A 271,547-nucleotide genomic window follows, 5' to 3' on the forward strand; every position below is an offset into this window, starting at 1 on the left:
ACCGATGAAAAGTAGAAGTGAAATCTGAATGGCAAATTCAGAACTAACATCTTAAAGTCATAAAGTACGATATACAAATTAATCCCTGGGATGAGTGATGCTTATGGAAAACACGTTAAGTATAAATTGATGCCGTATGGAAATTCTGCTGTATGTGTTTCAACCAAAAGTTTGTTCTGTAAGAGTGCACACAGGAACCATTACGATAAAAAGAAGTACAAACACCTGTAGACATTAGAATATGGAAAAATGAAGAAAAAGATACTTATTTCCTACCAGGTATCAAACTGGTATAGTTACACGAAGCAAAAAATATAGAGAGATTGGATCTAGTAGTAGCGAACGTTTAACAGTTTTGGTATCTCAAGGAAGGGAAAGAATTTATGTGCAGTCCTTTAGAGGCACCTGACTCTCATTGCACTGTCTATACAGTAACAGAGAAGCTGCATTAAACAACCCAGCTTTAATTGCTCTTTCTTATCCAGGAACCAAACAGATGTCCTAGAGTAGAGGTGATACTTCACTTCAGCTGGAACCTATTTAGGCCCACTCGACTCTAGAATAGAAGTATGTATCTTTTTCATTTGGGAGAAAACAGCTCAAATTCCCAGGCACATCTGCAGAACCAGAATTAATATTGTACTGGGATAATTACTTAGAGAAAATGGGAAACATGAAAAATATAAGAATAAGGTCAGAACTGGTTTTCCTTTATACTTCCCATTACAAAACCTCTAAAATATCCAGGTAAGACCATGGTACCAATTATGGTGATATGCCAAAACAAGATAGGTAGCAAGAGGCACAAATCTGAGATTAATAATTATATGTGTGTCTTTTAAATGTACATTTCTGTGTGTAAAAATACATGCGCAAGGCAGATAGAAGCCAGGGTCTTTTAAGTGATGCCCAGTGACAGGACCAGAGGCAACGGGCACAAAGTGAAACGGGGGAGGTTCCCTCTGAGTATCAGGAAACACTTTTTTTTCCTATGAGTGTGACTGAGCACTGGCACAGGTTGTCAGGGAGATTGTTGTTTCTCCATCCTTGTTGGAGATATTCAAATGCCATCTGAGCAACCGGTTCTAGGTGGCCCTACTTGATCAGGGGATTGGACCAGATGAACTCTGGAGGTCCCTTCCCACCTCAGCTGTTCTGTGATTCTGTGATAGCATCATTAAATCATATAAAAAAAATTAAAATCAAAATCTATGACTTAATGAAGTTCCCTGTTTAATTAAGAAATGCAACTTCTATAGTAATTTCATACGGTAAAATTATGACTCCTTTGCAGTTCAATAAGTTTATTCCAGAGATATTTTATAGGTGTTAATCTGTGTGGCTGAATGTAGACATTAAATATGTTGAGCGTCTTTGACTCACAACCCCCAAAGACATTGAGAAGCTAAAGTTACATGGACTGAAATTATGAAATTATGATTAAATTAAAATTAACTGACTTCTAAAACTCTCCAAGGTATTTGGTGTCTCTTCAACAGGAAAACATGTCAAATAGGAGACCTCCATCACTACATAGTTGCCTTGGTACAGCTCTTATTTCTTTAGCTGTATGACTGACTTTGTGTTCTGTAAAATTGCCAAAATTAAAACTGATTTTTAAATAGAATTTTCTCATCTTATAACCCCTTGAAAATGTGTACAAGTATTATTAAAATAATAACTCAAAATGAAAGTGTTACAGTTAATACAGTTTTACGTTCATATTTTCCTTCAAATATGGCAACTCTACCATAACTTTCTTAGACTCCTGTAAAGACTAAACCAGATCTGCCATACCAGAAAACAGATTAGAACAGAAAACAACAGAGACTAGTGAAAAGTGGGAGCTAAAAATGTAGAACAACAAACTCTTTCTTGAATTTTTTACTCTGTCTCCAAAAGGCCACAGGATTCTCAGACACTTTTTTTATCTTGTAAAGATTATATGGTATGGGCTATTGTACTACCATGATTAGATGAGCAAATCCATGCAGATTTTTATTTCTATTATTATACTGTATTATTATTACTATTCTCAACATTATTATATATTGAAAAATTTGTAAGAAATATTTAATCCATGCTTTTAAACTAATTTCCACTAATTTACAGTTGGTATTCATTCATCAGAAGCATTCCTTGAGTTTTTATTGTGAGTTAGCATACTACATCCTCTCAATTAGTCTGGGAAACCTGAATCTCTCTGACATAGTTAAAGGAATTTTATCACATCAAGGTTATTTGAGCTATGTATATCTATTACACGATTCAGCATTAATTTGCCACGTGAGGTAAGCAGGGAAACAGTGATAGGTAGACATGAAACCACTATGGTATTAATGCAACCATTTTTTATAGTAGACACTAACCTCTGATGTTAGCCCATTTCCTTCCTAGCTAGAACTATGGCAGACAACATCACATAGCACCAATTCTTTTTTTTTTTTTTTATAATCATTCAAACAAGTCTTCACTATTAGAAAAATCCATATTCTTTTTTGGGGATTTTTAAAGGGGTTTCTTGTAAAAAATCAACTGATTTTGCAGTGAGAAGGAAACATGGCGATGCAGAAAATTATGCCTCTGCAGTGAGTTCTGGTTAGTTTCAGCTCCAGAGGCAGCAGGATCTGGTATGCTGTGATCCCTGACAGAGTTTGTTTGCTTGTTGATCAACAGTATCATTTCAGAAGTATGTATGTGGGTAAATACAGTTAATTATTCTCTGAATATAATCAAGCTCTAGCTCAGTTAGACTCATCCTATTTTTCATGAGTTTTTGTATCCACTGGAAATCTGAGCTCTAACATCACAGGCATCTCCTACTGTTCAGCAAACAGATGTCACAGGTGTTTAAATAGGACAAAAGTATTGGAAACACTAGCAATATCCAAGCATTCTGTTTCAGCACACTCTCCCATCTGCAGTCTGCCATCCATTTCTAGGCTACCATTTCAGAGTCTGGTTTTTTAAATTCTTCTCATTTTACTCTGATTTTATATGCAAATTAGCACCTTGTGCATACACACATCCTAGTAGCTGTTGTGCACTCAATTGTTTAGTTTGAGCACTTCCAGTGACAAACCATGCCACTGAAAGATAACGCTCCATGCCTCCATTTACTTGAAATAAGGTTTCTTAATGTTCAGTAAATGTTAAATCCTCTTTTCTTGGTGCTTCCTCAATTTGTCATACAAGTACATTCTTCCCACTGAGATCAAACCTTCAATAAAATATGGATTCGGTGGGTAATGGCCTACCCTCAGACAACTGGAAAATTATTCTTCTCTGTCTGGCATCTTCTATCAGAAAATCCAGTTTCCCCCCATGTTAAATGTAGCACCAGTGCAATAATGACAGTCATCCCAGTGTAGTAGGCTGAGTGCATTCTACTGAAATAAGAAACAATTAGTAATTAAAGTCCTTATTCACAGAGATTCCATTCCACCCTCTCTTTCTGAGGAAACAGGAGTCAAACACAAGTCAAACACAATTATTTTTCTTCTTTTGGGATGAAACTATAGCTGGCATTTTAAACTCTTATGTTTCAGAAAGCATTTTTCTATCTTCCTTAGTAAGTACTCTTTCTTTATTCTCTCCTGGTTATAATTAAAACAATTCCTACTTTCCCTGTCCTTGTTTTCAGGTTTCTTTCATACTTTGGTATTAACTTGATTGATATCCCTTCACAGTATTAAAGTTTTATAAAGCAATAAAAATATCCCCTGGAATATATACCAGGTCTGCTTAGTATAACACAGCAATTCAAAGTCCCCAGTTCTTGGGGTGTGACTATAAGAAATAAGGTAATTTGGCTATCTTCTGTCAGCCTGTTCTTTGTGATGGGAAAACGCCAACCTCCAGTACTTTAAAACCCTGCCAGTGAGAAATATTTTGGTTTCTCTCCAGTCTGTAGGCGATACATAGCCAATGAAAGGTCTTTTGAAAAGTATTCCTCCTCCACTGAGGAGGTGGCAGACAGGCAGGGACATGGGAGAGGGTCAGAGTTATCAACTGATACCTTTTAGTTTGTAGGGCAAAGCAAAAAAAATCACATTACCTTCAAAGCTGCCGTCTCCTTCCCTTCCCTCCCTCCCATCCCTCTGCTCTGTCACGCGGAATCTCACTTGAAACACATAAGGGATGGGTGACACAGATAAAGCTGAAAGTTTGGGAAGAGGAATGGCCAAGAGATCCCTGGAGCTGCCTGCTTCAGTATAAAGGTGGCAGGGAAAGAGCAAAGCCCCCACACCCCACCCGAAAAAACAGCTCTGTTGAGGAACATGCTCAAAACTGGTCTACTCCTGGAGAATAAAAAAAAGAGGAGTAAGCACAGGGGTACTGAGTGATGGTTGGAAGGCCTAGAAATCTCAAGATTGACAACTGACTTTCAGGTTGAAAAAACAGCCTTGCCTCAAATTACTGATTACCAAAGAGACGGAGCAGGCAATTCCAGTTGTCCCAGGTAAAACAGGGCTGGCAGGTTTTTCTATTTAAAAACCAAATCAACCCAAACATACAACCAAACCAAAACCCCAACCCTAAACATACAACTTTATTTTGTTTATTTGTTTTGTTTAGGTTTTAGCAATGGGTTGAGAAATGATCTTTCCTTTTGGGGAAACCCTGGCACTGAGGTTGGCAGTTCCAGACTTCCTACTGCTGCATTTGTAAGAAGGGAATTCTGTGCATCATGTCTGACCTGATGGAAAAAAATAAGTGGCATGTCATGATGGCTTGATTGATGGCAAACAAGCAAACAAGCTTGTGAGGAGGCAGGAGAGCCAGAGCTCTTGCAACACAAGAAGATTAATGTTAAGTATATTAGTATTGATGTGGGCAGCAGATTACACATAATAAACTGTTTTCAACAGTATCAACAGCCAAAAAACTGTGGATGCAAGGAACTGACACAGACTGATAAACAGCGAAATTTCAGGTGTTCTTTACAAGATCACATGCATCATAGTAATGAAGAATAGTTGTAGTTTAATTAAGAAATTAATCTTAATTGTTTCAGTATTACTCAGTATTATTTCAGTATTACTATCTTGCTTTCCAAGACAGGGAAAAAAATACCAGAAACCCAAGAAAAAACTTCCATCTCAGTCCCTTCTTTCTCATCATTAGGAATCAGTACTATATCTGATGAACTTCTCCAGCATGAAGAATACAGTTGTTTGTTATCTTGTACCTTTCATGTGAGAGGCTTTTGCACGCCCTATAAATTCAAAGATACGAATGTGGTGAAAGTACTAGATATGATAGAGACTAATTTCTTAACCACATGGTTTTTCTCTGTTTCTGCAATCTTGTTCTAGAATCTGTGTTATCTAACATTGAGCTGAATGGGACCTATCTGTGCTCTGGCAGTAACAGAGCACCCTACTGAAACATTGACTGAAACAATAATGTGTCTTGAACACTGAAATAATGTATGCTCCAAAGCCTTTTAAAAAAGAGTAGACTTCACAGGGGCAGGGGGCAGGGAATATTCACAGAGCAGTAATAAATATAACAAAAAAGTCACCCTTTAGTTAAGAAAAAAATTTGTATTCCTTGAAGAAGAAAAATCTAAACTGGCTGAAAAATGCCTTTTTAAGCAACGTTGCACTACAGCAGAATGTTATATCTCATAGCAAAACATATGGCATCTAACTCTCAGAGTTAAGCCACAGATAGCTGGGACTACTTAGTATTTGAAAAATGATCTCCTTCTACTTATGAGTTGATAAATGGATTCATATCCTTGATTGTAGGCATCAGACATACATCCTTTCTTTTAACTTGCAATAATGCTTTCAGGGCATACACAAGAGCAGTGCCTCACAGAAAACAGGCAAATGGCAACACTGACTTACCAGCAAAACTGATATTTTATTTTCCACTAATAGAAAATAGTGGGGGTTCTGTCAAAATTTAAAGTTTTCATTAAAATATATTCATATTTTTCTAAAAAAAAATTAGAAATGAGAAAAGGTCCAAATTTTCATAATCATAAAAAAAAAATCTCAACAAAAAGATTAAGAATACAAAAGAAGAAAAAGAAAAAGGAATAGATCAAGAAAGAAAAAGAATTTTATCGAAATAGTTCAGATTTAAAATAAAATCCAATAAAATTTATTTAATCCTCTTTTCCTCTAATTACACAACCAAATGTTTCATAATAAAACCAAAATGCCCCCCTTCAGATGAATATTCTGCTTCATTACAGATAGTTCTTTGAAAATACTGTGATTGCAGGGAAATGTTTGCCACCATGACTACATATCTCACAGTTTGAATCTAAACCAGTGGGGTAAACATTTGAAAAATAATTTAAAATGTATCTTCTATAGCTAGCAATCATGACTTACAAGTGCCACATGGCATCGCAAAGCTTTCAATCACCTCCTGCAGTGACAACCTTTCATAGAAAAATGTATTTCTGCTACTCTTTTAATTACTATGTTTTTCTCTCAAGAAAAACTGCTTACATTAAGAATCTATTTATGTTCCTAGATTCCTAACACATAATGTAGTTATTTTATGCTGTATTTTGTTTATGATATTCCAAAGGGCACTTTACTTGACGTGACAACGGTATGCCCTTTACCATTCTTATACCTTACAGTAAGATAAATGCAATATTTTCTTACAAGATCATAATTATTGATGAAGGCTTATTAGAACAATTTTTACCCATTGATAACATGGGTAAAATGCAGAACCTATTGTCAATGTCACCTGTTCTGCCACTTTGCAGGAAGCAATTTAACAGCAACTGTGGAAAATGTGATCATAAAGGTTAACAGGGTGGAGATCATAACAACAATTTTAATGGAGTTTTAGAAATTCAAGTTGTATCCTTTTCTATTTTTTTTCCAAAGGATATTCTGAAGGTTTATAAAGGAAACTTAATGATGTGCATGCTTGTGCATGAAGAGAGTTTGTGCATCAGTATTCTAGAACTGAAAGCACAACCAAGGAGACCTCTTTGCAGTAGGTTAGTTGTTGGTGTGCCTTTAGGGTAAAATAGTTACATTATTTAATCTGGGAGCCATGGCAACATAGAGGCGCAAGATCAAGTACAGATTGAGTTCAAAGGATCAGGTTGTCAAGCAACATTTTAAATGAACTCAGGTCTGGCATGGATCTCCTGATATATCTATGCAAGTTAAATCAATGCTTTTTAACTGTCAGTGTTATTTAATATGGCTGATACAAGGACACGGAGAAAAAGTTGAGAACAGACAATGTAGTCAAATGGGCAGCAACACACAATGGCTTCAGTACCTACTTTCAAAGGCCTCCTAACAATAAATCCATCTAAATAAATTAAATAATTCTTATTGTATGGAAGGCTTTAGAGATTTTCCTCTAGTGTTTAGCAGCTATTATTGAATGCAGTCATCACGAGCCATTTATATGTTCATCATATACCCTTGAATGATAAGAAGCCCATGTAGCCAGGGAAACCATGTAGTCCCAGTCTATTTATAAAATATCACTGAACAAAATTTTCATTTTATTTTTTAGGGTTGAGATATTATTTTCTTCTCTACTTTGGTGAAAGGAGTATCTTTGTTGATACTATGGCTTTGTTTCTTGGCTGCATTTTCTGTTTTGTTCTGGTTGATCATACCTTCAAGTCTTTCTTTCCCTCACTATCAACACTTTACCTGAAAGGTCTCCTCACTCAGCTTGTGGGCTACCTCTGTAGCAATGGCTATACAACCCCCTCCTCTTCACATATGTCCTTCCTCACTTCCACCTTAGCTTTCTTACTTTCCCTCTAATAGCAGTGTAGTGAAAGACTTAAAATTAATCAAGAAAAAAGAAAAGAAAAGAAAAAAGAAAAGAAAAAAGAAAAGAAAAAAGAAAAGAAAAGAAAAAAGAAAAGAAAAGAAAAAAGAAAAGAAAAGAAAAAAGAAAAGAAAAGAAAAAAGAAAAGAAAAGAAAAGAAAAGAAAAGAAAAGAAAAGAAAAGAAAAGAAAAGAAAAGAAAAGAAAAGAAAAGAAAAGAAAAGAAAAGAAAGGAAAGGAAAGGAAAGAAAAGAAAAGAAAAGAAAAGAAAAGAAAAGAAAAGAAAAGAAAAGAAAAGAAAAGAAAAGAAAAGAAAAGAAAAGAAAAGAAAAGAAAAGAAAAGAAAAGAAAAGAAAAGAAAAGAAAAGAAAAGAAAAGAAAAGAAAAGACTGCGTGCTATAGGTCTGTGTCAGATATTTTGTTAATGTCAAATTACTTTAGTTTTAGATATGGGTGTACTTCAGATTCTTGTGCAGCTAATGTAGATAGAATGAGCCTTTTTTAATGAGCTTACACAGTTGCTGGTTTGCAGTTTAACCTTGTAAGCACAAAACTGAACAAGGATTAATTTAGGTTGCTAAGTGATGTCATTCACTATTGCTTGGGAAGCTACATTTTAAGAGGCTTTAGAGCTTTATTTAGTAGTAGTAGCAATTAGCAGTATTAGTATTTTATTTGGAATTATATTTGACATGTTATTTGACAGTACTTAGGATCATGATATTACATTGTAATGGAAATAGGTAAAGAGCAGAGTTACGGTGAAGGAGAGAAGTGAGAATGCAGAATTATTGTCTTAGTGATTCATACCAAAACAAACTCACATGTCCCTAAGCACAAATGTGGTTTAAACAGAAATAGAAACATGTATATATATTACATTTTCAGTCTGGGATCATAGCATTTATTGCAACAAATCCAAGTTGGTCCCTTTTAATGTCTTTCATTCCAAAAAATAGCAGCAAATAAAATTAAGATACTTGTCCAAACATAAAATATTTTGAACATAGGCGAAGTAAAGAATAATTTCTTCATCACTACAGTCAGTCATCATGTTTGCTAAATTAATGTGTCCTATCTTCCCCAACATTTACTTTGTCTGTCTAAGAATTTTGTGTGTTTTAACACTGACCAAAACAGTCTGGTGAAATCATACTTAAATATCTATTTCATTTTATTCAGGGAATAAGAATAGACTTACCATAAATGCTGTTGGCAATGCTGGAGGATATCCCTTGTCCCAGATCTCCAACAACCACTACTTCTGGATTGCTTCTTCCTCTAAAATTAGCATTGCAGATTTCTCTTTCAGCATGTCTGGAGAGGGAACCTATGTGTTTAATTTCATTTTTACAATTAACACAAATATGACCTGCCTCTGGAAACTTTCAAAGTCATCTACATTTTTACATAAAATTTATGTATGAAAAGTAGAGATTTAGAGGGACTTCCTCCACCATACACCCAATTATAAGGCTTCATTGGTGTCTAAATCAAACAGATCTTTTCACAGAATCACAGAATTATTTGAGTTGGAAGCCCATCTAGTTTCACTCCTCCTGCCATGGGCAGGGACACTTTCCACTAGACCAGGTTGCTCAAAGCCCCATCCAACCTGACCTTGGACACTTCCAGGGCTGGGGCACCACCAGCTTCTCTGGACAAGCTGTTCCAGTGTCTCACCATCCTCACAATAAAGAATTTTCATATCTAATCTAAACCTGCAGTCTTTCAATTAAAAACCATTACCCTTTGTCCTATCATGATATGCCCTGTTAAAAAGTCCCTCTTCAGTTCTCTTGTAGGCCCCTTTAGATACTGGAAGGCTGCTAAAAGGTCTGCATGGAGCCTTCTCCAGGCTTAACAGTCCCAAATCTCTCTGTCTTCATAGGAGAGGTGACCCTGCCCTGCGATCATCATTGTGGCCCTCCTCTGGACCTGCTCCAACAGTCTTTCTTATGCTTGGGGCCCCAGAGCTGGACTCAGGACTCCAGGTGGGGTCTCACTAGAGAAGCGTAGCGGGTGAGAATTCCTGCCTTGACCTACTAGCCATGCTGCTTTTGATACAGCCCAGGACACGGTTGCTTTCTGGGCTGCAAATGCACATTGATGTTGAGCTCCTTGTCAACCAACACTCCCAAGTCTCTCTCCTCAGGGATGCTTTCAATCCATTTTCCACCCAACCTGTATTTGTGCTTGGGATTGCCCCAGCCCATATGCAGACCCTTGCACTTGGCCTTGCTGAACTTCATAAGGTTTTTACCTCTCAATTCTGCCCAGGTCACCCTGGAAGGCATCCCTTCCCTCCAGTATGTTGACCCCACGAGTTAGCTTCTGTTATTGGCAAATTTGCTGAGGGTACACTTGATCCCACTGTCTGTGTCACTGACAAAGACGTCAAACAGCACTGGTCCCAACACCCACCCCGAGGAATGTCACTCATGACATTGAGCCATTGATCACAACCCTCTGAGTGCAACCATTCAACCAATTCCTCAACCGCTAAGTGATCCATCTATTAAATCCACATCTCTCCAGTTTGGAGACCAGGATGTTGTGTGGGACAGTGTCAAATGTTTTGCACAAGTCCAGGTAGATGACATCAGTCAGTACTCCCTCAACCACCAACGATGTAACCCCATTCTAGAAGGCCACCAAATTTGTCATACATGGTTTGCCCTAGTGAACACATGTCAGCTGTTGCTAATCACCTCCTTATTTTCCATATGCCTTAGCATAGTTTACAGCAGGATCTGCTCCATGATCTTGCCAGGCACAAAGGCAAGACTGACTGGCCTGTAGTACCCTGTGTTTTCCTTTCTACACTTTTTAGAAATGGGGGTCATGTTCCCCCGTTTCCAGTCACTGGAAACTTCGCCAGACTGCCACCACTTCTCAAATATATTTTCCCATCCAAGTAAAACTAGAGCTGGTGTACACTTTTTTAAATATCTTTCTGTGGTTACTTGACAAATTCATATACTTCTTGCTTGAATCCAGGTTTCCAAGATTTGTTTGCTGTCCTGTCAACAGCTTTTTATTTCTGTGGAGCCATAAGCAACGTGATGGTAGTTAATGCTGGGCTTAGTTCATTTCTAACTCCATGTGAAAAATACTTCTTTCATGTCTCATTTAAATATTTTCTTTTCCTCTCTTTTAACAGTGGAACCTAACAGATTCAGTGTTGCTTCTTGTGACATTTTACAGCTGGATAGTAGTTGACTGTCAATGCCTTTGGATTTATCCCCCCAGAAAGCTCTTAATTGTTCTGTTATTTTTTTATTATCTTTTTTAGCCACTACATTCTACATCATGATCTTTATGGTAAACAGTATCCTAGTAACAGAAGTAATTGGCTGTTGAGCTCAGAAAAAAATGTTAACTTGCACTGCATTTTCAACAAAAAGCAAGGTTGGAGACAAGCTTACAAATATCTGATGGATATAGCCTAAAATTAGGGAATGGGAAAGGTTGGAAACAACTGGTCTTTAAAATACGCAAAATATTTTTTGTTTAGAGTAAATTACACATATTGATAATAAGAGTAAAACATTATACATGACTTAATCTGTGTATCTTCTCTTGTGGAGGGTCTCATTCAGCAAAGTTCCTGAACACGGAGGAATGTTGAAGACAGCTAAATTGCAAGTCTGTGCTTAAATGCCCAGCTGAACTAGGATCTTTCTGCCTGTGTTTTTACTAGATATGTGCTTAGTTGTGTGATAATACAGTATATTAGGAAATGAAATCCATTAAGGTGCTGCAACTAGTTTTATACCTAATATAATGCAGCATAAGCATTTTTAACTTAAGAAACAAACTGAAAAGAAATGCTTAGCAGATGGAGCCCTAAAATATTTTTTCATGCATAATTCAGTGCAGTTTATATGTTTGTTCAGCTACAAAATATTTCTGAAGATACAAGAAGATGGGAAATGTATCATATGTACATAACAATGCAAATGTTTTAACACTTAAACATTCACTATAGTACAGATTGAGAGTTGTATATTAAATGTCATGACTTTTTTCCAGAAGTTCAGCAGTATTCTTTGAGTCAAGTCCTTTCAACACAATCATAATTAATGTTAAAAGAAAAATGTAAATTAAAAAGATTCTTATTTACTGTTGGCAAAACTCTATTCTAATTGAAATATCTCACCATAGTAAAATAATTAAAATGTTGGATAAAAATTTTTTTAATATGACCTTAAAAACAAATTGCTTGACCCCTCTAAAGATAACACTTTTAACTACTTCCAATAAGATGTTTCTTCGCTTTCTTGCAGAGCATGGGAGAGACAAAAAGAACTGAAGGTCAGTGCAAAAAAACCCCCAAAAAACCCAGGCAAACAAAGAAGTTTACTCTTAAAAAAAGTACTTTAAGTGAAAATTAGGCATTTAGTTGCAAAATTGATTATGAAAATCTGCATTTGGATACTGTTTAAAGTATTTAAATTTCATATATGCCTCACTATTTAAAAAAGCTTTAAATATTCCAGGAGAAAGAAGTAGTATTCCACTCCCTAAAAACAGATGTCTTGAGATTTTATGCTGTTTTAACTGTAACCCGTGCCTTTTTTTTTCTTTTATCTATGAAAAAGAAATAAAGAGAACATTATTAGGCACAACTAATATAATCTTCACACAGTCATACAAGTTAGGTTAGACCCATCTTGTTTTACTCTGCCCTAGGTGGAAATGGAGCCAAATTCAGCTCTAGATATCTTCCTCATTTAACTCAAATAAAATAAATCTCAGACCTAAAACTACATTTCTAGCTATAGTGTTATAAATTCTTCTGTACCCAGAGAATACATCCTCCCTATGACATCTGAGGACTTTGATCCTACTTTCAGAGCACTACTGGCAGCGCAACAATGAGGTTATTTCTGCACAAGTACAGTATTCTTTCGAATGCTGGGATCAAAGAAGATATTTCTTTAAAGCTTTCCCTCCTTGACATTTTTCTAGATGGGATATGCAGTTAAAACAAAGCATCCCTAAGCAGCTGGCTGTGTGTGAAAAGAGGGGGGGGCGTGGAGAAATGCACTGCACTTTCTGCCCATTCTGTACAAGCTCTCCCAGACTCACGGGGTCAGGTAGCAAGTAATGGCGACAGAAAGTGACTTCATAGCCATAAGGTATGTCCCTCTCTGCTCCAGAGGCAATCTGTTGCCTCATATGATTAAAAACACTTAATCAGTCTTGAAGTTTCATAGCAAAGCTGTCATCACAGCCCAGGTGAGTGTCCTTACCGCTAGGGAATATTATCCTCTTCTTAGTTCTCTGGATTTAAAATTGTTTGCTACTCACTGTCACAGTTTCAGTCTGAAGATGAAGAGTTATTTTTTTCATTCCCAGTCTGTATTCTTTCCTAGATCTTGATTTCTTCTCTCAACTTCTTGATAACATTCTTGACTCCTCTAAATTGACTTGTAGAGGTATGCTCTGATGAATTTTACAATTTTTTGTATTACAGTCTTTTATAAAAAACAATAAATTTTAAATTAGGCATCATGTGAGGTTGACAATGTCAATTTGATCCACTGACTCTGTACCTTCTTCCCCAGCAGAGCAAGGCCAGACAATATGGAATGAGATTTTGGCTGGGGCCCATAGCCAGTGTCAGAAGATGGCAAGCATGCTCAAAGCTCCAGTCTGTAAATATACCCTATGTCCCCTAAAAGGTTTCCTTATTCTGCCTCTTTCCTGATTATGTATTCCTTTGGCTTTGTCAGTGTAGTGGTTTGAACCTTGTTTTCCCCAGGGGCTAAGAGAAGTGGTAGACCCCAAGGGGTGGAAACCCCTGGAAGTTTTGAAGTTCTGCCCAATGGGCGCTCCTGCAGAAATGTAAACCTATCACAACCAGACCGGAAAAGAAGAGTTGTAGTTTGGTGGTAGGAGAGGTGGCCATGTTGTAGAGCCACGAGGAAGGGGCTCTGAGCCCCTTGGGGCCTCTGGCCCCCTCCCAGCCCCTGGCTGGGGGCTGCAGGGACCTGGAACAGCATAAAGCTGGGCTAGGTGCCTGTAGTATGCCGGGAGATGTTTTCTCCATGGGCACAGAGCAGCAGCCGACGCTGACCAGAGAAACAGTGGCAGAGAGCCAGAGATAAGACCTGAACTGAAGGAGCAGAGAAGCAACATGCAGCACCAGAGAAAAGACTCCTGGAAGGAGAGTCGAGGAAAGGAGAGCCAGCAGCTGAGAGCTACAGAGTTCTTGGGGGTAAGACTGATACCAGATCCCCAAAACTCCTTTGAGACCTCCTGGAAGGAGGAAGATGATGGACTCTTACTTGAAAGAGCCTTGAAGTGCGACATGCACTGTAGAAAGGAGCTAGAGAGCTCCGAGAGGAATGCAGGGGGAGTTGACCTTGGCTTTCCCCCCCCTTGCACTGCTGCCACGGTGGCAGCCTGAGAGACAGGGCACAGAGGCCCTGCAAGGAGGAGCTGAGTCTCCTGCAAGAGATACCAGACCGTCACGAAGACCCCCCTGTGTCTTCGTGATATGACGTGGTGAAACGACCTTGTCTGGGGTTACGAAGTCCACGGAAGACCCCTCGGTTGTGAGGCGATGGGGCCAAGAGAGAGGCTTGGATACCTCCCTTGTGGATGCTGGCAGAAATCCAGCTATCAGCTGCTGCATGCATGAGAAGAAGAAACCTGCTACCTCAGAAGATGCTGCTTAAGGACTGGAAGGGATCTGTCCTTCTTTCCCTCCTGGACTTTTATTTGGAGGGGAGAAGAGATCTGATCCATTGTAAATACTATATGTCATGGTAGAGATAGTTTGTGATCATGTGTATAATGTGATATGGTATTTATTTGTACAGTCATTGTAATATATTCCCTTTCCCCACTTTGAGTCTGGTGTGTGTTTTGTCTGGAAAAACCCATCTCACATTAGATTGAGATGTGGGAGGGGGAATGGAGCTAGGGAATTGGATGTTGGGGCTATCTCAAACCATGACAGTCAGTCTAGTGTAAATATGCATGATCACCTCAAGAAAAGGCTCAGTATCCTGAGAATCAATTAGTTTAAGCCATAGCTTCTCTTAGAGAGTTGATGGATTTCATGCAAAGAAAGGGTTTATACTTTCATAAAACAATCTTAGGTAAGCCTTGGCTTACGTCAAGCCACATTTTTAAAGTGAAACTACATTCCCCATAATAGGTCTGGAGAGCAAAGGGAAAAACACAGGAGATAGCTGAAAGCAAGCATAGGTTTCAAACGCAGCAAAGATGGCAACTCTCTACACTGGTACTGACTGCTTAGAAACAGGTGGACAAAACCAAGTGTCTGCAGCACTCTAGTATACATTAACGCAGCTGCTTGAGCTCTAGCAAAAGACTTTCCTCATTCTCATTAATCCAGAAAAGGCAGAATGCCTAGCTGCTAGTGTTGGCCTCTCGTGACTGAATTTTGTTGAAAGATAATCACAATGTTGTGATTTAGTAGCACAAATCTTAGAGAGGATTTCCCTTTATCTTTGGTAAGTATATAGGGGAGAAGGATGGTGTATGAAGCAGCTCTTTTTGCAGAAAAATATGCTTTTTAAAAGCTTAAAAGCTTAGTGAGTGATGACATGTCACTGGATGATTTTGTTTTTCATCTGTATCAGACAGGGAAGTGTTAGGATCTAAAATTCCTATTCTAATATACTCCCTGAAGTTTAAACAGTTATCAGGACAGTGGCATTAATCAGTTGCTTCCCAATGCATTACATAAGACAACGCAAGGTTGACAATTACAAACCAATCAGCATGTTTTTCTAAACCTGAATATTTTGTCTGCTTGGTAGGAGGAGTTATAGCATAAAAAATAACAGTAAGGAAAAAAATGAAAGAAATTCTCGTGCATGGTATAAACTTCTAGTATTCTTTTTATCACTAAAAGCACAGGCAAACTATTCTTAAAGTTGGAGTTTTTTCTTCATAATTTGTTTTTTTTTCATTTATGAGCAATGAAGACCAAATTAAACCAAAGTTATTCTCTTGCAGCCCAACATAAGGCTTCTGAGATGCTTTGTATCTAATCTTTTGTAATAAATATTGCTACCCAAAGCAACTTCATATCGATTTCTCTTAAAATAAGTGTAAAAATTAAGAGCTCTGCCTTATAATTTAAACTACTTCACAGCATTTTTCACATAAATCAGGCACAATATAATATTATCTGCATAAAAAGACTTTATTATTGGATAACTGTAGAATAAATAATGCTGAGCTAACCACACATGCTGAATCTGTTATCTTCATATATGGCTTTATTTTCCAAGGAAGTACCTGCAACACCATTCTTTTATAGATAAGACTAACATCAATCTCCACAGGGAACCTAGCATGATCTATTCTTTAATAGAAATGTTTTTTAGATATTCGGGAGATGCTGCATAAGCATTGCAAGGCCTAGAATCCACATCCCCCAAATTCTGCAATGTTTCATAACTTTGACAGTACAATTAGAGACGTGTGGATAATCAAGCCAGTCTTTATCTTACCAGTCAGAATAGCACAAGTTATAGTGGGAGTCTGGAATTCAGCATTTTTCCATATGCATAAGAAACCTTCAGTTCCTGCACCTTTTGTTGGCACAAACTCACTGTTCTCAGTATCAAACTTGCAGGTTAAAGCTATTGTTGGGGGTCTTAAGAAAAAATTTGCAATACCCTTTGTTTACTGTACAACAAAGGTGAAGTTTTAGACAGATTCTTACTGTTTTTGATGTAAATAAAAGGTACCAAGAACAGCAAAATGTTTTGGAAATGCCATATGATCTGCCAGGGTGTTTCCAGGACTCTCTGAATTATTTGCAGTTTTAGTGTCCTGCAAACTGGGAGTCCCTAGAGCCTGGTTCAGGTCTTCTGGTTTTCCAGGGAACAAAATGCGAGGCTGCTGCTCTCTTAGAGCCAGAGCGTCAGACTAAGATCTGTCATCTGTATGACTCAGGAGCAGCCTGCTTGGTGTATTTATTCAGAGGCAAGGAGTCCTGCATCCTGTGGGCTCCCAACTAATTTCCACATGACAGCCTGACACTGAAGGATACTGCTGCAGAACACACTGCAGTCCAGCTGCCCAGAGATGCCACCTCTTTCCTCCCGCAGTCACCTGCAGTCCCTGACAGACCCAGAGGAACCAGCCATTTGCAAGCCTCTGTCCTGAGGCTGGAGATAATCTCCAGACACCGTTTGCTTCCCGGTAGTTCCTAGTGCAGAGTTTTGCCTACTCTGTATTTCCTCCTGCCCATACTGCTTGTAGTGTACAAGGGCAGGTTGGATGCTTCTTGCTCCTCAGAGTGTCTTTCCAATGCTGCACAGGCAATGCCAGAGGAAAGGGAAATGACAGAGAAGATGAAAAGCACAGAACTATTATGTCCTAATGTAAGTCAAAAACATTATGCTAATTTAAGTCATAAACATATATTAAATAATTAAACATATATTAAAACATTGTTCCATCTATTGGAACATAGAATTTTTGTAGCTATGCTTACACTCGGTTTCTTTCTTTTTCCATTTGTTTCTATATCAGGTGATATCTTATGTGAAATTTTTACATTGTTCACATATCTGAACACCCAGATCTCACATTACTGCACTGTGAAAGAAACCATTGCTGGCAAGTGATGATTCTCACTGAGCTGTGAAGGATACAGACCATATTCACCTAGTTCTCTGCAAACTTTCAGTTGGATTTCAGTGAGCTGACACCTATCTCCAAAGGCTTCTACTTCCCTTTTTCTTCTTTTATTTTTTCTTTTTCTGACAGTAATTTGAGGCAAGTCAGGACATCTCTATTTTTAAGAGCCTAGAATCTGTGACTTCCAGTCCCTGAGGGGGAAACATTTTTTATTATTCCACATAGTCACCTGTGACTTCTAAAAAAGATAATAAATATAATTAGAAAAATGTGACATAACTTTCTCTGAATCTCCAGTGTGTATCTTTTTTAGCCATCTATTCTCTCTCCTCCAGATCCTGATCCTACATGTGCTAAACAGTACACACAGAACTCATCTGCAGTCCTCAAATTAAGGATATTGAATACCTCCTCCTAAAGGAGAATCTTCTACATCATAGTTTTCCAGCATTTAAATTGTACCTTCTGCAGACAAGATTAACTGGAAAGTGCACCTTCAACATCATTTGTTCTTTCAGTATTCCCAACAGTTAGAGAAATACTGTTATTCTTCTTTGGGCACAGTGGAGGAACTGAAAAACAAAGTTAAATGACTTGCTCTGTGCCATACAGGGACTCTGTGACAAACCAGGATGTGATACTGTAAAACAGTACTACAGAGGAATACACTTTTCTCTGAAGCTTAACTCTCAGTTTAAACTGACACATCCTACAAACAGGCACTATGGTACAATACTGATGTTCATTAAATGATAGACTGAAAGTCAGTCTCAAAGTACCAGAGCAGCACATTCTCCTTGAGCCTTCTTTGTTAATAAATTGTGAATCATGTATATTCCATAAAAAAAAAAAAAAAAAAAAAAAGAAAAAGCCTGGAGGGGAAGAGACTGGGAGGAGACCTCATCACAGTCTACAAATTCCTCATGAAGGGAAGAGGAGGAGCAGGCACTGATCTCTTCTCTGTGGTGACCAGTGACAGAACCCAAGGGAAGGCCTGAAGTTGTGTCAGGGGAGGTTTATGTTGGATATTAGAAAAAGATTCTTCATCCAGAGAGTCACTGAGCACTGGAACACGCTCCACAAGGAAGTGGTCACAGCATCAAGCCTGACAGAGTTCAAGAAGTGTTTGGATAATACTCTCAGGCACATGGTGTGACTCCTGGGGATAGTCCTGTGCAGGGCCAGGAGCTGAACTCAATGATCTTTATGGGTCCCTTCCAAATTGGTATATTCTCTGATCCTGTGATTCTGTAATAACCTGTTGCGGAAAACAAAACTTTTCCTTGTTAGCTCAGGCAGTGCCATTACACAAATGGTATACTGTCCTTCACATTTTATATTGCAAATAAACAAGACTACTTTAATTATCACAATCTGACATGCCATCGCTAGAACAGAAGGTACAGTACTGAAAGGTATAATATATTTGCAATACAGGGAAGGTTTATTTTAGGCATTAAACAAAATAGCATTAACATAGAGTATGAAAAATACTGCCCTATTCTTAATAGAATCTTTCCTGAAGGAACAATTTTAAAAATGGATTTCAGATTTTACCGCTTAAGTCTAAGTATTAAATGTTGGACTAAATTTTGTTTTGGAAAATATGAAGCTTTTGCAACAGAAAAAAAAAAAAAAAGCTTTTTCTATTTATGGTGCCTTGGCTGTGTTTTAATTTCTTATATTTCATAATATGAAGTTAATCCTTGCTAAACCTTAAATAAGCAGTAGGTTAGCAGAGTCAAGGAGCCCTAGAAGTTGAATCTTTTGACAAAGACCACTTTTCATTTTCTGCTTGTTTAGGGCAAAATAACCATCACAATCAATATGACAAGCAAACAGATGGACTGAGTGGCAAAGAAATAGATGGAAAATATTTGAGGGATGTGGATGTTTAAAGAAAGGAGATTACAAAGATGACACCAAAAGCCAAGGAGGGTATGAAAGAAAAGTCATATTCGAGCAAGAATAAACCATTTTTGGACTTCAGTCAGGCAGCACAGAACAACTGTTGTGCCAAACAGAACAAACAATTCTTGTACCTGCAGAAAGAAAAGAAATAACAGCAACACAGCACCATCTTGATGAAAAGAAGTAGATGTGGAGGTCCTTGACAGTATAAATTGAGATACTAGTTAAGGTCACAGCCCAGAAACTGTGGGAACAAAATAGATCCGATGACACCAAACACCTTGTCTGATTTAGCACTGTATACTAACACACTACATATTTTTTCCCACATGCTTCATCAGGAATACTTGCTTGAAAAATTTTTGTGTAAGCTGTGGCAGAGCTGCAGGAGTTGGAAAGAGCATCTCTCCATGCCATGGTGCTCTGGCACCTCAGCCGCAGCCTGGACTGCTCACCCACTGCGGGGTGGCACCAGCACCATGCCCCAAGGGGTTCTACGGTCACATGGTGAGGACCATAAATTTGGGATGTATGGATCCTGCCATGATGTCTAGAGGCAGCCACTATCACTGCAGAATAATACTTGTACTCAAACGGCAGGGATCTTTCTTCTTCCTAAGATTATGTAATACATTCAGTAATTAAATAAAGCACAGAGGGAATTATACCATATGAATGCCCATCTGACAGCTTTCCTGATGCAATGTAAATGGTCCTGAGTGGTTATCAGGGAAATATCTGAACAGACAAACTTTATCAGCACACATGGGACTTGGCCACCTACAAAGAGCTTGCAGAGGACATACCATCATAAACACAGGGTGGAACATCAAAAATAGGACTTCAAGGAAAAAGTACATTTCCCAGGACAGGCATCTGGATATTGTGGAGAATGAAATTTGAAATGAAACTGCGGCAGAAAAATCAAATAAAGCCTAGGTTTTACAGACAGAGAAATACGCCATATATCACAATATATTTTACAGGACAGGCTTCAATAGCTCACAAGAACCAGGTCACAACCTTAATGTTGGCTGACTGAAGCTATTGCATTACTATCAACACAGACCACTTTTGCACCAAACAGGTTTTAATACATTGTAATGTGGGAATTAACTGTTTCTTTCTGATAAGGAGCAAGTCACCTTCTATTATCAGGCATCAAATCATTTTAGTATTTTGCTGACATGTTCTCTTCATCTACAATCTTCCAAAGAAAATAGCTTGTCTGCCTGTGGAGTGGAAACAAAATGTGCCTGAATAAGATTCAGATAAAAATGGACACAGAAATTAGCCCTGGAGAACAGTAGGTTTCCCAAGGCCTTGCTAAGAACTCAGAGACTGTTATATTTGGCTTTAGTTACTGAAGCCCAAGTTTATTTTCAGAAAATCATAGATCCTATTCAGAAATCTTAAAAGATGGCAAAGATATTTAAAGGAAGACCAAATTTTATTTATTTGTGATTACATTCATCAATGGAAGAATAGGTATGGTAAATAGATAGTGAAAGATATATTTGTAGGATTGTGTATTTGGAACTCAAATATCAAGTATGGACCAAACCTTTTATTTTATCAATTGGGCTACGACCATAAAGGTGTGCCTGTACCAGAGATTGAAGGATTTGTGGGTTATTAATTTGGCTTGCACATATATATATATATATATGGTACACACTCAAGTGCACAACTGATAAACAAAGGTTGCTGACATGCAATAGGACAGTAGGGATACTGGGGAGCATCGTTTTAATGTGGACACAATGACTTCCACTACATAGCTCTGTACATTTTTATGGCACATACAAAGTTAGACTGTTGGCAGTCTGTTAATTTTTTCATATCCGTGATGCTTGTTGATAGAGATGATGTTGCAAGTCTGCTATTAACCTATCTATCAGTTACCAAACAACAGTCACAGGTGGACCTCTCCACTATTATCTCTCTCTTTTTAATTACTCAGTGCTATGTCCTACTAATGGTGGATAACACTTAGCAAAAAGGACAGGAAAGTGTGCATTTAGTAGTTGTGATTGACAGAAACCACAGCTAAATTCTTTGCTGTGTAAGTAAGAAGCTGAAGTTGAAGGTCTAGAAAATTATCTCACATAGAAAACGCCTACAGTCTACTCATTTGTAGATGAGGATGGCAACATGTTTTTCATGCTGTATGATAAAGGCAGAAAAGCAGTGTCTCATCCTCCCTTTCTTGGTACATTTTCTTGACTGAAATTTTCTTCTACTGCAATGTGTCTTTGAAGACAGGTCCTCATCTAATACAACAAAACCTCTGGAAGGCTAGTACCACGCTGGCTCAAGTCAGATACCCACATTCTTCTGTTCCAGTTTCTGACAGCGAATTGCAGCTTGTTTACCCTGAATGCACTTCCAGTGGACTCCCTCCTGAGTCATAGTCACAATAGCAAGACTGAAAGAGAGATGAGCAGCAGAGCTGGAGCCATGGCTTCCAGAGAAGGTTGTCCCATGACAGCTGGTTAGGAACAGCCTGCAAGGATCTGGTGTGATTGTCTACTGCTTGGTGAACAACCCTGAGGATTTCGTAGAAACGGCTCTCAGTTTCTGGAGTCAGCGGGACTTTCTCTTCAGGGTCTCTGGACAGATCAAAGAGCAGTGGGGGATCATGTTGTGTAATGAATCCTCCATGGCAAAAGCAAACATGAGAATCATAGCAACCATTGGAGTCCTCAGGACTGAAGTTTGGAGTGAAGAAGAAGACTTTCCAGACAGATTCACCTGCAATTTACAGACACAAAACAGCTGGTGATAAAATGACAAAATGAAAATCCCCTAGTCTTAGGAAACTCTAATTTACACAACAGAAAATCAGTCTTTTGGGATAAAGACAGTAAAGAAACTCTGTGCAGAAGCTGCAGTATACTGAAAGAGTAAAACCAAATCAAGCAAAAAAAAAAAAGCAAAACATGGCTATTTTCATACTACATATATTCCTGAAATAATTTTGATAATTTCATTCCTTTGGAAGAATTCTGATTAACTAAATCACAGAAAACTTAAAAAAACTGTTTGTTTTTACATAAACAGTGCTAAGAAGATTTGCATAAATATTTACTAAGTCTTCTTCAAGGCTTATTAAAGTGTATCTTTGTCCCTTGACCACACCTACCCACTGCTGGGCCATGTCTGCTTCTCATTCTGCTAATCAAGATAATTTCATTGTTACCTTTTTCTCTCTTCCTCTCTTTCTTGTATTAACACATTGCCCTCTGCCACATGCTTTCATTGCAAACACCTGGAGATAGAGTTTCTCATTTTATTAAATGAGATGACATGAAAAGGCATAATGGATGCCAAATTCCTCTCTTAGGCCTCTAGATGATTTTTTTCAAATATAAATAACTGTTACAGTAGTGCAATTCTTAGGTGACATTCTGTTTTGTAAAATGGGAACCAAAGTTCTTCATATATAGGTTGGTCATTCTTTCTCAGCTTAATTTTCTCTGTACAGAAACTGAATTGTCCACCCTAATGTAACTTCAGTCCATACTTACACTGTTAAAAAATCCTAGTTATTTCTTGGAATAAGAATATGCAAATATCAGTTGGTTAATTCAAGAAGTACTCTCAAACAGGATGTACACTGGAGAATCTGAACATACTTAACAAGCAAGCTGTAAGTAAAAAATGGCTACTCTTTTTCCTCACGTATTACAGAACAGATAGGGAAGGTAGGAACACACAGGCACTTCCATGGAATCACAACATCCCTCCTGCAGTCAAAGAAGTATATAGCTCTCCAAAAATGGATTAAAGAATAATTAATTAGAGTTAAAAAAATCTGTATTTTATTCTTAATAGAACTAGGATACTAAACAGATGAGGTCTATGATATCAGATTACCTCTCCACTTGAGACCACACAAACATTGGAGAAACATAGTCATCAGTAATTTCTCAGAACTTTAATACTGAGGTAAAATTCTCTCTTTGGTATTTTGTTGAACTTTGTTAAGATCACAGAAAGCTTGTTAATGTAGTAACATACTTTCATAGATTTATGTGCACTACAGTGGTCAATATTTATTAAGCAATTCATTAGTTCAACAGAATGGAAAGCACTAGAAAATGTGGGAAGAGCAGAGATAAACTGGTACATGCCATGCTGTAACTACATGACACTCAAATTTTAAAGAATAAAAACAGGTTTAAAGAAAGAAATGTTTCAGCAGACTAAAGAGTCACAGGCTGCAGTTCTATATTATAGCATGAATTTAAAGGACAGTGGGTGACCTTAAGATTCTTTACAGCTTCTTCTATCCCACAGCATTTTTCACATTATAAGAAATTTTACCTTTAGGAACCAATTCAATGACAGTCTGCAGACTTCCAGTTCACTTCGTCTGCACTTAAATCAGGGTCGGACAGGTGATGGCTATTATACACATTAGACTGGGAGAACCCCCTGAAAGCTTCTTGGAAGTCAGCAAAGGGGAAGGAGCTTTAAAGGCTGGGAGTGACTTGCTGGCACAGACAATAGGACATGGTAGGTTTTAAAAGGCTCTGGCTGTGACAGCTGCAATGGCACAGTCTTACTGGGGAAAAGGGAAGGGAAAGGTAAAGTAAGGCAAAGCAAGATAAGACATGGCAAGGCAAGACAGCATTCCTTCATCTACCTCCAGTAACATTTTGACAGCTTGGTCTGACACTTGAATCTTTTGTTGTTTTCTCAGAATTAAAATAAACAAATAAAATCTAACACTGCCGTTTAAATGTCTTTGAACTTATGCACAGAACATTTCCCAGAAATATGCCTCTCATTTACTCAGATTTAGAATTACATTCTGAGAAGGTATGTAATTTTATACTAAGCATTGCTTCAAGCTCCTTAGAAGTGTTTAATTGGCAAGATGGACAGTGAAAAACATAAAAAGCCAAAGGGCTTGATTAATCAGTGCACTGTGTGCCTTTGTAGACCATGCAACACTCGTTACACTTGAGAATTTTGATTCAGGGTACCATAACATCTAGATAGAAGAACAGCAGAAAAAATTTACATAGCTACTAAAATGCCAACTAAAAGAAATTCCAGTAAGTCCATGCACATGAGAACTTTGTGGTCAATTTGTCACTGCATTTGTGCTGAATGACATTGAAAAGAAAATTTTCAGCCACCTTTTCTTGTTGTTGGGCATTGTATCACCAGATCTGTTCAAGGGTTTACAGATAGCAATATAAAGTTGGGAATTCTGAATTAATGCAAGTTGGTACAAGAGACTGAATTATTGCAAGTTGGTACAAATTAAGAAACAGAGAAAAGAAAGAAATAAGGCAATTGTACTATGATTTTTTTTTACCCACAGAATAAAGAATCGTTCAGGTCTGGCTATATAGAGAGTACACGGCATGTTGTAAAATGAAGTGTGGGGTGGGGACAAGGGATGCATGACAACATATCATGTCTGAATGACATTGCTAGTGTTTTGGAGAGCTGATGCTAGTTTATCAGCTTGCAGCTATAGATGTCATGATTATACAGTACAAAACACTGAGCTCTGGGAGAGCACAGTCTGTTACTGAGCAGTGTTTATCTGCTGCACTGCAGCAGTGTTTCTGAGAGGATCTGGAACTTCGTGTGGTGCTGGAGAAACAGCAGTGCACACTTTAAACACTTATTTCCTAAGCATTATAAAAACTAAAGCATATCTGTCAGTGGCTGTGGCTGTGGAGCAGCCAGTGCAATATACTAGGAGACATTAAGAGCTGTCAGATTTCTAATCTGTAAAGCTGATGAACTGTATAAGGCACGATATTAAAAAGAGAGAGCTCTCTCCCAGTCTCTCTCAGCTGATATAAAATCTCATTTTGTCAGAGGGTTAAGTACAAGGATCAAATTAATCTCTCAGTAATTAACGGTACCTATGTTCTGCAAAGCATCTGGATAGTAAACCTGCTTTATATAAAAAGATAACTATATGTCTCTTCCACAGTGAAGTTAGTAGTAAAATTGTCAGGGCTCCGCCACAGCCAAGTGTATCAGGTCCCTTCTGAAACAGCAGGCAGGCTCTAAGCCTGCAGCACCTTCAAGGTCCTGTCCCAATGCTTCACTGATACCTTGAGTCCATTTTTCCTGCTATTGTCCAGTTCTCTGAATTGCACAATAAGTTGACTCTCAGAATACATCTTTTCTTTACATATTAAGAAAAACAAAAACTACAGAAGTTGTACTTCTAAGTAGTCTCAAATTAAAATAGGTTGCCATTAGTTCAAGCAAATCTATTAGGAAGATAATTGTTCAGTGTTCAATTTCCCTAACAGAGTCCCCTTCTGTTTTATTGTCCTTCACCCATCTAATTATCCTCTCAGACAGACAACAGGTAGCAGCCATGAGATTAAACAAAATTCCTTTTCCAATTATTTTCAAGATGAAGTGACAAACTGGATAGGGATATAATTTCTGTTGTAATAGCACTGCTCTTAATCACTGATGGCTAACTCATGTTTTCTGATAAGCAGCTCCTGAAGTGAATAGAAGCTATTGATGAATTATTGCCTGGACCTCATTTTTACTGAATTTAATCTATGGCAGTAGTTTTATAGGTTTGCTGCTACTGTTATCTTCTTTGTTCATATTATTTTGTTTCTTCTTTCTGTAGAAGAACAAGCTAAACAAATCTGTTCTTCACTGCATATTGGGGAGTTAGTCCCTCCTTGAATTCAGACACCTTTGAGGATAGCCATTTGTGTGTAGCACACCAACATAAATTGCCCACAGACTTTTACTGTGTCTTAAGCATCCTGCTTTGTAGCCATTGTCAGCTCCCACGCTCTAATTCACGTTTCTCAACATTTCTACACTGTAGCAGATAAAAGCTTCAATTCACTTGAAAATTACTTTCTTCAGATTACTCTTGCTATTAGATGGAGTCCTTTCTTCCTGCTTCCTTTACCTTTAAAATCATTTAGCATTGTTAGGTTCTCTGATAATCTTATATGTAGTATATATTGCATATATGTATATTGAAGACATATATATTGCATATGTCTTCAATACTTTAAAAATTTAGAAAAGAAAATGTGCATTTTTCAAACAGCTAATAAAAATATCCCATTTGAGTTTAAAAATTCGTAATTTTATTGTTCTTACACTGAAAATTTGTTTTTGTTTTTTGGGGTTTTTTTGATACTTGTTTTAAGTGTCTGGGCTCTTAAGATGTTACATTTTTAAAACAGTCAAAAGACATCACATTATGTCCCATCGTAGGTTGAGAATAACTGAGTGAGATTCAAAGACATAATGCTAGTTTATGAGAATCAGTTATTGCTAAAAGAGGCTTGCATAAAGAACTGTGCAGAATATACAGTATTTCAGGGAAAACCATGAAAAAAACAACAGTAGCAGTGATTTTAAAATCTTAAGGTTAAAACCAACAGTGTTAAGCATCCACTAAAATATAAAGGATTGTGCACTGGTGAATATCTAATAATCATACTGAACAACTGCTGAAGGAAAAATACAGTGAAACCATGCTCAGACTGCTGAAGACAGAAATCTCATGACTGAGCTCATTATCTAGAGTAAGTGCTATGAGAAAATTCCACTGAATTCTGTTCAAAAGTCAAGATTATCTGACGAATTGTAGCAGCTGACATTCCTGAATTCTTCATCATCATCTTCAAAAAGAATGATTGATCATTTATAATATTTTCTTGTAGAAGAAAGTCCCAAAAGGGAAGAATCTGTGGACACTTGCTAAAGATTTGTCTGAAGAACATTTACTTGCTGAGTGGTCCATGTAATTTTCAGTTCATTCAAGCAGCAGCTGATGGCATGCTGAAGACAGAGGATAATGTTGGCACAGTAAAAACCCAACAAACAAACAAACAAACAAACCTGGTCATTTTCAAATGATGGCAAAATCCAAAAATAAACCTATTCAGAATTGTGTTTTGTATTTTGTTGGTTTTTTTTTCTGTCCTTCAAAAATGCATTTTATTAATAGAAAATAAATTGAGGACAAACATTTCTCTCTCACATAAAGTGGATGCAATTATTCTGAGTGAAATGAACAGATCTGTAAGATTCAGAGAGCAATTTTCCTGATACTGAGCAAATGTATGGGACAAAGATGCAAATGAAGTCCTAAGCAACTTCTGCAAATATTTTTACACAGACAGGTTTTTGTCAACTAAAACCCCCAGGAATTTTTTCATAAATTATTTTCTTCACAAACCTTTCAAATTTTAGATGTCAAAAAAAACACCCTTGATGCATGAAATACTAATGAAGTACTCAAAATTATCAATCTGAAAATTATTAGCATGTCTAACCTTTCAGTTGCAAGAAGTACGTCTAAAAACAAAGACATAACTGTTCAAAGTTACTTTAAAAGTGAAAAATAGAAATGTTGCAAATGTAGTCGCCTGAAATTATGTGCATTGCTAAATAATACTGAATAATCATTTGCTTTACTTTAAACAGTTGAAGAAAAAGGTGAATTACTCTTCCTTACAGGTGTCTTAGCTAGTTGAAGTGTTTTTTCTTTACTTTTATAAAGCTACTAGAAATCTTTAGAAAAATATTTTTAAGACTGAATCAATTAAGCATAGACGACAAAATAACAAAGGAGTTGGTTTTGTCAGAGTGAAAAAAATTGGGTTGACGGAAGCAAACATATCCCAGTAATATGGTGTTCTCTTACAGATGATCAGCAGGGACTCTGGTACAAATAATACAAATTTATTACGAAGAAAATTTCTAGAAGTCTATTTTCTGTTTCACATGGTCTTGTTTAAGGTTATGATATTTCAGAGAAATCCATCAGTCTGCCAGTTTGGCCTTCTATGCAAAATCTGAACTTCATTTCACAGTTCTTGTCAGGAAGAATGCTTGAATTTGAAGAGTTTTAGGAAAGCAATGGGAATATTTTCTAGTTTTGGTGGGGTACAAAATGGATGCAGAAGTCTTCAGCTATTCTCCAGATGATAACAAGTGATGGGAAAAGGAAAGAACCTTGAGTCTGTCTCCTAATTTTCAGCTTAAAAATGCATATGTACAGTATAGTGAAAAACAGGCTTTACCCTTTAGAAGTGCTATAACTTGCTAGAATCTCCTTCCTATGATAAACAAGAACAGAGAAGGATCTCCTGGGGCTGTAGATGAGATGAATATGTTTTAACATTTCCTTATATAGGACTTGGAGATCAGCATCATTTTTACAAAAGGTTACTTCAGGCCTGTGATTTGATTAATAAAAAATAATTTTGGATTTTTTTGGTTTTGTTTGTTGGGGGGTTTTTAGGTTTTGTTGGTTTGGGGGGTTTTTGTTCTTTTTTTTTTTTTAAATAAAGAATGGTTCATTGGATTGATGTACAGGAGGTTTGGCTTGTACCTTCCATGCTGCAGCCATTCCTGCCTCTTAGTTTGCAGTCTAAACCAGGAGAAAGAGAAGGGCAAATAAGACAAAGGGTAGAAATTAGAAAGAAAGGCCCCATTTCAACTTAACCAACTGCAATAGTAAGTTGGTTTTATGTTCTCACTATGATTAGGAATAGGGCAAATATTTTTTTAAAGGATAGCATTTATTTTTTTTTCCTTCCCTTTATTTCTCTCTCTCTCACAGAATAGGTAGGGGAACACTGCAAATCCCAAGGTATAAATAGCTCTGCCTGAACCTAACAATAACTCTGCTGCCACTGACACAGAGCAGAGCAAAGGCAAGAAAATACTGTAACAGTATTTGTCATGCTTGTCAGGGGGAACACTTTCCTACCTAAAATATTGTTAGCAGAACTGTGTATCAGATGATTAGGTCAATTTTCTTGAGCTTTATATAAACCATTTCATGGTGTCTATTCATGCTAGAAATGCTCTTCTCTCCTTCATCAGTTACATTATTTCACACTTACCAAATAATATGTCCATTCTGTGTCACCCAAATTCAGCTGCAGCTGCTCTGATATGAGGATCAAGATAGCAAATTAAAATACTTAATGAGATAGTTTAGGTAAATGACATTTGATGCTTTTCTGCTTCCTCCAGCTGTTGCAGTTGAAATACTGAACACAAACAAGGGATTTGGGAGAGAATTTGAGGTTTTTGGAGGCTTTTCTTGATTGTGGTGTCTCCATGGAATAAACAAGTTAAGGTAGAGAGAGAGATAAAAAAACAAAGGGGGCAAACAAAGAGTGAAGATGATGCTCATAAAGCAAGTTAGGAAGCAGGGGAAACAAAATATCTTCAGTAATCTAGTAGATGAAAAGGCTGTAATGAACTTCAGCAAGAAACAGTAATAAGTGACTCAGATGTTTCAGGCAGTGCAAAAGGATATTTCTCCTTGATATTGTCAAAGAAGAAAACAAGGGGTAAAGAAAGAAACCATAAACATTTAAAAAAAAAAATCAACAACAGGAACAGGAAAAAAACCCAAACAACCAAAACCAAAAACAACTCCCCAAAAAAACCCAAAAACCAAAAACACTTCTAAAATGAGAGGCTTCTCTAGAGAGAACGGCGGAAGTGAAGGAACCTGTGAGACTGAAAAACAAAAGGCAAATGACCAGAAAACCCTCATGAGGGTCAGAGTTTATTACAGCTTCTGCAGTTGCAAAAGGAAAAGATTCATGCAAAGGTTCGATCAATTAAGAGGATCAAAAGGAGATTCACTATCAGTGAGACTAGAAGCTCAGAAATAAGGAAAGAAAGGGGAATTAAAAGATGGGAAAAGGATGAAAATATGGTAAAAGGACATAGTTCAGAGAGGAGAACGGGGCTGCTCTCTGTACAACAAAAATGTGTTCTAAGTAACCTAAAGACTCATGAGTTATTACTGAAGGAAAAGTGAATTTTCTTCTGTGACCTACCTATTGTGAATTAGATACCTGAAGCTCTCTTTCAGTAGGGAACTGACACAAATCCATATCAGGCCAACATTTCAGTGTTTTTCATGCATAGTAACCCTCAAATACAGAAAAGTGGAGTGCAACATTTGCCTTCTACTGTTGAGGAAATCTCAAGAATATCTCAAGAAAAAACTGCCGAAAACCTATAACATGCAAAAGTCTAAATATCAGTAAAAGGTATGTCTATGTATTTATGGGAACTTGTTACTTATTGCTACAAGTTTTTGTGCCATTTCTTTGGTAGGTTACTTTGTGAATGTGTGTTGCTATTAAGACAAAAGCCAATGACAAGGAATGAGGTTTAATGAGACTTAACGAAGTTAAGTGATTTTGTGGAGAGACATCTATGCCTCCACATTAAGAGCTGCCCTACCACAAACATCACCTGTAAGAAAGAATAAAAAGATTCTCAGGGAGCTGATGGCCAATAGACAAGGTAAATGACTCTTTTAGTCTTGTGTTAAAAGTAAAATTGAACAAGCAAAGGAAGTGGTACTTTCTTCATTAGATTTGAAAGATATTTATGACAATGCAACTCAAATCAGGACCTACATTTCAATATTTTTCTTTTCTGACCGTTCTTGTCAGTTCTTTCATGACACTGAGGCATGGATAAAATGCTGCTCTGTGCTACAAAACCAATTCACTCCTTGTATTTTATTACACATTGTAATGGCTATCTTATTTGTCTATATTTGTAGAGGTCCTTTTTTGAACCTCTCTTGATTTAAAAGAAGACACTAAATAAACTACATGAGCCTAAAATTCCCAGTCAACTTCAAAAGACTCCAATGGTGTCCTTCCTGACACCTAGCACAATAACACTATTTTTCAAACTTTGAAAAAGGTGGCAAGGCATCTCTAATTTTAAATGCATGGTACTAAGCAGGATTTATTGCTCGTCACTGTGCTGTTACTTAGTATGTAATCTGACAATCTGGTCACCTCACCTAATTTTGGATCACTGTACACACAGGTCTTTATGTAAGTTAGTTACCAGTCTATACTTATCTGTTTCTTAACTTTGTTAGAGGTGTTTAGGGTGAGTTCTGCTTATTTCTCTTTTGATGAGAGCGATTAGCTCAGGTTAGCTCAGCTGTAGGCGTATAACCTGTAGACGTGTAGGTGTTGCCATCACCATCCTCAGAGTTTTCTAAAAATCCACGGTGTCAAGAGTCTTGAGAGCACCAAAAAGCCTCACTGGCCCTGCCTAGCCCTTGGATGAACCTTCATCCATGAATCCTGCCCATAGACCAGGATTCCAATTTCAGCTCAGCCTGAAGCCATCAGACCCTGCCTGAGTGGTCAAGCAGAAGTGCCAGTTACCAGCCCTGTTCTGTGGATGGCCCTAGGCCCCCAGTCTTTCTTCCAGCTCCCTCTTTGCTCTCATCTCCTCCTGCTCCTGACTGTACTCCCTGGGTAGACCTTGAACCTGACTCACCACTTTGCCTACACTGCAACTATTGTGGACCCTGTTACCAGCACCCAGCTCTGCTCATTCTGCTCAGGTTCTTGAAGATGTTGCTCTGTCAATAAAAGCACTGGCAGTGCTGGGGTCACTTACAGTTCTCTTTGAGTCACCTTTACAAAGAAGCGTCACCCCAAGTTAGAAAGCTGAACTTCTTGTCTCTCCAGTATTCTCCAGTCTACCTCCAGTTTTGTTTTTTAAGGTCAAATATTTATCTGCAAGTTGCTGTTGAATATGAAAGATACCACAGTGTTCATATATAGGGTGTTAAAAATTTCCTCCTCTCAAGTACATGTAAACCCCACATATTTCACTGACAACCGCCAGAAAATAGTGAGGTTTGCCTTCCTTGTTCAGATATGTTACTTCTGCATACTTTTCCTAATGAGTCTTCTAATCCCTAATGATCATTCAACGACCTATGAAATACAGTCACTAGCTACAGTACATCTGCATCAACTCTGCTTACGTGATGCTGGTATCTTGCTCATATAAATGTACAGTTTGCTCTGTTCCAGTTGTAGCAAATAAGAACAAAATCTCATTTCAGGTATTTCAAGTGAATTTTCTTTTTGTCATCTAATTCATCCCCCTGCCACTGCACAATTGTTCCTTACAATGTATTTTTTAAAGACCTCTCTTGATGCATGGTGTCTTCTATTGTAACATTTTTGCCACTATCATTCATTTCCTTTGCAGAAGACAAAGACATTTTATTGGCACACTCCTTTCACTTAGTGTTTTATCTAGTAACTTTTTCAAATACAAATCCTTCACAAACTTTTTCTGGAGTTTAAATAAAGATTTTGGTGCAGATGATTGTCTCTGAGTTCATCTGGTTCGTCCCATCCCTCAATTACCTGTTGCATTGTTTGTTCAAAATTCCATTTCTACCCCTTTTGTAGAGCTGTGGTGTACTGAAGTGAATGTTAAAATCTCTGTGAATTTACTGATTATTTAATCTTGTTTGCCTTCAGTTCAACAAAGTATTTCTACCTTAGCTTAAGAATACAAATAATAACCTCATGCTTAAATTTAGCAATGTACAATCATTCTGTGACTGAAGCTGCTGTGTGCTCAACTAATTGTTTAAGTAAGGCTCTACACATGCTCCTCAACTTCCATTAAATCAAACTATTTGAGGAAAAAAATGAATAAACTATTTATTTGGCCATCTGTTCTATTGCTTAATAAAACAGTTAATAAAAACTGTTTATTTCTTTGCTACACTGATACTAATGGATATACCATTGATTTAATGTTGTCTGAAGGTCTATAGGAAGAAGAAACTTTAATCAAGTTTTACCAAGTCTAAGACAAGTGTCTTTTCACTGGACAACTCTACCTTGCAGAAAAATCAGTGTTCAGCATTCACTTAACACCCTGAAGCTTAAACTCACGTCTGTTTAGCAACATCCTCTACCTTCACACATAAATTTCTCAGCTACTCAGCATTTTATTGGTAAAATCTTGTTGCCTTTTCTTCTTCTGGAATATACATGGATATGTACAATGACATACTGCTTAGTATATCCAGGTAAGTCCAGGTGGTTTTGAGCTATGTGATGCATGGACCTGAGTGCAGGGTTTAAACAAAGCTCTTCCCAGCTCTTGGGCCTCCTGGAGGGATTCATAGGATAGTCCTACACAACGTCCAGAGTGCTCAGCTGTTATCTGCTATGGAGTGAGTTCATCTCAAACTAGAAGGAAGCAGCAATGGAGCCATTGTCCTTCATTGTCTGTGCTATATCACCTTACATTTTTGTGTAAAAAAAAAGACAAAATTGCTAGAACTTCAGGCAGTGTCTGATCTCTCCTAAAAATGACTTAAAACTTCTAGTCAATTATTTTCATGAGTCATGAAAGGTGGGGGGGGTTGAGGGTTTTTCCATGATACATGAGCGGCAAAAGGAATTCTAGTGGTTGTTATTTCCCTCCAGCCCCTGAAGCACACTTGAAGGAGGGTGTGGTCACACCCAGCACTGGTGTGAATGAGGTGGTTGAGACAATGTTTGTTCTCTTTGGCTTGATCTCCTATTTTTAACTAACTATATAATTCAATGTAATAATTCTAGCATGCCCCAAAGTATCTTTGAAGAGGGCACTTATCTCATAAACTTAATGCAATACTTACTATTAATTATTGTGGCACTATGAGGTCCAAGCTCTGTTAAGCAAGACAGTTACAAAGATGAGCTAAACAAAGAAAGCTTCATCCTTGAGCATGAAATCCTACATCTTTTTACTGGTCTAAGGGTATGCTGCCATACATTATGGTTTTCTTTAAGAGCTCTAACCCTGTGTTCTAGCAAGCAATATAAATAAATAGAATATAAACCAGCTTGCAGACTGAAGTAATTCAGTTACACATTGTACTTCCTCAGAACTACTGAAAGTGCTTTTGGCATTACATGACAGATATAAATTTTATATATGCCCTTCCTCCTCACTGCAGTTAAGAGTGATGACAGCACTCAAAGGATATTGTGAAATGCAAACATCTGCATACTGGTAGTTGTTTTTTGACTGTTGAAGCTTACGTTAAATTTTTAATTCACAGTTCTGCAAACTCAGTCTTCATCTCTCAATTTTAGCTAGTTTCTTCATCAAAGTGTGAAGGAACAAGATTCAGGATGGGAGAGGTTCCAGGCGTGGAGAAAAACATACAGCAATTGACAGGACTTTATGATACCGACTTTACAGTTCTTATGTGTTTATAAATATACACATTGTATGTTTTCCCAGGATTTGTATTTCCCAGGCATGCCCGCTTCCCTGCTTCCCTCTCTGATAGGCTGAAGAAGCTGCAGAGAGGAGACAGTTACCATTTGCCCTTTCCTTCCCCAGTACCTCCCACGTTCCTCCCCCTTTGCCTGTGTCCCTACCCCAATTTGTTCTCCCGTTTGTCCGTCTCATGCTCCACCCCATGTTCTAGCCCTTTCTCCACCTGAAACTCATAAAACCCCTACTCCCCTCAATAAAGCATTCCATTTGCACCTCTACCTTGTCTCTGGACCTGCCTGTGCTGTGTCACAGCCCCACCCCACCTCTTGGACCGTGGCATCAAAGTACTCTTTATAAGGTCCATGACAATAGTAATGGTAAGAGGAAAGACCAGGAAATGTTTTTTTATTGTATTCATGGCCCCTTCTTCTATGCATTTTTTATGTTATTCTTCACAAGGCAAATAACCATGCGCAAATTCCCCATCTATTGCAATGGAAAACAAAATGGGTTACATAAATGATTTTCACCTGTAAAACAGGTTTGGTTTAGCATTCAGCAGTGGTTTGCATTGATCCTTGCTTCATACTGTAGTGCACTGCACACTCACAGACATTTACCTCAATCTCATCTAGTCATTAGTTAAGACATACTTTCTCTTACACTTCCAAAGAAGCCTCTAACTAGCTGTCATTCACCCTGAACATGTCCAGGCTTAAACTCTGTCTCTTTACTGATACTGAGTCAGTATTCCTGAGGTCTTGGCACTTAGACTTTGTAGACATAAAAAGGTACCTGAAATTCAGTTAGGATTAGGGAAATTCAGTTAGGATTAGAGAAACCACATTCAAAAGGAAGTTGGGCCAGGCAGATGGACTTGCTAAACAATTTTTCTTTCATCCAGATCTTCACCTCCACTTCAAAAGGTTTTCCTGTCCTCCTGAATCTCATGTCTATCTAGCTTTAACTTCAGAACTTTTGATTACTACTTTCTTCTCACCAATCTAACATAAAAAGACCAAAAAGTTAAATGCAAAAAAGGTTATCTGCTTCCACAACCATGTCCCCAAGAACAGATCAAAATTTTTTGGAGGAGCAATAAGATGCCCCTATACAGACATATTACACAGCTGTACAGATCACTGCATAACCAAGAATGCAGACAGTCTAAGCCTTCCTAAAGGTCCTGATCTACCTGGCTGAGACACAATGTGTTCTCATACACCTTTTGCAAATATGTAGCAACTGAAATACAAAATCTAACAATGCAGAGTGGTAAGGATATATCTGAGGTCAATTTAGTCCACAAAGTGAACAAATTGCTTGAAATTGGTTAGGAAAGACCAAGTATAATTGTCATGGGAACTGTTCTTTTGTGTCCAGGCAGAGACTGCATTGACAGGCTCAGCCAGCCTCTGAGGTTCACATGTTAATGAGGTAGAAACCTTCTGCTGACTCTTCCATACCACAGCAATAACAGAGATTTATCAAGTTTGACACGTAGACATTTGCCAACATCTTAAGTTTGAAAAATATCCACTAATGGAATAATCCTTTGCAGCATTCAAATAATTTATACTTAATTTTCTTAATTAAAAGATAAAAATGTATACTTTTTTTCACATTTAAGCTGTGTTAAAGAGAGTAATATGTTAATTTTTTCATATTGTCTGTCTTTAAAATACAAACATTTCTCAAGGTTACTTACAATGGATTAAATGCTTTGAAAGATGTGTACTCAAAAATATTTTGTGAAATACAAGTGGTACATTCACTTTTCTTTAGTTCAACCTGCTAGTTGCTAAACATTCAAATATACTTCTCAGAACCTGGTTCAAGGTTGTTGTTTTGGTTTGGTGTGGGTTTTTTTCACACATCAGTATGTCATCACTATTTAAAAGCACTGGCAGATATTCAAACACTTCCTATCTGGAGACCTCAAATACTTTGGCACATAAAAGGGATAAGAAAAAGAGGCCTTTGATAATGATCAGGTCAGGAGCTACAGTCTTTGCATAATCTATTTACTATCAGGTTTCAAAATCCAGTTAAAGCATTTCTCAGCACCTTTTTCTTGATTATTATAGCCTCTCTGTGACTAGCAGCATGGTTTTCTAAGCCAGCTTTTTGCTGCCTGCTGTTTGGAGCTACTTGGCATTCTTGAGATCACCAGAATTTCTAAATGATCAAACCGCTTTACTAGAGCAGAGTTGAATGAACTGAAGCATATGAGCAAACAACATGTATTCTTGTACAATTTTTTTGCAACTCCCAGTTGCTTTTCCATCCACTGACTGATTATGTTTCCACTGACCGTGAAACTGAACCGAGGCATTAATCTCAGTACTTACTCTTGTGTTAAGATAAGCCTATTAATACACTTTGCAAGATTTTCAGGATAAACCTGAAAACTGTCAAAGTATGATATTCAATAGAATAATGTTAGTTGTAATAAAAACCTGTAAATGTTGCTAATTTTGATGAATTCAAATATCATAATCCAAATATTTCAAGTATCATAATCCATTTTTCATAATGGATTTAATTTCATTATAATCCCTATTTCAAGTCTCTTATTTTCTAAAGAATGCATCAGATCACTAACCTTCTTTTCCAGACTCAAAAGAAAAAAATAGAGAACGAAAATCAAAATAACGTATGAAGTCCCAAAGATTTCCTTCAAAGTTTAAAAGTGACCATTGCAAACAGGACTCCAAACAGAATTCTATATGCTTTCTGTATTTGTTTAAAAAAAAAAGGAAAAAAAGTCAGCTATTCAAACCCTCGGTTTCAGCACAACACAATAGTTACACTTTCTTGTCTCTGTCATTTGCTTGATTCTAGCTTTGTTGTTCTTATGCTGACCAGCTCTGTTAGGATAAATTCTTCCAAATGATATTTGGGGTTTTTTTTAGCAAATTCCAAGCTTTAGGGCAAAACTTCCCTCTCACAGCATAATTCAAACCATCTTCACTTCTGTGAAACGTATACTTGTCCTCATACTTGTGCATAAGCTCATGCCTTCACGGCATACTTACAAATAGTCCTCACTCATGAAACAGATTTCCTCTGGAAAACAAAAAATAAGTTTTGTTTATCCCAGACTTTCTTCTAAGTTGCTTTTTGAAAACTGACCTGAACACTCATGAGCTACAGTTGTTTCTGAATCATAAAGATGTATAGTCTTAGAGCCTCTGGCTACAGCTGAAAATTGGTTTTAGTAGCAATTGCACTGCCTTTCAGAGTCAAAACATCATTGTCAGCTATAAATACTACAAGCAATCCACCACTCAGTTGTATAGAACTAGCAATATCATCCTCTATAGGTGAAACTCATAACTTAAAGCTTCTATATAATACTTATGAATCAAAATTCAGTTTGAGGATCAGGTTTTGAGAAAGCAGACAATAAAATCGTGATATTGTATAGAGCACATGATGTGGATATATATATATATTAAAAAAGCATTTTTTTCGCTTCTAAGTTAGGTATGCTGCATAAAACAGAGAGGGAAATGCTACAGCAAACCCCATTTTCATATAAACAACTTAAAAACTACATACTGTAGGCAGGAATTGCATTTTCCTGTAATAAAATTTAACCATGTCTAGGACAAAAAAGTAACAGCTGATCAAAACCAAACAGCAATGTAGTTGCAACAAATCCCCATTTGCTAGGCTGAAGGTTGGGATAGTTTAAGAGAAGAAGTAGTGAAGTCAAGAAAGTGCATGGAAGTGCCTCCATGACCAGCTGTAGGAAAAAGTGGACCCTCCTCCTGGTGGGACTACAGGAATTGCAGTTCTAAGACACTGTGGACATAAGAGTCCTAATTTCAATGTTTCCCAGAGCGTTCTAGAACTGGAGAACAGTGCATTTAAAAGAAACTCCAGAGTGTGTTGATAAACCATTTTTAGAGAATAAGTAATTCTTTGCTTAGGTAGATTTATTTACTCACAACGTCTTGTTTAATATTTCTGCCTCATACTTTTGTTGTGCTAAAGTCAAAATCTTCATTATACTATTTATACTCTGCTGTTCCCTCTCTCTAACTTTGTGCATATGTATGAGGGTACTACTTTAGCAGCTCCACCAAACAACTTATTAGCAGTGCTGGCTATTGCAACATAAAAAAGTATTTGGAGCTTGGAATTGGGTAGGCATAGGAGGGGCACTTTGCCTGTTTAAAAAAAAAAATAAAGAAAGAAAAAGGTGTGAATCAATAAAAATCTTCAAAAATGACAATTCTATTAAAAAAAAAAAAAGAAGAGCTACAGTAGAGAATTTAAATGGGAGTCATCAACTGCACAGTAGGTTAAGACATTGTTGAGCCCAGACTAAAATGCTTTGCTGGCTAAGTAGTTTTGCTGTCAAGGATAAGAACTAATGCTTAGGTAACTATAATGAGATTCAGTCTCCCTTCACCACCGAACAGGACCATACAGATGGAAAAGAGCCACAGACTGAAAAGCTGCTTGTATGACATCCTGTGGCATTAAAGAGAGTCCAGATAATATAATTAAGTTAATGTTGAAGACTTTATGGAGTTTGAAGACTCTACTCTTTTCACGAAGCATGTGAGGTGATTGAGAATATTGCTTCTATGATATAATACCTTTTAAAAATTAATGTACAACAGACAGGTAACAGGTTATACATGAAAAATTAACACACATTTGGGAATGACAAAATTATCTTAAGGATGACTAATATTTCCTATTATTAAAAGGGTCACCCTTTCTTTATTGCACCAGTGCTAATTCTAAGTGCTAAATTATCATGATCTTTATTGGGGTTTTATGATCTTGTTGACTTTTAATGTTGTTACTGCACCATGATTTCTAACTTCCCCCTCTACTATGAATGGTAGAAACCTATTTTGCTTTAAAATGTCAGTCTTGAAGAGGAGTAAGTGAGTCTCAGAAATGTTTGCATTAGAGTACCACGTCTATGGGACCATAAAATATCTCCTTAATATCACAGAATCACAGAATATGCTAAGTTGAAAAGGACTCATAAGGATCATCAAGTCCAACTAGCCCTGCACAGGACCATCCCCAAGAGTCACACCATGTCCCTGAGAGTACCATCCAAACGCTTCTTGAACTCTGTCAGGCTTGGTGCTGTGACCACTTCCCTGGGGAGCCTGTTCCATTGCCCAATGGAACTGTGAACTGCATCTGAAAAATTATTTTCAATAAAATTGAGGGTAAAAATTTGAATAAATGTGAAAAATGTCACATCTGTAAGAACTTATTCTATACTACTTCACCGAATTTGCATTTCTACGAGGAAGTCATTGAAAGAACTATAATAACAAATTACTAGTGAAATGTAGTTGTTTTCAGTTTCAAAAATTGTTCATACAAATCCATCTACAAAATTTCCCTACTAAGAACAACAAAACAAGAAACAAATTATAGAAAGCTGTTTGGTTTTTTTGTTGTGGGGGTTTATCCCCCTACTTTCAGTTTTAGGAAACTATGGATGTCTTAACAAAAGATACTTGAACAATGCAATGCATTATGTGTCCTCTGATACTTTGAGACCACAAAAAAAGCTCTGAAAGCAACAGAAAGCTCACTGTTTGTACTGCAGTGTGAGCTTTTCTCAGGCTGAGAACAATTACACTGATAATTGAGTATTTCTGGTCGTGTTGTCTGTCTAAAGTACTGATAAGAACTTTCATTCAGAAGCAACTACACATCATCCACAGATCAACATATGGCCTCCAGCATAATATTGTCCAAGTGCACCTACCCTCAGACCATTCACTGTTTTCTTCTACAATTACTTCTGCCTTTCATGGCATGGTCTTTTATGGCACACCGAGAAGTCACCTTGCTCTTGACAGTCAAGTTTCCAGGGAATTTCTCAATAAACAAATACTTTGCTTTATTTTCTAGGAGTAATAATATGATGTTAGAAGCGGTGGCACACCGAATAGTCTATGTGGGTTGTGCATGTATTAACTACTTCCCTTGAAGAACATTGCCTAAGACACCATATGCCATTTGAATCTGATTTTAAAATAAGGATGAATCAGCGCTATGTTCTGAATGTAACATGCAAAATGCTGCAGGCTCAAATCCAGCACTGAACTAAAGATATTTTTGGAAGTGTAATGCTCCAGATACTGTTAAAGACCCACTTTTTATGTTACTTGGTAAGCTGAAATTAATTTTTGAAAGTTGCAGTGCATTTTTATCTATTCTTTCATGTAGTTGTTGTTATTTACATTTGTTTTGACTACTGCTAACTTTATAAATATATTTAAAAATATTAGACAGTTGTTCTAACTCAGATACCTTTTTCTATTTAAGTGTTAGCTCTTAAAATTTTTCTTTTGTACATGTCACAAGTGCATGACACAATATCAGACAGCAAGCCATTAAAACTGAAGTTTAAATAATACTGAATTATCTGCTTTAAATGCCTTTGCCTTTATATGATCACTGAAACCTGTCAACCTCTCCCTGTTCACTAAAAACATTACTAATTTAGCTCAGGAAATCTTGAATTCAAGACCAATATGTTAAGGTTGCTATTTTTATATGAAGAAAAAGCAGTATGATATGATCACTGAAAGTCTGTGTGTAAAATGTCAATGAATGTCATATGACATTCACCACGGTCTTTCACTGGGGGAATGGCTCTCTAAGACAAAAGTGTTCCTATATCAATTTTACTACAAAAAAGTTTATTATTTCTAGCTAGAAATCTAAAATTTTTGTGACAATAGCAAAATTTTACTGCTTCAAATATTTACCCGTTCTGTCTTATCCTTTCTCATTTGTTATTTTCTGAGAAAAGATATGAGATTGGTATGATAAGATCTGATAAAAAAGATATTCCTTTGTAAGAAAACAAAATGTTTCCTTGACAACAGTTACAGTCACATGGTAGTATCTGTTCCTTTGAAGATGTGCAAAAGAAGAAAGTTCTGGATCAAGCCTCTATTAAATTTACCTTCCTTTGTCCTGTTAAGCAATGAAAGGAACTATAACTGTTGGTATTCTCAGGGTCAATGTGAGTCTTTACTAATCTGTAACAACATAATCCAAGTCCTTTGTTCCCCAGAGAGAAGGCAAATAAACTGTAAATGGAAAAAGCTCCTCAGGGAAGCAAGCAAAAAGAATAGAAAAAAACTAGACAAGGGTTCTGCCAAAGGGTCTACTGTGTATGACAAGCACATCCCACAGTTTACATATGAAGATACCATAGCATTCATTCACCATCACACTGAAAAAATGCTCTCCTATTACTAAGGAAGTAATGAAAAAAAGGCTTATGAGGCTTTAAAGAATGTATGAATTGAAATTTCTTGTTTATATTAAGTAAAAGCAATATTAGGAGACATCTTTAAAATAACAAGTACTTAGAGATATTCCTAATACTTTCTACTTCAGGGAAAACAGAACTGTTAATTTATTTTGTGGATGTTTGGATGATTGTATTTCTTAGATGCACTAAGAGAACTGAACAACTGGCATTTTCAAAGAGAAGTGTATTGACACCACTTACACTCCAAAATCTCTATCATATACAAATTAATGCATTTCTGTTTGCTAGAGACAACCACTAGATTCACTTACTCTCACAATGAGAACTTGAATGTAGAAAAAACATTTCAACCTGGTTCTATGGAGCTTCATAGAGGTTTTCCAGCTTTTGCTACCTTTCTAAACTCCAACTCCGGCACTTTCCCTCTCAGTACAATATTTTCTCACAAGCCAGTGTTCTTTAAGCAAATGAATTCACTTTACAGTTTTAACTATTAACACTCAACGTGATATTACAAAAAAGATAAGCTTAGAATGGCATTGTAAATAATGCAAGCCTCCTAATTAATAAGGTAACCTTTATTTACCCTTAAGGCATGCATAACATAGTGCTTTTGAGAGGTAAGGAAAAGTGCAAGATAATCCTCCTATTTCATTTCTTCAGAAACAGGCCTTATTTTAACTCAATTTCACAAGAAAGGTTGTACCTGTCCAAACCAGCAGTTGCTATAAAATAGTCATTCTGAGCAGATTTTTCATGCTTTGTACTCTGTTTATTATCACTCCAATGCCTTTAGTCAAACTAAATCTGGAGGAACCTTTAAAAAAACCCAAAACGCTATTCTGTAAATTTATCCTACATATCCAGTGTGAAAACTACAAAACAAAATATTCCTCTCTCATTCTCTTTTTGTTTGTGTTTAACTTGTAACAGCTGAAAATGTAGAAAAGGCTAAATGGGAGACTGGGAAAAGCCTGTAACCTCTAGCCAAAGAACAAAATGTGTCTCATGAAATACTCATGATGCTGGAGAACATTGTGACAGCCAGGAATAGCATGGCTATGAATTCTGTGATAATACAGAAAGAATTTGATTGAACTATTTTCAATAAATGCAGCAGATCACAACGTACAAGAAACTCAGTATAAACACCAATTGAAATGTGTCCTGTTTGGTAAGTGAGGCAAAGCAGGAAATTTCTATATAATGTTTTTTAGTGAACTGCTACTGTCTTTAAAAGTCATTATATTTGCATGATAAGCTAGTTTGACTCTATGGTCTAGTGTGCTTCAATTTAACTTGCCACAGCACATCTCTTTTTCTTTTATTTACTGAATGACATTTTTCACTGAATAATGAAATATATTTTGAATTAGAAAAGGTGAAGTCCTGCTAGTAAAATCACTCTAGCATTTATCAAAAACATTAGTATATTTTTATTAGTAGTACCAAAATACTATGAAGATCATGATTTCTTTTTAATGCGGACTGTATTACATTATATTTCTGAGTTTATTACACAGTATTATAATATATTTCCTCCTTATCAAATCAAAATTTTGCACACAATCATAGCAGTCTGAAAGATGCAGTAGTTCCATTCAACTGTAGATTTGCTCTGTATCTGATTAATTCTCCACTTATAATTAAGTTGTCATAGCAATGCATTTTTATTAGCACTGATTCATATGCCAGTAATGTTCTGGAGACAGAGCTCTTGATAGTTTTTTAATATTCAGAAATGCTAAATTATAAAATTAGCAAATACACAAGAACTGGTCAACTTGCTTGAGCAGAAGAACATGTGATCTAACTTAAAACAGGCCAAAGCATAATCTGGCATACACCACAGAATGGTGGCTCAGCTCAAGAAAATAAAGGCATATCCTATATCTGTTTAGTTTTCATATTGAAAAGGCCTAATGATAAAAAAATTACTCAATTATTTAAAAAAGATTAGGTGATTACATCTTACTAGGCAGAAAGAAAATTTAGTGTTTTTTTCTAAAGTTGCTCCCTTCATATATTGGTACCTATATGATACACTAGGCAGCTGCAGAGAATAATTATTGTTAATGGGAAATGGCTGTACTTTGTTGATGCTGTTTTAGCACGTCTTTCTCTATATATTTTTAACAGATAACTTAAATCACACATATTTATAAGGTTTCAAAATAATAGGAAATCATCCTCTGAGGACTAGGACTGTTTTTTCAAGGCACTTATAGCAAGTTTCCACATGCATGAATCTGCGAGAATGAGACAAGAATCATGAGCAAAGAATATTGCCTGATATTTCATTCATTTTTTTAATTCAGAATGTGAAGAACAATGTGCATTATGTTCTAGCATCAGGTAAATTGTGAGTCAAAGAGAGATGAAGAAAAAAAGAGTGTTAACTTATTTCTGTGGCTGAGAAAGGAGGAAAATAGAAAAAAGAGACATTATTTTCCTCATGTCTCTGTAGAAAGCACAAGGCTTAAATTCTGAAAATGTTGGTTGAAAAAAGCATTGTGTGGCACATATCCTCTAAATGTTCCTTCAAAGGGCTGATGAAGGGGAAATTATACTGTGAATGTAATAACTGACCTAACTAATATATCTTAATGAAGATGTGTATTGATTTGGTTATGAGGAATGCTTAGCCTCTAAATATATAAATGCAAAATGGTAATTGTTGTTCACTCTGAAGTTTCTGACCTTCCCTGAATGATGTGAGAAACACATCTGCTTAAGTCAGACTCTGGAAGCTTGCAAGCAAGGAAAAGGTGTGCAACTACTAGAAATTTAACATACACTAAATTTTAACATAAGAGTCAAAAATTAAACCAAAAAAAGGGGTTTCAGACTGAATCACAGTTGAAATCTAACAATGGCAAAGATAAAATTACTAAGGGAACTGTGGAGTGATGGAGGAAAAAAGAGACTAAATAGCTTAGCAGAACTTTTGCTTCCCTCTCAATTCTTGGTATATGCATTTTTCCTTAGTATCACTGTCATTGGCAAGGAGCAACTAAATGAAGAGAGATTCTACAGTCATTTCTGGATACTGGAAAATGCATAAGCTCATGGAGGAATATGGTTTTATTTAGGTGACAGAGCATATTAGACATGGAATATATGTAGAGTGGGAAACAGTGCTCAGTATACAACCAAACCCTGAAGACTTACAGTCTTTCAAGTGATAATAGTAGCAGGCTGAGGTTAAGTGAAAGTTGCACCATTTTACAGCTTTCTAGTCTGTTTTTAATGAACATGACCTTATTCACTTTCTTGGATGTATTCCTAAATATAAGGTACGAACTGTCACTATAGGATACTTCTAATTTAGTTCTTTGCTACTAGACAAAAGCTCTGAACATTTTTGAATCAAATGTTCAAAATAATTGCTTCTCCAGCAGAAAAAAAACAACCCAAACCATTGCACTATATTTTTTACTTGTATTAATTTTCACATACTAAAATATCACTCAATAGTAGCAGAAATAGCAACTATGGACGGACTCTGAGATAAGCTGTAAAGAGTGAGCTATGGTGGGAGGCTATAAGACAATAACACTAACTAATAATTAATAATATAATGCACTTTGAAATTATTAGTTGCACCATATAGAGCTGCTGACATATCAGAAGAAAAACCAACCATACTTGTTTTTCCACAGGAGTACCCAATAACAAAGCAGATAGCATCAGGTGCCTACAGCTGCAGTGCCAGCATATTTATCTCTCTTAGACAATAACAAGTAGTGGAGACATAAACAGGGGTGAGACTTAACCTGACTTCAACAAATATCTTTACAAATCTGATTGCATTGCCTACATAGAAAAGGCATTTTTGAAGATCTAAGATTGGACAAGTAAGAAAGAAGAAGGTGTTAAATCCTCAGAGAGGATAACTACAAAAGATAGTAGAGAGAAATACCTGGCTATTGTCTACTCTCACTGTAGTATTGCCTGCTCTCAATGTAGGCTGACAAGGTAGCATAACAAAACCCCTTTGTGCTTGTTTTGGCTGGAATAGAGTTTATTCTCTTCACTGATGATGAGCTAGTATGGGCTATGTTTTGGATTTGTGCTGAAAATGGTGTTGATAACACAGGGATGTTTTAGTTATTACTGAGTATCACTTGCAGAGAGCCAAGGCCTTTCTGCCTCTCACCCCACCCCACCAGTGAGCAGGCTGGGGGTGCACAAGGAGCGGGGAGGAGACACAGGTGAGACAGTTGATCCCAACTGACCCAAGGGATATTCCACACCATATGGCATCATGTTCAGCATATAAAGCTGGGGGAAGAAGAAGGAAGAGGGAGACATTCAGAGTGATGGCATTTGTTTTCCACTTTCCATAAGTCACCAATATGTGTGATTGAGCCCAGTTTTTCCGGAGATGGCTGAACATCTGCCTGCCAATGGGAAATAGTGAATGAACTCCTTGTTTTGCTTTGCTGACATGTGTTGCTTTTGCTTTACCTATTAAACTTTATCTCAACCCACAAGTCTTCTCACTTCTACCCTTCCAATTCTCTCCCCCATGTCACCAGGTTAGAGTGGCTGTGTGGGGCTTAGTTGCCATCTGGAATTAAGCCATAACAACCTTCTACAAACATCAGCCCAATGTTAAGAAAATGTTATTGCCAGGTTCTGAGTGGGCTTTGTCCTTTGAATGCCTTGGTGAAAGGAAGAATAACAATCTACACTGTTACTCATCAGATAAATACAATAGACTAGTCCCCCATTGTTACTCCCACTCATTTCCCACCACATTCCCCTTCAGTGAATAATAAAGCTGACCCTTTCCTCAGACAAGGGATAGGTCATCTTGCAAAGGTGTATGTTTGACAAAAAATGCCTCTCTGCCTGCCAAAAGCTCTGTCTACTTCTCTCATAATGACTCAGAATAATTTTATCCAACATCATACACAAAAGAGTACTAGATCTGATTGCTCGGTTCTGCCTTATGATTATTTATCAAATGCAAGACATATAGGCAAAGTACTGGTAAATAAACGTGACATGTAATATTTTCCCTTTTCCTAGTTTTAAGTCCAAGACAGGTAGAAAGTCAGCCCACAGATGACCAAGAAGACAACGTTTCCAACTCACTTTAAGTTTGCACATTAACTATTAAACAAATCCTTTCCCAAAGTACTTAAATAAAAAAAACCTGATGCCAAAGCTTGTCTTGGATCATCATTTTGAAGCTGTAACACAAGTCGTCACTTTGAGTGTCAACTGAGATGGGACAAATGTGTGTTTAACTTCATTCAGCACAGAGATTTTTATAGAAAAGGAAATAAGCTTTGGTTAATGTGGAAGGTGCTACTAGAAACAGTGAGCTGTAAGTGAAAAAGGAGCAAAACAGTGCGAAATGCTTTTTTCCTTGGCCTACAAAATAAAATTATGTCATTCATAAAAAAGATGAAAAAGGACCTTATAATACTATATTCATTTATTGGATAATTATGACTTTGACTCAGTGATTCTTCTATACTTTGCTATCTGAATAATAAAAACAGCCAGACTGACATCATACTTGTGCTGTTATTCAGCAAGCCATTCCATTACCTGTATATTTTTAGGACAGTGTAAGAATTAACCTTGACTACTTCATTCTGTAACACAGACTCTCTCAGGAAGGTTTTGAAAAAGGAAATTTTCTGATACCACAGATCTCAGTGTTGCAATGATATGTAACATTAATGTATAGCAACAAACTAATGTCAAACAGTGAAATGGTGAATAGGTACATTGTAGCAAAGAGAAAAGTGAAAGAGAAGGAAAAAGCCTAGATATTTTAAACAATTTTTTGTTACTATAGCCCAAGGCTTCCTCTTGATTCTTTTCAAGCGGCAATAAAAATAATATTAAATATTTAAAATGTGAACAGGTAAGTTTACTTACTGTTTCCTGGATGCCAACGCACTGCATTTAAATATGCATTACAGTAATGGAAGAGAAATTCATGCTTAGATCGAGTAACTTTTCCTTGAAGTAAGGGCAGCAGATCATGTCCATCAATAATTCTGAATAGGAAAGCATTTCAAAATCAGAAGAATCCAAACCTCACTTCACTGAGAAAGTACTATAACTCTGCACATCTGCTAGTAAAAGAAACCAAAATCTGAATGGCCACCTCCATCTGGTCAAGTCAAAGAAAAACCTTCATGTGCTCTTTCCTTTGATTTTTACATTACTTAAGTAAACATTAATTGTACATTTTTTCATTATGAATGGTTGTTTTCTCAACTCTGTTTTGTTTTTTTGTTTTTTTTTTTAAATGAGAAAGTGACCAGATATATGTGAATAAATTGCTACAACACAGTCCTTCACGTGTACCTGCTCAAGCGTTTGGGAGTAGCCTGGCCAAAGTAATCCTAAAACTAAACTAGAGAAATATATGCTGGGCTCTGTTAGCATCCCCAGAAGTAATGGTGAGAATTCTGTCCAGCATATTATGCATGCCTGAATTTAAGACAGAAGTAGTTGTTTCAAATTTGAAAATCAACTATGTTTAAATACATATTTATCAACTACAGACAGACAGACAGACGTACACACTCATTGGTATATATAGATATGTATATAAATCCTCTAAATGCTTCTGGACAATTCTGATCATGCGCTGAAGGAGTCAGTCAATTTACATAAAAATTGACTTATAAAATAAGTAAGGCTTTTAAATGTTTCCATAAATTAAGCCTTTGTATTGCTCAAATCAGCTGGAAGAGGAGAAATCACAATCTGCCTTTTTGACCTGGTATGAATTACAAATTTTACAATAAGTTTTATAGGAAATTAGTTTTTGCTGATATACATATCAGCAAGTAATTCTTTCTTAAGCATTTTGAGCAATGTCTCATAAAAACTTTTTGAAACTTATAAAAAGTTTAAAAATGTCTATGTTAATTTTCATTACCATGAAACATTTTTCATGTTAGTGTAACAAGACAGGTACTAACTTCACTTTTTTAAGCCATAAGCTACATATGATGATTAAATTCATGGCAGCAACTGTATGCAACAGAGCCATTATGAGTAGCACTTTTCTCAAATGGTAGCCAAGAAAACATCCTGGAACTCCTAAAGCTATGTTATCTGATAACTCTGCCTTCTGGGTACATCCTTGACTGTGGGGGTCTGTTGAATTAGAGTCTGTCCCACTTTCAATTTGTCATGTTTTCTTGCCTGAGTGACAGACTCTTGTCTTGCCCCTGCAGGCTTCCTCGTTAACAAACTAAGAGCAGGACAGACGCATGTATATTGTACACTTTCTGTTTTAGAGCCTGTTGATAGGGAAAAGGGCATCTCCACTAATATGTCACCAATACTCTTGCATTCCTAGAGCTGCTGGTTTCAGAGGAATATATAAGACTCTTTCTGATGAATAATTTCTCTTCTTTAACTAGGAGCACCTCCTCCTTTTCTTTTAACCTGCTCCCTCACAGTGACTGAATCCCAATTGTATTAATTTTTCTTACTTCTAAGGAGGAATTCAGTGGAGTAATAGGAATTCAGCTGCTGGATGGAAAATGCTTCAAGATAGTCCATGACCTAACATGAAGCAGTACTTACAGCATCCAGTCTACAGAAGAAATCTTACAGAAGAATCAGAGTGGAGCAACCTACAAGTGGAAGTTACACAAGTATATTGGGATTTCTATCAAAGAGATCAGAGAAAACATCAGTACTTAGTCTCCACTCAAGCAATATGAAAACAAACTGCATAGTATCTGCCATATAAGGACCAATCTGAACAGCTGAGGTTTGACAGTTACCACTTGTAGGGCATTTCTCAGGACCAATCTGACTAATTTTTCATGTCTTACACTTGTCCTACCCTGCCATTTCCTTCAAGCACTCAATGAATCATCATTAGCAGAATGACTCTGCTCAGCACTGGGCTTTCCCATGTGGATTCTCAATGCTTTGTGCTGTTTGTGTGTTGTAGATGTTGAAGGATATGTTTATCAGCAGGTTTCTCTGCTTACTGGATTTGGAGGGCAACAACACTTAAGTGCAGGTACTGCTGCTGAGATTGGGTATCTCCCAAACCAGACAAAGCCTGGAGATGTAGCAGTGTCAGTAAGGTATCTTATGAATTTCAGAAACCCAGTGAGTTTTCTTATCAGGCTGCAAAACTCTGTAAGGGATTATTTTCACTAACTCGGCACAGGGGAAAAAAAGTCCAAACAACAACAATGAGAACAACAAAAACAAACAAACAAACAACAACAAAAACAAAAACAAAAACCAACCACCAATCAACAACTCCCCCCCCCAAAAAAAAAATGGGAAAAAAAACCCCAAAAAACAAGCAAACAAAAAAACCCAAACACTTGTGAGAGAAGCCTAGTTGGCCATGAAGTTTAAAGTAATTTACAATTGCAGTTCCTTTTTCTACCACATTCACTCATGCAGAACACAACTGTTTTGATACATTCATTTTTGCTTTTGGTAAATATTTCCAGGTTTGATTTGACAGTATGTTGCTCTGATGGTTTCTCTTATCTTTTTGGTGCTTGGTGCTTGTTCTGCAAGTTAAGCTGTATTTACATACAACGTTTCTGTAAAATATATCAGTATGTCAATATGAAAAGAGACAACATACTATTGTAAGGATAAAACCCAGTTTCTTACTTACATTTTCACCTCTATCTTAATAGACATCACCAGAATGTATAAAACACTCATGACACTTTCTCTAAACCAGAGATGACTACAGAGCATACCTGTCAGAGGGTAACTGTGCCTCCGCAAGTTTGACTACGGTAGGAAATATATCCATGTTACTTGTTGGCTCATCAATATAGGCACCAGCCTGTATCACTCCAGGCCAATGGAGAAGACCTGGCACACGAATACCTCCTTCCCAGTTTGTTGATTTTCCACCTGTAAAATTAGTTTTGTTTGCTGAGAAATCAACTTCTTCTTAGATAATGCTCCCTCCACAAGATTCAATTTCCAAACATTAAACATTCTGCTTAGCTAGAATCTTTCCATTAAATGTATTTATCTTATTTTTACTTTGCTAGATTTTCCACCTAGAGTAGTACTTTATCACAGTAAATTTACTAATATGTATTAGTATTTAGTATAAATAAACTAAATAAACGTATTTAGTTTACAAAAACGTAAACAATTGCAGGAGATTAAAAGGCACTTTACAGGAATCTACATATAGAATTTGGTCTAGATAGTGTGTCCCATAACCCACTTTATTCATGTATCTCCCTTTTTCAAATTAAAAAAAAAGAAAAAAAGAATTACAACAAAGAACTTCAAGAGTTCTGTTTCCTCAGCCTCTTTAACCTCCAAAACACCTCATAGATGTCTATACCTTTGGTGCCAAGCTCAGGCCTTGCTATATGTATATGTTATCTATTTTACTGAGTCCTTGATGATCTTTTCTATTTCAGCGATAGTGGTTTCAGAATCCACCTGGTTTTCTACAGGTTTTTCACTGTTCGTAAAGGTAAATAGTAACTTCAAGATAGAAAATTTTCTTTTGCAGAGATATTTACCTATATATATACATATTCTTGTGGCTGAAAGAGTATTAGCTCATGAGTCCTTGTTATATCAAATTTCTGCTTACATTTTTCATGGGCTTTATCAGAATTCATAATATTGAATAGTCAGAGACACATCTAGTCTGCAATCAGAAAACTCAGACTTTCTAATATCCAGCATTATGTCAAGCAACAATATTTCCTTAAGCTGTTTTTGGAAAACAGTGCCAGGATCAGATCTCAACAGGACTACCTGTCTTCTAGAGCACTGTTAAAAGTTTACTCCTGTCAGTGAGTCAAATCTGATTCCATTCACATGATAAAGTGTTTGGCTACCTATTCTAAAACTCAAGAATGAGATGCATGTACTATTTTTGTTTACATTCTTGTAAAAAATATGATTTTTCAAAACAAATATGTAAATTTAAGTTCATAAAGTTGTTATCTGGGGAGGTGTAGAACACCTGTTGCCTAGCAAAAGGAAGTGTTCACCCAACAGTATGCTGCTTAGTTGTTAATTTTGTTAGGTCAAGGTCAGAGTAGGTCTCAATAGACTGTGTACATCTTCTGTAGAAAAGATTATTCCTGTACAACAATCATTAGGTTTTTCAAAGTTTGGTGGGATTAGGTGTTAGCTAGCAGGAAAAGGTCAAGACTGAGCTATGGTGCATAGAAAATCCTGTTGAGTGGGAGTAGTTAAATCCAAATAAGAATTCAAGAAAAGCACAAGGACATAAAATTACAGATATCTTCAAATTAACATACTTTCTGTGAACAGCTATGCCAGGGAGATAATTTGGTTCATGAGCCAGATCCTAGTTCTGTGTACACATCACAGCACCTTTTTGGCTGAACAGTATCAACAGACAGAAAACTCCAAGAGTTGACCTATACTGTAGGTAGCTTTAAGTGTGAGGTTCCTTTTATTTCTGTGTACAGAACCCAGTAACAGTGTTAGCTAGATTGGATTGCTTAAGTAAATTCTCATTACACTGTTATCTCCTGTGTAATCTGAAGACAGAAAAATTTCAAGATAAGGGGTGAACCTGATTCCCACATGCTGGAATTCTTAAAACCTAGATATTGTGTCACTTCCACAGCTCTTAGGTTGACAGTGCAATTTTCTTGAATCACTACAGAAAAGGTCAGAAAAGTTGCACATTACCCAAGCACAAAGGAACTCTGCAAACTCCGACTCTCCACTGTAAGATACAAAAAGCAAAATTGACTCCACAGTAGAGCTATACCTTCACTTACGTCTATGAAGAAGTGACTGCTGTTTTCCTTTCAAAAGGCAAATTGGAGCATAATTTTTTTATAGCTCTGGAGATTGGGAATAGCAGGGAACCAGGGCAGGAAGTACAAGTCTCTGCAGAAGACTGTCTTCTATTATCTATGCTTACATGGTATTCATTTTTACTACAATAGTGTTCAGCGACATCACTAGAGTTGCTTAATGCCATTATGTGATTACAAATAGCTTGACATATATAATTTTTAAAAATCTAGCTGTTAAACTTGCATTCTTCTCTGCATTCTTTTTTCTTAAAAAAAAAAAATAAAATTTTTACTTCTGATGCTTGAAACATGAAGCAAACATCCAAATAGCTAAAATATGAGAAGGGCAATTAAAAAATCCACAAAATATCATTATTTAAAAAAAAATATCTCTTAATATTAAGGATCTGACTCACTAGTTTTGTATTTTGCTTGGACTTGACAACACTGAAATGGAGAAAAGACAGCAACCTAGTAGTCTATATGCCTTGCAAACTCTAGGCAGCCTAGCTATATATTATTTTTGTTCTCTTAAATTCTTATAAAAGTTTTTTTTTAAAGCATAAGATACACCAAGCTGCATCTTCATGCTTAGCTATCTATGCTTTCTGAGTGGTTGCAGCTTTCAGTGTTATATTGAACAATAGCCTATGTTTACCTCTCCTGAAAAATCCACAGGAGCAGGCAAAATACATAACTCTCTGCAGTCATCCACAACATGATATCAAATTTCCATTATATCCTCATTTTAAATCTTAGCTAAAAGAATACATCTTTTCTTTTTCTCCCTCTGGTTTAAATTGACTGCTATTATCTAACTCTGGGAATAGAGTTTTTACAAAGGATGATATATAAAGGGGAACTCTGTGGTAAATTGCTATTAACATGAATGATAAAAACTATTTTAAATACCTTTCTTAGATCATGTGGATTATAATCATACTACCCTTTCCTTCCTTCATATATTCTTATTAAAAAAAGCTTCTAAATCCAATTTATTATCTTGAATAATACAGAAATACAAATAAATTAATTATTCTACCCATATGTAATATACTTTATGCTACAAATATCAACAATCTATTGTTTAGTTTACAAAACGATCAAAAAACAATTTATTTTCAATGGCAAGTTCACTCTTTATTTTACTGATTTTTAACTTGTTTCATGTACTGGTTTTGCTAATTTTCAAGCTGTTCTTGTACAGGTGAATGGAATAGACATGATTCATTTGGACATCTCCTCATCCGACCTTTCTTCCAATCAAAGGAAATGATCTCTCAGGATACTTTTTGTTTCAGTCAAAATTACAAGATGGGTTGATCATTTAAAAATCTTGACCACTTTAGAGAGAATATAAAAATACAGTACATTTGAAAAAAAAAGGTAAACTTCTGCTTTCATTCAAGTCAAAAGTGAAACTTCAATAAATATCCCTAAATATGCTGTAGCGTGGTCCTTGGGGCCAAAGTAGTGGTCATCTTGATTTCTCTGTGGCTTACAGGAAAAGTTTACTAATAGCTTCAAGAAAATCTGCTGAACTAACTTGTCACTGAGTGTATAAACTTAAACTAAAATAATAAATTTGAATGGATAATCAATTGGATAATTGATTCCTCCAGTTGTTGTTTAGGTCTCACAGATCTGCAGTAGATTAAAAAAATCAGGGTTTAAGTCCTTAGGAAACACTCATCATTATTTTTCATGGATATTAACAAATAATGATGATAATATCTATTTCTAAGGCACAAAGCACTTACAATGAATGTTGTTCAAATAGTTTGCCACTATCAGTGCTGGACTCCACTTCCACTAGCAGCAGAACTCACGACCTACTCTGGTGGCACAACAGTAGCCTAGGGCCTGTATGCATTGCACTAAGTGCTTCAGAAGTACAAAGACAGACAATGTTTCTAATGCACAAGTCTGAGGTACAGGAAAAATACATGTATCCAAAAGAAGCCGACGGTAAGAGATGCAAGGAGACTCCACAGCAATCCTGTACATAACAGAGTGGGATAGACATCAACAAGTGACAATGAGGGAGAACTTCTACTGTCTGCATATGTACCAGTGAAATAGTATAACGAGAAAAGGTGTGGAGAAAAGTTTTTATTGTCTTTACTGTTTACTGCTATAGATTATATACACTGAAGCCAGTTCAAGAAATTACTCATTAAGAAACTAAACAAAAATTACCACAAAATATTTAGATTTAAATTCTCAGGGTACCACAGAAGAATATAGTGCCATCCTTTAAGCCAGTCATCTTACACTGGTTGTTTTTTCCATGGAGAAAAAATTCTGTTAATTTATTTATTCTATTCACCTTATTCCAAAGTAGAGATCTGAAGTATTTTGAAAAACTAACCTTATTTCTGTTCCTAAAGGAAAGCTATGGTGACTAGCTCAAATGAGCATGCTTCAATGGGACAATTAGTGAAAAACACCTAAGGAGAAGTCAGTGCAGGTATCCTGGCAATCATATACAAAACCAATACCTCAGTGTTCCATCCCTTTCAACAGAGAAATGTCACAGAACTGAAAAAAACCCACTGAAAAAATTACACAGAAAGTTTTAAGAAGATACTTTGGTTACACATAATAGTGTCCATATTTCAATCTAAAAATATTAATATTAATGTATTATCACATATGCATCCAGGAGTACTTCATGAGTTCAAGTAAAAAGACCTTGAGTTGTTGGGAAGAAATTCTTATTAAAATAGCCACTATTTTTTGCTTTAGAAGCTGCATCTAGATTTAAACCTTTTAAAGATCTTTGACAAGGACCTTCAGGAAAAATTACTGGAACATTAATCATGGGTTAGGAGACAAAAGGTTGTCATGAATCAAAATCTAACAGGCAGGAAACAAAAAGATTAAACAAACAGCCTATGACCCTTTGCAAAAGCAAGTCAATAGTAAGGTACCTTGATGCTACTCTGTGTTAAGCTCCTTACTATTTTAATATATTTCCTTCAGTTTTGAAAGAGAATTGAGCCATGGAATTGAAAAATCCACATGACACAAAGTATCAGAGGTTGATCAAATTCAGAAGAAAAGATAATGCCCTTCACACCAAGTTGGATGAACAGGAAACGATGCAACTTCAAATTCTGTAAAAATATTTGCAGCACAATGAACATTGGAGAAAAAAATAACTGAACTAGAGTCTATGGTCTCAGTTATTCAGGCTATAACTTTCATTGCATACTTATGAAAAAGAACCCATACAAAAACTAAGGCTTTATGCATATCTGTAATCAGTAAGATACAAAGTCAATAGGATGAAATGGATAATATTAAGAAGTTAAGTATATGGACAAGTTGACACTTAATGGAAAAAACCAAAAGGTTTTGACCTGTAAAGTCTTTTTAAAAAATACATTGCACAATTAGAAATAATTCACAGAGGAAAATAACAAGAAATTAGGGATAAGGAAAAAGTCATCAATTAAGATCGATAAGAGAGACAGAAGAGACAATTATCTTCTGAATGAGGTATTAAAGGCAAGGAGGCACCAAAGAAGTATTTAGAACAAAGGTAAACCAGGGAAAATATAAAACCTTTTCCCTCCTTTATCCTATATCAGAGAGTTGAAATGAAATGAAATTTACAACTGTCCTATTTCAAAATAGTAAATGAAAGCACTGTGTTCTCATTGACAAGTGATATAGGCTATACTCAGAATTTAAAAAGACTCAGAGTAGAATTTCATTTCCATATGATGAAAAATTATATAACTAATTCTAAAAACTTTTGTGGAATCTCAGTTGTCAGGATTCACATCTTTAACCAAGGTCATACTATCTAGGATTAGAAGATCTTCTTAGGGATTTTCTTATTTACTACATAGATTCTGATCCTGATAACTAAATGTCAGAAAAAGGCCACTGGAAAGAGATTTTCATCCATCACTTCAATATTACTATATAATGTCTTCTGAAAAAAGATACTGCAGAGATAAACCAGACTGTGTATGGCAGCAACTGCTTAAACACTGGTTAGCTCTGGTTTTCAATTTCAAGGGCTATCCAAATTTATAGAGACTGTTCCATAGTCAGAATCCAGGGCAATAAAGCCTTCAAATAGCAATTTCCCCTTTTTGCATCCAGTCTTGTAGCACTGGCCTAAGTCTCCAAACACCTCTTAAATTTTATCATTGGTGCTTATTTGGCTGGATATCAAGATAAATTACTGAGTTAGAATTGTGGAGATCTGTTGAGAGCTTTTGATTCTAGGGCAGAACCAATTATTGCTGAGTGTACCGCTCCAGCTCTGACAAGAGGGTTAAGTGGCTTGATTCATATTCACATTTATACAGCACTCATATACAAAAAGATAAGTAGTGGAGATTGACTGGCAGAAACAGGGAGAAAGGTCATATATGTCTCCCAGTTTTTTAAACTACTCATCCGATGAAGCAAATTCCTAGTGTGCGCACACATGAGCACAAGCAGCATAAAGATGGTCCTTTTGCTTTTTTAGGCACACTGCTATATCAGTGCCTGAGACTTGGGACTTCACAGGTCTGGTCTCATTAACTCTGCCAGAGATTTACACACCTCTAACACTTTTCATCACACATGACTTTTAATATTAATAAATTCCTATGTATGAAAATTGCTAATTATGCAATTTATTGATCATTTCCACTTCAGCCCTTTTGAAAATTATGCATAATATACCTCTTAAACTAAGGACGGATATGGAGATGGAGGGAGTGGAAGATAAAGCAGAATTAATTGTATTTTTAAATGATAGAAGGATATTCAACTGATTGCATGGGTCTTTTAATTTCTTTTTATTTTATATGAATGTCTCTCATCAAATAATGATTTTGTTTCTTACACTGTGATTATTTTCTAACCCATTGTATATTACATTGCTAGCACAGCACAGTAAACAGAATCACAGAATGACAGAATCAACCACGTTGGAAAAGACCTCTGAGATCATCAAGTCTAAACTATGACTTAACACCACCTTATCAACTAGACCATGGCACTAAGCGCCACATCCAACCTTTTCTTAAACAGCTACCACCTTCCTGGGCAGCCCATTCCAATGCTCAACCACTCCTTCTGTGAAGAACTTCTTCCTAATGTCCAACCTAAAACTTCACTGGCACAGCTTGAGACTGTATCCTCGTGTCCTGTTGCTCATTGCCTGGGAGAAGAGGCAGATACCCACCTGGCCTCAACCTTGTTTCACATAGTTGTACAGAGTGATGAGGTCTCTCCTGAGCCTCCTCCTCTCCAGGCTAAACAACCCCAGCTCCCTTAGCCACTCCACACAATTCATAAAAAAAAAAAAAAAAAGAAGTCCCATTATTACCCAAGTAAACCCATCAATCAGATTTTTTCATGAATCCAGGTAAGACCTATTTCAAGTTTTTCTTTGTTCTGTAAGTATGAACACAAAATTTTGCAAGGCTTGAGAGAAAAGACTTCATTCAATCAAAGTTCCTCAGCAAGGCATATTCCCTAGTGTATTTGTATTTTTTTTCCCTCCTCACCATTTATCCTGTATCTTATGTCTGGCACTCGAGAAGGCAAATATTTTTTAGAGCTTCTAAAACACCTCAGGCTGTGCCTACAGCTACAGATATGTAACCATATGGTTCCTTAATTACTTAAATCACTATGTAAGGCCTGTGTGCTAACGTTCAAGGTACATTTCACTCTGGTGTTAGCCCAAGGGGACCCATCTGATAGACAGACCTCGTGACTTTGGCATTGCTTGTTTTGCTGCTGTAGCATTTCCTTGGCAATTCTCTTAAAATATAAGGGTCATTTCTCAGATATCTATTGACTAAAAACTGTGGAGTCTTCTCACTTGAAAACCTCATTGTATTGTTATTGCTTACTTTGTGTGCCTATATTTTTTCCCTTCTGAAGTTTTGTAGATGATATAAAACTGGGAAGCTACCATCCAGAAGGACCTTTAGAGGCTTGGAGAAATGGGCCAAATGGAACCTCATGAAGTTCAGTAAAGGAAATACCAAGCCCTGCATCTGCACAGCAGTAACCTCTAGCACCAACAAAGTCTGGGGGATGACTTGCCAGAAAATAGCTCTGCAGAGAAGGGCCTGAGGGTCCTAGTGAACAACTAGTGGAACATCAGCCAGCATTGTGCCTTCTGGCAAGGAAGGCCAAAATCATTCTGAGCTGCATTAGGAAGAATGTTTCCAGCAAGTCTTATTCTCTGCTCAGCACTGGTGAGACATACCTGGAGCACTGGGTTCAAGTGAAGAACTCCCCAGTACAGGAGACGTGGACATACTGGCGTGAGTTCAAAAGAAGGCCACGACAATGATTATCCAGCTGGAGCATTTGACATATGAGGAGAGACTGAGAGAGATGTTCAGCCTGGAGAATGCTTATCCAGCTGTATGGATTTACATGAATAAAGAGCACAGAGCCAGACCCTTTTTTGTGGGGCCCCTTGACAGGACAAGAAGCAATGGGCACAAACTAAAGCACAGAAAGCTTCATCTAAACATAAGAAAAAGATTTTTTTTTATGGTGGGTGTGATTAAACACTGGAGAAAGTTGCCCAGAGAGGCTGTGAAGTCTTCATCACTGGAGATTTTCATAACTTGACTGGATATAGTCCTGAGCAACCTGCTTTAGCTGACCCTGCTCTGCAGGGGCTAGGACTGCAGACACTGGGAGATGCCCTCCAAACTCAAATACTATGAGATCTTTTAGTTCTGTGATACTATATAGAAAAAAAAATCATACCTAAGGGCAATTTACTTCTTTCTCTCTACAACTAAAAGTTTTAAGTTTGGTAAATGACTTTCCAAAAATTGATGGATTTCTTTGATCTTGTCCCCTGAAATATGAGTTGAAAACAAATTACACAGCCACTACCCAGTGAAAGAATGAAAAGAACTTAATCTCTGGTAAAAAAAAACAACAGGAATACTCACTGAATTTTATTAAAAAGAATGAAAACAAGCATTCTTCCTGTATTTCAGTAAGATTGAAGATTTGACCTTGTCCACAAAGTACATTACAGTTTTGGTGCAAACCCAAGGAGATGATAGCTTTTCTCCCTGCATTTTTCAAGAATAATCAGAGAATGTTCACCTTTATATATGCCATTGTATCCTCCATGGACTTCTCCAGCACTAGAAATTTCTTCAACATGAGCCCCTTGGTCAGATGTAAAGTATACAAGAGTTTTGTCACTCAGATTATGTTTTACCAGCACATCCAGAACTTGTCCTAGGGAAAAAGACAATAAATAAATACAAAGGAAAAAAAAGGGACAGCTTTAGTATCTTTGAGTGGCTTTTTCATTAGTCTTGGCACACATAAATATTTTTTCCTTATGCCTTTTTGAGACCACTTTCCACATAAACTCTATTATACATAGCAATTGGCACCATGCAGCATACAGTAGGAGACAACTCCTCAAGGCATTTTGCAATCAGGACCATGGTTCGATTGCTGCAGGGTTTCTTGAAGTACAAAATTAGAAGATTTGTGCACATCAGAGAAAAGGGCTGATCCACAGAGAGCCTGTGACCTTTGGAAGCAGTTGGTCTCAATCAAGGAAGTCCCTCAGCAAGAAGATTCAAGCTGCTGAGGATATCTGAAAGTGTTTCAGCATGCAGAATAGAGCTCACAGTTTGGGGGTAAAGCCTTGCTGCCTAGCAACTATAGAGGCAGCATGGCAGAAATCTCATTGTGAGTGTTAAGACATTCTGAAAAAAAAAAAAAAGGAAGAGAATGTATGTAGTGCCTTTGGAGGCCACATGGTTTCATTATCAAACCTATTAATTAGTCCTTAATATCTCATCACATAAGAAGACATCAACTAAACTCAAAATGTGTTAGGTAATAAACACACACAGGTGCATGTATTTAAAAGAAGTATCCACATGGATACGTTTTGTAACTGTAAGGCAACATGGGCTCATGTTTCATTTTCACAAAAGGCTCCTCACACTACCTTGGCACTGTGGAGAGTCTTGCAGTGTACACAAATTACATTGAAACCCATTCGGACTGAGTTCCTTAAAGGGTGTTTATGAATGAGAGTGAAGCCGCTACTTGTAACTTGCTCCAGTGAATTTTATACTGATTAGGAATCTAAAATTATTGGTCCTGGAAAATGACCAAAACTTAAGAATATAATTCTTCACATCAGCCTGCCAATGGGCTCTAACCTTGTCCTTTAGGGATCTCAGAACATTTTATCTTTAACCTTTTTACTTAAACATTCAAAAATGGTCCAATTTGAATGTTAATTTTGATTTGTTCAACTGTCCACTAAGAATTAATTCCTCATCTAATGCCCAATTATTATGTCAAAGAAGATGAGATAAGGACTTTTAAATTATTTTCAGATCATCATTTCAGTTGCTATGTTCTTTTTCTGGATAAGGAGTAGTTAGTTTCTTATTGCTACTATTTCTAGTTGACTTTTAATGTTGTAGCATTCTAAAACTGCCTTGTTAAAACGGTTGACTGTCTTCATTTCTCATCAGCTCAGATGACTGGATCATGAATAAAGGAACGCCAGCAGTTAAATACCTATTCATCTTGTATGTAAACTAGAAGCAAAGAAGAAATATAAGAGTAGGAGAATTTGTTTATGTAAATTTTGAAGCCTCGTGGGAGTTGAAATTTCCCAACAGAGATGAAGAAAATCTGTTACAAAGGCTGACATTTTAAAGTTGGTGGGTTGAGGAAAAATCACGCAGATCCATCTTGCTGCATAAGGTGGACTTAGTGCCAGAAAAGAGAGAGGCAATTTCCCATTTGCTTCTGAGATTCTTTGGAGAAGGTACTTGCTAAGTAACTACAATATCCCTTGGAAAGGTGGCAATGATGATAAAAAAGCAGAGTATAAAGATAAATTAGGACATTATGTGTAGGTATTCAGCCACATGACCTCCAGAGTTCCCTTCCAACCTATATCAATCTATGACTTCATGATATTATGACAATAATAATAAATAGCATTGTGCAAAGAAATATATGTACAATGACGCACACAGCATTTATGTACGCCATTTTGCTTTATGAAACTGAACTTTCAAATTCATCGATATTAAACAAAATTAAAATAAAATTAGAATTGCACTCAGCATATCAAATTAAATGATCTCTGGTGATCAGAGACATCAGTAATCATTCAATAATGGCCATTTTGATTCCCTAATTAATTTGGGGAAAAATAAGAAGCAATGAAAAATGTCTTGCTATCACAGACAATTAACCTAAAATTTAAAAATTAATATTAAATATGTAAGACATTACGATGATATTTTTATTTAGTTTTTGTAATAGAGTCGAGTAGCTTGACCTTGCCTGGAAAAAAAACATTCTGACACTCAAATGTTTCCCATTTTAGAAAAAATACACCTCAATAAAATGTATAGAGATTCTCATCTAAAACTTGTTGAACTCAGTGGTAAAACCTCCATTTCCTTAAAATGGATTTTTAAACCAAAGAGGATTGGCTACATTAGGGTTAATTAATGAATGCTAAAATGACAATTTATTTTAGAGCAACTACATTTTTCAGTACAGGTGGACTAATAGTGGTAATTCAAATAACATTATTGTCAGAGAATGGCAATCACAATGCACTCGCAGAAATGAAGCAAAATTTCCATTTCTATTTTGATCTTGAACACTGACACCTTCTAGAATGAAAAATATAAATAAAGAGCAAAGTATGTGCTGCCAGGAGATAAGTCACATTTAAGTGCATTTGAATGAGGTTACTACTGTTCACTTAAGCAATACATTCATTTTGTAGTATTTCTAAATGGTAACTAGAACAGAAAAATGAAAATAATGCCTTGTGGATCTCTATGAAGAGATACCTTTTATTTGCAATATTACATGAATTTTGAAAGCAAATACTACCATGAAGGAAAAACACAACCTTTACCATTTTCTCATAAAAATTTAATTTCTTTTTAAGTCTAACTCATCCACTCTCACTACTTCTGTATATTTTAGAGACTTTAGAATTAAGTTACAATCGATGTATAAACATTCCCAGGCAATGGCAGTTAACTATTTTATCTGCCTTTGGAAGAGGTGAACTGTAAAAAGACCTTTTATACCTGTTGACTAAAATTAAAAAGATAGGCAACTAACTCGAAAGTAAATGCCTTCATATTAGACATCAAGGACAGTAAGATGAATTGTACCCAAAGTGCTAGACATGCAACTACATGAGCAACACACTTTAATGAATGTGGTGAACAGATAAATGATGTCTGCGTAAGAGATGATGGTAAAACTGTATTGCTTCACCCATAAAATATGATGGGAAGTATGTTACATGTCACGTGCTCTTGAATTACGGGAATGGGGCTTCAGCTGGCTGAAGTTCTATTGCTGGTTGCAGAGAGCAATACAAATTTTAATAGCATTTTTGCATGTAAAGAGTTTATACAGGATATGAAACTCTGGGATAGATAAGTCAAAACATCAGGAAAACCATAGCTTTGTTCAAGCAACAATACCTTGCTATCCCCAGAGTGGGAAATTATCAATAAAAATGGAAAGAGTTTTGATTGCAAAAGCTCACTCGAAAGCCACGTTCTAAAGAATTAACAGCTGCATTGATCTCTGTGGATGGTACCATTTACATTTTTTCCGATTTAAACAGAACATATTTGGAAAGACAACATTTCTGAATATCAAAATCAATCTAGCTGAAGGAGCTGCATAATTTCTGAAGCCATTTAGCAACTAGAATTTCAGATCAAGTTCCTCCTACTATAATCATTTTAGCAATATATATCACAATGTATGTGACTACCATTGTAGCAGACAAAGGTATTAGATCATTGGACATTTTCATTTCTTTTATACTTTTTTTAAGTTAAGGACACTGTTAAGATGTTACCTGTTTTAATTAGTACATCAGTGTTCAAAAATTTGAACAGTATACCTCAGTATACTCCCTCCACAGTATACTGAAGACTGCTCTCTATATTCAGCTCTCCATTCTTGCTTCAAGCTTTGTAAATTATAAAGAATTATTTCATTTGGAATGTGAAAATGCCAGTTTCAGTGGATTGGTAGTCATGTGAAAGTGAGAAGAGCAATTGACTCAATTCTTTGGAAGGAAACACAGTGCCATGCCACTATTCAACTTCTGTAGCACAGCCTGAATAGTAGCTGAACCAGCTTCTCTAATGCTGAATATAATTTCTGAGTTTTGAATTATGTAAAGCTCCTACTGTACTTATCTACATGAAGAGATAAGGTTTATAGAAAATGACTATTCATTTGAAAACAAGCAACAAACATTGAAAAAAAATAATGTATTTACAAACATGTTAGTGATTTGGAAAATTGTTCAAAGGTTCAGTCAAGTAGGAATAGGAACAATTGCACTTTATTCATAAATTAGTCTGCTGTCATTTCAAATCAATAGGAAAATATGTTATTTGTACTGATTTGAAATAATTTAGAGTATTGCTGAAACTATGAATAAAAAGCTACAGAAAACAGAATACCTCTGTGTAACCTAAGCAAAAGAACAAAATAGTCTCTCTACTTGTAAGGAAAGCTTTAAAGCAGTTTTCCAGATTCAAAGAAAAAACTAGATTCAGAAGGATGGTTAAGGATCTGCCTCAGGAAAAGAAAGCTGACAATAAACAAAATTCCTGTAAATGTAACATTCTTTTCCCACTCCAGCAGACTTTCATGTGTCTCTCATATCTAGAAACTTACAGCAAGCTTGAAACAACTATTGGACAAAGAGTCCAATAGATCAGCCATCACATCACTGCCTAGAATAGGCAGTTTGGTTGTAATTGGGATTTTATTCTTTTTATTTCCTGTTCAGAATTTGCTACTGCTGCTCATATTTGGTTTCAAACAGCATCATTAACCAGAATCACAAGTAACTTGTAGTCAGCTCTAGGGGTTCACCTCTGTGAGTGGCAAGCCTTTGAAATAAATGCATAAACTCCTACAAGTTAATGCTACATGCCTAACAATCTGGAAACCCCCATTTCTCCCAGAAAATATATTGATGCCATTCAACTATATACCCACCACATAGTAAAGCTCTTGGGAGCCCCTTCCTGCTACAGCAGTTTAAGGTAATGGCACAGTTAACTGTCTCTTCAGTTTAAGATTTTCACCTTATAAAAACTTAACATTGCAACTTCTGCATACCATTATTCACAAGCTAACAATCATTTTAATCTCTATGTTGATTTTCTGTGATAAAAAAAGGATACTTCACTCTAACGCACTAATCTGATTACAAAATCCGCTGACTAAAACCTTTGTATGAAAACAAGTTTAGTAACTAAGACCAAGACATCCCCGTCTTAATTTTAGCTTTTGCACATTCCGGGTTATAAATATGCAAATGTTCCTGTGGTTTGCTCAGAGCCATCCAGTTTTCCCTTGATAAATATGTAAATCAGTTTGTCTCTGCAGTGGGCAAGTAATTATCACTTCTAGACCTAGTCACTGAGAACAACACTTGAGGTAAAGATGGAAAATAATAAAACCATTGACAGCAACACAAGAAGCGGCTGCACATATGGTGAACAGTACATAAACTCTGCATGCAACTTCGTTTAACATTCAGAGGTAGAACACAACCATTGTAAAGTGGAAATTCTGAGACAAAGTATTAGGATGATGCTATGGCACATTATCCAGCCAGTCAACAGAACACATCCACCTAAGAAGACAAGTGATTCTCATAAGGATGACATCAGCATGTGAACCACAAAAGTGAGAGTGAATACTAGTTAGTGCAATTCTTTGACTAGAACAGAAAATAAATGCATAACTAATTATAAAAGGTAATTCCTGAAGGAAGTAGAGTGTAGATACAGTGCAAAGCTGAATCAGTTCTACTGCACTCCTATTTTTAAAGTTACACTATGGAAACAATCCATACAATGAAGTCTTCTCCAAAAGTACAAAGCTGGAGCCCCAAATGTGCAAAGTACCTACTATGATAGGCTAGTGGGATACTCAGTGTCAACAGGACATTCTGCCAAACAAGTGGCATCTGGTTCTGAAAAAAACATATCTACATTAGTGCTTTAATTGGTAACAGGAGTGCATATTTACAGTAAATCCAATCATGGATGGTTAATATATTTATGTTTCCATAGCAAAACCTTCTTGGATTTTGTGACCTGGATTCCTTTCAAAGTAAACTAAACTCAAAGACAAACTCTAGGAATGCAACTAAAGCACTGGCACTATTGATGGACATTCACTGTACAGAACCACAGTAGAGCTGGTCTGAAGTGAGTTTCCTGTCTCTGCTGGTGTGCTGACAGTCTCTCTCCAGCTTAGAAGAAAGTTCAGACCTGCCTGTGTTGGCAGTTTAAAACATGGAAGAATTGATGAATCTGCCACAGAAACTCTGGTGCAAGAATAATCCAACTCCACCTGTGCACACTGTAGATACATAGAGGGTACATACATACAGGGTAGATACATACAGTGTACACATCTACATCTAACATAGTTACTATAAACACTTTTTAAGGTCAACAAAGCAAATTAAGAATTTCCATATGCAGATCACCTATACTAAGAATTTGGCCTCCAAAATTCTGAATTCTTTCCACAATGAAGTCAAGTGAGGCAATTGCCTGAGGATTTAGCTACCTACCACTGCCATTCAGATCAGTAGTTGTTAGGTCCAGACAGTCTGTAGAACATCAAACCCTTTTCTGTTGGATTCACCTAGACTCAAAGTGGGAAAAGTAAATCTGAGTGCAAGCACTCAGAGAAGGGCATCTTTTAAACAAAAAACAAAGCAACTTTGGTGTAGAGTCAGCTAAGCTATCAGTGTGAACTTGTGTTTTGTTTTGATTTGGACTGACATATAACTGTAAACTTGTAATTGATTTGTGACTGTTTATACAGTTTTATAAGTATAATGTGTCTTTCAGACCCTCAGGATAAGTTTTCAGCATAGTGCACGGCAGATTAGGTATGCACAGTTTAGCAACTATGAATAAATCAACTAAATTTTGACTTATGCATAAGGTAAGTTTTTTCCTGGAGATGAGTACCAAATCTCTTATTTTCTTATTCATATAGGGTTCAAATTATTTTTAAGTGTGAAAGTTGGAATGATACTTTAAATATGCATAAATATATGTAGATAATAAAGCACAGAGTTAAGATGTCTGAAGACCTGTAAGTTTAGCAGCAATACAGACAATGCAGGATGGAAAAGGTTTCATATTTACATCAGTACTATAACACTAATGATGGATTACTACAGGTCAAAAAGTATAACTATTTGGTGGTGATTTCCTTATTAGTATTAAAATTAGCTAATAAATGCGTGGCTTGAAATTCAGTTTTAGACCCTACATCTGTTGAACATAAGGCTATGTATTTCTAATGTAAATCTTAATTTTTAGCCTGCTTAAAATGCTAAAATATGAGAAATGGTGATGCAATTTTAGGAAGGTCCCTTGCATTTGCATTTTGCATGGCAACTGTAATAACTTTTTGGGTAAATTTGCATCTTCATTCTGCACACATCTAAGATGCCTTTTCACACATACAACTAAGATGCATAATTCAAAAGACACTGTCTCATTTCCCACTTTGAGGTCTCCCATGTTTTCTTCCAAATCATGAAAGGGATTTCTTTAGGTGGGACTTAGGCAAACTGTAATGACAACTGATGGATGCTATTCACTTTTGAATTAGACTGTCAGGGGAAGTTAAGGCTTCAGCTATTTGATCCTTCCAATATATGCTGATGGTGACTGATTGAATAAATGTGGAGTGATAAAAGAAATTCTTCTCTATGTCTTCAAAGATTTAAACATTCACTAATGTCAGACAAGTTTTAAACTGAATGTGTCTATGGTCCTAGACTCAAATGCCTAATGACAATATTTTGCCAGATTAAAGTATGAAGATTATGAAAAATTCAAAGCAGGGCAAATAATTTAACCCTACATTTTAATCCTCTGCTATTTTCTGAAAACTTCAAAGTATTTTTCAGTTGTTTGTTTCATTTTTATAACTTTTGTTAAATAAAATTCAAACTGTGAAAAAATGGCTGACAGCAGAGCATAAGCATTTATTGTCTTTTAACAGCCAAACTTTGCTGAATTTGGAAGCAGATGTTAAACATTTGCTATAAAACATATACTAAGAGGAGTTTTATCAACATCAAATTAATTTTCCTCATGAAATTTTAATAATTTTCATTGTTGGGTTTTCTGATTTTAATTGTGTTAATCTAATCTAACATGAAAGTAGCTGTGCATTAACTCAACCCCAATATGGAAGACATCTTTTTTTCCCCTTGACAGGACCATCACCATGAACACTTGTTAATTCACCTACTTCTCTAATTGCTTCTGGGGAACTCAGTGGCTTTTGTGCCCAAGTGCTACCAGACACTCAAAGCCTACTGAGAAATCACCATATCCAAACCACACTACCTGTGAATGAATCTCTGTACAGACACTGTTAATACCAACCAAAAAAGCAAATCTGACTGTGAAAATTGCCCTCAAGGGAGTTTTCCATTAATGAATGTAGACTTCACTCTGTTCTCTCTAGATGACATTCTGAACTTAGAAAAAGTGAACAAATAAATTGAGGGCCACAAATCTTTGATTCAGCTTTTTTTCCTGGTATATGTATATGTGTTAAATATGACAGTATATACAGTGATTTAAACTCCAGAGGATCCTTTCTAAAGGAAAGACAAATAATTTTTCAGGTCATCCTCATTGATCACAGATTACTAGCTCAAAAGATTACTCACTATCTTGTGAAATGGGACTTCAATACCTTAATTCATCTAAGTGCTCTTGAAAAAATATTCCCAGCCTATTCAAGAAAAAGTTTTTGTTGAAGTCTCAGAGTAGTATTCAGTAGCACAGCAGATGTCTACAAGTTAAAAACAATCTGACTTTTTCTGGTCTGAGGCTTGAAAAGAGAAATATATCATTGTCATTTAAATTGGTTTGGAAATACTTGAGGTCTCTGCTTAGGTCAAGATGTATTTGATGCCCTCAAGATACGGTGGAGGCATGAGACTATGGGGGCCCCTGAGATCATTAGGATAATTTCTTTGCTTTTTCTCTAATTTTCATTGATATAATAATAAAGCAATAAAGTGAATATGTGACGTGAAATTACTAATTAATTGAGTTTACAAAGGTTCAATACTGTGAATGCTATGTGTCATTTTGTTTGTAATGGGAAGTTACAAAAATGTACCTGTAAGTTTTCCCCATGTGAAGGCAAGAGAGATTTCTGGAAGAGCCCTACCTTACATACAAGGATCACAGGGATTGGTGTTTAGGATAAATCTGAGGGCTAAATTTGAGATGAGGAAGGATCATTCACACAGGAACACCACAAAGCAGCTAAAATATTAACACAGATACAAGGAACAAATTAGTCTAACTGTAAATAGATACTATTTGGGGAAGAGAGGAGATATTGCCAAGCTAAACTCCCCAGAGCACAGATGGCAAATAACCTCTTGAAGGCCACAACCGGCACATTTCTTACTTATGGGAACAGCACTGCTCCTATGGATAGAGAGGCAGGTATAGGTTAGTCCTCCCTACTAATGTGTTTTTCTAAAGACTAGTTATTTCTGAACCTATAAAATCAAATCTAGGAATTTGTATATAAGGAGATATCCTTGAACAGGAAAGGTTTGGAATCTCCACATTTCACATGAATAGCTCTGTAACAGACTAGTGTTTCAGTATCACATACAGAGAGAAGTAAGCACAATCCAGCAAATAGATTTCTGCTCTAGAAAGCACCAGAAAAGCATGCCTAGCTATACTCAGGAACTGACTGTATTGTTATCAAGATTCCACAAATAAATACGGTAACAGTAGGACAGACTATTTGCATACAATTCCTGATGATAAATTTCACATACCAGTGTCTCCTACTTAAAACAATTATTTTTTATTCTTTTACCATGTATTCCTAAAGTTGATATAGAACAAGGAAAGTAATTAAATGTCACATCAAAAATCAGTTTACATTCTGAGAGGGAAACGTGATATTATGGTCTAGTATTTCTTGCCCAGAAAGTCCTTAAAGCTCTCTGTAACTCAACCATCTATTTCTTATGAGCAGCACCTGGGGTTGTTGCAGAACTAGTTGGCAAACTACAGCAGAATCAACACAAAAGTTGATATGTGAATGGACTGAGAAATTTGGAATATGGAGCTTGACTACCTGAGCTCTAAATTGGTAAGAATTTTTAGGATATGTCCCATAGAAATGTTTTAGGGATTTTTTTTAAGGACAACTGCCAATTTTTTGCGTTATTAAAAAAATGCTAGTAAAAAAGCCATCATAGCAGCACTTTGCTCATAACATCCTGTTAAGATGTTCAAACCTTGTTCTGTAGGATGTGCTGCTTACATTATGTTTCACTCTGTCCTGAAGCTGGTTTGGAAGGGACCTTCAAAGATCATCTAGTCCAACTCCCCGGCCATGGGAGGGGACATCTGTCACTAGATCAGATTGCTCAGAGCCTGGATGTGAACACTTCCAACAGTGCAGCATCCACAACTTCTCTGGGCAATCTGTTGCAGCATTTGACCACCCTTACTGTCAAAAATTTCTTCCCAATGTCCAATCTAAATCTACATGTTTGCAGTTGAAAACTTTTGACCTGTCTCTACAGAGGCTGGTAAGTCTTTCTCCAGTCTTTCTCATAATTCATTCCCCTTTATACATTGATAGGCTGCAATAAGGTTTCCCTGGAGCCTCCTCTTCTCTAGGCTGAACATGCCCAGCTCTTTCAGTCTGCCTTCACAGGAGACTCCTCCCCTCTGATTAAATTCACGGACCTCCTCTGGGCCTGCCTTAACAGACCCACATCTTTCCAGTGCTGGGGACCACAGAGCTGGATGCAGTACTACAGGTGGGGTCTCACAAGAGGAGAGCAGAGGAGCAGAATCACCTTCCTCAACCTGCTAGCCATGCTGCTTTAGATGCAGCCCAGGACACTGGCTGAAAACTCACACTGTTGGCTCAAGTCAAATTTTTCATTCACCAAAATGAAAGGATAAATTATATGTGTTTGAATTGTAAATAAATTTATTACTTGCTTAATGTGTGCTCCATGATTTTGTGATGTCAAAATCAACTCTACTCTGGATTAGAAGCATATAAAGCATATAAAAGCATTCTTTTATACCTTTGACACAGCCATATACTATACATCGGCTATTCTTTTCACATTACCAAAACTAGTATCTTCCTTGATTTTGACAGAAATGCTTATACTGAGCTATTAATTTATCTCAAACATCTTGCATTGTTATCTTTGGATTTGCAGGAAGACAAAATTCATACTGTTTTTCTGGGTTAGACCATTCTTTAAGATTAAAGCACATTTACATTTGTATTATTTCTTCTTTGCCTGCTTTGTTTTTAAACTCTAGTCTGATTCAGAAAGGAAAGTAAACTTGCTTTCTAATCCACAACCATCTCATCCACAGTGAGATACAAGAACCTAAAGAGCCAAAAATCCTTTACCCTCAGAACAGTGAAATGGCAGCTGTACTATAAAAACATGTAAACTGAAGGAACTAATGGCCAGTCTTCGCAAGCGAAGATTTTGGGAAAGGTCATTAACCCTTCCAGCCTGCGCAGTGGATTTTTAGGTGAGACACAGCGCAAGCGAAGATTTTGGGAAAGGTCATTAACCCTTCCAGCCTGCGCAGTGGATTTTTAGGTGAGACACAGCGTGCGCTGAACTGAGCCCACCCTTTAGTCCTGAGGTTCATCTGCCGGGGCCGAGCAAAGCTTGGACAGTGGCAGTGAGGTCCCCAGGATGTAGGTTTGTTTAGAGTGACCTTCGCTTAGGTGGATTGCCTACCAAGGCTGACGAGCTCCACCTGCCCAGGGGGCCGGGAATCGAACCCGGGTCGCAGAGGTGAGAGTCAGGCACTCTAACCACTAGACCACCAGAGGCCCCTACTGAAGGAACTAAGGGCCAAGTTATTCACACTGAATTTTAGGTAAAGTAAGTGTGACATTCTAGATGAGTCCATCCAGTAGCTTGCTAAAAGGGCTCTTGCTGAAAAAGGAAGATGCTTCTCCTCTTTCTCTCCGTTTTCCCTGGAAGCTGGTTAGGAAAAAGGAGGTAAGGGAGAGAAGAATGCTCTGCCTCCCATTTTGCAGTATAAAAAGCCACGAGATCCACTGAAGCTGTGGAATATAACTTCATGCTGGTCTAAGGTAGGGATTTGATTATCCTGCAGTCTCTCTTTCATTATCCCAAACAAGTAACTCAGCCCTTAGGGGTCAGGTGTTCCTTTGGATATTGAACACACTATTGTAACATAAAATCAGCTTGGTGTTCTCAGGGTTACTGCAATGTACTCCTCATGAAACAGTGTTATAAAGAAACTTCCATGGGTGGGTAGGGAAAGAGAATGATTTAAAAATAGAAGTGTGTATACACAGCCAAAAGAAAGCAAAACCAAAAAGAGAACATTCAAACCAGTAAAAAATACCCCAAATACACTAACTGAAATAAATACACAAATACTCCCTTGTCCCCCAATAGTAACATTGAAAAATAATTGTAGGAAAGCATAATAAAGATTCAGTATCAGTTTGTCTTAAACAGCACCCTAAATTGAAATATAAATGGCTTCTTTTACAATGAAGTAGCGAGGAAAAAAGCTGAAGAGCAAAATTATCACTTTACCAGACTGCCTTTCACTAGTCACAGCATCATTACTCTAGTGCTTTCCCTAGCCTTAAAAATTTCATTATTTATCTCATTATTATACAAAAGGCAATAAAAAGCTTTCTTTAATCCAATATTAACAACTATTTTTCAGAAGAATAATGATCTTCAGTAGTATTACCAGCCTGCCTATTATAGAGTGGGATTGTTTTAGCAGTTAAATGTACCACTGAAAAATTCCCAGCCATAGTCAATAAAAAGTCAGTTCTACCAGCCTCATCAATAAGAGCTTATTACCACCTGGAATCTGAGCCTTGTGAGTCAGCAGTGTGAAATTTCTGCGTGGAAATTCACTAATAGGAACTAGTCTGTTGATGAACAATACAGAATCAATATTGCCACGAGCTTTATTGTATGATTACTATTTTCACTCAGAATTAGTTCTCCTTTTTTTAAACAGTGTGGTCTCAAAACAATTCACATACATTTCAAAAGAAGCATGAAAAAGTTTCATGTTTCTCTCCAATAAACAGCAAGGATTATTTTAAAAGAATCTCTAGGATTCTCAGTATCATCACTGAAACTGAAATGCATGTGGTCAGTTTTAGTTCTTTTACTACAGTTAATTGATATACAGCTATGAAGAAATGGTAAAAGGTTGGAAGACACTTCCTAAGTCATCATAGAAACTGTTCATATCATTATAGTTCATATGGTGGTGAAGATATTTAATTATGCTTAAAAAAAATACCTTAACCCCCAAGACCAGAAGAAAACCTGAGTCCCTGAGTCCATGTGCACATTCTAACCATTTCCAGCCTCCAACGTGGATCAAGACCTGGCTTATCTTCCCCCCTTCCCAATTCCCATGCCAGCTGAATTAAAGTCCTAATGCTTTACAATAGATCCAGAGCTGGATTAGTGAGTGACTGGCAACAAAGTTATATCTCTGTAGGTAAATCTGAACATCATTTCTGTGCCTTGGGTTTTCTCCTGGGAAACAGATTAATGAGATTCCCCTATCTTAAAAAGACTTTGTGAAAATGCTTATTTGAGAATCCATTATACACTCTAGCAAAGTACTGACACAGAAAAGATGAGAGATGTCAAAGAAAACTGTCTTCAAAACAGAAGTTCAATGGCATGTGTTAAATAAAACATGAGAATTCATATTTAACAATGAGGAATACACCTACCATTGAGAAGCTGCTGATTAAGAAGGCACTCTGTGATGAGGAGACAGGTTTCCAACAGGAAAAGAAATGGCATGTAAACATATGCTTAAAAAACTACAATAAGACACAAGCACAGGAAGATTGATTTTTTCTATCTTTGTGTACTTGACTTCATAGCCTTACAATGTTCACTTGTGCCTTCTGTATGTTTGTATGAATTTATGGGCTGTATCAGATATGTTCAGGTACTGGGTAATACACTATAAAACTATCTGGAGGTACAAGGAAAATGTGTGGATCAGAAGGTTTAAACACCCAAATTAAAAATCCTTGACATTTTTAGTTTCTCTGCTCCTTGGTTTCATGTTTAGCCTTCTTTCATGGAGATGCAACTTCTACCAGCAACACCCTTCACCTCCCAGCTCAGTTGCACCTTTTATAAAACCATGATTACAAGCTCTATAAATACCTACACAGATATGCTTTCAGTGTCCAACTATGGAAGAAAAAGTATGGCAAAATCATGTTCCTAAGTCAGTACTAAAGGTTAAAGTTTGACAAAAGGGACACTTCTGCCACAGCAAGCTAAGTCTTATCACCCTGATCTCTTGTTCTGGGTGATTGACTCACTAAATTCCTGTAGTTTCTCTGGAACAGGGCAAATGTAATTTCTCTTACCAGCTTCACAGTATCTGTGCTAAAAAGGTTGCTATGCAGAGGCACTCCACGAGCAAAATCTTTAGCAGCTTCCTTTAAACTGTTTTTCCAATCTGTATTTTGGAGATTATCCACAATTTACATAAAGTTAGCCCTGTTCTGTTTCCTAGTTTCAACCTTTATCAAGTATACATAGAAATCACTGTACTCCTGTAGGTCAGTTTTGGCTTAAATCTTTGCTGTGTTCTTAATCCCATTGATAATGGCTTTCCCCAGCCACCTTAAGCAATGAGCAAAATCCAGCCATACCATCTATACATAAAATTCAGAGGTAAAGGTTAAAGAAAAGGTTGGTAGCACATTTGATTAGAAAACTTCCTATACTCATTGCTTGGAGAGTCCTAGGGATTCTCTCTCATCTCTAGTTTATCTAAAATAAGCTTTGAGCTTTCTCTTACTAATGGAAATTAGCTTGTCTCAATAACAATGCTATTTTTTTTCACTGATTACAGCATTTTGATCACAATGTTAGATGTCATTTCACGGTTTTGTATTAGACCAAATTTTAAGAGTTTCATAACTAATAGAAAGCTTTTAAAATTTTGAAAGTTACATGATTACATTTTTGTAAAGTAAAATGTACTATGCAATGACACATTTTGTGCTGAGAATTTAATTCCTGCAATATTAGATGCAAATGAAATCTGTTCAGCAGCTGGTAGAAAATTTTGAACAACACAGCACTACTACGACAAGCTGCATTACACTGAATTTTTCCATCACGGAGTGTGCTTTACTAAGGCATTATTTAAACTTGACTAATTAAAAAAATGCTATAGAAATGGCTGCTTAAGATGTGCCTTGTAATCTTGTAAATAATGTTCTGAGAAGGAGTTTTGCTGTGTACAAGGATGTAATATAGAAAAGGTAAACTGTACTTAAGGAGGATTAGGTAGCTCAGGAGGCTTATCATAGCAGAAATGGGAGTCTTTCATCACTTAGTCACCTCTTAAATTTGGTCCCATTCCGTAGTGAGTGAAAGTCATTGCTGCTTAGTGACATATGAAATGAGTTTGGGTTTTAGAACAGATCGTAACTGGAAAGCATCCACATCATAAAAGGCAGAACCACAAATGTCTTTAATCTGCACCCATATTGACAATTTTCACAGATCTGACTTAAAGAATGAATGTGCTTGAACAGCTTAACTACTGTCTTAGCCAAAGAAAGAGTCTCTTATGTTAGGATAAGAGCAGAATGGCAGAAAAAGGTGGGAAAATTCTGTCCTAGTCACAGAGTACCTGTATTGGCTGAATACGTTCTTCCTCAGAGGTGAATATCTTTCATGATAACAAAAACAGTTTAATATTAAACCTTATAGATTTGAGATGTATAACATGATAAATTCATAAAAACAAGGTCAAGGAATGTACCATCAGCATCATGCACCACTCTCCAGATTTTTAATTCTATCTATAAGTTTTCAGGCTCAGCCAACTTTATGTCACATTCAAAACAGCTGGATAAGATCAATGCTTATCTGCCACTTCTGATCATGTGGCATTACATTCTGCTTTGCTTATCTTTGAAATTGATGTTGCACTGTTACAAATGACTACATCAGGTGAAAAGCTATGATAAATTAGGCTTATCTCTCTGTACACGATTTTTTCCTGAAAAAAACCCAGACTTAAGGATAGCTCATTCATTTTTTTTCTGCAAAGCATTAGGAATTTAATCTTTTCCCCATTCATATTTTTGTTAATGCTTATTTTGATTTTTAGCATAATTCAGAATTCTCAGAAGATTTGTGGTACGTTTTTTAGATTGCTCCTAATAAAATAGGATTCTAAATAGAGGTTCAAAGCATACAAACACTGTAAAGTTGTAAGAATTCAAAATAACAACCACTAACAATTATACATAAAAGAAGATTATTGATTTCAGATGAAACTTACCAATACTATGCTGTTTTCCAGAAGGAATATAGTTACTGTTCAATATAGGAAAGAACATTAAAAAAAACCCAAAAAACAACAAACCTAACATCTAAGAATCCAAGTTCAGGCCAGAGTAACTTGAAATAAATACTAACATTAAATTTTAATTATTTTGTAATTAAAAATAATAATTTAACTTTGAGAGCTTAAAGGCTTATAAGTTTAAAATAATTACTTTAAAATGAGAAAGAAAATACTTCTTTTTGTTTTGTGAATGTTTTAGGCTATGATACCTTCATCAGAGCAAGAATTTTACTAAAAGTCTTGTGGGCATAATTCAGTTTTCTGTCTCCTAAATATTTTACAATTTTCCAAAGTAGCTTTTGTTTTGTTTCTGAAAGCATTCTTTCCATCTATTAATAAAGCAGTCGTACATCTATTACTAAAACAGAGAAAAAAGCCACAGGGGTCAATAGAGTTTATGAAAAATTGGAATAGTTTCTACTTAAGACCCTTGATTCACATCACTCCAGAGTAGAATAGAAGTTCAGTGCAGAGGACTCAAGTTCATATACATTGCATATTAACTATTTAAACATGAACAAATTCATCAGATAAAAGACACGTAAGCATTTAGTTTTTTAACTAAATAGGCTGTATAGGGATTAAGAGCCACAGCACATATTATTGGTATAATCTCTTTAACCACACTAGGAAATCTTATTATGGAACAAATAAATTAGATGTTTTTCACAAAGGTCTGGAGCTGACTTGGTAGAGCTTCTGTCCTTCTCTTCCTCTTTGAAAGCACTATGTGAAGATATGTTTCTATAGACAATCCTTCATCATGATAACAGTGGAATCAAAGAAAAACAGTGTGAAAAGTGGTCTGACTTTCAGTTAGTCCTACTAGATTGTACCCCAGCTGGCCTTCCTCAGTGAACTATACTTTGTCTGCCTCGATGTATTTCATTATAGGCCACATCGCCCCAGAGAGCTTGTGTAGCACAGTATCACAAATGCTTTGACAAGTCATAAATATTTCTCATGTAAGGTTCAATTACTTCAGATAACTAAGGTTTTAATTACATAACTACTTCTGGTTGAAAAAAAGTTAGGCATTATATTTCCTTGTAAGGAAAATCTACTTAAAATGTCATTAGTGTTCTCAAATTTGTCAATCACTATAGAAACAGAGAATCATGAAATGGTTTGGGTTGGAAGGGACCTTCAAAAATCAGCTAGTCCGACTTCCCTGGCAAATCTCTCACTAGGTCAGGTTGCTCAGAGCCCTCTCTAACCTGACCGTGAACACTGCCAGCAATGGAGCATTCACAGCTTCTCTGGGAAACTTGTGCCAGTGCTTCACCACCCTCACAGTAAAGAATTTCTTCCTAATAGCTAATCTAAACCTGCCCTCTTTCAGTTTAAAACTATCCCTTGTCCTCTCGTAGTGGGTTGACCGTGGCCAGATACCAGGTACCCACTACAGTTACTCTCTCCCTCTCCCTCTGCAACTGGACAGAGGAGAGAGAAAAAAAAACAGCTAAGGATTCATGAGTAGAGATAAGAGCTGGGAGAGGTCAGTGACTGATTACTTTCACAGGCAAAACAGACTCAAAGTGGGGATAGTACTTAAATTTATTACTAACAGGATAAGAGACAAAGAGTGAGAAATGAAACAGCCTTAAAAACACCTTCCCCCCCACCCTCCTTCCTTCCATGTTCTCCCTCCTCCCCCCAAGCCGTGCAGGGGGATGGGGAATGGGGATTACGGTCAGTTGTTGTTTCTGCCGCTGCTCAGAGAGAGGAGTCCTTCCCCTGCTCCCGTGGGGTCCCTCTCATAGGAGACAGTCCTTGATGGACCTCTCCAGTGTGAGTCCATCCCTCGGGCAGCAGTTCTTCCCAAACTGCTGTCCTGTGGGTCACTTCTCCATGGGGTGCAGTCCTTCACGAATGAGCTGTACCCACGTGGGTCCCCCACAGTCCTACCTGGGAAAAACCTGCTCCAGCGTGGGTTTCCCTCTCCATGGGCTGCAGGTCTCCGGCAGGACCCTGCTCCATCTTGGGCCTCCCATGGGGTCACAGCCTCCTTCATGCATCCACCAGCTCCAGCATGGGCTCCTCCATGGGCTGCAAGTGAGCCTCTGCACCCTGATGGTCCCCCATGGGCTGCAGGGGCACAGCTGCTCCACCATGGTCTGTACCACGGGCTGCAGGGCCTCAGCTTTAGTGCCTGGAGCACCTCCTGCCCTTCCTTTTGCACTGACCTTGGTGTCTACATTGTTATTCCCATGTTCTCACTCCGCTCTTCCCTGGCTGGAATTCCTTCTGAGCCACAACCTTCTGTTCTTAAATATGTTATCACAGAGGCATTAATATTACTCCTAATTGGCTCAGCCTTAGCCAGCTGCAAGAAGTCTGTCCTGGAGCCAGCTGGCATCGTCTCCATGGGACAGAGGAAGCCTCTAGCAGCTTCTAACAGAAGCCACCCCTGTAGCCCCCCCAGCTACCAAAACCCAGCCACAGAAACCTACTATACCTGTCAATACAGGCCTTAGGCAGTAAGTCCCTCTTAATTAATATACCTTAATAAGATATTAGGTAACTTCTCCAGACTGAATGGAGCCCCAGTCCTAGATCTCTCAGCCTTTTCTCTTAGGAAAAAATGCTCTAGTCTCTCTTGTAAGCCTTTGCTGGACACTGTCCAGTAGCTCCATATCCCTCTTGTACGGTGGATATACCAAGCTACACTCTTCATATATAACTTTTACAAAATCTTTTAAGATATTTCAAATACAAGTTGCATGTAAGATGCTTTGGGATTTATTTCCTCGCCTTTTCTTCTAATTAACCAACATGAGATGATTGTTGTATCTTCTTGGCATAACTTGATCCTAAGACAGGTCAAAAGATCGTGGCAGAGAGACACTTAAGTTTTTTCAGCTTTCAGGACATTCACATAATAAAGATCTCCAGACAAAGCTCTCACTTTACAGTCTGTTCCAGACTACAGTTTCTGAGACCTTTATACATATAAGCCTTTCAGTTGTGATTGTTGTACAAAGGAGGAAGACCTCATATATAGTTCTGCTTCAGAATAATAAACAGCCATTTGCAAAAGTGGTGTTGGATTACTGTGCCTTCACACAGCTTTCATGCAAGTCTACAGGGGGCTCCAAAACTCTTTGTAGTGATCTGTTTTGGATTAAATTACTGTAATGAAATTTACATCAAAACCAATTTCTGAATGTATCCATCTCTCTTCCTATACTCAATCAGGAATGAAGGAACGAAAGAAGGAAAGAAGAGAGGAAGGAAGAAGAGGATAATATTGCATTCATTGATTCATTCATCATTTCTTTTTCCATTTTTAGACAGTAAGATTATTTCATCTGCTCTCATATGAATTATAATTAATAGCATTAATAAGGTGCTTAGCCTACATTGAAAGAAAATTAATATTATTAGCCAGAGAATAATTCTCTAAGGCATGTCACATGCAGTGACATTATAACTGTGAATGCTTTCAACATTGAATTCTGCTATGCACATATCAGTATGCAAAAGCAGTAGACACACGTGGTCCCAGAGCTTATCCAGAGGCTTTGTATTTTTGATTTTTGACATGGATTGTAATCATACTCTTCAGCAGTGGTTTAACAAGTCACAAACATGAAATATTCAAATAAGTATTTTATTCGTGTGTTTTTCTCCTTCTAGAATGGAGATTGTCTTACAATTGAATTATTGTCCAATTTGGTATTGATTCTCAATAAAAACCAAAACAAATCAAAATGGAATTGTATTTAGAATTCTCGGTCTGGAGTGGACTTCTCCATCTTGCTAGAAAGGCTGTTGCTTTTTCAAGATGGTTCAATCTTGATATATATATATATCTTCAATCTTTTTCATCACTGGTACCTAACAGTCCTAATTCGTACTTCTACTTGCAACTTTGGAGGTTTTTTTGGTTTGTTTTGTTGTTTATTTGTTTGTTTTAGTCATCCACAAAGGTTTTCCACATTTCCCAGTGAGTAGAAAACATAATGTACGTTTCTTTTAGAACTGAGTTAAAGTTGTGGGTTTTTTCCTACCTGAGGTCAAAGGTTTCTGATGTTGTACTATAATGTAGTTTTCCATACACTCATTTTTATTTCATATGCTGGGTTGTCTTCACTTAGAAAGTTTTGTAGTATATTGTTATACCTGGGTTATTTTGTTCTTATTGCTTTTGCAAGCTACATTCTTCTATGCATAAATACTAAGTTCTGCCTACTGAAAACCACTTTTTCTGGAAAGATTACAGTTTTCACTTTTTCAACTTTTCTAGAAAATTTTGTTTGACTTTTCTACTGTAGCATCTTCAGAGGCATTCCAAGAAAATACTGGCTATTGACATCAGCAGTACACTGAATGAATCTACTTTGTCTAACTTACTTGATACATTAGGACTGGAATTTTCAGTGGAGGTTAATAAAAATAAGTACTTCAATTGAAAAAAAAAAGCTATATTATTCCTTCAGACTCCTTCAGAAATGACAGTCATAAATTTTTTTTCATCATGCTAATAATGCAGGAGAGGAACTAAATGCATTTTCTACTTCCTGGAGAAACTATGCCATATTTTATCATAGGAATCTTACAAGACAGAAGCAAAACCAAGTAGCCAGACCCCCAACAGAAATAAAATTTGATGCTTGTATTCTAGTAAATGACAGTCAAGGATCTGTTTCCTGATTAAGCTAACTCCACTGTCCCTGATGCTTTTGTAATGAACTCTAAAGGACAGTACATGAGGAAACTCATGTATCTCCTCCAAGTTTGTTCAAAATTCCTGTATTACCACCACTAAATTTGTATCTCTGATTTTATCCCATGCTTTTTAAATAGTATGCTTCTCTCCTACAGAAGTTTGACACATCTTCTAAGAGCCTGTGGTCATTCTGGAAAAGAGCAGTGGGTTTTAATGTTACCACCTCTACATCACTAAATAGCCTGAAACAACATCATGTCAGTTGCCCTGCTTTCCAGCTTGCTGTTTAAACAGTGGAGACACTCTCTGGGGAAGCAAGGAGGCAGAAAAATGTAATGGCAGAATGGCAGCAGCAAATGACCAAACAGGCTGGGATAAGATAAATATCACACAACAGAAAAAGAAATAGTAAAATCAAATGCAGACAGTAAAACCAGCTAACGCTCAGTAGCTTACTACAATGTGAATGCCAATAAAAATGATAACACATGCATACTTTTATCTAATACAAGTACTCAACTGACCGGATGCTGGTGGCCACTGAAAAAAGTGATAAAGTTTCAGGATAGATACAACTGGAATGAAAGCTGCTCTCTCTTTACAAAACCTGAATTACAAGAGTATTATTCTGTTATCTCCTACACTGAAAACCCTTCCTCAGCACATCACAGTTTCCCACAAAGGTTTTCCCCATTTTTGTAAATAATGCAGTCAATACCTTACAAATCACTAAATGTGCTGTGGTGCCTTTTGTCCATTGCTTCTGAAACTAGACTTCTTGATGGAAAATATCCAAAGAAATACGTATGTTTAACTGCACATACCAGCATAATTTATGTAGGCACCAAAACTAAATATCTGTTCATAGAAACTTAATAAGGAAGCGATATTTTCCTGAAGAAAGCTGATTTGCTCTGGTTTGCACTGAGAACAGAATCAACTTGGGGTACACAGGAAGAAGGACTGTAAACTCATCTTTAACCCTTATAATACTGCTATTCTACAATATGATTATTTACAAATATGAACTGTTACTTGTTTACACAGGCGATTATTTCTGGAATCAAAGAAACACTTCAATATATCTAGAGATATAGGAAACCTCTTGAAAAATATAAGGAGCAATTGCTCTTCAGCCTCAGAGAAGCTCTGAAGGGCAAATTGTTTGGTTTGACTGTTCTACATAAACAGAAATGGACCTCGCATTAGTGATTTCGATAATTCAGAGAACTCACTAAAATAATTAGCAAATTAGTTTTGCCAACAGTGAACACTATAGCCACTTCATTTGAAAATAATTTTATATGGATACCATGTGGTCACTTTTTGAATTAATATATTGTTTTATAAGGATAACCTGAACAGGTCAGATGGCACCCAGGAGCTCAGGGCATTGGATTTAACTACTCAGCTTTAAAAGTCCACAGTTACGTGACCACATCTCTGCTAAAGTCCATGCTCTATAGACTACCTTTAGAGTTAAAGACGAGAATAGGACATAATAATTTCGGCCATAAAGTAGATACTACAAGAGCTCAGATTATTGTGCTTTTTAAATGACTGTTTCTTTCCCCTAAGTATAAAGGACAAGTATGACAGATATACTGTAGACATCCTAATTGCTGGTCAGAATTTAGTGAACATGAACACAAGTCTTCCATGAATTCCGTTGATTGCTGTTAGAAGCACATGTAACATACCTACACTCCAGTCCATTTCCTCCACTGCATCACCATATAAGCCATGCTTGCTCTTTCCTCTGAAATTTTCTGAAGCATACAGAGCAGTGTGGACATGAAGATAAGACAAGACAAGAAGAAATGGTGCATCAGTGTTCCTGGAAAACAAACCAAATCCACAACTCCTTAGTATATTTTAGAACAAAATGACTACAAAGAAATCTTTCGACAGTAGAGTTAAAAAAAAGACTCTCCCTCTTCCCTGGTCTCCCTTCAAAACAAACCAACTAACCAACCAACAAACCAAAAAAAGCCCCCACCAAAACAAAAAAGAGAAAAAGGAAAACTGTAATTGATTACAGAGTAATCCAGAACAAACACACACTCAGTGAAAATGCCATTCTTATACTGAATTGAAAGCAAAAATAAATTACTTAATTCACCTAATTACTAGTTACTATATATATTGAAAGAGGACTTGTTTAAAGCCAGGAATCTAGCGGTTTCTAGAGAAAAAACACCTCTCTTCATTTTACAAGTATATATTTAAAAGCCTGAATACAATTGCTGTTCAAAAACATACCCTCAGAACTACATATCTACCTGAAACACAGCTACCTTCCTCACAAAGTCATGTGGAAGCTGATCTACTAGACTATTATGAGGACCTGGGTCTTTATCCTGGACTAAGGTATATGACCAACCCTCCTTTCATTTGAAGCTCTGTGTGTGTATGCATGTGATCAGAACCTCGAAGTACATACTGATATTAAAGATTTTTCTCCTCAAAGTAATGAACAGTCTCCTCTGTCTTCAGTGTATTTCCTGAACAGATGCATTAGAAAGAGCGCAATAAATAGACTCTGTAAATTTTGCTGTTCATGTGATCTGTCAACATGATATTTATGATTAGTTCTAGCAGGCTGTGAAAGCACAGCTTAAGCAAGTACTTCTCCTTATGCATTATTTATAAAACTTTACTTAAAACTGTGCCGTACTAACCAAATTTACTGCTATATACTCTAACAGCATTTGCAGTACATTATGCACATTGTAAATATCAGCTGAATCACAAAAGCACTACCCACAGAACTTGTCTGGATCTCACCTTAAAGCACACAGCTAATTGCAGTCTATTTTTAGTTTTATTGACCATATTTTCCCTTGCCAGTCTGGGGTGGATAATACCTGTGATTCATGTCAGCATCAAAGGGAGACTATATATTTCCTCAAGCAGTTGATTCATTCACCCTTTGAAGAGGGGAGGAACAATACAGACATGCTCATACAAACTGTTCCTTTAAAATTAACAAAATATCCTAACCTTTAGAACCTGTAAACAAAGTATTTTAGTAAAAGACATTAATCTGATATCAATACTTTCATCTTAAAGAAAAATAATTAATTTTAATGTAGTATATTTATGATGCATTTTTCCTCTCTCCTTGGTTGGATATGTTTTTGCAAAAGTGGCATGTTTTTTTACTGGCATATACAGCAGCACATAAACTCAAAATGGGAACATTTTATCCGCATTACTCCCTTGATAACCGTGTTTTTGACAGGGATTTTTTCTTTATAAATAAATTCTCTTTCTTCAAAAAAAAACTACAACATTTTCTTGTGGAAAATGGATACAAAATTATTTTATTTCTCTTACAAATATTTGTGCATGTATCCTGTATTAGCTTACTATTGTGAAGTACAGATTAAAAAAAATAATATTTTTTATAAAAGATACAATTTTCACAAAGTTGGTTATTGCTATTTGAAAGGTCATACATGTGAGAACTTTTCATTTTTGTAGCAACAAATAACACGGGACTTCCGAGTCAATTAAAACGCTTGAAAATATCACCACTTCAAGCAAAAAAAAGATGTATACTTATAAGTAAAATATTTAATATACACATAAATATAACACTGACTTTTCATTAGAGAATATTTCTGCAAGGCAGATAATTTTTGGTTTATAACTTTGTGTTTTTTACTTCCTTGGATTTTCATTTATGTTTTCCTTAAACACAGTTCACTGAATTGAGATTAATATACAAATACTAGGGTAAAACACCACAAAAATTTACTTTATACTTATGACAGTGCAGGCAAAATTTACTTTTCATGTAAACTGCCTTGTTCTAATGCCACAGAGATATCACATTCTTCTAAATGTACATCTGCTTTGCTAAAAGTATCAAAAGCCTCCACTATAAATGTTATTTTCAAGACATAATAACTTGAGTTCTTTGAAGTTTTCTTTTTTGTTTGTTTGTTTTGTTAATAGAACTGACACAAAGATCTAACTTTCATGAAGCGTTATCGAATCAATGATTGATATAGAAGGCCACTATATCATTCTCTTCTTTCCAACTAAAATTGACAGGTTCTGATTGACAGCTTACTGGCAGGTGGAGAAGTGTCTCACCTATTAATATCCTATAAAAGAACAGAGACAGCTATTTATCTCCTGCCAAAACTCTTTGAGGAGTATTATAACTGACTACCTCTACCACGACCTTGAAAATGGAATGACAATACCAGCTAGGAGGCAGGAGAGAAATTTGACAAAAACAGCTTAACTCCTGAACTTCAATAAACAGCTCCTTCAGAAATTATTCCCACTATGTTTTACACAGTGCAAACACAGGGAATCTCAGTTTCAAAAGATCTGAGATTTTTTATCCTAACATGAATCACACAGTCTTTTCAATTTACGGGGTAGCCAGAGAGATTACATACATCTGACATAAGATATTCTTTAGTGTGTTTTTAATGGATCTTGAAAACATCTAAAAGCATCACATTGCTGGTGATTCCTCTGCATTGCAAAGTACTGGGTTCTTTTTTACTGTGAGGAGTCTTTATACTAATCAAAGATTCAGCTCAGGCTAGAGCTGTAAAACACAGCTTTAAAGTGGGTGAGTGAGCAATTAAAACTAATCTGACTCTGTGCTCCAAACACAAGTCTTTTAACTTTTTTCCCTGCAAATCTGCTCCAAATACTGCTTTCTGCTTTGAAAACTCCTCGGGCAATTTTGTTTGCTTTTCTGTGCACCGATGTGGTACAGTTGACACACTGCAAGGAAGGGATACCACCCAGAGGGACCTGGACAGGCTTAAGAGTTTGGCCCATGAGAACTTAATGAAGTTCAACAAGGCCAAGTGCAAAGTCCTGCATCTAGGTGATGTCAATCCCAAGCACAAATACAGGCTGGGTGGAGAATGGATTGAGAGCAGACCCAAGGCGAAGGACTTGGCAATGTTGGTTGGCAAGAAGCTCCATATTAGCTGGCAATATGTCCTTGCAGCCAAGAAAGTCAACTGTATCCTGGGCTGCACCAAAAACAGCATGACCAGCAGGTCTCCTTGAACACTTCCAATGACGGGACATCTACAACCATGTTACCTGTTCCAGTGCTTTGCCACCCTCTGAGTAAAGAATTTCTTCTTAACATCTAATCTAAATTTCCCCTCTTTCAGTTTAAAACTATTGTCCCTTGTCCTGTCACTATCTGTCTATATAAAAAGTCCCTCTCCCTCCTTTTCATAAGCCCTCTTAAGGTACGGAAGGCTACAGTGAGCCTCCTCTACTCCATGCTGAACAACCCCAGATCTCTCAGCCTGTCCTCATAGGAAAGGAGTTCCATCCCTCTGATCATCTCCATGGCCCTCCTCTGGACCTACTCTAAGAGGTCCCCATCTTTCTTGTGCTGAGCACTTCAGACCTGAACACAGTACTCCAGGTGAGGTAACAGTGTGTTGACACAGGCAGATGCAAACTTAACTTTTCCTTTCCTGTAACTCTCCTTTTACTAAAAGGATCTTCTTATTCAGTATCCTCTCAGTGGATAAATTAATCCTTATTCCCCATGGGCGCCTCCTCTATCACCAATTAGACAGTGATCTTTGTGATAGGACTGGCTGAATGCACTCATTAAGCCTTCTTATTCCTGCAAGAGGAAATGGCAAACCTTGGCTTAGTTGTATCAAAGCAGGACTTTCTCCTACATGCTGGATTTCATTTTGTTTTGACTGTTAACTGTTAAAATTCTTGTTAGTATGAATGAATCCATGAATGAATGGTTCTATCCTACTCTTTTAAAAGACACACCTTCAAACACAGATGTCATGTTTTCAAAATTTTTCAAAATCAGAAAGAGAACTTCAGACCACTTGGGTGTAACTTATCATAACCAGAAGAGGTGCTGAAAATGGAATTGAGAGAGGGAGGAAAATGTAAATATATAAATAATCTGACTCTTTCTACTACATATTAAAAGTAGGATGTGCTACTACTATATCTGCATTTGTGATGTAATTCTTCCATGCAAATAGACAAGACACTTTGACATCTATAATTTCATACCCATTGTTTCCTTTAAATGCTTAAGGTACTCAACTCATATATGTTTTTATTTCCTTTCTATATAACCTTTTTTCTCCCCTTCCTAAAGTACACTTTCATAAGCATGGAGAAAGAAAAAGAATTTGTCATCTAGTACAAATTATACTCATTACTAAATCCCTCTCTCCCACAAAATGTTGGAGGCCAATAGACAGATTTACTACTTTTTTAGAAGTGTTCCATTGACAATGCCATCTGCCACTCATCACAGAACTAGTGAGGTCCTTAATAATTCTTAAATTATTTAAAGACTTTGTAAAGCCTTATATGAATCCACACCTTCTTCCTGTTACCTTTTTGTTCAAAAGGCACAATCAGAGGTCTGAGAGAAAAGGCATGAAGATCCAGTAGAGTTGTTACAGCTTATAGGTTACTACCTGTTTTTAATATATGTGCATATATACATCATATGTATACAAAGATTTACAAACTCTACTCTATAATTTGTATTTTGCTGTAAACTATAAGGAATATTCCTGTAGGATTTATAAAAACACTTGATTTCAGAACTCTTAACTCCAGTATAAAATGACAACTGCCAGATATTAAGACCCAGTAATATATAGAAAAACTCTAAACCAGTCTCCTAGAGTAGATGAAAAAAAATCTGAATATGTGTTGCAACAATGTTTCAAGGACTAAAATAGAATAGATAAAATGAAAATTTAAAATTTATTAACTGTTGTCACAAAATTTTAAAAATTATGCCTATGCAATCTATGACTGAAAAAATAGACAAGAAAATTGTTCAAATTCACCTTCACCATACCTTTTAAATATAAACATGTTTGTATGCAAATATTGTTTCCCAGAAACTAGATTTCATTAGGATTTTTTTAAATATTAATTGTGACCAGCTATACAAATTTGTCAGAGAGGTATTCTGTATCAGAGAGTGGTACTTTCATATTGTTAATTTTTTATACATTAGAAACTGGTCTCCGGCATTTTCCAAAACTGGATTTTCTGTGCAGCTGGTCATTAAAGGGCATGCTGAAGATATGAGAGTGACAACCACGTTGAATTTAACATGAAATAATTAGCATGCATTTGACTTTCAAATATGCTGTAGTATCTAGAGAGTGTTCTTACAGGTTTGCAATATGTAAACACATTTCCCCTTGGGAAAAAGTAATTAGAATTAACATACACTGAGATGACCTGCCCACTTACAATTAGGGTAAGCAACTAAATTACTATTTGTTTTCACACACCAGATCTGACACTTGTAATTGTATATATTTGTTTCCAGTGCCATTTCTGGGTATTGAATTTTGTATTTGCTCTTTTTCAATCTATCTAGGAACAAACAAAAATTGTAATATGCGTACGCTAGCCTAAGGAAGATAAATACAATTTCACCTCTCAAAAAAAGCAGACCAAAGTAACTACAACAGCACAGCTACATGCTATAAAGAAATTATAACTTTAAAAACAAACTCTAATGATTAGATAGAATCACAGGCCAAAGTCTGCCCTCCAGCAGTCCAAGGTAATAATCCTGCAGACCCCTCTCCTTGCTTTGCTAGGAATCAAAAACTCTTATCATTTTGTGATCCCTGTGCCCAAGATGGCCTTCAACCATCAAATCACTCACCAGTCTTCCTCTGTTCATAGACAGCAGGTCCAGCAGGGCACCTCCCCAGGTTGGCTCACTCACCAGCTGTGTCAGGAAGTTATCTTCTACACACTTCAAGAACCACTTACACAGTTTCCAGTCCACTGTACTGTATTTCCAGCAGACATCTGGTAAGCTGAAGTCCCCTACATTAACAAGGGCCAGCAGTTGTGAGACTTCTCCCAGCTGCTCATAGAATATTTTGTCTGCCTCTTCATCCTGGCTGGGTGGTCTATAACATATTCCCACCACGATATCTTTCTTGTTGGCCTATCCCCTGATTCTTACCCATGAACGCTCAAACCTATCACCACCATCATTAAGCTCTAGATAATGAAAACACTCTTTAACATGCAAGGTTACCCCACCACATCTCCTTCCTTGCCTATTCCTTCTGAAGAGTTTGACGTTTATACATAGTAAGAAGTCATAAAGCTGACAGTATGACTGAGAATCAGCTAGAAAAGAAAATGTCAGGAAGTCCATCACCTGAACTCCAAAGAACTTGAAGAGGTAATATAGGCAATAGGTATAATAAACTTATATAGATAAAACATTTACGTTGGAATTATTAATATATATTCATACACATTGCATATAAAAGGGCTTTACAGGAAAATACCAGTGCTGTTGAAGATTGGAGCTTCATCATATATTTATTGTAAAGATAATTGACCAATTAAAAAATGCATGATATCTGATGATTTTTAGTTTGATGATAAAATGTGTATTTAGAACCAGTTAAGGTGAATGTTTGAATTCTTTAAATTCAGGATTGTTTGCATTCTGGTATACTTGTGCACAAGAATTACTTATGTACACGACTGAGCTTGCTATTCACTGTATCATCCAAAGAAAAGGAGACTGTATGACAAATTGAATATTCAAATATGTGACTAAGGGGCTGAAAGAACTGGAATGGTAAGAATGCTGTTGAGCAACTGTGGCTTCCCAAAACCTTGTGGCCCTTCATTTATGAGTGCCAGATGTCTGCATGCTATTGAAACCTAGTTGACTCTTCATGGCCATTCACTAACAAATCGCCAAAGTCAGTAGAGTAGTCATAAAAGCAATGGTCTACCTGTGCCCTGGAGTTGACAGGTGTGAACTATATAATGTCAGAACCAGTGTGTCAAAGCAAATATTGGTTTTGTTGCTCTCAGTAATATATGGGACACATCAGTTCAGTGAATATTAATCTAATTACTCCTATCCCCAGGAGCAAGGTTTATGGTCATATACTTTGCATGTGAATTCACTAAAGGGCACAGTTAAGATTGCTCAAATGCCTTAATTGCTTCTCAATACCTTAATGTGCTTGGATATTCTCTAATTTAACAATGACTCTGAAGAGTCTGGGTTATAATTCTCACTATAATTGCGTCATTCCTGTAACAAAGTTTGTTGTAAATTACGAATATATGCTATTAACCTTGACTTCAATTTAACATCACTGTTGTCTGGAAACTACATCAAGATTTGGGGCCAAGTGTTCAGCTGATGTAAAGCCACTTACCTCCAGCCGAGTCAGCAAAGCTGTGCTGATTTAGATTATATGTTATTTTTCCATCTCTAAACACTGGGCTCAAATAATGACACTAAGCTATACAATAACAGTGTGTACGTCACACATATTAATAAAGTTAAAAGAGTTACTGGTTTTCTACCATTGATTGCCCATCTTGAACTCAGCTGTTTTGGGGCAACCATTTTATTGTCATGGCATTGAAATCAATGAAACATTCATAGATATCCAAAACAATATCACTACAGACACATTATATACTTGTAAATAATGGTAGAATATACCAACATATAGTTAATGTACTCAAGAGTCTTTTAAAATCACCAAATGCTTGGTCACTAAGCAAATAACCTGTCAACAATTTTCAATGTGTATGTTTGTGTTTGTAGTAAACAAAGTACTTCACAGTTAAACGTAGCTGAGAAGGCATCTTTATCACTATTGCCAAGAGGAAATAAAGATGTTTTAGTTTATTTATAAATACTGATGAGAATGTTGATTGTTGGGAAAACTTACTCAGTTAAAGAAATTTGATATAAAAACACTTTTATTTTGGTATGATGAGTACAGATGGCCACAGCAAATCATAATGATAGAAATGACAGAAAAATTGCAGTATAAGATCAAGATTTTAGTTAAACATTTTTTCTGGCTAACAGCTAGAAACAGCTGCTGCATGCAGTCACTCAGCCTAGAAAATTTAGCCTCTGACTCTTTGGTATATGTTTTCATCCAGCAATGACACTATGTGAATGTATTCACAGTAATTCATGGTACATACTTTAAGAACAATAATTCAGGGACTTCTATGTCTTAGAATATATTTTCACTTTGATTTAGTATTTTTAAAAATGCTTTAACCTGTATCAAAAGGGATCAAGAAAAATACTTTCACATATTTTTTCAAGAAGTTAAATTGATGACATATTTTTTCTCCAAATATATTGATATATATTTCCAAATATACAAATGTATACTTTTATGACTTCATCCCATTAGAAGCCCTGTGGTGACAGCTATGGCAAAGTAGCTAACTTAGAAAAAATGAACAATGACTTAGAATGTTTTTGTACATCCAATGTTTAGGTGGCCCAATGTGATGGCTATTAAAAAAAAATTGTTTTCAAAAAAAACACGTTTCACAGAATCACAGAATGAGTAAGGTTGGAAGGGATCACAGTGGGTCACCTCGTCCAACCTCCCTGGTCAGGCAGGGTCATCCTAGAGCACACAGCACAGGATCTCTAGCACAATCTCTCTGGGCAACTTGTTCCAGTGTTTGGTAACCTGCACAGTGAAGTTCTTCCTCATATTCAGGTGGAAATTCCTGTGCATCAGTTTCTGCCTGTTGCCTTTTGTCCTTTTGCTCGGCACCACCGAGAAGAGCCTGGCTCCATCCTCTTGGCGCCCTCCCTTCAGATATTTACATAGATTGATGAGGTTCCCTCTCAGTTGTCTCTTCTTGAGGCTGAACAGGCCCGGTTCCTTCAGCCTTTCCTCATAAGATATGCTCCTGTCCCTAATCATCTTTTTAGCTGTCTGCTGGACCTGTTCCAGGAGCTCCACCTCTCTCTTGTGCTGAGGAGCCCAGAACTGGACACAGTAGTCCAGATGTGGCCTCACTAGGACCGAGTAGAGGGGCAGGATCACCTCCAGCTACCTGCTGGCAGTGCTCTTCCTAACACAGTCCAGGATCCCATTGGCCTTCCTGGTCAGTAGGACACACTTCTGGCTCATGGACAGCTTGTTGTCCACCAGGACCCCGAGGTCCTTCTCTGCAGAGCTGCTTTCCAGCAAGTCAGCCCCCAGCTTGTATTGGTGCTGGGGGTTATTCTTCCCCAGGTAAAGAGCCCGGTACCCTAACTTCTGTGAGTCAAATATTTTCAACATTAATCTGCCATAAAAGTGGAGGCATATAAAGTGCCAGTATCTTTAAAAATTTGTCTTATGAATGCCTTTTAATGGTTGCATCAAGTCGATGAAAAAGTTTCCCATTCCAGAAAAGTCATAGATTATGACTCTTTATGACTTTATTATGACTCTTATTTAGTCACACCGCAAAAGATTTTTCAGATTTCAAGTTACGTGAAATTCTTAATAATGAAAGTCCTAAAAAAAATTGACAATTTTTGGAAAAAAATTCTGAAGTGTGTAAACATAAACAATTTTAAAATTTTATAGAGGAATTAATTATATAACTGATAGGAAAACCCCCAAACAGTCACTTTCAATAAGAAGATTAACTTCAGTCATCTTTTAAAGGAAAAAATTATGATGATTATATATAATGACATATTCCTCATGCCCACAAGCTCATATTTTTTCCAATTTTTAGAAGCATCATCATTGTGAAATGGTAACACTGACTTATAACATAGAAACCTACCTTCCAATAAACTGCATGGCTTCCTTTGTCAGCCTCTGAGTAAGGTTCTCATAGGACAGTGGCTGCTGGATAATCTGATGATTCCTCATTAAGAAGCAGTTTAAGTGTCGAAAATGATAGAAGAATAATATCAAAACCACAAGTGAAATTGTGATTATTAACAAGCAGTAACAGAATGCTTGGAAAGGTACATTGAGGAGGCCAATGTACCGCGCTATTGCCAAAGAGACAAGGGTGATGCCAGCGATTTGGATTGGGATGATAAGGGCTTTCTGAACCCCTTTCAAAAATACGCTGCCTTGGCCAGGTTTGCAGTCTCGAAAATTGGTCACAGTAAGCCCATAAAAGTAATCAAATCCATGACTGAGGGGGTGGTGACAGAAGTCATTACTGCTTTCACAGTTCATCCCAAGATGCCACTTTCCTACAAAGAGAGAAGGACAGGGGGTATTTTTGTAGTTAAATCATCAAACTTAGTTTTAATGTGCACTATCCTAAACATGAAACTGTCACTGTCTGACTGCTATCCCCCTGCCACCAGCATCTATTGTGTGGATCCCTATTTTCTATGTAAACTTTCTTTATGCCTTCATCAAAGATTTTGTTTCATGTCTGCCTATTCATCTTAGTTAGAAATAGGTTTAGCAGAGCTGCTGCTGAACATTAAATTTTGAGTGGGCTAGCAGGTCACTGAAGAGCAAGAGCCCTAGCAGACATTTAACTTTAGAAATTAAACCTTTGTGTATGTGTAGTTGTTATAAAAAAATACTATTTTGTAGCAGCTACTGACTGAACAGGAAGAGCCAATACAGAGTTAAAAAATACCTTCTCTGAAATTTTTCTAGCAAATAATTTGAATAGTTTAAAAAAAAAGAGAAAAGAAGGAGAAAACAGTAACAAATAGGAAATAAAGTAAGAACAGGAAAATTACCAAAGCATTTATTATTTAAAAGATTGCAAAAATCTCTGAAATTGTCAATCACCCTCACAATATACACAGATATATATGATGAGGGTGATTATTTTGCATCTTTTTATTTTATATATGTAAATAAAAAGCCAAACAACAGTAAGAAGTAAATTGCTGCCAAATACTAGCTCTCACAGCATTTTGTCTCACTAGGAAATCACTCTAATTCTGCAATAACTTTGGACACTGACTGACACAAAAAACCAGGAGCCTGATTTGCATTATAGTAGTACAATTTATGTTCATGCTGATTACAGTAAGTATCTAGGTAATACATTCTATGACTCAGGTATAACCTCTTACCATATGCTTATGCATTGCTTAGCACAACAGACCTAACTGTTTGGAAGCTGTTATTTGAATTCAAATGCATAATTATTAAAAAAAACAAAAATTCAGTTAAGCCTGTTGAGATAGTTTGGGGATAAAGCTATGCTCTTTACTCTCACCCAGAAAATGTATTGAATATTTTAAAAAATATGCTGGCCTTGACAAAACAGATAACATTATATATTTCTGGGTCACACTATTTATTTTTCTGAATCAAATATGTAAACATGACCAGCATAATTCTGGGGTTGTCTTAAAGGAAATAAACAAGAAAACCTGAAAACCCAGTAAGTCCTCGTTCCCATAACTTAGCCCAAAGAAATTTGAAATATTTGTTCTACAGGCTTCAGAATACACATGGAAGAAAGTACAAAAAAGGAAAAAAATCACACATAGAATTTTCCCCTTTTCCGAACCATGCCAGCTTTTACACATCTGTAAGAAAGAGTGCTGATGCAGACAGTCCTGAACATCTTCTCTTGGGTCTAGAGAACTGCATATTCATTCTGTACTTCTTCCTTTGGCAATGACAAATGCAGGTACTGCAATACCAAAGAGAGTGAATATGGGGATCGGTTCTGCTTTATTTTAAATAGTACCTAGCAAATGGACTGGATGTTGCTATTTCTCTTCCACAAATAACAGAATGGAGGTATAGGATGGGAATGTCATGTGCTTAAGTTCATCTGCCAGCAAAGGTGTAAAAAAGTAACAGAAATTTGACTCTGAGTGTTTAGTTGAGTCCAGTTCTCTTCATACATCTCTTGACAGTCTAAAGTTAGAAATATCTTCTGTATATCATCAAAGCAGGTATAAAACATTTTCAGGTCTGCTTATGTGCCAGTGAAACTAAGGCCTCTATAGCTCTTTCATCCAATCAGAATTTTTCCCTGTCAGATGGCTCCTCACCTGAGGTGGTATTCTGCTATTTGTGGGCAGAATGGCTCGTCACTACTTTTGACATTGTTCAGTAAAAATTACCATGGTCAATTAAAAAAAAGAGCAGAGCAAACCACTGTACTGACATTTTAGATATTATAATGATGCTATAAAGGGCTAGATAAGGCTGGAACTCTGATTTTCATTCCCAGCATATAAAGACAGATTTTTGAAAAGAAACGCTTCAATGTTTTCTCTTAGTTTTACATGACTGTCTTCATGGAATAATCATAAAGCCAGACACGTAACAAGGTGAGCATGAAAAAACTCTCATCAAGTTAGATAACTGAATTAATGGTAGAGGCTAATGATCATGAATATAAATGACCTTCAAGTTTTAATTTTTCTTTTTTTGCTGTTATATGTCAATCTCAAGGCACCTATAATTCAGTAAAAAACTCAAATTCAAGGTCATTTATTATGATATAGAGGGTTTTTTTAAATGGGATCTCAATAAAACTAGATACTGCAAGCCAGGATAGAAGAATCTTGCAATAACAAATTAGGACAAGGTAAAATATAGGTCCTATTTTTATCAAAAGGGTTTTAGCAAGCACAACAAATTGTTCAATGTCAGGTTGAACTTGGGCCTCAAAAAGAGATTTGTTCAGAAGCAACTGAAGCCAAACAAAGCAGAGAGCAGGTTAGTGGGAAAAGCAACAGAAGCTCTGGTTCAAATGATATCAGCAGCTGTGATGGAATGACAAAATTGCTGTTCTCAAATGGCTGATGAGGTAGAAGGTTCTGATAGATCCTGCACTACTCTGAAAAAGCAAGTGATGACTGGGTCATGTTTTGTTTTATTCCTTGTGACAATAACCCCTGCCTTGAGCTAGTGCTTCAACATATTACTGTAATGTGCTTTACAGTCTGGGGCCCTTCCGAATCTGAGAGCAGCGCAAAATGCTCTCATCTCTTTGCCAAGTGATGCTTCACAGGATGGACACTTCACACAAGCATCATAAGCATTTCAGTAGATTCTACCAAGCTTTTGAGTGAAATTTATGCTTTTAATTGTAAATTATGAGTACCTCAATAATTTGAGACTTAGGCATTTTTCCTTCTCCGTCAGCCACAATTATGATTTCTGCAGAGCAAAAGCAATGCAATGAAAGGCAAGTAGAAATGTGAGGCAAGTATTATTCAGCCAAGAAACTTCACTCAGAACTCAGTTTTTTGGAACCCAGAATCCTGAGGATACTACAAAAATCCATGTTTCCCGTCTTTTTTTCCCCTCAGTTGAAAAGGGAGCAATCTGAAGACTTAATTGTATATAATGACATGTTTCTTTTGGAATGATTTTATTTTTCAGATAAATGGCAAGAGGCAAGATGTGGAGCAAGATGCAAACAGAAATATTTTATGTGCTCAAAGAAATATATTTATATCAATAATAATAAAAAGTGTACGTGCATATGCTATTACCACGGTTTATGAATAACTACTGCATTAATCCCAATCTCTAGACTCAGTCAGTCTTGGATTGGACACCTTACTACTGTAATGTGTCCAAATATTACATCACCTCATTCTGGAAGAAAGAAACAAGTACCAGTTATCAATTAGTTTTTCAACTTTGGAGATAAGCTACATAGGTAGATTTTAAACTTCTCTGGATAGCAAACAACATACTGGATAAAAATAGTGAGGAAAAATTAACCTTTTACTCAACTGTAATTGATCATAGTAGTAGTTAAAATAATACTTATCTAAGTGGAATTTTGCATTATGAATAGCTATTTCCTGTAAAACATCATCATTTCTTTCTACTGTTGAAATATCACATATTCTATGCATCTGCTCTTTCTTAAAAAACTTGGGGTTTTTGCAGATCCGATTGTGTGTCTTCCTAACAGATGTATTGGATGTCACCTTCTTTGTGTCACAGGGGAAAACAATGAGGTAGAAAAGTGTATACATAGAGTAGATTTATAGCCAAAATATATTTTGGGATGTATCAAGCAAAAGGAAGCATATATTCAGAGGAGCAAAAAGTATAAAAAGAAGCAAAAATGCATTTAGGGAAGAGAAAAATGTCCTTAAGAGAATAAAGCAGAGAGCAACTTGGGAGAAAGAAAAAAAAAGAAGTGACATTACAGGTTTGAGGAACTGAAAGGCTTAAAATTACCCTTATGCCAATCCATCACTGGTGCAGGATTTGACAATAATTTGTTTGGGAACTGCTGAGTTAGATTGAACCCAGCAAAGACTCCCTGACCCAGACCAATATGATGTGGTAAGAACACCAGCAGAGGCAGAAAATGGGCTGACTGGGAATCAGACTCTGTCTACCTACTCTTCAAATGTACATAATTTTTCTTTTTTTCATTTACATATGCTTTATCCCTAATTTTAATGCACTTCTTGATTTTTGGAAACCTTCATTATACTCTAAGGATATGGTGATATTACATTTTATGGTCTTATAGCTATCATTCAGGCCACTTGGAAGAACTGTTCATTAAGTATCATGGAGATAACTTCTGGAGATCTAAGTGGCAAGCTGTCATGTTGCAGTGAAAGTAGTTAAAAAAAGAACATTAAGTAGGTCAGCCCCAGAAAATGAGTTATATTACACTGCTTGTTACAAATAGAAAAAACTCCAGCCTTTAATTGAATATGGAGCAATAGGAATTAACTCCATGAGGAACATGACAAATTATGAATGGCTTTTTTGCACTATGATTCAAATACACCTGCACTAAATATACTTCTGATAAGATTTTCTGGTTTTCTTGTTTGTTTCTGTCAGGATATCATGGTATTTTATCCTTTATAAGAGCAGGATATAGCTAAGTAGGATTTTTAGTTAGGAACACTAACTAAAGTTAGGTTTGTCTACACAATACAGATATTTTTTGAACAGTGGTGTGAATTGTTAGCCTTGCTAAACAGCCTGATTTTTTAAACAAAAATCACTCCCCAAATTACAAGTTTCTGTTTAAAAATCAATTTAAAAAATCAAATTGGATGCATCCTTCATCTAAATTAATTTAGTAATTCCAGTGTTATGTTCTCTGAACAACAATTCCCCGGCAATTCCAGTACAGAAATACATTATGTAATACAAGTTGTAGTCTAAAATAGAAGCAGTCTGGAATAAGTCATTGGTCAAATTAAAAAACAAAAAAGGGACCAATCTTTAATTTTATACTTTTAGGATATTAACTCCAATTCTATTTAAAATTCACCTAGTGGGATTCCTTTGCCTATCACTGGATATTTATGCTGCAGTTAATTGTCTAAACTGTCTTTACAATGAGAGAGAAATACATTTTTATATTACATTTCTACTACAGGATAAGAAAACTTTCCTAGAAATGCCCTTTTCTGGCTGATGACTAAGAAAAGAATCCAGGCAGTTCTTCCAGGTAATAACTGTCTACTTTATGGATATTTAAAAACTGGTGAAATGAATTGTACCACTGTTCTGACTTGTACCCTGTGATCAACCCCTTATTGTGATCAATCCCTCTGTTGTAATCAAATTCCTATTTATACTGAAAACTTTTCAGTTTGTTCATCATGTTTCTCCAGTACCTTGCACAGTGAGACTATAACTACACAAGTGAATTAGACATACTTATCAGATTAGTGTTTCACATAGGCATGAGAATGTGCTCAGCTTTGTGCCAGAAAAATAAATTCATTATGCTGTGGGGGGAAAACGCTTAATGCAAACCCTTAATAGTCTATATGAGAAGCTAATGTTCTTTTGATTTAAATGAATGTAAAATAGTGTTGCACATGTGTTGTTGCACAATTTTACCTATTAGAGCGGTTGCATAACCTTTCTGTTTCAGGAGTTTGGAAAAAGTTATTTCTTCAGAAGGAAGTCCTCCGGAAGAGGCAGAAAATAAGAAGACACCAACTCGTGAGAAGGCAGCCATTCCTAAATACAATGAAAATTAATGAGACCTGGATAATAGGGAGAAACTACTTTCTGCATGCACTTTTTTGCTTCAGGTGGTATCACTTAAATGACACATTACAACCAGACATTAAATGTTGCAAGTGGCTGATACAATCATCCATTTAGCTGAGTGAGGTCTTCTCTGTATTGACATCAGAAATTGAGAAGTTTAGAAAAAAAAGTCTCTGCTTATAACCATGGGGCCAGACATGACATAAACAGCTGCATGTCCTTCTGTAGATGTTCTAAGGTTTTTTCAGCAAACCTGAAAAAAGTTGAGCTTGAATAATTTATTTTTCTTGTACCTGGGGTAGGAATGGAACTGAGGACTGAGATCATTCCCAAGTTCTACTCTCCAAATTTCCACTTTCTTCATACATGGTTTTCTATAAGCTTTTAAGGTTATTTAAGAGAAGGTACATTGAAATAAGGCAGTCTTACTACTGGGTATGTAAATATCATGAGGTCAAAAGAGCAAGAGAGAATCTAATTCCGGAAATAGAGTAGCCAGGGCTCTCAGCATTGATGGGAGAGGACCAGCAGTCCAGTGGCACGAAGAAACATGATTCAATGCATTCAGAGTGCACTAAAAGAGCATCAGGTATCGGCTAACAAGACAATATCTAAATAAGGCACAGTAATTTCTATATACTGAGAGTCTGAGGAACACAAATGAGTTTATAAGCTACTCTCAGGATGAGGAACTTGAGAGCTCAGGTTCATGAAAATTAGATTACTGGGATTCCAGATGAGAGCTGGCTCTGAAAATAGACAGACAGAACAGAGAATATCTATGCAAATCTGTGCAGATGTATCTTCAGGAAGTCTAAATTATGCAACTGGATGATTGCAGTGCCCAAATTACGTGGTTGATGTAGACAACCAGAATCTTCAGTCAGGTATCCCTTGTGGTTACATGAGAAAAAGACTTGTTAGACTGGTTTATCAAAGACAGCTCAACTTCATATGTTGACTTCAGTTTTTTACCCCAGCTATTTTTGTTGATTAACAGTTTAGTTTTAGTCATATATATATATCATTTATTTATATTTAATTTTATGTATTAAAGCTCTTGTAATGGAAATCAGTGTAATTCCCTTAAGCTACAGAAATGAAAGTACAGACTTATGTTTGGGGTTTTTTTTCATCATCACCTTTCTCTGAGTTTGTGTCTCATCAAATACTGCATTTTGGAATCTTTTTCTCCAGCTCTATTAGCAGGAGTTTTAGATTTATAACATCTTCTTCCACATCATGATTCTACTGCCTTGTGTAATAATCATTTACTAGGTCTTCAGTGATATTTGGAAGCACTCCATATTTAGCCATTTTGTAATTTAAGTAAGAAAAAGTTCAATTTTTGCACCTACGTGGAAATGATCAGTGAAGAAAAAAATTAGAATTTTTCAGAATTAAGAACATTTTTCAGAAATAAGAACAAGAATTATAATGGAAAGTGACCTGTTGCTTTACCTACAGTAAATATTAATAGCAATATAGCTGTAACAGGTATATGAAATTTTCCTTTGCAGCTGAATGTAATGGAAAATTTAGCAAGTTATTTTAGCTGGCACTTTTGCAAAAGCTTGTTACTTGATTTGAATGAGCATGAACATATCAAGTAGGCTCCAGAGTCTTGCTTTGCTTTCATTCCCAGAAGCAAGGACAGGATGTTTTATCACTAATGAACAAGTGATCTGATTAATGTATAATGATCCTTGCTAAAAATGATGTTAAGGGAATGTTAAAGTTGCATGGCTAAGCACTGAGAGGCTCAGTCCCAGCACACTAAAATAAACAGACTAGATCTTCACTTGCTCAAATGGGCTTTGGATCAGGTATTTGAAAAGTAAGAAAAATTAAATGCATGTATTCATAAGATACTTAACACTGTATATGGGTAGATACAGAACAAAAATATGTAAAAAGAAGGGAGATTTTTTGCTTTCCTCTTCCCAGTCTTAAGAGCAACTTGAACACCTTAATGAGCTGTCCTGCCCCCAACCTTCCCCCCGCCAAAACAACAAGAAAAACAAAAAAACCCCAAAAGGTAAACCCGACAACTTGTCTAAACCAAAAGGTTTTGTAGAAATCAAAATGTCTGAGTGTAAGCATTTACATGGGGTTCTTCCGTTGTGTCTTTCTAGATGCATCTCTGTGATGTCCAGCACTTGGGCTGCCCACCAACATACTGGGAACAGCCTGAATGCAACTAAGGAGGAAGGCAAAGAGAGAATTGAATAGTGGTCATTGAATACTGGAGGAAGTTGATGGATTTTGCGGACAGATGGACCGCTCCTTACATTAAATAACCACAGTCAAATCTTTTTCTCGGTATTTAAACAAAAAAATATTTTACTCACTAAAAAGACTTTATTTTTTGTGTCAACTCTTCTCAAATGCAAAAATTTGCCATATATATGAAATATTTCAAAAGTTGATGAGCTTGATCAGTAAGTGGAAAGACTGATCATTTATCCTCACCTAACTTGGTAATGATAAAGATATCAAGAAAGGTCAGACAAAAAAAACCTGCATAGAGTTTACTGTAAATAAAATATGATATTTATATATAAATAAAGTAATGGGGTTTTACCTGATCTTATAGGATATCTCCCTGTCAGGAAAGCTGCCCTGCTTGGAGTACAAAGTGGGGCTGCTGCTATATGCTGAGTAAGCGTCACTCCTTCCTCTGCTAGCCTGTCAATATTAGGGGTTCTGGAGAAACATAAGCAGGAAAAAAAAAAGAATACACAAAAATTATTATTTGGAAACAGTTATGGTAAGATCAAGGCATCTTAGGCAAGAACTATTAAGGAAATCAAGTTCAGACTTACTGTATGTAAATTATCAAAACCATGATGGGGTTGCAGTTCTAAATACTATCATGTCAAATATTTTTACATTAGGTGTCAACACTGAACTGAGACACTGTGCCACTGTGCCAAAAATCTTTTTTCCCACTTTCATCTACTCTTCATGGCCAATACTAAATTGTTACACCTAGACATATTGCATTGCAACCCTTTTTAATGGATTCCTTGACCCAGAACTGTAATTTTGCAACCTTTCTGCTTCAGCAATGGGGAAAAACAGAGACTGGAGAAAGGTTGTGCTTCCTTACTCCCTACTTGGTGTCACATCTGTCTCTCCCCAGTAAAAGGTTTTTGGGATAGGGATAATGTTGTATGGTGCTATCAGTTAATAGAGGAGATTCAAAAAATTACAACTCTGTGTTACACTCTATATTAATGGTATCTACATGTCTGACATGATTATGTCTGCAATTTTAGAGCCAGGGGCACAACCAAGTTCCCATATCTGCCTGGGAAACCTGTCTATGACCTGGCTCATCATGCAGATGAAAATTGGTTCCTGCAGGAAGAAATCCTGTGTCCTTGGTTCTACAGATAAAAATTACTAATGTAGACTGGCCAGGAGCTGCAGCATGCTCTAATAGCTCTCTGACCCAGGAGATTAATGACCATGACCTCAAGGCACACTAGTGCTCCTATCATCTAAGTCTGAATAGTCAGAAACATTAATTTTCCAACTGACTTATTTGCTATCAGTAACATCACCTACTAATAACAACCAGTATGATGAAATTTCTTCATATTCCAAAGATCTAATTCTGAATTCTCACAACAGAGAACATAGATCTTGGAGTCATTCTGTTCCGTGTGATGGGAGTAATTCAAGCATCAGTATTGTACATAATTGTTTCCTGTTTAAAACTAGAATCTGTAACTTTATTTTCTTTTTTCAGTTATGAAGAGGTTTTACTTCTAACTAACATCAGCAGGAACAAGAGCATTTAACATTTGACAGGACAGTGCTTTTAGTCTGAATGTTTTATTTAACTTTGTCAAAGCCTTTGCACCACAAACAAAATGACTAGGTACTACTTTCTCTGTTTAGAAAATCAGCACACCTAAGCTGGTAATAAGGAACATTCCAGGGAACATTGCTGCATTATTCAGGCATATTAACATTTGTTTTAATGAATATATCGATTACTGTATGAAGATAAATTAATGAAAAACATTTATAATTGGTTAACAACAAGCTTGTCTCAAATCATGAGTGCTTCAAAATATGCTTAATTCATCGTACCTGTGTCATGTATATTTTAAAAGGAAACTGGTGACTATACTTTGCTTCCCTAGAGCTACCCTTATTTGGTTGCTTGCTCAATTCTCTGTCTATAATGCAACTTTTCAGCAGGATAAACACATCAGATAAGTCTTTTGTCAAGAAAAGAAAACAAAGATTGAAGATGTTATTCTCTGGAAAAAATATTAACTTTGATTACTTATAAAAAGCCTAATCAAATCTCTAAATGTTCTGGCATTTTTAACTTTAAAAATCCATAGAAAAACTAAATACAAACCTGTGACTCCCCTAAATTATCAACATACCTTAAGGTTTTGTTCCCATAACATCCCAGGTCTCCAATACCAAGATCATCAGCCATCAGCAAAATGATATTGGGATTTGAAGCACTGTGTGTTTTGATACTGTTTATGGCACACTGACAAATTATTAGAAGTAAAAGGGGTCCCATCTTCTTCCTGGTGTGTAAGAAGAGGTGGAAAATATAATAAATAGACACCTTTTAAAAAAAATTTACTTTTAATCTAATTTTGTCCTATTATTGACCTTTGTATAGCAAAAGACAAAAAGAAAGATTGAGTATTTTTATTTGGCTTTTTTTTTCTCAGGATTTTCTTTAACATTTTCTATTTCATAGTTCTTAAAATAAAAATGCATCTTTTAGTATATAGCTAATTTTTCCTTCTACCTCTTTACAGAGGTGAAGCCTTTAAATAAAGACAAAGAACTAGCTACAACCTCAGTGACAATCTTGCATACACAGATGCACTGCACAGCAATAAATCATAAACAGCAAGCAAAACTTGGGTTTTTTTGTCATTTTCGTGGAGGGGGTTTCTAGGTCCAAATGTGATTTGAGGAACAGAGAACCTGAAATCATTTAGGACCAAAATTTCCAAGGCTCATTGCAGGAAAAAAGTTAATCAATTCTGCTACTGAAGTAAATGACTGAATTTCTATTCAACAGTAAGAATGTTTAAGAAAAAGCTTTTCACAAACATTTTAAGTATTAGGGCCTATAGCAAAATCATGTGAAAATATTTGATATCAGATCACAATGTTCTATAAACAATAGTCATGCTATATCCAACCTAAAACGGGAAGAAGAATGTATTGTACACAATACAACATACCATTATACACTTTTATGATAAAAGCAGAGTATTTGCAGATGTGCATGCTATGAATGCTACTTTACCTCAAGAGGGACTTGTCATATCTCTGTTTTAAACTGCATTGATTATGTCCTGTCTGAAACTGAGTGCCTGTAGGCTGTAATGGACCATGCCAGATATACACATCAAAAAGAACAAACTCTGTTTCTGTCTCTCTTTTGTGTCTGCTAATACTCCCATCTTTTCTGGATGTAGGCAGCCTTTTTCAAATGCAGATGAGGCATGAGTCACACCTGTACTCTGGATTATGCTGGGACAAGAAATAAAGTGGAAGAAACTAGGAATGAGGTAGAAATTTGAAAGTGAAAGAGTAGAAAAAGGAACTAGAAACAAGAATTTCCAGAGAGAATGGGGACAGCAGGTCAAGAAAAAAATCTTGAAAATCAATGAGTTATGGTAGATAAAAGTAACTGGAGAGAAGATAAAGAAGCCAGAAGTGAAAGAGCTAGTACAAAAAGACTAGACATCAAGGGAGACAGATTCATAAATCAGTGAGGTGGGTAAAAGTATTTGTAGAGAAGACAAAGTAGCCTGAACTAGAAGAGCTTACACTGACTTGAATAGCAAGAATAGAAGTTGAGACCCAGCTGAAATGAGAATTGCAGCCTGAAATAAGGAGAAATGGGAGAAGAATAAAGAAACTGAAATGAATAGTATCACAGTGAATAGAAAAACAAAACTGAGGAAAAGAGGTGAGAGAACTGGGAGCATTTGGGATGAAAGATCTGAGGAGTTATGATTAAGGTCAATGAAGAAAACTTAGTGGAAAGACCTTGGGAAGATAAGACTTGGGACTAACATAAGTGAGAAGAGATCAAAATAGTGGGGATCAACCAACACAGACTGGGACTTCTGATTCCCACCTTCATTATTGGCATTCTGTCAGAAAGTATAGGTGTGAAGAGGATTTTAACTCTTTTAGTAGTTCTTCACATACAGATAAAACAGTAGTAAGTGTATTAGCTATTTTATTTTACTGCTTAAGGTATACTTTATAACTCATTCACCTCACTTTGGTGAGAACAGTTCTGGTTTAGACTTCAGCTGGCAACATCTTGTCACTGCAGCAACAGATCATTACCTGCTTTACCCCATGGGAAGCAATCTACTTCATTTCAGACATGGAAATACATACACAAACTTTGCTGCTAAAACACTGAATGCATTTTTGTTGGGCGGGATGCATCTAACTACCCCTTCATCAAATAACCATACTAATGAAGCTGTGTAATGCCTGCCATGTCACAGACTTTTAATCTGCACTGTAGATGCACCTTTCTTTCCTGTAAGGATAAACAAGAGTGATTTGCTTCCCAACCAAAAATAATGTTATTAAAAGTTGTCTCTGATACTCCTGCACTCTGAAGATGCTGTAAACTCTCACACGCTGAGCTATTTGCCTTCAACTGATATCATGTCCCTGAAGTGAAATCAAGAAGGAAACAGGAAAAAGAAAATAATCCTAACAACTATGATTTCTCTGGTGTACTCTCTCTGCAGCAGATATTCATGTGTCTTGAAAGGATGTGCAGGGAAAGCAAGAAAAATCAGATGGATGAAATTGAGTGGAACAGACAACAGCAAAGAAACTCAAAGGAGCAAAAAGGGAACGACATGAGAAGAATGAAGCTCTGAGAATGCTGAGGGCCATCTGTGCCACACCAGGGTTTGTACTGGTGAAGAGACAGGCATGTGCAGACCTAACATGAAAATGATGACACCAAATCAGATGAAGCTTCCACTTAACCTCATATTTCCCCTCTGTCCACAGACAATTCAAATGCTTAAGGAAAGAATGAAAAAAACTTGGCAAATTAATTATTTTACTAGCACACCCTTCTAGCTTTTGGCAGTTACCATTAAAGGTATTTTTGACAGGACAGCATTGTGCTGTATACCTCTCCATGGATCTTTTAATCTTCATGAATTTGCTACAGTCTATTTTGAATCAATTAACTTTTGTTTTGGTTTGGTTTTTTGCATTGAACGAATTTGATTTTTTTTTTTACTTCCACGACTTTAGATGTTCCTGTAGGAGGCATCAGCTTTGAAGGCTTGTGTTTTATATTCAAGTGGCAACATTTTTCCTTTTTTTTTTTTTTTTGCATGCAGGACACATAAGTGCGATTTTTAACCTTTGCTTCACTTTCCCTGCGATATAATAGAACTAAAAGTAGCATCTTTCTTTTCAAGTTGGCTGCAAAGTTGAATTGGTTTAAGAGGTGCTTAATCTCCTACAACAAGAGCCATATAAAAATTTGTATTTCACACACCCTATTTCAACCTACAATACTTTAAGCACTGTATATGAACTTATAGACATGACTACATACATACACATGTGTCAATATGCACATATATACATGTACATGGGGAGAACACACACATCTTACTTTTTCTACATATCTTCAAATTACGTTTTTGTGATTCTAACACATATTTTCTATTTGTATTAAAAACCAAAGTATAAATGTGTAAGAGCAAATGGATGAAAATAAAAACACCGATATAATCCACTATTTCTTGATATTTGTTTGCTTGGGACTTTTTTCCACATCAAGATAACTGACTCAAGACACGGTTATCATATAATCACAGAACACCCTGAGTTGGAAGGGTCCCACTAGGATCCAACTCATGGCCCTGCACAGGACAGTCCCAAGAATCACACCAGGTACCTGAGAGTATTGTCCAAACACTTCTTGAACTCTGGCAGGCTTGGTGCTGTGACCACTTCCCTGAGGAACCTGTTCCAGTGCCCAGTCACCCTCTGGGTGAAGAACCTTTTCCTAATATCCAACCTACACCTTGGGTCCTGTCACTGGTCACCACAGAGAAGAGATCAGTTCCTGCCCCTCCTCTTCCCCTCACAGGGAAGTTGTAGAAGTTGTAGACTGCGACAAGGTCTCCCCTCAGTCTCCTCTTCTCTAGGCTGAACAGACCAAATGACCTCAGCTGCTCCTCACACGGCTTCCCCTCAAGGCCCTTCACCATCTTCATTGCCCTCCTCTGGACACTCTCTAATGGCTTAATGTCTTTCTTATATTGCACTGCCCAAAACTGCACACAATATTCAGGTGAGTGCAGAGCAGAGCGGGACAATCCCCTCCCTAGACTGGTTGGCAATGCTTTGCCTGATGCCCCCCAGGACATGGTTGGCCCTCCTGGCTGTCAGGGTACTGCTGACTCATATTCAATTTGCCATCAACCAGGACCCCCAGATCGCTTTCTACAGCACTGTTCTCCAGCCTCTTGTTTCCCAGTCTATACACACAACCAGGGTTACCCCATCCCAGGTACAGAATCTGGCACTTGCCCTTGTTAAATTTCATACGACTAGTAATTGTCCATCTCTCTAATTTTTTTAAGTGTCTCTGCAGGGCCTCTCTGCCCTTGAAGGAGTCAACAGCTCCAGACAATTTAGCATCGTTAGCAAACTTACTTGGTGTACTTTCCAGTCCCGCATTGTTCATGAAGATGTTGAAGAGTACAGGGCCTAAGATGGAAGCCTGTGGAACCGCAGGTGACTGACAGGTCACCAGTCTGATGTTACCCCATTTACTATAACGCTTTGCACCTGATCCATCAGTCAATTGCTCACCTGTTGCATGACATGTTGACCCAATAGGACAGGAACAGCTAGATAATCTTTATCCCGTTTACTACAGGCAAATGCATCTCTTACAAGAACAACTATATGAAACTCTTTCAAACATCTCTTCCCAACTGAATCATCTCAGCATTTTTATTGTTTGATTAAGCAATTTATCTCTAAACTACTCTTTTAATGTAACAGAGCCCTTTGAGAAAATGCTTAATATACTTTATCCTTGAAGGTATAGTATTTTTCTGATGAAATAAGCAACATTTAAAGATATTGACCTCATTAAAAAATGCTGTGCTATCCTTAAGCACTATGCAAAAAAAAAAGTATCTTACTTAATTGAATGCTAGAACTCAAAAAATTTCTGTAAGTCATAAAAATCACTGTAAACAAACTAAAGACAACTCTGCTCTCCACAAGATTCTGCAAAGAGAAAATTCCTCAGCTTAATGAGAAAAAAAATAAGTTTTTAAATTTAAGAAATGGTAAAGTAATATTATATACTATTAATAATTTTCTGGTATCAGCTTAAGATCGGTTCATATCTCTCAATTAATTCCTCTCTTACAAGCCCGTAATATCTGTTACATCTTTGATGTAATAGAACTGTTTTTCTGAAATTTTCAATTAGATTTCAGTATGCATATTTAGGTAACTATGTACATAAATGAAAATCTGTATTCAATTTATTAAAAGTTGTCTCATTGTAAGACAGAAATTTCACATAACATGAGCTGGGACAAACATCAGAACAAATAATCATGTTTCTTGTTCAAGCTTATTAATTATTGGGTCTGAATCAAATAGAGATGAAACCACAGAGCCTCCATCAGATCTAAGTTCAGTCTAGGTGTCTTTTAAAATGGTCTCTCAAGAATTTTCTAGTTTTATCTCAAATAAATTACAGAACTTAATGGCAGTATTAATAAATAATAAATATTGTTTGTGGTAGCAAATTATAACCTAAGTAGAACAAAATATAATCTTTTGTGATATAATGTCATTATTTTATTTCTAATAAAACCCCTGTATAATTAGATACAGATACTAGAGAATATACTCTTTTCCCTGGTTACTGTTTCACAATATTCCTCCTGTTAGCCAAACGCTCATTAAAAAGTTGATTTTGATTATTGGTCCTGGTCAGCAACGTAATAGCAGATCCTCGAGGTAGCACAAGTAGTCAGCTTATTTGCCAGTTATGCACCATCCTGAGAAGGAAAAATCTTTCCAATTGAAAAAAAAAAGCCTACCATGAGTAATTAACTACCAGTGACTGTCCCATGCCAATTCCTGAAGACCAGATGTCTAAACAGTATTCTAAACAATTAAAAGAAATCTTTCAGATTCAGTAAAATGTGGGAGCATGTATGAAGGATTCAAGTCCACTCTGCCTGTACAGTTCACCATTTCACAAGGACTTGAAGTCTGTACCTCTCTGCATATATTTCGTGCTTAGCTTAAATGATATGGTAAATCACCATTACATGTCGACAGAACAGAACGATGAGAGATGAGAAAGTTTTGTTTCTGAAATTTGTATCAGCTTCAGTAAACATCACATGATGCTTACTGACATGTGCAAAGCTGTTGACACACGATATTATGAAGTACCTATTTTTATGCATATGCCCATTAGAATAAGAACTTTATAATGCTGCATTAATCAATGCAATATGATGCTGACATACTTTGAGGGCTTAGCTAAACTCGGCCATGATATCTAGCTTAAGTTTTGAAAGATGCTGAGTCAGCGTTTTTCTAACATACCCAGATGATGTGTGAAATTACTGGTTTTGACACTATCTTTTTCAAGAGTATCAAATGGACATGAGGAAGAAGAATTTAAGTGCCTAAAACTTTGTACTTCTGTGTTTATCATATGCAAGAAGATAAAGACTATACAGCTCTGCATGACTGTGAGTCTTACACATGGAATTAGCAGAAGAGTTTGGTTACGTCCATTTGAATTGCACCAAGATACAAAACACAGCTTCATATCATTAACTGGGTACAGACTTTTTACCTTTGCCTTACTACAGCCAAACCAGCTTCTTTTGAGTTTCCATTCATATTTTAAGTAGTATTTCAAAAAAGTGTTTGAAAAAGAAAAAAGTTTAATTACACGTCATAGTGGAATGAGACACTACACTCCACCAGTACACTGCCTTCACAGGGATAGTGCACATATCTGAAGGCTGGTATCTCAGTTCTATTGTAAGTCTTTGTAGGGCCAGTAACACAAATAACCAACTGTTTACACTGAATTTTATTTTTCTTCAATTTGAAAGCAGTTTCTAAACCATTTTCACCGAAATGGTAGTCTTCAAATGTCTGTTGGGGAAAACATGAAACCTAACAGAAAAAAACCCAAGAAAAACCCCCCACCGAAACCTGCCTCTCTCCAGTTACTCATTAGCTTCCTCTGGAGTCTGTCAAGAACAAAGCTTTGGATTTTATAACATCATATTCCTCTACCTACAATCACTTTTCTAGTCAGAGCGGTTTACCAGAGGAAATTGCAGAGAAACATCCAGTCAATTTTTCTTTGTGACATAAAGCTAGCAAGTAGTACATCAATAAAATGACCCAGTATGCTATGCTATTTCCAAAATGATGTTTCATTTAAAGTAAAGAGAAATGGCATTTGAATTAATTTGTTCTCAAAGTGTGGAATTATTATTTTCATATTAGTTCTATTGTTATTTCTATTTGTATTATGACAACACTTAAGGGTTCTCAATACAGTTGATTGTACCAGATAGAAAAATTAAGAAAAGGCTTCATTTAGCAACTATTGATTTTATTCATGCAGAAGTTAAGTGCCTAGATGGCCCAGAGCAAACAGGTACTCAAGATGCAAACTAATCCACATGATTTTATTCATCCCTAAGTTAGGCATTTAATTTGAGCTAATTATCTAGGCTTCCCCTCTAATTATTAGGAAGAGACAGACATCTTAGAAGGATGATTCATTTCTTCTTAAGATTGGTGTGATGAAATTTTGAAGTGATGCCCATGACCTTCTCCCACAGAATAGAAAGCCTAAACACCTGGTTTAGACTAGATTTATAAAAAAGGAATAAGGTAACATGAAATAAATCCCACCTTGATGCCTGCATGCGCTCAGCATAAAATATGAAAAAAATCCTTTGTGTAATAAACAAACATGATATTTTTCAATTAGTATGCTGTGCTCTACTACTCTTTCTGGTGTAATAGTTTCTTACTCTGTGAGTAATTCCACTGAAATCTGAGAACTAGGGACAATTCTTTGTGAGTTTTAGTTGCAAAATTTTCCTCCAAGAAATGCATTTAAGTATTTTTCTTTTCCAGGCTACACAGCAATCTGATGAATATTTCATCTTACATATTTTATTTTTCATTACTCTAAAGAAAAAGAGATAAGAGTAATTACATCCAACAGCAAGGATTATTTTATAGGAATACGGCTAATACTCTGCTTGGAGTCAGCTATAGCCAACATGTTTTTAGGTTACAATCACAAGTTTGATCAGAGAAATAAACTTTATCTCTGACATTGTTCTGACAGAATAGAAATTACAATCCCTAGTGTTACTCAAGTTGGATGATATTTCAAGGGAGATCTTGTCAGAGGTGACCAGCCAACAGACTGTGAGCTCAGCCTGACTGTTGTTCACATTTTACTCCCTGCCTACTCTGCATACGGGCTGCCCACACAAGGCAACCAAACCAGCTTGTGACTGGTCAGTCATTGCTAGATTCTGTTACTTCTTTCATGAGGTTCTTGTCACAGAACTAAAACCACTTCACTTCCAGACACATGACAAGAAAAAGTCTGCATGGGTACTCTTCAGCAATTCACATGGATAGTGAACATTTTGATCATGTCACTACTCACGTGCACAAGTATCGCACATGTTCTCCTGACCCCTGTCACACCAAGGGAAATGAATTCATTCTCATCACGGAACAGTGATGCACATGCTTGTCTTGTCACTTAAGAGGTAGGAGAACAGGTAGGTCAACGTTTTGGCAGCCAGGGTGGTACTGCAGGGGAGGCTTTTGTGAGAAGAGACCAGAGGCTGCTCTGTGCTAGACACAGTCAGTGTCAGCCAGCTCTGCAATGCACTCACTGCAGGCCACAGCTGAGCCCATCAGCCAAGCCAGTGGCACCTTGGAAAAACATTTAAGAAAGGGCAAAAAATACTGGGGGCAAGGAACACAGAGAGAAGGGCCGTGGGGAGCAGAGAGAGAGGAGGAGGAAGCAGGAACAAGAAGGCCAGAGCAGAGGGAGGTGTTCCACACTGGATCAAGTATGTGCCCAAAGGGACTGTGGCCTGTGGAGCAACAAGCAGTGACAGAGGGAAAGTCAGCCAAGCACTGACTTCATCCTTGTGTGCCACCCAGTGCTTCCTCGAAGGGACTGTGCACCACGTGCAGCAGTAACGTGGCAGGAGGAGATGTTTGGAGAGAAGGTGTGAAGCGGAGACTAGGAAGGTGACAGAGAGGAATCTGAAGCTGAGCCTGGGAAAGTGGGAAGAAATGTGTTTTTCCTGCAAGATTAAATATTTGTCCTTTTTTGTTGTTGTTTCCCAATACTCCAACCAATTAAATATTTATGCTACTTAGCAATAAATTAAGTTAAAATCCCCAAGTGGTTTTGCCCATGACAGTGATTTTCCTGTCTTTATTTCAACCCACGAGTTTTCTCACTCCTGTTCCTACAATTTTCTTCCCTATCTCCCTAGGGAAGGGAGGAAGGGAGTGAGTGAGCAGCTGTGTGAGTGCTTCGCTGTTAGCCAGGGCCAACCCACCCATTTAAAATGAAACGGGATAAACGGATCCAATGGCAAATTACTTTTATTGATTACCAGTAGCCAAAAGTTTCTTTGCTGTGATCCAATTCATCTAGATTCTAAAAGTGAACTTTTTACCAGAGGGAGAAATGGCAAAGCTTTTTAAGTAAAAAATAATTCAATTTGAGACCAACTGACTTATGGTGGTGCTGCTGCAAGCAGGAAGTTCACAAGACATAAACAAGCAGCTTCTCCTTCCTCTTAATTTGCATGGGTAAGAGATATTAAAAATAAACAAGTGTAGTGGCTTATTGAAGACCAAGCTCCTTCTTTACAGTTTCTAAAACCAGAAAATCTGGTTTATGTTACTTTTGTCCTACAACTAATATTCAGGGAATGGTGTGTCCTCATTCTACAAACAGTCATGAATGTGTTTCACAACAAATTATTTGTAATTTTTTTGATAAAAACCTTTCTAGCAAGGAAAAAAAAGTGGTTTTTTTATTTTTAAAAGTAGTAATTTAAAAATTAAATTGTTCTCCTTTACTTTTACACCATAAAAGTAGCCTGTTTGGCATTTACAAGGTGAAACCACACCACTTTTGTTGTTCTTTTGGGCTGAGAGATGTTTCTACTGTATTATTTTGAACAGAGTTAAAAGATTAACCCCAAACTACTCAATTCTTAGGACCCAGTGCAAAATCAGAAGATAACAGAATTATCCATTCATCATTTTTATTTTTCCCCAATTAACATGATGGTAAAAGAGCTTCAGAAATGCGGGGGAGGGAGGGAAGTAGGATGGTAAGTAATTTTCTAGTCAGCTTTAATGAAGAGATACTCCACTAGCATTATACACTAAACAGTAAAAGTACAAAAGGGTTTAAAATAAAATACAATTATTTCAAAACAATATGTAAGGAACATGAAGTTAGGAGGTCATACAAACCAGGAAAAATATTTATCCTAGAAAGAATACTTGTTCAATCAGGAAAAGAAGGACTACGAGCTACATAGTGGCTATATAGCCACCTGGTTGCAAACTATACTGATCAGAGTCTGCTAAAAAAATGTGCCAGCCAAAGGGCAAAGATATTTACAAAATAAGATATACACATTAAACAACTTTTTATGCCAATCCCAAGGATTTGATACTTTATTAATTTCAATAAACATAGAAAGGAGTAACTGAGTCTCACATCAAGAAAAAAAACCAATTGTGAGTATACTTAGCTTGGCAAAATATTTGAGGGATAGAATTTAAACATCATAGGATTAGGCAACAATTAAAATGAAAGTCTTAAAATGAAGGATATCTGAAATGGCAACTCATTCTAAGACTAAAAATATCTGCCTACAAGAGGAGGCTATGTGGGTCTTTAGAGCCTGACAGAAAATAAAAATACCCCAAACAAACAGTGAAGAAATGCATATATTGTATTACAGCAATACAGGAAAACCAGCAATTTAAGGCAGAAGTATTCAGGTTCATTCTGCCCTGTGTAAGTAGAAAAATCTTGCTCTTTCTCTCCCTTCCTCTCCCACCCTTTCTCTAGTCTTTCTTCCTCACTTTCAAAGGAACTTGATGAAACTTGTAAATTCTTGCTGTTAAAACAGAACACCATTCCTTTGTCCATAGGACCTAAGAAGCCAACCCCACCACAACAAAATAAAAATTATCATTAGCTCAAAACTATAGCAATTCTCTTCATTTTCACCTTATTTTGTATGACATTTTAAGATCATAAAGAAATATAAAAAGTATTAAGAAAAGGCATTTTTCCATTTTCTTGTGGCACACCTTTTCTCGTGATATGCCAGCATTAGCTTCCATTTAACATTTGAAAGTTTCTCAATAATAGCTCCAGGGATCTTTTTATCTTTTGGCCTGGACTGAAGCACACTGCAAGTATTTCTGAAGCAAATAACATGCTTTTTCAATTGTATCAGAATGCTTTTTAAATAAGCTTTTAAGAATGGACATTTTCCTTTGCTTTGTGCCTTCAGGTACAACACAACCTTATGTTTTTAAAGGATGGATTCTGTTCATCAGTGAGAAAGAATGTATCAATTCCTTTGTCAAAAATGCATTTTTTCAGGACTAATACTTTACTGCTATTATTAGACAATTGCTATACTAGACAAAATATCCAGTTGTCTTATTAGAAAAATATATGAATTTTCTACGAGTAAGTTTTGTAAATGACTAATCCATGTCAATAGCTTCTAATTTCCTTCATTATAGTTGTCAGTCCTGTCAGCAGTGCAGAATATAAACAACAAACAAAAGGAAAGAAAGAAGATAAAGTAGCCTTACTGACTTTGACTTCCAACGAAATAATTTTTGTAGCACTAGGGATTCCCGCAGAAAGTGTTTTTGCATACACCACCATACAAACACCACTCTGGCTAGTAATATCAGAGGAAAACAGATCTGTCTAAGCTCTATACCCTAAGATCTCTTCATGAGTATGGCTGATCAACTGATTTTTTAGCATGGTAGAAAAAAAGATGAGGCCATTTTTACACCAAATTTAAAACATTTTTCCAGGATGCAAAAAATCCCAAATCACTGTCATTGCATACCTGAAGCAGTTCAATCTTGTGTGTTCACAGTCCACAGTGCCATAGACACAATTCTTGTTAAGTACTTCTTAAAAAGCCATCTCAAATGTCCTGTCTTCCTCCTCTCATTCTCAACTAATTTTACTTCATTCGTTTCATCACCAAACTTCTGCTCATAGAATCAAAAATCCATTGCACAAACTCTTCTTCAATCCTTACCTTACTAAACCATGCCCTACCCCATTTCAAATCCCTTCCTACTGAAGAATCCCATATTAATGTGCCATGATCTAAACTCAGGCTGAATACCTTCTGGATGCAGTGGCTCGACTCCTCCAATTCTGCTTGCCCAGGTACTGCTATTCTCACTGCCACTCCAGCATTAATCACTACTCTGGATGCTGCTGCGTCTGTTTGTCTCCTCCATGACTTCCCTCCACACAGCAGAGGCTCTTCCACCTGCCAGCAGTACACACTGCTCTCTATTGGCGACTGGCTCTCCCCGTGTTAAAGCAGCCTCGGCTGCTGGTCTGACAGGCTTTAACACAGGTCTGCACTTACCAAAATCCACCTGGAGAGAACCCTAAGGGCAGAAGCAAAATATATGTTTGTGAGAAAACAGGATGTATGGAATCCATATTATTAACGAGCCATTACAAAACTGCATAGCAAGCAATATTTGTGGTCAGATTCTGTTCAAACACTTGTTTTGGTTAAACAAGCTTCTCCTCTTTCATCTTCCTTCTTCTTGTCTCAGCATGGTTATCCAAATGCAGTTTTTCTGCTTAAGCCCAGCAAATATAACCTATCCAGAAGTGATTATTTTTTCCTTACCTTTTCTCTTTCTCTATTATTCCTTGCCATCCTCCTCTGTCTTAGTGATTCCTCTTATAGATACTGTCCCCTCAGTAGCTGTGTTTATCCCCAGTTTACAGGTTGGATGTGTATGAGGTTACAAAGGAAAATATCAGAATTATTTAAAAACTCATTGAAAGTTACATTTAAGTCTTGTAGTCTTCCACTTTTGAATTGAATGGATTTTGTCAGATTACATATACTGCACACAAACTTCAAAACTACAAGCTTACTTCTTACAAACTTACCCACTCCCCTCCAAAACTATTTAACAATTCATTTCCACTTGATTCTTGAAACAGACTCCATAATCAAAATTACATACACTTTTAACATTACTTTTTAAACAACTAGAGCTTAAGTGCTATGAAAAAAACAGTTGCACAGCTGGAAAATCTTATAGTTTATAAACAACCTTCTCTCTTTTTTGTTCAAAATGCTTTCACAATTCAATGCTTATGCTCCTCTTAACCTGTTGTAGGCAGGGAATTGTTCTACTTCATTGCAATAGCTAATAATAAAGTCCATTGGGTTACAAAATAATTTGCCACTGTGAGATATTTGATAATATCTCACAGATGAGAGTAGATGGTATTAGCAACCTTTTCTTCTTTCTTATAAAAAATACATTGCATTAGGTTAATGAGAAAAAGACAATACTGAATATGTTATTATTTCTTATGATTGCTAATTTCCTGCCATGAAGATTTTAATTTGAGCTGTGGAAGAATATGAACTCCAAATACACATTACCTCAATGTTTACAATTAAACTATACATAAAATTACAGACTTTGGGGCAGAAGGGACATTTTACCTTGCAACACGGAATTGTTTCAGTTTCTGATTCTAGTTTTCAAATAAGATGGCTGTGCACTTATTATCAGTAAATGAGTACAAAGTCCTGTCACGTGAACTGAAACAGAAGGGTGGAGGGGAAGAAGGACAACACTGAAAAAGGTCTATACAACACCTACATGATTTCTTGATAAGACATTACTTCACTAGTAGGAAACAATCTCAACATGTTTTCATAATACCTATACTCACATGCCTAACCAAGATGCTTGTTTTAGTTTGTTACTGATTCTCCTGTTAGACTTTTTCAATGTTAGTGATTTTCCATGATATTTTTGGAAAACAAGGGCAGTGCCAGAATCCCAGGTACATTTCTGCCTTCTGTACACATGAAAGCATTCCTGCTGAATTATCTACATAGCAACTTTGGGAAAACTGCACTGAAACACCTTGTAAAATATAATCAGATCAGTTTTTCATACTTTTCCATCAGAGGCACAGAAATATTTAGAGATTCTCTTTTTATAAATATCATACACTATAGCCCGTCCTGGTTTGTTCACTATGCATTCTCGTAGAAACTGTATGTGCTCCATGTGCTCCCAGAAAGTCAAAGCACCCTCACATGAAAAAAAATCGTTCATTAAACTTCAAAAAGTGCTAGCTAGTTCACCATATTATAGCTATTGTCCTCCTTACCCCAACTTATGTATTTTTTACAGAGATTTGATCAGGAAGAGAAAGATGGATGTCGAAAGATGTGTGACAATCAATGCCGATGAAACTTAACAGAATCCAAGCCTTACATTTTAAATATGAGATTTTACTTTTCTTCCAGGCAAAATATGAAAGCTCGCAATGATGGGGAGAAATCAAATTGAACTAAGGTTTTTGAACAGCTGTCTAAATGCAAAGTTTACATTACATTTTTCTGTGGTTCAGGAAATCAGTACAGCTTGTCCTGAGCCTTCTCCTGCATTTTTCCTCTGTCTATTTAAAAATAACATTGTACTGTAACAATTTTGAAAGAATTTGAAATTACCAAGCTTTTCTCTGTCTCAAATACAGATAGAAAACGCTAGCTCTATCTTAAGCCTTTGAAAAACAGCACTACCATCTTGCAGTTATTGAAAGTTGTTATTAACAAGTGAATATAAAGACAATTTTTAAAAAATCTTGTCAGTCTCCCTAAAATAAATAACCAAGTAGTTTTTAATCCCTTTGATTAATGATATTTTTAATCATATTTTAGAAGACACTAAGAAAAAAACCCTTTATATGGACATAAGAAGCAGTACTAGAGATACGACAGATGAGAAGCAACATCTACCAGCGAAACACCATCTCCTCTGTACATACACTGCAACTCTTAAATGTGTAATAATTACTTAAAATAAATTTTATTAAAACAAATTATTATTAAGCAGCATTCATTCAAAACCTTGTGATTATGTAAATTAGAAAAAAGTAAGGATAAAACAAGGGTATGTATGAGAAAATAATGATGGACTGAATAAAAAGCAGACTTGTCTGTGCTAATTAACATGACAATTCAAGGCATTTGATATGGAAAACCAAAATGCAGCATAGAAAGATCTATTCATTCTAACTAAAATAGTTCACAAAAAATCACAATGAGTTAATGAGTGAAAAAAATAAACTTCCTCCCCCTCTCGTATCCAAATCTAAGCACTGAATAGAGGGGTTTTCTCTGTTTAGGTTTCTTTTCCACATTTGATTAGAAATCATTGAAGGGTGCTAAAGTGACAATTACTTGATGATTTCAAAGCATAAGTAGGACTGAAAATTAAAATGCTACCAGGGAGGCTGCATTTAGCTATGGCAAATAGGGTACTATGTGACCCTGTGACGTATTCTCCAATGATCTATGTTACTTAATGGATTATATTATCCATTTTGAACAATAGGTGTTTTTTGTGGGTTTGATTTCTTTTTTACACGTGGATATGAACATATTGAGTTTTTTCTCTTTCTTAATTTGTTAGAAACATTGCTTTTTAAGATACTTTGGACTTCTGGTCACCAAGTGGGAGACCGTATCTACGTATTTATATATGAATGTTCATATCTATAACAGAGTTCAATTCATTTAATTGGTAAAGGAAATTATTTTTTTAAAGAGTGTTTGGGATGAAAAAGAAGTAGAAGGATGCATGACTGAATTATTGGAATCTAGTGGAAAGGCAGAGCTGCAGTGAGGCAGAGCTTTTGTTTCAGTTCATCAAAACATCTTTGCCAAAGCTTTAGAAGTTTAGGATCCAACTCACATGACTAAATGTTCATCTACCGGGTATGGTACAGTGTCTTTGTAAAAACAAAACATGATATAGCTGCCTTAGACTGGCTGAATGTTGGTGCACATATAAATGCTTATGCTGTCACATAAATCTGCTAATACAAACTTGTATTTTACTTGGATTCAAGTGAAATACAAAAGTAACAGAGCTAAAATGGAACAAAGGGTATTTGTTAATTTCTCTTATCATAGTGAAACCGAAGGAACACAGCTAATTTCAGAAGATATTTTTGAAAGACACACATATCCAGAATTAAAAGGTTCTGCTGTTCTAGGGACTTTGTAAAAATTGGATTATGGATTCTAGAGGACATTTACTCTGCAACAAATCTTCACTGAAAAAAGATGTTTAAAGTTCATTCTTTGGCTTAGTCCAAAAAAACAGTGTTAATTTTCCCTCTGAAAATTCTGTAGCCATGTAGTTATCTTGAAGGATGTAGGGGAATCATCATATAAACTTGTGAAATCTGTGGATTGCAGAGGACTTTATACAGTTCTGAGGAAGTCACAACAGCTTTTATACATGGAAACCTATGACACAGTCTAATGGTTTAGGTGGTTTTTTTTTTTAATCATGGTTGTGAATAACTATTTAAGAGTTACATGTCAGAGTTTAGCTGGAAGAACATACTGGCTATGCCATGTAAGAATAAAGATCCAAGTTTTGTAGTTGCTATAGCCATAGTTTCTGACTATCAAATAATACTGGTCTAAGCTACCTTGAGTCACAAACAGAATTGGATTTTTGAAGAAAGATGGGCTTGAACAAACAGGAAAAATATATTTCATTGAATCTACTAGGTAATTTATTTTATTATATTTCCTGGATATGATGAATTTAGAAAAGCAGATGAATATGCAGGTCCCCACACTTTGTCAGGTCCTTCAAGAAGCAACAATCACACAAATATTACAAAATTGCAATCGGACAAGGGTTTACTATACTTCCACCAACTTCAGAAAGCTTCAGTGCAAATATCACCCCAGAAGATGCTGTTAGAAATTCAGTGACAAGAGTGCCGTATACTGAGTGAACCTCTATGCTTCCTGAAGTATGTAGGCTTCTCTCCATGCTCTGCAACTCCAGAATACACCCTAACTGTACCTCATTTCATGACCCCAACACAAAGATAGTTTCAGGATGGCACATTAGGATATATAGCCATTTTAATATTAAAAGCCTTGTTAACAGCTTTTGGAAAATTGCATTAGTCTAATTTTTCCAGATGAGAGCATAATTGTTGGCATAAAAAGGAAAAGTCAGTGAAAAACAGATTATGGACACAGGTTGTCAAATATGGTCATTAATATAATACTCATTCCCTACTGCTTGTAGTAGCCACTGGTCTAAATGACACATACAGCATTTCCGAAACAGTGATACAACAATTCATCCTGTAACACAGCTTCTTGCAGATAGCTGCCTCATTAGGCTTGCAAGATAGTAGTTTTTCATACTTAAAAATGTAAAAAAATATTTCAAATGGCACGAAGAGGTAGTAAGCTCTTCATGGGCTAGAGATGTTGCCACTGATCTCTTTCAGAGATGTATAATACCGACTTCTCTAATTAGTGAGCATACATACAGATGTGATCCAAAAAGAAAATTTTAAATTGGACAAATGGCAACAGAAGTTTTGAGCTTTTGTCTTGGTACAACATGGTGAATAACCTTAGTAATCAGCAGTAAAAATCAAACTATTGCAAAGATGGTAATTCAGTTCTTATGTTAATTCAAAGGTATTGCTGTATCTGGGACTAAGGTGGTAGTCTAATAGCAGAAGATGGCCTTCTATTTGTCACTTATAAGCCCCACAGCTATAATAATGTACCCAAGTGCTGGACTTCTCTAAAGAAGAAGGAAAAACCCAAAATGCTGAAAAGCAATCAAAATGCTAAAAGCTTCAAAAAGTATAACTTATGACAAAAGAGTATATGAATAAAATTTGTAAAATAAAAAAAAGACAGAGTAAGAACACAGGATATCGTAGCAGAGCAAAAGATTCACTGAAAGATTTAGAAAATTTTAGGCATAATATTTTAAGCATATACAATTTTATCTCAAAGAATTCATTTAGATCTTGAATGTCTCTCATGGTCTTACCTACATGTAAGTACATAAAATGGAAATCCAGGAATCTTTTAAACCCGTGGTTTCACTGTAAGCAATCATTCACCTTACAGAACTCAAGGTGAAATGTTTGAGATATACTTATTAAGTGGAGCTAGCTGTCTCAGGGAAAAAAGTCAGGGTCTCACTGGCTTGACAGCTCTGGGACTTCATTGCTTCCTTCTAGGTATCCCTAATATCTAACCTTATCAGTATTTACAAGTGGAGTTTCTTGTTTTACAAATGTTTTATGAATACAAGTATATGTTACTGATCTGCTAAGAACATTTCTGTTGAAAGTACAATATAAGAAATAAAGTGACATCATTGTCTCATCTATTTTGTTACAATATGCTGAACCTAATTCGTCAAGGTAGGTGAACATAAGCTGAACTTAAGTGGACAACCTAACGAAGGGACTATTGCCCCACCCAAAAATTAGTCAGTGCCCTACATGCCAGTGGTCACAAAAGCCTATTTGTCATTGGCTGTCCACAACAGTACATTCTGGAGTATACTACCAGTGCCTGTTTGCCTGCCTGTGCCTGTAAGGAAGAGGGCAGGGCAGTAGCTTTGGGGGGAAGACAAAAATAGAATGACGACTTGGTTGGGAGGTACACTAACTCCTGCAGCCAAGGAAAAGTCCCAACTCCCCTAGTCAGGCACAGCCTTTATGTCTAATACAACTCGGCTCCAACAGAGAGTCAAGAAGCCTCTGGCTAACTCTGCTTGGCACTGCCCCCTCTACTCTCCCCACCATTTCTGCTTCCTGATCAGAGTTGCTACTTCATATGTACCAGCACAGTGTTATGGTTTCTCTGGCTAGATAGATCTAGGAGCTCAGACCACCAGAATCACTGCAAAAGAAAAGTAGTGGCACTGTTCGATAGCTGGCCCCCAACTGCCTCCCTGCAGTACCTAGGCTGTTAGCATGCTCACCCTGACCGTGTGGACATTCTGGGTTGCATGTCAGCAAGTTCAATTATTTCTACTCATCTCTTCTGGGTAGATACAAACTCAAGGGCAGGCAGCCACAGAGTAGGCTGGATATCTGAGCTCTGGAGATTCAACTTTAAGCTTGTTGCACGCTGAGTGGGAATATGCATATAAAATCTGAATCTGGAGCAGTATTACAGATCAGCAGCTTAGAGACCTTGTGACCCTGAGAATCACAACTCCTTTTCTCTCTTTTCCATCTAAAGATCTAATTACAGCAGCCTTTGAAGAGGTTGAGCCTCGGAACACAGGACTGAAAGGGACCACTGGCAGGGTGACCGCATTCGGTTTCGCCTTGACTGCCCGCAACCAGGTGATAGATGACTTGCTCAGAAACGTTCACAGAATGTGTATTCCACGTGACAGTATAAAGTTTTTCCTATAATCTGTAACAATAAAACTGTAGTAAAATGAAAAAAACATGGCCAAAAAATTCACATGCAGACAAGGAAGAAAACCAACAGCTTAAGAAATATTTTAGGCTCCTTCAACAATGGGAAATTAGATAAATAAATGAAAGTTGCAAATGATCCCACACAAGAAGCCCATATCACACAGGAAAAGCAAAGCAGGATACAACACATCTTATCTGCGGATGCAATCTCATTTGCCTAATCTTTCTGATAGTTTAAGGCTAAGCAGGACCCACCCATTAAGCACTTCAAGATTTCCATTACAATAACATTGCTAATCACCTGAACAATTTGCCTGTGTGCAGCCACTTTTTTACTGGAAGATCAAAAATTATGTCAAAAAGCTAAATCACAACCCATAAAGAAAGATGGTTGTGACTTTAATGGAAACAAAAAGAGCCCTGAAGCATGATATTAAGGCTTCATTTCCCCGCTTCAGACACAGTTTGTTCTGTTGTACAATCTTATCAATAAATACAGCAATTGACATCTAAAAATATCACAGTATAGTCCCCTTGTTCCCTCTTGTGTGCTTGCTTGGCTTTTCTAGAATTTCACCCCTCACTGCTGCTTAAGAACCTTTTTATAGTGCCTCATCTAAATTTATCGATGATGAACATATATCTTCCTCACTTTATTCTCCTGAAGCATAACACATCATCTTTCTTGCCTTTGTAACTAACATACTTGTAATTGGTGGTCAATATCAAAATCTAGAAAACAGATGGCTCTCCTCCCCCTACTTGCTTGGCTGGAAGAATACACGATTGACTGAAAGAGGATATACTCCCTTTTGACTTATGTAATCAATAAAACATGACTTAGCTCAGCAAGGGTATGGTAGTATTTAATTGCCTTAAGACATATGCTCATCTTTCCTTTTGCAGCTATAAAAACATGAACTGAAACAATAAAATTCATGTGATTCATTATCTTAAGGTGAAAAGCTCTATTTTTGTGAAATCCAGCACTGATAGGGGCTCAATTTTATGAGAGCTTATAGGCTCAAATATAGCAACTGTTGTGAATCTCAGCTGATACCTGCATTAATTTACATTTAACTTTAAGACATTCCAAATAATTTGTTACTAATAGTGGGTTTAACAGCTGCTCATGTAAATCATTATGAAAGCTTTTAAATTACTGGATTTATTCAAGTCTTCAGATTCTTTTTTAATATTCAAACCAAAACGGATTACAGTCTGTTTATCCTCTTTGCCAAGGTGCCTGCAGAACAAGAAAAATAGTCAGTCATTTCTGTGTGAAACACATAGAGCATGATGTTCCTATCAGTGGCATAAAAAATAGGTAAGTGAATCCATGCTTCAAGCACAATATGAAATTGCAGGAAACTGTAATTATTGAGTCAACTGTATTAACTAAGAAAACTCTTAAGCATATTCTGAAGCTTTTACTCTCTAGGAAAAGAACTTAATCACATAAATTTCACTGATGTGTAAAACTTTTTAGCTTCAAAGTAAAGAAAACCCAAACAAACATCAGAGGTTAAAAAAAGGTTAGGAGGACTCTGTGCCTAAAACATTGTGTTGCATAACGAATATGCACCTGAATATTTTCACTTTATCTCACATGCAAGAACAATAAAACCAAAGTGATTTTATCATATTATTAGAAATATTAAGAGAAATTAGACTTGTTTGGTGTATGAAGGGCTACTTATAGGCAGTTAACTTACAGTAAATTTAAAAACCTGGACATCCAGACGTATATTTACCATGTATTACCATAAAATTTAAAACTCAGTAATGACTTATTCACCTGTTTTAGTGTATGCCCAGATAGCAACTTTAATTAATTTTAAAAATGCACATGAAATTAATTGTGTTCTTCAGACTTTGCAGGATTTGAATCTACTTGCACAGTTACATCTCTGCTACCCATGTTCATCCTTCTCAATAAGCATACATCAGCTTTGTAGGCATGTAAATAATTATCAGTTTTCATGGTTACTGTACCTCCACTACAGTATGCTTCTCACAACTCAAAAGTTACTGAAGTCTTCATAATTCAAAACCATTTTAAAATAAGTAATAAAAATAGTAGCAAACAAAAAATAAATTGCATAATTCTCAGTCTCAAATTCTTTTCACTCTCTCTTTAAAAAAAAAACAACCAAGACTGAATACTACTGCTGAGTGACAAATATTTAAGACAGCTCAAATAAAACTTAGATCAACAGGATCTCTTACTTGTGCATCTAGAAAACTGTGCTCCACCATGAATTAAAAGTTGCTTGGACTTAATTTCATTCTGTTAGTACGAACACAGTCATGCTGAATAAACCTAAACAGTTGTCTATATTGGGAAGATATTCCTGTGTTTGAACACAGCTATGAAGAATTAAGTAAGCTAACATTACACTGATTATCACTGAAGAGACAGAGAAAAGCAAAGCAAACTGAGGTCATCAGTCTGTCAGGCAATGTGACAGTCTTGAACTGTGTACCATAAGATTTGTAACACGGACCACTTAACCCTAAAAATGTTTGCTTTGTGTATTACACTTTAATTTTTGGGCTTCTTTCATACAGATTGTCTTTATGACCTTTTTCCACTTAAATACGCAAAAGTTTTGCAAAAGCCTTACGTTTTCTCAGATGAACTGGTTACTTACACAACAAAAATACTATCTCCCCTATTGAGGAGGACATGGGAGGTGGAATTGTGATCAAACAATTAACACTTTTCTCTAATTAGAACAATGAATCAAGATACCCAACTGTTATAGCTTTTTCTTGTTGACAAGTGTAAGTTTTACGATGTCAGCAAATACAATTTAAGACCAGCTTTTTGGAATATTTGCTAATTAGAAAGTGGATGAATCCACCTCAGGTACAATTGTCATACAACCTCGTTACTCATCCTCTTTAAATTTTGTCACAACAGCGTACACTCTTACTATAGAAACCCATTCTTTCTTAGGACAGCACAACACTATCATTACAGATATTGAAATTACTATAATGATTTTTTTATTCCCCTTAACAGTTAACACATACTGTATTTTGGATTTTACCTTTCAATTGATTCTAGCTGTGCTCCCACCTAAGTGAACTACAAAGGAAACTAACACATTTGTTGAAACAAAGCTAGAATATTGACTTGTTGCACAGTGTTTATTGCAGAAACAAAACAGCTGTGGGCATTCTTAACACTTGTACTGTGAGGTTACAATAAAAAAAATTATCTGGAATCACAAGACTCATTTTCTTATATCTACGCAAGAACTAATTTTTAAAAGACATTTAAGGTACTGTGCACAGACCTTTTCCTAGCCTACATAGGCAGGGCATAGGCAGCATTGTCATTACAGAACGAGACAAGATGAAAAAAAGAGAAAACCAATCAAAAACTCAAAAAACTTTGTTTGAAAGTCAAGTTTTATTATTAAAAAGGTACAAGTAAAGGCCAAGGATATTTTATTTGTCTTCTTATTCCCAAGACAGGAGAAGGTATGAGGAGGACTCTGTGTCTATATTTCACACAAATGTAGGGTGAGTATAGTTTGAGAGACAGGTTTTAGGGGTAGATAAGATGCTTAAAGGAGCTAAATTAAAATTCAAATATAGTTGTATGACTCCTACAGTTAGGGATTAAAAACCACCATTAACTGGCTAAAATGGTGATGCATTGCCAATTCAAATGAAGGCATTGTTAGAAAAAAAGAACTGCTGCAAGGCCTACCTACAAATGAGACAGGACTTCCTCTAAAAGAAGCTTCAACTAACCACTGCCTTCACATGGAACAGCAAAGCTGTACAAATCTTCAAGCCAGTATGTCACCTTGGGAGCTTGATATAGCTCTTTTCATGTCTGCTTCTGCAACTGGTATTTCAGTGATCTTGATGCCTAATGGAGAGTTACCTGCATGAAAAGATAAAAAAGGGAAGACTGATGAATTAAGTCCCCTCCTTTCCTCACAACTGCCCAGTCAAAATCGGATGGATGATGTGTCCATGCAGGGAGATTTTGCTTCCTATCAACCTTCAGTTAACTATTCTTGCAGTCAACAAACCATAAGAGATGGGTTTACTCTAACCTCACAGTTTGGTTTGTTTTTTTTTTTCCCATTATTTTACTCTTCCCTCACAGCTTTACATAGATTTGTGCCTTTCTGTGTATGTCTCCAATTATGACCTGGTGGTAATATCATCCCTGCAAATCTCATTACAGACATGCAAAAGGTTTCCGAGGCAGTGCTGTCTGAAGCGTCAGTTTGGGAGGAACTCCCCGGTCTCACCCGCCAGCAGCACCAGGGGCACTGAAGAATCACAGAATGGGTAAGGTTGGAAGGCACCACAGTGGGTCATCTGGTCCAAGCTCCCCAGTCGAGCAGGGTCATCCCAGAGCACACGGCATTCAGATTGCATTCAGACCGTTCTCGAGTATCTCCAGTGAGGGAGACTCCACAAGCCCTACGGGCAAGAAGCTTTATCCTCCAACAAAAGACGCCCCACGAAATGAAACGGAGTTTGCTTTAAAAGCAGAACACAGCAAACAGAGAGGTCCCGCTGGCCCGGCCCACGGCGCTCCCGCACCCGCTGAGTGGCCCCGGCCCCCCCTGCGTCGCGCCCTGCCCGGCCTCTTCCCGCGGCGGCTCCGCTCGCTCGGCTGCTCCGGCCTCGCCATGTCCGCTTCCAGCTCCTCGGCGGCCGCGCTGCGCCCGGCCACTCACCTGATCTTTGACATGGACGGGCTGCTGCTGGGTGTGTAGCCTGCGCCCCTCTCCCCTCTGTGCCGGGCCCCCGCGCCGCACGGTCTCACCGCGCCGCCAGGCCCGGCCCGGCCCGGCCTGGCTGTCCGGACAGCGCGGGTCCGTAGCTGGCGGCGGGCAGCCCCCTTCCCTTCCTCTCCTCCCCTTCCCTCCCCGCCTCCCGCTGCCTGAGCGGGCCAAGCTGCGGGCGCTCATTTGCGGCCTTCTCGCTCCGGGCAAGGGGCCAGAGCGCCCCGGGCGGCGCTGCTAAAACCCGCATGAGGGGATTAAAGCAACAGGAAACGATCTAATTCCTTCTCCTCCTTCCGCCATCCGCTGCCTTTCGGGGGCAGATTCCGTCATGAATTAAAAGATCCGAGGCTGAGCGTGAACAGGGCGCTTGCTCGGGATGGTGGAGGGCTGAGCGAGGTTTTGGGGAGAGAGGTGAAGGTCAGGTTGGGGTTGGAAGCCAAAAGAAAGCGGGTATGGAGGAAAATGGGGATCCAGTGTGCGGAGCTGAGGGAGCCCCGGGCCCAGCGCTGGCAGCAGCGAGACCCAGGCCCAGGGCTGGAAGCGCCAGGGCAGGACACTGCTCAGCAGCCTTTGGGGTCACCACTGCAGCTGGAAACCCCCGTGACAGTCTTCTATCACGGCTTTTGTATCAGTAGACTGCCTGGTTTGCAGGCTTATTCTGTAACCTGTGTCCTCCCGCGATACAGCTAGATTGGATCTTGGGGTTTGAATCGTCATTATGACTACGACAGTATTTAAGGCTGTTTAACTGTTTGCTGAATCAGGACCCTCTGCTGAGTGTCTCCTGTGGAATAACAGAGTATTTTTATATGTGACTTGGTTTTTGAAATAGTTCATGTGGGTTATCGCACAGGAAGCAGCATTGGATATGGGTGAATTCTTAAAAGGTGTGAACTTGGCGTGTGTGCCTTCCTTCTGCAAAACCCAAATTGTTGCAGTTTCTGGGAAGACTGGTGTGAAGTCTGATGAATTACTCTCTATTTCCAAGAAATGTGCACTTTCCTTTAACAGGTGAAGATGATTCACTTATCAACTTTTAAAACAGAAATGACATTTCCCATGCTATCATAAATATTTTTAAGTATTTTAGAGCTGTTGGGTTTTGTTTGTTTCATCTGCACTCTTAATATGCTATGCAAAACAGTGATTGAGTTATTTTAGTTCCGTTTTCTGTTTCATCATTGGAGTCTCAAATAGCCTGGGGTTATATATATATACACACATACATAAATATATATATATATATATATATATACACACACATGCATGTGTATATATGTATATTATGTATATATTTGTAATCCTGTAATCCAGAACCAGTTATTTTAATTTTGTTCTTATTTAGAAGTTTCAAGAAAGCTTTTTCAGTTACTATTGCTTTTTGTCAGAAGTTGAAAATCAGTTTCACACAGAGAATACTCACCTGAACAGGACAGTATTGGTAAGTTATATGAGTATTTAGTCATTGATATGGATATGTAAGATTTCCATATGAGGTTTATAGAATCATAGAATGTTAAGGAGTTGGAATGGACCTTAAAGTTCATCTAGTACCAACTCCCCTGCCATGGGCAGGGACAGCTCCCACTAGAACAGGTTGCTTAAGGCCTTATCCAGCCTGGCCTCGAACACTGCCAGGGTTTTAAGTGAATTTATCACGCAGGTTAAGTGCTTTAGCTTTGGACAATATTCTAGGAACAAAAGGCATTTTTCTCAGATGCTATCCTGTTTATATTTAGAAATTGCCTTTCTGTAACATTCCAAACAGGCAACACCAATACCAGTCGAGGTTCTGAGTCATTTTTAGATCTCTAAACTCTTGGGGTTCATACAGTGAAGAAGGATTAAAAATGCTCTAGATTATGAACTGCGCCTCATACTGGAAAAGTAATTATAAAATATCCATAATTCTTGGACATAAAACTTTGCCAAGATTGAGACACTTGAAGTATAAACCTATTTCTTGCTGTTATTAAATTTATATGTTGTAAATTTCAGCACCAGATAAATACTTTGTCACTTTCTGGATTTCAGTAAAAAGACGGACATAAATTATGGCATTTTGTGTGCTTATATAAAAAATATATTTACATGAACATTTTATGCATGCTAGTATAATTTGCTTTTTTATCCCTATATATGAAGCGTCCTTTGCACTGATAAATACTTATTCTGTTTTCATTCCCCTAGTTACTGTTATGCTAAGTGGATGTGATTGCTTCTATTTAAAAAAGTTGCATATAAAGAGCGTGTTGTATTTCGGAAGTCTTTTCAGCTGCAATGAGTTAAACTGAAAATACTCTTTAAATAACTTCCAGTACAGAGGAGCAAAAGAGACACCACCTTGATGATTTTCATAATGTACACTTCATTTCAGAGGACCTGTAGTATGTTTCAGCCTCTAAATACTATCAGTTCTGTCACAAGTTTGACATATTTTTTGGTGAGCCTGTTTGTTTCATGATGAACTGTGACTCTTAGGAGGTAAAAAGGCGGTCAGGAGACTGCTTGGACTTTTCCAAGATTTTAAATGTTTCAAGAAGCTTGGAATAATTTTGGGGAAGGAATGAAATAAGGGGCACACAAGTTAGATACTGCCCAACCTGTCTGCTGTAGATCTTCTGAATAAGACGAATGGTTATACTGATGTAAATCTACATGAGAAATAAGAACCCTTTTAATTTTTTAATGAAATTTTAATGTGTCACATAGTGTTCATTGAAGATACTAAAATGGATAACATAGATGTTTTGGGAAGCTATAGAAATATGCCCAAAATGACTTCATTTCAAAAAGCTTGAATTTGGTATTGGATATTTATATATATACAAAAATTTGGTACTGGATATTTAAAACTACACTTTTTAAAGTACCTCCATAGTTGGTTGCATTTTTCAGAATCTAAAGCTTTAGGTTTTTGCAATAATTTTCACAACAAAGTAGTGCCTGAAAATGCGTGTGACTATTTTTGGAAGTTTTCACCTAAACTTTACTGATTTTTTAGAACAAATATAAATTGATCTATAAACGGTGAAAAAAAAATTGAGCATTAAATTCATCTGATGTAATGTGCCATGAACTTGCTTTCTGTAACTGACATACTTTCTTCTTATTAAGGAAGGTAGGATATTTTCTGATAGAAAGATTTCCAAAACCTTTAAGAGTGTAAAATCCTTAAATGAGGTCTGAGGAGCTTACAAGGTTCCTGACTTTGGAAACAATCCAAGTGTTGCCCTATAAAACCTGTATCCTGTACTTTAGTGGCTAAGGCTCAGCTGTGTGAAAGTGTTGCTGAGTCTGATCCTCTGTTATTTATCTCCCCCGCTCTGGTTAACATAATTGAGGATGATTAAGTTGTCCTTGAGTCCCACCTTGATATATCAGTTTACCCTCAATAGGGAAGTCCTTGCCCCTGAATTGCCTGTGAAAGTACTTCACCCCTTTTTTTTCCGAATCTTTCTGTATCATTGTTTCAGGTGTTATCTAACACCTTTTTCCAGCATGTATAATCAATGCAATCCACCCTTCCTTTTTTTTTTTTTTTTTTTTTTTTTTTTAATTACCTTCTCTTTCCAGCTGTTGGATGAAGTCTTAGGGTTTTTGTCTGTTGCTCCAGTTGCCAAGAAGTTTGACTGGAAAGTAATGCTCTCATTTTGTAAGTAAAATATATGAACAGCACCTCTGGACTGTAGGGAACTCCAGCTGTAAGAGAAAAAACAGCCTTTGTGCTAATGTACTACAGTTACGTCCTGCTGTATTATACACAGAATATTAGAATATCTCAAGTTGGAAGGGAGCTTAAGGATCATTGGGTTCAACTCCCTGCTCCTTGCAGGACTTCCTAAAACTAAAAGGGACTAAGAGCATTGTCCAAACACTCCTTGAACTCTGACAGCCTTGGTGCTGTGACCAGTGCCCTGGGAAGCCTGTTCCAGTGACTGATCACCCTCTCAGAGAATTGAACTAATGTCCAATCTGAACTTCCCCTAAAGCAGCTTCATTTGTTGACATAGTTGATTAGTGATGCACTGTGTATTATAAACCAGAGGAAAAGGAATAACTAATATTTTAATTTTAGTGTACTCCTGTACTTTCTTTTTTTAAATAAAAAACCTCGCAAAGAATAACAACAAAAAACCCAACCAAACAAAAAAAACAAAACCCCAAGCCCCCACCACAAGAAACCCCAGCACTTCAATTAAAGCGTTAAATTTCTAAAGTTAAACTTCTGCTTGATTTCCTACAGCAAATAATATTAAATGCTCAGAATAGTAGATTGCTTCTTCTTAAAATACTTTAGTCTTTTCCTACAGAAGAGTATGGTTCTAACTGCTAGTATGTAGTATAGTTAAAAATATTAAACCTATTTATGTGTGTGCTTATCCAACACACACAGTACAGGGTTAATCTATAATGGTAGTAGTAGTAATAATAAACCAGAACAGAATCTAGATATCTTTGATACCTGAATAAATCCTGTTATAGTTGTACTGTTTGCTATCTGATCCTGGCATTTTAGCATGTTGGAAAAACATACAAAAGTAATGCTAAGGATAGAGAAGGAAAAATCTATGTAATCTGTACAAAATATACAATTAGAGTAATGCCCCCTAGGATCTATCTGCTAAACTTATTGCATAGGTTGTATTTTGAGCTATGATAAGTAGTTTTGTTATGTAGCTGTAGCCAATAGCTACCCCACCACCAAAACACAGATAGGATGGAAAATTGCCTTTGTTGATCTGTACCTAAATTTATAGGGGGCTGAAAATATTTAAAATTCTCTACAAGCTGCATGCACAATATTAACCTTTCCCAACTGACAAGTGAACTTAGGAAAATGGCTGCAAAGATAAGAAGTTTCTTAGCCTTGTGCTTAAAGCTGAACTAAAGGTAAGCCAACATGCACTTCAGTATAGGAAATTTAGTCGTGTACTTATTTTTGTTCAGATTTTGCTAGGAGTAGCGAGAGGGTTCCTAAAGCAGCTTAGCTTTGCAAGATACCTTCACCTTGACTCAAAGTCATGTTGGACTGTACAGGCACAGGTATGCCAGCTTGTTGTGACCATTTGTAGAGGGATGAGAAGTAGTTTAGGCAACTGGGATCAGAAGTTGCTGCTTCTACAGCCGCTGTCTCCTTTGTGTGGAGACTGCTGTGGTCCTGTGTGTCACTGTTAGTCCACTCCTGCATGGTTTGTAATACAGGTCACCTCTGGTCTATACTGTAGAAGAAATTAGCTTGCAGTTAAATTCATTGCGGTGTTGTGAGAGCCACAAGAGTTTTGGCATGTTTTCTTTCTCCCCAGTGTTACCTACCCATTGTCACAAGGTCAGAAGTCAAAAATGTACTCTTACTTTCATTTCATTGCACAAGTTGCCTAGGAGATTGCTGTTATAAGAAAACTGGTGAGAGTTCCATGCTGGAGTTTGCTTATGTGCATGCTGTCTTTTATTTTACAGTGTGAATGGGAGGTTAAAACAGCTTCCTATTTCTTCTTCATCCGAGCAAATAGCACCAATTCAACTAAACATCAGTCCTCTCTAGATTGTCCTCTATTATGGCTTAAGTGCAGGAATTAATCTTTTTAGGCTATAACCTGGCAATCTTGTAAGCCTGTTTTCTGCTTCTGTATAGTGGAAACTTACTTTCTTGTCATTCTCCATTTTCATGTGATTTTGGGGGAACAAAGAAGGAAGCAAAAATATTGTCTGTCCCCTGTGTTCTGTACTTCTAATTTGTTGCAAAAACAAAGAGATTAAGGATGTTATTAGATTAAAATACCTCATAGATGCTTCATGAGCAAATTTTGGAGATAACTAAAACAGCTCCTCATTGAGAATTAACTAACCATAAATAGAGTAAATAAGATTTGTCATATGCTTGAAAGCTAACATTTTAATTTAACAGGAAGGAAAATTTTGGCAAGAACATAGCAAACATACTAACCCAGAGTCTGACTTCTGGTATTCCCGTGATTGATTTACAGATTGCCCATCCACATGATTGCCTGTTTGTAGTTAGAATAATCCGGAATCAGAGTTTAGTTCAGCATCAGTAGAACAGGGTTCTGTTGTGGTGTTTGTTGTTGTTGTTGTTTTTTAATTTTTGTAGTGGTTACCACATTTCAAAATGCCATGGGCAGCATTAGCAAAGATAACTTTTTCTTCTGGAGAAATGAACCAAGGAATGCTCCCAAGCTAAAAGATCCATGATTCGATTTTAATATTGCACAGAAATTACACACAAATGCAATGTATTTTTCGTGCCTATTTATTAGTTGCCCCTGATGCAAAGCATTAGTTTTAAAAGAACAGAAACCACATGTTTAATAAACTAATCCCAGGAATTTTCCATTTTCCGTTTTTGTAATGTGGCTTTTGTTTTCTGACTGTTACACACATTCAGTTGTATAGAGGGTCTTTAGCAAATGAAGAGGTATGTTTTGAAAGTGCTGGGAGTCCAAAGGTTCTGTTTAGTGATTTTAAAGATGCATACAGCAGTTTTAAGTTAGAATTTATAAAAATTAGTCTCTTTCTGTGCCTAAATGCAGATTTGCAAATCTGTTTGTAGATGATAAGAATTTTATATTTGTTGGCTACGTACACTATTTTGTGTATAAAGTTCCAATTATTTTACTTTGAATGTAAATAATAAGGTGTCATAAATGGAACAGAGTTTCACACAAAGAAAAGATTAATAGAATTTTCCATTATAATAACACAGTTTCCAGCTGCTGTATTCCAATTTTCCTTTTACTTAACAAGAAAAACAGCATTAGCATCCATGGATTTATTATTCTGCATGCTGGCAATAGTTATACTGTGTGCCATCTTGGGCTCAGCAGTTTTTGTTCTGAGTAGTTGTAATCCATTCATGTAGCCTTGTTGTGAGTTGGCTAATTGAACTTTTGAGAGTGGAATTTTTCAGGACACCTTAATTGGGGTAGAGCAGTTTACCAACAAAATTTTACTCTGTTAATTCTGCTGTTATATTTTCTCTGAGAGACAATCTTGTTCTTGAATACTGGCATTTATATTTCTAATGTTGGGGGAGGAGAGGTGTTGATGTTATTATATTTTAACATTTTTCTTTTTAAATTGGCAACAGACTGTGATGGTGGTGATAATTTTCACAATACGATCATTGCTCTTTTAAAGACTAGGAACTCTGTTAACTAACAACACAAAAGCAATTAAGCCAAATATTTTCTCTTTTCAAACTTTATTGCATTCATAATGAACATCCTTAGCAGGAAGTAGAGACTGCTAGTGATTGTTGCTGCTTCTATTATGTGTTTATATACCTCTCTGTATTGATACTAATTTCTTTCACAAGACTACAGAGAATTATATAAGCAAGATCATTTTTGTGTCTTACAATGGTTCTGGCAGAGACTCCTGACCTTAATTTATGCTTTTTCTCCCCCTTGATAAGAATAAAATCAGTGTTCTGACCCAAAGTTCATGGAGGTAGTGCCAACCTTTTTCAAGATTTTTCTTGGGACCTAGGAGAAAACCATCCTGTATTACTTATCTCCTTTTTTAACTTCTTTGCTTCAGTAACCAGTGAAGAATGCTTGTATCTCTCGTAGGTCTTTTTTTGATGGTTGACAATTTTTTCTACTTTTTTTTTTTGCAATATTTTGCTTCTTGAAGGGTTGCACACCTATTGACAGTATCAATGTTTGCTGTCTCTATGTATACTTTCTGTTCTAATGCAGCTTTTAATAAATTTTTGTTCCTCTTATAATGAATACCATATTCAGTAGTAGTTTGGCAATGAATCTGATGCTGTATTTTGGAAAACCCTGCATTTAAGTGGACATTGCACTTTCCCAAGTATGATTTTGCTGTTGTTATATACATATAATAGCTGGTTTCTTTTTAAATTGTATTCTTACTTTTCTTCCTCCTTTTATTTGGAGATACTTGAGGTATTTTTGTAAAAGTCATCAAATCAGTCCTTGTAGGCCGTGTATGTCTGATGAAACAGGTTTATTTCTGTTCTTGAAAGATTTCCTTTGGGCACCAGTTATGGGTCATCATTCCATGCATTGCTTTTTTTCTCTGCTGTTAGTTTTTGCCTCTGCTGTGTCTATGTGTGGCTCTTTTGAAAGAGTTTTACGTGCAGTTTGTCTCAGCATAACGCAAGGTGTTTGAGAGGAAAACCCAGTTTATTTGTCAGTCCATTCTTTCTATCTAACATCCATGTGAATTTATTCATGACCTCTGTCATTATATGTATGTACAGAGTAACACAGCATTGCATTCTCCCAGCTCATTAATGCGTGTTCTCTGACCTGGTGTAATCCATCCCCGTGTCACCTCTGCTCTCCAGAGGTTGGCTTTGTGCTAGTCCTTTGCAGCAGTGCTGTGCTTGCGGGTGCTGAGCTGACTGGGTTTGCTGCCAAGCAGCTCAGCCCTGGGCACTGACAGTCTGCTCTGCATAAATATGAGTTCACTCAGGTTCCCTTTCACAGGGTCACCGTGTACAACAAATTGCCTGCTCATGTGAGGGCATCTTTTGGAATGTCAAAATGATGCTCTGCTTTAATCACTCCATTTGTGTGTAGTATAAACTGACACAGAGTACAACTACTAAAATAGACCCTTATTTGATTACTGATTGGTAATAAGTGGGATAATCTTTGTTGGATTGAGATGTTTTATGAGTTTAAAGCTGGTATTGGTCATTTGAGAACATTCCTAAGCACAAGAAAAAATTTACACTGGTACTGGAAGAAGAATGGAGTGAAAGATAATGTGTGTTTAGTGAAAAAATTGGGATTATAACATATCAGAAGGTCCGAAGTATGAGAAATTAATGTGTTTAAGGTGGAACACAAGTATACTGAGACATAATTTCGTTTGAATAAATTGTTCTATGGTAAAGGTTTTTTTGTTTGTTTGTTTTTTAATTTACATACAGAAATCTCCTTTGACCTGTCTCTTCAGGCCAAAAGCGTATACCCACACATGCCCATAAAGTGACATAACCTTAGATAATGTCACCATTCTGCTACAAGACCATTACTACAAAAAGTTACACCGTGTGAAATGGTGGATCTTTTTATGCTAGAACTAAGTCTTCTCTATAGTGTTATATTATGATTGGACTAACAAAATGTTATTTGCTTTGTGGCTCAGGGGAGATGGAGCCACAAAGAGCTTATCACAATATAAGAAATTTCTAGTCTTTAAAAATTAAAAACAGTGTTTCATGTGGGATGTATCTCTGGAAAATGAAAGTACTTGGGCCACTAAGGTATTGTAGCATATCTAATTGCTACCCTGCAGCCTAATAACTTGCATTGTTATTATTGTGGTAGATCATATTTTTATTATATTTATTCTTCTCCCATTTTTAATTTTAACAATTTCATTTTTCATGAATGAAGGTATCTTAAGCGTAAAGAGCAAGAAGTAGTGTTGCTGTTTTGGTTTTGTGTGTTCTAGAACTTAAAACGTTTTATGTGGCAGTTGATGGCAAATTATACAGTATTGAAAAATTTAGTTTCTTAAAATGTTGAGTCGGCGTTGACTTTGCATAGTTTACTGTTTATCATGGTTTTACCTTTTCAACTATTAAGATAATGGGCAGCTTTTCAGTAACTCTGAAGTTGTCAAAGAAAAATGCCTTAAAGAGATGTCAAAATTTTCTTGAAGAAGTCACCCAAGCATAGAGAAGAGCTAACAGCAAAATTGGATTATATAGTTTATGTTTATTAAACTAAGCCTTGTTTTTCCCTAATCAAAACTCCTGGCTTTAAGAGTTGGCATTCCAGGATCTGTGGCTGGTACCTGTCTGCATTATACTGGTTAAAGCGCTCTCTACATAAATCCTTATGATTCTCCTGCCTCTCCCATAGGCAATAATACAAGATGATTAAGTTTTGTGTTAACATGGTTTTTCTCTCCTCATTGCCCTGGTTAATTGAAAAATGGCTATGTGTTCTAACTTCGGAGTTTCTACTAAGAGGGGAAGAAGAAATGCAATATTCTAAGATTTATCACAAAGCAGTTGAAGTTATTCACTTCTTAACCTATTCCCTTTTCTAATACCGTAGTTCAAAATTTTCATATTTTCTTTTTCTTCTTTCTGTTATAATTGCAGCTTTCGTGGACTAAAGAAGATATTCCTGTTTGACCCGAATGTTTCTGTATTTGTATGTAACAAAAAGGAAGGCAGAATACTTATTTTTCTCTGGATACTTTTCAGTAGATATTTAGTTTACCTTTCTCTTCATAGTATCTTCCATACTGAAATTGTGAGCTTTAGTTCTCTGCTTTATATTCTAATTGTATACACAAGAAATTACATTTCATTGATAGTCTAACATTCCTAAGCATAGCCCAAGAGAGTTACAATACCCAGTACCCATTCATTCTTTCTGTGTTGGATCCTACATATACCTTACTTGTCTCCTATTTCTTTAAAGTAGTCTTCTTGTGCTGTGAATTAAAAACAGGCCTGCTTTTGAAAAAAAAACAACTCTGTAAGTTTAGGCTCTACTGAGATTTGATCTGAGCTTCCTAGAAATTTTTCTCACTAACATCTTGAAATCCTCAACTTATCTGAGTCTTCTTGACTTGGCAGCTGATTTGATAGAGCTTATCAATAACTTTTCCAAAAAAACTTTCTTTACGACATTCTTTTTTTAGAGGTGAGCACAGCATGGAAATACATAATTCAGAAAGGTTGTATTTGTACTCCTGAGTTGTTACAAGGTGCCCAGTACATGGGCAGTGTACCATATCACAGGTGTAATACAGTGTACCTTACAGATACTGCACTTTCCTTAGATAGAAGTAAAGGAGTTGGCACACATGTTGTGAAATCCCATAGTTCTGTTTAGATAACAGTAACTACTCCCTTCCCTCAAGCTATGGAAAAATATTATTAATGATATAGGTCCAGAAGCGTAAATCATACATTCAACAAAATAGTTTACAAATATCAATGATTATAGGTATCATATAACTGTACCTAATGGTAGTCTAAGTTTGGAAAATGTATTACCGACTTGAATTGTCTGTAGTGGAGCCTTTGAAACAATTACAGACTACCACGGAATTTTTTTTTCACAGAATGATGATGATGATGATGCAATTTAATGGCTTCAGTACTGACATTGTAGATGCTTCCCATTCTACAGTAGTTCAAGAGCTACTTAAGCTCCTCTTGTGAGTCCACTGAAGAGAGTTAAATTTTCAAGAGACATGCTAGATTTTCTATAATGAATAGTAATAGGGTAGAGAGCACTGTCAGAAGAAATTCCTCTCCTAAAGAAAACAGCTTTAATTTTTGTGTAATTTCAATTTTATTCATTACTGGCAAAATTTTAAAGTTGTATTAAATAGAAGTTCATAACAGAAATGATGACAGGCTGACAGCCCTGTGGCAATACCACCATGAACTGTGTCAACCTAACACAAGGAAAAAAACCTTCCAACTTCTTTGCTTATGACAAGGTCAGTGACTAAAGATAACCTTTACATTAGAGAGGGTAGACAGTAGCCATGGTCAACAGTGTTCAGCTCTGTTTTATTTGGTTTCAACAGTCTCTACAACTGGATTCTTTTATTAGTAGTTAGATTTGCTCTTCAGGCAATGGAAAAAAAAAGGCATTTCAGCTTGCTGATGGAATACCAGGTTTGCATTTTTGTGCAAAGTTTTCAATCTCTTTGAAAACTACTATCCAGTGGTTATTAGAAAGGTGTGGCCTACAATTCATTTGCTTCTTTTCAGAGGAGAAAAGCCTTTGGTTTTTTATTATTATTATTGCAACTTGTACACCTCACAATTATTTTTTCCTTACATTTAGGAAACGTGTAAGTTATCCTGTTTAACTGGAAATGAAGCTCTAACTGTATGCCTATGACAGGTTAGTTCTTCTAACGGTTTAAAAACACAATGAGTCAAAAGGTATGGGACTTCTTTATCTAAAAGTCATTTAGGTTCGGTAGCTCAGTTCAGTGTATGCAGCAAATGAAGCAGGCAGTTTCTCTTGCTGATTGTAAGCTTGATTTTAGATCAAGCAAAAGGAAATTACTGAAATGGGGTTAGGGAAGCGATTTATTGAACAGCAGTTGTTACAAATGGTATTTTTCAGAGTTATTTCATGAGGTAGACTCACGAGTAGAAGGTAACTTCTACTTCATTCTAGATTTTGTATGTCAAATCTGTTTGGATACCCCTGAATACAGCTGTTCATATTTGGTTTTATACTTATTATATATAGTTGCATAAGTGATACTTCTATTAATTGTTTCTAGCTATAGATTTTTTCCATACCTTGTAAGGTGATGGAGGCTAATTTTTTTCCTAATTTCCTTAAACATCTTGCCCCTTGGTAGCAGCTACCTGCAATGCACCTTCAAAAGCAATTTTCACATTTATAAGCAGTATGATAGAAAATAAATTTTTTCTTTTTTTGTAAATCTAAATTCAGGTTAAATTCTGTGGAATTGGAAATGTATACCTTATTGCACATGTTTATATTCAGAAACTGTGAGCTTGTTTGTTTCTTGCTTGTACTGTTGTGACTTAATTGATTTCATTAGATTTTTACCTCATTCTGAGTAGTGAGAGAAAGGCGACTGGATTTTTTTTTCCTTCTTTAGTTTTTAGATAGAGGAAAGGAAGTTGGGGCTGTTATTGAAAATAAAGTAAAAAATCTCCTCTGCCTACTTATTGAGCATATAATTTACCAGCCTACCTTTTGCAAGCGCTGTTGCAGTAGAACTAAGCACACTCCAGTGTAGTAACTCCTGTGTCAGGCTTATTAAATTCCAGCCACAGGAGAGTGAAGCTGTTTGTGTCTCAAGATGTAAACTTTGACCTCAGCTTGCAGAACTGAGGTAGAAGGAAAGAAAGATTGAGTGAAAGTGGAATGACTTCTAGTTCAGTTCACAGTATCTCTTTTTATTTTTATCCCATTACTCATATGGAAGATGAAATGATAGACTAAAGTTTCTTGCACCGTGTGAGCCTCCGAACACATATTTTTTATTTCATTTAGCTGGATGTACAGTAGTGTTTCTTGTAACTCTAAGCTGTCACACTCAAAACAGAGTCATAACATAACATTTCCATTATGTCCAGAACCACTCTCTAGCAAAAGAAGATTCAACCCCTCCCCTTTGAGATAGCTGAAAATATAACCTTAATAGCTACTGTTGGAGAGTCTCCTTCCAGCTTTCTGTTTCTCCTGTAGTCCTCATATGAATTGGGTTCACTGACATGTTGGTGAGATTTTCTATCTGAACCTTTTAGTAATCACTGTATTCTTACAGGATTGTAGTGTGGATAAGTTTTTTGTCTTCTTATAAAACATCTCTGGTACTGTTTTATTATTTTCCCCCTGTTTTAAACGAGGTAGTAGAGTTTAGGTTAAATGGATTTTGATGTTTGAAGACCTTATGCTACTTTAGAATTGTCATAATATGCTAAAATAATACAAAGTCAGTTTGATCCAAGCATGGGAGTTGAGAGTTCTCAATCACCTCCTCTCTGCCAGGAAATACCACTCTTAGAAAAGCTTTAAAAGCTAAAATATTTTTACTTGAAAGTGAGGACTGGGTCCAGTACATAAACCTTTAGGCACCTAATATGTGCCAAATTTTTATGTTCTGTGTGCCACTTCTACTACAAGAAAATAATTTTTATGTGCAGTAAAGATATTGATGCAGTTTTTTGCAGATGAATGTCCCTGGGATGGTTTCAAAATGAGGTGATTTGAAGGCCTTTCACAGGTATTTTCATCAAATGTTTAATTTTGAATTGTCTCTTCCATCTCTTACAGGAACTGTAGTCAATGCCTCATATTTATATTTGTTTTTCAGGCTTCCTAATCAATCTGCATCTGCCATATTAAGTAGATAGGAAGTAGAATTTTAAGGAAACAATTTTCACAACAGAAGCCTAGCTTAAAATATGCTGATAAGATTTTACAGTTAATAAAGGCTATTTTTAGTGTGATATATACTGGTATTACTAGGTAGACTAAATTGTCTATACAGAGAGGCTAAAGTTTTCCAGCAAAATTTCAAATACATACTGGGAGGAAAACTATACCTCTCTTCAGTAGCAGGTCTGAGAATTAGTGTGTTAATACTCATGAGGAAAATAAAGAGAATCCCATTATAAAACTGTTATTGCATACTGAACTCTGTGTCAGTTTATTGGGGAATATTACAAAAGTCTAGTACGGAAACAGACTGCAGCTGAGTAGCTTAATTGCCTGGGAATAGGAAAAGTTCCTTTTGCCATACGGGGTGTTCCCAGTGCACAGCATCTGCAGTTCAGATTTTGGAGTACAAATGGTATTTTAGCTCAGAAACACAAAAGCATTGTGTGTTGGATGGAGCTTTGAGCAACCTGATCCAATGCAAGATATCCTTGCCCCTGACAGGGGGGTTGGACTAAGTGATACTTCAAGGTCCTTTCCAACCCAAATTTTCTGTGGTTTAGGTACCTATCTCTCAGTGCTTTGATGGGGCTTAGTTAAAAGCTTCCATGGCCAAGTATAAGTTTTTATTTCACTCTGCTAATTATAAGCAAGCTGATTATATTCTAAAGCAAATGACAGTCTTCCAGTAGTTCTGTGCTTCTACTCATCTTGTTAGGAAACAAGAAGAACTCATGTACCATCATTCATGATAGCCCACTAACTTTGAGTGGTCCTGCTTTGGGCTGCAGGCTGTATTTGGTCTGAGAGTCAGTTAGGACTTGCCTCTGGATTACTGCTAAGTCTGGAGGTAGGACAACTCTCACAGTCTCTGTGTGAAGTTTTTCAACGCTCTGTGAGAATAACCTCTCTGCTCTGATCCTCAGCCCCACATGAGAGGCAAGGGCTGTGGTCATGTAACTTCAGAGAAGCCTGTGGCTCGCCTGTAGGAAGTCCACTGTTATGTGGTATTGGAATTTCATTATATTGGTATCTATACCATGGTTTTGAGGTTCCTTCTACAGTTTTCAAACAGGTATTACAGTTTATAAAACAATTTTCAGTTTGCTGTATCACACTTATGAATCTCAAAGATCTGATTCTCGTTTTTTTTTTTTTTTTTTTTTTTTTTGTAATTTAGGTTATGGTTAGGATTAGGAGTTCTTGGTATATAACTGTTAAAGAGTCACTGTGATCGGGTCTTGCAGTATTCTGACTCTTTCCTCTTGATTGTAGATCGTCAGCCATGATGGGACATCCTCACTCTGGGAGAATCAAGCTATTTGATGATGTTTGATTTTCTGCTCTTGGTGTTATCACCACAGAGAAATTACTCCATCAGCAGATTTACTTCAAAAATTTTGGGTGCTCTTGAGTGGACAGAAGCGATTAGCTTTATTAATCTGTAGTTCTTTACACTTCCTTTGTGGTAGTATGTTTGACACATTGCTGCAATTAAGTTTAGAACATTGTCCAAGATCATAGTGGAAAAATAATGGGTTTGTTTTCTGTTGAAGTCACTCTGTCTTTTGAAATGTTTCCACTGTTGAGGAAACTGACTTTTTGACGGTGTTACAGAAAGTGATTTAGAAACATATAACAGTGAAAGTCTTCAATTTGCAACTTGATTAAGCCTTTTATATATGTGTATATCTATCTATCTAACTACCTATCTATCTATCTATCTATCTGTAGTCTCCGGGGCAGGAAAAAGCTTTCTGAGAATAAGGAAATCAGTATTTTTAAGAAAGCTATGGTGCGCTGAGGAGAATTTCCTGTATGGTATCATTTTGTTGGGGTTTTTTTGAGGAAGGAAAAAAATTTTCTGACCCTTCTTTCCACTCTCATGACTATTCTTTTTTCCATTGTTGCTCTTTTAGGTTGTGGGTTAAACAGAACAGATCTGGGATGGTTCAGGAAAGGTTATGTTTTTTATAGCTTTTCCTCAAGAAAGTATATATTTGTATTGGGTGTGTGAAGCAAGGTTTTGGTAGTTGGAAGGGGTGGGTTGTGGAGTGGGCTGTTGAGGTGGCTTTGTGAAAAGCTGCCAGAGCTTCCCCAGTGTCCAACAGAACCAATGCCAGCCCACTGCAAGATGGATCTGCTGCTGGCCAAGGCTGAGCCCATCGTCTGGGGGTGACAGATTTAAGAAGGTAAAAAAACTGCTGCGCAACAGCAGCAAGGACAGAGGAGCAAGAATATGTGAGAGGAACAGCCTTGCAGACACCAAGGTCAGTGAAGAAGGAGGGGGAGGAGGTGTTCCAGGCGCTGGAGCAGAGATTCTCCTAAAGCCTGTAGTGCAGACTATGGTGAGGCAGCTGTACCCCTAAATCCCATGGAGGTCCACAGTGGAGCAGATATTCACCTGCAGCCCCTGGAGGACCCCATGCTGAAGCAGGTGAATGAAGAAGGCTGTGATCCTGTGGGAACTGCATGCTGGAGTGGGTTTGCTGGCAGGACCTGTGACCCTGCAGGGCACCCATGCTGGAACTGTCTTCCTGAAGGACTGCAACCCCTGGAAGGGACCCATGCTGGGGCAGTTGGTGAAGAACTACAGTCCATGGGAAGGACTCAGACTGTGATAAGTTCATGGAGGTCTGTCTGCAGGGGCAGGGACCCCACAATGGAGCAGGGGAAGAGTGTGAGGAGTCCTTCCCCTGCAGAGGAATGAGCGGCAGGGACTTGATGAACTAAAGGCAACCTTCCTTCCCTGCCCACCTGTGCTGCTGCAGTGGACAAGGTAGAGAACGTGGGAGTAAAATTAAGCCCAGGAAGAAGGGATGGGTGCAGGGAAGGTGTTTTAAGATTTGATGTTATTTCATATTCCCCTACTCTGATTTGATTCGTATAATTTCCCCAAGCTGAATCTGTTTTGCTTGTGATGGTAGCTGGTGAGTGATCTCTCCCTACCCTTATCTTGATCCACAAGTCTTTCATTGTATTTTCTCTCCCCAGTTCAGCTTAGAAGGGAAGTGACAGAGCAGTTTGGGTTGGGTACCTGACATCCAGCCAGGTTTAACCCTCCAGAATTTTCACTAAGAAGATATCGTTGGTTATTCTTCTGCTGAATTTGATAATACAGTGATCCTTCTGGTTTCATCTATTTTGTGTGGTATTTTATCCACATGCCTTGGAGCATCTAATTCCAAAACAACTTTATAAACCCTGTTTTGTGTTCCTCGGGTCTGTGAACTGCTGCTATGTGTTGTCAGCAACATCTCAAGAAGAGGAGGTACCCCCTTGGTGAAAGGCTAACTTCTTGTGAACATGTTATAAGCTGATAGTGTGTTCAGAGCTGGCAATTACTCCTCTGGTTGAGAACATTCCTTGTGTAACACTGTTGCCTTGGTATAGTCGCTCATATGTTAATGGTGGTGTAACTGTGACCTGACTCCAGTCTCCTCATACACATTTTAAGAAGCTGCTTCACTGTTAACTGTAGGTTTCGATCCTACAGGCGGGATTTTTTAGGCACCATATCAACTGCTGTTTGCATAGTTCTATTTTTAATGGTTAAGGCTCTGCGTAAGAGTTTAGGAAAGCATATCAGGCAGTTTCTGTGAATCAATGGCTTTTCTATTTTTAAGCTAATATGATGCTGTCACATAGGTGATGCTTAGTAAGTACAGTTTTAGAATGTTTTGCATTAAGTCATGTATATTGCCTGCTATTTCAAAGTTGGATTCCCTCGTGCTCTGGAATTGAAATACGGACTTCTCTTTACTTTTTCATGCGCTATTTTGTATTGTACCAGAGTATTTGTTTACAGTTCCACATCAGAAGAACGTTTGCATGGTTTATTTGTGAACTGTTTCTTTCACTTCCCTGTGGCATTAAAAGGAAGGATAAGGTGTATATGAGAATACAAGACAGCATTAAGATAGGTCTGCTATATTAATGTAAACTAAAAGCCTTTTGAATTTGTTCAGAAGCTTCTTTCCCTCTCCCTAGAAGTAACATGTTTTTCTGCATATAAAATGAGAAATTGGCTTCCTCTGTAGCTGCCATTGAAGAATTCTCCCAGTAACATAAGCCCAGAGGGGCAAATACGTGATACTCATTTGGGAACAGTTCCATGCAGCTGCTATTGTTTGGGCACCAAACATACTGTCTTTTTAGACCTGTTAGCAACAACCTGAATTCATAGTAGGATGTCTGAAATCAGAGAAGGGCAAACAGATTGACCGCACTGACTTAGCCAGTGGCAGTGTGTTTCTCTGGACTTAGTGAAGTAATCACTGTGTAACGTATTCATCTATCTTAGAGTGTACTTATATTAATATTCAAGTACAATGAAAAAAAGAAGAAGGTTTGCAAAAATTAAAGCCCCAGAATACTTCTACCTGCTCCTTACTAAAATGAATAATGGATCATTTTCAGTGAATTTTTCTAAGCGCTAATCAAAAATATAATGATGTGCAGATCACTACTCAAATTGGAAGCAGTCATTTTAATTTTCAGCAATTATAGTAATTTTTTTTTCTTTATCTTTGGAGGTTATGGTTTATCAGTCATGTAAAATGGTTTACTGAATAACTTGCTCTTTATAACTACCTCATGATTTTGAAGTAGCTATTATTTGGTGTTTAGTGTTTATTTTAATAGAGACTTCACCTTCCTTTAACTTCCAAGTAACAATAAGATGAACTTAAGTGGTACTGGTTATGAGAGTAGATCAGCTGAAAGGTTAAAGACATGAATACTGCAGCAGCATTTCCTTTAGTTTGATGGTCCAGACTACCTTTAGGTTCAGCCCACCTGGTTGGGTACATCAGCACCACATGCCTTGACATTTAGGCATGGCTCAAATATTTTGGTTGAGCAATGCGTGAAAGGAGTGTTTATTTCATCCTGCGACAGTGACTGAAATGGGTGTCTCTAAAATGATAAATTTAGATTTCATTTTTCTTCCTAAGCAAGTTCATGGAAGGAATCAGGGGGAATACTACATTAAAGAATAGAACATTCCTTTTCCTTGTCTTCAAAGAATAGAACATTCCTTTTTCTCCTTTTCTCCTTGGTAGGCTTTCTGTGCTAAGCAGTTTAAACCACATCTCTTTAATGAACCGTTGAGTCAACAGGCGCCAGGTTGATTTGTATTCACTGGATTGTACTCATCCTGAGTTTTATTCTTTAAAAGACAGCTTTTGCCTGTAAAATACAGTGCTATGCATAGACTATATATAGGTAAATGTATAAAAATATATGCTTATATGCTTTATCTATATATACGCAAGCATATAAATGGATTATATGTATAAAAGTGTATATATATATATATGACATAATAGCATAAAAAAATTAATGTGATGTTAGAAAAGTAGGCTCAGGCCCTTAGGGTGTTTGAAAGGCTGAGTTTCGTTTTCTGGACTAGTGCTGTAACACTTAGGCCATTGCACAACAGATAATTTCTGTTGCCTGCCTTCCTCATCCCAACTTTTGTTGAGCTGCTGTATGTGATTTTGAGGTCAACTGTGAAACTGCTGGGTTTTTTCTTCTATTAACCATCATAGGTAACCATAGTCATGCATTTTTAAACTGGCTTTCATAGTAGTGAAAGTATGAATGAAAGGATGTTGGAAGTGCAAGACTGACCTTTTGCCACAAATTGCAAGATAAAATAAAAAATAAAATTTAAAAAACTTTCCCTTTATTTTCTGGTCTTTGCTAAGTCAGGAGCCTTCAGCTCTAATTCTTCAGTGGTTCCAAGTGGACTAAATTATTTTTTTGCAATTTCAGACCTGTTCCAGTGACATTTGTATAGTTGCTAGTATTTTGCATCGTTTATACTGGTTTTGTCTGTCCTGTTTGACTGCTGATACCTCAAGAGGAAAGTCTTAAATTCTCTCTGAAAGAAATTATAAGGATAGCAGAAGAATGGGGAATGAGTTATGCACAATGCTTTATTTAGTGACATAAAGTATTGCTTCCTCAGTGACCCTTTTTATTTTTTTGGTTTGGTGGTTTTGGGCTTTTTTTTTCTTTTTTTCCCTTTGATTGTTTTTGAGATGGAACTGTAATTGATAAGTTGTGGATAGTAATATCTTAATTTCTTTTTTGTGTTGAGAGGATTTTCCTTGTTCCGTTCTGTTTGCTGTTCAGTAGCTTTTACCTTGCCAGTGGCTCTTCCTAAACTCTGTGATAGTCCACATACCGTTAGGAATTGTGTTGGATGTCCCACTGCTTGATACTCATATCCTCAGTTATATGGATATTTCAAGAATCGGTTCACTTCTGTGACTGAATGAGCTACGGGCATGTACTGCCTGTGGGGAGAGAGGTTGTAGAATGGAAAGATTGATGAGTGATCCCTTTAGAGCACAGAGACTTATTGAAAGACATCCATTTCCTTGCTTTCACGTAGTGCTGCAGCATTTTTTATCCTCCTGAGTCTCACAAACTTGACACGACTGGTCAGTGAGCTGATCAGCCGTGTCTTTGTACGCTGGAGAGAGAGAGAGAGAGGGAAAGGAACCGTGAGCTCATGATTTTGCTGATGTTGAAATAGGTGGGCATGAGGACCATTGATTGAGTTCTGCATGTGATACTCGGGACTCGACAAAAGTCAGTCTTTTTGATGGGAAATCTGTCACTACTTTGGCTTTGCCATTACTCTGTTTAAATCCTATGTTCTTTAAAACTGTTCAGTTGATTCAGTGGGATAATAAGCACACAAGGGTCTGTGTTATATTTAAATCCAGAAATGAGAGAAAATGTGAATGTTGTTACTATTACTATAACTCCATGATTAGAGGAAACATCTGATACTTTCTGGAGTCTTGATTGCCCCCACCATTCCAGCCGTTGTATAGATTTGTTTGCAAGTTTACGGTTTATGCTGTGCTAAATACCATCAATTGAGTTGCAAAAAGCAAAGGAAAAATTCACACTTCTATAATTATATTCTGATTTATAATTATATTTATTTCTTGTACCTCAGTTGAGCATTTCAGTAATATGTGTGTTTTTTTTACACAGTTGCATACCCCAAAGAGATTAAAGGAATATTGTGAAAGACTGATTGGAAAGCAAAATCAGTCTCTGTGTTCATTCACTATTGATAGTGATGAAATCCAATGAGATTTTCTCAGTCTTGGGCCACAGTGTTGGTAAAAATGACTGTGTTTGAATTTGGCTAAATCAAATACTGAAAATGGTACTCTTCTACATTTAAATAGAAATCTACCTCACAGGTATGGATACAAGAAACCTGTTGCTTAAATTAAAATTCTTCTCCTTAACCATTTCAATATCCCTAAAAAAACCAAACAAACAACAAAACAAAACTCTTGTTGAGTTTCAGTGTCTGGGATCTGATTTTGACTTACTAAAATATCTTGAATACACAAAATTAAAATTCTGTTTAAGACGGTTTGAACTCCTAGCAGAAGGATAAATCATAGGTGTATTTCATCTGGAAAGCTTAATGCAAAGTTGGGATGGGTTATTCAGACAAAGAACTCAAAACTAATGATTAAGATGAGCTACAGCTAAAAGAAGCTTTCATGCCAACTAACCCTACCTCCTTGATAAACTACAGATTATTTTAATAAATTCAGAACGTGTAAAACATTCTGAAAAAATCAAGTTCTGTATTCATTCATGAGGTCATAATCTTCTGTAATAAGCTGTCCTCATGTGTAAGTGATTGCTAAAGCTGAGGTTTAGATACTGCTTTGATGCTTACTGTACCCTCTGCCTAGGTAGATCTGCACTTCTAATTCTGACTCTGCAGTGATTTGATCAGATCATGCACTCCACTTATGCACTGTGGTCTGTTGCCAGGTGACCTGTAAGTCTTTCTGAATGCACATCAGCATATTTTTGTGCCAGATAACAAATTGAGTAATCCAGTGCCTCTGTCATTCTTGTCGCTTTATTTGTATTTATTGTGACTAGCTTTTACACACTGTAAACAACACCAGTGGAGCTGCCTGTGCTGTTACATAGAAAAAGGGTTGCTGTAAAAATGACTAGAAGATAATATGTAACTGGGGAATGAATATTACTCATTCCCACTGAAATGTAGCAAGTAGATGGACAGAACATCCTGCTGATAATGTCCATGTAAAAAATATATCAAGAGATGAGAGCTAGAAATGAGAAGAGTATTTTCATTCACCAGTCAGCTATGTGATACTTAAAATGCAGGAGACTTTTTAAATTAGTATCTTTAGCTATGGAGTTGAATCTTTCACTTTCAGGTAGATTAACATGTAATTATCATAGAGACTCATAGGAAAATTTTCATGTTCTAGAATTTTTTGTTTCCTTGTTTTGTTTTAATTCTGCTTAGCTTGCTATTTATTATTTAACAGGATGAGGATTAATTTTCTTTCTCAATTTTAAATTTAGAGTAAGAATTTTATGTCCTTCAACTGGTGAGTCTGAGATATAGAAGAAAAAACAGTGTATAAGAAAAAAAGGAAAGGGGGAACTGTGAATTTTAAACATTGTATTCTTAATTTACCTTCTCACATAAATTATTTCACTATTTTATTATCTATAAAAATGTTTTTACATGACAAAGGACGTTGATAAGTGAAGTCCTGAATTTCTCTAAATTTCTCATAAGAGCAACTTCTTTCTTTCCTTTTTTTTATCTTTTTCTTCTCTTCTCTTTCATTGCTAAAGTGATAGTAATAAACATACCTTTAGAGATACAGAAGGCAAAGACATGCATGACAAGGAAATTAAAGCATGGTTAACAGCAATAGCTGGCTTTTCAAAGGACACTACTTGAAAAGATAAACAGACTGGTAGAAAAGCCAGTGTTCAAGATCTTTGCTGAAATGAAGCCAAGAGCTGAAAGTACATTTCTTCCCCATATTAGTGTTAAATTAAATATTAATGACCTTCTTTTTCAAAGATTTGTTGGGGGGGGGGGAGAAAGGACAGATTATTTGTTTCTATTAAAAAAATAGCTTGAAAGCTAAAACATCTTTGACATATAAGCTGCCAAAATTCAGCCTTAAGTTTACTCTTGTCTGAAATCCCCTGGAAATACAAGTGGGTGTGTTTTGCTGGAGTAATCCCATGTAAATGCAACACTGCCAACAGCACTATAGTAATGACTGTTACGTCTTTGAAGGCACTCAGAAGCTTCTGTTCAAAGACACTTTTAAATAATTAATTCTTATTTTTCTTTTTTCAATTTACATGGAATGTGTAATGACATCCCTGAAGTACCAGATTTCCTTCCTTCCCTTCTTTTCTTTCTCATAGAAAGCATAGAGTATTTTAATTAAGACACTTCTTGCCAACTTGGATAGTAAAGAAAGGTGATGAAAGAGAAGGTCCGGATAGTTCTGTGTTGAGACCCTTAGTTACTGCAGGAGCGACAGCTTGAAAAACCTGGGTACCTGTGAGGTGATCCTGGAAGCCTGGGATCCCCTCTGCGATTAAAGGGAGGCAGTTTTACTCGCTTCAGTATGAGCCCTCTGGCTCCTGGCAGTTCACTCTCTGACCGTTCATGTGGTCCATTTGCAGGACAGCTGCCTAGCTGGCTATACATGGGCTTCATTTTCTTTCGTTTCTTTTGTTTGTTTGACAGATACCGAGCGTCTGTATTCAGTAGTGTTCGAAGAGATCTGTGGGCGTTTTGGAAAATCATATACCTGGGATGTGAAATCCTTGGTTATGGGTAAGAAACCCCTAGAATCAGCAGAAATTATTCGAGATGTTCTAGATCTTCCAATAACCAAAGAAGAGCTACTAAATGAAAGTAAAATCATGCAGGAGAAGCTGTTCTGTACTACTGCATTAATGCCAGGTATGTTTCTTTTCAATATTTGCAAACTCTTTATGGAATTATTTAAATGCTAGTCAAGCAGAAGTTTGTAATCTGTCTTCCATAAAACAGTTTCTCTTACAGATTCTGTTTCATTGCTGTCATTTTAGCAAGTCTTACTCAAATCCACGTGTTATTTACCAGTCTAAAGAGATATTTTACCTGTCAAGGAGTACAGAAAACTTCTTTCCCTATTTACTTGGAGCAAAGCTTTTTTCTAGGTGTTTTAAAAGAAAAAAAAGGACTAGGTACATATGCGTGAATTCTGTTTTGTAAACCAGCCATTCTTTATAATTGTTGTTGGCAGCTTTCCCTGACTATGAGCATAGCCTTGTTTTGTTAAGCACAAATAAAATTACCTGCACATTTAAAAGTATGCGAGCCCATGAGTTCTTTCAGTTGGGATTAATCTCACTTAACCTGAACACTGAAGCTCAAGTAACAGTGTCTGAGCGTGTCACTGGCGAGGGAGGGTTCCTCAGGTTATCCTAAGACATGAGTGTTTCCTCACCTTTTACCAGTGATATTGCAGAATGCCCAAATGAGTAGCTTCAACCAGGTACCTCAAGATAAGCAAGAGGAGGAATCTTATCTGTAGTGTGAATGGATACTTTTATATTCAATTACATTTAGATCTGAAATGCTCTAGAGAGAAATCCTCGACCATACAAGATTAGCGATACCTAAACCTAGGATTGCTGGTAACTTTATGTACAATGTTAAACTTTCTGGAGCAAATAATTTATGAAGGGAAAAAAAAGGAGGAGATGGAGAGGAATATAAAAAAGTATTAGAAGTGAAATAACTGCATGTCACTGTACGAGTTTGACTGTTATCATTTTTTCTCTTTGAACGTGTACTCATTTGTTCTGACAATTTCTACCGTGCATTCATGTTTTAATTTTTAGATGCTTTTTATACCTAGTTTCATAATGCATTAGGAGAATGAAAGTTAAAAATATGTGATATGTTAGGAATAAATAACAAGCAGCAAAAATAAAAGGTGCCGTTTTTTTAGCAGCTTAAAAAACTTGAGTATTTTGTGCAGCCAATTTAGTTATCTCTTTAATGTGTTTTATGTGCAAGGTTTTTCAAATTGCATCTCTCTCAATCATAGTTCCACTTAAAACTGTAAGCCTAGTTAAACTCTTCAAAACAATGAGAAATATGGATTGATGTGTTTTTCATTTTTCATGTCAAACTTCTGGGGCTAAATTTTCAGCTATATCTTTTGCAAGCCAAACAAAAAAAATGTAGTCTGGGTTTAGAAAATGCCAGATGGACAGACTGGGTAAAATGTTAGGAGGCATGGAGAAGAGTTGCTGTAATGAAACAACGTAGGTAATAGATGCTATTAAGTAGATATTGTGTGCCAGCTGAAGATTGTGATAATGTGGCTGAGCTGGCTTAAACAGAGTTAGAGAGGTGAGGGAACAGATTAGCTGAAGGAAACATGAGGTTTTATGCTGTTCCTGACTTCAAAAAGTGAATTCTGGGCTTGCTGAAGCTGGGCTATTATGGATGAAAACAGCAAAATTCTTACTGTGAGAAGCAAGTAAACATTTTCATCATCCCCAGAATTGTTCAACTGATTATCTTTTCAGTTCAACTAAATACACGTGATAACTTTCTTCAGGGTATTTTTTAAAGCAGAATTGATGTGAACTAACATACTTTATGCTCACTGGCCATTGTGGAGAGCAGAGGCGTCCTTGGTCACTAAACTGATATGATCTGTCCTTTACTTGGAGGCAGCATATGGGATACAAGCTAAATTGCCATGAATTTTGAGAGACCAGGCTGATGTCAGTTAATAAGGTAGAGGGAAATGGCTCCAGCTGCTTACCATCTAGTTTCTTTAAGGACTGTTCTCCAATCAACCAGATTTTTAAATCTGATATTTTCTTCTGCCCTTTTGTATCTTCTGAGAGTGTTTATTCATATAATCCTTGTGGATTTGTTCTGCAGTCTCTTAATGTTCTTTAATTAAGAATGGGCTTCTTGCATATGTTGTGTAAGATATAAGACTGATGACATTTTGAGTTTACACTGTTCTCTGACTAAATCGATCTTTCAGATGGTTACAGGTAAATACAGGAAAGTGAAAGTTAATTGTCATATTAATGGCATAGGATGACTGAAGTGCTGTATCTCTGGCCATCTTTTGACAGTTAATATTCAGGTGAGGTTCTATTTTTTAATCAATTTCTAAAGTTTGTCCAAAAAATAAGATTGAAATTTGATTTGGTGGAGAGCAGAGCTAAAAAATGACCAATGATATTTAAAAAAGTGACTCAAGCAAATCAGCATTTGTTTCTGGATGTGGAATGAGCTATGCACATAATTTTGCCAAACATGATAGCTCTATTAATTCCCAAATCAAGTAATTGACAGGTGTGTCGGTGACGGTTAAGGATAGTGTGGAAGTTGTACAAATATTTAATTGGCAAAACAGTTCTTTGTCTGACAGGTTAGAAACCTGGTTTCAGCTGGGATAGAGTTTGTTTTTTTCTTTGTTGCAGGTATATTGATGTGTTTTAGATTTAGTACAAGAATAAAGTTGATAACACGCTGATGTTTAAGTAGCGCTTGCCCCAAGTCAAGGATTTTTCAGTGTCCCGTGCTCTGCCAGTGAGCAGGTGAACAAGAAGTCAGGAGGGAGCATGGCTTATCTGAACTGGCCAAAGGGATATTCCATACCGTAGAACATCATGCCCAGGGTATAAACTGGGGTTTTTACGTGGGAGAGGGACGAGTTGTGGCTTTAGGATGGGCTGGACATCAGTCAACAGGTGGTGAGCAATTGCATTGTGCATCACTTTTCTTTCTTAGGTTTTATCTCTCTCTCCCCCTTTTCCTTTCATTTTGCAATTAGTTGTATTAGTATTGTCATTATTATATTTTACTTTGTTTTGATTATTAATCTGTTCTTATCTCAACCTACAAGTTACTTTTTTTCCTGATTCTTCTCCTCATCCACCAGGGAGGACACATGCACTGAGTTAGCAGCTGTGTGGTACTTAGTTGCCAGCTGGGCTTAAACCATGGCACAGGCTATATTACAGCCATACCACTTAATGTGCAGCACTTCTGAGGCATGAGTGGTTGAAGACAGAATTTTGACTATTTCAATATGGCTGAACTGACAGACAAGCCTCAACACATCTGGCTGTGGTCAAAATACAAATTTCATCTAAGAAGAGTCTATATCCATTTCTAATATGGAATTTTCTGGTAACTATTTGAGAGTTTTTCACAGTTTGATTTATTTTTAGTTTTGAAAGAATCTTAAGGAATGGTAGTTTTGATTCAGTGGAGAAAGAAATTAATCCAAGAGAACACTGACAAAATGACAGGCCTACCACTGTGCTGGTTTTCTAAATATTTCTGTAGGAGTACAGACATTGTTATCTGCAAGAGTAATATAGTAGGTTTTCTGTTTCTGCAAATGCATTTTTAGCATTTCTGTGTTATAGGGAAGTGCATAGTCTGAAGAATAAGGAATGACAGGTGGAACAGAAGAAAACCATGCATATGTATATCTACCTATACATGTTTAAGTGTGCTTTTGCATAATATAAACCTAGAATATATACAGAGCCAGAAAAACTGAACTCCAAGTTATACAACTGCCAACAGTTACTGTGATCATGTCAGGATTATGAAACTACTGCTATTCTTTCATAGTAGTCTCTGGTTTGGCTCATCATCATTATCACAAAGCACAGATCCTTAAGGATTGTGTGACTGTGTATCCCTTTCAGACATTTTTCATTCCTGGGTTGTTTTTACAATAACTGGGATTTAGTTGTTGCAGCTCTTGTTCAGCCAGTGCAGAATGTGATGTGCAAGCTATTTTTCAGTTCAAGTACAGTTGACTGTTTCTTGCAGCCATGAGGAGGTAATTTTATACCTCAATTTTAGTACCAAATGAAGCCAGTCAGAAAGCATAAAAAGAGAAGAAAGGAAAACAGTTCAAATTTCAATGGAAACTCCAATTTATTTTTTTCTTCAGCAGTTCCATTCAACCAGCAGTCTAGTGAGCTTAACTATAGCTTCCTTGATGTTGTGCCCCTAACAGGTAAATAGACTTCCTAGCATGCTATCTTTTCTTTTTGTTGCTGTTATTGTTTTAATGCTAGGAAACTCTAGTGAGTCAATACTCAGCTCAGTGAGCCTGTAACCCCTAGATATCAGTCAATTAGATATCTGCAAACTCAGAATGCTGCTTTCTGTTTGGCTGATTTCAAAGATTTGTCCTTTACATCAAGTCCTAAAGGATTGCAACCCAAACATGCTTTTATCAGGAAATCAGAAACACAGTTGATGCAGGTTCTAAATTATGTAAAATTTAGTACTTATATTTCTTCTATGACCATGCATGTGTCAGTATGTCCAGACTAAAATGATAATAATGATTCAGTGAATAAGGAGTCTCTGCCACCAGAAAGATCTCTGGTACTTTTTAGAAGGCAATAAGATGAGAAAACAAAATTCTTTATTAGTAGTCAATTACCTTCCAAAGTGGGGAATAGGTTAGTAGTTTCAATCTCCAGTTTGTAGCTCAGGGAAAGGATAACATACCCTTGCAGATAGCATTTTTAACAAAAAAAGAAGCAGGTTGATCTGAGAGTTACATTTCCATAGTCTCATGAGATTTAGGAATAGAATAGAATAAAACAGAACAGAACAGGACTATTTCAGTTGGAAGGGACCTACAACTATCATCTAGTCCAACTACCTGACCAATTCGGGGCTGACCAAGTTAAAGCATTCATGGCAATTAAACCAAGTAGTGAATAGCCCCACCTCTGTCACACCGTCACCTTCACAGCAGCAATCCTGACTTCTCCTGAGGATTGCAAGAAAGTGTAGGTAATGAATAGCACTGTGTTGATGGGCTTGCAATTGTTGTAGCACACCAGACTACATAAAAAATATTTTTTAAAGATTTTATGGCTTAAGTTAACAAACAACGGCTTCTTTTTGTAAGTGAAATTTTTTTGTGTTTTGTTGAGTGCTTTTAATGTTCAGATGCTGCTGAGGTTTTTGCCATAGAATTGGTTTTATAAACTTAAAAGACTGTCATGGAATTGGCTAGAAATCTGGTCAACCTGCAAAGCTCTGAGTGGTAATGCTAACTTTTCTTTGACTAAAGAATATGATGAAATCTTGAAAAACTTTAAGTTTGGCATCTTATCACATTCAATGTAGGAACTGTAAATGATTATGAAAAAAAGGAGCAGTCTTTTAATACAGAAGCTATTTTTATTCTTAAGATTTTCATTTGTGCATATGGACATAAATCATCAAGATGTGTGTTTGCCCAGTTTATGATGGAGATCACTTTCTTGTCTATTTTGAAAAACATACCCTTACTGGGACATATTCATAGAAAAAAGGTTTGGTTAAAGATATATTAGAAAAGAATAGAAGAGCTTTATAGTATCTCCTTTTTTGTCTGGAAACATTTCAAAAGAAATAGATCTGAATGTGGAGATAGAGAAGTGATATAAGTTAAGAACAGTGTTATGTTCAGTGATAGACAAATACAAGAAAAGGGATGGTACAAAAATTTGAAATGATATGAGATAAAATATAACAAAAATACACGTGTTGTTCATTGTCCTGAAGTATTCTGCATGACACAGAGACCATGTTTGTATAAAGCTAAAAGGAAAATAAAAATTCCCTTTGTTGTTCATCACTTTGTGCTAGCTTTGAGGAGTTTTGTCTTGTTAATTTTCACTTCATAGTGAGTAATGCCATTTGATTAAAAAATGTGATAACTTTAAAAAAATCATGTGGAAAACAGTGTTGTAATACCATGTAAGTAATTAGATAGGGATTCTCATTAGATCATTTTAGTGTAGCATTGTTTGGTTTCCTGAACACTTGCTGTACATGTTTGTATTAGTCAATGAGAAGGAAAAAAGTGACAGTTAGCCCAAGGGTTTTGCTGTTCAGTATGAGTCTTATTTTTAGTTGATCCAATGTATTAGTCACCATGATTTCAGCTGAATCTAAAAAGTGCAAACACCACATTTTGAGTCTAATGGAGGGATAATACTTCCTTTTTAAAAAAAAGAAATATATATTTTTATATATGATTTTTTGCAATTTTCAGAACAAAAGCTGATCTCTTTCTTTGAAATGCATCTGTGGTCTCAGAAGAAATAAATCCTTTCTGTTGGTTTAATTTGTTTTCTTTTTCTTTTCCCAAACTTGATAACTTCATTGACATTTGTGATTAATTAGGTGTTAAAGATGCTGACATTTAAAGTTGATCCTTTTTCTTTGCAGCTACTGTAACGAAATTGAGCTTACAATTCTTTTCACCTATTTTTCTTTCCAATAGTTACCAGTGTTGAACTATTGCATTTAGCATATATTAAGCTTCTGTGTCTGTTCTAAAATTTCACATTTAAAGACATAGCATAAAGAAACAGTATTTACTGCTTTGGTTATCTGAAAAAAATGAGTACATTTGGAAATAAAGCATAGCAATGTGGGGTACTCCTGATTTTTTTGTAATTACTTGAAGAATTCATATACTGCATAAGATAGTTATTGCCTGTGTGCCACATTAGAAGTGTATCCTTATCCTGGAAGAACAGGGATCTTTATTTCTTTTGATCTTTCTTTATTTTTTGTTCTTGCTGTATGTGCCTAAGCTTTCAGTCAGAAGGGTGAAAGGTGGTCCCAGGAAGTCTAACAGAGGGGGGTCCGTCTGTGATGGATGGGCCCTGATGTAGCAACAAGTAAGTTAGAAGTTATCAAGATCACAGGAATTTTCAGCGTAGTTCTTCATGGTCTTTGAGTTCTTACTTGGTTGGTTTGATTGTCATTTGATTGAAAAATCTTTGTAGCTACAGAGGGTATAATAACACAGGATATACCAGGGGAATTCTTACAGATCTTTAAAGCAGTTCTTCAGTTCCCCTTCTGTTGATATTTTCTTTTAAAAAAACACTATAAAGATACTGAGGAAGATATTATCTTCCTAATAAAGAATTATGTGCTGAATTGGTACAATAATTGTGTCAGTAATTTGATGTGGTGGCTAAGTGTCTAGAGCTATACTGGTGGTAGCTGATGCCAACAAAAATGGATTTTCTTGACCTATAGCTTTTACAAAGAGGAAAGCAAACCTGGAATGAAAATATTTTTCATCTGTTTTGAGTTTGTCAAGTTATGCTAGCTACTCTTGCAAATGCAGTTTAATTTTTTTCTGTGCAGCTGGTTTGCCTTTTGCTTTTTCTCTAATCTATCTTGCTCTATTTACATATACATGAATAATCATTTTTTAAATGGCATATTCTTATTAAAGTGCATTTTCTGAATAATGTAAATATTTGCTTTCTGGAGGTATTAAGGACAACCGCATTTTAGCTCCCTTGTTGTGAGGGAAGCCAAAAAGAGAAATCAAACACGCACCTATACACAGTTACACACTAAAATCATGATGTGCTGGGGGAATATAAGAGAGGACCCTGGAGAAATAACATTTCTGCAGCAGTGCTTTTCTGTGGCTGGCTACTTCCAATAGAAATATAGAATAAACATACCCTGTGAGAGATGAACTGAAGCTGTGATGCAGTGGGACTGAAGAAAATTAGCTATTTGAAAAGAGCACAACTTTAGAGAAAACTAACTATATCGTAGCAAGGGCGTAGGAGATAGGAAAAGTCTTCTGCTTAATCTTTGGACTTCTTTATATTACTACATACGACATGCTAGCCTTGCTAAACTTTGCAGCTTATTTAGAATAAGTTCCTTAGAATGAATGCATTTTATTTTAAAGAAGGGATGCTTAGGCTACTGCTTTACATTAAGGTATCCTAGTACTTCATTAATTTACTATAGACTTACTACATGTTTCAGAATGAAGACTTAAATTATCTGGAATAAAAAGTTGAATTGTATTTAACGTCATATTTTGGTGAGAGGACATAATAGCATCATTTGGGAAAAATGCACTTGCTTAGTATAACCATTTAAGGAGGCACAGGAAGGCTTTCAAATGGATGATGCATTGATATTAGAGGAGGAATAGCACTTGTTATTTCTGTCCATCTCAAAATCTAACATCACAGAAGTGCGTGTATTTAAAGTCATCAAATATGAACATGGAGCTGGAAATGTCAGCTATTAATTGTTTGCTTAGATTCTGGAGAATAGATGAGAAATCTGAGAGAGCCATACCTACAAGTCCTAGTTCGAGACAGGTGGATTAGTTAATGCACCTATTTAGTAATCTACACACTTTATTATCAATAGTACTTACAAATTCTCCAAGTTGGGCATATGACTATACTTGGGAAAAATGTGTGGCAGATTAGGTGGTTGATTTTAGAATTGAAAGGCTAAGTCACATGGGAAATGCAAATCAGAGATACTGGTGTGGCAAAGGAAAGAATTAAATGGGCATGAGGAGTAGGAATGGTTGGAGGGAGCGGGGACCAGACGTAACCATGACAGTGAATCAGAAGGAAGGGAATAAGATTATTTTAGTGTAACCAGACATGAAAAATATAAGAACGCATGCACTTGGAAGGTAAAAACAGAGAATTGTGCTCAACTTGTTTCAAAGAGCCAAAAGTCAACTGGAATCTACTTGAACCTAAACTGCCTGAAACTAATATCCTGTGTCCAACACCGTGGGACAGATTTATGCCAAGAAGCAGAGCTGAAATGATTATACAGATATGGAGGGATTTTCTCTTGTGAGTTAGTAAAGACCAGACATCCGATCTTGTTCTTCATTACACAATGCTAATTGTTTTTTTCTGGGAGAGGTATTCAACATTTAGGATGCTGCAGAAAAGGAGCATTAAAACCCCCTCAAAGAAAACTCAAAACTTGCACCTAATAACGGTGTGTGTTTCCCTCTTACACAGACTGCTGTGCTTTCTCTGTTCACTGCATTAGCCTTCCCTAGAAGACTGGATCAGATTGAAGTTGCTACCCATTAGGCTTGAGGTGTTCATTACTCTGGGTTCACAGCATCAATAGATAAAGCTCTGGTATTAACAACTGTGACTGACAGCTGCTCTCCTCTGCCTAGTGTTACTTGCTTTAATAATTGCAAAAGAGAGAAACTGAGCTCCCTTAGGGTCTGGTTTGAGCCAGTTGGATACCTGCTTCAGAAACTAAAACTATGCCATCCAGTGAGAAGAGTCTATTTTTTTGATTCTTTTCTCAGGAGCATAACTGTATATGAAAGAAAATGTTCTCCCAAACTCTCAGAGTTCGAAATAATAAACTTACATAATATGGGGACGTTGCTTAATGACTTTCTAGTGGATGTCATCATGTAATGATGTTGAACCCATTTTGACATATTTTGAGAAAAGAATCACTTCGATAACAGAACAAGTATATATATACCTTGAGGAATGTTCCATGGTTTTTGTCTGGAGAAGGAATGTTTCAGATATAGCAAGAATTTTCTTTCACACTAACTGATTGAAATAGGTTATTTTATTCAGTAAGACAGCATTGTTGAAATATTGCTAAATACTTTGTAGTTAGGTATAAACATTAATACATATACCAACATACATGCGTATATATAAAAACTAAAACATATATATTTGTCTTGCAGGGGTCGATAAGCTGATCCGTCATTTACACAAACACAACATACCCATGGCTGTTGCCAGCAGCTCAGATGAAGTCTCATTTCAGCTGAAAACAACCAGACACAAAGACTTTTTTGGTCTTTTTCATCATGTTGTGTTGGGAGATGACCCTGAGGTGAAGTGTGGCAAGCCACACCCTGATCCATTTCTGGTTTGTGCAAAGAGATTTCACCCTCCTGCACCTCCAGAGAAGGTAAGAAGGGGGAGGGGGCAAATTTGATTTAGGAATATTCTCTTTGGACTATATTTGGATTTTTTTTTTAATGTGATAAATACTTAGATTAAATTTAATATAAAGATTATACAAATCAGCAACTTCTGTTTTCAAAGATGTTTGTGCTGTTGAAGGAAGAGATTTCCCCCCACTACATCTAGTGTTTGTAATGCAGATTGCTCTGATTTACTACACAGTAGCATGCAGTAGTATGCTACACAGTAGTAATGATTTTCTGCTGTGTAAATAAATCTACAATCTTAACTTCACTATTCAAAGTTTGGAAACGGTTGTTTAAACATAGTTCAGTTTATTTTCCATACATTCATAGCTGATTTACCTCTTAAGTATCAAAGCATTAAAGATGGTTCTTTGTGAACAGGGCATATATTTTTCCTAAGCCACATCTTTCCTGTTACAGTCCAAATCTCTGAGATCATAATTCTTGTTTCTGATTTAAAACTATCAGTTTGAGCAATCTTTCTCAAATAGTAGGTGTGTTTAGTTTTTCTCTCTTATATATAACTTTCCAAAGTTTATTCTGAAATAGAAATCTGCAGGGAAAATATTTGAAAGATAAACTGAGAGTTGTTAAAATAATGTCTTCACTTTTATTTTAAATTAAATTGTCTTTATCCATAGAATATTTTTCTCACTTCTTCTCTGTCCCGAGTGGAACATAAGTTCTGAAGTTTCAGAGTTTCATTACTGCAGAAAAATGCATTACCTACTAATTTTAAGGAACAAGTTTAGGTAGATTAGACTGTGATTACTGTTCTCTCAGTAGGATTATTGAGGAAAAAATGGCTACACAAATACAATTAACTGATTCCTCAGCCTTTCGTACTTCGAATTCTCACCCAGAGTCTAAATGGTATTTTCATTGCCTGAGAATACAAAGTCAAATAAGTTTGAGGCAGTGTGGTTTACTGTTGAACAGTGTTAATCAAACTGTGTTAATCAAACATGGCGTTGTAGGGGCGTGGTAGATACTTGTGTGAGTAGGCCTTGTGTATATGGCTTGTTCCAAATGTTGAAATCTGAGCAGCAAGGCTGTAGATCTCACCTTAGAGTCAAGGAGTTATGAATTTTGAATATGTTAATATTCAGTTCAGAGCACATATTGGGAAGCAGCCCAAGGTTTTGGAGAGAGGAAGAGAGGAGTTGAACACAAGCTTAAACCACAGCTTATTTTTTTTTTCATATAAAAATATTCTTCCTTGCTTAACTGTATGTGTAGGGAACAAAAAATCAGGGTATGTTCCTGTAATGTTGTATGGTATGTTTTTTTTGGGAAACAGGATGAAGTGCATAATTGGATACTTTTTAATTGGATGGAAGTATAGCTGTAAGCTGTTCTGTAATTCTGAAAGTAAAAGAGCAGAAAGTATTGATAATTTATATAAATCTGGGTTGTAACTGTTACTATCTCAAGAAGTAGGAAAACTGAATGTCAGCTGTGTTAATGGCAAATTAAACTATAATTTCATGTGAGGAGCAGAAGGACAGCTTTCCCAAAACTCTTTGTCTATTTGGCTCTATTTCAGAAAAGTCACAAATTGGTAATAATTAAAAAGGACAAAAACATTAAAAAACAGCCCAAAAGCAAGCAGCAAAACCAGTGACACTGTTGTAGATAATTGTTTGTTTCCTTAGTTATGTTAGCAATGAAAAAAATACTTGAAGATGATAGTAGCATCTATATTACACTTAATATTTTTAAACGATTTTAAAGGTATGTTGGACAAAATTTCAGATTGTATTTTTTACTGGGTTTGTATTTTTATTTTGTTAACCTTTTTTTGAAGAACAACATAAATGTTTGAATATATGTTTTTCCTCTATATGAGTTTACAGCATCAGCGTTCCCTTAGTGCAGATTAAATTCAACTGAATTTTTGTTGCATCTACAAAAATCACAAATGTTGAAGTGTGGGAATTTAGCACAAGCACAGAACTCTCAAGGGGATGAAAAGTATTTAAAGTGATATATAAATGGATATGATATCTGCTTTACTGTCGTTGAAGGATGTCATAGTTGTCCATCTGGGAATTTCTTAAATGTTGACCTTTTTGTTTGCAGTCTTTGGTTAACTAGGAACTTAATAGGCATAATGATGAAACCACAGCACAGGAATTTTGAACAAGATGCACCCTGCAAATTCAGCCTAGGTCTTGCTGTCTGGTGATACGTGAAGCATCATATGAACTTGCAAAACTAGCAACAATGCACTGTCATATAAGTAATTAATTAAATCAGGTAATCAAAATATGATCTGGGGATTAAATACTAGAAAACTTAAATTTTTCTAAAATTTAAATTTAAAAACATATACTCAAATTTCTGATCTCAAATGCACAGATGCAACTTGTATGAAAACCATCTGGAGCTGTACATATGTAGAAACAATGTGTTCTTGAATATTATAGACATTTCAGACCAGAATGTTCAAAACACTGTGTTCTTTTTCATACATTTTATTTAGACAATTAAATAATACTTTTCATAGTATTATTTCTGTTTGGATTTTGGTGAGGGAATACTTAAACAAACTGGACATGAGTAAGTCCAGGGACCCTGATGGGATACACCCTCTAGTGTCATTGCAAGACCACTTTACATACTCGCTGATCAATCATGGCCACTGGGAGAAGTGCTCAAAGACTGGAGAAAGCAAATGTCACTCCTGTCTTCAAGCCAGGGAACTACAGGCTGCTCAGCCTCACCTCAATCCCTGGAAAATGGTGATGGAAGAACTAATCCTGAAAACCATTTCCAGGCACAGGAAGGACAAGCAAATCATCAGGAGCAGTCAGCATGGCTACACCAAGGGAAAGTCATGCTTGACAAACTTGATTAACTTCTATAATGAAGTGACTGGCCTGGTGGACAAGGTGAGAGCAGTGGCTGTTGTCTCCCTGTGCTACAGGAGTGCCTGTGACACTCTCACCCGTATGATCCTTGTAGAGAAGCTGTGGATGAGCAGACAGTGACGTGCTTTGAAAACCGGCTGAATGGCCAGGCCCAGAAGGTTGTCATCAGTGGCACAAGTCTAGTTGGGTGCCAGTGAGTAGTGGTCAATACTGGGTAACATCTTTAGTGATGTGGTTGGAATGACGAGAAGAGAATGCTCAGGGGGATCTTATTAATGCATAGGAATACCTGAAGAGAGACAGTAAAGAAGAAGGAGCCAGGCTCTTTTCAGTGGTGCCCAGTGACAGAACCAGAGGCAGTGGGCAGAGACATACACAGGAGACTGAGCACACAAAAACACTTTTTTTACTGTGAGGGTGACCAAGCACTTGCAGAGGTTGCCTAGATGAGTTGTGGAGTCTCCACCCTTGGAGATACTCGGAATTTGTCTGGACACAGTCCACAGACTGAATGAGCTCTGGAGGTCCCTTCCAATCTTACTTATCCTGTGATTCAGTCATTAACTTCACAGATTTGATCAGGGGAAAAAAAGTAAGGAAACAAAAGTACTTTTGCTGAACAATATTTTTCTGTTCCACTTTAATTTATAGGGCTCGCATTATTAAAAATCATGATTTTTGAATTTATAAATACTAGAATATTAATTTTTGCTTTAAAAGAGTTCATACTAACATGGCCATTTGTATGTATTTTTATATTTTTATATATATATATATAAAAATTTTCAATACTGTCTTGAAATTTTATTTCATAATAACAAAAATTATATGCTAATAAATTTAATTGAAATATGGCTCTAACTGAGAGGGCTGCAGACATTCCCATGCCAACATTTATACATACTTCCAATACACTTCTGTCATCAAAACCACATAGATTAATTATCCTCCTACTTAAGGATGTTGTGGGCTAGGGCCTTTCTTTCCAGTATTTTGGTTGATTTGCCTACAGCTTTTCTGTAAAATAAAGGACCTTACTAGTAATTTAAAAGCAAATAAATGCATTTATATCCACTGTTTAAAAAGAGGAATAGATTGCAGTAATACAAATGGTCATAACTCTCTTATGAAGAATCAATCTGTTCTATTTAAAAAGTTCCAAGTGATGTAAATCATCACCTTAATTTAAAACACTATTTCTTTGCAGTTTCTTCCATTTCTAATTAATTAATTGATCCCATAGTTACAAATAATCTCTGTACCAAATCTAGTGAGAGCTCATTAAAATTTTTTCAGACTGATTAAATGGCATTAGGATTTATGAGTCTCAGTGGACTTTTTATGTCATAGAACAGAGAAGTTCAAAGAGAAATTTCTGCGACTTTTGTGCTACAGAAGATGTAGTGAAAGAGCAATAGATTCAGAATGGTATGACATTCAAATATTTTGTAATTTTATTCTGTATTGTACAAATAAAACAGAGGATGAAGAAGGTTGATTTAGCACTTAATGTGACCATCATTTTTGTGAGTTTTTTGTAAAAAGGATGCTAAAACCTTTTTTTTTTATTATCCCCTTTTTTTTCCCTTTTTCTTTTTTTTCCCCATTCAACTTCACCATTTTTGGTGTATACATGTAGTGTATATATTTTACTTACTATGGTTTTCAGATAAGCACCTATTTTATGAGTGGTTTCTCTTTTTCCTGGAGGTTTAATTTATTAGGAGTACTTTATGTAAAGTACAGAAATTACAGACATGAACAGCCGTTTTAGGTGGTGCACTGAGCTGTAAATTGGAATGTCTGCTGTTGAAATCATGTATTTTAGTCATCATAAATCTGCCCCTTTTCCATTTTATAAATTAATTGACTTACACTCTTTCATGAATGTTTGCAATTCACAGATTTGTTATTTGAGAAATAACAAAAGTATTAAATGCAAAAGCACATGGACATTTTTCAGCTTAGTTCAAATCTACATCAATGGCTGTTTCTTCAAGCTTGACTCTAGTCTGTCCTTTGCATAAGCCTATGTTACCAACTTGTCCTCATCTCACCTTCTAAATAGCTGTTTGTGGTATAAACCATTCTGATTTATGCAAGTTCTACTGTCTTATGTCCTTCGACTCGCATTTCTTACTAGTTATTTTAGCATATTACTAGACACTTGTTTTTTCCAGGTGTAACCTGCCATCGTAATGGTCAGAGCGTGCCTGACATTAAGTGTGTCAGGCTGCATTCAGGAGGACAGATGACGAAGAGTTTGTAGTCAATCACTGTTGTTCTCAGACACTGCAATCTGTACAAAGATAGTTACAGCACATGCTAGTGGCTGCTACTGCGTGAAGAGAGTGTTGCTCCTCAACTCTTTCTGAATGATGGTGCATTTTGAGGTAGAAAGCAGAATTTGGGCTTTCTTTTTGGAAACCACTTGACTGTTTTGTCTGTACTGATGTAATTACAGTTCATCAATTAGTTCAAATTAGGCATTTGATGGATTAGAGCCAATAAAGAACTTCTTGTGTTGTCTGATTTGTTGGTACCAACTCCAAGTGTAGCCATATACTTAGTACACTGAATAAAGGTCTGGGATGTTTGAGTGTTTCTGGTGTGTGTGTTTCCTTGTTGGATAATTTCCTCACTGCTTGCACAGAGTGCCCCTTTGGAGTCTCCCATCTGCAAGGTTGTGCTCCCTTAGTGTTCCTGTTAGCCTTGCATCCTGTGCTGTGCAGTGGCTGGTTTCCGGAGAGAGCAACGAAGTCTCTCCCTTGACAGAAGTGTGTTATGGTGGGGATGAGGCTCCCTGGGAGGTTGTGGGACTGCTGAGCAACTGGTTAAAACCACTATGAGAGATTGAAACCACTGCTCTTGAGTACACACAACGTGCTTCAGTTTACAGCAAAAGCAGAGTTCACTCCCTTAATGAATTTAGATTACGTAGATTTTACTGTTATTGTACATGGAGTGACTGGGAAGTGAATGAACTATGTCCCATAGTTTCTGTGTACCCAAATTAGTTTAGTTCTGTCATGCAAAACATGCGCTGAAGTGTTGAAAGTGGATAGCAACTGAAATCTGAAAGGGTGTATCTACTGGCTTGAGAACAGAATGTTTCCACTTCTCTGCCTTCTAACTAAGATGAGGTGCCAAGTTCAGTAGGAACCTCCCTTTTTCTGATTTTATAGCTTTTCTGAGAAATGAGTTTTTTGCTTTCATGTATTCATCCAAAATTGCCCAGTCTCAACAGCTTGTGTCTTTTTATCAGGATCTAAACATATCTTGCAGTTAGTCTTTTGTAAAGCATAATTGGAAAAGTAGTTCCAGTGCATTTCAAAAATGCCAAGAAAAATTCTCCATAGAGAACACCAAATATGGGAGATCTGTTTTTAAGGTGACCAGAAGAGAGTTTTGTCCTTGTCTTGTCTCCTCTGTGGAATTCTTCTTCAAAAAATTGGGGAAAACATCTGTTTGAGCACTTTTCAACCTGAGAAATTCAGTCTTCCAGTCTTTGAGTTTCCTTGGGGATTGTCCTAATCACCACACGATACATCAGCTGTTTGCTCATGAAGGGTCTTGACTAGAACTTTTTCCTGAATTCATAAAACCGTTACTTTTCTTCCTCTGCAATATGACTGAAGACTTATTTCTAGATGTCAAGTTGTGTTTTGAGTATTTAGTATATGTTGCTGGCCTAGTTCTTGAATTCCTGCTACTATGGGGCACTGTGAAATAATAAACAGCATAACTTTTTCTTATGGGTTCCCATTCCTGCTGGAGAAGCTATTGATTTCAGACAGACACTGGAAAAATTTAAAGGAATAAATTATTAATAAATCATACTTTTAAATTGTGTATTAAGCAATTTAAAGTAAGTAGGTATAGAACAATGTGGGTTTATGTGTTAAGACCTCCATCTTGAAATACTGCTAGAAGCTTTACACCTTGGGATGCAAAGAGCTCAGCACTCTAGTGGAATGTGCTTTTAATGTGATATACTGCTGAATAGTCTGTTGGCTGAATCCTGCACCTTCCTCAGCTTCTACACACTTAACCATGTAGCCCTTACTTGTGTCTCCCAGGCTGGGTGATGAGGTCTGTGATTATGAAGCTCGCCTTCCAGCTTCATAAGTGTAATAGACGTGGCTGTAGAGAAAAGATCATGAGATATTTCACCAAATCTCACAATCCAGGACTTCTGAAGATGTGCTTGTCACGACCCACTGGTAGAGGGTGTGATGTTGGTTACCATGTGTCAGAGAACTCATGTTTTATTATACAGTCTTCTTACCTACAGCAGCCAGCTCAATATTTAGACTCAAAATGTATTGGCTAACACTCCCTTAAATTCTTACAATACGTTTCCACAAAAAGTGTCAGCTAACAAGCCCTTAATTTTGTACAGTACACTTCACAGCTGACACAAAATACTCCTCAAAAGTTGCTGGCTCACAAGCCACAAAGACCTCCACAAGCTCCCCCATCCTACAACAAACTTCAGTGCAGAGTATGGGGTAGAATATGATAGCCATGCTTTGCCAGGGCAAAGCAAGGGAAGAAAACAATATCACCTCAGATCCTGCATTGGTGCTGCCACGTGGATGGTGCGAAGCTGGAGTTGCAAGACGAAGGAAACAAAAGAGCAAAAAAGGAGAAAAAAGGGAGAGAAGAGAGCCAGAGAAAAGAAAAAGAGAGAAGGGGGGCCCAATCTGCTCTCTTTTATAGTTAAGGTGGTGCATACCTCTTATGTAAATTAGACTATTTGCATTTTTTGTTCAGGTGTGCCACTTTCTGAGCCCTTTCTAATAAAGAATGGCATGAAACAAGGCTGTGATCTTGATCCTACCCCATTCACAGTCTTTTTTAGCATGATGCTCCAAAGGGCCACGGCAGACCTCAATGATCAGGACGGTATCTACATTCGATATCATACTGATGGAAACCTTTTCAACCTAAGGCGATTGAAGGCCCACACCAAGACCTTAAACCATCTTGTCCGGGAGCTGCTTTATGCTGATGATGCTGCCCTTGTTGCCCACACAGAAGCAGCCCTGCAGCGTTTAACATCCTGCTTTGCAGATGCTGCTGAGCTCTTTGCCTCCCTAAGATCTTGCTTTATGGTGAACTTACTGCTGGCTGCCGCAAGAGAGGAGCCTTGAAGAAAAGATACGAGGACTCCCTGAAACAACATCTCAGCCTTGGCCATATTGATTATCATAACTGGTCTACTCTGGCCTCCAGTCAGGAGGCCTGGAGACACACCATCTATAACGCAGCTGTCTCCTTTGAGAACACACGCAGGATCACTCTCGAGGAGAAAAGACAACGCAGAAAGAACCGTGTATTGCGGAATATACCATCTAAGGAGTCTTTCTGCTGTGCCTTTTGCAATCGGATATGTCTATCTCGTATTGACCTCATAAGCCACCAACGTGCCTGTAACAAATGTGGTTAGAGCCTTCCTTAATCTTTGTTTGCGAAGCCTAGCCATGAATGAATGAATCAGGTGTGCACAGCCAGGCTTTTTCCAGGAAGTAAGGTGAAAGTGGGCACTGAGCACCAGTCTCAAGGAGGAGCAGGAAGTTGGCTCAGAACAGCACTGCCCCACCTCCATGGGACCTTCTCCTTCGGTCACCTTTCCTGCAGCAATATTCAGAATGTTGGAGACAAAACATGCTTAGATCTGGTCCTCTACACTACTATACACAGGGATCTTTTCCATAAGTCTATAATAGGCCACTATTTTATATTTACAAGATAATTGAAGGAAGGAGATTGATTGTTTTCACGGTTCTTTTCGGTTATCATGCTCTTAGTTCATAGGGTTGATTTTCTTCCTTCCTCTTCTCCTGAGGCATGTGTGCTTGTGTGTCCACACATGCACACACCCACCCTCTCAAAGTACACCCCCCGTGTTGGTAGTCTTTATTATATATTTGTGGAAGAAAAATTATATGTTGGATGGCTTAAAGTAATTTAGCTTTTAAGTGTACTAGACGTTGCCCTTGTTACTGCAGTGCATGTTTATTTATGGATGTATTTGTCTTACAGAGATGAAAAAAGTCATTGAAATTCCATGCAAAAAGTAGCCTGGTCAAGGTTTGCTTTCACTTAATGTATCTGATTGGAAGAGGAAAGAAGGATTATAATTGGTACTTAGTCTTTGGGGTACCCTACTTGGGGGGTGGAGAGGCAGGAATAATTTTTTTTTCCTTGCATTTGTCTTGATAATGTATCAAGTAGCTGCTAAGGGACTTGATGAAATGTGATGCAGAATAATAAATTATGCTCTGCAGCCTTCTTTGCTTCTACGTGAGGTGAGTGTGTAAGCACAAAGAGACTAGTACACCTCCAAATTCAAAAAGCATTATATTCAGATTAGGAGGTCACTGGAGATGCATTGCTAATTGTTTTAGGGAACTCATTATGGGTATTATCACATATTAATTATGCATGGTAAGTAGAAAAAAGAGGGGAAAAATCCTTATTTTATGATAAATTGTTCACTGAGTTATCTTTTCTTTCAAGACCTTGAGCGTTTTCTTGAAGATGCCAAACAGCAGTCATTGAATAATTAGATTTTAATTAACAAGAATTTTCACAAAAATGTTTTTAATATCTTTGGGGTTATAGCAAGTATGAATAAATCGTCTTTCAATAAGATCTAGTGCACTGATCCTCTCTGTATGTGAAGTTACCTTTGTAATCACCCCTGAGCTTGTAACAATGCTTTTCAACAGTTTCAGGACAAAGAATGGACAAACAGTTTCAGGACAAACAAGGAATTGCATTGTTGGTAGTATTTTTTGGTTGCTTCTTTGTAAAGTATTGTCATGAGGAGACCTCTGGAAACCTTTGAAAGACTGAGGTCAACTATGTCTTGTTTTAATGCACTAAGGCTAGGGGAGAGTGAGTTCATTTTTGCTTTTTTTTCAGTTTTTTGTTTGTTTGTTTAAATTACTTGTTTTTTTTGAATATGTGATTGTAGGTAATTTTCAGAGACCTGGTGTATGTGGTAGGGTTCTGCTTAATCTGTTATGTGATAAAAGAATTTTTAAGAGTCTGTCTCTTTGGCACAGTTGCAGAAGACCTACATACAGAACCATCAATTAACACTGGCAAGTTATTTATAATCTATCAAGGCAAAGCATTTTGCTCAGTCTGATTGCCGTATCACAAAATAAATGGACTGATAAGATGATTACAAAGTGTACTCCATAAAGCAATGTTGGAGATTTTTTTTTAATTATTATTATTTTGGTAGATGTTAGAAAAATAAAAGACCTTGTAGTATATACAAGAGCTGAAGACATAAAGACTTGTCTGCTAAAAAGGGATGCTTAACATTTCCATTCCAGCATCTTTTTATCTTAGAATAATAGCATGATTCAAAGCCAAGAAGGAAATGATTCAAGTTAAGCTTCAGTAATACTGAAGTGATTCTGATTTAAAGTAGAATACAATTCCAAGCCATGGTAGAAATGCTGCCCTCCTATTCCATAAAAAAAAGTTTTTCATTTTTGTCTAACTGATACTGAATATAGGAATTACTGTTCATGCTCAGATTCAGTGTCCATCTTATTCAGTAAGAATAGCTGTCTCTGATGACAGCTAATACCAGAGGCTTAATAATCGCCTTTTAGCTAGAGGGGGTTGATTTATCCACTTAAATTCAGTTACCCCCATATCAAGTAGTTGAAGGCTCTTTTATACAAAACCAAAACAGAACAAAGCTATATTAACCCTTTCACAGTATTTGTGGGTTTTCTTGATACTGAGGTGTGCCTGGGACAATGAGTTCTGTAAATCTTTTGCATATGTTCCAATGTCAGATTTTTATATGTTGTGAGTGAGAAAGATAAGAAGTAATTGATCTGCCACTCAGTGTTTTAAGTACTGCTTGTCACATCTTTTTTTATTTTTTGCTCCATAAATAAAACTCTAAAAGAATCTGTTCAGAACCTCACCATCTGAAAGGGTTGTGTTTTAGATTTTTTGTGGGGGCTGGAGGGGGCGGTGGTGTGGTTGGTTTTGTTTTTTTTTCTTCTCATAAGTGTTCTGATTGCATTTCTTCAGACCCTTCCTACCAAAAACATGTTAACATAAAATAATGTCTGTGGCATGTAGTGTATAGTGTAATGTTCTAGAACATTCCAGATGAGACCACTTTATATATATCTGTGAATATAAACAATATATCCACCCAAGCTCTGAGTTTTCACTGAGCTGTCTACAGTGATGTCCAGTACTTAAACCAAATGTTAGAAAATGTAGATGTCATTTATTTTTTTTCTAGCTAATGTGTACTGCCTACATTTCTTGACCATTTTATTTCATTTGACACTTGACTGCCCAGTAAACTACCTTGTCACTCCAAGGTTCTTAGAGATGTTATCCCAGATGACCTACATAATTTTGTGTCATTAGCAGATTTTACCAAGTAAAGATTATTAGTCAGTACTTTCCTGAATAGAACCAGAATTATTTTAAAATAGATCTGCAACTATTTTCTAAAATACTGGCGCAGTAATGGAAATGGTTTTGTTGTTAGTAACTCCTTCAATTCATAGTTCAGTTGCTTCAAGGCTTCAAGGTCTTGCTGACTGCCAAAGACTAGTTGATGAGATTTTGCCTATTACTGAAGTTATCTTGTGTTACAGAACATGTTTTCCTCCATTAGGAAATTGTCCTCTTTCTCTTGAACAGATACCTGGTCACAGTGATTCTGTTGCTGTCTCCAGAACATATTATTGCATCCTGTAGCTCAGACTGGAGACATTAGAGGTTGCAGCCAAAAACTATTACAGACTCAAAATATTACTGATCCAAAAAAGTACCGTGGGCAAAAAACATAATGTAACATATGGTATGTAACATATCGTACTGCTTTTCACTTTCAATAATGCAGTTATCCCAAAAGAATTACAACAGAACCTTTCATTTTACGAAGAACAATCATGTATCTTAGGTAGAATGCATTTCCAGTTTTAAGATTAGGAATCATATATCATTTGAAGACTGATTTCAGTTGTGAGTTTTTATCTTTCCAGGCTAAAAATTTTCATTGAGATTTTTTTTCCTTAAATTTCAGCAAAAAATTTTTGCAGTTATTTTAAGATGTTCATCAGAAGATAGTAATATTTGTAATTATAGTAATAACTAGTAATATGATCATAGGATAACTTCTATGAATAGTTATACTCTTTAGAGTAGGTGTTTGAAGTTTGGGAAGGTGGAACTCCTGCAGTCAGGTTTTCTAGAAGTCAGGAATAATGTTATAACTCTACCATACTGTGACGATTACTAGACTGGGGAATGCTCCCGAGATCCCTGATGTTTATGTGCCATTGCTGCTTAGTGTGGTCATCATATTTATATTTAAGTACACATTAAACCGAGAGGGGGTAAAAAGCATCATATTCATGTATGCTGGGTCATAGGCATGGAGCCTGCTCTGGACAACTGTTGGAGCACTGTGAAATATATATAAACATCTAAGGCTATAAGAAGTACAGACACAACTTGTAGAAAGTAATCACTACATATACACTGATTGGCATTTATTTAATGAACATTGTGGCTTTTTAAACAAGATTCCAGGTTCCTACTTTAGATTACAAGCAAATATTGTCCCTCAGTTTTCCTCAGAGTTAAAGAGTTAAAGAGGTCATTCCTGATAGAATTAAAAAGCAAATCAGCCAGCTCTACATTAGCTTTCAGCTGTGTTCCCTGCTGCCCTGGTCCAGCAAGAAGCAAAAGCGATTTAAGCAAGACAAATTTCAGTTAATAGCTCAGCAATAAGAAAAGAAGGAAGAAGAGCATGTACCAGTGATTCCTGAAAGAGTGTATTTTTAAAGATACTGCTGAAGAGGGACGAAGAATGTAGGCATGGAGATTGTACAAGGCACGGAGGTCAGCATGATATAAGACATACAGCTGAAAGTGGGAGAAGGAGATAAAGAATGCAATTAAGTCAAAGGATAGAAGATGTCTAGGGAGTAGAGGGAAATAAAAGCAAGACATGCAGTAATTGTGGGTAAGATAATATAGGGCCTTGAAGGTGAAAATGAAAACTTGAATTTGTGACTGCATTAAGTAATCTATATAGCTTTATTATAAATTATAAAGAGTTAATAGTGTGCAGTAGCCCATTTGTCCTCATGGCTTTTTCAAGCATTTTTTAGGGACTGTAGATGAAGAATGAGGAAACAGTACGTAAGTTAATGATCTATATACTGAAATAGTAAAAGCATTTACTTTTTTTGAGGCTAAGCATTCTGTCTCAAGAGGATTGGTAGATGATGTGACAGGGCTAACATTATAGCAGAAACTCTTTGAACATTAGGATGCTGCATGTCTAAATTTAAAATCTCACAAAGATAGTGGAAAGGAGTCAGCTGCAAATGTGCTCTTTGGCATGTCTCTCAAAGTAAAGAGGTTTTCTTTAGAAACACTGATGTCAGAGTTTCATCTTCTAGTATTGCATTAACTAGTAATTCTAAAGTGTTTGGACAATTTATTGCTGTCCCTTTCTCCTGTCACTTGATTTTTTTTTTCTTATCATCTTAGCAATCAGTTGAAGAGCAAGTATGCTTGAAGGATGATTGTTGACTTTGAGTAGGCTGGTGTAAGACTTTTACTGATATCTTCCTATTTACAGCTCCTCTTTACAGCTGTGATGTTAGTAAATGACAGCCTTAATTTTCTTTAAGATGATTAATATTTAGTGAAGTAACTTTCTTGTTTCTCTGATTTTGTTTTAATAATACAGTGTTAATGAAGGGTGAATTAAATGTTCCATAAGTCAATTATTCAGAAAAGGCCTTCAGTGTAGTTTCTCTCAGAAATTTTGAAATGCAAATATTCTTTGCAGGAACAATTCAGTCTCATCAGCTTTCACACCATTTTTAAAAATCTGTGAATTGAGTCCTTAGCTTCTCTGTCTGAGTTGAGTATGTGATCTGGCTTTGTGTGAAGTGATTACTAGTAAGAGCTTCAGGCCCAATGTCAGTCCAAGGATGAAGAAATCCATCACAGAATGCTGTATTTTAATAAAAGGATTTCAGTTACTCGGCAGTATGAAGACATAATAATGCTTGTGACATGCTGTGGTGTATTGCTTTAGGATCAGACTGAACATTGGAATAATAGCATCATCAAGAAGAAAGAAAAAATAGGATGTCTGATTTGAGCATCGCTTTTCCTTCTATTGATTCTATATTTAGCGTAGTGTATGGCATGTCAGGCTCTAGTTATAAAGACCTATGAAAGAAACTACTTGGATTCCTGGTCTTGCATGTTAGGAATCAAGCAGTATGTGATTCATAAACTTGCATAGAATTGGATAGATCCTAAGGAAGATCCACTACAGGATGCAGATGTTGTGTTGTGTGATAAAAGCTTGTCTGCAACCCATGAAAGAGATGAGAGAGGTGACAGCAGGTGGAGGATCCCAAATCACACCCTGCCTGACTGCTCCCACACCTGGCAAAACCCAGTGCCAGCCCCCAACATGGGACTGCAGGTCGCAGGGGCCTGGCCCACACATCTGCAGAGCCAGTGGATGACTGAGTGAAAGCAGGTGTGTGAGCACTAGTTAACAGGCAGCTGAACAACCCTGTGGGTCCATGGGAATGCTGAGTATAAGGGTGTTGATCTGTGTGGCTAGCCATGCATATATAGACATATATATATATATTTGTGTATGTGTTTGTGTGCGTGTGCCTGCTGGGGGATATGTACTCAGCCTTGCTACTGTTTGGACCGGGGGCATGAAGCTGTGGCTGCCTCCCCTCTTCAGGCTACTAGATGAGGCTCTATCCCAGTATTGTGACCCCCTTCAATTAAAACTGTTTCTCATTTCTGTTCCCCTATTTGATTTTGTTTGATGTAAGTTACTGGCACCAAATATTTTTTTTTAGTTGAGATAGCCACTGTAAAAGTTTATATTAATTTCTAGCTTTATGCTTTTTATATATTTGTGTAAATTAGTTCATAAATAGTTCTTTCTTGTTCATTTAAAATTTCTCTTACTTCCATGCCTTCTTTCTTGCTTCAAGAGGAAGAAAAGGGGACAGATTGTTTAAGGAGAATCTGGATTTTCTGTTTACAGAGCAATAAGTGTTCCAAAATGAACTGCAGTTGTATATGTTGTAAAATTGCTGTTGTTTGACAGGTTAATAAATCTCAGTCAAAAGTCTGAATGACTAGAGATATTAAAAGCTTGTGTTACCTGACAAAACCAAACAAACCAACCACCCTTTTGCATTTCTTTATAAATACAGTGAAGGGTTCAATACTGTTTCAGTTGATCATGGCTCTTATTTTATTTGCAAACCCTTTGTCTATGTGTCTTCCACACAGTTTGTTGTTTTGGCCTTTTTGGAGTGGTTTTTGTTTGTTTGTTTATTTTTGGCATGTAAATCATAAACCAAAATCACCTCAATTGGCAAATGTTAAAAATGCTGTGGTTCTTCAACAAGTGCATATGTTCGTGGTGCAGACAATAAAATGCCAAACCTTCTGGTGACTTTTGCAAGTATCAGTAAGCTTATGAATTTTAAAGAGCTTAAATCTGTGTTTTCAAACCTGTGTTGATCTTGTGGGTTCATCTCTTATGTCACTTTCATGCACAGACTTGTGACACAAATCTACCCTATATTTAACCTGCAGTGAGGATCCTTTCAGCTACTGGATTTAGGTACTCAGCTGGCTCTGGATCCCAGTCTGCCTGGTTATTGGAGTCAAGCCCCCAAGGTCACAGCCCCACTCTAGCCCTTGGAGCAGATCCTTCTCCCTTCATATCCCTCCTCTTATCCACACGCATGCGGTGCACACACAGACAGGTCTCACAGACAGCCTCAGATGCCATGGTCTGTACAGCAGCTGGCCAAGGCTACCCTTTGGCTAGCCTGTTGTTCCAAGAGCCAGCGCTGACTGTGTTGTTGCCCATAGGGACATGCCTGGCTTCCAGGGCACTTCTCCTGCTTACCAGCTAGTCCAGCATGCTCTTTGCTAGCCCTCACACCCTTGCTTGCACACCCACCATCACTGCAGGTGCTGCACTGTGGGCACGTGGGTCCCCTGGTCCCACAGCGGGACTGACACTGAGACCTCCATTCACATGTACATGCACAGTAGTAAGCCCTTGCCTAGGAAAACTATCAGAAAAGAAGTTTAATTAGATGAGACAGGACAGGCTGTGCAGACTAGTGTAGGAATGTCAAGGCACAGAAATAGATGGTCCCTCCTCACACCCCACCAGCCCCTTCTGTCCCATGTTCCCATGGAGTGCCATGACCCATGGAGCCTCTCCTGCTGGCATGTCTGTGCGGGTCTGGCCTTGTGGCACCAGGGGTCCTCACAGGGCTGCTGGGGCTCCTCCTGCCCCATCAGGCATCACAGGCATGAGCTTCTAGAAGGCTGATGACTGCTGTGGTGGGTCTGGGAGCAGATCCCCACCCGTCCTTGCTGCTCCTGCTTTTTTCCTTTCTGTATGCAAAGATTAGCAGTTTTATCACATAAACTAATTTGTGTGTGCATATACTTATGTATTTCTAGATATGAAAATGTACAGATTCCTCTCTGTAGAAACTTGGCAATTTTAACTGCTACATTCCATACATGCTCTTTGTTCTTAGTGGTATTATGCTGTTTCATAACCACAGAATATTTGGAAGGAAGGATTCTTGTTAAGATCTGTCGACCTAAGCTGTGTTCCTTTTCTTCAACGAGGGTAGTTAGGAAGGCACCCACAGCAGGGAGAAAAACTTTTTTAGTTGACAGGAAAGTAGGAAAACATGGACTAGAGAACCTTGGCTGGCAGCAGCACCGCCACTGCTAAGCACGAGAATATCTGATCCAGAAAAGCATTTTAAGTGTTATAAGCAACATCTTTTCATCAAGATGCAAGGTGCTAGTTATCTCTCTGAACGAGCTCAAAACGACAATGGTCGCTTGATTTTGTAAGATTTTCTTCCTGTTTCTTTTGATAACAAAGTTAAAACTTCATCTAGTTGAGCTTATAGTAACAGTAGTTCTAGAAAGTAATTGTATCTTTCTGTTTTAACCAGTGGTATTCCGTAGAACTACCTGTTAAATTGCTGCTTCCATCATCTGTGGGGAGACTGTTTTCTATGGCTTTAAAAGTATTGAAATGTTTTTTCTGCAGATGCAGGGTCAATGGAGAAAAGAGAAGTTTTAGTGTCTGTTCTTACACTGTTCTCCTTGCTAAGACTAGAATTTACAAACCTTTGAAGACTATGAAACAGCAGTTTTTAGCCACAGATTTGCAGACCCAGAACATAAATCCCCAAGACAATCTTTATGTGTGGATGAGATTTTTAGTACTCAATCTTTAGTCATGTTTGCTATTTGATTTATGTTTATTTAATAATGAATCCTACCTGTATCTCACTAGAAGCAGTTGGAATCAATTAGCAAAGACTTGAAATATAACAGAAAGCTCTACAACTTCTAAAAAATAAAACAGGAGAAAAAAAAATCACCTGAGATATTTCCCATGTCATAAATCATTGGCTTTGAAATTCTCTTTTGCTTCTCATCTGACAGCCTGTCCTCCTTTATTTTTTGTAGTCACAGCATATTTTACCTGGTAGCCAGAACATATCATTCAAAGGATTGTGTGGCAGTGATACTTTGTCACCTTGACACACCTGCTGCAGTCTGGTTTCCCTAGGGAATCCTTATACACTGTCTGGGCGCTAAAGCCTCCAAGTTATCAGCAAAATGCTGCTCACAGCACTCAGCTGCTTGTCAGTTTATCCAGATTCTTGGCAATACCTTGGCATCTATTTCTTAATTGATTGTGTTGCCATATTAGAGGTGGCTTCTTTCAGGTCATGTATTGTGATGCTTAGAGCAATGTAAAATCATTCTTTCCAGTATGCCATGGTAGTCTTACTAATATATATACAAATAATTTGTTTTTAAAAGGAAATAAAAAGAGGGGTGCACTGTGCTTCTGCAGGGACAACTTAGTTTTGTTCTTCAAATAAGTGTGTGTTATAAGCGCATTAACTCTCCTGCAGGTGCTTCTCTGTAATTTGACTGCAAGCATTTGTAGAGAAGGCAATTTGTCTTTGATGTAACTGTGAAAAAATGTGTTTATGTCAGTATTGGGGTGACTTGAGACACTTCCTAATGGAGTGTTTTATATTCTCATCATAGGTTTTCTAATGGTCACTTAGCAATATGTTTTGTCAGTATTTTTTGCACATTTATTATTCAGACCTTTAAATTTATAATTTTCATTACAATACCATCTCTCTCTGCACCAATGAGTGTGGCTGCACACTTTTGAACTGGAAAGAAAAGCAAATTGATTTCCTTTGCTCAGAAAAAAAGGTAATTACAATGGCTGGTGGACACCAAGTTGACCGTGAACCAGCAATGTGCCGTTGCAGCAGAGGCAGCTGATGAAGAGGAGTGTTGCCAGCAGCAGATCAAGGGAGTCGATCCTACCCCTCTGCTCAGCTCTGGTGAGGCCATACCTGGAAAATGCTGTGTCCAGTTCTGAGTTCCCCAGCACAAGAAACTTTGAAGTTTCTTTGAAAAACTGAGTACCCAGAAGAAGTTACTCATGACAGAAGTTGCGTGCCAAGTGTAGTGTGTAGTTGCTGATACTATGGCTGGTATTCCTAAACTAATGTTACTGTGTTACTTACTAATCTCATATATATCTTAAATTGAATAAGCCTTAAGCCACAGAGAGAGAGACTGTCTGTACAGAGACTACAGGTAGACCATGTATTTGTCTGCATGATACATACGCAGAGTTAAATAAGCATTTTTTTTAAATTTTTGTTCATTGTTTACTCTGAAGCATTTGTTTTTATCTTACACCTCTTATTTCTTTCATGGAAAATAAGGGCATACTCTTCCTGTAAGCATGCTTGAGTCAAAGTAGGAACTGAGAGCCTTTGGTTGGAGTGACTTTTAGCATTCTTTTATCTAGCAGAGCTGTTCTAATAGAAAAATAGGCACACCTTGATAACTCTGGGTCATCAATGCATTTAAAAAAGTGTTTCTACGCAGTACTTAAAATAGCTAAATGATAGTATTAGGGGAATTGTGACAGAAGCATGTTGAAATATATTGCAACAGGAGATTAACACTTAAATAACTTTCTACATGGGAATTTTAAGAGTGTAATATTTTTCTTATTTATAGAAATATCTGGGCTTGGAGTTTACAGTGGAAATAAATTTTATAGAGGTGCAGTCTGGTTTAATGATTGACTCATATAAAGCTGCTTCATATTAACGGGCTTTCCATCTTGCTGTTTTCATAGGTTGAAATACCAATGTAATTAGTGCTTCCCTAAAATAAACAAAGCAAGCTGATAAAAACAAGCTAGAGATTATTGTGAAAAAGACGATTTCTCTACTGGAACTCTTAAAAAAAATACATATTCCTTTTTTTTTTAAACTTTCCTCTTACTCTTAATATTCTTTTTTTTTTTTAACCAATAATAGTTGTATTGATCTAGTAGAACTTGCTATACACTTAAAACTTAATCCCTCATTCAGGGTTAGGAGAATGTTGTCTATTGAATTTATTATTTCTCATAATAATTAGTTCAAAAGGGGTATATTATACATAGTATATGTAGGAATATGGTTTTTATTATTAATGCTTTTACTTTTGGTGGTAGATTTCCCGTCCTTTAGAAATAGTTTATTTAGCACACAGAAATGTTTTCTCAGCTAGAGAAAATTATGTAAGAAGTTTTGAGTTCTGAGCTCTGTTTGCTTGCACAGTCAAAGCAGCTTTGCTAAATAAGAGGCTGAGAAATCATCTTTTGAAATCATGAGGGCAGTTACTTAAATAGATCTGATTATCGATGTAATGAGGCATTTCATTTCAGATGTGATATTTTTAGATTGTGGTTGCAAAAATAAATTATGGAATTGTGACACAACCTCATGTCCACAGGTGGGCTTGTGTTGAAAGAGCAGGTTCTGCAAAACTGGGCACAGACATTTGTGGTTTTGCACATACAGTCAGCTTTCAGCATGCCAGGGAGAAGACTGTAGTTTGAAGGGATGAACCCCTATGATTCAAATACTGCCTAAAAGGATGATTTATATTTCTCTTAACTTTAGAAACTAATATTTTTTCCAACTTAGTTTTGTACATTGTTGTCCATTTTCCTCTTAGAAAATCTATAGCGAGAAGAAAGAATTGCCATTTTTAATATAAATATTTGTTTTCTGTAGTTGAAAAATGTAAAAAATTATTATTAGAATGTTGTTAGTGTTTTGTTTGTTGTACTTCAAGGTGCTAGTTTCTGGCTTCATGCTTGGGGTTTTATGCAAATAATCTTAAATATTCTCTGTGATAACTTTCAGCTTTGAATTTTGAAAGAAAGCCTCTTTTCTTCTTGATCATGAAGAGGTAAAGAATAACACAGCTACATCTCACCAAGTCACTCCAGCCCAGTGAAACTGTGTTATGTACAGTTCAATGAGAAGCTTGTACTGAATAAAAAAAAAAAAAGCATTTTCTGTAATGTTTTTGCACTCCCAGTGAAAACCTGTTTAAAGGTGAATGCCTCTTCTCATCCTTTCTTTCTTTATTGAAGAAGTTAGGAAATGACTTTATGTCTGAAGCATATGTAGGTTGTTATTAACAGTTCTATCAAAAATTATATAATGATTAAGTGATGTTTCCATCAGATTAAGGTAAATTTCAGTATGCAGGCTGATCTTTCTGTGTGGGAAAATAACACTGGTCAAGGAGACAGTATAGAGCAAAACCAAACTATTGCCAAAATAAATTGAAAAAAATTAGATTGTTCTGTGAGAATCAGGTGTCTTCTGCAGAACCAGATGAGTCTACTATAGGCCAGTGGTGGTGTCCAGTTACACAAAACAAACAGGCAGGGTACCTGCCTGCTGCACTGCACCTGCGGGTTTGCCATGAGGCAAAAAGTTCATTGCTTTTATTCAGGACATACTTATGGTGCCTACTTCCAGTTTCAGTTTGAGACTTAGAATTTGGGTACATCAAAACAGTTCCTCCTTTGGATGTACTTGGTTCATATCTCTGATGTGTTTGCTCAGGAGATGGGGCCGGCCTCTTCTCCAAGGTGAAGAGTGATCGTGCAGTAGGCAACAGGCACAAGCTGGAACACAAGAAACTCCTCCTAGATTCTTGGAAAACCATTTTCATCATAGGGGTGGTGAAATATGGGAACAGGTTGCCCAGGAGGTATGTGGAATCTGCATACTTCAAGACACTCAAAGCTAACCTGATGAAGGACTTAAGCAGCCTGCTTTGGCTGGACCAGCATTGGATAGGACTGTTTCCAAAGGGCCTCCAGAGATCCCTGTTAGTGTATATTGTCCTGTGGTTCTGAGCTCTATGTGCAAGGTGCATTGCTAGAATGTGTTGTGTATTACATGTCAAGGAAGTCTGGCTTTGGTAAAGATACTTCTGTGTGGAAAGGAAGGCAGCTCAAATTATTTCATTGCACAGAATTCCTTTTTACACCACTTTTAGGGATAACTGGCATAAACCCCCAGCACGTTACACAGTATGAGTAGCCTCAGTAGAGAACATCTTGAGTATTTGCCTTGTGTTCTCCATAAAAGAACAATACCCTTCTATGGCTAATCCAAGCTGCAGTTGATTGAGTTAGATTTCTGCTGCTGGGATAATTGGACACTGTTTCAGAAATGCCTGGGAATTTCTTGAGGCCTGTAACACAAGTTGCCATACAAAGTTCCCAGTGTGCTGTCCTCTAAACACATAGTGCTCTGTGAAAAGAGTGCTCCAGCCATCCGGAATGATCAGAGTAACCCCGCATGTAAATGTGACCTTCTCCCTGCCTCACAGAGCCGCTGTGTCTGGGGCCAACCGTCACTCACAGAAGCACTTTATTTCACTTGATCGAGTCTTGAAAACAAGCAAGAAATTTGAAATTTCTTCTCCTTCTTCCCCATCAAAACCATTTTACTCCTGGCCTTCCTTAAGATAATGTTCTGTGAACTGGTTTGTGAGAGAGGAGCTGCTGGTGTGGGCTGAAATGTAAAGTGTCATTTCTGCAAGAGCTGGAAATGCAGAGTGATCTAATTATGTGCAGATATAACAAACTTCCTTTTCTTAAATTACGCTAATTATTTTTTGTTTTATAAGTTTTATAGAAAATAATTTGATTCTTATATTGGTCTGCAACATACTCCTAGTAGCTAGTTATTAAAAATCTGAATTAAAAAGCATGTGTGCATATAATTTCCAAACAGTTCTTAATATGAATCATTGACTCATAAAGAATGGTGGGTGATAGTTAGTATTCTGGATACACTGGTGCTTAATTCATTTGATTTTAAGTTTCTAGCTTGTTTGTTCTTTTGTTATAGCATTTAAAAACATCTTAGCTTACTCCTCATTTTCCTTAATGGAACTAAGTCATAGGGCTTTAAGCTGCATGACTTCCTTAACAGCATATTTAATATGATTCTGTTATCCCTGGCTAGTCAAATTGGCATATGTCCTTAAAATAAAATTAGGTGTAATTCATTATTTTATTCATTATTGAGATTTTTCCCAACTACTTCTGAAAGGAATGTAAGTCCAAAGATTAGGAGAGAAACATTAATCAAGTTATTTCATTATTGTTTTTTGTTAATTCATCAGAGAATTAACACAGTAGGAGGCCAAAATTGAAAATATTGCAGCTGCTTAAAGTGGATTTATTCAATTATGTTTAAGTAACTCTAGTGGTAAATGGGTCACGTTTCCTCTCTCTTTTTGTGAATTTCCACTGCCTCGCATAAATGACAAACAGCATCTTTTCAGCATCTCGACATTTTGTATGGGATATATATGGGTCTGTGTAGTATTCTGAATTACATTATGGGTCTTGAAAATTTCTGGGTCACTCACACTACTGACACAGTTGGTCAGTAATGAATTATTTTGGAAATCTGAAAAAAATTGAGCAAGGGAAAAAAGGTAAAAGCTGTTGAACAAAACACAAACCATGACGGCAGTAGTAGTACCTTTCAGAGTGATAATTTATTTCTTAGATAATAATTAGTTTTGAATTTTGACCACAGAGTATGGGCTAGTTTTTCACAAAGAGAAGAGTAAAAATACTTCTGGCAGTGAAAAGTCAACAAACTATTTATAGAAATGAAAGTCCTGGGCACCTTCTGGTTAACGGAAATTAACAGTGTCATTCTGAAATCTGTGTGATTGGCTGTACTTGGTGAATTTCTTTCTGCAGCCTGTTTTTGGGGCTTTTTTAAGTGATATTATGGAATTTGACCTAGTCCTTATGGAAGACTGCATTGTGCATGTATAAGTAAAGTAATGTATAAGGTTACCAAATGTTTCTAGAGTGCAAATTTTACAAATAACCCATCATGCTTTTGAGCTGTGGGTTTCATCATGAAGGGGAAAAAGATCAGTGATAAATAAAGAAGTTACAGAGTATAATATGCAATCCATAAGAAGCCTCAAACATGTCACATTATGATACCAAATGTTGCTGTGTCATTTGAGGACAGATGATAAAATATTTCTCTTTGTTCTTTCTTTATAGAGCAATAGATGGTAGTGTTTAATTTGGAGATGAGTTCCATGTGTATAAATTATGGCATCTTTATTTATCATCAGATTATTTCATCCTTCATTCTGTTTTAGAGCTGATATAGTGCTGTCATATGTGGTCAAGGATATTTGTTTGCTAAGCAATCCCTATGCATATACATATGTTATCTTCACAGGTTTTCCAAAATCTTAATTTCAAAACTCATTTTAATGCTTTGTCCTTCCAGGCTTCTTGGCTATCTCTTACAGCAATAACATTTATGGATATCCCTGTTAGTAACACAAATATTCCATCTAGACATTTGCAGTATATAGATTAGAGAGTGCCTGCTGTACATACCAAAAACCTAACTAAAACTCTTCTTATATTCTTAAATTTCATGCAGGAAAATGAGGTAATGAGATGCTGCAGTGATCTTATTATTTCTTCCTTTCGTTAAGTGAATAATTTTTCTTTTTTCTAGATTGATAGAGTGAAATATAAATTAATATACTTTACTGCTTTACTTTTTTAAGCATTTAGTTCATTTCAAAGTGAGAACTGTCCTATATTGGTATGACCTTTTGAGAGATCTCATAGCAGTAATATTGATCAGTGACACAAGTTTTGGCAATAATGCAGAGAAGCAGCCAGAATCTCAGCTGAAGTCTGTATAAATCTCATCTGTCTCTCTGTTGGAGTGATGCTGATGTTGCAATACTTATGCAAAATGGGAAAGAACTTGGCTGCTTTCATGTCTCTAAATTTAGTGTGTGGGTGGGCCAGGACAGTGAAGAGTTTATAACATCTCTGTGTATTAATAAATCCATTTTGTGTGTGAACTTCTGTAAACCTTTCGTTATGCATTAGAAATGCTGCTGTGCTACTGACAATAAGTGTCAGTAGCAAGAAAGACTCCAGGAAGACCTAATACACTTATTTCCTGTAACATTCAAGCCACTGTAATTATGGGTCGTTTGCCTAGCTTCTTTGGTAATTAAGAGTTTTAATTGTTTCTAGTTCCAGGGAATTAGTTAAGCTTTTCATTATGCATATTGCCTTCTATAATCATCGGTTCCTCTCCTATGGTAAGCTTAGTGACATCATGGAAGTCAATTAGGTCTTTCAAGGCAGAGCAGTGAAGTACATTCCTTTGTATGGGCTAGATCAGAAAAGGTTTCAGAACAGCCTTGGTAATGCTCTTCTGTGCAACATTTAAGCTTACTTTTCAAAAAGCTAAGCCTGTCAGAATTTCATTTACTGTCATCAGAGTGCTTAAGGTCATGAACTAAGATATTGTTAAGAACAAAACCTATAGGCAGAACCATGCTTTCTTTCTAAAAGCAATTGTACCAAACTTTCCACAATCTTGGTTACGTACTTGCAGTTAGTAATAGTGATAATGGTCTATATTTGAAAATACCACATTGTTAAAACTGGAATGCAGTGACTTTATGAAGGAAATGAGCACAAAAGAGATTGGTGTGATTCCTTTGGCTCACTAAAAATCATTAATTAAGTTTTACTTTATTACATGCAAGGTAGAAAGCACATCTTACTTTTCTCTTGACAGACTCCAAGTGATTGCTGACACGTTGAAAGGCAAGAATCAATATTTTAAAAAGAAAAGAAATCAAAGGAAAGGGTTCTTCATTCCTTTTTCCTCTTCCACAGGCTCTGATAGATGGATATATATATATACGGCAGACAGTTAATACATCTGGCAAAAATGTTTTCTTTGAACATAATGAAGTTTTTGCAAATTGCAACTTGAATCTCTTAGAGCACAGCCAGAACAGACAAACATTATGCATCCCTTACTTTGTGCATTGAAATAATTGTATGTTGGAGAAGTTAAGAGATGCAGTATGCTCTTGTATGTTTATAGGATCATAGAATATCCAGAGTTGGAAGGAACCCACAAGGATCATCAAAGTCTAACTCCTGACTCGGCACAGGACAGCCCCAGGAATCACATAATATTCCTGAGAGCACTGTCCAAATGCTGTAAGGCTTGGTGCCATGACCACTTCCCTGGGGAGCCTGTTCCAGTGCCCAACCACCCTCTGGATGAAGAACCTTTTCCTAATATCCAACCTAAACCTCCCCTGACACAACTCAGGCCATTCCCTCGGGTCCTGTCACTGGTCACCACAGAGAAGAGATCAGTGCCAGCACTTCCTCACATGAGGAAGCTGTAGACTGCTATGAGATCTCCCCTCGGTCCCCTCTTCTCTGTGGTAGGGCAGAGTTGCACTGCCCTATGATTACTAAATGTGGGGAAAATTGCCCTAACCATCCCAACACCTGTTTTCAATTACTGAAATTACTTGTGGCAGTGATTTTGGCATTAGTAGCAGTAGCAGTGCTAATAATATTGATAATAAATGCAATATGAATTGCAGAGACCATGTGTCAGTATAGGTCATAATTTTTTGGATTGATGAATGCCAAAAGCTGCTTTGGATTGTCCATAACCAAAAATTCAAACTGAATACTATGTAATGGCAAGAAGAGATGCTTCATTATATAAATTCTGGAATGAACTCCAGAAGTATTATCTTTTATTTTATAAAATTTCAGAACATATTTAATATATTTATCTTATATATTTATTATTCAATATTCTGAATTTAAAATACAAAATCTACATAAATAATGTATGATTATTTTTAAAAACTTTGCTTCCAAACTGCAATCTTTAATGATTGTGACTGTTGTGAGGCATGGAACTTTTGACTGACTAAACTGTCTCTTCTCTAAATCTAACCTTGCAATCTAATTGCTGATTTTCTTTCTCATCATTGCTTTGAAAGAATTAAGCAAATAGAGCATGTCTTTGACAGCACTCCTCTGATAAGTGATTTTTGTCTTACTCTCCACTCATCCAAAGTCCTACTATTGACCTAGGTAGTGGCCTTCCCCATCTTGTGTATGTAGGAAACGCCACACTTGTAAGTGAAAGCCCTGCTTTTGCCATTTTGTAAAGTTGGTTTGGAAAAGTTAAATTGCCTGCTTATAAAGGTATTTAAGCAGTTGCTTAACTTTAAGCTTCTGATTAAACTCATCCCTATAAAAAACAAAGCACTTAGGAACATCTGGATAACAAGTTTCTGGGATTTAAGTATGTCTGTTGATGTTTTTTGAATTTAAATTAATTAAAGGTTAATTACCATGCAGATGTTTGAATTGAGACATTTGCCCTTGTTCTGATTAGGAGTGTCTAACCTAGTAATGGAATTCAGTTTTTCTACTAAGTTTCATTTGGGATCATTCTCTCTTTTAAAACAAACTATTTAAAGTTCATAGTAACATTATTCTTTATTTTTTTCCCCTGACCTCCTTGCTTCTCAGTGTCTTGTGTTTGAAGATGCACCACTTGGAGTCAAAGGAGCCCTGGCAGCAGGAATGCAAGTGGTTATGATTCCAGATGAAAATTTAAATCCAGATCTTAAAAAGGAGGCAACACTGCTGCTGAAGTCCATGGAAGATTTCAAACCAGAACTGTTTGGTTTACCAGCATATGATTAATGCCTATGAACATCCACTTGACTGGAGATGGATTAAAAGTGAAATGAAATTTTATTTTGTTTTTGTGATTGTTTTTCATCTTTTACTCTCTTCGTCAAAACTAGAGCACAAAAATCCCATTAACACCAAGTATTCTGCACAGTACCTTTGGAAAATTGTCTGGAACGTTTATGATTTGTCCTCTTGATAAATGCTAAATTAAAGCAGCATCTCCCTATGAAGTGAGTCCAGTCTTGTTCTCTGCACACCATAATGCTTTCTGGGAATATTATGAAACTATTTAGGCAATTTATTGTAATTGCATTGGAAGCTTCTGGTTCTGTTTCCACTTGAATGACTTACTGTTTAGATCTTAACCAGAAATCTGTTCTAGATTGGCTTTTATCCCATTACCTTGTTTTTGATAGTTATTGCTATCAACATGTTTATCCACTTCCTCATCCTGTACTTGTCCATCTATTCCCCTTGTATTGTGTTGTCTTTTTATTTTTTTCCCCACCTCTTTGCAAGGATTTTTTTGTACTTTCTGTGCTTTTTTATTATGTTTTTTCTTGGAGATTGAATGAGATGACTTAAAACCTCCATTATTCTATAATTCTCTCATTATCCTTTCTGACGTGGTGATAGCTGGCTAGGAGGTTTACAAGCTTATATGATCTTAGAAGTTAACCAAAATGTTTTGCATCTCGTTCCTTTCGTTTCCTTCTGATTATTTCATTCTTATGAAATTAATGCTTCCTGTCTCTATGCTTCAACTCTATGGCCTTAACTCCTTTGTATCCAAATAGCTTTTTGTAGGCTATCCTTACTTTTCCACTCTTACCTCCTTTTTTTTTTTTTGCCAATTTCTCTACAGAGAGCGTTGCTATCTATTTTTAAAATGCAGAAATTGAAGATTTGGCTTCAATAAATGCTTAAAATTTATTTTCCTGGCTACCATAATTTCCAGAAAATGTTTATGTTGTCAAATGTTCCTCTTTGTCTCTTTCTGACATCTTGTCAGTCAGTACAAGGACAAGTGTCTCTTTAGAAAATGCTAGAAATGTAGACAGATTTTGGTGAAATTCACAACTACATATATGACATGGTAGAAGCAATGTCTTTTACTTCGTCTAAAGAAACCTACAGTATGTAGGGCTTATGACAGTTTTATAAAATGAATTATTGTATTCAGCATTTAAAAACCTTATGAGTATACAGGAGGTACTCCAAAATCTTGATAAAATATCAAACTCCATAAAACCAAGAAACTTGAAATATGTCAAATCAAAGAATTTTGATCTTCCTCACAAAAATATTTTCTAGGCATTTCTGGTCTTTAACTGTTTTAGATTTAAGGGCATTTTGTCAGGAACAAAAATTAATGAATCATAGAGCCTTCAGTATTCATGGTGAGTTTCCTTAGATTTTATTCCTCCTGTATTTAAAAAAACCTCAAACTTTTACATCTTTTATGTTATTATTTTCTTTTACTGTAGTCTGTTTATACCTCAAAAATTAAGGAAATTTTATTCCATATGGTCAGTCCATAAGTGGTACCGGAATCTTTTTAGTACATATAATATAATAGTTTGCAGTTAAACTTTTAATTCTAAGGATCTAGAAGCATTTTTTAAAAAAGGGTGAATATCGATTCTGTGTAAGTATTCTGCATATTATGTTGTTTCTTTAGGCCCATAGATATTGCAGTCATTGGTGTTTGTACAGTAAAAACAACCTGTCCCACCCAACCTGAATTCCATTTCTGGTCTTCCCAGACAAGAGAACAGAAATATCACTGTATAATTCTTCCTTTGACTGATGTTACATAACACAAAATGTTACTGTAGAGCAGTAATTCCGAGCTTTCAAGTGTAAAACAGGTGCCTGTTGGGATCCCCTTCGTTCATAATTACTGAATTCCAACAGGGAAGTTACTAGGTAGAACAAGCTTTAATAAGCTATAATTGGTAACTTTTTCAAACTTTTGCATATATTTAATTTAACTGGGGAGTTTTACAAAACATAAAAAATTAGCCATGTCTCATTTATACTTTACTTTGAAGGAATTGTCATCAAAGTCTTGAATTTTCTTTTTAAAGATGTGGAGACATTAATAAATATATCACTGACAAAATCAGAATTACATCATGACCACCATGGCGAGATCAGCATATCCTGCAATTCTAATTTAATAGCTTTATCTTCTGCTGAAAATTAATAGTCAGAAAATTATTGCTCCTTAACTCAACAGCAAATCCTATCCCATAAAATTACTCTTCCATTAATTTAGTATCCCACCTGAGAGTCGTCAGTGAGTTTATGGCCCCAAACTGAAATCTGTGAACCTGAGCCATATGCTGTAACCTTCTCATCCTTTTAGTAAAATTTCCTTCCATATACTTTTTGGTGGTTGTTTACTGGCTTCCTGGTCCTGAGCTGAACCAGTTAACTGGTACTGAAGTAATTTTAAGTGTTGTGGTTAGCTTTTCTCTTGACTGGATGAGAAATCAAAACAGCACATAAAATTAAATTTTTCTACAGTAACCTTAAAAATCCTGTCATCTCCATCATGTGCAAGGTGGATATCGATGTCAGCAGCAGGTGACTGTAGCCTGCCTGATTAACCATATACCAAATATCAGCATATGTTTGTATATATTACTTTACCCACTTTTTGGTTGGATTTGTGGCTCTGTAGCTTGATCATCTCAACAACATCTGTTCAGAAAAGAAAAAAAATAAAAAAGGATTAAAAACTTGGATTCCCTCCCTTCATTCCATCTGCTGCTTTCCACATGAAGTCCTGTTCTGACTGAACTGAAAAAAATCCATATCAGATCCTGGCTACAGATCATGAGAACATGTGAGCAATCAGGACATTTGAATGCTCCATCTGTGTTTGTATGAAGAGGACTGTTAAAAACTAATCCGAAAAGTCTATCCTCTAACTCAGCAAGCAGACTTCAATCCCAATAAATATTTAACGCATGCTTAATTCATTTTTATTAAGCAAAGAATAAGCACCAGCTTAATTTTAAGGATACATTTAATTTTATTTGGCTTAATGTAGAATATATGCTTCAGGCATATCCTGAGAAGAATTCCAGCCTCCACAAAATACAGGCAAAAATTCATGACCAACTTTTTACCATTGGAAAATAGGATAAGCGCAGCATGATGGACCTAAATTCAGCCATGAAAATAAATTTTAAAAAAAATTTTAAAAGTTAGTGAGGTATGAACTATTTTACTGTAACTTAAACTCCTTTCAACCTCACAAGTGAATTGGGATTTACATTTTACTGGAACTTCAGCAGGATTAATCTTGGTAGAATTTCCATGTTGCAAAGATATACATAAATGGAGGTTTCATTGAATATATTCAGGTGAAAATTCATTGCCTTGGAACAGGATTAATTTCAAAATGTAGTCTGACTTCTGCGAAGCTTGGCATTTGCCTTCTACAAATAAAGCTCAGAAAAAACTGAGATATTCATTCCTCATTTGGATTAGATGTCTTTCTAAAGAATGCTATAGTTAAACCAAAGAAACCTCTGCCCAGAATCGAGCTCATGTTGCATATATTCCAAAAAAGCAGAAGCCAAACTTGAAAAATATTGCGAGAAAATTCATAGTAAGACAAAATGAAATTATTTTCTACCACGTTAAAATTCATGTGTATCTTTAACAATCAGAGAATACTTGAAATTTACTGCTTTCTTGCTAGCTCTAGATACTGATCATCCATACAGAAATCCACCTTTTTTTTTTAATCTAGATAAATTTAGACACCAAAACTGCTACATAGGCACTCCATGGGCCATATGGAAAATTGATTTGCTTCTAATTTTTTAATATTAAAACGATGTTAAACAATAAAAATATAGCAGCCTCTTTTTTTTTTTTTCCCAATTAATTTGTTTCCATGCATTTGTTTCTAATTTACTTACTTCGTATCTTCACTGAACTTACCATGTTTTGACATTGAGAAGGTAGAACTGGTTTTTTGTCAAATTAATGGAAATAAATGGAAATAGCAGAGTGGAGGAAAAAGAGCTCTCTCAGAACACTTCTCTGTCCCAAGGGAAACATGACTATCAACACTTTATCTTAACCTTCCTTTTGGCTGACACTTCTAAACTGTGGGTTTAATCACCATATTGAAGTGAAGAACAAAAGAAGGATGAGAACTCAAACTAAAGCCTCTTCCAGAACTTGCAAGGGCCAAGGAAGTTACCCCTGACATCAGGACTCACTGAATGTGCCAGTGACTGTGTCTACACTGCCTGGTAGCTCACTGTAACAAAAAAAAAAAATTCTATTAGAGGACGAGGGGTAGCATGAGAAATACTGTTGGTCTCTTCTGCTCTTCAGTCCTTTGAGTTATGGGCTCTAAGCCATATTCAAAATGTTAGGAGTTGGCTCGCTCTCGTGATTAAAACAAGCCTCAGCAGAGAGAAAGCATTTCAGTTCTCACCCCTCTCTTTATGGCATTTTCCCCAGAATATCTGCAATATGAAACTGGAACGTGAAATGAAATGGTAACAGGACCATTATCTATATCCAAGGTTCCTTTGATTCAAAAAGCAGCTGAGAGGGCATTTTTTGGTGGGGAAAAACAGAATGGTAGAAGAAAGGAGCTGGAGACAAGGAAGCAACCCATGGTATAAACCATCTAAGACCAAGCAATCCAATGAAATGAAGAAAGAGGAAACAGTCAAGATTTCCACTTGTCCATAGCAAAAATGTAAAAGCAGTAATTATGGAGGGAAATTATTTTGCATAAACAGAAGCAAACCCAACTCAAAAATATATTCAAAGACACTGTGTTATGAGACACTGAGATTTCTAGAGACAAGATTCAACCCCTCTAGCAAGTAGAGCAATTTGCCTGTAGAAGGGGATATTGGAAATGGACTATTGGCTGTCCATGATATCATGATTACTTTAAAAAAATGCATTATGATGGTGTTATTGACATTTTACAAAAAGCAGTAAGGCTATATAGCCAGCAACTCTTCTTCATTTAGAGAACTTCAGCAACTGGAGAATCGAGGCTAATTAAGTTCCTGTAAATTTGACAAAGCAGTTTCCACTGTATCATCTGGATGTCTTGCTAGTAATTTAATTGATTACCTACATAGTAGTAGTGTAGTCAATGTGTCTAATAGTAGCAGTATCTAATCCAAATCCCTGTATGACTGCAGGTAGAGCTGCTAACTTACACTCAAATGTGATAAAATAAAAAAGACAGGAACTTCAAACTAGAGGTTCTTTGTCCAGATACTCCCCTATTTTCTGTGAAAAGGAGGTGTTTAGTAGGGGATCACATAGATCTACAACTGTGAAAAACACAACCAGCTCCTCATATAAAGGTCATGCAGCTTGTTTGGGGAAGACTGTAAATATAATATTTCTACAACCTAGTTTTTTTTCCTAATAACTTTTTCCAAAGGCAGGGTAGAAACATGTAGGGGCAAGAGGAAGACACACAGATGAATCATACTGAGCCTCCCCTGATTCTCCCAGAGGAGGTGCCCAAGACCAAGAAAAGGAGAGGAGTCCTTCTAGTGGCTAACCAAAGCAATGCTTTGACATAACAAATGCAGAAATACACAAATTTTATCTCTGTTCTCACAGTTTTCTCTACTGTACAAAAACTTTAAAGGTAAACAAAAATACATAGTTAGGCTTAACTTGCAGAAAGTTCTCTGTATACTTTGCCAAAAATGCAGAGAAGTCTCTCTGTGACATACCAGTACAACTGCTGTGTACTAGTGTGTACTGCTCAGTGGTTGTCACAGCTGCAGCTTCTCATACTCGAGTTAATCAGCTGAAACATGGTCAAGCACTGGAACATGGTAGTTGAGCTGAAGAAAGAGAAGTGCTACACTGGGGACTGTTTTTCCTTTTCAAAAAATGCTGAAAGACATCCAATAATATTGTACCTTGTGAAATGTCTTTTTGATGTAGCAGAATGTAATTTCAGCAAACAGTAGTGGTGTCACATAGGAATATTTCACATACTTAACTGCTGCAGAATATTCACAGAGACATGGATATCATAAGCTACTTTTAAGTAGGGAGAGCACAGTATTCATTACAATACCAAAAAAGGGGAAAACCAAGTGTTAATGTTTGCTAAAATAGCACCTTGATTTAAAAATTGTGAAGACTATGCAAAATATATTGAATCATTTTACTACTGTGTCCTCATTCTTGGATATGATCCAGAAGTGCTGTATTTTACCTGCAAAATTGGAAAGCTGATTAAGTCAAAATGGATTTCCAGGAGGCCTATGACTGTAGCCTTGTAAACCGATCCATTATAGCCCTCAACATTGTTCTTATTGATGGCTGCATTAGAAACATTGCAAAACCCATAGCGTTCACTTTCTTCAGACCAAGCATATTAGGTAACTGATTTTATGTTTTTCATTGCAATATGAGACAGGAAAACATGGGTGGTTGTTTTCCCCTCTCTAAAGCAAATCTTGCTGTAAGGAGATTTATTAATCACGTAATTTCATCCTGTCATATTTCCTTAGCTTATGTTATGTAACTGGTTAGTAATGATTTTATCAATGTAATGGAGCACATATGTAACTGAAATATGTGTTAGGAAATTAACTTATTTGTCTAGAGTGTCCTAAACACATTCCATGGCTATCTTATCAAATTATTGTTATTTGTGTTGTGGATATGGTTGAAGGAACTTGGTTTGTGAAATTGTCTATAGGGCATAGGTCCTTTCAGCTCTGATTTTCTAGTGAAGGCTCAACTGTATTAGGAACAGCTTGTAAACTTCTTCTGGTACAAAAGACTTTTTGACGTCTACATGAAAAGAGCTGGTGCAGCTGTCATCTGTGCTCTTCTTAAAGCTGATTCTATATCTGATATGAAATTATTACTCCTTATAAACTCAGCAGAGAGTGCTGTATCCTTAGTGAAGTTCACACCTGTGTGAAATTTTGCTGAAGGGAAGTGAACAGCCAAAGCAGGAAGAAGGAAGGAAGGAAGGAAGGAAGGAAGGAAGGAAGGAAAGGAGGGAGGGAGGGAGGGAGGGAGGCAGGAAGGGAGGATTATAATACCACCCTACTCACAGAGTTGACTCCTTCTCAGTTAAATGAATTATCAGTCTGGACATGAATTACATTTCTGATTAAAAGATCTGTTTAGTTCTTTCTCCTTCCAAGCTGAGACTTCGTGAGCTTTAAAAATACTGGATATTTCTCAATGAAATTTACTTAAATTGTCAACCTTCCCCAGAAAATGGAAGTATCACAATAAATTCTGCTTGAAAGAGATACTGCCTAAAGGACTAAACACTTAGTATGAGCACCCCATGGGGAGGTTTACATTTCTTTTTCCAGTGATACTGAACTAGCTATAGACTGCCTAGTCTGATGTTGAGCAAATAACAGAACCTAATATGAAACAACCTTCTTTGCAGACCAAACTAACTGCATTAACATTTACCTCACTTGTAGTCTGAGATTTGCAGCTGCATCTACCTCTAATCTTCTATGGTAGTATCAGTACCCAAACTAATGTAGATAATCTGGACTTCTATTATATCTGCTTCTAATTGATAAAATGACCACACCAAAAATTGCACATTTAGAACAGCATATCTGTGAGTGATCACATGCTGAGTATCTGAGATCTGTTCTCACAAAGCTGACTGAGACAATCCATTGTGAGCTCTCATAGTTATTTGTTCTGTTTGCCTATTATTTTTATACAGCACCCCTTGTTCTTAGTTCAATAATTTACAAACCTTTCTGCTTACACTTTTCCTTCCCTTAAGCTGTCTAAGGTTACCACCATACTAATGACTTTTTTGGTTGCCATTAAGATGTCTTTTTCACAAGAGTAGTAGTCAACTTTTTTGATTTAGTGGTTTTGTGAAATTTGGTGGTTTTGTTTGTTGGGGTTTTTTTTGTTGCTGTTGTTTGGTTGAATTTTGATTATTTTTTTTTCATAAGAGTTAAGTAACTGCAGGACAAAATAGTCACTTCAGATACATGGCAGTAAAATATATTTTCTCAGACATACTGTTTCTAAGGCCCTGATAGGGACAAATGACCATTAGAGACTAGAAAAACCTCTGACTCCAGAAGGGTTGGGTTTTGTTGGAAGAATTCCAACGCTTCTTTGTACTGAATTTGTTCTGTAGCTAAATATTCAATCCACTTTGTGCCATGAGGCTAGGCAAATTTCATCACAATTAATTGATGTAAATTAATATGTACTGCAAAATTTTTCATACAATTCTACAGGAAACTTTTTAAAAAATACTACAGACTATAAAGATTTATGAAAAATGATGATAGCATCTTCCTACCTGGTTTAGTGGTAGTGATAAGACTACAAGTGTGCCACACACATTTCTTTTTTGACGGAGGTGGCTAGAATGAAAGAAAAATATCTCTCATGAGAGGTACAGGTAATTGCAGCTCATAAAATCCTCTGTTAAATGGGCTATACATCACAGAAGTATACACAGGCAATTTTCTTTTAGCCCATCTCCCTCTTTCCCCTGTTACCTTCTTCTTCCCCTCCCCCTGCCACATATAAACATTTGGGTTTAGCGTGTGCTAAAAGTTAAATGCAAGGATTAAAGTATATTTAAAGTCCTAACAGTAGATAATTACATTTGACATGATTGAACACTGTGGTTTATATGAATTCATCTCTGAAGGTAAAAGGTCATCAATGCATATGTGACTCTAATACTAGTGATTAAATGCCATCTTCCCAGCTGGGTTTCATAGCTGAGGTGTCATTCTTGGTATGATATTTTTCAGTTCTGATAGGTTTACACAAGAAGAAATAAGATAAATAGTCTTTTCAAATGTGTGGCTGTTCATCTGAATAAATGTGTCACTTGCCTTGATAATCAAAACAAATTTTAAATGTTCTTGCCAAATTATTATTATTATTAATAACTTAGGTTTGTACCTGTAGAAAAAATAAAAATTTATTTTTCTTGCCTGTTTTGTTCTGTAACTCATCTCTTTGTAATAGAATGTCCAAAGAAATGTCTGATAAAATTTTAGACAATCCATTCAAAACTAAAGACTCCAAGAATTCCTAGTAACTGTGGTTGTTTTCACTTATGAATTAGACAGAGACTTTAATAACAGACTCTCACCTAGGAGATAACCAGGAAAAGCACAAACCATTTCTAATGTGAAGAGGGAAAATGTGCATTCTACTCATTAAATGAAAAACAACCTGAGATTTATTTGCCAAAAGGTAAAATTTATCACCTCATCCAGGGTTTTTGTGGGGAAACACCACCTAGATCTTTGTTTTACAGCGAACCTTATCCTCAGATTTCTCAGTTTACAGCCCAACATGCTGGCATGGTTATCCCTAGTGATCTGAACAAAAATCACTTTTGGTGGTGAAGGTTAAAGCTAATGGACTCCTGAAATGCAAAGCCAACCCATTGCATGGGACAAACTTGCCATGTGCAGTCAGAGTGAATAACTAGACTGTCTTATGCTAGAAGAGCTTCTATGTGATAAAGGCACTGTCATTAATCATGTTATCCCAAGGGAAAGACAGGTATTAACAACTATGAGCAAAGTGTACATGTGATTAGGGATCGTGTGACTGCTGCAGAGTGGCCAGATGGCAATTCAGATCTCGCTGAATCCCCTTTGGTATCAGTAGCCACCTTCAGTGCCCAGAGCTCCTTGCACCAGAAAAGCAGAACTATCTGTGTATTCAAAATTCTTGGAATAAGAATCATTGCCATTACTAAGCCTTACCCCTTTCTAAAGTCCAGAGCAGAGCTGCGAAGTCTTTGATTATAGTTCACTAACGAAAGCATGATACTTTCCCCCTCTCACACTTGCAGAGTTTTTTTGGAAATGCATGTAAACTAATTGAGTTATTCAACTCCTTTAGTTGTCTGATTGTACAGCTGATTACAGATATAAACAATCAGCACACGTGAGCTTTGCAGATGGAATTAATCATGAAACACAAGTAACAATATAATTCTGCATCATAGAAGTTAAAAATTTATAAGCCAGAATGCAAACAGGTATTTGAAATATTGGAAAAATATTAGTGATGCATTTTGATTTTTAATAGTAAATTTGCTTTAATATTATTATGTAATATTTTAAGTAAAGAGTTTAGAGTTATTTTTTTATAAAACCCTTGGTGTCAGGAATATTGCAACTATAACTGATCAACTGAATGGTCATCGAAAGGAAAATGTCTGATTTACCCAAATGCTGTATTTTGCCCATTTAATTTTTTAATTATGGCTGTAAATTTTACAAGGACAAACTTTTCATTAAGATTAAAAGTAATATAAAGTAAAACCTGTAATAGCAAACAAAAAAAAATGGATCTAAAATCTAGAATACACATAAATCCCTAGCTGTCCATTCTCTGTACAAAGAGAAAAGACAGCTCTTTTATCCTTTTTTACTTTATCCCTCTGTATTGGGTCTGGCTGAGCTGGAGTTCATTTCCCCACAGCAGCCCTCACAGTGCTGTGCTTTGCATTGGCAGCTAGAAGGGTGTTGATAACACACTTGTGTTTCGGCTACTGCTGAGCAGGGCAGGCACAGCATCAGCTCTGTAACATTCCTTCCTCAGTCGAGGGCAAGATCCTGTGAGGGGACCCAAGTAGGCCAGCTGACCCACGCTGGCCAAGGGGATATTCCAGACCATATTACGTCAGCTCAGATATAAAAGCTAAGGCAGGAGCAGGATGGTGGGCATTCATTGTCTCCAATGGCTGCCTGCTGAGGAACCATCCCACGTACCAAAGCCCTGCTTCTCGGGAGCAGCGAAGTAGAGGATAAACCCTGCTATCGTTCACTTTGCTTCGCTTTTGCACGTGCAAGTTTTCACCTAGCTTCTGCTTTAACAAACTGCCTTATCCCAACCCACAAGCTGTTTTCCATCTTACTCTCTTCCGTCTGACTGGCAACTGGCGTCCAGCCAAGATCAACCCACCACACCCTCTTTCTCTTTTATCCCTTCCAATATGGAGCTTAGATACCCAGGATTACGATGTGTACTCCCTCTGATCAACACAATAAGAAGTTAGCATTTCAGAATAATAAAAAAATATTACAGATTGAGAAAAAAAAATCATTTTTCCTATGTAAAAATAGAGTAACTGGAAGCAATGTTTTTGAGCTGTCTTTCCACACTGTGGATGGGAGCAATACATACATCAGGTCTAGGGTGGATAGAGAAGGGTTAAGACATCCATCAAGTGGATTTTGTTTGGATTGTTGATTCAGCTTCTTTTTCATTTTTGTTCCAGTGTAAATATGATCAATCATGATGTAAAATCAAAGAAATAGTAAAGTGAGCTGGATGTAATTAGAACCCTTCATCTACTCAGTGAAATTAATGTTTCTGTGTCTTTTCCTGCTATGTGTTGGCTTAGGGCTAATGTGACTGGAGCATCAGGAGGTCTCCTGCGAATTCTCCCACCCATGCAAAACTGTTTCAACACACTGTCCTAAGTCATAGACCCAAAGCTTCCAGGAAAGCAAATAGTCAAAGAAAATATGTGGTTAACTTTCTGTTTGGGGCAAGCATGGTTTCTTTGTGTTTGAACACAGAATAGAATAAAATAAAATAAAATAAATTCACAATGATTATCATTGCACAAAGTAAAAGGTTTCCTTCAATATTTCTGTTCTCTTTTGGGAAACATCCAGGTAATATAGTCCCTTCATAGTTGATGATAAAAAAATTTCCATTACAAAAGTTACTCTGAAGGATGTTAAACTCTTTCTCCCTCTCACTTGGATGTACCACCAGCATGCCTATGTAATTTGCATCAAAGAATTATAACAGAAGTGTCAGAGGAGTTCTCTACACTGTCAAGGTTGATTTTCAAAAGTATTTAAACATGGAGGACATTCAGGAACATCTGGAACAAAAATGAATGTTGTGCCAATATTTGAAAAATACTAAAGAGAATAAACTATTAAGTTATAAGTTTGTCATAAAAAAAATCCATCTTAAAAAAAATTAACACCTAATATAGGACTCAATTTATAAAGAATTAAAAAAGAGTAATTAATGCAAATCAACACAGGTTTCTGAAAAACAGATCTTGTTAAAGTAACTTGAGGTCTTTTTAGACATATACAAATTTGACTTGTAAAGGTACTGTTGTTGTAATGTTCTTGGATTTCCATTCTGACCTAATATGGTCAAGTATCTTGACAAATACTATGAAAAAATAAAAAAAAAATCTGCATGTAGTACATAAAATCTATTAAAAATTATCTAAAGAATAGCTCAGTGTAATTACAAGCAGGACTCGTTAAGTGACTGTGAAGATTGATTCACAGGAATCAGTTTTTGACTCTAAGCTATTTAATGAGGTTACGAAAGTCTTGGGGGGAAAATAGTTTCTGATACAGTCTTTAAATTATGCACAAATTACAGAAGGGGGTACAAACAGGTGGAAGCATGCCTGGGTACTGGTTCAGAAAAATCTTCACAGGCTACTGACTGTGTCTCTTGGCAAAGTGTTTAATGCAGTCCATTCTGACAGGATGAAGAACTCTTTCCTGGTAAGCCAAAGCTCTGAAAGCACCTGGGACCACGCTGGATGGGTCCTTAGGAAATGAGTCTCTGGTGCAGAAGCAGATATGTCAGTTAGGAGTTGCCCAATCTTGCAGAGGAGAGGCAGCTGCAGTTCCATGCCCCCAGTTCCAACCAGCAGTGAGGCTGAGCATGCCCACAGAGCACACATATACACCATGTGCATTGTTCAGAAGAGCATTTTTCAGTAAACTGCTAGCTGCAATTTACCTGCAACAGGTAACACAGACAGACACACAGAGCATTCACACAAACACAGGCAGTGCCAAGGGACTCATCCTGTCCCCCTCTGCCCAAGCAGGGTGGAGGTTGGCTACTAAGAATATATAAATACATGTGTGCATTGTAGATCCCTTTAGCAGCTGGACTTAGACAGCCAGGTTGCCCACAAGAGTTTTTATTTCACATCTGAACAATGTCCTCATTCTGGGAGACAGCAACATGTTAATTTTTGAGCAAGAACTAGGAACACATCATCATAGCAGTCTACAACTTCCTCATGAGGAGAAGCAGAGGGGCAGGAACTGATCTCTTCTCTCTGGTAACCAGTGACAAGACCCAAGGGAATAGCATGAAGCTGTGTCAGGGGAGGTTTAGGTTGGATGTTAGGAAAAGGTTCTTCATCTAGAGGATGGTTGGGCACTGGAACAGGCTCCCCAGGAAAGTGGTCACAGCACTGAGCCTGATAGAGTTCAAAAAGCATTTGGACAATGCTCCCAGCACATTATGTGATTCTTGGGACTGTCCTGTGCAGGGCCAGGAGCTGGACTTTAGTGATCCTTGTGGATCCTTTTCAATTCGGGATATCCTGTGATCTACCCCTACATATGCCCTCATTTCCAGCAGAGGCATCCTTGGTCAGGCTGGGAAGCACTTGTCCTGTTAGCTCCCACACTGTCCAGAAGGGCACTCGTGCTTGAGGGTCTCCCTTGTGCACCCCTGCCTTGCATGAGAGCCAATTTTCTGCATCTGTCCAGAGGGCTGTCAAGCAGAAGCAGAGAGTAGCCGCTAAGTTTGTTTCTGGTGTCACCACTGTGTTAAAGGAAATTTTGAGAAACACTTCAGTTTAGCATGGTTCTTGTAATCTAGAAGTTTTAGATTTGAAGCTAGGTAAATTTAAATGAGAAAGTAGTCTTGTTTGGAAGGAAATATTGTAGCTAAAACAACTTGTCAATCAATGTAGTGAATTCATTATTTCTCAAAATATTGAAATGAAAACTAGAATGATTTTTGGTTTGGTTTTGGGTTGGGGTTTTTTTTTGCTTGTCTATATCAGGTTTTTGTTATTGTTGTTGGGTTGGGGTTTTTTTTTGCTTGTCTATATCAGGTTTTTGTTATTGTTGTTGTTTTAATTTATGCTTAATTCATGAAAGACATAATTCAGGGAAATATTTCATTGTCTGTCAAGAAGTAGATCACATCTAATGATCAGAGTAATTTTATGTTGCCTTATACTTTGTGAAAATGGGTTTTAGGACCTATTAGGTCCTTGCGGAAAAATGTTTCCCATCATTCATCTCATTGAAACATTGAGTTGAAACATCCTTTTACATCGTGTCCAGGTCTGCTAAGTCAAGTTTTTTTTCTAACAAAAACAGCCAGACATAACCTTCCACGCATTTTTAGTACCACATGTATAAATCACAAAAGCAGCTCGGCATTTTTTAGAAAGAATAGGATAGCTATCGGGACAACCATAATTCTTTATGGACTTTAAAAACACATGACTGTATTGTGAAATTTTTACTATAAAATGCAACCTCACTTTTCCAAATTTGATTCAGCTTTAAATCTCCTAAGGTAGAAAGGTATAATATGTAAAACATCTCAAGAAATGCCTTGACAATGAATTTTCCGTTTGGAGTTTTTTGTCTAAATAGGAATTTCAGAAATACCCTACTCACAAGAATGCTGAGAACAGTGGTGACAATATAACCATCAACTTTGCCTCCCTAGAGAAAAACAAACCATAATTTTTTCAGTTCAGAGAAAGAAATAACAGTGTATATGAAAAGGTCATCCTCATAGTGATCTCATGCAAGCACTGGCATGAAAGCACTATGAAAATATTAATTCTTTTGCTGTTGCTTTTAATAGGATACTAACAAAAACTGAAAAGTGTGACCAGGGGATGGGAGACAAAGACTACAAGGATAATTTCTTATTTTGCTTAAAAGCAAAAATCTCCCAAACCACTTCTTTATTTGTATTATAGTAGATATAATTAAAAAATACATTAGATGGTTATATCATAGTTGATGAGAAGAGGAAATATTTTGTTTAGCTCGTGTCCATAATGATATTTAAATGTTTCTCAGCATTATCAAATTCGCATTATTGTATTCAAATTAATCACATTAGCATTTTTAAAAATTTTTAAAAACTATTTTTTTAAAATAGTTCATAATTCAACATCATAAATACTACGCATGTACTATGTATGTACTCAGGGGAAAAAAGGAGAGTATATGACCTTTGAGAGAAGAAGCAGGCAACTTGGAAGTACTACAAGGATATTGTGAGGTTATGCAGGAAGAAAATTAGAAGGGTCAAAGCCCAACTAGAACTTAGTCTGGCTACTGGCATAAAAGACAATAAAAAATGTTTCTATAAATACATCAGAAAAAGAGGAGGGTTAAGGAGAATCTCCATTCTTTATTGGATTCAGGGGGAAACATAGTGACAAAGGATGATGAAAAAGCTGAGGAAATTAATTCCTTCTTAGTCTTTAATAGTAAGACCAGTTGTTCTCCAGGTACTCAGCCCCCTGAGCTGGAAGACATGGATGGACACCAGAACGAAGCTCCCATAGTCCAAGAGGAAAGGGTCAGGGACCTGTTATACCACTTAGGCACACACAGGCCTGTGGGGCTGGATGGGATCTACCCAGAGGTACTGAAAAAGCTGACGTAAGTGCCTAGTGAGCCACTTTCCATTATTTACCAGGAATCCTGGCTGACTGGGGAGTTGTCAGTTGACTGTAGGTTAGCAAGTGTGACACCAACCCACAGGAAGGATCAAAAGGAGGACTCCAGGAACTAAAGGCCTGTCAACCTGACCTTGGTGCCAGGAAAGGTCATGGAGGAGACCATCTTGAGTGCCATCACACTGTACGTGAAGGACAGCCGGGGGATCAGGCACAGTCAGCATGGGTTCATGAAACATAAGTCCTGCTTTACCAGCCTGATCCCATTCTATGGCAGGGTGATGGGCTTAGTAGATCACAGAATCACAGAATATGCTGAGTTAGAAGGGACCCACAAGCATCATCGAATCCAACTCCTGGCCCTGCACAGGACCATCCCCGTGAGTGACACAATGTGCCTGAGAGTATTGCCCAAATGCTTCTTGAACTCTGGCAGGCTTGGTGCTGTGACCACTTCGCTGAGGAGCCTGTTCCAGTGCCCAATCACCCTCTGGGTGAAGAACGTTTTTCTAATATCCAACCTGACACAGCTTCAGGCCATTCCCTTGGGTTCTGTCACTGGTTACCAGAGAGAAGAGATCAGTGCCTGCCCCTTCTCTTCCCCTCATGAGGAAGTTGTAGACGGCAATGAGGTCTCCTCTCAGCCTCCTCTTCTCCAGACTGAACAAACCAAGTGACTTCAGCTGCTCTTCATACAGCTTCCCCTCAAGGCCCTTCACCATCTTCCTTGCCCTCCTTTGGACCCTCTCTAATAGCTTAATATCTTTCCTATATTGTGATGACCAAAACTGCACAAATTATTCAAGGTGAGGCTGCACCAGTGCATGAGGGAAAGGCTGTGGATGTCATTTACCTGGGCTTCAGTAAAGTGTTTGGCACTGTTTCCCACATCATTCTCCTGGAGAAGCTAGCAGCCCATGGTTTGGATAGGCATACTCTTTGCTGGGTAAATGACTGGCTGGGTGGCCAGGCCCAGAGAGTGGTGGTGAATGGAACTAAACCCAGTTGTTTGCTGTTCACAAGTGATGTTTCTCGGGGTTCAGTGTGGGGGCCAGTCCTGTTTAATATCTTCATTAATGATCTGGACAAGTGATCAGATCAAGTTTGCAGGGGATCAAGATTAGTCGGTTTGCAGACGACACCAAGCTGGGCAGGATGTTGATCTGCTAAAGGGCAGGTAGGTTCTATAGAGGGATATGGGCAGGCTGAGTCAATGGATTGAGACCAGTTGTATGAGGTTCAACAAGGTTGAGCGCCAGGTGCTGCCCTTGAGTCACAACAATCCCATGCAACACTCGAGGCTTAGGGAAGAGTGTCTGGAAAGCTGCCTGGTGGTAAAGGATCTGGGAGTGCTGGCTGACAGCCAGCTGGACATGAGCTAGCATGTGCCCAGGTGGCCAAGAAGGCCAATGGCATCCTGGCTTGTATCAGAAATAATGTGGCCATCAGGACCAGGGCAGCGATTATCCCCCTGTACTCAGATGTACTGGTGAGGCTGCACTTTGAATCCTGTGTTCAGTTTTGGGTCCCTTGCAACAAGAAAGATGTTGAGGCTCTGAAGAGCATCCAGAGAAGGGCAACAGAGCTGAGGAAGGATCTGGAGCACAAGTTTTATGAGGAGTGGCTGAGGGAGCTGGAGGTGTTTAGCCTGGAGAAAAGAAGGTTCAGGAGAGACCTTGCCACTCTCTACAACTGTCTGAATGGAGGTCATATCATGGTGGAGGTTGGCTTCTTCTCCCAGGTAATAAGAAATAGAACAAGACAAAACAGCCTTAAGTTTCACCAAGGGAGCTCTAGATTGTATGTTAGGAAAAATTATTCACTGAAAGGGTTGTCAAGCACCAAAAACAACTGCCTACAGCAATGATGGAGTCACCATCCCTGGAGGTATTTCAAAAACATGCATAGACACTTAGGGACATGATTTCGTGGTGGACTTGGCAGTGCTGGTTAACTCAGCAATCTTAAGGGTCTTTTCCAACCTAAGTGATTCTATGAGTATATGCATGCATTATATACATGTATGTTTTCATAATATTCCTATTTTTGCATAATTATTTTTTTTAAGCAAGGAAGAAAAAAGCAATTATTTGACATTCCAAGTAAACATTTCCTTCCAGCTGATTTTGAATGCTAAAGACATTGACTTGAAATAATGGAATAAATGTAGAGGGCAAAACAGATTGTCTAGCTAAATAGCTCTAGACTACTAGATCAAAATGACCTTTTGATATAAAAGATGCCTCCCTCCCCATCTCCCCCAGATCTGAAAGATTTTAAGAGAATAACCTCTACTAACCTCTTTGTGCTACAGTGACATTTCTCTTTTATTCCATCATGAATATATTATGTCCTTGAGTACGTACCTGCCTCATGTATTTTAATCTAATAGTGTAGCACAGATTTCCATAGAAAATGTCATTCTCCTCCAAAGGGCTATGGACTCAAAAATATTCAGCTGAGGGATTTTAATTCTCATTTTGATGAAACAAAAAGTATTTCTTCTGGCCTCACTAGCAGAAACATAAAATGTAGCCTTCTCTAGTGGATCTTCTAAAATCTGCAGGTTTTCAGGTGCTTGAATTTGCAGTTTGAATATTCATAAATCCAAAACAGTTACAGGATCTTCATTGTTGGCAGTTCCCTAAGTTGAGAGATCTGAGATCTGAAGCTGTGTGTTGGGAATCATGTAAGTTAGTCTGCACAGCCATGAGGACCTGGGACCTTTGCTCTGTAGGAGCTTTAGCAGCTCACTGCTCTGGGTTTATTTCATTTTCTATGCTGTACAAGAAATGGCCTCAGATTACTCTCTTTATTTAGAGGTTTTTAATACTCATAATTGCAGTGTTTATTTGACAGCAAATCTCTGTACATTTGCTCTTGTTTATTATTCTCTTCTCTTACCGACATTATTTTTCTTATACTCTTAGAGCATTCTAGTGACAACACCACTAGGTTCACCCTTGCTGCCGAAACATACCTCTGACTTACCTAAATCTTGAGTCAAATCTCTACTAATTAGACAGTGCTTCAGTGATTAAAGTAATTATGTCAGCTCCTGGTGTCACATTTCCTAAATAAACACACTCTTGTTTATCGTAATACTGTTCATTTTTTAAAAGTGAAGAAAGAGAAAAGAGGTCAGTGTTATCATCGAATTATATCACTGAAATAATACAGATTCACAATCAAATATAATTTATTTTAGTTATAGGGCTTGAGTTTATAGTGTCATGCCCATTAAGCATTTAATTCTTCAGTGTTTGCTTAAAAAGAGAGATTATATGGCCAAATTTGGTTGAAGATGTAGACACTGGAAGATGAAAAAAACCAAGCCTCTGTGAAAATCTTTTAATAATGTAACAAAGAAACCAGGATTTGAAGTTTTCTTAGGATAAACATTTACTTTTAGAATTTACAGAAAAAAATTAGCTAAGGCATGAAAACTTTAAAAAGTAATTTGATTGGAAAACCACAAGAAATTAGTTTTTCAATTTGCCCAAGTTTAGGGAAGTAAAAAAAAATCTAAAAGAAATTATAATAGTATGTTGCAATTCAAAAAGATCTGGGACAATATGTTCTTCAATGCATAGAATGGATGCCTTTTGTTGGTAGTTCTTGCTGGCAGAATATCTTGTTAGTGGAACAGATGAGGTTACATGCTTTTCACAGAATCACAAATCACAGAATACACCAAGTTGGAAGGGACCCACAAGGATCATCGAGTCCATTGAGTTTTATATACACACTACTTACCTTTAGTGGTAGTGTGTAGTTTCATGGTCCCTTTTTCCTTCACCACGTGTCTGCAGGTAAAGTCAGGCATTGGACCATACACTTGCCCATAATGTTTTGCATCCTTAACTTGGCCCATTTTATGCATTTGTGAAGACAGTAGTTAATGAATCAACTTGAGAAGATGCGAGTTCTTCTCAATATATAGTTAATTCTTTTTGACCTGAAAATTAATGTAACTGATTCACTTAATCTCATGCCTGCTAAAGGTTTTGTACCTGTAAGTTTCCAGGCTTTTTTTGTGGGATGAGGAGGTACAGCTTACTCTGAGTTTAAAACATGCCATTCCTAAGGGGGGTGTTTTTGAGCTAAGCTATTGGAAGTATCACTCTTCCATAAAGACAGATGTCCTTCCTGTCACTTTTTAAAGAGAGCAACTCACCGCTGCAGTCTACAACTTCCTTGTGAGGGGAAGAGGAGGGGCAGGCACTGATCTCTTCTCTGAGGTGACCAGTGACACAACCCAAGGGAATGGCCTGAAGTTGTGTCAGGGATGGTTTAAGTCTGATATTAGAAAAAGGTTCTTCACCCAGGGAGTGGTTGGGCACTGGAACAGGCTCCCCAGGGAAGTGGTCATAGCTCCAAGCCTGACAGAGTTCAAGAAGCATTTGAATGATGCTCTCAAGCACATTATGTGACTCCTGGGGATGGTCCTGTGCAGGGCCAGGAGTTGGATTCGATGATGCTTGTGGGTCCCTTCCAACTTGGCGTTGATTCTGTGATTTCTATCCTTCTCTTTACTTTGCAGGAACAATTATTTGAGAAGCAGAAGTCCAAATTATTACACATCCACTTATGGGATCCACTTTTTATTCAGCTGCTCTGTCTTGGTTTACATTAGCCATATGTGAGATCTGCAACTTATTCATCAAGTGATTAGCACTAGCACTGTAACTAAGCTGACAAAAATTTTTGTGTGTATCAGATTTTTAAGCAATTAGAAGAATTGAAGTAAATGAGCCAACACACTTTCGAGGTTTACAGCAATATCCTCTTTGCGTGTCTTAGCATCAGAGCTCATTTTACTCCGCAAAAAGTGTTCAAGAAACACGTTCTATTGCTAAGAATGAGACAAAGCACTCTGATGTGTTGATACAATATAAGAATGCCATACAGGATGTACAAACTTTTAATTTAAACAGCGCACACTGAGGGAGTCAGGGCACACTTATAAATTAGGTTTATAAAGTATTCATCAGATCCCTTTTGTGCATTGAACTGCTGCATATGCATTATACATTTACTTTCCTTTCTACATCTCTCTCTCTTGATCCTTCAGTACACAATTCATGCAAACTTTGTCTCAAGTTCAGTTAGAATCAGTGGGCAAATCTGGAGATTGTAAGAAGTCTACAAACTATGTTTTCCTGTATGTCTGTGATTGCAATGTATGTCATACATCCACTATGGTGCTGTTGTGATTTACACAACTATTAGCTGAGGATAAGGTCCTTGTGAGTTGACCTTACAAAGATCTGTGCAGACAAAATGAAAGGACTAAAAGCTTGCAAATAACACAAATTTAAAATAATTACTGTTTTGGACTTATGACCATAAACTTAGAAACATAAAATACAAACAGAAGTGTATGTATTTTTTCTGACTTTTTTTGTTTCCCTTCTCATCTCCTCCTCTCATTTTTACTTCCTCCCTGGAAAGTGATTGGCAGATTTTACAATAAAGGACAAATAATCCTGAAGATTGTTCCTCCCACTCTGTTTCAGAGACCTTCTTTCTTTGACAGAGATTTTAAGGAATCAAGGTAATTGATTCCACTCAAGAGATTCTAATCCAATTTAAGAAGAAAAATTGAGTGAAGTGTGGAAGTTGAAAGTGGAACAAAAAGGTTATCTTGCATATTGTGGGCAGGACTGAAACAAAAAAATAGTGACTTATGCCTACGGTTATGCTGATTTAATTTTCCAAAGAAACCTATTTTCTGATTCTTGTCAACAGCTCCAGTTTTAATATAATGTTTTATCCATACATATATCTCTAAAAAAAAAAAAAAAAAAAAAGGCAAAATTGCTGATTAGGAAAGCTACACTTAAAAAGTTATAAAATATATCCTATATATTCCAGTATGTCGTCTCTAGAAATCACTACTTCCTTGTATGTATGATACATGTATTCATCACAGGGGTGTGCATGTGTCAAGGAAACAAAAGCATCGCTATCTTAAGGGCAAGATGTAATATAGTTTTGATAACTGATAGCATTCATGAATACATTTCAGCTCAAGGGAAATTCAGAGAAGTTGAATTTCCGAATGAAGTATTTCTTGCCTACAAAACAAATGCACAATGGTATTAAAAACTTTGCTGTTTAACAGAGGGTGAAGGAAGGGAGGGCTCCCTCACTCCCAGCCTCTCAGACACTGGGGCGAATGGTGCAAGCCCCTGTGCCAGTGGCAGAGACCACGTTCTGCACACTCCAAGGTCCGATGGTGAAAAAGCATTTATTTCAAGTGACAGAGAGTTTTTAAGGGTTCTGGTGGAGGGCTCAGAAAGTGGGATGTGATTGGGTAAAGGCTTGGGGGGAAGGGAGTGGCTTGGGGAATTGGCGAGCCAATGGGGGAAACGGGAGGATCAAAATCCAATAGAAACCCAGGGACTGGGGAGAGATGGGTGAGATGACCAATGGGGTTAAGACAGGGGCGGGGGCTGGCTCAGTGAAGAAGACAACATGGCACTGTCCAGTGAAACTGCATGGATACCGCATGGGGGGGAATAACAGAGCTTAAAGGGAAACCGTACAATAAATCCGCGTGAGTAAACCATGTTTCTAATTTCTCTGATTCCAGAGTTGCTGTCATGATGATCTCGTTCCTAAAGGCGTTCTTTCCACGATCCATAGTCCGTGCATTCTCCCACAGCTGTTACTACAAAAATCATGAAAGATAAATTCTCAGTGGAGATATAGAACATACTGTGTATAAAATAATGTATGGTCATGGACTGAATATTAACATCACAATCTGAGAAATAGGGGAAAATGATATAAGAATAAATAAGTATATATTTTACTAAACAATAAGGAAGAAAACCAACAGTTTTGCATTATTCCACAGGTCATAAAGCAAGTGTGAATCTAGTACAGGTTATCTCCATTAGTATTTAAAAGAAAACAAACCAAAACCAAACTCACCTGTAAATAAGTCAAAAGTAGCTGTTGTTCACTGTACACCTATGATTAGAACTCTATTAGATGAAATTAATTACATGCTAACAAGAGACTGCCTTCCTGCTCTGAAGACATATGGGACATATCAGTCCTGCTTGTGTGTTCATATGGATGAGAGAAAGAGGGTGGGCATGACTCATTCTAACAGACAAAACCTATTCCCAGAATAAATGTCCAGACCCTAAAAATAACAAGGCAAACAAACAAAATGTGCAAAAACAAAAAAGGACAAAACATCTTGCATAAATAAGGAAGATGAAAGAAGAGATACCCATCTGAGATATCAGTTAAATATAAAACAATGCATTGGTATGCAAGCAAGGAAAAGCTATCATTCAGAGCTTAATGTCTTATGCCATTAATATCATGCATGCATAAGTTGTCTCTTACAATATTGCTTCTAAAAATATCACATTTTTGTCCTCTACAATTTACAAAAAGAAATTCACTCCACAACCATTACCCACATCTCATTTCTGTGGTAGATTTTCAGTTGATATAAACCAATGCAACTTCATCTGTGCGTGTGGAGCTTTTTTATATTAATTTAAGATTTTCATATTTTCCTTAGATATTATGTGGAATGTAGAACTCAGTGCAGTTAACAAAGTTATGGAACAAAAAATAATTTTAGTACTCATCCAAGTCCAAACAATATTAAAAAACAAATAAGCTTCCACAATCACAATATACAAACACAAAATTGTGCAGTTGTATGACCATCCATGGAAAACGTCCTTCGTCATTTCATTCTCTGGTATAACTCCCTTCGGGCAACATATTGCAATATCTATTTTTCATCCAACAGCACTCCTCAGTTCTTAGACTGGCCAGAGAATCATTAGTGGGGAGAAGAATTCATCTATCAGAGACATAATACAGTATTTATGTATCATGAATCCTTCATTAGTTTAGAAGACCCAAAATCCTCTAGGGACTTAAGCTAATCCAAAAACTGTTCCTAAATGATAAAGCAAGTGCTGGAGTTTCTGGCCTACCTAGCTACCACAACAACAACAACAAATACAGTGAGACAACAGTTGGTTATATGGAACATATATTTACCTACTCACAAGCAGGGCTAGCACACACCCAAATTTTGCACCTACAGTTTACAAGATGTGCTGCATAAGATGTCGGTGCAAATTGACCTAATACTGCCAAGTCAGCATGTACAGAGGCTAGTTGTTTACTGTTGTAGGTTTTCGTGTGAGGACTAATGTATTGCAATGACTGAAAAATAGTGGTTTTGGTTTTTTTTTAGATTAAGAGTACTAGTGGTCTTCATCTGGCTCTTGCTCTTCAGTAGTGCTTCAAGACATTTGAAAATAGCTCAGACAGTAAGAGAGACCGGAATATGTGTATTGGTAGAGACAATATACTCACAGATCACAGCTTATACTTTTTTCTCCCTGCATTGATAGTAATTCTTATTTTGACTTTTTGGAGGCAACTACCATTTAGCAGCTCATTGGAAGATTGCCAAGCAATATTTCAGTTTGATTTATAGTTTTAGAAGCAATGTTTTAGAATACAAATCTGATTTGGCTCTCAGATTAAGAAAGCAGTACTGAGTGGAAATGTTAATTAGGCTCCTAGTGACCACTAAACATAGCAGTCTTCAATTTCAAAGAGCAGCCCTTGATGTACCACAAGAAGCTGCACTATCTCACAGTGGTACTTTTCCTCTGAGATTTCCAGCAGCAAAATTGCAATTAGAAGATGGAAAAAAATATGTTACTCTCCTAATATTAATTTTTCATGTAAGCACTTGCTTTAGTTGCCATTGGAATGTTATATAATTGCATTTTGATGGTGGGGTGTCTTATGTGATTATTGAGTAGGAAGAAGTCAACATTAAGTATTCAGGGGACCTTTGGTAAATTTAAAGGAATTTTTCAAACATTCTGCTTGGAAGAGAATCAAAATGGTTAGTAATGGTTTCAAAACCTAGTTATTGCACAGGTATAAGTAATACACAATCTACTTATAATACATGATTTTCTCTTCTCCTGACAAAAAAATAAGTACCTCCCAATACTTCCATCCAGTTTACAGGCAACTTGGGAGTGCTGTTTTATTCACATTAGGGTGACTATACTGTGCCTTTTTGGCATGTAATTCATGCACTGAACTGCCCTGGGTAACATGTTGTGAATGTGGAACCATGATTGATTTGACAGATTTCAGAGTGCACCAAGGGATTTGGTATATGAATGCAACATCACCTTTTTAACAAAATGCCATGAAGACAGGGTCAAGGAGTAAACTCTTCATAGGTAACATAAAGGACAGTCCCAAGACTCTGATACTGGGATAGAATTCCAAAAATACAGACCCAGCCTCAGGTTCTGCTGTGAGCATCCTTTTCGTTTGGTCTAAGTACTGAAAATTTGTGACTGCTAAATTCTGTGATGCTGAAAATATGCATTTATAGACAGGCAAGGATGTGTCCCTGCTTTTTCAACAGGAGGTATGGAAAACAAGACCACCAAAGATGAGAAAAGTTGAAGCAAAATTAAATTTGTGGTTCATTTTCTTAGTCACTGTAACTGTACTAATACAAGAAACCCTGGCCACATCCTTTTCTGTGGTCCTGGTGCAGCACAGTCTGTGTGACTAAATTCTCATCTTTCCTTGGGTTTTACTGTTTGTGTATTGAGAAATGCCTCTGGCTTGTGCTGTCTTTTGAACTGAGGTCAGGCAGGAGTTATTTGGCACAAGTCACAGCCGTGTCCAAGAACAAGCTAACCTCGATGGGAGAGATGTTCTCATGCTTCTACTTCAGACTGTGCTATTGCTAGATTTAATTTACTAGTGTAGTTGTAATGAACAATGAACTGTGGTGACAGTGAGGTTCACCAATACGCTGTGTGATTGTGCTTCTCAAGAAAGAACAAAATGTAGGAGCACAGGAATTTCCTGTTTTTTTCCTTTTTATGATTAGACCTTTAAGTCTCCTCATATCAGAGCAGATGTTGACATGCTGGGCCAGCTCCACCTGTTGCATCCTCTCAGCGGACCCTGCTTTTGGGCCAGAGAATGTGCTAGATGGCATCCAGATATCTTTATTAGCATGTGATCTACAAATCTAAATAAACTACTGCTCCTGCCTAGGATAGCTTGAGTGGATCCTTAGTTCTCTGCAGAGTTGCATACCATGTGACAGGACATGGGAACCTGATAGCAACAAGGATCTTGGCCTCCTTGTTCTTTTGCACATTCTTTAAATCACATGTAGGTTTCCATTGCCACTGTTTCTTAGTTACCCCACACACCAGACCTGCCAGACCCCCAGGTTAGAAGGAGATGATATGACTGAATGAAAGCTTGCTTTTAAGGTGTGACTGTTCATTCACTGGCTTTCCATTGAAAGACCCCTTCCTCCCTGCCATTCCCTGAGGAAGTTTGGATGGAAAGTTATTGAGAGATGATCAGTATGCTGCCAATTTCTCAGTTTGGCTTTTCTGACTGGAACAACGAATTTTGACTGCAAAGAGAATTGCAATGCCAGAATCAGCATTGCTTGTGTCACCAGCTTAATAAATAGAGCAAGGAAACCCTGGCACAGTGCACAGCACAGAACTGGAGCAAAGTGACTACTAGCTAATGTCTCTGTTTAGAGAAAACACTTTAAAGAGTTCTGGGTCTGTGGGTTTTTCCACTGACTTTATTCTAGATGCTGGAATTCCAAGGATGATGTGTGCAAGATCCCAACAGCTTTAGTGATAAAAATTGTGTAGATTTTTATGATCTTACTTTCTGATAGATCTACTCTGTCTGACAATTTCTTACAGGTGATGTTTGTTTTAAATGGCCTCTGTTATATCTGTTTATCCATGCCTTGCATTTATTTTAAGCTATTATTTTGTAGAATTGTCCATATAGAATACGTGCTGTAGTCCAAGAAAGTTAGTGGGAAGCAATGAAAATAAAATCAATTTCGAAAGATAAAAATGTCCATTTTTTAATACTCCAGACAGTAAAACTGATGGTTACATGAAGTCCTAAATGTGTCTCTTGACTCTTCTTAAAATAGTATCCATATTCTCATTGTATATATATACTTTTAAATAAACAACTCTGAAGATTCCAGAGAACAAAATATATTTATTTTATTATTGCATTGCTTTGAAATAATGTCTGTGGTGAGGGGAAACAGTTTTCCCCCTGAAGTTATAAAATGGTAAAACCCCAGGGGGTGGTGACCCTTGAAGTTTTACCCAGTGAACGCTTCTGCAAAATATAAACATATCACAAGCAGAACGGAGGAGAAGGTAGTTGTTGTTAGAGAAATAGCCATGTTGTGAAAGCCACGAGGAGAAAGGGCAGGAGCCCCCCTGGGGGCTCTGGCCCCCCCAGCCCCTGGCAGGGGGGCTACAGGGACTTAGAACAGTGTAAAACTGGGCTAAGTACCTGTAGCTAGAAAGCCAAAGAAGTTTTCTCCACCGTGAGTGAACAGAGACAGAGCAGCAGCAGGAGCAGCATCCAGAGAGCAGTGGCAGAGAGCCAGAAGAGATAAGGAGCAGCAAACAGCATTCAGCCAAGGAAGACACAGAGTTGTCTGAAGGAACGAGAGCCAGCAGCAGAGAGAGCAGAGTTAAGCTCTACGGAGAGAAAGTTTGGGTAAGAACTGAAACCAAAAACCCCCCAAACTCCTTGGAGACCCCTCACCTCCTAGAAGGGAGGGGTGAAGTGCAGCATGCACTACAGAGAGGAGCTGAGAAGCTCAAAGTGTCCTGGAAAGCTGGAGTGGGATGGAGAAAGAATGCCGAGGGGGTGACCTTGGCCCCCCGGCGCCGCTGCTGCTAAGCTAAGCTAAGCTAGCAGCCTGAGATCAGAGCCCAAGAGCTCTGTAGGGAACTTGAATCCCCTGAAGATAAGGACCGTCACAAAGACCCCTGCGCTTTGTGATATGACCGTGGTGAAGCGCCCTTGTCCTGGGAAACGCAGCCCATGGAAGAGAAGACCCTCACTTGGAGATGATGGGCTGAGGGGCTTGGATACCCCCTCGTGTGTAGTGGCAGAGATCCGGCTACAGCTGCTGCATGGAAGAGCGAAACAGAGAGACTGCTGCCCTAGAGAGACTGCTGCTCTGAGAGTGGAAAGGGATCTTTTCCTTCTTCCCTCCTGGACTTTTATTTGGAGGGGAGAAGAGATTTGATCCATTGTAAATACTTTTATGTCATGGTAGAGATAGCTAAGATTGTATATAATGTATTGTAGTATTTATTTGTACAGTCATTGTAATATATTCCCTTTCCCCCCATCTTGAGTCTTGTGTGGTGTCTGGAAACCCACCTCACACTGGGTTGAGATGTGGGAGGGGTTTGGACTAGGGAATTGGATTTTGGGGCTCTCAAACCGTGACAATGTCCTAAAAGTACCAAAAGAGAAAAAAGAACAAACAACAAACCAACAGCACCACTACAAGACAGTTACATTGTACAGTTCTCTGAATATATGAAGAAATCTTCAGTGTTTCACTTATTTTATGACTGACACATTTAAATACACACTGTCAGGTAAGAAAATTATTTGGAACTTCGCCATATTAGCAGCATCTAAAAGATTCTAGCAAGAATGATGTATATCATGTAAAAAAAGATTATGTACTCTAAATGTTTCCATTTATTTGTTTCTTTTGCTGCCTTCCACGTTTTAAATTTCACTTTTGACAAAGTGACTGAAATCCTGGAAATAAATAATTTCACTTGCATGCAAAATATGACTTGGCTGCAGTAGTAGCAGGGTTCAGTGCACTATACCAGTATATTTTACAGGCAGAAAACTGCAAATTACAAACCTAACATTTTAGAAGGTTGTAATTAGTTTTATTATCTCAGAATAAAATATATTCACAAAGTATTCACAATTTCAATTATTTATATTGAAAAAAACAACCACTTGGAAAGTGACCTTTTTTGTTGTTGTTTTTTACAGAGATTGTATTTCTGCATTCAAATATGATTCAATATTTGCTACCTGCAATCCTAGAAGTATCCCTACTGGATCCTTTTCTTTTTTTTTTTAAATGAGTGAAGGAAAAATGTGTAAGGTTTGTACTATGAATTAAACTTAAAAATTGAATATTAAATTCTAAATTCATTGTATTGTTGTGCTATGTAAGCTGATATTTTTGAACAATGGAGATGATTTTTTGGTTCTCTTGGGAAAGACAGATAATTAACTGTAAAACAAAAAAATACTAGAAAATTACCTTAGCTATCTTCATAGTCCAGAGACTCACCATAGAACACAGGGACCTTCTTCTGAAATTGTTATTTGAAATGCATAGATATATTGATCAACACCATTTATTAATGATATCTGCTTTTCATCATTTGTTTATGTAATGTAATAGATGTGTATTATGAATTCACAGAGAACTAGCAGTGCTTGCTGCTTCTTTTGTCATTCAAAATATTTGTAATGTGAGGAAGCCCTTAAATATCAGATTATGAAGTACTTATGGTAAAAAATGTATCAGCAATTGGCATCGAATTAACATTTTTGCTAACAAAAACATGAAGGAGGCTGAGATGAACTCAAAAAAAAAAAATAAAAAAGGGTTGGTTTGTTTGTCAGGGAAGAAACTTTCTGACAAATCAATTTAGAAGGAATGTGCATAACTAATACCTACAGTATTAGTCAATTGAAGTAGTTTGCAATGTTCAAGCATACCCTTGAATCTGTGGGTGAATAAACATCAAATTATTACTCTATTTTGTTAAGTCCTCATCTATGTTTCTAAATCACATGTTGTAATATGATTTTCCACATGGCTACATTCTTCTCTTAATCAAATCTGACTTTTCCTAGGATATTCTGTCTTTCCTCATGTGCCTAAAAACTTCAGAAGCCAGATGTGAGTTACATTTTTAAGAAGTATCCCATATTATAAAGATCTCAAATCTCAAAGAGGTGATGGTAGAAAATCCACTTCCTTCTGGACTAAGAATTCATATTTTTGAAAAATTTAACTGCACCTTCCCCATGTGGCTTTGGAGGATGTAAGACTGACATGCAGAAATTGATATTTTTATTTGATGAAGATGCTTGGATTGGAGCAAATTATCTTTTAACAGCTATAATTTCTTGGCTTTGTTGTTTTTTTAAAGTATTTAAATACCATTTCACTGGTAAAATTTTAAACAACTGTGTAACTTTTGCTTTATATACATATGGAAAAAAATAATTCTTATTTCCCTTCCTTCTGCCAGAAGATAGTTCAACTTTCCTCTCTTGTCAGCTACTAGTGGAACGAAAAAAATAACAGACAAAATAAGATTTTCTCCATGTAAATGAACAGATGTTGTTCTTAAAATTATTATGAAGTTTTGCATTTCTCATTGAAAAAGAAAATCGTAGGGAAAATTAATTAAAACGAAAAGGAAATATTGCCACAGACTTCTAAAACAGAACAAACCAGTGGAAAATCACATTAAAATTCTGGTTAGAGAATGCCTAGGGGAAGAGAGAGATTCTGAGAAATGTTTGAGAAATCAGTCTTCACCCTGCAGGGTATCTAAGGAAGGCGCAGTGCTCAACTTATGTGATTTACAAGCTCACTATGGGGAACAAACAGGGTTATAATGAAAGAAGACTTACTAATAATATTTAATTGAAGTTCAGACAGTTACTCTTTTCTCTGAATATAGGCAACAAGTTAAATGAGAAGGAATGAAGATTCATCACTAAAAAAATACTTCCCCTTTCACTATGACAATTTAAAAATAAACCAAAACATTGAGGTCAGCTATTTTTTTCAGCTGTGCTTTTTTTTTTATTTTTTTATTTTTTAATCTTCTCACCTTCAAGTATTTTGGAACAAGATTTTGCCTTCCTGCTCCTTTTGTATTCTTGGAATATTTCCTAAAGAAGTTTTCTCTCCTACTCTCACGCTAATTAATGCATGACAGAGCACTATACTGTGCCGTGTAGATGCACATTAGTGCTACTAACATTCTGCTTCTTCCCTCAGTAATTAGCGTGAGAGGATGAAAGGAGACTAATCACTAATTCACTAATGAATGCTCATACAGAACTTTGAACGTGTAAGGCCCTATAGAAGGATGAAGTGGAAAGTTTCAGGTTCTTTCCCTCAAGGTTTATGTCCGCGTTTTGCTGGCTTCATCTTTTCTCCTATGGCTAAAACCATTCATTTACGTTTTTGATTTCAGGGATGTTAAGTGATAAAATTAAAAGACTGAGAATATAAAAGGATTACAGTTTGTATTCAGAGGAAACACCTGTATGAAAAATCAACAGTGTGACTGATTTATGTAGGTTTAGATTAGTTATTAGAAAGAAATTCTTTACTGTGGGGGTGGTGAGGCACTGGAACAGGTTGAGCAGAGAAGTTGTGGATTCCCGACTCCTGGAAGTGCTCAGGGCTGGGTTGGAGGAATCTCTGAGCAACCTGGTCTGGTGGAAGGTGTCCCAGTCCATGGCAGGGGGAGTTGGAATTAGACAATCTTTAAGGTCTTTTCCAACCCAGGCCATTCTATGATTCTACAAACTCAGCTTGTACAGATGAAATGCTGTGCTCCTTTGCAGATACTCATGTACATTTTTCTAAGACTTGTTTAAATGTGATTGGTAAAAGTGCAAGTTTTTTTGCAGTAAATTATTTTTTAAAAGTTTGAAAGCAATTAGGATTTCTTGCCACTCAACTAAAGAGTGCTGAGCGTTTTCTGGTGTAAAAAATACTCAATCTTGATGGATCTTAAAAAATAGGTACAGTTCCTTACGATTTAATAGTTGTGACACAATAAAAGATGGATCTATGATAGGACAGAAACCCAAACAAGTGGTTTTCTGTCTGAGAAGAAAATGTCTCAGAAACAGTTTTTCAAGAAAAAGTAGTTGAATAAATCAGTTCAGTGGTTTTTGTTTCCATGCATTTTTATTGCAAAATATGAAATTTAAGTATTTTGGCAGTATACGCCTGTCAAAAAAAACCCCCTCAAAATAGATAATTGTGTTTTATTTTCAGTATTGTTTCACTAACTTCTCTGCACTTCTGTGATGTCCTCAATGGTGTCCTACATGACATAAGTATTCTGCCATATTGACATCCTGAATTTCCAAATACAGTTTTCTGTTCCTGAATGAAAAACAAGCCATTATTTTTTACCTAATAGCACATTTATGTAATTTCTCAGTCTCACGGAATTCAGTTCAACAGCTCCTCTGAACAATCAACAGAAGTAAGCTCTTAGAATATCCAGATAATCAGGATGCCTTAGATTATCTCCATCATTTTTGAAGCAAGAAAACAAAAATTGAATACAATATTCCACATGAGATTTTGGCAACAAGAGAAAGGAGAATTGACATGGACTACAGTCTTTGCAATGTACAGCTGAAGTGTTTCAGTTATTTTTTCTGGTTTGGATAGCCTGGGGAAAAAACCCAAAAGTTCTTATATCCATAGAAGACGCTAACTTTCTTCTCTGTATTTGTGTGCTTGCTTTTGAGAGAATATGTACTTTCTTTTCATTTCTTTTCAATTTTTTACTTTGCAATTTTTGTAATGCTGACTTCCATAACCCTCGTATTTAGCAATATTACCTTGGTATTTCCTCTTTCTTTCATTTCATTGACTAGACTTCCTTTCCGGAATACTCTTTCCTATCTAAAGGAATTTCACTAGAAATATGAGATGATTATAACATCACCACTATGGCATTCTCATGAGAGCCATTTCTTACTCAGATTTTACATTTTTTTTTTATTGTTTCCCCTGAATTTATGATTATTTATTTCAGGTTTTACCTTCTGACATTATTCCAGCTATCTTCTCATTCATCAGCCTAGTTTTATGCAATTAATAGTAACAACATGAGTTATAGTGTAGGTCTTCTGGAAAAAGCCAGCCTTATATATATTGGAAGAGTAGATTGCAAACCTTTTCATTACCTTTATATTATAAATACATTGGAATCTGGTAAAACAACATTGTGATCTCAATAGGAATTATAAGTGTTAGTAAAGCAGCTGATCTTTTTTTTCTTTGATTCATAGAAACAAAAAGTAGCAGCAATAACTTTTCTTGGACAAAATAATAATAGCTCTTATTCTTAGCTAGCAAGATCAGCTGAGTGATTATATGAGTAAGCTGATAGAGGCACTTTATTTCTAAATTTCTATTTGGTGCAAAATTTACAGGTGGATATGACATGTTCTTTTCCTGTATTCACAAAGATCTGCTCTTATGCTTTATCTCAGGGGATCTTTCTAAGTCATTGTCTTTGTCTCGACCCTTGCACTTGTGAAAAACTCTGTGGGTTTTTTTGCTGAAGCTGGATCATTTTGGTCCTTTCATTATGGAAGACTCAGTTTCTTCTTTGTCTGCAGTTTCTTCCTGTGTCTCCAAATGCTTTATCATGACCCACGGTTTAAGTAAGAATTGCACGTAGTTCTAAAGTTTCTTTGTTTCCTTCTTGGGTATGTCCTTCAGATTTTTTTGATACCCATCTGATTACATGATGTTCTGGCTATATAATTCCTCCTCAGATATTGTTTCCAAAGCTGTTATCTTTTGTTCTGTAGTTTTCATGGGATTTCAAATTATTTTTCTAAAGCTTTTTCACACAATCCTACATTGTCTTTACATGAAGATTCTAATTAATGAGTCTAGCTGTGTCAAGAATAGATAAGCAAGATAGAAAGAATATTCTATGAGCCTAATAGCTCCCAGATTGTTTGATAAACTGGATGTGATATTTTGAACATGAAAAATTATCATGGGATTGTGGAAAAAAACAACATTAAGCAGAAAAGTAAATTTTTTCTGTAAAAGACCAAACTTCCTAAACAGAAATGCAAAAAATTGGGGGAAAAAAAAAGCCAAAACAAAACCAAACAGCCCTCACCTCAAAAGATTATTTATTTCCTTGTTTTGAGATAATTCAAGTATAGCCAGGCTGTCCCTGACAGAAACTTGTGTGACTTCTTTTAAGTCTTGAAATTATACTGTTTTTTTAGCCTATTAAACAGCCTCTTCTGGCTAGTCTTATATTTAGAAGCATGTTTGTCTTGATATATCCAAAATTTTCTTTGCTGTAAATTAAGCTGCATGCTTAGTGCACTGCACTCATGCAACACGATGAACAGTTGATCATGCTCTCTAATAGCAATCTTTTATATTGGGAAATTCAGTCACAGTCTTTTCTAGTCAGAGGCACATCCCTTTAACTTGTCTCGACTTTCAAATTTTCTAAATTTTTTAGTGATTTTGATGGTGTTATTTTCATTACAAATTTTTCTTAAGTGCCATTGTGAAATCAGTGTTTTATACTGAGCAAAGCCTTTCCCATTGCTACTAGTGGTTTTTAGCTACCTCAGTGCAATCTTCTCCTTTTTTCGTCTATCTAGCAAGTACTCTCCGTTTGGTATTATCAATAGTATCAAGACTTTAAAACTTATGATCATGGCAGACTGCAGAGATAATTTTGAACTCTGAGACTGTCTTCCAAAGGGCCTGAGTCCTCCTCCTGACCAATGTAATTTTATCATTTTTCTCGTCATTTTATTCCACTATCCTGGTTATTAATGAAAATACTGAGCATTACCAGACTTAGAAAAGAAAGTCTATCCATAGTCCTGCAATAGATTCTGCTCTACCACTTGACTACCAATATGTAATAATTTTAGTAGATGCCATGTTTGCTCTTAGCCAATTTAATCTATTTTCTCCCTTGCTTATGAGAATATCATCATCATGGCTAGGCTTCGCGAACGAAGATTTGGGAAGGCTCTATCCACATTTGCTGCAGGCACGCTGGTGGCTTATGAGGCCAATACGTGACAGACAAATCCGATTGCAAAAGGCACAGCAGAAAGACTCCTTAGATGGTGTATTCTGCAATACACGGTTCTTTCTGCGTTGCCTTTTTTCCTCGAGGGTGATCCTGCGTGTGTTCTCGAAGGAGACAGCAGCGTTATAGATGGTGTGTCTCCAGGCCTCCCGATTGGAGGCCAGAGTAGACCAGTTATGGTGATCAATATGGCCAAGGTTGAGATGTTGTTTCAGGGAGTCCTTGTATCTTTTCTTCGGGGCTCCTCTCATGCGACAGCCAGTGGCAAGTTCACCGTAAAGCAAGATCTTGGGAAGGCGGTGGTCCTTCATCCTGGAGACGTGCCCTGCCCAACGCAGCTGTGTTCTCATCAGCATAGCCTCGATACTTGTGATAGCTGCTTGCTCTAGAACAGATGTATTGGTCACATAGTCTGACCAGTGGATGTTTAGAATTGTACGGAGGCAGCGTTGATGGAAGCGTTCTAAGAGACGCAGGTGGTGGCGCTTATGAGAATAATAATAATAATAATAATAATAATAATAATAATAATAATAATAATATGACTGCTTGCTTTAAGTTTTTCTTAGACTACATTTTATCATGCAATATTCTCACTGCTATAAACAAAAGCCAGTTGTCTTGGTTTTGGCAGGCATAGAGTTTTTTGGAGGGAAGTTGTATCTTAGACTACTTACTAAAATGATGTGTTGTTGGATGGGGAGATGTCACTCCCATCTTCCATTTTGATTTTCCTGAGAAGAGCTATCTTCTATATGATATGCCTCTGCAAGTGGCTCAATAACTTCCTGCATCCTGCTTGATATGTAAGCAGAAACTGGATATCACTGAGGTTCCTTAGGACCTTCCCAGGTGTTAGCCAGTGAAAGAGAAGCAAACGTACATGTATTGAGGAATTTCATAGTGATTTCTCCTAGACTTCTGGCAGATTCATGCAAAATTTATAAATGAACATTGTCTGTAGGAACATGATAGGTCCATAAAAGGATTTCTGAAGTAATTTCTGAGGTAGATATCCTTCCGATACTATGAATACTAGTCTAGGTTCCCATTCCATTAAGCAGGTAAAGTAAATTCAGATCACCCAGGCATCCTTCTGATTAGTTTTGCCCTTGTTTTTAAAAGGTTTGTCTCATCATGTTCTGGATGAGATGTTGCTTTATTTTTGTAGAAAGCTTCAACCTAGGCAGTGTCTTTTATCACAGTTTCTGACATACCAAACAACTCTACGAAAATAGAACAGAAGCTGGCTTTCAAGTGATAGTACATAAAATGTGTTTTAATATCAGATCATGGCTAGAGGTAACATTTAAAGATGTCCCTTTTGTCAGTCAGCTCCAGACAGTTTTCAAATGCATTCTAAGATGTACCTTGTTCTGGATAAACATTTTTTTATGGCTGCATTTAAATTAGTCACCTGGGTCAAACTCTTTTACAAGAATAAATATAGATACAGTTGCTGACTCTAGTGGTAATAAGTGACTTGCATGTCTTGAGAATACAGTGAATTAGATGTTACTTAGAAAACCTAAAGAAACGGAGAAAGTAAAATAATGGAGACCATAAAAACATATAAACCAAATATCTAGAGATCCATTTACTGCCACTGAAAAAGGGATGTGAAGTATGATCAGATTAGAGAAGGTATCATTTGGCAGACACTGTGTGGGAGCATAAATAACCATAAAAAATGCAGAGTAATACTGAATCATCCTACCTGTGGTTAGCAACCCAACATGGAAGAAAGGCCAGGATATGATGGGCTCTGGTACATTATTCAGATTATATTCAAATATGTTTATTTGTCACAATTTATGAAGACTGCTGACTGGTCTGGTGCCTCGCTGAGCTCAGCACAGAGCTGACGAGGAGTTAATTGAAACTAAATCCAAAGAAGAAAGAGGTTATGCCTGCAGGCAGAATAAACCCCCTAGGGAGATTTCCATCATATTTGCTTCTTCATTTGAAGATATATCGCACAAATCATCAAAACAGCCTTTGGTTTCTAGACTCCCCTGTGAACTTGGACTTAAAAATAGAAACCTATACACGAACACCAGGACTAGGAGACGACTCCTCACTTTTTGTTTGGTGATGAAATGACCTTAATCATGTATACCTTTCTTATCTCATGAATTAATTATCATGATGAAGCTTACTGAAGCCTGAACACAATAAGTACCTACACCCACGGTTCTGCTCTTGGCAATTGCTCCTTATAGAAAGAACACTGAGTCACATTTAATGTTTCATCTAGTGTTTTCCAGTCATTGACTGAGCAGGGCCAGAGTTACTCTGACCTTCAGAATTTAACTATCTAACTTTGTAAGAAAGGAGGTAAGTCATCACATTTTTAGAGATTAGAATAAATTAATGGAATTCACTGCTTGGAGAAACAGAGAAAGACCATAATATTCACCACTTTCTATTCCAAATGCAAAACCCAGTAGTTTGAGGTTTCCTATGATAAAAAAAGTTGAAGCTATATAAATATTTAAGTAAAATTGACCTAAAAATACCAGATTTTATGAATGTTAATTTAATAGAGGAAAATAATGGATTTTTTTGCCTTTGGAAAGAAGAATGATGACTACTGGCAATATAAGTTAGGTTTGTTTTAAAAATGTTCAGGAAGACCTAGAAAAGAATGAAAGAGAAAAAAAGGCCAGTTCAGGTTTGTTCCAAACTTTGTTCCTTTAACTTACGTAAAAGCCAATGGTTTTTGACACTTTTAAAATTTTTTTTTCTCCCTAGGCATTTCTAGCAAAAGCAAAACTTTAGGTCTACATGGTTAAGTTTTAAGGCTATAGATCCTATGCAACACTGGAAATATGGAGCTGATCTCCCTTTCCACTTCTAACCTAGTTGTTATTCTTGCTAAAATGGGATATTGGAGATCCAGTACAAAGCTTCCCTTTCTGTCTCATCTTTGAAGCCTTTTTCTTCCTTACGCAGCTGTACGAGATACTGAGCTGTTTGCATAATATGTTGAAACTGATTTACTTCATATAAAATTATTTATAGACAAATGTTAAAAGAAATTATTAAGACAGTGAGGAAAATTGGTCAAAAGACCTATTTTGAATTAGGGAAGTGGAGAAGATGAGACTAGATTGCTTAATTAGGTTTCCTAGGGATACTTCTGTTCATCAAAATAATTCCACTTCCACATGAATGAAAAACAATATTTTGCAAGTACAAGAATTAACCATTTCAGTGTTTCATTTCTTACCCTTTTATCTTTTAGTAATCCAAAACCATTGCTTGCATTCTTCACAATCAGCTGAAAGTTGTGGTTTGGTTTTGTTTGGCTTGGGTTTTTTTAATTGGTGTCCCAGTATAAGCTCTGTCAACACCTATTTCGCTGATGAATATACTCAAAGGGCTTCAGAGTCTCGGTTCTACTGGTTCTTCAGAAAGATCTCCAATATTGCTGAAGTGAAGACTTCCAAAATGCTATGTGAACCACTGTTTTCTCATGTGGAAGAGGTAAGTGAGCAGTCCTAGTATCATGATCTCAAGAGCAGAAAAAGATAGCGAGATTCATAGATTATTTGGTGCAGGACTTGAAGTTTGCTCATTATAGTAAACTGGGAGGAGCGGTTGACTCCCTGGAAAGCAGGGAGGCCCTGCAGAGAGATCTCAACAAATTAGAGGACTGGACAATCACCAATCACATAGAATCATAGAATCATAGATGAATGAAGTTCAACAAAGACAAGTGCCAGATTCTGCACCTGGGATGGGGCAACCCCAGATGTGAATACAGACTGGGGAATGAGATGCTGGAAAGCAGTGTCACGGAAAGGGACCTGGGGGTTCTGGTCACTGGCAAGTTGGATATGAGTCAGCAGTGCCCTGGCAGCCAGAAGGGCCAACCATGTCCTGGGGGGCATCAGGAAAGCATCACCAGCTGATTGAGGGAGGGGGTTGTCCCACTCTGCTCTGCACTGGAGTGGCCTCACCTGGAATAATTTGTGCAGTTTTGGGCACCACAATAAAAGAAAAATATTAAGCTGTTAGATAGTGCCCAAAGGAGGGCAAGGAAGATGGTGAAGGGCCTTGAGGGGAAGCCATATGAGGTGACTGTTCAGCTTGGAGAAGAGGAGACTGAGGGGAGACTTCATCACAGTCTACAACTTCCTCATGAGAGGAAGAGAAGGGGCAGGCACTGATCTCTTCTCTGTGGTGATCAGTGACAGGATCTGAGGGAATGGCCTGAAGTTGTGTCAGAGGAGGTTTAGGTTGGATATTAGAAAAAGGTTCTTCACCCAGAGGGTGGCTGGGCACTGGAACAGGCTCCTCAGGGAAATGGTCACAGCACCAATCCTGACAGCGTTCAAGAAACATTTGGACAATACTCTCAGGCACGTGGTGTGACTCTTGGGCATGATCCTGTGCAGGGCCAGGCATAGGACTTTCATTATCTTTGTGGATCCTTTCCAACTTGCCATATGCTGTGATTCTATGATTCTGTGATTCTGTGATTCTGCTTCTCTCATTTTCCAGCCATCTTTCTTCTTTGAAAAAATGAAGATCATAATGAATAAATAGTCAGTTTTTCTTAAAAAGCATTGTCCAGATGTATCCTGATTTAGAGGCTCCAGAAACCTAAAATAGCTATAAGTAGGTTTGAATTTTATTTATTGCCTGTCTGGCCCCAAAGCAGAGTTATTAAGGAAGGAATATCTCACAAGACCATCCACGTACTTTCTCACATATCACATGAGGCCATAAGGGAACAGAGGAAAGCTTGTGGTCGTATTTTCACCAACAACTTTATAGAAACCCGAGGAAGTTAATGGACAAGGGAAGAACTGTCAATTTCCCAGGTGGAAAGAAAGTTTAACTTAAAAGGTGGCAAAAAAAAAAAAAAGCTTTTAACTTTATCCTCACTGGAGTCCGTAGAAGTCTTGAAGATACTTGTGAGTAAAACCCTGCTCTTGCTCCCAGAAACAGAAGAGAGCTGTGGGAAACATGCCTGGGACATGAAGGCCCCAGTGCTCACTTCAACCATAAATAGTCAATTAATACTCTTGGCAGCAATGTAGCAGTTGTTCCCTCTTGTTAGCCTTTTAAACCAACCTTTGGACAGAAGACAAAACAAAGCAAAAAATTCTGATCCATTGCTAGAGATCAAAATTCCAGCTTTTTAGGAAAGGAGAATGCCCTCATATGGCAACAGCATTGAATGTCGTCAGCTTCAGGATGCAGTTTTGTTAAAGCAATTTGTATATAGTAGTTATTGTTGTAAAGGTTAACCAGGCCCCCTTTAACCTCTCTCTACCTACTGAAAGACTGGTGTTCAGATTACCTGTTTCTATCTCAGTCTTGCTGAATCAGTGACCCACAAACGTAACACCACCTCCAGGCTAAAAAATGCATGAGCTTGTTCTTTAATGCATGTCCTTAGGGTACATGATTATTTTAAGTCTCTCCACTGCCTATTAACATTAGTAAATTTGCTACAGCTTCTCCCATTAAAAAAAAAAAAAAAAAAGAAGAAAAATTAGACTAGAATGTAATGAAGACTCCATTATCCTGACACAGCAAAGTGTCCTTTTTGCTATTTTGCTTTAAAGAGTATAATCTCTTACTATGCAATGGAAAGCGTACAGATAATTAGTGAAGCTCTAATAATATCTTAATTTATTGGGAAGGTAAAATCTCACTGGATGCTGTGGAAACACCCACAACACACCCTAAGTTTGAAAGGTTTGGGGCAGTTTTTGTGTTGGAATAGTTTACATTGATTTCATAATGTCTAGAATATCAACCATTCTGTGGGTTTACTTCTTTAAATTCACAATCTATTTTATGAATTACCCTGTTTTAATTTCTTTAATGTCCTACAGGAGTCTATGGCACTAGGAAGCATGCCAAGTCAATTCTAGATGTTCTGCCTAAAACCTTACAATTTTCTAATATTACCAGTCTATTTATTGAGGGTACTCTTCCATTCACCAAATCATTCTTTTGAGTCATCATATCAAGTGTATAACTGCAGTGAACAATCATTAAAGAATTTCGTGCAGTGCTTGAAGATAACTGTGTGTCTTTAGAGACTTATATGTCCCCAGGTCCTGTCGTTTTCAGGAGAGACTGCTGCTTTTTCAAAGTCATTGATTTGTACTTTCTGCCTGATTTAGTTTGTATGGAGACATTCACACACACAATAAAACTTTTTCTGGGGACAAAACAAAACCAGGGAAACAAAGCTTATGTACAAATACCTTAAAATCCAAGTAGCTCACAGAGCTCATACCATTTCAGCACAGAGAAAGGCATCATGCTAAGTCAACTGAAGTATAAGATTTATGATGCCATTTTCTGCCAGTTCCACATAAATAGTACAGATCTACTTTTGAACTTATATCTCAGTGTGTTTATATTTGTTCACGTTAAAGATCACAATTGACTTACAGACAGAACCTTTGGTTGCCCAGAATTTAATGGCTGAGGTGCTATTATAAACAGCATCAACAGCCAAACTGTGCCTGGTCAACTCTGTCCCTCCTCCACCCTCTCTTCTGATATTCTCTCTCTTTAAACCTATATATTTTCATCCAGTTTTGAGGGATAGTGTTTTTCAGTTTTTTTACCAATGTATCAAATGATTTTAAAAGAAGAATTCATTAATCATTATACATTGAAAATGGGATACAAACCCATAAAACAATGAGATACAATTAGCAGATATTTAGTAAATTGAGAGCATTCTACTCTGTAATTTAACCAGTTCCCAGATGAAAAAAACCCTAGATTTCTAAAGGAGTTTTAAATATCCACGATTCATGGAGGACATCTGGTAAGTTAGGACTATTTTAGGACTTGCTTGAAGAACAGCATCCTCTTCTGATCCAAATATCTTCTGGAAACTTATGCAATCCACGACTTTGTTAGTGTATAGCATTTCCTAAAATGTTTCCTACTTGATGTGATGCATCTATTGATTGACCAGCAGTTCCTGAGTTTCATCAAGGAGTGATAAATAAAAATGTAAGGTTTATATGGAAAGAAAAATTTTTTAACTTGCAAGTTACTGCCACATCTGGATTCTTCATTGTGTATGTTGAAACCAATAGTCGGAGAAGAGTAAAAAAGATGTATGTTTATAATTTCTTTTACAAAGGACAAAGCTTTCTTTTAGACAAACAAAGCCCCTAAAACTGCAGATCTGTCAGAAAATAAGGTTCATTGCTTTCTCTATTGCCTGTAAAATGCCAGGAGAGTTTCAAACAAACAGCAGTAAATGAGAATAAAGGCCACTGTGTTCTCTTCACCTGACTGGAGTGCCACAACAGCCTGCAGTATGTTTTTAGTATCTAAATGTTTCATATTACAGCAGAAGAGAATCAGAAGATCTGTCAATCTACCTTAACTGAAGAGACGAGTAGAATGATAGGGACTTTTAAAACATTTAACATAAGTAGCTGTGCTGGATTTGGCTGGAATAAAGTTAATTTTATTCATAGTGGCTAGTATGGGGCTGTGTTTTGATTTGTGATGCAAACAGTGTTCATAATACAGAGATGTTTTTGTTCTTGCTGAGTAGCACTTAGTGTCGAGGCCTTTTCTACCTCTCACTCCACCCCACCAGTGAGCAGGCTGGGAGTGCACAAGGAACTAGAAGGGGACACAGCCAAGACAGCTGATCCCAACTGACCCATGGGATATCCCACATCATATGACTTCATGCTCAGCATATAAAGCTGGGTGAAAAAGAAGGGAGTGGGGGGAAAATACTCAGAGTGATGGTGTTTGTCTTCCCAATTCATCACTGCACATGACAGAGTCCAACTTTCCTGGGTGGGGCCAAACACCTGTCTGCCCAAGGGAAGTGGTAAGTGAAGTTCTTGTTCTGCTTCGCTGGCGTTTGCAGCTTTACCTATTAAACTGTCTTTATCTCAGCCCATGAATTTTCTCACTTTTACTCTGGATTGTCTCCCCCATCCTGCTGGTGAAGGTGTGAGTGGCTGCAGGAGGCTTAATTGCTAACTGGCGTTAAACTATATCAATAGCTATTCCATTTGTCTGGCAGAATGCAATTTATGATCAGTGGAGGTCACAGAGTATATTTCTGAACCACATTTTGGAGCATTTGTAACAAAGGTCTCAAGTGTTAGAAACTTCAATGGCCATGGTGATTTCCCATGCTCCCAAATGAAGCTCAGAAATACAGTGAAATACATATCTGAAGAAAAAACAATAGCCTATGGGAAATAATATTGTAGGTCCAGGTCCTTGAAGGTATTTTGGCTTTGCAATGACCAATTCCTAGATGTCTTATTGTCACAAGGTACATACTTTAGCCAAAATTTTTCGGAAGGCAACTGCTATAGTCAAGCCAGTGTTGAACTGAAGGGAAAGAAGAGTACTGTCATTTGTCTAGCTCTGGTTAGGCAGGAATCCTCCCTTCTTTTCACAATTACAGTGGAAAATTATTATGCTTTATATATATAACTTTTCTGGGGCGACATGATCAGATGTCTGACAGTGCTTTAGGAAGGTTCTGTCTTTGGATGTATTCAATACCTGCTATTGATTCAGGCTGCTGGCAAGAGTGATTTGTAGGACTGTGTAAGCTTCAGGTTGAGCTGAGCTCTGAACAGCTTACTGACTTAAGACAGTACTGGCTTTGCATATGTCTGGGAGCAGAAACACGACCTTAAGCAGAAATAGGCGGTACTGATTACAGGATTTATAGTAGAAACCTGTTCTTTATGTAGGCGTATGCCTGAGTATGTCTGAGATTTTAACCCACAGGGAATATTTTTTTTTCTAATTGGTGTTTTTTGACGCTTCTAGTGACCTGAGTGATGTTACTGCAGAGTTCATGAGATTGTTGCCTTATTTGGTGAATGTTAATTTAATTAATTTACTCAGGGACAAGTAAATATTTTCTAGAGAAATTGGCTGCTCGTTTAACCGTCAGTTCTGCTGCCTTTATTGTAAAGGATACACCTTTTGTGAAATATATACCTAACAGACCAAGATGTTCAAACCAATTTAGCATGCCAAAAAATTCTTTCTAGTACCACACATAAAAGTGAGGAGAAAAGAGAAGAGAAAGGCAAAAAAAAGAGAAGAGAGAAGAGAAAGGAAAAAAAGGAGAGAGAAGAGAAAGGAAAAAAAGGAGAGGGGAGGGGAGGGGAGGGAAGGGAAGGGGAGGAGAGGGGAGGGGAGGAAATTGTGATTTGTCAGTATATCTCCGAAGCACTTGGTTTCAAGCTTACATACTTAAGAAGTGAGGGAATATAATAGACATTTCTATAAAGTCTGGAAAGAAGCCTATAACTTTCTGTCTTTTAGAAATGTGTTCTAAATATGCGAACAATTCCCATTGGATATCAAGATTTTCTCTGTCAGTACAAGAGTAAGGAGTTTTCTGTCCCACTTTTTATCCAGGCAAGGATTCACTGACATACAGGTGAACTGTTTCCTTAATCAAGAATCTCATTCCAGTCTGCTTCCAGCTATTGTCTTTGACCAGACCTAGGTTCAGTTGGGTTTCCTTTGCTGTCCCTGAGGAACTTTGACGGACTTATTGTTCAGCAAGCAGCTGAATCTATAATTCCAACAGAAATTTAGTCTAAGATTACTAAGTGTTACAATATCACGTTAATGTACCTAGTAAAATACATAACTCTCAATTTAGCTTGTAGGATATACATGTAAGTGTGTAGCAAGGGACAGCTGATCCCTGAGGGACAGGGAGCCAGGAGTGACAACATGGCAGGCTGTGCCCTCTTCAGGGGGGGCAGGCCCATAGGGTGGGCAGTACCAGGTACTGGTAACAGAGTCATTGTCAACCCCAGGTGTGGCAAGTGATGAGCCGGGGCCAGAGGCCAACCAGAGATACCAGCAAGGGTCAAAAGAAGGTAGATGCTTTAGGGTCCACCCAGGAGATGAACTATCTGCAGAGAAGAGTCAAGGTCCTTCTGTGAGGCAGGTCCAGAGAGAAGACTGGAGAACAACATTCCAGACACATGGCTGGGACAGGGACTGATGGTCTCCCATGTGGACTGAAATGGGGCTCCTGGGCCCACAGGTGGTGGGGTGGGGAACAGGTGGGGTTGGGCAGAGACAATAAGGCCTTTTAGTGCCTTCAGGGACCTGGTGATCTATCTATAAGGATAGATACAAGGTCCCTAAATGTATAGGGATGCATGCTTTGTGATCACAGACGGAGGCAGACTCCTAGGCTTGACTCTTAGGCATAAGGCTCAGGTAAATCCGTAAGCTCACTAGGGAGTCACCTGCCTGAGGCCAGCTACTAAGAAATATCATGCACTGGTTCAACCAGGGTTGAACTGATTAATCCAATAACTTGACATCTAACTTTTAGAGAGAGGTCTTTACCTGGCTGTACAACAGTATTCCCACTTTGGACAATGGATAGTCTTGACAGACATTCCTCCTAATTAAAAATTTGGTTTTCCATATTCTTTTAATTTTCATTTCAGCTGTGTGAAACATGCTTTTATGCATGAGTTGACTCTGTATGTCTCTTTGAGGTGTATTATGGTGTGGCAAACTCTCTCTTGTTAAACTTCTTTGCTGCAAGAAGGATGTTAATGAGGATCTGGAGCCTTGGCAATTGTGCTAATCATCTGTCCACAGAGTCATCGTTATTTTCTGGCAAACCAAGTGTTTTAGTGTGCATAAAGCAGACCCGAGTAAGAATAAGTAAGTTGCTGCCTGCACTGCATACAAGAAAGGAGAATGTGAGAAACTAAAGTACAATTCATACTCCAGATCAAAGAAAGGAATTTCATCTTCCATATTTCTTCTATAAACTCTAATTATTTATTAAGCAGTAGTTTATTAGCATCATTTATGCAGAATTAGAAGCTCTGAGCATGCCTACTGAGCACAGCATGTAGATAACTAAAATAATTTTGCAAGTAAGTCTCAACTTTTGCCTAACATGACAAATACACATCTAAGTCTGCTTTGCAAATTTTGCCCTTTGTGCCTTTCTAGTTCTTCAGCATTGCCAGTGACACAGTAGCTACTGTCACCAATTCAATTTACAATCAATCCAGTGGTGTAGATTTACTTGAATGAATAAGGTTAGTTTTAATCTAAAGTGAGACTAAAAATAGCAGCGTAAGGTTGCTGCTAAATTACCTGTACAACTCTAATCAAATAAATGCAGTTTAAAAAACCCCAACTTTTTAAAAAAAGCATTTGGAACCAGTTGGAGTGCACAGATGTGGAATTCATACAATGCTGATCAGTTAGAACTCAGGCATTGAGGTTTAAAAGCATAAAACTCTTTTAATCTGAGTGATTATTGAACAGTGCATCTGGCTCCTGAAAGAAAAGTTAAGTTTTATATAGTATAAATGACATAATGGATTGTTATTAATTAGTTGCATTATTACAGAAGAGGCTGTACTTACAGACTACAGTCCCTCTGTGCACTCTTTCAGACACACTAAAAATACAGAAAAAATACTACCATCTCTTCCCACATTAATGACTGCATATACCATAGCCAAAGCATCTTCCTTATCTTGTCTGGAATTAGGAACTGATTCTATTTGCACATGGTTAATAGGAAAATAGATATGACTTTTCAAGGTCAATTACTGCAGCTCTTCACCTCTAAAATCAGTCTGAAATACATCATCAGGCACAGAAGGAGACAGAAAGGTGAATTCTTTTATATCTATATTTTTTAAACTTCCTCCATTAGTCTTTGGTTTTCTGTTCCTTAGGTATAGCTTTTCCCTCTTTCCTATTCCTGAGAACAGAATTATTTTGTGGGTCATTCTCTATGGAAATTAATTTTATTAATTGCAAAAATGGTAACACAGTGCATATGTAAGTTAAGTCCCATAAAATGGGGCACTTTTAGAGTTATTAGTGTCACAAGAATAAACAGAACAGCAGGTACTCTTTGTTTGCTGTTCAGTCCTAACCTATTAATTATTCTTGTACTTAGAAAAAAGCAGTTATGTGCTATTAAAATTATGTTATCTGCTGATTAAGCCAGGGCAAAATCCTTGTTTCTAACAGCCTCTAATGGCTTACTCTTCTAAAAATGAATTTTAAAAATTTTTTTACATCTACACATTCCAACGTCTATGAGCTGTAAGCTTCTTATACCTTATAGGTATGTTATACATCTGTTTCTGTTTGTTACAGTTCCAAAGATTTTTGACCTCTAATTAAGAAAACAAAACACCAAAACCCCCCCAGTCTTTTAATGAATTCTGCCACTTCAGCCAGTGAGGTAATTAGAAACATTTGCAGAATACAGAACAGAATGCATAGGGGGTTTTAAGCTGTAATTTTATGGTTCTTTTAATCACAGACAGGAAAAATCTGCTTTTTCTCTTGGAAAATGAAAAAAAGAAAAAAACAATCCTCTGAGCATTAAAATGCAAGGAAGGAAGAAAGTTATAGTGTAATATATAAACAGCTTACTCCTTTCTGGGAAGTTTTTATTGAAAAAGTGAAAATGCTAATTGAAAACGCTAATTGAAAACTATTTTCTGTTTTTCATAAAGGAAGTGTCAGTTTTTTTGTAACTGTACTGAGTGTAGGTGTCCAGGTGGTGGTAGTAGAGGGAGGAACTGCAGTGCTGGTCTTTGTAAGGAAAGGCCAGGGGCTGCCCTGCGCTAGACATTCCATATAGTTCCATCGATGGTGCTGGTGGTGCCTTCAGGAAAACATACAAGGAAAGGGCAAAACACTGCATGGCGATCTGTGTGGGAAAGGAGTGAGGGAGAAAAAAAGAGAAGGTGAGAAACCATCCTGCAGACACAAAGGTCAGTGAAGAAGTGGGGGGAGAGAAGTGCTTCAGATGCCAGAGCTGAGATATTCCTGCAGTCCGTGCAGTGGCTAAAGTGAAGCAGACTGTCCTCTGCAGCCCACGGAGGATGATGGTGAAGCAGATATCACCACTGCAGCCCGTGGAGGATCCCATGCTGTGGCAAATGGATATTCTCTGAAGGAAGCTGCAGCTTGAAGGAGAGACCACAATGAAGCAGGCTCCTGGCAGGAGCTACAGCCCATGGAAAGGAGCTCACACAAGAGCAGGAAATGTGAGGAAGGAGTGAGAGAGAGGAACTGTCATGAACTGACCATAACTCCCATTCCCAACCTCCATTGTCCTGCTCAGAATGGGGCAAGGTCAGAGAGTTAAGAATGAAGGAGTGAAGTAAAGCCTGGGAAGAAGGGGTGGAGGGAATTTTCATTTATATCTCACCATCCTATCTATTTTATTTGTAAAGAAATTAAATTAATTTTCTCAAGTCAAGTCTGTTTTATCTGTAACTGTAATTGGCACAGGATCTCCATGTCTTTGCCTCAGCCCATGAGCTCTTTCATCTTCTTTTCTCCCCCTGTCCCCCTGTTGAAGAGGGAGAGTGAAAGTGTGGTTGAGTGGGTGTCTGGCCATTGATCAAGGTCAACTCACCTCATAACCAAACTTAGTTTTCCAGGGCTATGCTATGAAATTCCTGAAACAAAATACCTTCTTTTACTTGAAAACATAACTTTCTGAGAAGAGGAGTTCTATTATTATTATGGAACACAGAATTTTATGTGAATTTTTATAGCCAAATTCTCAACCTGTTAAAATTTCTAATCTTACAAGTGCTGTTTCTACCACAGTGATCTCTACAGCATTTCTCACAGTTTTCACCAAAGCTGACTTATCTGTTCTCAGCAATATGGAGGTTAATGCTTTTTGTCTTAGGTCAGGAGTACTCCACTAAGTCTACCTGGTCCAGAGAAATTTAGGTTACTTTGTGGTGCCAAAAGAAATTAAGATCCACAAGACGTAAACAGTCCTGGAAAACAGGAGTAAACGAGGCCCAAGCACTCATACGACACAAGCATACGCTAATTTTGGATGCTTCGGATACTTACCTGAATTACTTGGAATCCAAGAGACAATCTCAGCATTATTTTATTCTACAGTGTACTCAGAAAGTTCCCTTACAATTTTAATACTCCATTTAATTTTGTCTTGGGTGCTTTCTACTTCAAGTTTTTTCAGAGATCTCTTACAATAACATTAGATACTCGCATGTTTGTCAATATACCCTCTCTTCTTTTACAAGAAAATCTATACAAAAGATTTTTATCCCGAGTGTGAAACATAAGCAACATTGTATTAATCAATGTTTCCACCGGGGTAGACTGGAGGCTGTTTGTCATTATAATTCATGAGGGGGTAGATTGCTTCCCACTATTGAATGTCTGTCAATATTTTCCATGAGAAGTCAGTGAGTCTTTAACACTAATGGTTATAATTGTGTGTGGGACTTAAGAACTGTATAGAATGAAGGGTAAAATTTAGTTGCATACAGTTCAGTTCGATTTGGTTTTCACTCACCTGTGTCAAATGAAAACAAAAGGACATTTTATTATCTAGTCAAAGGGAAATTGTGTAACATCCCATGTAGGTGTCAGATGCCGTGTGTAAAAATACAGGTTTGGCCATCTGGAATCTATTTGTTAAATTGCCTTGTGAACCTTGGGACAAGACTGTAATTCCCTTGTCAGACCTGTGCAGCAAAGAGGCTGAAGGAACTCGGTCTCTCCCTGCCAGACTGGTCCTACTGCAGGTGCAGCACAAGCTGTGCAAAAAGCTGCTCCCTGGGGTGCGTCTCAAAGTTGTGAGACTGTAGTTCCCTGCAGGTGCATTGGGAGGTAGGCGATATCAGATTTACCTCTGCTGAAGAAGGAATAACTGGAAACTAAACTGTGATTTTGGTCGCAAAATCTTTGTACTTTGTTACAAACTAAAAATTGAGCCCTAAGCATTTAAAGAGTCAAATACTGACTTTGAAGTTAAAATCCTATTCGGATGAAAGACATCCACACCTCTGCAGGTGTTATATTGTTCAGTCTGTCTTGACTGCAGAATGAACAAGACAGAAATCTATTGATTTAGGGAAAGAAGGCTATTTCCACAGCCAAAGGGTGTGAGAATTTATTTTTACATGAAAGCTCACGTTCTGAGAAAAACAGCAAAATCTGTAAAAAGAAGTTTATGGAGTACATCACTATTGCCTTCAGTGAATATTGACTTCGTATTCAGTGCTTTAAAATATAGTGGGTTTATAGGCTGATTCAAAGGGTTCCCTGAACGATGACTGAGAAAACTAAATTTATAAATGTGATGCAACTTATGAACAGAACTTCTGAAATTGTCTCTAAATCCACTGAGTGGGGGGAAAAAAGGGAGGGTGAACCAGAAATCAGTAGTTTTGAAAAACAGTTAATGTGTCTTAAAACTGTGTTTAGTTACCAGAAGAACAGCAATACAGAAATTCCTTGTACTGCATTTTCATATGCTTCTTATTCAGAGTCTAAGAGGTAAATGATTTTACTTCTTAACCAAGAGATAAACTTTACTTAACTTTATGTCTTTGTTTAATTTCATCTTTTAACTAAGAGATAAAATATTTTGGCTACTTCAGTTGTGGAGGACCTGGAGAAGTTTACAAGCCACATGTTAAAGTGAAATCCTGGTGTACATGGACTATTACTTTCTAAGAAACTGTCACTTTAAAAGCCAAATCAAACAGTCAAAACCATTAGTCATTATAAACAGTTGTGGTCCTACTACTGGTTTCTTGCAGTCTTCATATTTTATCCACTAGACATAGTTCATCAGAGCAATAGGTTTTTAAACTGCAACACTTCTGATATTTGACAGTTGCACTTTCTGAACCAGAATTAATTAAAAATATGGAATTAAAAAGTCTCATTCTAGAAAATTGAAAACATTTAATTTGGCTTTATGAAAAGCTTCCGCTTAGGTATATTTAAAATAGATTTGTTTTGGTAAAGCTGAAATGTTTTGGTTTTGATTTTATTGAAAAAATTATTGAAATGGATAGTTTATACAGTTCTTTGAGAGAAGTGTCAATGAAATAGACATTCTCATGGAATTCATTGGTTTTGCTGAAATGGCATTTTCCAATGGAAAATATTATAGCAGAAAAGCATCAGCCATTTCTTCTGACACGTGCCATTTGTGAAATTGTGTCATGTCAATTCAATGTACTGTTACTGTTAGTAACACTTCTGTGCATTCTTACTGACTGTATGTCCCAACCCCACAAAGCAATATAGATGTGAACTTTCATATTAAAAGCTCTCTCTGCGCAAAGCCCCCACACTGTCCTCATTACATCATGTCTTTTTTCCTAAATCGTGCTTTGGCTGCTGTGCTAAATATTTTAATTTTGTATGTTGTGCTTAGTACATTATGACTCCTTATATTAGTGAATCCTTAGTTTAGTCAGGTGTAGAAGTGTAGTCCAGTACTCTTCAGGTAATGTCCACAGAAGGTTTTTACTTTAGATATTATTAGACTTTAGACACTTCCTTCTTTACTGTACCTGGAATTAGGTAATTGCGGCTCTTATATTGTTAGTTAAAATAATAGTGTGCCTTTTGTTAACTATTTAAAAATGTAATTTTAAATTAGATTACTGTTATTAAAGTGTTATTTACAGTCTAATTAAGAAAGGTCATAATTAAGACGACCAGTAATTTTTGGACTGCAAAATCAACCACATTCAAAAATAGCAGTAAAACGTTATTTCTACACATTCTTTAAACTAAACACTATAAAATGTAAATTTTCTCAAAACTGTGTTATGAAACCATAGAATCATAGAAAATCTTGGGTTGGAAGGGACCCATAAGGATCACTGAGCCCAACTCTCAATGTGTGAACTGACCACAGCCCCCATTCCTAATCCCTCTGTGCCACTGCATAGGAGGAGGTAGAGAACTTGGGAGTTAAGTCCAGGAAGAAGGGAGGAGTAGGGGAAAGGTATTTTAAGATTTGGTTTTATTTCTCATTCCCCTACTTTGATTTGATTGACATAATTTACCCAAGTTGGGTCTGTGTTGCCCATGATGACAACTGGTGAGTGATCTCTCCCTGTCCTTGTCTCAATGCTTTTGTTGTATTTTCTTTCCCCGTCCTGCTGAGGAGGGGAGTGATAGGGTGGTTTTGGTGGGCATCTATCCCCCTTAATTTTTGTGATCTGATTTTTTTCCAGCTGTGCAGCATTTTAAGGGCTCTGCACTGTACAGCAAGGCAGAATCACAGACCAGGTGGGTTTGCTGTAGACAAGGGGACTGTGGAAAAAGCTTGAGCACACATGCACTGATTACCCACACAGCTCTGATTTTAGTTTGTTTCCTGCTTCTGTCTAAGCTTGCTCTGCCTGGGTCTCGCTAATGCAATTCCTAGGTCTGGTGCTGTGGGGCTGCACTCTGGGACCAACTGTCAACCAGCAGCAAGAGCGGACTGCTCTGCAAGGGAAGGGGAATGGGGAGCCAAGGGTGTCAGCACGGCAAATGGGACAGTGGCAACCACAGCCTGCTTCCACAGTGCTCATGCAAGAAAATCAGGGCAATGACAGTCAGGGCCAGCCCTGTCCAGTGATGGCTGAACAAGTCTGTAGCGGCATGGCTACAGGATAAAGGCTAAAGGATATCTGAGGCTAAAGGATATCAGGCAGGTGAATCAGAGCAGGACTGGCAGGGTCTACATCCCAGAAGTTTGATCCCAGGTTACCCAGCCAGGCTGCAACAGTGCCGGTTGGAACACAGGCCACCAGAGCCTGAGGAGAGGGGAAGGCTGGCAGAGCTGGGTGCTGCACTCATGGCCCGGACAGACATCTCAAGAGGCAGTACTGAAAAAGCACAACCAGTCTTGGCTTTTTCTCCCTTAGACAGTCCTCCAGCTGTCTCTCAACAGCACTGTATATTCAAGTAACCCATAAAATCCTCATGTCCCACATTTCCAGCAAAAAATACTAATTTTATCAAATAGAGCACGAAGGACCCAGGGGAGATTCAAGGGAGAGTGCTTTTCAGGACATACACGGGCAATTTGGCTTACACAAGACTAACTTTAACAAGCACGGGTGGGAATCAGTTCTTGTCACTTGATTTCAGGGTCATGGATCGGTCATCTTCTATTTAGCAGAACTGACTAGATTTAGCTCTTTGGTGGTGTGGCACATAAACTGGCATGAAACCAGGAAAAAATTGGATATATTATGTCTGTACTCCTTCAGAAGGTTTTGATAATTGGTTGTTTGGGGTTTTTTTCTGAAATGTTTTAAATTTAAAAAAATCCAATTCATCAGGAAATTCAGCTGAAACTTACAGAGAGGTTCAGTGAAATCGGAAATTAGTTGTTTATCTATTATTATATCAGCACAGTATAACTTCTCATAACATGCACTTTCTTGAATAGATCTGCCTCTATGAGTTCACCAGGCTTCTTTTATATCTGTCTGCTGACAGGAGCCCATTTAAACTGTTCTTTTTGTTGCAAATACTTCATTGGTAATGATAATGGTATTGACAGTATAATTCTATTATTTCTGCCGGCTTAGAATCAGACAAAATTGTGGACCATAAAGTGAACACATGTAAATTACTTGATGTGTGTTACAAGGACACTAGCCATTTTAATAACATTACCACTACATGTCTGGAGATAACTATTTTTTTAGTGATGTGTACCCTTAAAACATAAACATAAAGTTCAGTTTTCCAGGCCAAAGGAACCTATTGCATTCCAGACTGATTATCTTCAAGTTAATGGAATAAAAGTGTTTTCCTTTTTTCCTAATTCTTCAAGCAGCTGGTAACATTATGGGCACATAAACTAGCAGTTCCTTCTTATTACTGACTGCAGGAACAAAAAATGTCTTTGATTCTCAGTTTATAGTCTGTAAGAATATGACTGGAAGTAATTCGAGGTACGGTGATTGTCTTGTGTTGCCCAAACACTAAAAAACCAAAATGAACATTGAAGATACATTATTTTCTGAATGTCTTATCACTTTTAATGAAAAAATTTGTCATCTGAGAAAAGCATCAGCTTCTGGTACACATTTATTTATTTTCAGAAGCACATGACAGTTACATAAATAAGGCTGAAATTCCTTGCTGCTTAGGTTCCTGTCTCCAACAATGGCTAATACTAACCACTGTGAGAAAATGTAGTGAATGATACAAGATCAGGGTAATCAGATGATAATATTCTACTGAGATATTCTCCCAGAGTTGACCAATTTATAGTGGAGGTGAAAGCGAATGCTTGAAGTGAGAGGTACTGGTTTTGTACTTAGTAGTCCTGATGTATTTTCTGCTGTTAGTTTGTCCAGTCACAGAGATTTTGCTTCTTGAACATCCTATAGTAAAAATATGACTTACCTATTAATTGGGTGAAAAAGCAATACTTTTTTGGGTCTTTTAATCCTGAAATAAAATGGTTTAATTTTATACTTATGGAATTTTTTATTAGAAAAGACAGAGAATGATTGTTCTCTGATGACTATTTTCTCCATGCCAATCACCATGCTATACTTTAAGTGCTCAATATTGGTTTTCTTCTATTGTCATTACACCTTCAAACTTCTTTTTCATTATGTCATCTTGCGCAATAGCTCCCCTTCCCTTCTTTTTTCTTTTTTAATGGTATGAATTATGTTATGCTGAGTGCCACAAACATACATTGAAGTTTGGCAGACACAGCCAGGGACCTCTTCCATTTCCCAGGAGAAGGTTATACTGAAAACATAATAACCATGACAATCAAAGCTCTGTAGTCATTCCTTCTTGTAAAGAACTCCATATGTTTGTCAGGTAACTAGGGAGATATATAAAAGAAACACACAAAGTTTATTTTTGTCTCTGAAGTGGTCAATGATTTTCAGAATGACAGAGATTGTTCATTTCTGTCTAGTAGCAAACAAAAGCAGCAGTGGATAAACTTTAAATTGCCTCTCCATTTTCTTAATATTTTACAGGTGTCAGGATGATCTCTTATTTAGTATATCAGACATTATCAGAAAAAGATAAGCTGTGTATTCAAAACAAAACCAAGAACAAAAAGATTAATGAAATCTCTTATATAATGACCAATAAAGCAATTAATTTTCCCCTGAGATCATTCAATTTACTTTATAGTGAATTGGCTTGCCTCCAGTTAAAAGTTTTTCCAATCACAGAAAATTTAATCTAACACTTCAGTGTTAGTTTAATCATTCATCGGCTAAAGATTATGAGCTACCTCCCCATTTAATGAATATCAAACATCACTTAGCCATTGACTTATACTACTTAAAGACTAGCATGTTTTTCCCTCTTTCAACTCCTCTAGAATGATGCTTTTCCTGTTATCACCATTAACTATAAAATCTTCAGAAATTAATTGTCCTTTTAACTAAGCTTGATTCAACTTGGACTCCACTGCTTACTTTTCATTAAAGGAAAAAAAATGATTTTTCTTGGAAGTAAATAATTTATAAAATAAAGAATTTTAAATTTTCTTTTAAAATGAATCAAATATATGTGACAGACATAAACATCACATCATAGACAGAAAGGAAATTGAAGTATGAACCCGTTCAATTATATGGTTAATGATGCTGTGGGGGTGGACTATTCTTAGCTGCCTGTTGGAACATCTGGTTTTATATTTCCCTTTCTTGTTGATGAATACTCAAGTACACATGCAGCTATGATCGTAGAATCACAGAATCAACTGGGTTGGAAGGGACCTCTGAGATCATCAAGTTCAACTCTTGATCCAACACGGCCGTGCTTACTAGACCATGGCACTAAGTGCCACATCCATTCTCATCTTAAAATCTTCCAGGGACGGAGAATCCACCGTCTCCCTGGGCAGCCCATTCCAATGTCTAATTACTCTCTCTGTAAAAAATTTCTTCCTAATATCCAACCTAAACCTCCACTGGCAGAGATTAAGACGGTGCCCTGTTGTCCTACTGCTGGCTGCCTGGGAGAAGACACCGATGCCCATCTGGCTACAACCTCCTTTCAGGAAGTTGTAGAGAGTGATGAGGTCTCCCCTGAGCCTTCTCTTCTCCAGGCTAAACAACCCCAGCTCCCTCAGCCTCTCCTCACAGGACTTGTGCTCGAGTCCCTTCACCAGCCTCGTTGCTCTTCTCTGGACCTGATGAGGATATGGACCAGCAGAACAACTAGCCGTGCAGGTACAGCAAACAAGACTAAATGCATTTAGCAGTTAATGTGGGAAAAGTGAAAAAGATTTGCTATTGGATAGGATTTAATACATTAAAAGGGACTCTTTGGAGTGCAAGTTGCAGACAGTTGTCAGGGTGAACCATTTACAAATGCTGACTTGTGCTTCAGTAGTGATGAGCAGCTCCTGCTCTCACTATTGCATTGTAATTAGTACTCCCTGAAATAGTTCACCAGAGATTTGAAGACTGCCAAGCTCTATATGTCTTGCCCTGGCCTACTTTAGCTTTTCCAGCCAGTGATGGGGAAAGGTTAATGCAGAAGATTCTGCTCATTAGGAACACTAGAAATTAAGGGACTTGTATTTTCTAGTACCCACTGTTTGTGAAGCAATTCATTCAGGTGAGTGTTTCAAAGAATGAATAATCAATGATATTAAAAGCAAAAGAAGACTGAATTGAAAAAATCGTTCTCCTATAATTTCTTTCATTGGCTCTTGATTTTTCTGCTTGTTTTGGGGTGGGTAGAGCCTGGGTGCACCAGGGCAGCCCCAGTCTCAGGCATCAGGCACCCCTGTGGGGAAAGGGATGGGCTGAGGCCAGGCAGCTCTGTGGCCCCACAGGTGGTCCCAACACAGTGGGGCCATGTCCAGGCAGGGTAGGACAGTTTCTATTTGTTATAAACAATTAAGATTATACCTTAATGCATTTTTCAGGTCTGTTTACACTTACTAATAAATATTCAAAGTTTTGTATGACAGCTAACACAACCATGCATTTTTGCTGGGTAAAGCCCTGTCACTAACTTTTTGTTAAGGGTTTGTCACCATCACCCTCAAAACGAAATGCTGTGGGCTCTTAAGCTGTACAATCTTTCCCTCTCCCCTGCACTGCCATCTGAAGCAGTGATAAGTGCTAATTGGGAAGATTTTCTTATCAGTTCTCAGGGAAGCATATTTATGCTTGTCCTGCTTAGGAAGTAGATTATACCTGTAATCAGGGAAAGTGGGTGGGGGACTTCCCTATCAGCCCTGAAAAGCAGACAGCTCCAGTCCAGACAGGGCCATGAGGTAAGGCTGTCCTTAGGTTGGAAGGGTCCAGATGATTAGTGTCTGGGTAACACTGGGTTGATGAACCAAGCTGGTAGACATTTTGCATGAGGAGCTCTGTATCATGCTCCATTGCATATATTTTTCACAGTGTGAAGGCTAAGTACTGTGTGGTTATATATTATATAGAAAAGTAAGTTTATATAAACGTTTGTAGCTGTTTGCAGAAAAAGGCATTGGGGTTTAAAGTTGAGCACCACTGTTTGACTGGAAAGAGAGTTCAGATTATTTAAGATCAATAAGCCTCTGTTCTCAGACTCATGGAGCAAACTGATGTTAGTCTAGACTCACACAATTTACAAAGACAGAAGAAAAAACAGAATTAATTACATATAAAAAAATTGAAAAAATCTCAATAAATCCCAGTGTTATAACTTCTGGAGGGACAGACCAAATGAAAGGATGTAGGAGCATTTCATAATAATAAATAAGGGCAACTCTAAGACTCCCTGATAATATCAGAGCAAAATGTGTATTGCAAATAGGATGATAGCTTAACATAGAATAAAAATATATGTACAGACAAATGCCAGTCAATGCCAATCAATATTTAAAGACACAATGCTCCATCAATCACAGTTGGAGAAAGGCAGATCCCTTCATTTAGATTTTTGCATGTTTCCTCTCTCCCTCTCCTTTTGTTCTGTACCCCACAGGAGAACAAACAAGCAAACCTTTCAGTCATCTTTAAAACTCAGCTTTCCTTTCAGGAGTTTAGATAAAAAGGGTGGGGTCAGATGTGATATATCTCCTTTCCATTTTTTTTTGTGAGGTTCATGGAATTGACTTCTCGACCATTAGCATCCAAGATAACAGTTTTACTCAATGGCTCCTATTCAGACAGTGATTGACACAGGTGATCCATCTTCCCACTGCACCTCTTTACTAGAGGGTGTCTGATACTTATCTGAAAAAAGAATAATTTCAGTTCAATTTACAGTTGATTCATTGAAAAAAAATACTGCTTTTGTATAAGAGAACAGTAGGAAGAGTTTTTCTCTTTTTTGACTTTTTTATTTGCAGCAGCATTAAAGGTTCGGAAAAGATCAGAATCTACTTCTTTGGTGCCTTTTTCCCCCCTTTCCTTTCCTTTATTCTGCTTTTATTATTGTATATACAAGATGGTGTTACCTGAAAAGTCTTCAGAAACAAAGATATTGAGGGCTAAAAAACAAAACTAAAAAAAAGGGGAAAAAATTAATTCACCTACATTATCATCACACTTCCTTCTGTGCTGGCTTCTTGTTTAATAGAGCCCTGATGGCTCTGCCAGGGATTCATTTGACTTAACCAAGTCCCTACAGCTTCACAGAGAGACTCTTCTTGTGCATCAAGATTGACCCAGGTGTAGGTAAGTGTGATTCCTAGTGGGAACATTTTTATGGAATCTCTAACCAAGTCAGATGGCAGTGATTATTTCTGACTTCTCACAACATCATTGCAGCCTAATACTTACATCTTCCTAGTTAGTAGAATCTAGTGCAGGTGGAACAGCGGCTGTACTTTCAATATTTGCCTGAATTTGAGCTTTTTGACCAAAGGATCTGTCCTAAATATATTTCTGGAAAGTAGGATACAGTGCTATATAAGTGACAGATATTTAATGAAGATATTTAATGAAAAAATTAAATTATATGTGTTCTTAATTTTGAAATCCTATCTTACTAAGAAACAGAAGAGTGAGTCATGTATTAAATTCTGATTTATTGGTTTTAATTTTTCCTTCCTCCTTCTTTCTCACTGCTTTCATACTTCCAGTAATAAAGTGGAGAAAAAGCAAGGATAAGAAGTACTGAATATCTGTACTGAAACCAATTTTCAGACAAAGTAATACAGACTTCTCTGCAATGTTAAAAAATAGTTACATAAGTTTGCTATTGTTGGTTTCCCTTAATTATTTAAATATGAAAGAACTTGTTTCCACTGATCAAAGTAATGCCTAAGAAGGTAAAAGGTAGTTATATTATAATTACTGATATACCTGCTCTCATGGTGGAATTGTACAGCATTCAAAATATCTTAAATATCATAAAGCAAATGGGTTTCTTTACACTGTTTTCTCATTGTATACTGACATCCTATGTTACTGAAATGCTGAGACCTGAACAACAGACCCTGAGCCACAGCTGACCTCTAGATGAACCTTCCAACCTAATGTTATATTTATCTGCTTATTAGCCAAAATTCTATATAATCATTAATAAAATTCATAGTTTGATAAGACTACACCTCTGTGAACATGTAGGCTTCTTAGTAAGTTGTATTGGAGATATGAATGTATCTATCTTTCTGTATTTAGAGACTGGTCAAGATCGTGGAAGTAGATGGCTGGCCTTGGTTGACAGTAGATGGTTCAAATTGACTCCCTTGATTTTCCTCTGAGCCCTGGCAGACTTTGGGTGAAATCCAAGGAGAGAAGAAAGCCAGATATTTTCTGCATTAAATAAGTGATGTAAGCTTGTTTGTTTAACAACATAAGAGACAGACCCTTTCGCAGGGAAGATGAAGACCTCACCTACACGTGGACACACTGCATAGGATTTCCTGGTCACCAGGAGTGGTTCTCTGACCCTTCGCTGTGATCGGGGCTTCCCAGCTAACACGAAGGTCTGGATGATGCTGATGGTAATGTATTAAAGGGTAACTGGTGATATATCTTTCTTAATCACTACTCTTTATAGTAATGACTAGGTGCATTGCTAAGCCTATCCTTTTGTAATTCTTTGCTTCTTTTGTAATTCTTTGCTGTTTTGCACTGTAATAAATTTATACACTTGTTCTTTAAAGTTGGTATCTGTGTTTCTTGTACTGACCCTCATCCCCTGGCAAAACAGTTACATGAAGGAGAAGCTTTAGCAGTCAAGATCAAACTTTTCGACACTGAATGAGTATTTCCCCGAGTATATACAATATTGCAGCAAATGAGTATGTGGTATATTTTCTGTCTAGCTACAACTTTCTTGTCCTGGATTTGCTTTGTATTTTCCTCTGGATTTCAAATTGTCCATTTAAAAACACTACTGAAAATACAGCAGAAATTGCACTGATTTCTTTCTTTTTTAATTCAGATGCTGTCTGTATCTGCATGATATTTCATGATAAATGGCAAAGGGAAGGAACAAAATTATTTCAAGAACTGGATAAGAGGGTATTATGATGGAGAAACTGAATGCTATAGTGATATCAAGCAACTTGTGTGATTTGGACTTGACCCACATAGTGTCATCTCTTGCGGATAATTAGAAAGTTCCCACTAGAATGTTAATAAGCCAGTGTTCTTCATCATCACTTAGTCACAAATTAATCCCACTTCGTCAAGATATTATGAGAGGGTTGTTTTGAGGTTTTTAAGACTTCAGATTTGCTAGCAAATATTTATCTTAACTTTTGACTGGTGAAAACTGCAGTTATTTCAGGTCTTACCATAACTAGATGTACTGAAATTTACTGGGTTTACTTTTCTTAATAAAATGGTTTGATATTTGTGGGTTATAACTCTATTCATGATTGGAAAGGCCATTACAAAATTATCCGCTCAATAAAATAATTCTTTTTTTTCTTTCCATTAACAGCAATTGCTGGTGGTCACAGAGAAAACAAATATTGTCACAGAAAACAATGATTGCTTTTGATTTTTTTTCATCTGAAACCTTTCTGTTCTTGGTGAATTCTCACAAAATAGATCCAATGATTTCATGAATATATTAAGCAAGCTATAATGACATAATAAATGCTGATGCAGCAGGCAGAACATGTCACTGGAATGAGATCTTGGGAAACTACTATCTGTCTGCAATTATAAGGTATTGACAAAAAAACCAGAAAACCTTAATGTGAAGCCTGCCTTTTTTCTGTAGTCTATCTTTTAATGCTATACCCTTAGGAAGTGTTACAGGTAGGTGTAAAGTACAAACATGCAAGGATATTCTCACTAATGGTGATTCAGGTATCTGATGGAAACCCTTTTCCCCGTTATCTGTTAGGCTCAATGAGATAACTTGATAAAATACACAGGATATAACCCACCTCCCATTAATTGACATGAAATGGGGTGGCTTTTTTCTCTTTTTAATAGGAATCAGAGGAAACATCTATGCTGTAAGTGCTAATTCTATTTTTTTAAAAATATATATATATATTAGACAAAAAGAAATCTTTTAGAAGTGTGTAGGATGTTCTTACAAGTACTGTGGAAATAGATATTTGCAAAGATATGTGGAATTGCGTTTTGTATGGTCAGCTCTTTTAAATTTGTTTGTAGCACAGCCTTTTGACCTCAGTACTGGATCTGGGTACACAGTGATAACCTGATATGGTTTTATACTAAAATAGATTAAGATATTAATTTGTTTCAGCAAGATTTGAGAGCTGCTGTTCACAGTCTCAACTGAAAACTTTCCTTCATCTATCTCCTTCTCATTTCACAAGAATATCACAATTCTGCTGGATAGTTTTGATTTGTTGTGTTGCTGACATATTCTTTGGAGGAAAAAGCAAGCAGTTATTGCCTATACCTTTAACGAGAAACTTCTTGTATAACACCAAGACTAATTTGGATGAACACTGCAGGTATCCACAGAGCAAAAGCAATATCTTTTGCAAAGAACTGCCATAAAAAGTCTTAGGGGAAGATACAATCTTCCTTGTACAGAAATAAAGCCAATTCTATTTCCCACTCTCCCTTAAATGTAAGCCGCTTAGTGGGATATCTCAAAAAAAGAAAAAGATAAAATCTAGAGATTAAGAAGTCATATGACACATAAATCAAAAGAACAGAAGGGGTTGAGAATGAGTTTGTAAAGAAGTAATTTTTAGCATTCACTATAATTGGTCTGCTACAGTACTTATCCCTTATCTGCTTTTTTTAGTTATCACCATTTTTCTGGAACATGATGGATAATTGTACTTAGGAATTTGAAAGTAAAATGTGGCATTTGCATAAAGATTTCATTTTTAACTCAATTTCACCTTTACATTTTTTAGCCTCATCTTGTTAGAAAAAGGCACCTGAAAAGCAAAGTTAGTTACCATAAGGGCATATCATATATTGCTATAGATCACAGGACCTTCTGACTTTTGAAAGATAGCTTCCTACCCTTTACAAGATTTCAGTCCTCTGTGTCACTGTGACAGCAACCTCAGTTTGATACTATAATGTATCTGACTGGAGAAGCTGGCGTAGTATCTTTGAGGATTCAAAATGAAGGTAGAAATTATCACCTCAAGAATGTGTTCAGCATTTCTAGAGACAATAAGGGAAGAAAGCAGAAAACATGTACAAAACTTCAGCCTTTAAATAATACAAACTGCTGAAATATGCACATCACACATTTAATCAACAATAGAGGCCCTTTTGTTGAGAGCAATTTATCATAAGATAGACAGAATTATGATAGATGATGGGACACAGGAGAGCCTGTTTCTCTGCATGACTCTGAAGAAGTAGCTGCTTACGGGAAACATTAAGGTTGCTACACCTGAGAGAGTTAATAAGGGATTTAGTAGGGCATATCCACTCCTGGATTATGCTTCCTTTTCTAACTTTCACATAAAAGAGCACTCACAAATGTGTGCCTGCTAAATGCTCTTGTCTCTACTCTTCCAGCATAGGCAGCCTTCAGGGCTAGTCCAGTTTTTCCCCAGGCACCATTCTGCTTTCCATTGTGCACCTTTCGATTTACCTTTGAAAAGCAGTTCTTCTGTGAAAATATCATACCAACTGTGTATCAAATAAAAATAAAATTCAAATTTCCAGGTAAATAGTTGCCTTTTCATATCTCTCAGTTTATTCCCTTTTGTGTTGATTAAATAATTTCTTTAAAATGCATCACCAACATCCCTTTCCTATGATGTTTTGATTATGAATAGATTTTTGTTATGCTTAATCTTAAATTAGAAGGTTATCTATTTTTTCCTTACATTTATTTGGTTTTTTTCCCACTTGTGGTCCTTTCTCCTGCAGTTTAGGACTGTAGGGAGATCCTCAGCAGATTAAAGTGGAATAGCTCTGCTGATCTCAGAAAAAGTAGGGCAGTTAACACAGAAAAAAGGCAAAACTTCATCTCATTTTGCACCTGGACACAAAAATTGGGCTAATACATAAAAAATCATGTCTCAAATGTAAAAAAAACCCTCCAAAAGCACTGAGAGAATCTGTTATAAGCCTTAACAGTGAGAAATTTAACTAAAAACATGTTTAGCCTAAATTTTCTGTGTTTCAAACTACTTTCTCTACATTCAATGGTTTCTTGTTTGTATACTCTCCCTGCTATCTATCTCATTCCAGGTTGATGCCTTTAGCTTTGCCACTTCTTCATGTTTTCAGGGATTTCATTTTTTTGTTGACCACTGCTGCAGTTATTGAGGCCTTGTTCTTCCCACGATTTTAAAGATGAGTGATGGGAGTCATCTTGCCTTGTTTGGCTGCCCCAAACTAAAATGGGCAAGTCTTACTTAGTCCCTCAGACTCTTTTATCAACAATTCAAAAAATAACTATCTACACAGGATTACATTAATTTTATTTTAAAAAAGGACATGTAATTCTATTATCTCATGTTATCTAATTCCCACCACAAATTATCAAGGAAATCAAGGCATACTAACTGATAGATCAAGCTTTTAGATGCTTCAGTGTCATGGATTTCACCTGTAATATTCATTTTATTTTCAGTATTTAATTTTTATTCATAATTTTAAAGTTTGTCTTTCATGTAACTCTGAGAGGAGGGATGAGGATCAGTGTTGCAAACACTGTTCTACCTATGGCTAGAAGTTCCTTAAAAAGGTGCATGTGAAGTGAATCAAACTGCAATATATCCCGTCTTTTTTTTTTTTCTGGTACCTTTTTTTTGGTGTGTGTGTCCCTAACTTCATATTCTTTTCTCTTGACTCCAGAATTTGCATTGTCCCAAAAGAGCACAGCTGTCAGTTTTTTAATCAAAACTCACTCTTTACCATAGCTATGTCTCAATCTGTGAATATGCATAACACTAAGAAAAATGTGCTTTTCAATTAGAACAATGAGCGACAATGCTGGAGATGGAGTCGCTATGTATATATGCACACGTATCTATATGTCCAGCAGTTAGAGGTTTGTGGGTGTTTTCAGCTGACGACTATGACTTTCAAAAGGACTTGTCATGTAGATCCTCAGTCATCTGGAACACTGTTGCAAACACTTCATTCTTTTTCCCTGAAGCTTGCTCCCAAGCTTTCATTCATCAGTGCCTTCTGGCACAAGCCTGTGTGGGAGCTGGAGTCCACTCGACCTACACAGCCAGAAAGCTTAACACGCACCAGGAACAGAACATTTTGAAAATTGCCTATTCTCCTTTTCCCAGTAGAGTCAGTCTTTTACACATTTAGCTGCCACATTCAGAAGTCAAATGCCTTTATTATGATTGTTCATTGCCAACAATGTGCTCTGCACTGTGCAATATATAACACTACAAGGCAGGGTCTTCTCTAGGGACAAAGAATATTGTTCTCTAGCTAATGTCAGGAAGTGAGACTGTAGTGATTTTTGAAAGCAAAATATCTTCTTGGGCTTTACTGCTACAACAAGAAAAAGATAAAAGTCTCTTAAACCAGACAATGCAATCCTCACAGCTCCCTATTAGAGCAGAGGTTTAATTTGTTTTGGATGTTCTTATCTTGTAGACACAATTCTAGACACTTTCTCAAAATAAGTCAATACTGACATTACACTTTGCCATCGTTTACTCATTTAGAGAAGAAGCCATTGTCTTTCTGTATATGTTAAGATGGGAAGTGCAGTCACAGGTTAGTGACATGTCCTTTATCATCCCATATATCAGTGTCAGAAACAGTACCTACACTTTTAAACAGTACACTGTCTCAGTCCAGAAGCTATATCCTTCAAAATGATGGTGCTTTGGAAGCAATGCAAATGGGGACAAGTTGTATAGTGGTGGAGTGTCATACTAAAGGTGTACTGTACACATATTAATGCAACTGCATCATGCCACTGAACTCAAAAAGTCTACTGAACCCTGCCTGTCATGCTAAAAGGCGGCAGTTGTACCGTCCATCATCAACCTCTGCAGATGATATTTGGAAGAATTTGCAAGAATTTGAGATCCCCAGCGCTACTTCTCCTTTTGGCTATTCACTTACCACAGATTGACAGCCCAACCACCTGTAAAATATTTTCTCCTGTTGTTCTTTATACACAATGTGCTGAACTTTCACGCATTTGCATCACATTAATTCTCAGTGTCATGAATTAGGTCTTCCTCATTTATCTGCAAGATAGATGACAGCATTTTGGAATAACCACTGAAGAATAGTTGAAGGTTGTTTGGTAAATGGCTACTGTAACGTCAGTTCATAGTAAACACACCTCTCCTAGCAGACAAAAATAAGAAAATACAAAGGTGCTGTTTTCCAACACTATGAATGAAAAAGAAACTTAGGAACAGCTACTATTAATCCATTTAGTGATGAATGCTAGTATTTTTCAATAGTGTTAAAATATTTTGCAAGGGGCCATGGCTTCATAATAGTGCTACTCACTTAGCAAGCCTAGTCACTCTGCAGGGAAGAAACACAGTAATTGTCACTACTAACACAGTGACCATGGACCACACTCCTCTCTGGAACAGCTGGTAATGATGTCAGAGAATAGTCAACCACATGTTTACCCTTCTCTGCTATAATATAATTGTATTACTTTGAATTTTAAAGATCCTTCTTGTTCTTTTATTTTCTGAATCCGGTTTTGGAGATGAACCACTGTCACTGACAGTAATACTAGGCTTAGTCAGAGCTTGTGCTTTGTTTGCAGAGACATTCTTTTATTAGAGGTGGAGGATTAAGCATTAATATCAGAAAAAAAAAAACCAAACCAAAAACATAACCACCCAAACCAAACAAAAACACAGAGGAGGAAGATTAGACTGCAAACAGTTTATTTCACCACTGACAAATTTAGAGTGAGCTTTCAAGACTCAGTGGTGTTAAATCATCTGATTTGGCTTGCAGCTCACAAAGTTTATGGAATTACCTTGCTAGAGGATCCCATTAAAGTCCCTTTCTATTTCTTTCTTTCCCATCTGCACTGACACCCCTCTAGAGAATGACACCTTTATTGGGAAAACTCTTTAACTAGTAACAATTCCAAGTAAGCTGTCAACACTATTGACTTAGAGGAGTATGTGTGTTTTCCCCCTGCATTTCTCTTTATAAATTCATTTTTCACATTTGCAAAATTTCAGCTATGGAGAAGAGTCATTCAGTACTACTGCTGTACCTCTGTCAAGATATGATTGGTCTCAATAGCGCTATTTGCATGACATTGTCCTGTCCATTTTTTAAAACAAATAGTAACTTAATCCATAAATAACATTTCCTTTATAACGCATTGATACATTACTTACCTTTTTAAGGCTGGTGAATCTTGTGAATGTAAGGCCTAAGTTCTGAGGGTGGAATGTTGATGAAAGTTGCTATGTAATAGTTCTTATGGGGAGGGAGAAGACAGGAAAATCTTTTTCTGATGAAGACCTATGAATATTCTTCTGGTCTTTCACAGGTTAATTTCCTGACAGCTTCCCAAAAATCCCATTGAACTTTAGAGCATAAGAGAGCTTTTCTGTGTTATTTTCATTGTGTTTGCTATTTATGAATGTTTATGCATGTGTTTGAAATGTTTAAGTGCAGTTTGAGTAATAATGGCTTTTAAGTATATTTTAAATTAAGTAGCCAAAGAGGGCAGTCTGTTTTTGGACACTGCTTCCAAATATCTACCTAATTTCTAAAGCAAAATTATATACTTTCTTAAAATTTCTCATCTACTCCATTTGACAGAGCCTGCACCAAGCTATAGAAATATAGGACCTTTTTCTCCCACTGATTACAGCTAAACTTTTATTCAATGTTTTTTCGAACACCACCATTGTTTTAGGAACTTACTCTCATTAAATTTATTTCAATATTATTCTTTTAGCTCTGCAATTTGTCTTGAAAGCTCTAGTCACACAGCCGAGTCATTCGCATTTTCTACCCAGCGAGGCTTATCTTTCAGTTTAGGCAATTGCTTTGGCAATTTGCATTTTGGTGCAATCTTCAGACTTTTTCTTGTTTCAGCATGGAAAGGAGGGAGAAGAAATTCACAGTCAAAATTATTCAACTGCAGAAACTTACACAATTGCAAATTTTATGGTGAATTTAACCTACGCTACAGCTGATTACACAGCTGCTACATGTTTATACTAATGGGGGTTCCAGTTTTCCTTCAGACCCAAGCCCCAGTCGTCCATATTCGGATATGTCAACTGATGTTCAGATTCTACTCTTGAGTGAGCCAGCTGGCTTCCCTGGCAGGAAAATGAAAGATTGCATTCAAATCTTTTCCCTGCAGACAGTATGATGACCAGAACTACACTGATTAAAGCCTGCTCACAGTGCCCCTCTGAGGCCTTTTCATACCCTCACCATGAACCGCATTGTCCATGCTGCCTTGACCTTGTTTTTTGGTGCAGAAATTCTTACAAGGTGGGCTACAAGACAGTCCTCTCATTTTTGGGTAAATTTTTTGTATACCTCTTATGTAAGGAGTGTGATTTGTATTGCAGAGAAAAATAAAGTCTTCATTCATATTTTGAATGTGCCCATAGCTGAAATCACAACATCTGGTGTGAATTCTGTGGCAGGAAAAGGAGTTAAACTCCTAAGATCTCCTGTGCCTTAACTAGCAGAGGAGCCACACAGATTTTTTTGTTTGTTTGTTTCTTTGTTCATTTTGGTTTTGAAATAAGCTCAGGAGTATTTTTTCTGTCATGTTCCATTGTATCTATGATGAATTGCACAAAACACACAGCGAGGAAACTACAGCTGGGACATCTCACAGCTCAGGCAGCTTTAACTAAGTTCTAGGAGAAGTCTCAGCTGAAGCCTCAGTGAATGGGAATCCCAGAATCCAAAGAATGAAAAGAAGACCCTTGCACACAGCTAGGCCTGAAGTCCCAGGAGAGAAAATTTTCAGGAGTCTAACGCTCCAGAATTAATTCCTTAAGAGATCCTTTAGGGCCATGCTCATTTCTCCTGTAGTCTACATAAATACATTGCTATGTATGATCATTCTGACATTTTTGGAAGAATAGATAGGTATATGCACTCTGGCTTGCAGAAATGTTTCATGAAGTACTGACTGCTTGGTAGGATCTAGCCTCTAGGACGTAGGAACCATTAAGATACTTTAAGGCATTCATATGTCCTCTGCATAAACCGTGTCTTCATCATTTACAAGATACCACGAGAAACTACTTCTAGTTCAAGTGAAGGAAACTAGTCTGATTAGTAAGACTGCACATATCACAAATAAACAATTTTTTTTTTAATACCCCGTTGGTAATCTGTTGATGTGTAATTTAGGTAAAATCTCTTAACCATTTTTTGCCTCAATTTACTAAGCCATAAAACCAGTACTAAGGCACTGTTTTTCTTTCCTGTGACACTGGCCATCAAATTAAATATAATTAAAGAATATTATTGCAATGAAGAATATTATTGGATTTAAATAAACCTTTTAACTCCTGTCAACATCCTTTTGTATTAAAATTATGCTAAGAATGTATTATTTTGTTGTTCCAGACTCATCTCACATTTGCTGAATATACAACATCTGTGATATAGCAAGACTCCTGAACAGGCTTCTTCAACTGCCCACAGAAAGCTCAAAAAATATATAGATGATGTTTTGTGTTAAACTGCCGGTTCTTTCAGTCTGTACAAGAACCTTTGGTTTTGCCTAAGACCAATGGAAGACTAAAGGAACATCTCCCCCTAAATTTTCATTTCAAGAGTTTTAAAAAACTTTTCCTAAATTTTAGTGTCAGGAGTTTACTCCAAAATAAATTTTATCTTTGGTTTTTGCTTCTACACAGCTATTTTGAGTATCTTCCATCCAGAGGTTCCATCACAGAATGCAGGTGATTCTAAGTATGGGGCTGAAAATCCCAGTGTCCCGCTTTGAACAAGTATTTCTGTTAGATCTTCCTAAATCTACCCAGAACAAAACTAAGGTTTTTATAGAAAGTTTTCACAGGTCAACATAATTTCTTTAAAATGGAACACTGTTTATTATCTATCATTAGAGTAAATAAAAGGTTTTAACTCAGTAACTCATGTTATTCTTTGTCACCTATAGAGCAGGAGAGATTAAAATACTATAAAAATAAAATAACAATTATATTTTGAAATATTATTTTTCTCCAATGACATTTCACTTTTTTCCATTCATATCTATAAAAGAGTTGATGCAAATACTATACTGATAAATGTGAATGCTTCACTGTTATATGATCTGGGACAGAACTCTTCTGCAGTGAATCTTCCTCTTTTGGAAATCTTCTGATTTGAATAAACTCACTTCAAAAGGATTTTCTTTTTTTTATTCTTCCTTTTTTTCTTTTTTTTTTAAACAATACTAATCCTGTCTTGTGTTTAATGCAAATAGTACCCAAAAAGCATCTATAAATCATATTTTATGCTTTTGTTTGTCTGTTTTGCTTTGTTTCACAAGTACAAATACAGATTTGCAAATAATGCATCATCTCCAGTTGTCCTTGACAGCAATGCACATTACATGGAACCACACATCTCTCAAAAGATTCTGGCAGTATTTTATGTAGCCAAGGAGATATTCAGAATTAGCCTTCCACTTTACATTGTTCCTTGTCCTTCACTTATTGACGTACTAACACCAAGTATCTCAGTACGTGAAGATTTTCTCCTCTACATTTATTTCTTGTCAGTGTCCTTGCTTGAAACTTTTTTCCAAGTGACCAGAAAAGAATACCCCAGACAATATATCAGCAAGCAACTAACTGATAGAAAAAGGATCCTTAAAATAAATATGCACAAAAATGTAGTGTATTGACTGTAACAGTATTCAGTAAATGACTGAGACTGATGAGAAATAAATTAAGGTGTTTTTAGAAAACCCAGTATTATGGAGAAATACACTTTGCAGATGGATTTTTTTTTTTTTTTTTTTTTTTTTTTGGTATTACAGATATTTTTTTTGCTTTTAATTTAGGTTAAAATAGTAGCAATATAAAATCAAAGTATTCAGAATTACTTATTTTTAAAAAGCACTAATAATACTATGAGAAAATGAAAAATTAGTTTCTTGCTGCAATCTCATTTGAAAGGTTTCTGAGAAAAGAGGGGTACTGAACTGAAAAACAAGTCCAACATAATTTTCATTTAAGTTACCTAATTAACCTGGTCTGACCTCAAGCTAGCCTTTCTTGGAGCAGAAGTTGGGACTAAATAACATTCCAAGGTAATTCCAACCTGAATTATGCTGCAATCCTACAATATAGACATGATTTTCTACAGACTTGAAACAGAATTAAGACCGACCCTATTATCTTCTGGACCACTTCTGAATTACGATTAAATTTCTATAAATATCCTATAAGGCTGCCATCAGAGATATTATTTAGGATTAATGGTGTATAAAATTGCAATACTGACTTCACACCTCTTTCAATCCTCTTTACAAGGTCTAATTAAAATATTCATGAATGTCTATGTTCTATGGATTTGGGGATCCCTAAAACCAGAAATTCACAGTAATCTTAATGACTAAAATGGTTTATTTCCTTCTGCTAGGTATTGATCAAGATGCCTTTGGAATATGATATCCTGTTTTAGATGTCCAGTAGACCCTTGAAGACTTTGCACTGGGAAGTGTAAATAGGTTAAAACAATCACCTCTGGTAAATCCTCATCTCTCTCACATTGCATAGATTTATAAGCACAGCTATACAAGTCAATAAAGTGGGATAATATGGTTTCTGAACACACAGCTGAGTTAGTCTAAGCACTGCTCATGCCCAAACACCTCTTAAGAGGGTTCTAGATTGCCAAGGTAAAAAATGTCCTGGAAATTGTGCCAAAATACTAATAGTATGGATGCCCATTTGACAATATTTAGGGCTGAAATATGTCTATATATAGATTAGAAATATGAAGTTCCAACCAAGGATTAGGCATTAATATCTTTAAACTGAGAACAAACCTATCATGAGGAGTAGCAAAAAAATTTCTTTATAAGTTTCTAAAAATAATTTAAAAGAAAATTCTGGAGAGATAAAGATTAACCATTATAAAAAATGGCACTTAAAACCAATTCTGTATAAGAACTGTGAAACAGTAATGTCAAAATGGGAAACTAGATTTATTAAATACTCCTCAAAAAAAGAGAAACTAAATTAAGATAGTGAGTCAGAAGGTATGTGTGTAACAATTGTTAAAATGTGATTAAAGTCTAAAAATACAATACAGCTGCCAGAAAGGAAGAAGAACATAATTCAAACAATAATGCAGGAAACAGGAGGTGGAACAGCTGGGTGAAGCTGAAATTTTTAGATGTCTGTGATCAGTTACCTCCATTCTTAGTCACAACATTTAGGTTTAGAGACAAATGTCTCCAAAGCTCAGCAGTATCAGTGTGTGAAAAGCCTTTAATTGAAAATCCGTTATACATCTGTCAGAGAACTAGATATGGCAACTTCAGTTGCATACATAGCTGTTAGCAAAAGGAGTGTTTATTTTGTGAGACTGAGGTCAAATGGTAGGGACCTCAAGGCAACTGGTAATCCCTGTGTGTGTTAAAGCTATTGCTGTTAGGATCAATTCAGCAGACTTTAATTGTTATCTACTCAGAAAACAGAAAGGATCTCCCTAACAGTTTTCAGGGAAACAAAACAGAAGCTAGGATTTAGAGGTCTATTTCCACCAGTGTGAGCAGTGGACTGAGGGATGTGTGCTTTCTAATGTCTTTGCTCCATATGGGGGTGATATGGAAAGAAAGATGTGAGATCTGCATCAGGACTATACAAGAAAAAAAAAAACAAATCAAAACCAAAACCAACAAACCAACACTTTAGCATTCGGAAAGCATTTTAGCAAAGTTCTTTAACGTCCATTCATTCTGGTCACTTTCTTTACATATTTGCATGAATGCCATGGTCTTCTTACAGGTTCTAAATTTTCTGACTACTTCAGTTGTTACTTTATCTTGAGTTTCTCTTAATTTTAAAACTCAGCTCATGTTATCTCAGTACAAAAAGCTTCTTTTTGTTATATCAATCAACTCGTTCTTTCCTTTTTTTTTTCCCTAGTTTTATTAAGTTTGATTGATGAAGACTCCTTTTCTTCGATTGCTGCTGAAAAAAAAGTCAGGAAACTCATCTAACAGAAAAAGATTGTTCCTTGATTTAAAGATTCTCTAACTGAATACAACTGCAAAGGTACTCAGACTCATATCCAATGTCTACAAAATCTTACATCTAAGCAGTCTAAATTATGTTGAACATATGGGTATAAAAACAGTAAAGAATTAATAAATACTGGATCAAAGAAATCGAGGTTTATTTCAATAATCAGTTTTAACACCTGAAGAGCAATTTTAATTATTTCATATGAGAAAACTTGTGTTTGTCATTTTAAATATTACCCTCAAAGAATAAAAGTTGTTTTGCCTGGAAAACTAACATGTATATTTTTCTAATTGTTTTATAACTTTAATATTTTTTTTATCTAGTTGTATTTATTATAACAAAAGTACTATATAAAACAAAAATACTTTAATTGATTGGTGGAATCCTAAAATATTATTTGAGTTCAGGATTTTTTTTGTTTTGTTTTGTTGTTTTTTTTTTCATGATGAGGGGTGATACTCCCCTGAATCTGGAAACATGTTAAGCACAGTATAAATAGAATTTTTGACTCAGTGTAGGTGATTCTCAAGCCACTACATTTAGTCCATACTTACTATCAACTATCTTTAAGATGAAACTGAATCTTACGCAGTAGCTGCATAGGAACTATTGAAGTGCTGAAATATGTGAATTTCATATTGATTTTGAGACTTAACTTGTATTACTTTCAGATTTCCTAACATGGTAAAGTATCTTGGCTTTAGCCTGTTAGCTTCACTCTATCAGTCTTGTCACTACTTTTATTTAGCTTTAAACTTCTTGCAATTTTGAAGTCAATGAGTTGCTTGATATATTATTATTTTCTTTCTTTAGAAACAGAGATTCTGAAAAGAAAAATAAATAGTGTGATTCAATATATGAAATGAAAGACAAATTGTGTGTGGGTGATCATCCATTTGGCAAAATTTAGCAAAAATAAATAGAAATATGTTTGGTAGCACAAATTATGGAAATGAATTCCAAATCTGCGATAGTCTCTTGTTCCAAAAATCCAAGAAATATTTTCTCTAACTAAGTGAGCTGGCAATTTTGGAAAAGCAGTTTCTTTCTGAGTATTTTCATCTGATCTGCTTTCAATCTCTGAAAAACTGGTAATAAAGAATATGGGAATAATTTAGATTAAATTTATTTAGTGCTCTAAAATATTTAAGCTAGATATATGAATTGTGAAAGAATTGTGACAAGAATTAATTTAAACAAGATATTAAGACCATCAATGTCTTGTTATTAGCTAACTTGAGATATTTTTCCATTATCTGCAACCCCCATGCTTAGATTCTACATGCAATTATCACCTAGATACTTGAAAAGACTGGTTTTTCAGAAATTGTATGCTTCCCTTATAATGAATGAAAAAACAATAAGAAACAAACTCTTGTAGTTGAATTACACAAGGGTCATATTTGCAGCATGATTTTTTCTGTTTCCTCTCAAAGGTTAAGAGGGGACAGGAGCCTCTCAGCAGTGGTGCTGGAAGTGGCAGCTCTGGTTTACCTGAGCTCTAGTCCCATTCATAGAATTGCAGAATCACAGGATGGTTTGTTGAGATTGGAAGGTTCAGCTGGTCCAACTCCTCTGCTCAGGCAGAACCATCTAGAGCCAATTGCCCACGATTGTGTCCAGACAACGTTTAAATATCTTGAGAAATGGACACTCCACAATCTCCCTTTCAGTTTGTGCCAGTCCTTAGTCACCTTCACTGTGAAGAAGTTTCCTAATGTTCAGAGGCAACCTCCTGTGATTCTCCTTGTGGCCATTGCCTCTTCTTTTGTCACAGGGCTCTGCTAAAAAAAGGCCAAACAGTACCAGCCATCTTAGCCTTTCCTCATATGAGAGATGCTCCACTACCTTAGGCAGATGTGTAGCCCTTTGCTGGACTCTTCCCAGTATATCCATGTCTCTCTTTTACTGGGGAGCCAAACTTTTCCTACCATGACCTCCTATCACCTGCTGTTATCTGCTGCTAAGAAGAATACTGTCTCCCAGTGTATTCCAAGTGTAGCCCCTCTTCCATCTGCCTTTTATTCTGGTCATGGATTATTTCACTGTATTGTCTCAGAGAGAAGGGGAAAGTGGTGTGTGTGTGTCAAGAAGAAAAAAAGGTTTAATGGAAAGATTTTAAAGAACAGGACAAACAGATTCCCTCTTTAGGTGCCACAACCTAAACTAGTCTTACTACTGAAAAGCTGCGAGCTGTAATTGATTAAAATTCATAGCAGGCTCTATTAGCTTAATTTTCTTTTCAAAAATATGGAGACCTCTAAACCTCTGCAAACAGTTAAGAAAAAAAATCAGGAAAATATTTTCAGAATGGAGAAAATATCCCAGTCTTTATCTAAAAGACAGAACCAGTTTATCTGATCTGCTAAAAGATGATACTGAGCATTGAAAATGCCTTCAGTTAAAGTTGAGCAAAATTAAAAGAAAATTAAAACAGGCCATAAGTTGCTAAAAAGTGGCCAATTTTGACAGACATCAGCTTCCCAGACTATAATGTTATAAACCTCAATGTTTTTTGGATACTGTCTAGTATCTCTTTCCTTTAATGAAAATTGTTCTGATAATTTAGATAATTGTTGGTTTGCAGTGTTAGCAAAATCAAAACTGGAAAAGAGACAATTACAAATAATTTAGCCATGTCTGTGCACTGAACTAGTATCAAGTACAGTTAGACCTTTCTGGAAGATATTTATCCAACATTTTTTTCATAAACTTTTGCAAAGGTTTAACCTTCCTCATTAATATCTGGAAAAGTATAAAACCCCTCATATTTTTCTAATATGTATTCTGAATTTTTCTTACAAGGAAAAAAACCCCAGTTTTCTTCTAGTGCAACCTCCATGAACAGACTAAAAATCTTTCACAGTTCTGTCTCTGTATATTATTCAGTTAGTGGAAAACTATTATTATGTCCGTGCTCTTTAAACTTTTCATATTTAAACTTAACAAGCTCACATCTTTCAACTTCTTTTCTTAGCTATGTTTTGTTGTCCATGTCTGAAATGTGATGCCCAAAATATGATGCAATATTTCCTTTTAGCTTCCATTAACAGTGTGTCAGATGGCATATCTGCCTTTGGTTTCTTTCATGTGAGATTTGTAATTTTTTTTTCTACTAGAAACACGGTAGTATCTTCAAATACAGCTTGTGATTTATTAACCATTTACTGTGGTAACATTTTGCAATTATATTCAGCTCTCCATCGTCAAAGACATTAATGAAAATACTGAATTATTCTCACTCTTTGGAAAGGCCACTTTAATTATCTGTCCACTTTAGATAGAGAACCACTAAGTGCGATATATTCAGCAGTTGTGCATTTAACTTGTGACTTTAGTCAGTTCATACATTTTAGAACTATTATGAAAAATATATTGTAATTTAGTTATTCTTCAAGTCGACACATGTCAATCACATCTGATATTTTTCTGTTTGCTGTTGGGTTGGTGTCCTAGTTAGAACAGCTGGGACCAGCTCATCACTGTGTAGGTGTAACCCAAAACTGTGTATTCTATAGCCTTCCATGCCATTTCCCAGGAACTGTTAACAAAAGACCATTTACAGCAACTGCCCAGAGCACGCCTGACCCCTCAGGCTATAAGCTGGGTGTTAAGAGGCTTGTGAGATAGGAGGATGTTCCTGTTCTTATACCCATTGTGGAACTCCCCGCCCTGAGGGAGGTACTGGACATAACTGCCTGAACCTGAGGATATGTAATCTTGGGGAATTGGGACTTCTGTACTGTCGCGGTCCGAAGAGGGGACAGGACACGAGGAAGGATGCAAGCAGAGTTCTTTATTCAGGTGTGCACACACTCTTTTTGTCAGCTCGGGAGCCGAAAAAACCAGAACGTAGGGCAGAGACAAGCAGGGGGACAAACCAGAATCGGACATGGGCAAAAAGGGGAGGGGTGGGGGAAGCAGGCAGCAGGCAAACTCATGACAAGCCTGGGCATGTGCAGTTGTGCACTGTGTAGTGTGAATACAATGAAACCACATAATAACAGTAAAGCCCATATGAAAGTCCTGCCAATTGCTGTATGCTTTTCTCCATGCCTGGAACTATTCCCATCCTGAATCTTGCTTCTCTACACTGTACCACTCGTGGGATCCAGAGGACTGGAACTTGGACTGGACTGAGACTACCACTCTCAACCGGACTGTGATCACCACCCTCGACCAGATTGTGACCAGCACTCTCACCAACAGGTTTTCCCTCTCCTTTTACTTTTGGACTCAGGGGGGACCACGTGGGGCTCAGCACAGGGGCCAACAAACACCATTCTATTCATGCCCCAGGGTGCTGGGTTATACATCTTGGTTTTGTGGGTTAAAACCAATTGTTTGTCTGTATAATTGTATTTACTGTATTATTTTTATTAAATTGTTATTCTGATTTATAATCTCTTTTGAGTTGGATTTATTTCCCCTGCTGGTTTACCTTTAAACCAGCACAACTGGTTACATGATCAAAAGAAGTAAACCAGGGATATTATATGATTTCTTCAGAAACATATGGTGGCTACTTCTATTACTATATACTGCAGACATTTATAATTATGATTGATTATATTGCAAGTATAACAATTTTTTTTTTAATATTTCCACCTTTTCTACTTGTGCTCAGAAGAGAAAATCTGCCATCTTTCATCTATTCATCTGTGGCCAAATTTGAAGATGAGAGAGGTTGTGGAAAAATGTGTTTTCACTCTCAGGCAATATGAATTCCTGAAAAGGAAAAGCTGCAACCTCAGTATCTCACAGTATGTTGAATTCATCCTCATTAAAATTTCTGAAGAACACAAATGTCAACACTTTATAAAAGGAATTTTAAAAGAGAGAACTAATTACCAGATCAAATTATTGGCATATTGAGGATAATCAAGAGACTGCATTCCTTTCTTTTAATTTCCAGCATAAAGGACTGATTGAAATTCAAACTAAAAGGCAGGAAAAATATAAACTTATCTTTCCTCCTTGTTGGTTTTATGTGGGTTTTTTGTTTGTTTGGTTTGGGTTTTGGTTTTGTTTTTTGGGTTTTTTGGGGGGGTTTTGTGAGTTTTTTTAGTAGCTTGAATAAATCTTAGTGAAGAATACCATCAGTGACATTTTTGGGACCTGTTAGACTGATGGTTTTTTTTTAACTTTAGTGAACCTTGTCGTTTAATTGCAAAGAAGTGCATTTCAGTAAAAATATTGTCAGTTAGAGTTTCAATTTTCTTCTGACTTATTCCCAACATGTATAAAATGCAACTAATGAATTTTAATTTAAAATTAAAATTTAAAATTTAAAATTTACAGAACAATGAAATCACAGATTCAGTAAAAGGTATATTTTCTTTAAATTTAGCATGGGTCCAAGACACATTATGAGAATAGCAAAGGAAATGCAAACCAAAGCATTTTGGTAGTCAAATGCAGAAAAAAATGGGAAAGCTAGAAGTGGAAAGAATATTCTGGAAAAACTATACATGTATAATTTTCGACCCATCAGATTTTTCTACACACTTTTTTTTTTTTTTAATGCCACCATTTGTAGACACCTGACATTTGAAGCATGACTTTAGGTGAAGATAAGAGTAAAAAAACAGCAGGGATAAGTGATAGAAAAGCTATGTGTTTCAGTCATGGCTCTTCTTTTTTAAATGCTCTATTTTTTTTAATTTTTAAACTCTCATAATTTCCCTGATTGCTCATACATGTGACAGTAGAACAGTTGCAGACTAATACTACTCCATACAGTAGTAGAAATATGTATTTTCTTTTCCTTTTCCTCCCCAGCTGGAAGGTCACACCAAGAAATTTAAGCTCTCATCAAATTGCTGAACTGTAATTTTAAAGTAGTAATTAAATAGCTCATAACATGTTCTTGAGAATATGATCAAAACAAACATTTTTCTCAAGGAATCTTGTCTTTGAATAAACTATAGGTAATATAAAAATTATTCACTACAGTTCACAAAGCCTACACTTTCAAGATTACTAAAGCATGGATCTCAAAATTCACAGTCTGGCACTCAGCTGCTTCAAGTCAGATACCCAGTAGGCTTTGATGACTTAAGTAAATCCTGGTGAATATGCTCCTCTTTAATATCTTTGTTGGCCTTCAGTGTAGTTTGAATTTGAACTGATTCACAGTGATATTCTGAAGAGGGGAAGTTCAAACATCACCAGTTTAAAAACACCACCTGCCAGCTGTTCCTCGATGTGTGAACATCTCCTTTTTCTTGGAGCCCGTGATACAGTAGTCCTATGATAAAATCTGAAGCTGAAGTGTGTTCTGTATATAAATAGATTCTAGGGTGGGATGTGAGATATGGGATGTCAAGCCATATTGGATAAGATGTTTTTATAAAACAAGGAGAAAGATTTTTCACCTTAAAATTGTTTAGGATAAGTTGAGCATGAAAATTTAGAGAACTGCATTCTGACTTGCAGTATGACAGTCTCCCATGAGAAAAAAACACAAATGAGATAAAATCTGAAACCCAAGTCACCTTCTTTTTTCTTCCAGAGTTACACTGTATTCTGATTGAGTAAACTGAAGCCAGATTAAGTTCAAATTATTTATTTCCACATGTATATTTTTCTTGGTGTAATAAATCAAATCAGGTTAGCTTTTTAAAATGTTCATATTAAGAACATCTTAGGTGACAAACTATATTTATAAGATTTCCTAGTTTCTTATTGAGTCAGGCTGTGAACAGCAACTGCAGGCATAAGAGCTCTGCAGTTCATCATCCATTAAAGGTCTGACCATCAACACTTTCAAGTTATTACAGTTAACTAGCTCAAAGACTCATCAAATCTGCAAAGGCCACCTGGCTATTTCCCAAAAGTCTGTTTTACCTCGAGAAGTACAACAAAATAAGAACAAGCAGGACCATCGTTTTTGGAGGAGGAACACCCTCATTACATTACACCCTTTTGAACCTTCAGTGAAGCAGTGAAAGCAATGGGTGATATGAGTCTCTCTTGAGTTTCTTGATAGTTAGTTTAATGGTAATATTTTTTTAACTCTTAAATGTTTGTTGCAGTGCTCAAACATGATAATTACATAGTAAGATTAACACTTTAATTAAGAAATTGTACAGAGGAAGTGTAGGCATTTAGATTCTGTCAAAACTAAAGCCATCTTTTACATGCTGGATTGAAAAATACCTTTCTGAAATTTCACCAGGAACAAGAGAAGTTCTTATTTCAGTCAACTTTTCAAGAACTTAAATAACTCAGAGACAGAATGATATCAGAAGAGGTATACATGAGAAATTTGACAGTTCTCTCCATCTTTGCTAATTGGACTCTAATTTCCTTAGACCTCCCATGTTTAAGTGAGATGCTCAGTTACTCAGATAATCAATACATGTATCTTATCTATGATCTCCTAGCATGTACCAATACCTATTGATCTAATAAATATTACCATAATAATGGAAGTCTATCATGAAAACGAGCTCTTACTGTAGGTGCTGATTTCAGGACAGTGTAGAGGATTATCAGCGAGGCACAAAAAAGGCAGGAATGAGGTAGGAATCTCTCTCTGTGGCTACTTCCTGGATCACAGCATTTCAGATCTTGTCCTATACAAAGTGACAAGTGCCTGCCACGAAAGTAAACAGGCTGCAGATCTACAGTTCCTCCTTCTCAGCACTTTTTCTTGTGAAGAAAACTTTTTGTAGTGATTGAGTTTCTAGGGAATAAGAAAAAAAGCCATTCTGTGATTATAGTAAAAGACTTCCAGTGTGATCTCAGACTGATTATTTCACCTGTCATCAGTGCTCTTCTAGATGGCAGGTCAGAGTGGCTGATGGCATAGGGCTTGGAAACTTATTTTCATGTCATTGCTTTTGTTCTCAGAACCAAGAGCAGTTCAGTTTTGGTAAATCATTTCACTTAAAGCCTTTAAGTCTGCAAAGCACTTATGCAAATGTTTAATTTTAAACATGTGAATAGTACTATTAACTTTGATGGGACTATTCACATACCTAAAGCTAAAGGCATGCTTAAGTGCTTTGCTAATAACAGTGAAGGAGGGGGAAAGAACACCCATGACCTCCATTTATGTTATTGCTTCATTAATTTTTTTATTTACAGGCTCTTTAATGGCATTCATCATCACAATAGTGCAGCATGTCAAGAATATTAATGTTGCCATTCATTTGCCTTTGCTTGACAACTGTTGTGCTTCACAAAAAAGAGGAAGAGAAGATTCTGTGGAACATTTGATGGCTTCTGTAGGCAATCACGACAAGTTCTAATGTAATTAGAAAAAAAAGCTATTAAACTTTCACACAAATCCCTCAGACTGTTTAAAATTATAGAGATTTTAACTTTAGTGTGCTCTACTTTCCACAATTCTAATTTTCCTTTTTTTTTTTCTTTTTTTTTTTTTTTAAGAAACACCCCCATATGATGGAATTTCTCTCTGGAAAACTGAGACCTTCTAATCTTGTTTATTTATCAAAGTAAGCCAAAGGGAGCTGTCATGTTTTTAAAATGTTTGCTTAGAATCTACTACTGATTGTGTAATTTCTTTCTTTGCAATTCCACAGATGGTATGTTATAGGTCCCACCCTGAGAAATCTCTCTGGTATTAAGTGTAGGACCCATGCATCTAAATACAAGAAACTCATACTGCTTAAAATGTTAGTAATATAAGATAGCAGTTCTTCATTAAAAAAAAAATCCATGACACAACAAATTATATTTTGAAATCTAGTCTTTCGTGCCCCCTGTTTTGCTTCCATTTGCTCCTTTAGCTAACACTGGCAATGCAAATTTTAATGGCTGACAGTGCTACAGGCTGATGAATGTGAGAACTAGAAGGTTGAATAAAAAGTAATGCCTAGTCTCTCAGGTGGAACAACTGATTCGCCTAGGTGCTCTCCCTGGGTCTGTCCCCAATTCATTACTGACAGAAAAGATTACTTAAATGTACTTTTAAAAAATGTTATGAGCTATAATAAACAAAAATGAAATATGACATAATTAATCACTTGGGCAGGATGATTAAAAATTCCATCAAGCTAATTGAAAACTAAGGTATATAGTTATCAAACAAATACTGGAACTATAGAAAATTGCAATACTAAACTTCAGTAAGCATTCATGGATTTAGTGCTACATAGTTAGGAATTTCATTGCTAAATAGTCGCAAACTGATTGTATTACAGAAGCCTTAATTATTTTACTGACTAGAGACTATATTAAATCATAAGAGAATTTTATTTTTTTTTAGTTAATATGTATCAGTTCTACCTAGAAGAAAAAATTCAAACCTGGTTCAATTCCATTATATAGTCTACCATATATAATTTCATAACATTTTATGTATTTTAACAATCTTGACTAAGAGAGCTTTTGCTGATGTAAAAATATAAAAACTTTCTGAACTGGTTGCTAAGAATAAACAGTGGGTTTTTCCATTCTGGTCTACTTCTGAAGTTGTGCAGTATCAGATTTCCATGGTGATTCTGATGTGAAGACTCCAGAAAATGGAATATTTTGCATGTTACTCTATTAGAAAGTGTTATGGACTAACGCAGAAGGTCATTCTTATCACAAGTTGTGCAATACAGCATGCTACACACATTAGGAGTTGGACTATATCAAGGGCTAATATTCTAATACATTTTTTTCCTTAATAGAAAGACAAGAAAGTAGAAGCTTTACATAATCGGGGTTAAAGGTTTCTGTAAAAGCTTAAAATTATGTATTCTTTTTAAGCATTTAAACCTACAATTAGAGGTATATCCAGGACATATAATTATGATCTTGAAACCCAAAGAAAACTGTCCATGTTCTTAGATGAGAGATTTTTATGAAAGACTTTCATTTCTCTCACAATGTTTTCGCATTAGGAAAGGTTAGAAACAAAACTTAGAATTTGTACCAGCTCATCTTCTAGTCAGTCCTGAAGTTGAACGTTTGAGTCTAATGTTTTGTTGTAGACCCACTTTCAGCTTCAATCTCAATCCAAGTATTAGACACATAACTGGCTTTCAGTAGGTCTACTAATCATTGACTAGGCATAACATAATATGTATCCGATTTATTTTTGAAGAAATATTAACAGTTTGGGTATGTTATAAAAGCTCAAATACGTTGACACAAGGTCTTCCCATCACCCTTTGTTAATACTGTGATTACCACTGAGAAAGTGATTCAGCACCAGAGTGTTATAACGGAACTCTGGGACTTTACAGATGGTACCTCATAATTTAAGTTTTTGTTATAGGGTGAATTTATTTTCTCATTCTAACTGTACCAGCCTCAGATTTGATGTATGACATGATGACAAAAAGGTGATCAGGAGTGGTCAGCATGGTTTCACTAAAGGTAAATCATGCTTGACCAAACTGATCGCCTTCTACTATGGTGAAAAAACTACCTGAGCGGATGAGGGGAGAGCAATGGATGTTGTTTACCTTAACTTCAGCAAGGCTTTTGACACTGTCTCATAACATCCTCACAGGCAAATCCAGGAAGCGTGAATTGGATGAGTAGACAGCGACATGGAATTGAGAACTGGCTGAGTTGTCCCAGAGGGACATAAGCAGTGGCACAAGGTGTACTTGGAGGCCTGTCACTAGTGTTATTATGCAGGGTTCAGTACTGGGCCCATTATTGTTTAACTTACTGATTAATGGCTTGGATGAAGGGGCAAATACCTCCTCAGCAAGTCTGCTGATGACACAAAGCTGGGAGGAGTGGCCTAGAGCGCTGTGCAGCCCTTCAGAGGGACCTTGGCAGGCTGGAGAGATGGGCAGAGAAGAATTGTCTGAAATTCAACAAATACAAATGCAGGGTCCTGCACCTGGGGGAGAATAACCCCCTGCACCAGTACAGGCTGGGGCCTGACCTACTGGAAAGCAGCTCTGCACAGAAGGACCTGGGGGTCCTGGTGGACAACAGGTTCTCCATGAGACAGCAGTGAGTATGTCCTTGTGGCCAAGAAGACCGGTAGTATCCTGGGATGCATTAGGAAGAGCGTTGCCAGCAGGCTGGGGGAGATGATCCTTCCACTCTCATCAGACCAAGTGAGGCCACATCTGGAGTCCTTTATCTGGTTCTGGGCTCCTCAGTACCAGATAGACATGGGGCTCCTGGAGAGGACCCAGTGGAGAGCAACAGCTGGGCCTGTTCAGGCTTGAAAAGAGATGACAGAGGGGACCGCATCAGTGTCTTAAGTATCTGATGGGAGGGTGTCAAAAGGATGGAGTTGGGCTCTGCTCAGTGGTGCCAAGCAATAGGACAAGAGTCAATGGGCAGAAACTGATGCACAGGAAGTTCCACCTGAATATGAGGAAGAACTTCTTTACCTTGTGTGTGACCATGCACTGGAACAGGTTGCCCCGAGAGGTTGTGGAGTCTCCCTCACTGGAGATATTCAAGACCTGTCTGGATGCAGTTCTGTGCTCTAGGGTGACCCTGCCTGAGCAGAGAGGTTGGACCAAATGACTCACTGAGGTCCCTTCCAACCCTACCCATTCTGTGATTCTTTAAATCTGTGATTTAAGAAAACAAGATATATATAATCACTATAATGCATGTTCTATCTATTTCAGGAGGAAGCTACTTCTGAAAAAATGCCAATACTGTGACTTTCTGGAATGTTGTGTACAATAATACTAGTTGCTGTTACTAATTTTGGCTTCATAGGTATTATCTAGTACATGAGAGTTCAGAATGAGTAGATTGCATGGGTGTTTATTTGTATACTCAGCAGAGATAAAATAGCTAAAATACTAAATCACAGTTATTCCAAACTACTAAAGGTCATCCATTCTTAGATTAATGTCATTCAGAAGTTGAGGTCTTGTGCTGAAATAGATCCTGACTTATTTTTCTTTCACTGTTTTTCCCCTGTGCAGGCATGATATATGTAACATTTATCACACAAAAGTCTGAAAAAAGGCTGCATTCCTTAAAATGAGAAATAACTATTTCTGAGATATATTTCTCTCTGTTTCTCCTCATCTAACTTTTTCTTATGTTATGCATAATCTGTATTTCTCTTTGAAGTAATCAATGTACTGTACACAGGCTGCTGCAGTACAAACCTTTAGTAATGGAATTGCAGCAAATAAAGGATCTATAGAACAAAAGAATTTTAGGCAAATTTATAATACTGTGCAGTTAGAAATTATGCTACTGAAACTTCATACTGAAACTTCTATGTCAGTTTTTTTCAGTTTTATACAACTATGAAGAACTGAAAGCAGTAATTTCATTGTTGCAAGAATATAAGGAAAAGCAATGTTGAGCATAGACAGTAACGGTTTAAGAACAGGCCTAAGAAGAGCAAGATTTGTAGGAAGGTGTTATAGTTTTTATCTACCTACTAAAAATGTGAAAAA

The 271,547-nt window shown here is 36.9% G+C and overlaps 2 protein-coding genes across 10 annotated transcripts; one reads left to right on the forward strand and one right to left on the reverse strand.

Annotated features, from left to right (window-relative positions):
• Positions 1-18,642: 18,642 nt before the first annotated feature.
• On the reverse strand, positions 18,643-127,043 carry STS (steroid sulfatase). Of its 6 annotated transcripts, none has more exons than XM_027750786.2 (11): positions 126,884-127,043; positions 125,893-126,072; positions 102,880-103,032; positions 101,055-101,176; positions 98,315-98,437; positions 92,307-92,730; positions 82,394-82,530; positions 59,571-59,708; positions 50,412-50,571; positions 47,584-47,705; positions 18,643-22,085 (listed from the first exon to the last, which is right to left on the reverse strand). In XM_027750786.2, exons 3-11 carry the CDS (start codon positions 103,023-103,025, stop codon positions 21,703-21,705), a joined length of 1,755 nt encoding a protein of 584 aa, XP_027606587.1. In that variant the 5' UTR covers positions 103,026-103,032; positions 125,893-126,072; positions 126,884-127,043; the 3' UTR covers positions 18,643-21,702. The 6 variants fall into 6 exon arrangements, with proteins under 6 accessions (XP_027606587.1, XP_039239323.1, XP_039239322.1 ...); XM_039383389.1 differs by having other exon boundaries at positions 125,893-126,623; XM_039383388.1 differs by adding an exon at positions 115,009-115,282 and having other exon boundaries at positions 125,893-127,043.
• Positions 126,431-188,417, forward strand: LOC114003637 (pseudouridine 5'-phosphatase). Of its 4 annotated transcripts, none has more exons than XM_039383394.1 (4): positions 126,431-126,488; positions 150,437-150,655; positions 160,281-160,510; positions 187,317-188,417. In XM_039383394.1, the coding sequence occupies exons 1-4, from the start codon at positions 126,485-126,487 to the stop codon at positions 187,491-187,493; spliced, it is 630 nt and encodes a 209-aa protein (XP_039239328.1). In that variant the 5' UTR covers positions 126,431-126,484; the 3' UTR covers positions 187,494-188,417. The 4 variants fall into 4 exon arrangements, with proteins under 4 accessions (XP_039239328.1, XP_027606593.1, XP_039239326.1 ...); XM_027750792.2 differs by lacking the exon at positions 126,431-126,488 and adding an exon at positions 126,578-126,914; XM_039383392.1 differs by lacking the exon at positions 126,431-126,488 and adding an exon at positions 127,123-127,945.
• The last annotated feature ends 83,130 nt before the right edge of the window (positions 188,418-271,547 follow it).

This window comes from Pipra filicauda, unplaced genomic scaffold, assembly GCF_003945595.2.
Source record: "Pipra filicauda isolate LSUMZ 115617 unplaced genomic scaffold, ASM394559v2 scaffold308_size869403_pilon, whole genome shotgun sequence".
Classification (NCBI taxonomy): Eukaryota; Metazoa; Chordata; class Aves; order Passeriformes; family Pipridae; genus Pipra; species Pipra filicauda.

Excerpts from the sequence above, each read along its gene's own strand:
- LOC114003637 (XM_027750792.2), top strand. The coding sequence starts at position 126,836 with ATGTCCGCTTCCAGCTCCTCGGCGGCCGCGCTGCGCCCGGCCACTCAC. Across the intron at positions 126,915-150,436 it reads CATGGACGGGCTGCTGCTGG|ATACCGAGCGTCTGTATTCA; the intron begins GTGTGTAGCCTG and ends TTTGTTTGACAG. Across the intron at positions 150,656-160,280 it reads TACTACTGCATTAATGCCAG|GGGTCGATAAGCTGATCCGT; the intron begins GTATGTTTCTTT and ends TTTGTCTTGCAG.
- STS (XM_039383387.1), bottom strand. Across the intron at positions 98,438-101,054 it reads GAGATATCCTATAAGATCAG|GAATGGCTGCCTTCTCACGA; the intron begins GTAAAACCCCAT and ends CATTGTATTTAG. Across the intron at positions 82,531-92,306 it reads GCCATGCAGTTTATTGGAAG|GAACACTGATGCACCATTTC; the intron begins GTAGGTTTCTAT and ends TTTGTTTTCCAG.